The sequence below is a fragment of the Schistocerca cancellata genome, chromosome 5 (assembly GCF_023864275.1).
Source record: "Schistocerca cancellata isolate TAMUIC-IGC-003103 chromosome 5, iqSchCanc2.1, whole genome shotgun sequence".
Classification (NCBI taxonomy): domain Eukaryota; kingdom Metazoa; phylum Arthropoda; class Insecta; order Orthoptera; family Acrididae; genus Schistocerca; species Schistocerca cancellata.
Genome location: NC_064630.1, coordinates 577,496,437 through 577,735,210, shown reverse-complemented (window position 1 = coordinate 577,735,210; position 238,774 = coordinate 577,496,437). Strand labels below are relative to the sequence as shown.

The 238,774-nt window shown below is 40.4% G+C and overlaps 2 protein-coding genes across 2 annotated transcripts in view; one reads left to right on the top strand and one right to left on the bottom strand.

The window, feature by feature from the left end:
* Positions 1–39,666: 39,666 nt before the first annotated feature.
* LOC126187740 (tetratricopeptide repeat protein 37) lies at positions 39,667–205,517 on the bottom strand. The gene is made up of 20 exons (XM_049928990.1): positions 205,368–205,517; positions 204,260–204,382; positions 203,884–204,116; positions 191,651–191,846; positions 188,964–189,324; positions 188,482–188,714; positions 181,572–181,871; positions 156,027–156,206; positions 132,851–133,011; positions 131,940–132,075; positions 131,607–131,791; positions 112,085–112,279; positions 99,273–99,487; positions 98,487–98,674; positions 97,803–98,022; positions 63,990–64,259; positions 45,534–45,687; positions 45,224–45,398; positions 44,948–45,133; positions 39,667–40,227 (listed from the first exon to the last, which is right to left on the bottom strand). Exons 2-20 carry the CDS (start codon positions 204,347–204,349, stop codon positions 39,931–39,933), a joined length of 3,975 nt encoding a protein of 1,324 aa, XP_049784947.1. The 5' UTR covers positions 204,350–204,382; positions 205,368–205,517; the 3' UTR covers positions 39,667–39,930.
* Positions 205,518–237,926: 32,409 nt separating this feature from the next.
* The window catches only part of LOC126188691 (piggyBac transposable element-derived protein 2-like), a 1,329-nt gene continuing 481 nt past the window's right edge, over positions 237,927–238,774 (top strand). Inside the window, exon 1 of the mRNA XM_049930298.1 lies at positions 237,927–238,774. This exon is cut by the window's right edge and continues 481 nt beyond it. Coding sequence (XP_049786255.1) covers positions 237,927–238,774 — 848 coding nt within the window.

Here is a 238,774-nt window from a genome sequence, read left to right as displayed (position 1 = left end):
TGTAAGAGGTTGCCTCAACTGCCTTGGCCACCTGGACAGACATCTCATCTCACTCTAATTCTCAACTAATCACATGTTAGTCGTGTCCACTGTCCAGTCGCCTACATGCGCCCAACAAGTCCTGTGTTCCTGCAAGAGGCTTTGATCCTGTTGTGCATACAAGCTGAAGTTTACAAAACAAGTCCAACACAACAGAAACCACACTGTTGTTGATACAGCGACCACAAACATCAAATCCCAAAGGAAATACTGATGCCAGCTGCAATCAGCATTGAAATAATTCAATGGTAAAAATCGAAAATATGTGCCAGACCATTTGTTGACTAGTATAGTCCCAGGTATATTGTGGGTGTTGTTATTTCAAGTGGTGTATTGTCAACAAACAATAAATGATTGCTTCACCTATTTGTACAAAAAAGCTTACATTTGCATAGGTTGAGGGTCATCTGCCAGACTCTGTATGTTTCTTCAGTATTTACCCTTTTGGAGGCATTTATTCTGTTGTGTAACCTGTTCTTCTCTAGTTTACCTGTGGTAACAGAAATTCATTCATGGACAGTGCTTGCTGTTAATAACATTTAAGGCAACTGACGACCAGAAGAATAGAAGAAGAGAGAGAAAGCCAAAGCGAAAGGTTGATAGTATGAGCAACCAAGACTCCAGTATGTAAAAAATGTTGAATAGAAAGTACCACACAATGGTGAGTGGAATTTAAACCCACTATCTTCTCCAGAGAGGAAATGTGCTTTAAGGTAATTTTCTCTTCAAACTCTGATCAGTACAAAGGAACATCAAGTTTACTGTTAATGTCGCACACAACTGTGCTTCAGGGGTACCGAAGAAACATCAAGAAAGTGTTTTACTAGAGCAAAAGGCAAATAGAACTGCTTAATTAGCTTATTTATATGTCAACTCCATTTTACTGATTTTTTTTTTTTTTTTTACATGTGGATCTTAATGCATTTTACACTGGGTTTTATTTAATTTATGATCATCAGCACCTACCTCTGGTACCAGCAACTCATTTTTATTTGTCTTGTATTCTGAAATTCTCATATAGCATTATTTGCTAGTAGACCCCGTCTGAGATGGTTGGACAGCCTGGTGCAAGTCTTTCTACCTGACACCAATTCAGCAACTTGTGCATCTTAATAATGAAGATGAGATGAAATGATTTGGACATCACAAACATCCAGTCCCCAAGTGAAGAAAATAACCAGCCAAGAATTGAGCCCAGTACCCCACGATCAAGAGGCAACGATGCTAACTGTTAGACCACAAGCCACGTAGGTCTTGCATACTAATTTATATTCATATGTATTCAAGAATAAAACCTGCCTTTGTAGTCATTAGACTTCTTTGTGACCTAGCTTTATGCCCAGAAAGCATAATAAAGTAGTAGTAGTAGTAGGGTTAAGGTCACTGAACAAAATAAAATCTATACAAACATGACTTTTTAATGGCATAGAGCACAATCAAGATTTCCTCCTCCTCTCTCTCTCTCTCTCTCTCTCTCTCTCTCTCTGTGTGTGTGTGTGTGTGTGTGTGTGTGTGTGTGTGTGTGTGTGTGTGTTTCTGGGTATATAAATCACTAAACATGGTGCCGATTGGAAAGCTGACTTGACTTGCAGAAAGACATAATTGCATGCCTGGGACCAGAAAAGCTTAACTCATTTTCTTCACAGTTGTTTCAAGGAGAAAGCGTTGCGAACCACATTGGGCAGGGGAGTGCTTACTCCTATTTCCATCAGACCTTCTCGATGTTGGCTGTGTGAAACGTCATGAAGTATTCTGCATGTCACTTGCAGAGGTTTGTAGTTACATGATGAAAGGCTCCCAGGATGCCGTAAAATTAAGATTTATTAAAAAATGAAACACTGAACGACCAAAAAGTTGGCAAAGATGTTAAATATGAATGCGCAATAAGGCACAGACAAATGAAAGAAAAAAACATTCAATTTTTGTACAGTTTTTTTGTTTTTACTCTTACACTCTCTTGTATGTAGAAGGTCAATGAAAATGTGCGATTTTAGATACGAAGTATTGCGAGCTCTATGCATCATATGTGTACGTGAATAATATTGTATTGAACAACAGTAGCGAGTATTTTTTTCATTTATTGAAGTGAAGAGAAGAAAATATAAGGAGGATTTTCTGGATTATGACAAGCACCTGTGTTTCTTGGAGTCTGTCGCCTGCAGCTACAATTAAAATGTAAGCAAAGTCTGATGGCCAAAAGATACAAATAAGCACAGGACATTTTAATAATGCAATGGTATTATATTCTACAAAAATGTGTTTTCATTCGCATAGTCAGTAATGTTTAGTAATATTTAATTAATTTACTTAATTCTTTTTTTATTACAACTGTCGACCTATGTGCCAAAACTTCAGGGCACCAGATGTGAGTAGGGTTTGTTAACTATTGTTATAGTAGCAAATTTCTATGACGTTATGAATCATAAAAACTAATTGCCTGTATTTTCTGTTTGCAATAATCATAACGGGGAGCAAGCAAAGCAAAGAGGCAAAAATTAAGGAGAAATTTTGGAAAGGAATCAGAATTGGACACAGATTACGTAAAAATTTTAAATAGTAAGCTGTTTCGTTCGGCACAGCAAAGTTAGGATGGCTACACAAGTTGCTTACATGGTTATGCTTGGTAGTGCTTCCCTTTATGTAGATAAAAACCTTTTCCTCATTATTCCCTTCCTTGAATTTTATTTGCAAAAAATTTACAGCAATTTTTCAGTGTGATACATATTGTCAGTAAAACATAAAGAATTGTGCCACAATAGTTTGCACATCATAATAGACATAAAACAGGCTTTGACATCACGTGAATTGCATTTGGCAAGTGTAATGGTTAGCATATGAAATTTTTAACATTTTTGTGAGAATTTAGTTTTTACATATTCATACAACATGGCCGCAAATTATATGCCCGTTGTTGATAACAATAGCAAAAATGCAGTCAGCAAAGATGGCGTAGAATTGCAAGATCGAACAATTGAAATTCAGGTGCCATGCATGCGTACTGCAGAAAGTTTAAGTTGATCAGAGATGAGGGTTGCAGGAATGACAAATGATAGTGACGCTCGGCAGCAGAGCAACCTTGATGATACAATGTTTATAATTGCTGAGACAATGTCACATATCTCCCAGAGCGACATACTGCTCATGAATGAAATATTGGAGAGCAATTCCAATACGAATTTTGACAACAAGTTACAAACACCACTTGGTCACAACACATACATTAACTTGGAAAGTACAGCTGATAGCAATGACAGTGATACAACTGAAGCACTGCTATGGCAGTTATTATCCAAAATAAACATGAAATTTGATTATGTGAAACACAATATGAACACCAATTTCAGTGATATGAAACAAGATATGAATATCAAAATTAATAGTTTCACACACAATCTGAACACCATCACACAAGATCTAAATACACTCCTGGAAATTGAAATAAGAACACCGTGAATTCATTGTCCCAGGAAGGGGAAAATTTATTGACACATTCCTGGGGTCAGATACATCACATGATCACACTGACAGAACCACAGGCACATAGACACAGGCAACAGAGCATGCACAATGTCGGCACTAGTACAGTGTATATCCACCTTTCGCAGCAATGCAGGCTGCTATTCTCCCATGGAGACGATCGTAGAGATGCTGGATGTAGTCCTGTGGAACGGCTTGCCATGCCATTTCCACCTGGCGCCTCAGTTGGACCAGCGTTCGTGCTGGACGTGCAGACCGCGTGAGACGATGCTTCATCCAGTCCCAAACATGCTCAATGGGGGACAGATCCGGAGATCTTGCTGGCCAGGGTAGTTGACTTACACCTTCTAGAGCACGTTGGGTGGCACGGGATACATGCGGACGTGCATTGTCCTGTTGGAACAGCAAGTTCCCTTGCCGGTCAAGGAATGGTAGAACGATGGGTTCGATGACGGTTTGGATGTACCGTGCACTATTCAGTGTCCCCTCGACGATCACCAGTGGTTTACGGCCAGTGTAGGAGATCGCTCCCCACACCATGATGCCGGGTGTTGGCCCTGTGTGCCTCGGTCTTATGCAGTCCTGATTGTGGCGCTCACCTGCACGGCGCCAAACACGCATACGACCATCATTGGCACCAAGGCAGAAGCGACTCTCATCGCTGAAGACGACACGTCTCCATTTGTCCCTCCATTCACGCCTGTCGCGACACCACTGGAGGCGGGCTGCACGATGTTGGGGCGTGAGCGGAAGACGGCCTAACGGTGTGCGGGACCGTAGCCCAGCTTCATGGAGACGGTTGCGAATGGTCCTCGCCGATACCCCAGGAGCAACAGTGTCCCTAATTTGCTGGGAAGTGGCGGTGCGGTCCCCTACGGCACTGCGTAGGATCCTACGGTCTTGGTGTGCATCCGTGCATCACTGCAGTCCGGTCCCAGGTCGACGGGCACGTGCACCTTCCGCCGACCACTGGCGACAACATCGATGTACTGTGGAGACCTCACGCCCCACGTGTTGAGCAATTCGGCGGTACGTCCACCCGGCCTCCCGCATGCCCACTATACGCCCTCGCTCAAAGTCCGTCAACTGCACATACGGTTCACGTCCACGCTGTCGCGGCATGCTACCAGTGTTAAAGACTGCGATGGAGCTCCGTATGCCACGGCAAACTGGCTGACACTGACGGCGGCGGTGCACAAATGCTGCGCAGCTAGCGCCATTCGACGGCCAACACCGCGGTTCCTGGTGTGTCCGCTGTGCCGTGCGTGTGATCATTGCTTGTATAGCCCTCTCGCAGTGTCCGGAGCAAGTATGGTGGGTCTGACACACCGGTGTCAATGTGTTCTTTTTTCCATTTCCAGGAGTGTACAATGAAACAAGAACAAAAACAAGTATTCAAGGATTTGCAAAACACGGTCTCACAGAGATTCGATGACTTAGCCAAATGTTTTTGCACTGAAATTGACGAAAAATTGAATGATATGAAAACACAGGTAAAGCATGAAGTGCTTTCTGAAGTTAACAGTAATATTACAGAGTCGAAACAGAAGGTAGATTCTTTCAACAATCATAATGATCTAGTAGAACAACAGATAAAGAAAATCACAGACACAACCACAGTCATTGAAGCTACACAAAACCAGTTGTGTTCGACAGTAAAAAAGTAACCACTGACATAAACAAACTAAATAAAGACTATGAAGGTGTACCTCTAGCTGTAGAAGAGCTTCCTTTAAGGGTAGCAGCATTAGAAGTTGACTCAGCATGAGCTAAGAAGGAGAGAGAGAAGATCAATGAAAATTTGAGTGATATCATCAGAAAACAGAAAATGAAATAGTGAATAAGGTAAACATTAATCTACTAGCCGCAGAAAATAAGCCCCGCAATCTTTTAGAAGAAAATATTACCAGATCTCGAAGTAAAACACAGGCTAACCACAGCCTGTTGGTATTTATCCACAAATTGTCACAAGTCCCGCAGCAGATACCAGTGACAGGAGTGCAAAGTGTAAACATACCCACAACTCAAATACCTGAACAATTACCAGCCTGAATTACAGGTAACTACAACAACCACCTAAATATGACCGAAAATGCCATGTGTCTAGCAATTACACTACTGGCCATTAAAATTGCTACACCACGAAGATGACGTGCTACAGACACGAAATTAAACCAACAGGAAGAAGATGCTGTGATATGCAAATGATTAGCTTTTCAGAGCATTCACACAAGGTTGGCGCCGGTGGCGACACCTACAACGAGCTGACATGAGGAAAGTTTCCATCCGATTTCTCATACACAAACAGCAGTTGACCAGTGTTGCCTGGTGAAATGTTGTTGTTATGCCCTCGTGTAAGGAGGAGAAATGCGTACCATCACATTTCCGACTTTGATAAAGGTCAGATTGTAGCCTATCGTGATTGCAGGTTATCATATTGTAACATTGCTGCTTACGTTGGTCAATATCCAATGTATGTTAGCAGAATATGGAATCTGTGGGTTCAGGAGGGTAACATGGAACGCCGTGCTGGATCCCAATGGCCTCGTATCACTAGCAGTCGAGATGACAGGCATCTTATCCACATGGCTGTAACGGATTGTGCAGCCATGTCTCGATCCCTGAGTCAACAGATGGGGACGTTTGCAAGACAACAATCATCTGCACGAACAGTTCGACAACATTTGCAGCAGCATGGACTATCAGTTCGGAGACCATGGTTGCGGTTACCCTTAATGCTGCATCACAGACAGGAGTGCCTGCAAAACGTCATTTTTTCAGATGAATCCAGGTTCTGTTTACAGCATCATGATGGTCGCATCCATGTTTGGCGACATTGTGGTGAACGCACAATGGAAGTGTGTATTCGTCATTGCCACACTGGTGTATCGCACAGCATGATGGTATGGGCTGCCATTGGTTACACGTCTCGCTCACCTCTTGTTCGCATTGACGGCACTTTGAACAGTGGATGTTACATTTCAGATGTGTTACGACCTGTGGCTCTACCCTTCATTCGATCCCTGCGAAACCCTACATTTCATCAGGATAATGCATGACTGCATGTTGCAGGTCCTGTACGGGCCTTTCTGGATACAGAAAATGTTTGACTGCTGCCCTGGCCAACACAATCTCCAGATCTCTCACCAACTGAAAACGTCTGGTCAATGGTGGCCGAGCAACTGGCTCGTCACAATATGCCAGTCACTACTCTTTGTGAACTGTGGTATCGTGTTGAAGCTGCATGGGCAGCTGTACCTGCACACGCCATCCAAGCTTTGTTTGACCCAATGCCCAGGTGTATCAGGGCTGTTATTTCGGCCAGAGGTGGTTGTTCTGGGTACTGATTTCTCAGGATCTGTGCACCCAAATTGCGTGAAAATTTAATCACATGTCGGTTCTAGTATAATGTATTTGTCCAATGAATAACCGTTTATCATCTGCATTTCTTCTTGGTGTAGCAATTTTATTGGCTAGTAGTGTATTTTTGCAGACGAAGGTTTGCCGATACATCAATAGTTTCCTACATTCACTACCAAAGGTAAAAGAATGAATTCCATTTTATCAGTGCTTTTCATCATGTATTTCCATGCAACTGGACAGAAGCACAGAAAATCAGATTTGTTGTGGGATATACGCAATCTCGCTTCCCGAGCTCGGGGTCCCGGGTTCGATTCCCGGCGGGGTCAGGGATTTTTCCTGCCTCGAGATGACTGGGTGTTGTTGTGTCGTCTTCATCATCATCATTCATCCCCATTACGGTCGGAGGAAGGCAACGGCAAACCACCTCCATTAGGACCTTGCATAGTAAGGCGGTGCGGGTCTCCCGCATCGTTCCCCTACGCTCTGTAAAGAAGCATGGGACTTCATTTCCATTTTTTTCATACGCAAGGTCATGTGCTTTTATGGGCAAGTGAAGTGGGCGAACGTTGCAGCACTTACATCCAATTTGAACGAGCTTTTCTCGAGAAATACTGTTCTGAGGCAGTGCAAGAATGACTCAGACACGAGGTTTTCAACCTTGCACCATTCAATGGCAAATGTGGATACTTTGAAAAAACACCTGAATGAGACACGCTAGTGGGCAAATCCAATATCGCAGGTAGACGTGTTAAAAATTTTGAAAAGTCGTTTACCATCGCACATTAGAGAAAAATCAGTCACAATGCCATAGCACGACACTGAATAATTGCTGTCAGTGCTTGATTCTATTGACTTAATCTATGAGGAAAGACCAGTACCCAAAAGGGCAATAGAAAATCAGGCATAACAACAACCTAGTTATGTAAATTAGTTGGTAAAATGTGATCTAAACACGCAGCAAGGATGGTACACATGACAGCAAAATTACATACCCAGAGGTAATGAGTATGGTAGTGGGAATGGTAAAACCAAACAATTTAAAAGAAATTTCCAAAACAATAAGTGTACTTTCAATGCATGAGCAAATTACAATTCTTCATCACAAGGCCCTGTGCCGAATATGAATGGAAACAGTCAGGCACAGCAGTGGCTGACGCACAGAGACAATGCCATGTCTTACGCTGTACCGCAGTCGACCTTTTGGGCAGCAAAATAACTGCACAGCAGCTAACGACACAAATTGGCGAAGTACCCACACAGTGCGACTAACTGAAATTTCTCCAGGCAATGAATTAAGTCACACTACACCGTTGGAAAACACCAATCAGTCATAGTTAAGACCCAGGCTATTGACCTCTCAGGGAGCAGTGGCAAGGCAGAACTACAAACATGTTTTATAAGGTTAGGCAAACAAGGTGACATCACGGATGATTTGTATCAGCGTGAGTTAGATATCATAGATAAAGTCAAGGAAGAACAAACACAAGGAGTCATTACGGTGAAAATATTTAACATTGACATACAGTTAATTTTAAATAATGGTTGAACTACTAACCGAATGTGAAATTCATTTTTTTGTGAATTGTAGAAGAGAGGCAAGTTCTCAACTTTTTTTCTGTCCAAAATTACAAGGTGCAAACTGCTACAGGCAGTAAGACAAAATTGGTTAAACATCAGGCACTTATTCCATTACAAATTGAACATTTTACGGTGCAACCTTCTTATAATTGTCTTATTGGCATGGACACGCTTAGAACATACAAAATGCAGATTGATATAGGTAATGGTAAGTGCCCCTTTTTGTAAATGATCAGATCTTTTCTATTGATGTAGTCAGAACATCTGATGAAAGTAACAAAACCAAATTTGATACTGAACAAGAAGCAAACACTGAGGTTAGTTATGATATGGTAGAGCAGAAACTAAGTGACCCACAGGTACTAAATGAGATGCAATGACGAGAACTTTCTAACATGTTATTTAAATATGCCAGTGTTTCCAGTAAGGAGACAGGAGTAATCAAAGATTATAAATATAAATTTGAAGTCTATCCACATGAAGCATTTTGTGTAATGTCATATGCAAAAATGCCATGGGCAAAATGAGAGGCAGTAAGGGAAGAGATCAATCGTATGATTAAACGGGGAATTATACAACCTTCATTTTCACCCTATTGTAGTCCAATATTACCAGTAAGCAAACCAGATGGTCCTGTAAGATTAGTTCTTGATGCTAGAGGTATTAATAAGATTATAGTACCTGTACGCATAAGACCAGACAACATAGACGAACAGCTTCTAAAGTTGTACTATACAAGATATTTCAGTATACTCAGTCTCAAGATGTCCTACTGGCAAATAAAGTACCATGAAGAAAGTTGAAAATATACAGCATTTGTCTGTGGTGGCAGAAGTCACGAATTCCGTGTTCTACCTTTTGGACAGAACATTAGCACAGGAGTGTTTATATCTGCATTGGACAAGGTTTTGAATTGCTTAGCAAAGTCACTGTTTATGTAGATGATATGCAAATAGCCACATCCACTTGGTTAGTACATATCAGGCTCATTGAACAGGTGCTTCAACACTTTGCATATTACGGAGTAACAACAGCCAATTTTTAAAAAATCTAGTTTTGGTAAGGAGCAAGTCAAATTTTTGGGACATGTTGTGTCAGGACAAGGTATGTTACCTGATCTCAAGAAACTTGATGCCATATGCAATTGTCCAGCTCCAAGGAATAAAAAACAACTAAAGATCTTTTTAGGACTAGTTTTGTTTTTTTGTAAGTTCATACCACAACAACCGATGAACAGTGATGCACTGCTCAACTTGTTATGAAGAAATATGTTTTGGTTATGGGATTATAAGAGTCAAGAGGACTTTAATAACATTAAGCAGGCTTTGGTCAATGCAAACATTCTTAGCCACCTTGACATTCCAAGGATTTTTGTCTACGCATGATGCCCCATCTCAAGGGCTGAGGGCATGCTTGTTCTAGATGAAAAAGAAAGAAGGTAAGGAAGTACTCAAGTTGCACATTATCAGAACCAGAAAGATCTTACTCCATGTCAGAATTGGAAAGTGTAGCTGTAATATGGGCATTTAAAAAGTTCGAACATTTTTTATGGGGCAAGAATACCGAAGTTTACTGTGACCATCAGTCACTGTCATTTCTTTTAACATGTAAACTATTCTGCTGTCGATTAGCTAGGTGGTGTCTATATTTACAAGAATTCAATTTTGAGATCATTTATATTAAAGGAAGTCAGAATGTTCTACATCTACATATATACTCCGCTAACCACCAAGCAGATGGCACAATTCGCGCCGAAGTCATATTTCCCCCTCTCTGTTCCACTCGCAGATCACATGAGGGAAAAACAACTGTCTGAATGCCTCAGCATGAACTCTAATATCCCGTATCTTTGAATGGTGATCATTGCGCTATTTGAAAGTTGGCAAAGATCGGATTTCGGAATTTAATGAGCAGCCCCATTCATTTAGCGCATCATCTATCTGCTAGTATATCCCACTTCAAACTTTCTCTGAGATTTGTAACACTCTCACGATGGCTAAATGTACCAGTCATAAATCTTGCTGATCTTCTTTAGACCTTTTTAATCTCTTGAATAAGACTCAGCTGGTAAGGGACCCATACAGACTAACAATACTCTAAGACTGGACGAACTAACGTATTGTAAGCAATTTCCTTTGTTGAAGAAGTGCATCACTTCAGGATTCTACCAATAAACCACAATCTAGAGTTTGCCTTGCCTGTTATTTGTGTAATCTGATCATTCCATTTGAGATCATTTCAAATAGTCACACCCAGATACTTGACGGATGTTACCGCTTCCAAAGACTGGGCATTTATTTTGTTCTCATACATTAATGGGGATTTTTGCCTTGTTATACGCAGAATGTTACACCTACTAAAATTGAGAGTCATTACACCACACATTTATTTTCTGCAAATCCTCATTGATTTGTTCACAACTTTTGTGTGATACTACTTTCCTGTAGACTACAGCATCATGGGCAAACAGTCTAATGCCACTGTCAATACCACCAACCAGATCATTTATGTAAATTGTAAAAAGCAGTGGACCTATTACACTGCCCTGGGGCACACCTGAAGTTACGCTTATTTCCGTTGAAGTCTCCCCATTCAGGATGACATACTGCTCTCTGTTTGTTAGAAAACTTTCTATCCAACCACATATGTAATCAGATAGACCATAAGTGCGCACTTTTTGGAGCAAGCAACAGTGCGGAATTGACTCGAATGCCTTTATTGCGGATGCCTTGTCCAGGTTACCACAATGTTTAGAGGAATTTGGTGAATTAACAGAGCAGGATGCAGAAATCACAACATTATTAATGCAAGGTACAGCACGCACAACAGTCTGATTACCGTAAGTTTTGTAAGCCAATGAAAATTATACTACAGCAAGATCGCAGATGGAGTCAAGTCATGCAAAACCTTAAGCAAGATGAAGGTGGAAAGGTAAGTAAGTATCAGGAGTACAGGGGCATTTTGTTTCATAGGAAACATGAAAAATCTGCTCAGTGGTGTGTGTGGATTCCTGAGGATTATATCAACAAATTTATAAGACAGACACATGAAGTATGGGGACATTATGGCATAGGCAAATGTACTGAAAAACTTGCAACACTTTGTTATTTTCCAAATTTGAGAAGGTGAGTCCTACAGGTATTAAGGAAATGTGCAATATGTCAAAAATCAAAACAGTCCAATGTGTCAAAATATACTGAGTTACACCCAATATTCACAAAAATCGTACAGATATAGTATTCCTGAACATAGCTGGTCCATATCCAAGAAGTAAAGGAGGACCAAGATACGTAGTAGCACTATATTATATTTTCTCAAAACATATTGAAATGTGTACCATTAAAAATGGAATAGCCACACATATCAGAAAAAGAATTGAGGGAGACTAAAAGAGTAGGTAAACCAAAGGTACTAGGTACTACTAACTGACAGTGTTTCATACATTGTTAGGCAAAAGTAGAAACAATTTGTGACCTAACAGGGCATAAAGCATGTATTAGTAAGCCTTTTTCAGCCAGAAGCAAGCCCAGTTGAATGAGTCTCTAAAGAATTTAACCAGTTTATTAGGACATACACACCTCACAAAAACACCCGATAGGTAGAATACATAACTCCTTTCATGCATGTGATCAATACCCTTCCACATTCTTCAACAGGTTTAACACCTAATGAATTGATGTTCTGGACCAAATAAGTGAGTGGGAGTTGCTCATACCAAAGATACTCACTACAGAAATGACACTACAAGACAAAATCGAACAAGCCACGGTTACACTAGAAAACAGGGACAAGTATTGAAGGAAAATTTATAATAATAAACTGACCCCCATGAACTACAGACCTTGCCATTGGTGGAGAGGCTTGCGTGCCTCAAAAATACAGATAGCCGTACCGTAGGTGCAACCACAACAGAGGGGTATCTGTTGAGAGGCCAGACAAACCTGTGGTTCCTGAAGAGGGGAAGCAGCCTTTTCAGTAGTTGCAGGGGTGACAGTCTGGATGATTGACTGATCTGGCCTTGTAACACTAACCAAAATGGCCTTGTTGTGCTGGTACTACAAACAGCTGAAAGCAAGGGGAAACTACAGCTGTAATTTTCCCAAGGGCATGCAGCTTTACTGTATGGTTAAATGATGATAACGTCCTCTTGGGTAAAATATTCCGGAGGTAAAATAGTCCCACATTCGCATCTCCTGACGGGGTCTACTCAGGAGGACGTTGTTATCGGGAGAAAGAAAACTGGCATTCTACGGGTCGGAGGATGGAATGTCAGATCCCTTAAAGGGGTAGGTAGGTTAGAAAATTTAAAAGGGGAAATGGATAGGTTAAAGTTAGATATAGTGGGAATTAGTGAAGTTTGGTGGCAGGAGGAACAAGACTTTTGGTCAGGTGAATACAAGGTTATAAATACAAAATCAAATAGGGGTAATCAGGAGTAGGTTTAATAATGAATAAAAAAATAGGAGTGGGGGTAAGCTGCTACAAACAGCATAGTGGAAGCATTATTGTGGCCAAGATAGACATGAAGCCCATGCCTACTACAGTAGTACAAGTTTGTATGCCAACTAGCTCTGCAGATGATGAAGAAATCGATGAAATGTATGATAAGATAAAAGAAATTATTCAGATAGTGAAGGGAAACAAAAATTTAATAGTCATGGGTGACTGGAATTCTATAGTAGGAAAAGGAAGAGAAGGAAACGTAGTAGGTGAATATGGAATGGGGGTAAGCAATGAAAGAGGAAGCCGCCTTGTAGAATTTTGCCAGCGCATAACTTAATCGTAGCTAACACTTGGTTCAAGAATCATGAAAGAAGGTTGTATACATGGAAGAAGCCTGGAGATTCTGGAAGGTTATGGTAAGACAGAGATTTAGGAACCAGGTTTTAAATTGTAAGACTTTCCAGGGGCAGATGTGGACTCTGACCACAATCTATTGGTTATGAACTGTAGATTAAAACTGAAGAAACTGCAAAAAGGTGGGAAATTAAGGAGAAGGGATCTGGATAAATTGAAGAACCAGAGGTTGTAGAGAGTTTCAGGGAGAGCATTAGGGAACGACTGACACGAATGAGGGAAATAAATACATTAGAAGAAGAATGGGTAGCTTTGAGAGACGAAATAGTGAAAGCAGCAGAGGATCAAGTAGGTAATTAGATGAGGGCTAATAGAAATCCTTGGGTAACAGAAGAGATATAGAATTTAATTGATGAAAGGAGAAAATACAGAAATGCAGTAAGTGAAGCAGGCAAAAAGGAATACAAACAGAATGAGATTTTCACTCTGCAGCGGAGTGTGCGCTGATATGAAACTTCCTGGCAGATTAAAACTGTGTGCCCGACCGAGACTCGAACTCGGGACCTTTGCCTTTCACGGGCAAGTGGTAGAGCACTTGCCCGCGAAAGGCAAAGGTCCCGAGTTCGAGTCTCGGTCGGGCACACAGTTTTAATCTGCCAGGAAGTTTCAGGAATACAAACGTTTCAAAAATGAGATCGACAGGAAGTGCAAAATGGCTAAGCAGGGGTGGCTAGAGGACAAATGTAAGGATGTAGAGACGTATATCACTAGGGGTAAGATAGATACTGCCTACAGGAAAATTAAAGAGACCTTTGGAGAAAAGAGAAACACTTGCATGAATATCAAGAGCACAGATGGAAACCCAGTTCTAAGCAAAGAAGGGAAAGCAGAAAGGTGGAAGGAGTATATAGAGGGTCTATACAAGGTGATGTTCTTGTGGACAATATTATGGAAATGGAAGAGGAGGTAGATAAAGATGAAATGGGAGATATGATACTGAAAGACCTAAGTCAAAACAAGGCCCCGGGAGTAGACAACATTCCATTAGAACTACTGACAGCCTTGGGAGAGCCAGTCCTGACAAAACTCTACCATCTGGTGAGCAAGATGTATGAGACAGGCGAAATACCTTCAAGAAGAATATAATAATTCCAATCCCAAAGAAAGCAGGTGTTGACAGATATGAAAATTACCGAACTATCAGTTTAATAAGCCATGGCTGCGAAATACTAACACGAATTCTTTACAGACGAATGGGAAAACTGGTAGAAGCTGACCTCGGGGAAGATCAGTTTGGATTCCGTAGAAGTGGTGGAGCATGTGAGGCATTACTGACCCTACGACTTATCTTAAAAGAAAGATTAAGGAAAGGCAAACCTATGTTTCTAGCACTTGTAGACTTAGAGAAAGCTTTTGACAATGTTGACTGGAATACTCTCTTTCAAATTCTAAAGGTGGCAGGGGTAAAATACAGGGAGCGAAAGGCTATTTACAATTTGTACAGAAAGCAGACGGCAGTTATAAGAGTCGAGGGACACGAAAGGGAAGCAGTGGTTGGGAAGGGAGTGAGACAGGGTTTTAGCCTCTCCCCGTTGCTATTCAATCTGTATATTGAGCAAGCAGTAAAGGAAACGAAAGAAAAGTTCAGAGTAGGTATTAAAATCCATGGAGAAGAAATAAAAACTTTGAGGTTCACCGATGACATTGTAATTTTGTCAGAGACAGCAAAGGACCTGGAGGAGCAGCTGAACGGAATGGACAGTGTCTTGAAAGAAGGATATAAGATGAACATCAACAAAAGCAAAATGAGAATAATGAAATGTAGTTGAATTTAATTGTGTGATACTGAGGGAATTAGATTAGGAAATGAGACGCTTAAAGTAGTAAATGAGTTTTGCTTTTTGGGGAGCAAAATAACTCAAGATGGTCGAAGTAGAGAGGATATAAAATGTAGACTGGCAATTATCAAGGAAAGTGTTTCTGAAGAAGAGAAATTTGTTAACACTGAGTATAGATTTAAGTGTCAGGAAGTCATTTCTGAAAGTATTTGTATGGAGTGTAGCCATGTATGGAAGTGAAATGTGGATGATAAATAGTTTGGACAGGATGAGAATAGAAGCTTTCAAAATGTGGTGCTACAGAAGACTGCTGGAGATTAGATGGGTAGATCACATAACTAATGAGGAGGCCAAAATGCCCTCTTCTAAAGTAGAAACCACATTCACACAAGCACAACTCACATATACGTCACCACTGTGTCTTTGATCAATGAGGCTAGACTGTGAGCAAGTGCACATGACAGAACAAGCAAGCCATAGGTGATGGGGGTTAAGGAGGAGGCTGGGGCTGGGAAGGGGAAATGCAGCACGGTAGGGTTGGGGGAGAGAGTACTGCGACTTGTGGGAGCATGCAGGGATGTGATGGGGATGGACTAGGGCTGCTAGGTGCAGTTGAGATTGGAGCGGGGGCTGGGGGTGGGGGTGGGATGGGGGGGGGGGGAGTGGAAAAAGGAGAGAATTAGAGGAGGAAAAAGATCAATGGGTACATTGATGGAATCGAAGGCTGTGTAGTGCTGGAGTGGCAGCAGGGGAAGGGTTAGGTGGTTGAGGACAGGGCAAGTGAAGGTAGAAGCCATGAGGGTTATGGGAACATAGGATATAGTGCAGAGAGAGTCCCCACCTGCACAGTTTGGAAAAGCTGGTGTTGGTTGGAAGGATCCAGATGATGCAGGCTGTGAAGCTTTCACTGAGGTGAAGCACGTTGTGCTGGGCAACATGTTCAGCAACTGGTTGGTCCAGGTGTCTCTTGGCTGTAGTTTGGCAGTGGCATTTCATATGGACAGACATCTTGTTGATTATCATGCCCACGTAGAAAGCAGCATAGTGGTTGGAAGTAAATTTGTAAATTAGATTATTGCTTCCACAGGTACCTCTACAATATATTCTACATTCCCATAAGCCCCTGGCCCAACCTTCGCTTATCCCTGTCCTTCATCAACCTATTCCCTTCCCTGCTCCCATTCCAGCAATACATAACTTTCTATTCCACCAACATACACACTAGTCTTTTTCCCCTCCTCTGCTTCTCTTCTTTTCCACTCCCTTCCTCCCCTCACCCTGACTCAAATCTCCCAATTACAAGTAGCAGCCCATCTCTGTCTCCACTCCATACCTACATGCGGCCACAAGCAGCACTACACCCCCCCCCCCACCCACCCCTACCCTGCTATACCTCCCCTTCCCCACCACAGCCTTCTCCTTGCCACCACCATATACAAATTGCTCGCAGTTCAGGTTCAGTGTTCAAAGACAGTGGTTGCGTGTGTGTGTTTTCTGCTTTAGGAAAAGGCCTTTTTGAAGCTCAAATGTATAACAGACTATTCGTTGTGCCTGTCCGCAATTCAACATCTTCTCTATATTGTGAGTAGCAATCTATCTTGTTCATAATATTGTCGTCATTTATTATAAGAATATGCCTCAGTGACACGTTTCTAGAGAGAGAGAGAGAGGGGGGGGGGGGGGGGGGAGAGAGAGAGAGAGAGAGAGAGAGAGAGAGAGAGAGAGAGAGAGAGAGAGAGGGTGTGTGTGTGTGTGAGTGTGCAAGGATAAAGAAGTGGGGGGGGGGGGTGATGGTAAGTCTTGTTTGGGGGTGGATAAGGGAAAATGATAAAAGAAACTGTTAACGTGGCCAGAACCAAACACGGATCCATGGCTGGAATCCCTGATTAATTCCCATGGATTCATTAAAGCCCACCATGTTGATTAAATTGTGACGAAATGACAGGTGGTGTTTTATTGCAGTCCCCTCAAGAATGATTTCTCCATGTACTTTATTGCTGTCTCATTCATTATTACAATTTTTAATTACAGAAACAGAGTTTTATAGTGCTTTATTATGTTGAAGATGATAAGAGACATTTTATGACAGCTACGATGGGATCATAGGCACAAATTATTTCAAATTTGAACAGACTATGTCGACTGATCTGATGTGGTAAAAGTAAATAAAGCTTTCACAAACTCAAAGGTTGACCTGAATGCCAGTGCTTTTCCAGAAATAGTCCTACTGGAGATGGTATGCTCCTGTCATCTTCCAGCCCTTGGAAGTTATAGGAGGCCCTACAGTTTAATTTGGACTCTGAACCATGGTGCAACTCAGGATTTTTCTGGTTAACAAACATTGCTAAGTGGGAAAGAAGTGATAAGTAACAGGTAAAAATCCTAGGACTGATTGGGGATTGAATCCCAGGCCTTTGGATCTGTGATCTGGCAGTTCCTCCTGAGCCACCAAGATATACAAAAAAATATCGAATCCTTTTTAGTTGGTCTAAATCAATTGATGACAGAGTTTTTCTTATAATCCATATTTGAGATTCCCTAATGTAACAAGAAATTACTTTTAATCTTTGCTATGTTCTCTGCTGATCAATTTAAAGGAGAACTCAGAGAATGTTGTGGCTGTATGTAGTTCATCGTATCAAATTTTTTATTCTTTTTATATGTCTTTGATGTGTAGTAATCTTTCCCACAGCTGAGTAACCATGGTGTATTGACAGCTTCCTGGACTAATGGTCAATTTGTTTACGTCTCTGAATGTCAGACATGATACAATTGCTAAAGTGAAATTGTTTAAAGTGAAATGGAACAAAAATCTTGCATTAGAATAAGATGGACAGTTGGAGAAAAAGTAATAAGGGAAGATGACATCAAGATACTGACATTGATCTCGGACCCAAATCCATTTTGTGTTGAGAGTTCAAATACAAAGACTGACTTCAGAGTTTTCTATGGTCTCAGTTTAATTCTCTCTTCCAGGTCTTTGTCTGTTGCCATTTAGCTCCTTATTTTGAAATTTTTAAATATTTTTAACTGTAAGTCCAAAAATATTTACATGTAAAATTTGGCATGGAATAATACAACTGTGGCGGATGTAAATGTTTGTAAGATCACAAAAAACAAACACAATTGATGATCACATGGTATAGCACGAAAGAGTGATGAACACATTAATGCTGGACTTGTTTAGTTATATGCTAGACCAGCTTGTCGCAGGCAGTTCACTGCCAGCAGATAGAGTGAGCAACTAGTGTTAAGCTGGACTTTCAAGGTGTGTTCAGATAGTGTAATATGCCACACCCTGCTCCCAAAAGGTAGTGTTCACATTATTGATCAATATGCTTGTAAGCTCAGTCAGCATTTCAGTTGTTAACAGCTTTTTGAAGTCTTTGGAGGGTGAACAGAATCAGCACTGGATACTTTTAGCTTTAATCCTGTGGCCCAGTTTGACACATTGATCTTTGCCATTTTATTATGAAGGTGACACTCCATCCACATAAGAGGAATGCCAGTAATGTCATTACGTGGAAGGTAACAGAAAATACCAGTGTAATCTTTTGTCTCATTTGGCTTTGCCCAATATTAGTAGATAATTTACAGTTTTATTTGTAGAGAATCCCATACAGAGCCAAACTGAGTTAGTGTTCTATTGTACATTACTTTCTCAAAATACAGAAGCCAAACTGAGATGCAGTTTACAATTGAAAGACCGGCTGCTGTGGCCGAGAGGTTCTAGGCACTTCAGTCGGGAACCATGCTGCTGCTATAGTCGCAGGTTCGAATACTGCCTTGGGCATGGATGTGTTTGATGTCCTTAGGTTAGTTAGGTTTAAGTAGTTCTAAGTCTAGGGGACTAATGATCTCAGATGTTAAGTCCCATAGTGCTCAGAGCCATTTGAATGCGAGCAATTGAAATTGAGTTAGGATTCTATTTAAGCCACTGTCTCAAAAGCTTTGAAATGACTGGAAGGAGTGAAATTCATTTGTAATTGGAGATGATTTGGTCATCTACATTTTATAGATGAACTGTAGCACTGCACATTTACATTGTCCAGCAAACATACCATGAATCATTGATAGATCACAATAGTACATCAGGGTATTGTATAAGGTCTACTAGAATAATTCCACACAGCTACATTTGACAGTTTTTTATCATTAGATCCATTTCTTGCTGCTATTATTAGGAACTAATCACCATTGTCTTGATCTCTTTCCTAATAAATATTGCTCCAGATAGATTTTACTTTATTCCTGTAATTTATTTATTGGGTGTAGTATTTATGTTTTGTGTTTTTGATGATAGACTGGATGAATTTACAATACCTGTGGCAACAGTTTCCATTCTTGATTACAATCTGTCCTTTCAGATGTATAAAGATGTAAAAGGATTCAAAGTGTTGTAGAAAAACATTTAAGAAGGAAGAAAGAGTAAGTGTTGTCATGTACATTGTCTGCTTCAACACTTCCTCCCCAACATATTTCCTTCAAGTTCTCTCTCAACACTGTGATTAATTCTGATCAGTTACACACAGCATACATAATTTTTACATCAGTTTCTAACCAGTCAGTATGATTTATTGGCGAAATATTACTACTGTGACTAGATACACAATTTATCATGGTTGTGCAATAACTTTCAATCAACATTAGGACTTACACTGCATAATAATTACAAACTTGTCATCAGAAATTATAGGTGTTTTCAGTCAGAACTATGGGGCAGGTAATTTACATTAAAATCTCACAAATAACACATGTCTAGTTAGCTTCGTTCATTGATACTCAAATGTCTCACAAAACTGAGGATATGTTCTGCTTATGGGCTGTATGCAGTCAATACTACAAGCTTTTGTTTTTCCAAATCCACTATTATGGCATAGTATTTTCTAATTTTTTTCAATTTGTGTATGAACACAGATTCTGAAGTATGTGGTACATCCACTCCCCTTTTATTGATTCTAGAACAATACGATATTAGTTTATATTTATCCAAGTGTACTTGGTGCAAATGAATCTTAATGTGCATATCTGTTGACATTCCATTTGTTCTTTCATTTTGCTACATTGAAATTACAGAGTCAAACGCTTTGATGGAATTTGTTGAATGTGTATTCTTTCATTTCCATGATTCTGTTGAACCTGCAGGATTTTGCTTTGCATTTTTTAAAATCACTACCTGTCACACATTTTGTAGCTATATTTACTCTCAAACTCTTATCACTTGGATAAATTTACCATTACAGAAGGCCTAGTGGAGACATCCCCAGGGCAAGAAATGAAACTGCATTGACAGTGTTTTACAAATTCACAGAAAGTGTTGCTGCCAAAAGAGCAATAATAGTTGACAGAATTTTCTGATCAAGTGTTGCAGAAGAAACCTCAGTCACTTCCCAACAAGACAAATGTGCTAACCACTACACCACCCTCACACAGTGGCTTTGCACAACTGCATGGACTATCCCAGCACACCTCCCTCCTCAATGGTTCCCATTCACGCCCCAGCCCCTTAAACTCGAACAGCATTGTGGAAGCTCTCCAACTGTATTGGTTGAAATAACACCTCAGCAATGATGAAACAGTGGATCCTGCCTGAAACCCAGGCATAAGTGTTTTAATCAAATGAAACTATATGGCTCCACAGGCCTTTTAATACCTACGACATCTATGATGTATATGCACAGAATGAAGCGATGAATGAAAATTTGTACCAAGACCAGGGGGGTACCAAGTGAACTGAGCCCTGAATGGGAGTTGGATTGAGGAGAGAAGCATGCTAGGATAGTCCATGCAGTTTTGCAAATCCACTGTCCCAAGGTGGTGTGGTGGTTAACACATTTTACTACTGAGCAGGAGTCCAGGTTCGTATCCTGGCCTTGGTGCAAATTTTCATTTGTCTCCAGATGCACGATGTAGATGTTTGAGATTTGAAATTGTCTCTGGAACCACATAGTTTCATTTGATTGCAGAAGGGTTTGTGTATATTGGAGCAGAAAATGTGATTTAAAATTGCATAAACACAATAATAGTTTCATCAGTTCTGGGAGTGTTTCATTATAACTTGTATATGATCTTTATTGGATTATCATTATGATCTGTGGAGCTGTGCCCAAAGAGGTGATACAGCATTTCAGTCCACATTTTTTTTAATATTTCAGATGAGGTTTGACTCTACAATAATAAACACCAATGAATCAAGGAAGGTGCTTTCCTTGACTGATCTGTCAGTTTCCCTGACTTGCATTGATAGTAAGGCCACTAGAGGAGTTGAAACATAGAATTTCTCATCTTCAACAGCTCCCTGTAAATAGGTGTATCTTTTTATAGGCAGAACAATCGAAAATCTCAATGATGTTATTTTCAACTTGCAAACTCTGAAGCATACCATGTCATTTCCTATGTATTGGTGACATCACTTAACATCCTATAGCACTTTCTGGGTATACCACTATCAATGTCTGCCAGTGATAATCATAAGCTGTAATTCATAATCTGACAATCTTTTGCAACCACAGAAACAAGTTCCTGAGGGGAGGGGGGGAAGAGAACTGCACCACTTGCATTTCCTAATATGTAGGCTTAAATTAAAGGGCAGCAGGGACTGAAAGATAATCTTACGAAACTAAAACTGCAACTTTATGGTGAGATAGAAACAAAACAATTACCAAAATGAAAGCAGTCTTTTTGAAAGAGCATATTTGTGAAATCAAAATCTTCTGCTGGATAATATTCAATACAGTATTTTCCACCTACACATTGTGACAACTATTGATCCTCCTTGGCATGCCGTATGATTTGTACTGCTTGGGCCTCACCCATTCTTTGACGGTGGCCCTCCTGAGGTTGTCTAGTATGTACGGAAGGTTCTTTATTTATTTATTTATTTTATTTATCCATCCGTTGACAATAAATATTGTATGGATGTTGTCAATGGTACATGTAAGCCATTTCAAATAAATGGGACACAAACAATATATACATAAAAAGGCACAAAACAAAATAATACAATAAAGTTAATAATAATACAATGAAATTAATATAGTCTATATACATCCGTGCTTGTTATTTTAAATGTATAGTCTGTTTTTCATAAGGCTTTAGTTTTGTCCTCCCTAAATGGCAAGTCCTTATATACACAACACTGCTTAAGTATATATTTACATCACACAACAGCTGTCCTTCAAGTATGTAAATGTAATGAATGATTAGGTAATGAATGATTAGGTACAGATAGAGTATTTTCCATTTGCCTTTATAAATATCATCAGAAAAAATTTATTGACCTACATAGTCATTTACAGAATAAAAACATTGTTCTACTAGAAATTTTTTAAATTCTGTTTTAAATTTGTTATCATCTTCTAACCGCCTGATGTTGACTGGCAGTGCATTGTACAGTTTTGCACCAATATGGCTCACATGCCTTTGTGTATTCGTTCTTTTTGTTCGCTGAGTATGGAGTGCTGCGCTATTACGGGTATTGTAGTTATGAAAGTCGGCATTTGTCTGAAAATCTGCAATGTGGGTCCTGACATACAATACACATTTGTATATGTAGAATGATGGTATAGTAAGTATTCTAAGCTTTTTGAATATGGGTTTGCAGTGTGTCTGTGGATGACTGTGAGTTATTATTCGGATGGCCCTCTTCTGCAACAAAAAAATTTGTTTTAGGCGCCCTATTGTGGAACCCCAAAATATTATTCCGTATATGGCAAGAGATAGGAAATAGCCGAAATATGCCATTCTGGCACCCTCTGAGGTACGAACATTTGCAATAATTCTGAGGGCAAAACAGGCTGAATTAAGTTTCTGTGCAAGTTTTATTACATGGTCATTAAAATTTAAGTTTTCATCCACATGAATCCCCAGCAATTTTGTGGATGTCACTCTGTCTAAAGCTTTGTCACCCCACACTAGATCAAGATTTACATTTTGACATCTTTTCCCAAACTGCATATAATTTGTTTTATTTACATTCAGTGTCAACCTGTTTGCATTGAACCAAGAATGGATGTAATTTAGTACTTTATCAGCAGTTGTTGGTAGCAATTGCTTTGGTGCACTTATTATCACACTAGCATCATCTGCAAATATTATTGCTTTGGCTACGTCATCTGAGGTGTGAAAATCATTTATATAGACAAGAAACAATATGGGCCCTAGGATGCTGCCTTGTGGTACTCCTATTTCTACATTTTTTTTGCCTCTGATCCTGAATTTATTTTGTGGTAGGAGTAAGTTGATGTCAGTCCTACAACCTGTGTTCTGTTTTTTAGGTATGATTCAAACCATTTTTTTCCTATCCCATGTATACCCAACAATTCCAATTTTTCTAAAAGAATGTCCTGATTCATAGTGTCAAAAGCTTTGGAGAGGTCTAAATTTACTCCTACTACACTATAATCTTTTTCTAGATTTTTAATTATTTGTTCAGTGTAGCACATTACTGCTGTTTTGGTATTTTTACGTGCTTGGAAGCCATGCTGATTTCTATTTAGTAAATTATGGTCATTTAGATATTTGTTGATTCGGTTCTTCATCAGTTTTTCTAATGAAACTTTCTGGCAGATTAAAACTGTGTGCCAGACCGAGACTTGAACTCGGGACCTTTGCCTTTCGCGGGCAAGTGCTCTACCAACTGAGCTACCCAAGCACGACTCACGCCCCGTCCTCACAGCTTTACTTCTGTCAGTAGCTCGTCTCCTACCTTCCAAACTTTACACAAGCTCTCCTGCAAACCCTGCAGAACTAGCACTCCTGAAAGAAAGGATATTGCAGAGACAAGGCTTAGCCACAGCCTGGGGGATGTTTCCAGATTGAGATTTTCACTCTGCAGCAGAGTGTGCGTTGATATGAAACTTCCTGGCAGACTAAAACTGTGTGCCGGACCGAGACTCGAACTTGGGACCTTTGCCTTTCGCGGGCAAGTGCTCTACCAACTGAGCTACCCAAGCACGACTCACGCCCCATCCTCACAGCTTTACTTCTGCCAGTACCTGCAAGGTTCGCAGGAGAGCTTCTGTAATGTTTGGAAGGTAGGAGACGAGGTACTGGCAGAAGTAAAGCTGTGAGGACGGGGCGTGAGTCGTGCTTGGGTAGCTCAGTTGGTAGAGCATTTGCCCGCAAAAGGCAAAGGTCCCGAGTTCGAGTCACGGTCCAGCACACAGTTTTAATCTACGAGGAAGTTTCATATCAGTGCACACTCTGCTGCAGAGTGAAAATCTCATTCTAGTTTTTCTAATATTTTTGAAAATGCTGGGAGGAGAGATATTGGGTGATAGTTTTTTACCTTATACTTGTTGCTGTTTTTAAATAATGGCTGCACTTTTGAAATTTTCAGCCTTTCTGTAAAAGCTCCTTCACTGAATGATAAATTGGCTGTGTGTGCAAAGGGCTTTGCGATTTGTGGTGCTGTCCTAGTTATGATTGACACAGGCACCTCATCTATGCCAGCCAACATGTTGGGTTTCAAGCTTTGTATCACTTTCAACACTTCACCCTCATATGTTGGCTCTACCCTCATCCTACAAGCTGTTTTTGGATATTCAGGTTTTTCTTCGTTTGTAAAGTTTAAGCTTAATGAAGTTGTTGCATTTATGAAATATTTGTTAATATAATTTGGTGAAGCTTGTTTATTAATATTGACATTTTAAAAATTTTTGAGGCTAATGTCCTGGTTTTCACAACTCTTCCCCGTTTCAGTCTTCACAATACCCCATAAGGCTTTTGATTGTTTTCAGACTGTCTTATAAAACTATCATTACTCATGAATTTTGCTTTATCAATTACTTTTCTATATACTCTCTTGTAATTCCTGACATATTCTATGAATTGTGGGTCTGTGGATGTTTTCATTTTAGAAATTAGTCTCTTTAGAGTTCCATAGGAAGTTTTGATGCCAGCTGTGATCCAAGAAGTTGGCTTTGTATTGACAAGTGACCTGATTTTTGACAGCTTTTTTGGAAAACACATTTCAAAATATCACATGAAAATGGAAGAAAATGTGTTATATGCATCATTTGTATTTGTTAGGGATAGTACTTCTGTCCAAGCCTCATTCGTTAGCATATTTCTTTTATACATGGAGTGTGTTTTTTTTTCTCTTTCAGTGGCCTTGAAGGAATTTTGAGGACAAGAGCATTGTGGTCTGATAATCCCAAATCAGTATTTGTTACTTCAACTTCTGTGTGTCCTACATTTGTAAATATATTGTCAATAAGACTGACTGTATTATTTGTTATTCTTGTGGGTGTGTGTATGTGTGGAAGCGGGTTGAAACTACATAACAGATTTAGGAACTGGTCTTTTAGCCTACTTTCACTCATAAGATTAATATTGAAGTCACCACACACAACTATAGTGGCCCTATCGGTGAACAGAGTGTTAAGCAATATTTCTAATTGGTTAAAGAATATGTCTGCATCACCAGTAGGTGGTCTGTATATTGCTATGACTATGACTTTTCCCTGTATTTCATTCAACTGCACAGCTGCTGCTTCAAAATGATTTTCCACACTCAATGATTCAGCTTCACCACTTCTTTTATAGCTGATACTCTTTTATAGCTGATACTTGGTTTGGTAACTATACACACACCTCCATTTTTGGTATTTTTTCTACAATATTGGCTTGCCGACTTAAACGGATGAATATTAATGCTATTTAGTTCAAAACTTCTACATCAATGCTCCACAATGCACATGCAGTCAATATTTGCACTGTTCATACCTACCTCAAGTTCTAATGATTTATTTCCAAGACACTGAATGTTTAAGCTTAGAATCTGCTGGTGATGAGGATGAGAACTGGTTACATTTGTATTTACATACAACAATACTGTGCACGATTCAACTGGTACCAACTGTGTTGAGTCAGTTTCGTGTTAACAGGTGCTGCAGGCCTTCCATTGGTTGAGCCTTGCCACCAGGAGGAAGTTGTTCACAAAATGGGTACATTATACTTGTGCTTTATCTTGAAGATGAACCCATAGTCAAAAGCCAATAGGTCAGACGACCTGGCCTGATTCTGCACCACCCTTGTATTACCTTGATAGTGATGAGAGGTGCCTGACATTGATACAGGATACTGGCCTAAATCATCCAATGTGCCTAAGAGGCGCATTGGTAGCTGGTCACCTTCTCCATACTTTTCTTCAATGACCATCTGATATCAGACAAATGCTGCAGTCAGTGGTGAAGAGACCCTAACACCACTGATCCATATTTAATTCCAGTGTACCATTTCTCACCTTCTTAATGCACCCTGCTGCCACAGGTTTGTAAAGGTTGCCTAAGGACCAATATGATTGTATGGAGATGGGTGCATACTGCCTAGGTTGACACAGCCATCAGTGTTCCCTATAGAAGACAGCTTGGAGTTTTCTTGCTTTCTCCTAGGGGTACCTACAAACCATAGATAGTAGTCGTCAGCTAATGATTTTGACCACAGGCAAATCTTGCATGTTTCATGATTGTAACTGAATGTTCAAATGATACTGCTGAGGTACATGCAAATTTGGTGGGCAACTTCCCTTGCTGAAACCATTTTTGTTATAAAGTGACAATGCACAAATGATCATTGTAAGCTTGAAATGACTCTCCAAGCCATGTTCACAGACTGAATAGCACACACAAGCCGTATTGCCTCTGTCCTGATGGTAGACAAAGCATGCTCTATTGAACTGTGTTTAGCTTGCAGGTTTAACTTCTACTCCCGTCATCAGAAAAACCTAACTACTTCCCTCTTTCCTGATGAGGCAACAGTTTGTTGCGAAAGCTTGAATTTTGTGTGTATGTTTGTGTTCGTTTGTGTGTCTGTCGACCTGCCAGCACTTTCATTTGGTAAGTCACATCATCTTTGTTTTTAGATATATTTTTCCTTCGTGGAATGTTTCCTTCTATTATAACTATGCATTATGAGAGATATGCGAAACTTTTTTGAACAATCTATGTCACTCTGAACTTACTTCAAAATGGGGTACTACTTAAAGCATGGCTCTCTCCTCTGGACAGATAAATCAGTTTACAAAGCTCTATTTTTGATATACCACATTATTATGACATCCCTCCCTCTGGCAAAGGTAGAAGTCTGGTGTGAATGCTACTTAAGTAAGTTGCTCACTGTATCTGCTTTTTTTTAATCCCTACCTCTCACACATTTTGAACAGTTGTAGTTCAGAAAATTGTATTTGTGATGGATTTCTGGGCTCAGAAACATACAAAAATGAGAATGGCCAGCACTTTGAAAGTTTTGATGGATCATGCTATGATATTTACAGAGAATGGCAGATTTCATCGATATTTTACTCTTTAAGCTTGTTAAAATATTAATAAATGAAGAGAAGACTTTTGACGATCTCACTGCTGCATACTTGTTGTGGATTAAATATATGAGAGCAGTGATAAAACAAGGCCCCCTTTCTTAACTTTCTAAAATAATATAACAAAATTCACTTTGGTGCTAATGCAGTGAGCCAATCCAAAACTCAGCATGTTCTGTCCACAGATGGAAGAATCATAGGGTGTGAGAAAGGTCACTATTAACAAGGATTTAAGTTTCTCAACACCTCTTTCCTTAAATTCCACATACTTAGATTTCCAGAAAGCGTTGGATTTTGTGCCCCACTGCACTGTTCATGAAGGTCCAAGCAAATGGATTAGGTTTCCAGATATGCAAGTGGCTCAAAGACTTCTTAAGTAATAGAAAGTATGTTATCCTTGTTGGCAGGTGTTTATCAGAGGCAAGGATATCATCAATAGTGCACCAGGGAAGTATGATGGGACTGCTCTTATTCTCTATATACATAAATAATCTGATGGACAGAATGAACAACATTCTACTGAGATGCTGTGGTGTACAGAAAGGTGTCATCATTGAGTGACTGTGGAGGAAACAAGATGACTTAGACAAAATTTATAGTTGATGTGACAAATGGCAGCTTGCTCTAAATGTAGAAAAGTGTAAGTTAATGCAGATGAATAGGAAAAACAATCCCATAATGTCCGAATACAGCATTAGTAATGCGCTGCTTGACAAAGTCACGTCGATAAAATATCTAGACATAATGTTGCAAAGCATTATGAAATGGAATGAGCACATAAGGACGGTATTAGGGAAGACAAATGGTCGTCTTCGGTTTATTGGGTTGTCAGAAGCTGAAAACCATGCAAGCAACAGATTACATTTTTGTCCTATGCTCTGCTATCCAAAGAAACATTTGCATAATCCTCAGTTTAAAATTATTTTCCCTCACACAATTAAAATTCTGATTTAGCTCATATGAGTCATGATAATGTGAAAGAAGGGCAGAGATTTGGAAACTGTCAAATTCTTTGTGAAAAAGAGAGAAAAGCCTTTGCTCAGTGACATATAGTACATCATATTCCCACCTCACAGCAATGAAAGAAATTCTACATCTACATACATACCCTGCAAATTACTGTGAAGTGCATGACAGAGGATATTTAGTAGTGAACCAAATGTTAGTGTTTCTTCACGTTCCAACTGCATATAGAGTGCAAAAATAATAACTGCTTAAATGTCTCTGTGATTGCTGAAATGAATCTTAATGGTCTCAATAGGAGTGATATGTAGGGGGCTGAAGTATACTTCTAGATGCTTCACTTATACAGATACATGAAAATTTGGAAGAAAACTTTTATTGGATTATCTGTTTCAATGTTGAAGCATTTGCAAATTCAAATTTTTGAGCGTCTTTGTGACACTCTTTTTTTAAGTGTCAAACAAACCTGTTGCTATTCATGCTGCCCTTCTTTGAATATTTTCAGTACCTCGTTACATCAGTTTGGTATGGGTCACAAAGACTAGCACAGTATTCTGAGATTGGAAACAGAAGTGTTTTGTAAGTAATCTGATTAGTAGATTGATGCAGTTCCCGAATATCCTGCTAATGAACCAATGCCTGTCACCTTTTTTATCTATGTGATCATTCCATTTGATGTCCATACAAACTGTTACGTTCACGTATTTTTATGAGAGATTTCAGTTGTGACTCACTGATATTGTAGTCATAGGAGACTACATTTCTGTGTTTTGTGAAGTGTACAATTTTATATCTCTGCATGTTTAAAGCAAGTTGCCAATTTTTTGATCACTTTAAAATGTCATGAAGATCTGCAAGCATATTTGTTCAGATCCTATGTGCCATTAAAATAACTGTGTGATTTATTTTAACGACACTGCTAGCTTTAACATTATGAAGGTGGCACACAACAAACATTGAATAGGAATGAAGTGCACTACATAATTGGAAATGCTAAGCGTAACTGCACAAAGTACATAGGAGTAACACCATCTGCATTCTGTGTATACGGAAACACTACACAGCTGGTTCTTCATTCACAAACTGTTTTCAAATGTTGTCTGTTTGTAGGAATATCATGTTATTCCTCATGTAAGAAAAATAAAGGTCTACCAGCACTTGTGAATTTATCAGTACCAGCCTATAGAGACTGCAATTTATTGTTCCTTAGTATTGCCGCTTCCTTTGTTCAGGATGCAATATCTGGATCTGATGCATCCAGTAAGATCATATTCAACCTCTTGTAAGATCTCTACAGCCCCACACAACTACTGCTCGAGACTACTGTAGAATCATACAGCCATGTACATTGATGCTGACAATAGTGTTGTTTGTAGCAACACAAGTATCCACATGAACAATGGAATGATATGTGAAGTACTATAGACTGTCAGCATGGTGATCATTGTTGTGGCTTCCACTAAGATTGGTTGACTTGGAGGAGGGGACCAAACAGAGGGGTCATCAGTACCATCAGATTGGGGAAGGATGGGGAAGGAAGTCGGCCATGCCCTTTCGAAGAAACCATCCCAGCATTTGCCTAAAGTGATATAGGGAAATCACAGAAAACCTAAATCAGGATGGCCGCACACGGGTTTGAACCATTGTTCTTCGAAATGCAAGTCCAGTGTGCTAACCACTGCGCCACCTTGTTCGGTTTTCACTAAGAGGTGCAGCAACAGTGATGTGCTGAGTGACTGCACTGGACACAGAAATGGCACCAAGAATTTTCAGACAAGTCCTAATTTTGTGCACAGCATCATGACAGATGAATCTACGTGTGGAACGAACACTGCCATATTGCATTCGTCACTATCATACGGGTCCAGCCCTTAATGTGAGATTTCACTCAGTACACAACAGAATCACCTCTGGGCTGTCTAGCTGGTAATTTGGACAGCTGACATTACATTTCTGACATGTTGAAAATCGCAGCTGTGCCTCGTCTTTGAGGTCTCTATAACATTATCTTCGACACGATAATGCAAGACTGTATGTTGTTGTTGTTGCTACTGCCACAGTACAAGTGTATGACTGTTTGCCCTGCATAGCTCATTCCCCAGATCTCTCACTCACTGAAGTATTTGGTTACGGGTTTCTGCGAGAGTGGCACACTACCACTCGCCAGCAAATTCTTTTTGATGAACTCTGTGGAAGGGACCTGATAATATTTTCCTGGGGAATGCCTAGGGTTACTTCTACTTCTGTCAGCGTAGAACGACATACTCACCTGTCATTCAAGATCAATTAGACTGAATACCCAGCTGGGTTAGATCTGTTGTTGCTGCCAGAGGTGGCAGCTTTGTGTACTAAATTTTACACCCTGTATACTTCTCAAATCACCAACAAATTTAATGATATATTCTGTATACTATATTGTTTATATACAAAAAGTAAAATTTTGTTCTTTTTACCCTTTCTGGTGTAATTTTAATTGACAGTACTGTAGATAACTGTGTCATTGGTAAAAAGTCTAGGATTACTTTCAATATTGCCTGTCAGGTCACTAATGAACAACACAATCAGGAAGGGTTCCAATAATACTTCCATGTGGCATGCCTAGGGTTACTTCTAGTTCTGTCAATGATTCTCCATACCAGATAACATGCTGTGACCTCCCTACCAAAAACCCAGCCATGAATTTTGTTTGATGACCCATTCAGTCATACTTAATAAACATTGGTTTGGTACTGATTCAAATGCTTTTTAGAAGTCAAGGCTACTGCAACCATCTGATTGCCTTTTTCCATGTCTTTCAGGATATCATGCGAGAAAAGTGCAAGTTGGGTCAAATATGATCAATGTTTTTGAAATTTGTGTTGGCTGGTGTGAAGCAGATAATTCTGTTTGAGGTAATTCTTTATGTCTGAGCTCAGAATATATTCTAAGATTCTATGGCAGATGGGCATCAATGATATTGATTGTAGTTTTGGTTACCACTTCTGCCACTTTTCTTGTAGAGTGGTGTGACCTTTGTTTTCCTCTAATTACCGAAAACAGGTTTTTGTTCAAGGGTGCCATGGTATATTATGGTTAAAATGGGAATGAAGTCAGCTGCAAATCCAGTATAGAATGTGACAGGGATCCTATCAGGCCACAGAGCCATGGTAATTTTTAATGACCTAAGCTGTTTCCCAACACCACTGACACTAACAGCTATATACCTCATCTTAGCAAAGCTGCAAGAATTAATCCGGAGCAGTTCTTCTGTATGTTCCTTTGTACAGGAATATTCAAAATGAGATTCAGGGTTCTATGTCTGCTTTAGTGTCGGTTAGACCGTCAGTGAGAGAGCACCTCGAGTTCCTGTGGCTTATAAGGCAAGTACACAGTTCGTTTGCTATATATTTTTACGGGCTTCAAACAGGAGAGACTTATTTGCAGATACCTGTGTAGTTACTAGTTTATTTTTGTAATTTCTTGTGTGTTCGAGTACTTACTATGCACAACCTTTTATTTTAATAACAGTGTAGCATAAAGTACCACCGTTGTTATCAATCCTCATCTTATACACGCTTTTGTTTGTTTTGGTTAGTGTAGCTCAGTGTTGGTTAGACCATCAGTGAGAGAGTACTTTGAATTCCTGCTGCTAATAAGCCGAGTACACTGTTCGTTTGTTATATATTTTTACGAGCTTCAAACAGGAGCGACTTCAGTAATAGACAGGAACTGTGATTGCTGTGTACAGATGCGAGCTGAGTTGGTGACACTTCGCCCACAACTCCAGGCTGTGTTGGCTTCCGTCACACAGCTTCAAGCTGCTGCCAAGGGGTATCACTGTGGGGGGTCAGATGCGAGGATGTGAGGGACATCGAGCATGTCCCATGTGGCCGCCCCAGGTACTGCCTTCAGCGAGGTTGACCCCTCACCCATGGTCGAGTGGGAGATCATTCCAAAGTGTGGCAGGCAGTGAAAGACTTTCCGAGGAGCTGATCGTAAGGCCTCTCCTGTTCATTGGATGAACAGGTTTCAGGCATTATCTGTGGTCATTCACAGAGGGTGAGTTTGTTGGTAGTTGGGAGCTCCAATGTTAGGCATGTAATGGGGCCCCTTAGGAGCATTGCTGCCAAGGCGGGGAAGGAAGCCAGTGTGCACTCTGTCTGCATACCGGAGGAGGGGGTGGGGGGGGCATTCCAAATGTGGAAGGGGTCCTTCTGGATGCCATGAAGAGTACAGGGTGCAGCCAGCTGCAGGTGGTGGCTCATGTCGGTACCAATGACGTGTGTTGCTTTGGATCGGAGGAGATTCTCTCTGATTTCAGGCAGCTAGCAGAAATGGTAAAGACTGTCAGCCTTGCTTGCGAGATTAAGGCAGAGCTCACCATCTGAAGCATCTTCGATAGAACTGACTGTGGTCCTTTGGTACAGAGCCGAGTGGGGGTCTGAAGCAGAGGCTCAGGCAGTTCTGTGATTGTGTAGGCTGCAGACTCCTTGACTTGTGCCATCAGGTGGTGGGTTTCTGGGTTCAGCTTAATAGGTCAGGAGTCCACTACACACAGGAGGCAGCTAGATGGGTAGTGGGGTCAGTGTGGAAGGGACTTAGCAGTTTTTTAGGTTAGAGGGTATCAGGAAGCCACAGAAAGGGTGTCCGTCTAAAAGGGGACAAGTAAATCACAGTAAGGTAGTTGTAGAAATGATCAGTATTGTAGTTGTAAATTGTCATAGTTTTGTTGGGAAAGAACCAGAGCTCCAAGACCTAATAGAAAGCACTGGTATGGGAAGCTGGCTAAAGCTGTAAATAAGTTCAGCTGAAATTTTTTCAACCGATCTCAGAGTATTCAGAAAGCATAGATTAAATACAGTTGGTGGTGGAGAATTTATTGCTGTCAGAAATGGTTTACCTTGTAGTGAAATTGAAGTAGATAGTTCCTGCAAAATAGTATGGGTAGAGGTTATACTTGAAAATCAGACTAAACTATTAATTGAGTTGTTTTACCAACCCCCGGCTCAAAGTTGCTGAACAGTTCAAAGGAAACTTCAGTCTCATTTCAAATAGGTACCCCACTCATACAATTGTGACTTCAATCTACCCTCTATATCCTGGAAAAATTATACGTTTAAAGCCGGCGGCAGGTATAAATTGTCATCTGAAATTGTACTGAATACTTTCTCAGAAAATTATTTTGAACAATTAGTTCATGAGCCCACTCGAAGCTCAAAAATGGTTCAAATGGCTCTGAGCACTATGGGACTTAACTTCTGAGGTCATCAGTCCCCTAGAACTTAGAACTACTTAAACCTAACTAACTTAAGGACATCACACACACCCATGCCAGAGGCAGGATTCTAACCTGCGGCCATAGCGGTCGTGCGGTTCCAGACTGTAGCGCCTAGAACCACTCGGCCACACCGCCACTCGAAGCGTAAATGTTTGCAAAAGCATACTTGAGCTCTTAGCAACAAATAATCTTAGACAAATAGGGAGTATCATGACGGATACAGAGATTAGCGACCACAAGGCAATTGCTGCTAGGCTCAATACTGTAACACCCACAACCATAAAAAAGAAACGTAAAATACATCTATGTAACAAAGCTGATAAAAATGCTCTTAATGCCTTTTTAAGAGACAGTTTTCACTCGTTCCAATCTGATCATGTAAGCGTAGAAAAGAAAAGGAACGATTTCAAAGAGACAGTATCGATGGCGGTTGAGAGATATGTACCACATAAATTAATAAGTGATGATACTGACCCCCCATGGTATACAAAACAGGTCAGATCGCTGTTGCACAAGCAACAAAAAAAGTATGCCAAATTTAAAAGAATGCAAAATCCCCAAGATTGGAAAAGTTTTGCAGAAGTTTTAAATATAGAGCGTATTCAAATGCGAGAAGCATTTAATAATTTCCACAATGAAATTCTGTCTTGGAGTCTGGCAGAAAACCCAGAGAGATTCTGGTCATTCATAAAGCACACCAGTGGCAAGAAGCAATCAATACCTTCACTGCATGATAACAACAGTGAAGTCACTGATGACAGTGCCACTAAAGCAGAGTTACTAAACACGGTTTTCCAAAACTCCTTTACCAAAGGAGACAAAGCAAATATTCCTGAATTCCAATCAAGAACAACTGCCAAGATGAGAAACATAGAAGTAGATATCCTCAGTGTAGCAAAGCAGCTTAAATCACTTAATGAAGGCAAGGCCTCCAGTCCAGATTGTATACCAGTCACATTCCTTTCAGAGTATGCTGATATAATAGCTCCATATTTAGCAATTATATACAACTGCTCACTCACAGAAAGATCCATACCCAAGGACTGGAAAACTGCTCAAGTCACTTCAATACCCAAAAACAGAAATAGGAGCAATCCGCTGAATTACAGGCCCATATCACTAATGTCGATTTGCAGTAGGGTTTTGGAACATATACTGTATTCGAACATTATGAAGTACCTAGAACAAAAAGATTTATTGACACATAGTCAGCAAGGATTCAGAAAATATTGTTCTTGGGAAACACAACTAGCTCTTTCTACTCATGAAGTAATGAGTGCTATCGACAGGAGATGTCAAATTGATTCCATATTTTTAGATTTCCAGAAGGCTTTCAACACCGTTCCTCACAAGTGTCTTCTAACCAAACTGTGTGCCTACGGAATATCGCCTCAGTTGTGCGACTGGATTCGTGATTTCTTGTCAGAAAGGTCACAGTTTATAGTAATAGATGGAAAGTCATTGAGTAAAACAGAAGTAATATCCGGCATTCCCAAAGAAAGTGTTATAGGCCTTTTGTTGTTCCTGATCTATATTAATGACATACGAGACAATCTGAGTAACCGTCTTGGATGGCACAAGGTGCATTGGACATTGTGCAAGACTGGAGCATTAAACAGGATCTATGGGTTAATCCTAAGAAGACTACTGTGGTGCCATTCATGAAGAGGCATATCCAACACCCAAGTTGGAAGCTAAAGCTCTTCAATGAAACTACCTGTGAAGGGGGGTAGTGAAATATCTAGGAGTCACCTTAGATGAGAAACTGACATGGACCCTCACATTAACAGCATCTGCTCAAAGGCAAAGGTACTCTAGTGAATACCAGAAGGACTTGTGGCAAAAACTGGATATACACCACGGTGATTAGACCTAGGATTTCCTATGGCTCCACAGCGGGGTGGAAGAAGGTAGAACAGCAGGTTGCAGCTAAGGAGATTGCTAAGATGCAGACACTGGCCTGCCTAGCCATAACAGGCAGAATTAGCAGCACACCAACTGCTGGGATGGAAGCCAAGCTGTACATGCCTCCACTACACCTTTGGGTCAAGATGGGGGCAGCAGCTGGTGCATACAGAATTAAAACTGGTAAAAACTTGATTTCATTGGATATCCAGAATCACACACTAAGATAGTGAGTGAGATAAATATAGGAATGGCTGGGGAAATGCCAGCCGACTATATAATAACTCCCAGCTGCTTCAACAAGCCTTACAATATAATAATTGGAAGCAGGAAGCAGTGGGGAAAAAACAGTTTGACGCCATATGGGGGACTTTTTTGGTTTACCGAAGGGTCGAAATCAGACTAAGGTGCTGGGGCAGGGGTGTACGGGGTTCAGTCAAGACTGGAGGGCATCATCTCTCTAGGAAAACTGGCCTCTGTATTCCAGGCTGAAATTACTGCAATCAGGGTATGTGTGAGGAGGATATGCGTAGGTGCTACAAGGACTGTAGCATCTACATCTATTCAGACAACAAGGCAGCCCTGACATCATTGGCAGCTCCTGCAACGAGATCTAAGATTGTTGCAGAATGCCACAGGGGTCTGGTGGAGCTAGGGGGAAGCAATAGGGTGAACCTAGTGTGGGTCCCTGGCCACTTAGTGATCTGCGGCAATGAAAAAGCTGACAGATTGGCCATGATGGGGGCAACGACTCCATTCATTTGACCGGAAACTCTCCTAACAATTGCCAAGGCCACGACCAAATTAGAACTACAGAACTGGCTTAGGAGACAGCATGTAGAATACTGGACCAAGGTCTATAAACAAAAACATGGTAAGGTAATGATGCCTAAGCCGTGTTTTAAAAGAAGCTCTGTAATCCCGGGATTGAACAGGAAAGAGATTAAACTCATGACTGGACTGATGACCAGCCATGGGAATTTCAAAAAACACCTACACACAATGGGTATAAGGGAAGAAGACCCTAAATGTAGGATCTGTGATGAGGGTGAAAAAACTGGATCACACCTACCGGTAATCTTTGAATACATGACATTGGAGAGCAAGAGATACAAAATTTTTGGGACAACTAGACCTGAAGAAACTGTGTCTAACAAAAAACTGGTAAAGGGACTCCTTGCACTATTTAAAAGCATTCGTTGGCTTTACTAGATATACAGGAAGCGATAATGCACAGTAAGCTCGGTTTTGGTGCGAGCAGTGGTGGATTAGACCAAAGCTGTTTTAGCTTCCCCGTCAAAATCAAATCAAATCAACCGTCTTAGATTGTCTGGAGATGATGCTGTCATTTACCATCTTGTAAAGTCATCAAATGACCAAAACAAATTGCAAAATGATTTAGATAAGATATCTGTATGGTGCGAAAAGTGGCAATTGGCTATGAATAAAGAAAAGTGTAAATTTATTCACATGAGTACTAAAAGAAATCCGCTAAATTTCGATTACGCGATAAATCACGCAAATCTGAAGGCTGTAAATTTAACTAAATACTTAGGGATTATAGTTACAAATAACCTAAATTGGAACAATCACATAGATAATGTTGTGGGTAGAGCAGAGTGCGATTCATTGGCGAACATTCAGAAGATGCAACAGGTCTTCTAAAGACTGCTTACACCATGCTTGTCTGACCTATTCCGGAGTACTGCTGTGCAGAGTGGGATACGCATCAGGTGGGACTGACGGATGACACCAAAAATGTTCAAAGAAGGGCAGCTCATTTTGTATTATTGTGAAATGTGAATTGGAGTGGCAATCATAAAAGCAAAGGCGTTTTTTGTTGCGACGGGATCTTCTCATGAAATTTCAATCACCAGTTTACTCCTACAATTGCGAAAACATTCTGTTGGCACCCACCTACATAGGGAGAAATGATCATCACTGTAAAATAAAAGAAATCGGGGCTTGCACAGAAAAATTTAAGTGCTCGTTTTTCCCGCATGCCGTTTGAGAGTGAAACGGTAGAGAGACAGCTTGAAGGTGGTTTATTGAACCCTCTGCCAGGCACTTTATTGTGAATAGCAGAGTAATCACATATATGTGTATGTAGGTGTACTAAGTAATCTCAATTTCTCTGTCATCCACGAATCACTAATTTTGGTACCACTGACAGAGAGAGATCTTTTGATAAGATTCTACTATGCTAGTCATTCAAGGCCTTCTGCATTGTCCTCTTGATGGCAATATTCTTAGCCACTGTCCCTGTATATGCTCCTGTCCAGAACTGAATGTTTGAATACTCTTTGAAATATGTCAAAACTGTCTCTGTATGTAGCTTGCTGAACTTTTAAATCTTTCTACCTTTTTAGGGTTCTACACCTCAGTTGTTAAAAATGGCATCCTTGCAGCATCATTCTGTTTGTCCGTCTGTCTTTTCAATTGCTGAAAACCCTTTTTCTCAGGAACAGGTAGACGTAAGTTGAAATTTATGTCACATACTGAGGTCTATGGTCCTTTGGTTCCAAAAAAGTTAACCCTCTAAGCCAATGCAATCAAAAATGTGCCATTTACATCACAAATTTTGATACTCAAAAACTCACTTGTTGAAACCCATAGGTACTTCTGCTTGATGTAGAATCATAAAATTTGGCAAGAAGCTAGGTTTCAAAGTACAAGTAAAGGAAAAAAAATCATAAAATTATTAATTTGCAATTATATCACACAAAATAAATATATTAAAACATTTTCAAGAGTCTTGGAACCTCTGCGAGCAACATCTTGCCAGTGTCAGTGTGATATATAAATATAGACTTTAGTAATCATTATTTCTTCAACTGCCTGATGGACACTGACACCAGTTTCAACACGGCTATCTTCAAAGGGGTCAAGTCTATTTGTTGTCACGAGACATTTCCAACATGAACTGTTTGTTTGAAGTAGCTGTCAGAGAGCATTTAATATTATACTGCAGGATCTCGTCATACCTGCAACTTATAAAACATTTAGTTCTCTCATTTGATGGCTGCTATATTTAAGTTTTCTCTAATAATGATATTACATTGAAAATATATGCATATTCAATATTTGCAAGCTGCAGCAGTACCACATCTACAAGATATTTTAATGACAGCAATGTGATTGTGGGACATTTTTATTAATGAGTTGAGGTTTTCTATTCCACTTTGATACAAGCCTGGTGGTCAAAGAAGGACCCAATTACAAGTTTATGCCCAACCTTGATACTTAATCTTGTCCAAATAATCTCTCACACAGCTGCAAATCGTCTGTCAATGGATGTATACGTACTGTCTACTGTGACGAATACACCACCTCTGTTTCTCATTTGTCCATCCTTTTGATATACGCTTAAATTTACCCCAAAAATTTCACTACTATCGATTATGGGTGTGAGCCAGGTTTTTGTATCTAGTAATAAAGAGTTCTGCTGCCTTTTAGCACTGCTTCAAACTATGGGATTATGTTGTGAATGCTTTGACAGCTGAGCTAGTAGAATTTTAATTGTTTCATCTCTGGGAGGGTTGGGTTGGGTTGTTTTGGGGGAAGAGACGAAACTGCAAGGTCATCGGTCTCATCGGTTTAGGGAAGGACACGGAAGGAAGTCGGCCGTGCCCTTTCAAAGGAACCATCACGGCATTTACCTGGAACGATTTAGGGAAATCACGGAAAACCTAAATCTGTATGGCCGGACGCGGGATTGAACCGTCGTCCTCCCAAATGGAAGTCCAGTGTGCTAACCACTGCGCCACCTTGCTCGGTCTCTGGGAGGAATTTCTTGTGTTCAAATATGCGTGAATTCCTTAGCGACCAAACTGCTGAGGTCATCGGTCCCTAGACGTACACACTACGTAAGCTAACTTATGCTAAGAACGCCACACACCCCCATGCCCGAGGGAGGACTCAAACCTCCGGCAGGAAGGGCCACATTGTCTGTGACATGGAGCATCAAACTGCGCGGCCACTCCGCGCAGCATTTCTTTGTGTCTTACATTAATATTGATTGGTCCAACTGATAAGACATACATAGTTTTCCTTAAAAATATTCATCACCCTGTGCCAAGTAATAAAAACCCATGGGAGATCTGGTTAGGATCAGGTCTGAAAAAGTTCAGTGCTATTCCAATCGCTCTTTATTTTACTTTAGTCATGAGCAATAAAATACTTCTTGTATAGGTAGTGGCTTAGACAAAGGTCTTTATTAAAGTACATTCATAAAACATTTTATATTAAATGCTTGTACTGCATAAATAAGAGTTTCAGTCTTCTTTCTTTTAAACATTGGTGTTTTCTTCAAAGTGCACTTCAGTATACACATCAAACAAAAAAGTTAAAGCACCACCTTTTATCACAATTCATTTGGAAGACAGATACCAAGCCTATGCTTTGACTGTGAACTCCTCAGCAAGCAGTGTGACCTTGCGCTCATGGCTACTGAGCCACTTGTTCATTTGCCTCGAAGCTTCCATTTTTCGGCGAACATGTCCTATTAACTGCTTCATCCAGTGCAAGCTCTGACAAGAGCTGCTCAAAATGCACCATGGTAAAAATGATGCTATAAGCACTACCCAGTTTTCAGGTATGTCAGGAAACATGTGGACTGCTTTCTGTGAGCTACTTAGACTGGCTTTAGCTTTTCCAGAAAGCAAGTGGCTTAAGCTCACCAATGACATGACCTGAAACAAGAAAATTGTTCAGTAATTGTCCTTTCACAACATATTTAATTATATGAGGATTGTGTCCAATCTGCCAAAACTGCTTCCAGTCAGTCTTAGTCTCTCTCTCTCTCTCTCTCTCTCTCTCTCTCTCTCTCTCTGTGTGTGTGTGTGTGTGTGTGTGTGTATGTGTGTGTGTGTGTGTGTAAAATTATTTAATTGCATAGATAAAAAATCTACTCACCAAGCGGCGGCAGAACACACACATACAAGACTGTTGTAATTGGCAAGCTTTCGGAGCCAGTGGCTCCTTCTTCAGGTAGAAGAGATGAAGGGGAAGGAAGAAGGGTAAAGGAAAAGACTGGAGAGGTCTAGGAAAAGGGGTAGATTTTGGGAAAGTCATCCATAACTACAGGTCAGGGGAGACATACTGTACGGGATGAAATGAATGAAATGGTCATATGGCATTGTTGGCTGGGAGGCCCCATTCGGGGAGTTCGGTCGCCATATTGCAAGTCCTTTTTAGTTGATGAAAAGGAAAGACTGATTATTGGGGAATGCATCGGACAAGATTTTCGAATCTCATCCAATGCAGTCCCCTGTCAGTCAGTCTTTCCTTTTCACCCCATACGGTTGCCAATTACAATAGTTTTTTGTGTGTGTGTTCTGCCGCCACTTGGTGAGGATTTTTTATCTATCCAATTAAATAATTTTGTCAATAATTGTTTTCATTGTTATATACATATGATGTTTTCCGTAAGAGCATGCAAAAATGTAACAGGACATAGAGAATGCTCCGCTGAACAATTTGATGCAGGGAACCTGGGATCGGAGACGCCAGCGTAAGGAGATATTGAAGTAAACTTCTCTACCGCTTTGTCTAGCATTACTGTTTTCCAGTGTATGTACAACTAACATGCATAAAAGTTTACACATACTGTGCTGTTTATTTGTATGCATGTTCTTTATTTCACGCAAAAAAGCACAGGGAATGGGCCTGATTACTAGGAAGTCATGATGCTAGTTTTGTTTATACTAATTGTCCATAAGGTGGCTCTGTTGTATCATGTCCCATGACAAAATGTGCTATGAATCAACAACAGGAGAGTACACTGCCTCACTTCAGTGAGGATGTCTGCAACCATCTCAATGTGGTTTTTCCTGGTCACTGGATTGGAAAGGGAGGTCCTATTCCATGGCCTGCGAGGTCACCTGACCCGAATCTCCTTGATTATTTCCTATGGGGATATCTAAAGTCACTTGTGTTCAAGACCCTAGTGGCTACGGATATGGAATTAGTTGCCAGAATTGTAGCTGCCTGTTATGTGATCCAAAACACATCAATATTTATCAAGGTGTGTCAGAAACTTGTTGATGTCATCCATGCATTGGATGTTGATGGCCATCAGTTTCAGACGTTTTGTAAGATACGGTACAAATACCATCACTGTTTCAATGATGGTATTTGCAGTTAACAGTAACTAATGTAAATAAAGAAATCCACAGAAATGTGGTTTTATTACTATTGTCTTCTCAAGATGGCTTCTCTGACCCCAGGTTCCCTACCTCAAATTGTTCAGCATCCTCTATGTTCTGTTAAATTTTTGTGCACTGTTATGGAAACTAAATCTAAATATATCTACACACACACACACACACACACACACACACACACACACACACACACACAGAGAGAGACACGTTTAACTTATGAAAGATTTCACAGCCAGTTGCTCCCCCTCCTGCCAGAAGAAGAGCTGATGGAGAAGGATGAGAGGTGGTGAAGAAAAAGGTATGGAGAGGTATAGGAAAAGGGGTACATTATTTTGGCAAGGTCACCCAGAATCGCAGGCCAGGGGAGAATTACTGGATGGGATGAGACGGAACAACTGATTGTTGGGGACTGCACAGGACGAGATTTGAGAACCTCGGAGGTTAAAGGTGGTAGACAGGGTAAAATGCAAGATAGAGATTACTACTTAAACACTGCACACAAGCCACTAAGAGTGAAAAGCTAAGTGCACTCTATGTAACAGTGGTGGGAGGAGGGATGGCAAAAAAAAAAAAAAAAAAGAAAACAGGTCAGAAAATGAAAGATGTAGAAAATTAAAATGGTGTGAAGAAATGAGTAATTACTGTGAAGAAATGCTGAGATGGAAGGAATCAACATAAATGAAGGCCAGGTGGGTGGTGAGAACCAAGGACATGTTGTAGTGCTATTTACCACAAGTGGAGTTCTGAGAAACTGGTGTCTGGGGGAAGAATCCAGATGGCATTTGTAGTGAAACAGGCACCAAGATCATGACTGTCATGTTGTTTGTTGCTGGTATACACTCCTCTGCTGTGTCCATTCATCCTGACTGGTAACTGGATGGTAGTTATGCCAATGTGGAAGGCCTAACTGTGTTTACATAACAGCTGGTATATGATGTGTCGTTTCACGGTTGGCGCTCCATTTGATAGTACACGTTTTGCCAGTTAAGGGGTTGGTGTAGGTGGTGGTAAAAAGGTGCATAGGGCAAGTCTTGCAGTGGGGACAGTCGCAGGGTATGAGTCATAGGGTAGGGAGGTGGGTGCAGAAGGAGCATAGGGCCTGACAAGATTATTGCGAAGATTGGGAGGGCGACAGAAAGCTATTTTACGTGTGTTGGGCAAAATCTCAGACAGAATTGATCTCATTTCAGAGCATGATTTTAGGAAGTCATGGCCCTGTCGAAGTAGCTGATTAATAGATTCAAGACCAGGATAACCAGGATAATACTGAATGACAAATTGGTGTTCTCTGAAGTTGTCTTTGCAGGGACCAGCAGTGCCAAATGTGATGGCCTGGGAAATTTGCTTTTGAACTAGGCTGGTGGGGTGAGAATGGGGTGTATTGATGTAAAGAGTGTGCATTTGAACAAATATTTTTGCCTCGAATTCCATGGCTGTATGGGAGGGAACGTTTGAGATGGAAAGAATGACAAATGTGAAAATGTAATTACTGTTGTTTGTTAGTAGGTTTAATATGGACAGTAGTGTGTAGCTGGCCTTTGGTGAGGATGATATCAACATCAAGGAAAGGCAAGGGATTTGGAATAGGACTACATGAAATTTGACTGGGAGAAGGTATTTACAGATTCTAGGAATTTTAACAAGTCAGCCTCACCATGAGTCCATATGGCAAAGATGTCATCAATGTATTTAAACCAAACCAGAGGCTGAAGGCTTTTGGATCCCAGGAAAGACCCTCCAAGTGACCCATGAAAAGGTTGGCATAGGTACGAGCCATCCTGGTTCCCATTGTCATACCCCTGATTTGTTTGTATGTCTGACTCTCAACGGTGAAGTATTTGTTGGTAAGTACAAAGTTAATTAAGGACAGAAAGAAGGATGTCATAGGTTTGGAATCAGGTGGGCACTGACTGAGGAAATGTTTGGCAGTGGACAACATCATGTACATGGGGGCTGTTGGTATAGAGGGAGATGGCATCAATGGTGACATGCAAGGCATGTGGTGGGAGTGGGATGGGCACAGATTTCAGATGCTCTAGGAAATGGTTGGTATCTTTTATATAAGAGGGAAGTCATTGTACTATGGGTTCCAGGGATTGATCAACTAAGGCATATATAAGTTTGGTGGGTGCTTTGAAGCCGGCAACTATAGGATGGCCAGGATGACTGGGTTTGCGGATCTTACGAAGAAGGTAAAAGATGTGGCTGTTTGGATTCAGTGGGGTAAGAAATTCTATGGATTGCGGTGTAAGTCCTTGTGAGGGGCTTGAGGCTTTTAGGAGGATCTGCTGGTCAGTTTGAATCACAAGGATAGAATCTTGATGGCAGATGCTGTATGCAGAAGTGTCAGACAGCAGCTGGAGTAGACTTTCACTAACATACTCCTGTCAGTCAAGTACCACAGTGGTAGATCCTTTGTCTGCTGGGAGGATAATGATGGAGCCATCAACTTTTAGTGAACACAGAGCCTGGAGTTCTGCAGGTTAGGGTTATATTGTAGGAAGCTGAGGAAGGGTCGTGAAGCAATGCTGGATGTGAGGAAGGCTTGGAAGGGATAATTTTGAGTTAACTGTGGTGGATCAAGTTGGATTGTGGTCAGAACTGTTCAAGGCAGTGCTTAATGCCACGTTTGCTGTTGCAAAAGTTTTGAGATTGGGCTGAAAAGTGATATTTCCGGTTGAGATTAAGTGTAAAGGAAACTAGGTCCTTCACCAAAGCACCGTGATTAAAGGCAGCATTAAGGCTGAAAGTGAAACCCTTGGATAGTACAGTTAATTCAGGAGGGGAGAGAGCTTTATATGAGAGGTTGAGAACTCTGTACTGTTGTGACTGGTCCTTGTCATTATGAGTTACTACTGGTCTGGGAGGCAGTGGTGTAGACTGTGAGATGTTAAAGAGGTTGGCCAAGCTTGGTTTGTATGAGAGGAGTGGTGACTGAAGGTGTGGCTGTTTGGGGAGCTGCAGAGGGACAGGAAGGTAAACACCACTGTTGAGGTAGTTTAGGAGAACGTGTGATAACTTTTTGAGATGAAGTCTTTTATGTTGCTGCAGTCTGAAGTTGGCTTGGCGGATGATACCATCCAAGGAAACATGAGGGGTGGATAACTGCAGGGTTTTGTAGAAGGAGAGAAGTCTGGTGGAGTGGAAATTGGCAGATTTCTGTAATAGACCAGACAATATTGTTCTACAGTTAAAAACATTTGTACCCAAGTGTACCACTAAACTTATCACACCTTTGTCAACTGACCTTAGAAACATCCATGCTTCCACGACCAAGACTGAGTGCAACCTGCGCACACTGTGCAGCTCCGGCAGGATTGCAACGAGGATAAAGATGCAGCAACATCAGGGCAAGAGACAACCACAGTGATGCTTCACCAGGATGACGATGAACGGCACCACTCAGGCTGCGCTTCGATTCAACTGTGCGTCTCTGAAACATTTACATTTTCAACTAAAAAAATGACTGAATATTTTGTCACTACAACAGACAGTTGTGGTAGTTGTAAATGTCTTACTTTACCTGAATAAAATGCATGTATGCTCTGAAAACTGCAATATGCATAACATAATTTGGATCATCATCATAGCTAACAAGTTCCTTTAGAACAACTTCTGTCAAGTTCAGATCTTCATTGAGCATTCCAAGAGCACATAAAGCAAAATATCCTTCAACTGATGGTGGTTTCAATTGTGCACTGGAACAAACAGGGTATTATTATTTACAATTTTAATGTAAAACTTCCCTGAAATTTGTATCTATGTGGTGTAAGAAAAAAATTCAAACTTTCACCCTCCCCTAGGTATATATTTCTCAGGGAAAAAGTGTTTACCTTTGTAATAGCAATGTCTTTGAGTCTTCAACTCCCTGGAATTTATAAGCCATTGTTGCCATAGCAACAAGAACATGAGATTTCAAGCCATCATCAGAAGCAAGCCAATGAAGGACACTGTCATACGTTTCATATGATTCCTCATATTTTTCAGCTGAAACCATTACAAAACATATTAACAGAAATATAGTGACATGGCTTGCAGTTAAAAACAACTTTATTTTCAATTACATAATGCAATTTTATAAATTTTAAATACTTTCATGCATAATAAATTTCCATAGTAGGCAAGAAATATATCTTTTCCATTAATACTTTTCCTTGGCTATGTGTAGTAATAGCAAACACTTTTACTGTATGTTTAAATACATGTATATGTCTGTTACGATAAGTCAACCCACTATTTACATTTTCACCAGTAAGAAGGTCCCTTCCCTGTACACTGTCCTTCAGCATATCAGTGGGAGGTAGTTCAAAACCTCTCCTATTGTCATTCATATATTGGTCATTTATTAAAGAAAGGAGAAAATACATACAAAAGGTATTACAGTTTACAAGCTATTGGGATCAGTGGCTCCTCCTGGCAGGAGGGTGAAGGGGCACGGAATAGAGGTGAAGGAAAATGACTGGTGACATTTAGAAAAAGGATAAGACTTTTCAGTTTGGAAAAGTTGTCCAGAACCACGCATAGGGGAGACTTAACGGATGGGATGAGAACGAAAGGGTGATTGGCGAGGACTGCACTGAACGAGATTAAAAAACCTGAGAGCTTAAAGATGGAAGATGAGGTAATATGCAAGACAGAGATTACTGCTAAAATACTGTGCACAAGTTAACAAGAGTGAAAAGCTAAGTGCATTTTATGCGATACAGGTGGGAGGGGGGATGGCAAAAGATAGACAGGTCAGAAAATGAAAGATGTAGAAAACTAATAGGGAGTGAAGACAGGAATAGTTACTGTGAAGAAATGCTGAGTCTGAAGAAATTAACATAAATTAAGGCCAGGTGGGCGGCAAGAATTATTTGCACCTGTGGAGTTCTGAGAAACTGATGTCTGGGGGAAGAATTCAGATGACAAGTGTGGTGAAACAAGAAACAAGGCCATGAATGTCATGTTGTAGAGCACGTTGTGCAACAGGATATTGTTTGTTGTCACAACACATCCTTGTTTTATGCCCATTCATCCTAAATGATAACTTGGTAGTAGTCATGTTGATGTAAAAGGCCAAACAGTGTTCACATAACAGCAAGTATATGATGTGTCATATCGTAGGTGGCTTTCCCTTTGATAGTACATGTTTTGCCAGTTACAGGGCTGATATAGATGATGGTGCATAGGGCAAGTTTTGCAGTGGGATGGTCACAGGGGCAGGAGCCATAGGGTAGGGAGATGGGTACAGGAGCAGCATATGGTCTGACAAGTATATCATGGGGATCGGAGGGTGACAGAATGCTATTCTAGGAGTGGTGGGAAAAATCTCAAACAGAATGGACCTCAATTCAGGGCATGATTTTAGGGAGATAAATTCAAGACTAGGATCATACTGAGTAATACATGGTGTACTTCTAAGCTGCTTTTGGAGAGATCAGTGGCACCAGGATCGGATGTGATGACCCACAAAATCTGCTTTTGAACTAGGCTTGTGGGGTAATTACATACAGTGAAGGCTGAGGTATACTGCTGTAAAAAGTCTGCATTACAAAAATATGTTTGCTACAAATGCCAAGGCTATGTGGGAGGGAATGTTTGACACGGAAAGGATGGCAACTGTCAAAACATAAGTACTGATGTTTGTTAGTAGGTTTAATGTGAACAGAAGTGTGTAGCTGACCTTCAATGAGGATGAGATCAATGCCAAGGAAAATGGCATGGGACTTGTTCAAACTCTACCACATTTCCTAAACCTCAACAGTCCTTTTTCTTCACTCCCTTTCCTTCCCTGTCAACATTTCTGCCACAAGAAGGAGCCACTGGCTATGAAAGCTTGTGGACTGAATATTTTTTATATGTATATTCTCCTGCTGTCACTTGGTGAGTGGATTTTTTAATCTATCCAGTTACTTGTATAATGGTTATTAACTGCCCGAGGAGCTAAAATTTCTCCAGGTAAGCTTTAACCCAATTATTTTCAAGTGCTATACATCCAGTTCAAAAGCAAGGTTCCTTCTTCCAATTAGATGAGAATTCTAGTGTAGAAGGCAAATCTGCTGAGATACTTGGCATTTCTGTAAAATGGTCACTACCACTACCACCATACCAATAGTTATAGACCCAAACAAGCTCTTGTGCAACAAATGCCTGGGGATAGATGGCCTTCATCTGAACAGGCTAGGCTCCAAATTGCTTAGCAAAATGTTTATTGATGTATGTCACACCTTAAAAAGTGCTAAAAAGGGAAACAAATAAACAGAGAGGGGGGATGCAAAATTACATGTGGGGGGAAAAAAACCCAAATAATACCAAAGAAGGGCAGCAGCCTTTTCAGTAGATGCAGGGGTAACAGTCTGGATGACTGACTGACCTGGCCTTGTAACACTAACCAAAATGGCCTTGCTGTCATGGTACTGCGAACGCCTGAAAGCAAGGGGAAACTACAGCCGTAATTTTTCCCGAGGGCATGCAGCTTTACTGTACGATTAAATGATGATGGCGTCCTCTTGGGTAAAATATTCCTGAGGTAAAATAGTCCCCCATTCGGATCTCCGGGTGGGGACTACTCAAGAGGACGTCATTACCAGGAGAAAGGAAACTGGCATTCTATGGATCGGAGCAAGGAATGTCAGATCCCTTAATCGGGCAGGTAGGTTAGAAAATTTAAAAAGGGAAATGGTATGGAGAGCTGCATCTAACCAGTCTCTGGACTGCAGACCACACAACAACAATACATAAATTTAATTAAAATCACATGAACAAAGATTACAGGCAGAAAAAGAATGACAGGAAGAAAAAGGCAGCAAATGAAGAAATTGATAGAATAATCAAATGATGTGACAAAGGGACAGAAATAAAAAATAAATTTAAACAAATTAATTGAATAAAAATAATGATAAAGATGACACGTTGAGTTGCAGACAGTCACAACGAAATGGCTGTTCCACATTGAGCTTTCAGCCAAAGCCTTCTTTAAAACACACACACACACACACACACACACACACACACACTATCTCCAGTCACTGCAGCCAGAACGCAAGTGTTGCATTGAAGGAAAGCAGCGATACGGAGTGGGGTGGGGAAGGGGAAGAGAGAGAGTATAGGTCATGGGCAGAAAAGAGCACTGTGGCATGGCAGGACAGGGCTGCTTGGCACAGTGTCGAGAAGGCTGTATGGAGGGAGGTGGGGTGAAAGTAGGTTACCATAGCTTGAGAACAGGATAATTTCAAAAGCAGAGAAAGTATTGTAAGAATAACTCCCAACTGCGCAGTGCAAATAAGTGGGTGGTGGAGAGGAGGGTCCAGATGGTCCGGGTTGGGAAACAGGCACTGAAATCAACCATGTTATGTTCAGCTGCATGTTGTGGCCCACAGGGTGGCTCACTTTGGTCTCGTCCACTGTTTTGCGGCAGGCATTCATCCCGGTGAACAGCTGGTTGGTAGTCACAACAATGTGAAAAGCTTTGCAATCATTGCAGCAGAGTTGGTATTTGACATGTATACTTTCAGGTGGACAGGCCTCTGACGGGTAGAATAAGCCTGTGACAGGACTGGAATAGGAAGTGCTGGGTGGCTGGACTGGGAAGGACTTGCAGAGATCACATCCCTGTGGCAAGGGGTTAGAACTGGGAGTGACATAGGGATGGAAAACTACTTTAGGAGGGTTGAGAAGGATCTTGGGTAGAATGTTAATTATTTCAGTAACTGATGAAAGATAATCAAAGCTTTGATGAAGGATGTGGATCAGTTGTTCCAGCCCAGGGTGGTACTGGGTGACAAAGGGGGCACTCCTTTGTAGTTGGTTGTTAAAGGTGGTGGGAGGACTGGGGATGTGTACAGATATTGCACAGGATACCTAATTGTGTACTAGGTCTGCGGGATAGCGGCTGCCTGTGAAGGCCTTTGTGAGACTTTCCGCATACTGAGCAAAGGAGCTCCCAGGTGGCCAGGCTGCATGAGAGGGTTTTTTTGTTGTGGAAAAGAGAGCAGCTATAGAAATACAGGTACTTTTGATGGTTGGTGGGTTTGATGTGGTCAGAGGTGTGGATCAAGCCATCAGAGAGGAGCACATCTAGTCAGAGGTGTGGATCCAGCCATCAGAGAGGAACACGTCAACCTCCAGGAAGATGGCATGCAGAGCTGAAGAGAGCCTGGTTATGTGGAGGGGAGAGAAGGTGTTGAGGTCATGAAGGCATGAGGATAGGTTATCTTGGCTATGAGTCCAGATCATGTAGACATCATCAATGTACCTGAACCAGAGCAGAGGCTTAGGGTTTTCATAGGCTGTGAAGGTTTCCTTTAGACACCCCATAAACAGATAGGCACACAAGGATGCCATGCAGGTGCCCATAGCTGTGTTATGGGCTTTTTTATGTACCTTCCTTTGAAAGGAGAAGCAGTTGTGTGTTAGGAAGAAATTAGTAATGTTTCTGAGAAATGAAGTAGTGGGTTTGGAGTCTGAAGCATACTGGGAGAGGTACTGTTCAATAGTGGCAAAACTATGGGCATGAGGGTTTTGGAGTATAGGGAAGTGGTGTCCACATTGACGAGTAGGGATCCAGGACGTAAAAGAATGGGGGGATAGTGGAGAGTCAGTGAAGGAATCTTTGATGGTGAAGGTATCTTTGACAGCTAGATTCTGAGCAATTTGTTGGAGGTGTTGGTCAGTGAGGGCCAAAATTCTTTCAGTGGGGGCACAATAACTAGCTACAATAGGGCATCCAAGACTGCTGGTGTGTGGATTTTGGGGAGCATGTAGAAGATGGGTGTTGGGGTGTCATACGAGTGAGAAGGGAAATAGATTCAGGGCGAGGTTCTGGGAAGGGTCTAAGGCTTTAAGCAGGGACACAAGGTTAGGTCAGGCTTCTGAGATGGGATCACTCTGGCAAAATTTAAAGGTGGAAGGAAGGAAGCTTAGGTTTAACAACCCATCGACATCGAGGTCATTGGAGATGGAGCACAAGCTCAGACTGTGTCAAGGATGGGGAAGGAAATCAGTCGTGCCCTTTTTAAAGGAACTATCCCGGCATTTGTGTAGAACACTTTAGGGAAATCACTGAAAACCTTAATCTGAATGGCTGGACGTGGGTTTGAACTGTCATCTTCCCTGATGACACAATGGGGTGCACACAGGAACAATAAAAAAACTGTTACACATTGAGCTTTCACTCAAAGCTTTCTTCATAAAATAAAAAAAAAAAAATGCACACATTCACACAAACAGACACACCTCGAATGTATGTGACTGCTATCTCTAGCTACTCCAGCCAGAATGCAACTGTCCCACTGAACAAAAGCAGCAATCTGGAGTGGAGTGGGGAAGAGGGAAGTTAGCAGGGCATGGTTGCGGGTAGATACGAGCACAGTCTGGTGTAGAGTCCACCGGTTAAACAGTGGCAGGACAGGACTGCCTGGCACAGCAATGGGAGGCTGTGGAGGTGGAGGTGGCGTGAAAGTAGGTTCCTGTAGGTTAAGGATGGGATGATTTCAAAAGCAAAGAATGTGTTGTAAAAATAACTCCCATCTGCACAGTTCAAAAAAGCTGATGGTGGAAGGAAGGCTTCAGATGGCCCAGGTTGTGAAGCAGGCATTTAAATCAAGCATGTTATGTTCAGTTGCATGTAGTGCCACAGAGTGGACCCCTTTGCTATTGGCCACAGTCATGACGAATGATGATGTTCAGTTGCACTCCTTTGTAGCTGTTTGTTGGTGGAGGTGAGAGGATTGGAGTGTGTGGGTATATGGCACTGGAGATGTTTGTGGACTAGGTATGAGGGATAGTGGTTGGTTGTGAGACCTTCAGCATACTACGCAACAAAGTTGTTGTCACTGCAAATACATTGTCCCTGTGTGGCCAGACTGTATGGGTAGGACTTTTTTGTGTGGCAACAATCTCAGCTGTCAAAATGTTGGTACTGTTCGTCGTCGGTGTGTTTAACATGGACAGATGTGAAGGAACGAGGATAGTATGTCTTGGCCCTGAGTCCAGATCATGAAAGTGAAACTGAACCAGAGCAGGAGTTTGGGGTTTTGTGGAGCTAAGAAGGTATCATCTAAATTGCCCATAAACAGGTCAACAAATGAGGGTGCCATGCGAGTGCCCATGGCTGTGTTATGGCCTTGTTTGTATACCTTCCCTTCAAAGGAGAAATAGTTGTGTGTTAGGATACAGTAAGTAAAGTGTACAGGGAATGAGGTAGTGGGTTTGGAGTCTGAAGGACGTTGGGAAAGATAGTATTTAATAGTGGCGCAAGACCATGAGCATGAGGGATGTAGGTGTATAGGGAAGTGACATCAAAAGTGACGAATAGTGATCCAGGAGATAAAGGGATGGGGGGATGATGGAGAGTCAATGAAGGAAGTGGATGGTATCTTTGATGTGGGATTATGGGCAATTGGTTGGAGGTGTTGGCCAATGAGAACCAAAATTCTTACAGTGGGGGCACAATACCCAGCTACAATGTAGTGTCTAGGTTTGTTGGGTTTGCGGCTTTTGGGGAGTGCCTTCATATGCCTGTTGCCTACGTCATTTCTCATTTCCCCAACACCATCCCTGCCACAGTGGACTCCTGTCCCATCTTTTGCACTAGTTCAGAAAAGTATCCCTTTCCCTGATTAAAACCCAGTCCCACTCCCTGTTCTTTAAATGCTGCCTAAAACAAAGAATCTCCCCCCCCCCCCCCCCCACCTCCCAATAGTACAACCACAAAATTTTCTTTTTCTGGATCCCACTCCTCCTTTCACAATAACCTTCATCTTTTCAGATTCCATCAGTCCCTGTCCCTCAAAAACCTGGTACTGAAGAAAGACCTCTCCATGACACAAGCATCCCAGAACCATCTCTAGTCTCTTCACAAGATACTGCTATTGTGTAATCTCTAATACATAGTCACACCTTTGAAACTGAATCCCTTGCTCTCCAACATGTAGAGGAGCATTCCAAACACCACCTCCAGAAGTTATCCAACCTGCCGACATCCTACTGCCATCTTGGGGCACCGCTGTCCAACCCCTGTCCTGTTTTTAAGATGGCGCCGATAGAAGAGTGTTGTGACACATCTCAGTCCTCAAAAAAGGTTAAATTAAATAGTTCATCGTGTAGGGAATGTTCGAAACACGTCATGAAAGGCATCTTTTGTGTGAAGTGTAACTACTGGTTTCATGAAAAATGTGCGAAAGTGAATTTAAAAGTCATAAAAGACGAGTTTCCATGGTCGTGTCCACATTGTTTGCATATTGAGACGGCTGAACTCGTAAGTACCGTGAACTCAAAAGAAGAAATTATTAAATTGCTTCAAAGTGACATTGAAGCGCTGAAGGCGGAAATTTTAACATTGAAACAAGAAAATTCTGAACTGGTTATTGAAAGAAAATCCTGCGTGTGTAGAAATCAACCCATTACTGAACAAAGTGGCAAACATCCGCATTTGTGTAATACGGCGAATAACACCACAGAGAACTCTGTCAGTGAAACAAGTGATAAGTATAAATGGAAAACAGTTTCCTATAATAAGGACAAACGTAAAAGTGCAACGAACAAAGAAGATGACAAAAACGATTTTCTGTTAATAGGTGATTCTATATTAAAAAATGTTATTGTGCCGGACTGAAAGGTCGATGTTCGACCTGGAATCCGATCGCATCAACTCAACAAACATTTTAAGAATGTATTGTCCACGAAAAGAAACACGGGCAAAACTGGTAACAAAACTTTAAGTACCGACGATTACAGAGGTGTCTTAATCCACGTGGGCACAAACTCCATCCGCAGTAGCAGTGAGGAAGAAATCGTGAATTAAACACGGAATCTGATTAGATCGGCGAAAACTGTATACCCAACATCCAGGCTGGTAATTAGTGGAATTATTCATCGAAGATCGGTAAGTGATACTTACATCAACAGGATAAATACCGGCATTAGGGAACAGTGCAACAGACTCGGTGCAGTATTTATTGACCCAAACAAATTCTTAAACTGCAAGTGTCTGGGAAAAGACGGCCTGCACTTGAATAGATTAGGCTCTGTGAACCTTAGTAAAATGTTCTTAGACGTGTGTAAAGTCCTAAGAAGCTAGGGAAACTAATTCATTGTCATAGGGGTGACAAAGAAAAAATTCAAACTGAAAATAAAAAGTTTTGGTACCAAACAAAGCATGCACGTGAAATAACTAAAAGCAAAAATGATCTATTGATGCACTGGAATATAAATGGCTTAGGGGCAGAACTACCAAATCGCAAATTCTCAAAAATCGACAAACTAAAAATTCTGCTTTCAGAATCCGTAAATATTAAAATAATCTGCCTAAATGAACACTGGCTAACAGAAGATAGTATAAAAGTACTAAATAGTATTAATAATTTTAAGGTAGCTGCTAGCTTTTGTAGAATAAGCAAATCTCGTGGAGGCTCCTGCATTCTTGTCAATTCTTCCATAAGTTATACAGTAAGAGATAGTTTTAATTATTTAAATGAAGAGAGCGTGTTTGAAAGTTGCTCTGTAGAACTGAGTGATCTGAATACACTGGTTATAGTAATCTACAGAATTCCTGGATGTGCGGTAACAAAAGTGTTTTTAACCAAATTCGAATGCCTCCTGGAAAAACTCCAGAAAGAAAGTAAGAAAAAAGTTGTTATAGCAGCAGACTTCAACTTAAATGTCTTAGTTGAAAGCAATGATTCCACAAAATTTCATGACTTAATTCAGAAATCTGGTTCCAAGCTAAATTTTTCTGAAGGCACTAGGGAAAACAGCAGATCAGTCACCTGCATTGATAATATTATTACTAACTACAAATTTGACAGTGGAAATAAGCACAAATACTGCTTAGACTTGGGTATTTCAGATCACTCAGCTCTGTTTATTGAGCTCCCAAAAGCAAATAACCTAAAGCCTCCAGAAGTGTGTATAAAAAGGGATCTGAGTAAAAGTAAAATGGATTTATTCCGCAGTAAATTAAGTATAATAAGCTGGCCTGTAGACTACAATAGTTCAAGCTCGATGAACTATGACAAATTCTTAAATTGTTTCTTAGAGGTATTTAATGAATCATTTCCTCGTAGATATAAGCAAAAGAAAGTTAATGGTAAACTCAAATGGATTACAACAGGAATAAAGATCTCTAGTGCCAGAAAGAGAGAGCTCCACAATGAGTTAAAATCAAACAGAAATCCAGATTTTGTTATTTATGTCAAACATTATAAAGCTGTATTTAGGAAAGTTGTAGCGGCAGCTAAAAAAATGGCAAATAATAAATTCATACGAGAACACAGAAATAAGACAAAAGCAGTGTGGTCAGTTGTTCAGTCTGAACTAGGAGCCAAAGTAAAAATTCATGAGATTTTGAAAATTAGACATGAAAATGAAATTATAGTAAACCCTGTTCAGATGTCAAGTTGTTTCAATGAATTCTTCCTAAATGTAGTAAGATCGGATGTGGATATGACATTCTGTCAGGGCATCACAAATTTGGAAAACAGCCGGAACACATCTTTTAAACAATTTGAAAAAATAACCCAAAGGGATGTGGAAAAGGAAATATTGTCTCCAAAAAACAAAACCTCACATGGGTGGGATGAAATAACAACATCTGTAATCAAGTATGTGTACGATATTATTTCCCAACCACTGTCAACTATTATAAATCAATCTTATGAACAGGGATGCTTTCCAGAGGTATTGAAATATGGTGAGATCAAACCTCTATTCAAGAAAGGATCGACAGAAGATATGGGGAATTACTGCCCTATCTCTCTCTTGCCAGTCTTCTCTAAAGTGTTTGAAAAGATTGCAGCAAAACAAATTAATAACTTTCTTACTGTAAATGATATAATTTTTAAAAACCAGTTCGGATTCCAACAGGGTAAAAACACTGTGAATGCTATAAATGAGTTTATCCAAAAAATATGCTCCACATTAGATAAGGGTAGAAAGGTCACAGGTATATTCTGTGATCTGACTAAAGCTTTTGATTCAGTGAACCATGCATTACTCCTCCACAAATTACAGATGTATGGAATCAGAGACACTGCTTTAAAATGGTTTAGCTCTTACCTGTCAGGTAGGAAACAAAGAGTAATTTTAACTTCAAATGGAACCAATTATTCATCAGAATGGAAAACAGTTCCCCAAGGAGTCCCACAAGGTTCGATATTGGGTCCCTATCTGTTTCTTTTTTACGTAAATGACCTACCACTTGCTATTGATGTTCATTCAGTCTTATTTGCTGATGATACATCAGTTCTAATTGAAAATGAGGTATCTGAAAATATTCCAGAAAAAGCCAAAAATACTTTAGAAAAACTTGAATCTTGGTTCTATCAAAATGGACTAAAACTAAATGTAACTAAAACCAAAATGATGCAATTTGAAGCTAAATCAGTAGAAAGGAGTGAAATAAAGATAACTTGCAATGATCAGGATATCACAGAAGCAAACCACGTGAAGTTCTTAGGCCTAAATCTTGACAAAAATTTAAATTGGAAGGTACACATAGATTACTTAGCAAATAAACTGAACAACTTAGCATTTTCAATGTGTATTTTGTCAGGTGCCACAAACATGGATACCAGAAAGACAGTTTATCACTGCTACTTTGAGTCAGTTATTCGTTATGGCATAATCTTCTGGGGAAATTCAGCAAATGTCACTAGGCTCCTAGTATTACAAAAGAAAGTAATTAGAAACATGTGTGTTGCAAAAAAACGGGAATCCTGTCGACCACTGTTAAAAAATTTAAAAGTACTATCTATCCCCTCACTTTACATATATGAGATGGTGGTGTTCCTATATAGAAATCAACATACACTAGACAATTTCCGTTTTGACCACAACTACAGCACTCGCCACAGAGATAACTTCAAACTTCCAACACATCGTTTAAAACTTTATGCCCAAACGCCAGAGTATATGGGGTTAAAAATTTTCAATAAAATAAAAGGCAGTAATATATTTAAAATGGAGATTGGTTCACTGAAAAGATTGCTCTTTACTCTCCTGGTGGAAAAGTGTTATTATTCTGTCGATGAATTCATTGAGGACAGCTTCACAATCTGAACACAGGGATTGTAATACATTTATTATTTTATGTACATGTGTAGCTGTAACTTAGAAATGTAAAATATAATGTAAACTTTTGTATTTCTCTTAAAAAAGTGAAAAAAAGTTTCTTTTGTAAACCTTGACATGTCTCCTGTACATCAAATCAAATGATTTGAAAATTGTATGTAATGAGATGAATAAACCACATAACATAACATAACATAACATAACCAACAGTGCTCCTCATCATCAACCCCTCACTGAACCCAGATCCTGCCTAGCTGACCTTTTCGATTTGCCACATCCCATCAAATCTAGAACTGATTGGACTTGCCAGTGAGCTACCTACTTTTTCTCAACTCCTGCAATGGAAACACTTCTTTGCCTCCAACCAAAGACAGTCTAATCCTAGCATTGAACCTCGCCCTACTCAGTTCAAACCACCATCCAACCATGATCCTTCCCACCTCCCACCCAACCAGCTTGTGGCCCCCTCCAGAAATTCCTTACCTCCAACACTGCCTCACCTTCCTCCCCCATGTTACTTTCCAAGAAGAAAGGGGAGCCATACACAGCCTCAAAACAGATCCTGACATAATCATCCTACTGCAGACATAGATTCCACCACTGTCATTATGAATTGGTACCCTCTGCCAATTGTTTGACTCCTCCACCTATAAACTACCGAGCAAGATGGTACAGTGATTAGCACACTGGACTCAATATTGTTTATATAAGGGTGAGACATTTATTTCTAAAATCAGATTTGAAAATGCAAAACACCTCCAGAGCCATATGTGAACTGTGGCTGTAATTTACTGGATATGAATTGCAAAAACGTAAAAAATTAAGATGGAATCTGGACAAATTGAAAGAACCAGAGTAGTTGAGAGTTTGAAAGGGAGCATTAGAGAATGACTGAGGGAAACAGAAAACAGGAATAAAATAGAAGATGAAATAGTGAAGGCAGAAGATAATCAAATAAGCAGAAATACAAAGTACAGTAGAAGTCTTTGCATAACACAAAAGGGACTGAATTTAATTTTAAAAAATGCACCAAATGAAGCAAACAAGAATTAACTGATGAAGTTGTCAATACTGTCTTTCAGAAAATTACTAAGTGGTTCCTTGTAAATGGACTCTCACTGAATTTTGATAAGACACAGTACATACAGTTCCGTACAGTGAATGGTATGACGCCATTAATAAATATAGACCTTAATCAGAAGCATATAGCTACGGTAGAATATTCCAAATTTTTAGGTGTGTCCATTGATGAGAGATTAAATTGGAAGAAACACATTGATGATCTGCTGAAACGTTTGAGTTTAGCTACTTATGCAATAAGGGTCATTGCAAATTTTGGTGATAAACATCTTAGTAAATTAGCTTACTACGCCTATTTTCACTCGTTGCTTTCATACGGCATCATATTTTGGGGTAATTCATCACTGAGGAATAAAGTATTTATTGCACAAAAGCGTGTAATCAGAATAATAGCTGGAGTCCACCCAAGATCATCCTGCAGACATTTATTTAAGGATCTAGGGATATTCACAGTAGCTTCTCAGTATATATACTCTCTTATGAAATTTGTTATTAACAACCAAACCCAACTCAAAAGTAATAGCAGTGTTCATAACTACAATACTAGGAGAAAGGATGATCTTCACTATTCAAGATTAAATCTAACTTTGGCACAGAAAGGGGTGAATTATACTGGCACTAAAGTCTTTGGTCACTTACCAAATAGTATCAAAAGTCTGACAGATAACCAACAAGTATTTAAGAAGAAATTAAAAGAATTTCTGAATGACAACTCCTTCTACTCCATAGAGGAATTTTTAGATATAAATAAAAAAAATAAAAAATAAAAAAAATAAAAAATAAAAAAAATAAAAAAACACCAAAAATGAAAAAGTTGTTATATTAACTTAAGTATGTTGTTAAATTAACTTAATTATGTCATGTATTGGAAAATTTGACTCGTTCCACATCATTACGAAATATCGTATTCATGATCCATGGAACTAGTATTGATCTAATCTAATCTAATCTAATCTCTATATGAAAAGAAATAGATATGTTTAAAAAATGAAACTGACAGAAAATGAAAAATGGGTAAACTGATATGGTTAGAGGACAAATGCAAGGTTGTAGAACCAGGCATAATTAGGGTCAAGACAGATTCCACCTACAGGAAAATTAAAGAGACATATGGGAAAAAGAGAAGCAGCTGTATAAATAATAAGGACTCAGATGGCAAGCCAGTATAAAGCAAAGAAGGGAAAGTTGTTGGTATATTTAGAAGGTCTATTAAAGGGAAATGAACTCAAAGACAATATTGTAGGAAAAGAAAAAAAAGATGAGATGGTAGATATGATACTGCAAAAAGAATCTGATAGACCATTGAAAGATCTAACTCAAAACAATGTTTCTGGAGAACATGAAATATCTCAGAAGAATTTAAATATTTGGGAGAATCAGAGATGATCAAACTAGTAAACCTGGACAAATATCTCAAGATTCAAGAAGGCTGAAATAATTCCAATTCCAAAGACGCTGACAGTGCATATTACTGAACTAGCAGTTTAATATGTCATGGTAGCTAAATACTGAAATGAATTATTTACAAAAGAATGGAAAAACTGGTAGAAGCCAGTGATGGAGAAGATCAATTTGCGTTCTGGAGAAATGCAAGGGTGTACAAAGCAATATTGACCATACGACTTAGGCAAAATTTCTGTTTACAGTGTTTGTAGATTCTGCATTTACATCTACATACATACTCCGAAAACCATTGTACGGTACATTGCGGAGGGTACCTTGTACCACTACTAATAATTTCTTTTCCTGTACCACTCACAAATAGAGTGATGTTCAGAATATTGGTCTGTAATTATGGGGGTCTGTTCTTTTATCTTTCTTATATACAGGAGTCACCTGCATCTGGACCTGGCAACTTATTTGTTTTCAAATTTTACCAGTTGCTTCTCTACACCATGGATGCCAATTTTATATGTCTTTCAAGAGGGAGTCTGCAACAGTCAAACGAACACGTGTTTGTATGATACTCCTTCATGAATAATTTCTTAAACATGAAATTTAAAACTTCTGCTTCCCTTTTGCTGTCGTCTATTGCCAACCTAGACTGGCCGACATGTGACTGGATAGAAGCCTTTGACTCACTTCGCAGTTTTATGTATGACTTGAATTTTTTTGGATTCTTGGCAAGATCTTTCACTAAGGTACGATGGTGGAAGTAGTTGCATGCTTTGTACACTGATCGTCTTATGAATGCATGAATTTGTACTAACTTTTGCTTTTCACCATTTGCACACTCTTTTTTAAACTGAGAGTTCAACAATCTCCGTTTTTTCAGCCATTTCTGAATTTTAATATTAAACTCTGGAGGGTCATTTTATCTTTAATCCATTTACTTGGTACATATGTCTCCACAGCATAATTTACAATCAGAAAGCTTTTGACAATAATGACTGGAATACACTCTGAAATTTTCCAGGTATTTTAGCATTTATGCTACTCTGCAATCTGTGATATATCATATTGTGTAGAACTGCATATGCCGTTGTTGCTATGCAAGCTGGTAGCAAGGACAGGTTAGCCACTCTATGCCATATGTACTGGGAATGTGGGAGAACAATGTGAATAGGCTACATTGTCCTTGAGCAATGACAGATCGAAGGCAACTCAATATCAGATTTGGTGCCAAGATGCACAACATCCATTATTAATATATAAATACTTTATGAGTAAAGTAGACGACTCACGTAACAGCAGAAGCACTGAGTCATTCACAGGCACTTCTGATTGCCTCTCAACAATTCAGTGCCTCTGCTTTTAGTAAGTGCTCCCCTTTACTCCTAATGTATTTACATTATGTCAGAACTTCCCAATATTAATGTTTAACTGGTTAAGAAACCAATCTGACAGTGCTGAAGACTTTACCCATATTGATATCCATAGAGGGTGTAAACAATTTATAATGTATCACTGTGGTGGAGGGGAAGTCTATATGAACAACTTGATATAGGACACTTGTGGTCTATCACACTGGGAAACAAATTAAAACTGGTCTACAAAAGCAACCTAAGCTACAACACACATGCATTTTCAATAGCTTCTCACTCTTAAGCCACTGGTTTTGTTGGGTGTTTTGTTAAACATATTAATTTAAACTTTTCCACGGGGGCAAAAGAAAAGAGACTACTGTAAACATTGTGCAAAAATTAATTATATTTACAATTCAGTCTAAATTTAACACTTACAAGCACAATAGTTTCATAGTAAGAAGGCCATACAAACAAAACATTTTAATTGTTAATTTTATGCTGTTAAAATTCACAATATTTTGGAGTAAAATTTACAGAGACATGAATTTTACATTTTGTAAGTGTAAGAACAAGGGGTTTTTAATATTCAAGGAGCATTTTTTGCCTGAATCTCCTGTGACACACATGCACTATAGGTTAGGTGGCTTTTTCAGACCAATTTGAGGTTGTTTTCCAGTCTGATAGACCACAAGAGTCCTTTAGCAATTTGTTCATCTAAACTTCAACTACACCACTGTGGTATACTGTAAGCAATTACTGTTTACATTCTGTACAATTACAATTTCAATTATTAAAAACTGACCCACAGAAATTAACAAAAGAATTAATTTAAGTGTTAATCCATCATGAAAGTGCATCCCGTGCAACCAGGTGGGAAACAGCAAAATGATGTTCAATGCAGTATAGCTATGCTGTACATGAGGTGAACACATTTTAATCACAAGTGCTTCATTTTACTTAAGAAAGTTAATTTAACTGAAGAAACATGGAAATAGGTACTGTCCATTATTTTATAAATATTGTGGAGCTCAAAGTGTTACATTCAGATTCCACGATTGTTACTGTGATTAATGAGTTTAGATTGGCTATCAAAGCATTGACTGTGATAAGGAAGTCTTTTGCTCGTGGTGGTTTGAATTAATAAATGAGTCTGCATCCCAAGTATTGAGACATTATTGTACAGTACCATTCCCAAAATCCATTTCAAACATTATTGTTTACAATCGCATGTCAGAAGCTGGCGCCTACAGAGAAGAAATTCAATGGTAATATCAAGACTGCTTTAGAGGATATAAGGTAAGCAAGCATCTACTTGGTCATCTAGGGTACAATCAAGGGCAGTTTGCTGTAATTTACCTAGGTGGTTCATCCAGCGTAGCCCTCCACATGCAACCTTCCACAAACAACAACTTTTGTGGTTAGTTTGTTCGACACAGTAATGTGTCATTGCAGGAAGTTCTCTTTTCTAATGTAACAATTTTTAAAGAGGGGAAAAACTGCAGTAGCAGGGATAAAAGATAAGGAGAATATAGTCGTCTACAATAAGCAGTTATGAGTCGAAGGACATAATAGAGAATCTGTAGCTAAAAAGGGAATGAGGCAGGGTTGTAGCCTATTCCCCATGTAATTCAATCTGTAGATCAAGCAATCTGTGATAGAAATAAAGACAAAATGGAAAGGGAATTAAATTTCTGGGAGAGGAAATAAGAACTTGAGGTATGATGATGACACTGTAATTCTATCAAGAGATGGCAAATTAGTCGTTAAATGGAATGGACAGTGTCTTGAAAACAGTCTATAAGGTGATACTAAGGGAATTAAACTAGGAAATGAGACACTAATGGAATGTTGCCAAATTAAATCATGAGATGCTGTGGGAATTAGGTTATGAAATGAGTCACTAAATTAGTAGGTGAGTATTGCATTTGAGGAGCAAAATAACTGATAAGGGTGCAAGTGAGGAGGATATAAAATGTAGACTGGCAATAGCAAGTAAACCATTTCTGGAAAAAAGAGGAATTTGTTAACCTTTAATATCAGTTTAACTGTTAGCTAGTCTTTTACAAAGGTATTTGTGTGGGATGGATGAGAATAGAAGATTTTACAATGTGAAGCTACAGAAGCATGCTGAAGATTAAATGGGAAATTCAAACAACAAAGAGATACTGAATGCTATTGTTGAAAAATTGAAATACACTGCGCAACTTAACAAAAGGAAGGGATCTCTCTGCAGGGCACATTCTGAGACATCAAAGAACTATCAGTTTGGTAATGGAGAGAGAGAGAGAGAGAGAGAGAGAGAGAGAGAGAGAGTCTAATGAGCAATATATCAGGTATGAGGACAAAATAAAATCGAGATCAGTCTAATAACCACTGCCAGCTAGATGAGGATAGGTATTAGAAACTTAAGGATTTGTAATACATTTTGACTATCCTAAAAAGTATTTCATTAGGTTGTGATACATGCACCTTAAACCTTTCAGTTTTGGTAATGGTTTATAATGTGGAAAAACAGCGTTCCTGTCTGATGCAGCAGAACTGGTATATGTAATGAACACTGCCATAATCTCCTCCTTACCATCAGAAGACGAATTAAAATTGAGTGGTGATGAAGATTCATAAACCAGTAAACCCCCAATTCTTTAAAGAATCAAATTCCCATGTACAAAATGCCTGCTGATTTTACAAATGAGTTAAATATTTGCATTTATCAAATAAGCAAGAAAAATTTAGGAAAGGTTTGAAATTATGCTTAAAGTTTGGTGGAAGTCACTAAGTGTTCTCATTATGAAACACTGGATGAATACGAACTGAGTAATTTGCACTCCATTTTATACAAAAGTTAGTTTTTCATGCATCTAAATGCTTACAATGTCATATCTCTTTAACTATATGTTGTATGTTGTACATTAATATTTTTTGCAAGTACATTCAGTGGAATATGTGTATACTATCTGCAAACTGTGGTGTGAAGAGAGTTAGTAGTAACGAAGCAACAATTTAAAACACCATGCCTGATGCTGGAGTCTGACTGCATGAACAGCAAAAGTGTAGCAAGCAATAAAATTTTTTCCTTTTGTAATTTTGTGGGGGGTGTCAGTGAGAAAAAGTTTTGAAAAGGTACGAAAATATGTGAAAGTTGGTTGCAAATTATTAAGCGTTCTCACATTACCTCGAAACAAACACATAGTTTCTAACTGTACTACTTGTCTTATTATGTTAAACTTTTAACATAATATTACGCCTCTTAATGATTAGATTAGGAGAGTATTATAACTTTTTCAATTCAGTCAATAATTATGAGAAATACTGAAAATCATATTTTTGTTGCTGTTATGCTGCAACTGGCACTAGGTTCTGGGATAGTGTTTCAGTAATACAAATGCCCTGATAATAGACTTTTTTTGTTACCTTTGAAATAAGCAACAGCCAATCCACACTGTGTCTTGAATGTAGCTTTCTTCACTTGTAAGTATGATTTGATTGCTGCGTCATATTGCTGTAGCTGTACCAAAACCCTTCCATAATTGGCAAAGACTATGTCTCGCTTTTCATCACCTTCCTCAGATTCAAGCAGCTGCAAAGCCTTACAAAATGCAGCAGCTGCAGTCCCGTACAACTGCTGTCTTTCCATCAGCAGACCAAGCATATTAAGTGCACATGCATCTTTTGGTATCACACCTATAAAAAAAAGAAAGATTTTTTTTTAGGTCAAGTGTAGTAGTTGTTGAGGAACCAAATTTTTCTGAAGAGGTTCTACAATTAAAACCAAATATAATTCTTACAACACCCTTCTGTATCCTGAAAATACTGTCCCTGTAAGTTGAGTTTCACTAAAACAGGTTCCCAACCTTATTAATGAATGGGAAGATGCAGAATAAACCGGTTTCTTCATTTATACATCATCCCCTACTAGATGAACTAAGATGCTGTATTAATTATGGGCATGAGAAATGACTTGCATTATATTTCACTCATTTTCATGCGCATTACTTCAAGATCTTATAAAATTGGTAATTTTTTATACAGAAGGCTGTGTCATAAAGGTTAAATGATGTGTTTGTATTGGTAGCACTGTCAGAAACAGTATCGTATCATTTTGTGGTATAAACATGCACTGTATGTCGAAGTGCTAATGTTTTTCCGAGGAAAAGTGATGAATAAATTGGTAAATCTCTCAAAAAGTAAAGTATGATGCCAAAATGAAGTGTTTTTTAAGAAACTTGGGTTTCATGGTAATAGATTTTCGAATAAAGGGAAACACTGTGTTCAACTTGTGGCATGTGAAGTTACGGACAATGAAATACAGGCAAACTTGTCAGTATCTAAAGAAATACTCATAAGTGCTTCGAAGATTAAAATAAAACTTTGTGATACACAGTTTTCTCGAAACGAAAGTGATGTAAATGGTAGGATAGGTTATATTCTGATAGATTTACACATCCTAACAAGGGTGTTACGTGAATGTGTGTGTTGTAAAATATGTGGAGGGCCAGTTAGTTTAAATGAAGACAGTGAGGTATCAAATGGACTAACCAGGAAAGTTATCATTAATTGTGCCAACTGTAAATATACTCATTTGTTTTGGAATTCTGATAAGTGTAAAGATAATTATTTTTAAGTAAATGTTAGGTGGTTTTATGGACAGAGTGACTGGCAAAGGATACACTACAGCAGAAACAACGTGTGTTTTGGTTAATATGCCACATCCACCTTGTAAAATCGAGAAGTGTGCACAATTTATTGGAGCTGCTGTGGAACCTGTTGCATGTAAGTCAATGAAAGGGGCTACAATTGAAGCTGATGAAATAAATGATAGTATAATCAACATACCAGTTGCTTTTGATGGCACTTGGCAGAAGTGTGGCTACAGTTCTAAGAATTTTGTTGCTATGGTGACCAGTGTGGATACTGGAAAGGTAATAGATTTCCATATTTTAACCAAACATTGTTATAAGTGTAAATCAGGGAATGAAGAAGGGCATATCTGTGACAGAAATAATGAAGGAACAAGTGGTGGTATGGAGGCCTCTGCAGCTATTGAAATTTTTAGTTGATCTGTGAACGAAAGGGGAGTGTGTTACACTAAGTTCTTAGGTGATGGAGACTCAAAAGCATATAACAGTGTAGCAGCCACTCAGCCTTATAGTGAGAAGATTATCACAAAACTGGAATGTGTTGGTCATGTCCAGAAGAGGATGGGCACCAGGTTGAGGAAGTTGAAACAAAGTTTGAGACACAAGAAACTTTCTGATCGTAACACCATAAAAGGCAGGCTGACAGACAAAATGATTGATGAACTACAGCAGTATTATGGGATGGCCATTAGAAATAATACTGAGGATTTGTTGAAACTGAAGCAGGCAGTACGGGCTTCTTCCACCAACTGTCAACTGATGAAAAAGCAGTACACCACCTTTGCTCTCCTGGACCTGATTCATGGCGCAATTACCGCAATGCCCAGTACTCAAACAGTTCATACAGCCATAAACATTCAATCCCAGCAGCAGTCATGGATATCATAAAACCTGTTTACAGAGACCTGGAAAATCCTGAAGTACTGAAGAAGTGTCTGCATGGTCAGACTCAAAGTCCCAATGTGTCTTTCAATAATCTTATATGGACTCGCTTACCAAAAAATGTTTTTGTTGGAATGAAGAGTGGAGGGTCAGTGATGCTGTTATTGCTTTTAATGATGGCAACATTGGTAGGGTGAAAGTGCTACAGCATATGGGAATTAATCCTGGAGCAAAGTGCATCAGAGAACGGATGAACAAGGTTTGCATTGATAAAGCAGAGTATGCAGTACAACTGGCCACTACTACAAAGTCTAGAAAGAAGAAAAGAAGAAAAAAACTTGGAAAAAGAGCAAGAGGATGATATACAGTAAAGTGCAGGATGCTTCTGAGTGACTAAAAATAAAAAAAAGTAAGCATATATTAAGTGAGTTACAGTCTCTTGAAACTTTAGAAGCCGTTCCTGAAAATTTACATTTTCTGTTGCATTTTTCCCTAAATCTCAGAAACGACTTCGAGTAGAGTATTCCAATTTTAAGGGAGTAATGATGTACCTATCCTGGGTCTACTGAACTAAAAAAAAGAACATAATATTATCTATAATTAAAATTATTCAGGATAATGTACAAAAAGGTACAAAAAATGATAACCACATAATTAAAAAATTGTACTTCCGAAAGCGGCGGATTAAATACAATTAATGTATTTCAGTAGTCTTAAAACATACATTTTAATGTCCTGTAAAAGTTTCATGTCAATGGCTATAGTGGTTCCTGAAATACAGGGAAGCCAAATCACTAAATTTAACCTTCTCGGGATAGGGCATTACAACTCCCCTTAAGGTTGTTACCAATAATCTCAAAAAGTTCTGGACTGTTTTGCTTCAAAATTTTACAGAATACACTAATAAATGTTCAGAAATATGTAGGCTACATATTTTTAGTGTATATAGTACATAAATAAATAGATACTACATAAAAAGGAGAGGTTTTTAGCAAAAATTTGAGGCGGTCTTGGCCGATTTACTTCAAATTTTTGCATGATAGTCTAACAATTGTTCAGAAAGACATAGGCTACATATTTTTTAATATATATGGTACATAAATATATATACCTAATACATAAAGGGGAAACATTATTAGTAAATATCTCTAATAGTTCTTAACCGACTTTTTTCCTACTTTCCACTACCACCAATAAACTTTGAGGCAGTCGCACGCTACATGCTTTTCAAATATATGTGGTATATAAATATTTTTGTAATACATAAAGGGGAAACATTGTTAGCAAAAATCTTGATAAGTTATTGACCGTTTTACTTCAAATTGTTACACGATCCTCTACTAACATTCAGACTGACATACTCTATTACTTAGGTTTTCTGTTAAAACACTGTGAAAACGAAAACACTGTGCTCTCAAAATGCATGGTTTAATTTTCTTTCTCGCAGTCGGTTTTAACTCAGATATAACGGCATTTAAATCATCAGACAAATTGTTTCTTGCACATATATTCTTTCTCATTATATATAATTTTAAACAAAAAATTGTACACACAACTATGTGCAGTTTTGTTCTCTTGCCAGCCAGGGTGGCCGAGCAGTTCTAGGCGCTTCAGCCTGGAATTGCGCGACAGCAACGGTCGCAGGTTCGAATCCTGCCTCAAGCACGGCTGTGTGTGATGCCCTTAGGTTAGGTAGGTTTAAGTAGCTCTAAGTTCTAGGGGACTGATGATCTCAGAAGTAAAGTCCCATAGTGCACAGAGCCATTTAAACCATTTGTTTTCCTCATCACAATCAGTTTTAAGAGGAAAGAGGAATATATCTATGGCATATCAACTTATTAGAATACTCCTATGAAATCTGAATCATCCAAAACTTTGCTGTCCTACCCTTTCAAAGATTAAAACTATGCAAAAGGCTGCAGCTATGAAGTTTTCCACAACGGAGTCCTTTCATGAAAATTTCTCAGTTCACTTGCCATATAAAATTCTGATAAAATTCCAAGCTTTTGATGATACCCTCCGTCATTGCCATCAGAAACTGAAACTGACTGTCATGAACTGACAAGATTCCCTCTTTTATACTCACAGTTGTGAGATTAATCATCTGAAGATGGTGTTCAGAAGGAACGGGTATTCCGTCTGTGACATTAGATCCATGCTGTTACAAAAAAATTGGCATTCAAACAAGCCCAGAGGACAAATACATAGAATGGCTTCCATTCTGTGGTGCAACAACTTGCAAGATAGGTAGAGCTCTAAAGAGGCAAGGATTCAGGCCAGTCTTCCAACCACCCAGAAAAATTAAAGATATGTTGCAAATCGGCCTTACAGTGCCAAGAATTTATATAATTCCTTGAGAGTGTAACAAGAGTTATGTGAGCTAGTCTACAAGAATGGTTGCTGATTGTTGCGTTGAGCATCAGCATCACCTTAAATATAGGCATTTGGGCAAATCAGCAGTGGCACAGCACAACCTGTTAAATAAGCACTAGATTTTATTTGAGCAAACAAGGATGTATGCTCACACATCGAACTATTGGGACTCTGTCATGAGAGAAATGTTGCAAAATAGCTTCAATAGAGACACCGGGCTTGTGCTTTTGCATTGCATGGGAGCACACACTTGACAAGGAAAAAACAAAGGAATTCTTCTTGCAATTCATCACTTGATGCGATGGATGGTGCTGCAACCAACACTAGATAGAGAGAGTGCAAGCAAAATCTATTATGCAGAGGGCACCCCCTCTGTATGTGCTATCATGATTTAGTCCAGCCAATAAACCAGCCAACTGGATGCCATCCTTTGGGTATAAAAGAGGGAACAGTCAGATTTAGTCCCTGATTACGATGATGTAGGGTATCATTGAAAGTTTGGAATTTTATTCAAATTTGACACGGCAAGGTACAAGGAATGCTGTAATTGAAGCTACTATCCTCAGAGATCCAACAACCGGAGAGGTCTCTCCAGTACACCTTATATTAATAATCACAACGGATTCACCCACTGATTATAAGCGACTTCATTTCCTAATAGAGATTTTGTTTGCAATAACAACAAAAAAAGGCTCAAGGTCACAGACAAAGGGGAAGAGGAGCTGGAGAGAGAGGTGAGGGGGAGAAAATGGACAGAGACAGAGGGAAGGAGGAGATGGACAGTACGAGGGGGAGGAGGTGGAGTTGGACAAAGAAAGAGGGCGAGAGGAGCAAATTGACAGGGGGAGGGGGAGAGAAGGTTTAGCAATTGTGAAGAATTTGCTAGCAGAGAATATAAATACCTTAGGAGTCAAGGACACAACTCACTGAAAAGCCGAAGCATTGAGTCATCAACAGGCCCACACAAAATAGAAAAAAAATTGCTAGCTCCCAGAGTAATGTAGAGGCAGAGAGAGAGAGAGAGAGAGAGAGAGAGAGAGAGAGAGAGAGTGTGTGTGTGTGTGTGTGTGTGTGTGTGTGTGTGTGTGTGTGTGTAGGCATCAAACTAATTGGAACCATCTCTTATCTGTAGACTGCACTGTTTTATTTGCTTTGACTAACACAGTTTCAACAAGTAGTGTGAAAACTCAATGCAGCAATTTAAAACTAATTACAGTATAATGAAACATTCACACTTAGTGTTCTGAAAAGGAAAACAATGAAGTTTAGTAAAGTCATTAGAAACAGCTGATTAATTCTTTTACTTAAAACATGAGAACAAAAATGCTGTGGATTTTATTGGAAAATCTAGTAACATTTGAAAGTAAACCCTTAATGCACCAGAGCCTGCAAATCTATATCACCATGTGCTATTAGTTTTAATTGGGGATAATGAGTTATGGATTTTAAACGTGGAAAGAAACTGAGACCTGACCAAAAGTAGAAGGAAAATGGTATGTTTGGAGGAGTATGGGAGGACGATACAAGTCAACCCTTGATCAGGCGCATCTCTGTATAAAGTGTGTCAATTACAACAAACAATGTCTTGCACCGTTTCATTGTTGTTTTACAACTGCAAGCCTGTACCTGTTCTTCCATTATCGCTTCAGCTAACACGGTGGTAAGTTGTGTTGTCATACATCCAAGTGAGTCACGGTAAAGAAAATAGCCCAGATTCCAAGCTAGCAGCACTGTACCATAATGAGGCAGTTATCTATGAGATAACAAGTAATCAAATACGCAGTTGGCAGGGATCTCATGCAACTGCACTATTTAATGTTTTAACTGGCTCATTACTGTTCGGCAACACTTGTCTCTGGTAAAAAGAGTGATATAATAAAAAGTTTATTTCATTATTGTTTAAGTAAACAGTGATTCTGCTCATTTGTGTTTACTTTGGTAACATAAACACAGTATTCTTGATCTACGTACAAATTGCAACACACACCTGCTTGAGGGTTAGGGAAAGAATTGATATTTAACCTCCATCTACAGAATTAGAAATGGAGCAAAAGTCAGATTAGACAAGGAGGAGACAGGAAATTGATCATGGTTTCTTCAGAGAAACAATTTAGTATTCACTTAAACGGAAGGCACAGAAATTTAAATCTGAATGTCTGGACATGACTTTTAAAGTTGCTTCTTGCAAATATCAGTTTAGTGCTATACCCACAGTGTCATTAGCTCAATAGGGAATGTTGTTGTTGTTGTTGTTGTTGTTCTCTTCATTCAGTCCTGAGACTGGTTTGATGCAGCTCTCCATGCTACTCTATCCTGTGCAAGCTTCTTCATCTCCCAGTACTTACTGCAGCCCACATCCTTCTGAATCTGCTTAGTGTATTCATCTCTTGGTCTCCCTCTACGATTTTTACCCTCCACACTGCCCTCCAATACTAAATTGGTGATCCCTCGATGTCTCAGAACATGTCCTACCAACAGATCCCTTCTTCTAGTCAAGTTGTGCCACAAGCTCCTCTTCTCCCCAATTCTATTAAATACCTCCTCATTAGTTATGTGATCTACCCATCTAATCTTCAGCATTCTTCTGTAGCACAACATTTCGAAAGCTTCTATTCTCTTCTTGTCTAAACTATTTATCGTCCACGTTTCACTTCCATACATTGCTACACTCCATACAAATACTTTCAGAAACGACTTCCTGATGCTTAAATCTATACTCGATGTTAACAAATTTTTCTTCTTCAGAAACGCTTTCCTTGCCATTGCCAGTCTACATTTTATATCCTCTGTACTTCGACCATCATCAGTTATTTTGCTCCCCGAATAGCAAAACTCCTTTACTACTTTAAGTGTCTCATTTCCTAATCTAATTCCCTCAGCATCACCCGACTTAATTCGACTACATTCCATTATCCTCGTTTTGCTTTTGTTGATGTTCATCTTATATCCTCCTTTCAAGACACTGTCCATTCCGTTCAACTGCTCTTCCAAGTCCTTTGCTGTCTCTGACAGAATTACAATGTCATCGGCGAACCTTAAAGTTTTTATTTCTTCTCCATGGATTTTAATTCCTACTCTGAATTTTTCTTTTGTTTACTTTGCTGCTTGCTCGATATACAGATTGAATAACAGTGGGGAGAGGCTACAACACTGTCTCACTCCCTTCCCGACCACTGCTTCCCTTTCATGCCCCTCGACTCTTATAACTGCCATCTGGTCTCTGTACAAATTGTAAATAGCCTTTCGCTCCCTGTATTTTTACCCCTGCCACCTTCAGAAATTGAAAGAGAGTATTCCAGTCAACATTGTCAAAAGCTTTCTCTAAGTCTACAAATGCTAGAAACGTAGGTTTGCCTTTCCTTAATCTAGTTTCTAAGATAAGTCGTAGGGTCAGTATTACCTCACGTGTTCCAATATTTTTACGGAATCCAAACTGATTTTCCCCGAGGTCGGCTTCTACTAGTTTTTCCATTCATCTGTAAAGAATTCGCGTTTGTATTTTGCAGCTGTGACTTATTAAACTGATAGTTCAGTAATTTTCACATCTGTCAACACCTGCTTTCTTTGGGATTGAAATTATTATATTCTTCTTGAAGTCTAAGGGTATTTCGCCTGTCTCATACATCTTGCTCACCAGATGGTAGAGTTTTGTTAGAACTGGCTCACCCAAGGCTGTCAGAAGTTCCAATGGAATGTTGTCTACTCCAGTGGCCTTGTTTCGACTCAGGTCTTTCAGTGCTCTGTCAAACTATTCACGCAGTATCATATCTCCCATATCATCTTCATCTGCATCGGGAATAATACAACAATACTGAAATATAGTGTACTGTATAACAGCAGCATGTGGCTTCCATAAACTTGATGTTCTTATCTGCAACAAAACACTGTTCACTAAAGATGTGCACTTTTGGGAATTAGTTCACTGGTAATGTTCTTTTTGGGAACCATTCATTTTTAGTTCTTGCTGTTCCCTTTTAATCCAATTGTGAACGATACTTGGCATTCATATAAATTTCCATAAAAAGTATCAAGTGTTACTTCTGCAAGAAAAATTGTGTAACTTACATAGACAGCTTGTTTTCTTTGACTCCCTTAGTCAAATGCCTGCTCAGAAAGCATCGCATTAGTTGGCTAACATGACGGGCCAATGATTACAAGCCAGGTACAGAGAGGCCAGAGTAGACTGAACGAAGTATGGATTACAGAACCTGTTTATGGCTCAGTGCGGACAACACCATTCACCATTCACTTCATTTACAGAGAATAAACTGAGGTGACAAAAGTCGTGAGATACCTCCTAATATCATGTCGGACCTCTTTTTGCCCAGCATCATGCAGCAACTCAATGTGGGATGGACTCGTCAAGTTGTTGGAAGAGCCTTGCAGAAATGCTGAGCCATGCTGACAATTTCCAGTCAATGATCAGTTCAGTTGGATCAGAGGACCCTGTCTGTTCCACGTAAGCACAGCACACACCATTATGGAGCCACCACTGGCTTGCACAGTGCCTTGTTGACAATTTGAGTCCATGTCTTTGTAGGGTCTGCACCACACTCAAACTCTACCATGTACCTCTAAAAGTGATCATATTTTATGTTGTTGTGAAGGAAACAAATGATCTAATTAAAAAACCATTCAACATCAGTTTAATTGACAACTTTTTCTTAGCTTCTTTTGGAGTAAGATAAATGACCAAAATATGCAGAAATTTATTAGTATTAGACTTCCTTTGTTTTTATTTTCAAATACATTTGTGTGTAATTTTTATTATTTGAAGTACAGTAATACGTATTTAGTGAACTGTTAAATTTCATATTCATTTCAGTCTTGACTGTTAATGGCTATCTGTGCTAGTTCAGAAATTATCTTTCTTAAATAACGGATTACTGATTCCATACATGAGCCTTGAGGGTCCTTTCAGCTGATGACTAATCAAAAATTGGTTATGTTTTTCGATTGTAACGATCTTCAAAGTAATTATGCGTGCTACATCACCAAAGTTTTGAAAAAATAAAAATGTCTTGTTTCTTTTCACTTATTAAGTTCCAGTGCTCTCCCAGCATACTTGTGTAATTGCTTTCACTACTTACACAAAGCTTCTAATTGTAGTAAGCAATTTCTCAGCTCCTGTGTTGGAAGCTTTCATTTTTCTAAATAAATCTTTAATTTGCACACAGATAGTATGTCACTCTAATGCATAGTTAACTCACATGCTGGATCACTGTAAAAGAAAATTATAATGTTGGTTTGACAGATATCAGTTTACTTCAAGTTACTTCATTCTAGCAGCACCCATGCTAGTATATACGAGGTGCATTCAAGTTCTAAGACCTCACATTTTTTTTCTAATTAACTACTCACCCGAAATCGATGAAACTGGCATTACTTCTTGACGTAATCGCCCTGCAGACGTACACATTTTTCACAATGCTGATGCCATGATTCCATGGCAGCGGTGAAGGCTTCTTTAGGAGTCTGTTTTGACCACTGGAAAATCGCTGAGGCAATAGCAGCACGGCTGGTGAATGTGCGGCCACGGAGAGAGTCTTTCATTGTTGGAAAAAGCCAAAAGTCACTAGGAGCCAGGTCAGGTGAATAGGGAGCATGAGGAATCACTTCAAAGTTATCACGAAGAAACTGTTGCATAACGTTAGCTCGATGTGCAGGTGCGTTGTCTTGGTGAAGCAGCACACACGCAGCCCTTCGCCCTTCCCGGACGTTTTTGTTGCAGTGCAGGAAGGAATTTGTTCTTCAAAACATTTTCGTAGGATGCACCTGTTACCGTAGTGCCCTTTGGAACGCAATGGGTATGGATTACGCCCTTGCTGTCCCAGAACATGGACACCATCATTTTTTCAGCACTGGCGGTTACCCGAAATGTTTTTGGTGGCGGTGAATCTGTGTGCTTCCATTGAGCTGACTGGCACTTTGTTTCTGGATTGAAAAATGGCATCCACGTCTCATCCATTGTCACAACCAACGAAAAGAAAGTCCCATTCATGCTGTCGTTGCGCGTCAACATTGCTTGGCAACATGCCACACGCGCAGCCATGTGGTCGTCTGTCAGCATTCGTGGCACCCACCTGGATGACACTTTTCGCATTTACAGGTCGTCATGCAAGACTGTGTGCACAGAACCCACAGAAATGCCAACTCTGGAGGCGATCTGTTCAACAGTCATTCGGCGATCCCCCAAAACAATTCTCTTCACTTTCTCAATCATGTCGTCAGACTGGCTTGTGCGAGCCCGAGGTTGTTTTGGTTTGTTGTCACACGATGTTCTGCCTTCATTAAACTGTCACACCCACGAATGCACTTTCGACACATCCATAACTCCATCACCACATATCTCCTTCAACTGTCGGTGAATTTCAATTGATTTCACACCACGCAAATTCAGAAAACGAATGATTGCACGCTGTTCAAGTAAGGAAAACGTCGCCATTTTAAGTATTTAAAACAGTTCTCATTCTCGCCGCTGGCGGTAAAATTCCATCTGCCATACGGTGCTGCCATCTCTGGGACATATTGACAATTAACGCGGCCTCATTTTAAAACAATGCGCATGTTTATATCTCTTTCCAGTCCGGAGAAAAAAAATCGGAGGCCTTAGAACTTGAATGCACCTCGTATTACACTGACATGACAGAAGTCATGGGATCGCAATATGGACATACACAGATGGCAGTAGTATTGTGGACACAAGGTATAAGAGAGGTCGGAAATTGTTACGGAATTCAGGATTCCAAGATCCACAATGTCAAGAGTTTTCCAACATACCAAATTTCAAGCCTTACCTCTCATTACAGGCAATGCAGCTGAATATGAAGCTTCCTGGAAAATTAAAACAGAGTGCTGGACTGAGACTCAAACTCGGGACATTTGCCTTTTGCGGGCAAGTGCTCTACCATCTGAGCCACCCAAGCACAACTCAAAACTCGTCCTCATACCTTTACTTCCACCAGTATCTCATCTCCTACGTTCCAAACTTCATAGAAGCTCTTCTGCGAAAGGCAAAAGTCCCGAGTTCGAGCCTCGGTCTGGCACACAGTTAATCTGCCAGGAAGTTTCATGTTAGCACGCATTCTGCTGCAGAGGGAAAATTTCATTCTGGAAACATCCCCCAAACTGTGGCAAAGCCATGTCTCCGCAATATCCTTTCTTCCACGAGTCCTAGTTCTGCAAGTTTCACAGAAGAGCTTCTATGAAGTTTGGAAGATATGAGGTAAGGTAGTGGCAGAAGTAAAGCTGTGAGGACGGGTCATGACTTGTGCTTGGGTAGGTCAGACAGTAGAGCACTTGCTCACGAAAGGCAAAGGCCCCAAGTTCGAGTCTCAGTCCGGCACACATTTTTAATCTGCTAGGAAGTTTCATATCAGCGCACACTCTCTGATGTTTCTACAATTTGAAAATATACCAGTATGTAGTGTTGCACAAATATGACAACAAATTTTGGGGAAAAAGGATAGCTTACATTCAGGTTAATACAGTATCTCCAGATACGGTACAGTACAATGGAGTATACAGATTATAATCTCATTTTTGCTCCCATGAGTGGGCATGAGGGCATGAGGACAATCTTTTCATGATCAGATACAGTACAATGTACTGATAGTGCTATTTAATTAGTGTCTATGAGGTACAAGATATGAGACAACTACTGAAATCTCTACATCTGATTCAGCTACAGAATGACCACATGGCTGACTGCTACTTTCCTTGACGTTGACCTCCACCTGTCCAATGGCCAGCTTCACACGTCCGTCCACATCAAACCCACCAACAAGCAACAGTACCTCCATTATGACAGCTGCCACCCATTCCACATCAAACGGTGCCTTCCCTACAGCCTAGGTCTTTGTGGCAAATGAATCTGCTCCAGTCCGGAATCCTTGAACCATTACACCAACAACCTGAAAACAGCTTTCGCATCCCGTAACTACCCTCCCAACCTGGTACAGAAGAAAATAACCAGAGCCACTTCCTCATCTTCTCAAACCCGGAACCTCCCACAGAAGAACCCCAAAAGTGCCCCTCTTGTAACAGGATACTTTCCGGGACTGGATCAGATTCTGAATGTGGCTCTCCAGCAGGGATACGACTTCCTCAAATCCTGCCCTGAAATGAGATCCATCCTTCATGAAATCCTCCCCACTCCACCTAGAGTGCTTTCCGCCGTCCACCTAACCTTCGTAACCTCTTAGTTCATCCCTATGAAATCCCCAAACCATCTTCCCTACCCTCTGGCTCCTACCCTTGTAACCACCCCCGGTGTAAAACCCGTCCCATGCACCCTCCCACCACCGCCTACTCCAGTCCTGTAACCCGGAAGGTGTACACGATCAAAGGCAGAGGCACGTGTGAAAGCACCCACGTGATTTACCAACTGACCTGCCTACACTGTGAAGCCTTCTATGTGGGAACACACAAAATTCAAGCTTTCGCAACAAACAGTTGCTTCGTCAGGAAAGAGGGAAGGAGAGGGAAAGACGAAAGGATGTGGGTTTTAAGGGAGAGGGTAAGGAGTCATTCCAATCCCGGGAGCGGAAAGACTTACCTTAGGGGGAAAAAAGGACAGGTATACACTCGCACACACACACATATCCATCCGCGCATACACAGACACAAGCAGACAATGTCTGCTTGGAGAAAATGTCTGCTTGTGTCTGTGTATGTGCGGATGGATATGTGTGTGTGTGCGCGACTGTATACCTGTCCTTTTTTCCCACTAAGGTAAGTCTTTCCCCTCCCGGGATTGGAATGACTCCTTACCCTCTCCCTTAAAACCCACATCCTTTCATCTTTCCCTCTTTCCTGACGAATCAACTGTTTGTTGGGAAAGCTTGAATTTTGTGTGTATGTTTGTGTTTATTTTTGTGTCTATCAGCCTGCCAGCGCTTTCGTTTGGTAAGTCACATCATGTGTGTGTGTGTGTGTGTGTGTGTGTGTGTGTGTGTGTGTGTGTGTGACATCCATATGATATGAACTGCCTCAACCAGTCTTTAACTATGTGAAATGGATTCAATTGTAAACAACACCAACAACATCAACATAAGCCATGTGACAGTGTGTAAGCTATCTGACACTATGGTAGAAATCAGTAATTAAGTCTATATGGAACGTAGTAAAAGAAAAGATTGAACAACAGGCCACAAAACAGTATAACATCACTACTGATTTAAATGAAAGGGCTATAAATGATCAGTCACAGGCAGCAGGCATGTTTAACAATCACTTTTTAAATCTAATAGTAATATAAGAACAAACAGGTAAAGAGAAAAATCAAAGCAGTATGTCGACAAAGCATCTCATATAAATTTCAATCATATTGATGTTTCACCCACTTCTTCTGAAATTAAGATAATTATATATTCTTCCAAAAATAAAAGCTTGCCTGGATTTGTTAGTGTTTCCAACCAAATACTAAGGACTTATTTCTCTATAATATGTGCAGTCTTTTCTGAAGTAGGTAATGCATTGCCAACTTAATGCATTTTTGCAGAGAGATTGAAATATGCTCTTGTCAAACACCTCTTTAGGAAAGGTTACATCAAACAATGAAAATTCCAGATCTCTCTCTCTCTCTCTCTCTCTCTCTCTCTCTCTCTCTCTCTCTCTCACACACACACACACACACACACACACACACACACACACACACGACCACCATCTCTGGCAGCTTGGACTGGATGCCACTGTCACATAGAAAGATACCAGGAATCTGGAGCGGGCGAGAAAGGGGAAGGGATAGCAGGGTATGGGTGGGGGGAGAGTAAAGGGCTGTCTGTCACAGTGTTGGGAGGTTGTGTGGCAGCAGAGGTGGGGGGGTGAGAATGAGGAGTGAAAAAGGAGAGGAGTAGGGAGGGGTAAAGATGGTTGGGTGCATCAACAGGGGGCGGCACACAAAAAGTGTGGGAAACAGGAATAGGGAGGAGGTGATAGCATAGAGGGGTGTGGAAACTGTTGAGTGGAGAGTCTGGGGAAGTTGAGGATGGGAGAATTTTGGGAGCAGAGAATGTGTTCTAAGGATAACTCCCACCTGCGCAATTCAGAAAAGCTGGTGTTGGAGGGGAGGATCCAGATGGCTCGGGCAGTGAAGCAGCCACTTAAGTCAAGCATATTACGTTCTGCTACATGTTGTACCACAGGATGGTCTACTTTCCTTTTAGCCGTAGTTTGGCAGTGGCCGTTCATCCTGTTGGATGGCTGGTTGGTAGTCACACCAATATAAAGCTGTGCGATGATTGCAGCAAAGCTGGTAAATGCCATGGCTGCATTCCCAGGTGGCCTGGCCTTTGATGGGGTAGCATAAGCCTGTCAGGACTTGAATAGGAAGTGCTGGGTGGAAGGATCGGGAAGGTATTACACCTGGGTCTTCCACAGGGATATGATTCCTGTGGCAATTGGTTGGCATTGGGAGTGGCATAGGGATAAACTAAGATGATGTGGAGGTTGGGTGGGCAACAGAATGCCACTTTAGGGACGATAGGAAGCATCTTTAGTAGGATGACCATCATTTCAGGGTATGATGATAGATATTCGAAGCACTGACGAAGGATGTGGTTTGGTAGTTCCAGTTCAGTGTGGTAGTGGGTGACAATGGGAGCACTCCCTTGCAACTGGTTCTTGGGGGTAGTGGGAGGATTGCAGCTGTGAAGGCAAATGCCATGGGAGATCTGTTTTTGGACTACGTTTGGGGATAAAGCCTCTCTGTGAAGGCCTTGGTGAGACTCTTAGCATACAGCATACTGGGCAAGGGCGTTCTCTTCAATGATGGCCCCAGGTGGCCAGGCTGTATGGAAGGGATTTTTTGGTGTGGAAGGGATCACAGCTGTCGAAATGCAGATACTGCTGGCAGTTGGTGGGTTTAATATGGATGAGGTGTGAATGGAGCCATCAGACAGGAAGAGATCAATGTCCGAGAAGGTGACATGCTGGATTAACAAGGACCAGGAGAAGTGGACGGGAGAGAAGGTGTTCAGGTTATCAAGGAATGAATATAGGGTGTCTTGGCCCTGAGTCCACATCATGCAGATATTATCAATGAACCTAAACCAGGCTAAAGGTTTGGTGTTTTGGGGGACTAGGAAGGTCTCCCCTAGATGCCCTATGAACAAGTTAGCATCGGATGATGCCACGTGGTTATCTACAGCTGTGCTGGAGATTTATTTGTATACCTTCCCATCAAAGGAGAACTAGTCGTGGATTAGGATGAAGCTAGTAAGGTGTATGAGTAATGATGTGGTGTGTTTGGGGTCTGAAACATTTGGAAATATGGTTTTCAACAGAGGTATGACCATGGGCATGAGGGATGTTGATATATAGGGAAGTGGCATCAATGGTGATGAGTACGGATCCAGGAGATAAAGAGGTGGGGTGGTGGAGGATTGGTGAAGGAAGTAGTTGGTATTTTGACATGGGAGGCTACATTATGGGCAATTGGTTGAAGATGTTGCTCAATGAGGTTCAAATTTTTTCAGTGGGGGCACAATAACCAGCTAAAATGGAATGTCCAGGACTGTTGGGTTAGTGAGTTTTGGGGAGCTTGTAGAAGGTGGGTGTGTGGGATGTCATAGGGGTGAGGAGTGAAACGGATTCAGGGGAGAGGTTCTGGGCTGGGCCAGAGACTTTAAGCAGGGATTGGCATTTATGTTGGACTTATGGGATGGGATCATTATGGCAGAGTGTATAGGTGGAGAAGTCAGAGAATTGGCAGAGGCCTTCCACTAGTTAGTCACTGTGTCATAACAACAGTGGTGAACCTTTGTCTGCATGTAGGATGATTATGTCCGGATTTGTTTTGACGTTGTTTATGGCTCTCCTTTCATGTGCTGAAAGGTTGATGCTCTGAGGAAACAATCTGAGGAAGGATGGTGAGGACAAGTTGGAGGTAAGGAATTCCTGGAAAGTGACCAGGGGTGGTTAGGTCGGAGGAGAGTTGAACACAGTTGAATGGTGGTATGAACTGGAAGAAACAGGGTTCAGTGTTGGAATTATGTTGGTTTTGTTTGTAGGAACTGGAGGCCAAGAAGTGTTTTCACTGCAGGAATTGGAAGAGAGAGAGTAGCTCATTGACAAGTCCAACAAGGTTAAATTTGGGTGTAGGGTTGAAGGTCAAGCCTTTGGATAGGGCTGGAACTTATATGTGGCTGAGGATTTTGATGGAGAGGTTAACAACAGTGTTCCAGGATTGTTTCAGCTCTAGATTTAATGAGGTGTTGTTAGAGAATTTTGGGGATTGTGGCAAATCGAAAATGTCAGCTAGGCAGGATCTGGGTGCTATGAGGGGGTGATGAGGAGGAACATTGCGCGTAGGACAGGGGTTAGTCTGTGGTGCTCCAAGATAGTAGTAGGATGTCAGCAGATCGGAGGTGGTGTCCTGGAACTCTCTTGTACATGCTGGAGAGCAAGGAATTCAATGTCAACAGTATAACTATGTAGTAGGGATTGCACAGTAGCAGTACCGTATTTACTCGAATCTAAGCCGCACTTTTTTCCGGTTTTTGTAATCCAAAAAACTGCCTGCGGCTTAGAATCGAGTGCAAAGCAAGCGGAAGTTCTGAAAAATGTTGGTAGGTGCCGCCACAACTAACTTCTGCCGTCGAATATATGTAGCGCTACACAGGCACAAAGATAAATACTGGCGCCAAAACCTCTGCGTCAGTAAATAAATTAAAAAAAGGTGGAAGACGAGCTTTTTTTTCTCCGCCCCGAGTTTCGACCACTGCATTTTCATACATTATCCAACGAAGTAAATACAAATTCCGTATTGTTCATCTTCGAATGTATTAGAATTTCAAAGTACTATGAAAATCCGACTGGCAAGACTGTTTGGGATGTTTTTCAATATGGCCAACTCTACGTTCTGAATTTTTTCCTACCTGTGAGAAGAGATGGTTGCTAATAGTAACCTGATGAAATGTGAATCACAAGCAGTATTCTCTTCACCATTCACAATAAGAATAATACGAATATAAACATTTTGCCATGTGTTCTTCCGTGTTTGTTGCTATCTCATTTAAATCCTGTCTGCCTAATAAACTACGAAACTAGAGTGAGACAACAGCAAACGCGGAAGAATACACTTATCGTGTCATGTTTATATTCGTATTATTCTTAGCCTAATAGTGATACAGTCAGAAATGAACCACGGGTACTGACTAGATTTTTAAATCTAAGATGACTAATTTCTGTGCAGAATTTGATGTACTAAAGAAGCGGCCGCAAAGATTTTCAAACGGAGAAAAATTTTCGCCTAACTCTCTTTCAGAACATGTTCTATCATACGCAGCCTATTATTTGGTTCTTGTTGATCATTCTCAAAGAAAGCAGCAGTGTAAGTAACAACAAATAGCAGTCTCTTGACATTGCTTCACTAATGAGACGATTCGCCTCTTTAGTTGTAAGCGGCGGTAGCGCGCACAAAAGCAAGCCATGCCGCGAACGGCGACAGGCCGTAAACACGCAATATCAGAATGCGACAAACAATGCATGACACAGTACAGTGATGCATTTTCAGCTTAGAGTGACGTACACCTATAACAGAGGAAACGGCACTTATCAGATCAAACAAAATAAGCAATCGATTCAAACCAGACGAAGCACGTGAAAAAGGAAGGGTACCCGTATAAATATGGACGGAGCGCCTGACGCATAGCAATGGCTACCTGGTAAAGCTTATGACTCGAACCAAACTACTGTAGCTGTATCGTCATTCATTCGACCTAAATTGTGTCTCATATTACAATGGACCAACTTTGTTTCGATTTGGAGGTGCGGCCTAAAACTTTTCTCTCTCCTTGAATTTCGAGTCTCAAATTTCAGGTGCGGCTTAGATTCGGGAAATCTTTTTTTCCTTTGTTTCGAGTCTCATTTTTCAGGTGCGGCTTAGATTCGAGTGCGGCTTAGATTCGGGTAAATACGGTATCTTGTGGAGGGAGCAGAGATGGTTCTGGGGTGCCTGTGCCATGGAGAGGTCTTCCTGCAGTGCCATGTTTGTGAGGGACAGGGACTGACGGAATCTGAAAAGGTGAAGGTCACTATAAAAGGAGGGTGGGACCTAGAAAAAGGAACTTTTATGGTTGCGCCATTGGGGGGTGGGGGATGATGGTGGTGGTGGTTGTTGGGATGTTTAAGGGGGACTAAACAGCTAAGGTCATCAGTCCCCCATTCCGTGGTTTTGGGAGCATTTAAGAAACAGGATGAGTGACTGGGTTTTAGCCAGGGAAAGGGATATTTTTCTGAACTGGTGCAGAACGATGGAGCAGGGGGTCCGTTGTGGCAGGGATGCCATAGGAGAAACAGGAAGGATGCAGAAATGGGCAAAAGACGGTGTTGGATGGTTGTGAGGGGAGCTGGATAAGAGAAAAGACACAAACAAAACGCACAGATATACAAAAACATGTAAAATATGCAAAAATATGTGAAATATGCAAAAATATGTAAAAATATGTAAATATACGCAAAAATATGTAAATATATGCAAAAATGCATTAAACTGTGTGAAGTCATATAAAAATATGCACAAATACATTAAAAAGTATACAAAAGCATGGGAAAACGACACAGATGAGTTATGGGAGTATGCATGTGTTGGGATATGGGAAGAGAGGGGGAAGGGAAAGCAGTTAGATCGAGGATTGCAAGTTCATGTGGCTCAGGTAGGTGAGGAAAATAAAATGCTAAAATATGTAAGGGTATCAGAGGAAGTGGGATCAACAGGAATAAATATAATTATCAGTAGGAAGAATTTGGGGCATCATGTGCTGCATCAGCAATCCGCACAGTCAAGAAGCCATGTATTGTATGTGAACAAGATCAGTGTGGCTCAGAAGTGCATGCTGTTAGGAATGCAGTGAATAAACACAGGAAAGGAGAAAAAGGATGAACACTGAGAAGAGTAATGCTACAGAGAACAGTAACAAAGGAAAGCATTAAAGGGTTTTGGGATGGAAGAAAATCTGTTAGGCAATATCAAACAATGGAAGCCCCAGATTTAGAATATGAACAATACAAGGAAAAGATAGATTACTACATACCATAAAAATGACACATTAAATTGCAGACAGGCACAACAAAAAGATACTTACACATCAGATTTTGGCCAAAGCCTTTGTCAGAAAAGGAAACAAGCACACATTCATTCACCCAAGAAAGCACTCCTCATGGACACGACTGCCATCTTCGTCATCTCGGACCAGAATGCAACTGTTACAGAAAGATAGCAGCAATCTGGAGGGGGCGGAAAACGGGAAGGGATAGCAGAGTAAGGCGGGGGAGGGGGGGGAGCACAGCACTGTCTGTCACAGTGTTGGGAGGCTGTGAGGCAGGGGAGAGGGGAGGGGGATGATGAGTGAAATAGGAAAGGAGGGGGAAGGGGAAAAATGGATGGGTGCATCAGCAAAGTGCAGCACAGAAAAAGGATGGGAGGTGAGAATAGGGAGGGGGTGATAGGACAGAGGGGATGGGGACAGTAAGTTACTGTAGGCTGAGGCTGGGATAATTCTGGGGGTGTAGAATGTGCAGTTCAGAAAAGCTGGTGGTGGAGGGGAGGATCCAGATGGCTTGGGTAGTGAAGCAGTCAGTGAAGACAAGGATGTTATGTTCAGCTACATGTTGTGTTATAGGGTAGTCTACTTTTCTTTTGGACACAGTTTGACAGTAGCTGTTCACCTTCATTTTCCAAAATCTTTGAGAAGGTTGTGTATTCTAGAATAGTACCCACCTGAATAACAATAGTACCCTAAGTAAATCACAGTTTGGATCTCAGAAGAGTTGCTCAACTGAGAATGCTATTTACATGCTCACACACCAAAGTTGGCACTTTTCAGCACACCAATGAATATGTTGTTGTTGTTGAAATTAGGTTTTATTCATCTTATAGTAACATCTTTTCATTTCAAAAATTCAGACCATTTGGATTTTTTGAAGTTCCACCTAGGCTTTGTATAGGAGAGTATGATGGGTATGAACAGTCCTACTTGGAGAATTACTGGATGACACTGTCTGGTGAGAATCTGTTTAGTACTCTGCAGTGGACCTCACTGGGCATGTTGGGTTGTGGAATAATTTCTATTTTTATAATGTGTACAAGTTTATGGTTACAAATTACTTAACTCACATCTGTTTCTTTTCCTCAAAAAAATCTATATGGTCAGCAAGTAGCCATATTTACATATTATATATTATGTGAAAATAAAATGACTCATTCCATATAATTATATTAATTGCACAAATGAGTCATGCAACATGAAACCAACATCCACTGATGAATAAAATCCTGCTCAGATTTTATGTGTTACAGTCTTCAACTATACTTACTCATTAGGTCATTATCATCTTTTCTCATCTCTTAGAATCCAGAAAAGTTCTTTTTTGCTCTCCCCTATTATCCATTTGCCTGGTTGCATGTTCTGCTTACCTTCATTTCACTTCCATTACAGCCATATTTACTTCTATTGCAATCTGTTCCCTGATAATTTCCAGCATGCATCTCTCCATTGTTTACTGAGAAACTCTTAGTTTTTGAATGGTTTTTCCATTAAAGGTTTGTGTTTCACTGTCATTCATCAAAACTGTTAATAGACGATGTTTGTAAAATTTCTGTTTTGGAGCCATTTCAAAAACTTGGTTTAGTTTACAAAAAATATTCTCCTGGTCATTTTTTCTTTTCTGCATATGTATTTTCCTGTTCATCCAATCAGTGTCTACCTAGTCAAATCCTTCAGCAGTCCTAATTACGAAAGCTTATCAAGTGTTTTATTTTTTTTACTTAATTTGATGTGTTGACTGTACATTATTTTAACCTAATTATAGTTGATATACAGGCCTACTTTCAAACTTCCCCGATTAAATACTTCCATTCATTACTGAAGTTTACTTGCACTAGAAGCAGACAGTGCAATATCATCAAAAAACCAAGGTGGATCTGATTCTCTCCATCAACACATATTCCATTCAATTTAAGGATTTGAAAACGTCCTCTAGGAGTGCTGACAATAAACTTGGTATACAGGATTTATCTGTCAGACTCATAGTTCAGTTATGAATTTCTGACCATTCTGATGAAATCTGACAGAAACTACAGCAGTGATGTATATATTCTTCAGGAAACTAAAATACGTCAAATTAAAGCCTTATTTCTTTGGGCTGTTAATACATATCAGTCAAAAACACTCTCAAAATCTATGAATTACAGACTAACTGGTAATTCATTGCTTTGTTCTACAAATTTGTTCATGACTTTATAATGGTCCATAGAGCTGTCTCCACTTCTAAAGCCAATTCTTCTTTTGCATGATTAAAGTCTAACATTTTTCTCTGTCAAGCTGCTAATAATTTTAAAGAATATCTTGTACATTACCAACAGGAGAATGGTGAGTCCATAGCTTTTTACATCTTATCTGCCTCCTCTCTCATAAACTAGAATAATTTCAGCATTGTTCCTGTTTTGGGGAATCATCTTCCTCATTATGTATTATATAAATGATATTTCCACTTCCTTTTACATTACTTTTCCTCCAGCTTTCATAATTTCAATTTAATCTGGTACTTTTCCTTTCTTCATAGCTTTACATGCCTAGTCTATCATTATGTCTGGAATGACATTATAGTTACATATGGCCCTAATCAATCAGCCACCATCATATTGCACGGGAAATCTGTTTCTGGGTTAAATTTCAAGGGTAATACCTATCTATGAATGCCTTAAAAATATCTTTAGCGTACTTCAAATCTTAAGGAGGCCTTCACAGACAGGCACTACCCTCCAAACAAAGTTTGTACACAGGTATCTTGTGCTACATGCACACAAGCCCCTAATATTTCAAAATCCCCATGAACCAGCTGAAGTAATACTCGCCTCATAACCCGTATTATCTTTGTAAGGGACAACTTACCTACAACCTATGCCAGGGATCTGAGTATCTATCACCTTGCACTGAAATAAGGAACATCTTTCCGATCTCTCCCGAAACTATATTCTGACATCTGCCCCAATTATGGTCCATACCTAAGCTGCATGTAATTCAATTCACTGCCACATAGATCAAATTCCTATGGAAGCCCCCGATGTCCCAAGCACCCACCCAGCACTTGCTGTTCCATCACTGGTATATTTTATCTTATCAAAGGCAGGGCAAACTAAGGAAACAAAGTCGTGTCATATACCAACATTTACCGTAACTTTTGCATGGTATTTTATGCTGGCTAATTGTTAATAAAATGACCATCCAAGTCAATGATCACAGCCAAATAGTAGCCAAGAACAAAGTTAACCACGCAGTGGCATAACATGCAGCTGAGCACTATATGCTCAACCTCGACAGGAGCTTCACGTATGGAAACCCCCTCCCACCAATATCAATGTCTTAATACATCTCCTCACTGTTGCCAGGATGTAAACTGAAATCTTCCTCCGACGTAACTTTCACCCTCATAACCTTCTGGCTTCCAACTCTGCTAGTCTCTATCCCACCCCACTTCCACTCCTGACTCCAAGCTTCCCACTTTGTTTGATTGATCTACATCCACACATTTTTGTCCCTTGTCCTCAGGATCCCTCTTCCTCATATTACAACATGCCAACCTCCCCCCCCCCCCCTCCCCCCAACTCATCGTACGCCATGAGAAATTTCTCCTGTCTGCGCCAGAGTGAGCTCACTAGTGCCACATTTCAATCCCATTCCATTGCTGCTCCCCCCCCCCCCCCCCCCCCCCCAGCTGTCAGTCTCCTTTTCCTCATCCATCCAGGCTCACTTACTACTTTACTTACTGTTAGGACTGTGGATATGACGAATAAAAGTCATGGATTATGTTTACAAAATCACTGTATCTATTCAAAATAGCCTTCCCCAGAATCAAAGCACAGCTGAAATCATTTTAAAAGTGTTTTGAAACAGTAACTGTAGTCTTTCGCTGGAGTTGCATTTAGTACTGCAGTACAATTTTCTTGGACATTCTTAATTGCATCATAACAGTATCCTTTCATTGCCAACTTGAGGAATAACCAGAAGTCGGCTGTGGCCAAATACAGTGGGTAATCCAGGACTGTGATCCATTTGCTGGCCAAAAACTCATGCTTGCACAATCTTCACTTTGTGGCTAGTGTGTCAACACGGTGGAGCAACCAGGAAGCAGCCTCTAGGTATTCGGGTCGAATTTGACGAATGCTTGCCTACAAATGCTGGAGTGCTCAAAAAATTTGATGTTGCTTCACTGCTCCAGTACCATTTTCTGATGAAAGTCAGACAGGTCATGTTACATTTGTGGTCAGGCTGACTGCTGCAGCATGCTAGAGCTTTGATTTTCAACACAGCTATTTTTGACATTTCAAGGATCGTAACACCACAACTCACCAGGAGACAGCACTGCAGTTTGCAATTTCACACAAGGACTCCTAATGGAATTGTGAATATATTTGTCAAACAATTAACACCTAAAACAGGGGCAGCCAAGAATTCAGCTTGCAAGTAGCGCTCCAGTATGAATGCCATGGCCCTCAATTTAGCTGCATATTTTCCCCACCGCCATGGCATGTGAAGAGGGGAAACTGAACAAGCCGTGTTTAAATGACAATGCAGGTGCACTGTATACAATTTGGCTTTATATTTCACATTTCTCAACAACACAGATCCAAAGAAAACACATTTTCTGTAAATTTAATTATTTTTGGCACACTGAAGAAATCTCTTCATCTGGTATAAACTTTTGGCATATAGACAGATGCATACAGTTTCAAAGATTTTTGCACTCAGGTTGCCACTTAATCGTGACTCATTTATTTTCATAATAAAAAAAAGATGTTTCACACACTTATGTTGACCGAAATATTTTAGGACTTTAGCAGCCTCATGATGGGGAGGTGGAAAAATGTGAACACAGTTGCTTTCAAATGAAGTGTCAAACAGTACCAGAAAAAGCTCAAAAAATGTAAGACTGACAGTGTCCTCAAAATGTTTAGGAAACTACTCTTTTAATTCTTTCAAGGCCACCATGAATTCTTCAAACCTCATGTTTTCTTTAACACCACTCAGCTAAGGGGACTAGATAGACTGTGCCTGTCAGAATTTGTCCCTTCTACAATGTGATTTTCTTTCTAAACACATCTACATCAAATCAGAAATAAGTTGCTCCCTACCTTGCCATGTCTTACAGTAGGCAGTGTGCAGTCAAGTCCACTTAATGTTCTAATTTTCATTCCTGCACTTCTTTTTCCTTCATAAATTCAACAACAGCAGGTTTTAAATTGAAAATTGTTCCAAGAATGCTCCTTGACTTACGCAACAAACTTTGCTGTAATACAATATATGAAGTCTCCATACTCTTTGTTCAATTCCATTCTAAACTGTTGCAACTGATAGTGGAGTACCGTATTTACTCGAATGTAAGCCGCACTCGAGTCTAAGCCGCACCTGAAAAATGAGTTTCGAAATCGAGGAAAAAAAATTTACCCGAATCTAAGCCGCTCCTGAAATTTGAGACTCAAAATTCAAGGTGAGAGAAAAGTTTTAGACCACCCCACCAAATCGAAACAAAATTGATCCACTGTAACGTGAAACACAACTGAGGTCGAATGGATGAAGATACAGCTTCATTAGTTTGCTTCGAGTCGTAAGCTTAACAGCTGAGCTTTACCAAGTAGCCATTGCTATGTGTCAGGCACTCCGTCCGTATTTATACGGGTACCCTTCCTTTTTCACGTGCTTTGTCCGGTTTGAATCGATTGCTTATTTTGCTTTGATCTGATAAGTGCCATTCTCTTTGTTATAGGTGTTTACGTCACTCTCAGCTGAAAATGCATTATTGTACTGTGTCATGCCTTGTTTGTTGCATTCTGATAACAAGTGTTTACGGCCTGTCGCCGGTCGCGGCGTGGCTTGCTTAGTGCGCGCTACTGCCGCTTACAATAAAAAAAAGAGGAATTATCTCATTAGCGAAACAATGGCAAGAGACTGCTATTTGTTGTTACTTACACTGCTGCTTTCTCTGATAATGATCAACAAGAACCAAATAATAGCTGCGTATGATAGATGTTCTGAATGAGAGTTTAGCAAAAATTTTTCTCCATTTGAAAATCTTTGCAGACGCCTCTTTAGTACATTACATTCTGCACAGAAATTAGAGTCATCTTAGATTTAAAAATTTAGTCAGTTGCCGTGCTTCATTTCTGACTGTCTCACTATTCAGCATAAGAATAATACGAATATAAACATGACATGATAGGTATATCCATCCGCTTTTGCTGTTGTCTTGGTCCAGTTTCGTAGTTTATTAGGCAGACAGGATTTAAATGAGATAGCAGCAAACACGAAAGAATACATAGCATAATGTTTACATTCTTCTACCTTTTCTTTTAATTTATTTACTGACACAGAGGTTTTGGCGCCAGTATTTATCTTTGTGCCTGCAAAGCAAACCTGTGTTGCGCTACATATATTTGATGGCAGAAGTTAGTTGTGGCGACACCTACCAACATTTTTCAGAACTTCCACTTACTTTGCACTCGATTCTAAGCCGCAGGCGGTTTGTTGGATTACAAAAACCAGAAAAAAAAGTGTGGTTTAGATTCGAGTAAATACGGTAATGCGTGTGACATCTGAAATTTTACTATTTGTACAATTGACTTCTTCACACCCTCCATGCCCACAAATTTATCACAAAGACCTTTTTAATGTATAGAACAAGGAATATATACTGTCAATTGATGTAACTTTTTTTGCTCGTTCATTGTCTAAATTCTATCTGCACAATACTGTAATGTCACTTCATAGCAAATCCAATACCCGTTGATTAAAAAACTGGATAATACACACATCAAAAAATGTTTTGCATCACCCCGGCTCCCAGCACTCCAGAAGACAAACGTAGACTGTGGATATCTTATCACAGACACAGTCCCTTTGACTGTTCAGAGATGTCACTAAGCCCACCCAAAGATCTAAACAATCATACATGACCAGCACCTATTAAATGGAGGGGGGAGAGGGGGGTCCGACAGCTGTTCAGTCCCAGTCATTCCACCAGTAAAGAAAAAAATGGCTCTGAGCACTATGGGACTTACCTGCTTTGGTCATCAGTCCCCTATAACTTAGAAGTACTTAAACCTAACTAACCTAAGGACATCACACACATCCATGCCCGAGGCAGAACTCGAACCCGCGACCGTAGCGGTCGCGCGGTTCCAGACTGTAGCACCTAGAACCGCTCGGCCACTCCGGCCGGCCCACCAGTAAAGAGGTACATGGTTTGTGTTGTCTGTAGTTCAATCATGCCTAGACGGTCAACACAAAGTACAGAGCGTCAGGAAGTTTTGGATAAAAATCGGTAGTGGAACCCAGAGACCCCACTTATACAATGTGGCAAGGATGCGATGTCGCCAGGTCGTGTCATAAGCTTTATGTAAATAAAAAAAAAAGATGGCAACCAGATGTTTGCATCTGGGAAAGGCTGTTCGGATGACACACTCGAGGGACACTAGGTTATCAGTTATCACTTAGAAGTACTTAAACCTAACTAACCTAAGGACATCACACACATCCATGCCCGAGGCAGAACTCGAACCCGCGACCGTAGCGGTCGCGCGGTTCCAGACTGTAGCACCTAGAACCGCTCGGCCACTCCGGCCGGCCCACCAGTAAAGAGGTACATGGTTTGTGTTGTCTGTAGTTCAATCATGCCTAGACGGTCAACACTGCCATTCGATTGCATCCGCTTTGTTACTTCGTGTCAGGAAGGGCTCTCAACAAGGGAAGTGTCCACGGGTCTCAGAGTGAACAAAAGCATTGTTGTTTGGACATGGAGGAGATAAGAGACAGTGCAGTAGCCACCAAACAGATTGCGGGAGGCACACAATGGCACGGCGCGTCATGGACGGTAGTTGCCGCAAGTAGAGTCCCGTCCACCAGAGGGCACGCGAGAATTCGGACGCGACCTCTGCCGGCTGAACATTAACAACAACAACAACAACAACAACAACAACAACTCGAGCAGCACGGGCCGGCCCCAGTCAGTGATCATCGGGCCTGCCCAGGATACAGTCCCGATCCATAGAACGTGCAGTGCGTGAACAGTGTTACTACACAATTGGCGACGAGTAAGGTTGTTCTTTCGCGTGTTGCGTCGTCGTTCCGGTTTCGCATCTTCTCCACGGCATGGAGGATTTGGTGCGAGTTTTGGTTGCGCAGCAGACGGAGCTCTTTGCCACCATGAAACAAATGCTTCCGGCATTGCTCTCCACACCGTCTGCTCCGGCACAGTTCCCTCCTCCCTTTCCCCCGTATGACGAGACGGCGGAGGATTGGGACGCGTATGAACATCGCCTTCAGCAGCATTTCCAGGTGTTTCACGTTGCCGATGCCGAGGTATGTCATGCTCTCTTCTTGTCTTGAATATTTCCCTCGCTGTATCACGTTTTGTGCCAGCTCGCGCCGTTGCAGGAACCCTCGTCCTTGTCTTTTGACGCATTGTGTTCATTGCTGTCTCCCTATTATTGCCGCCGCACGATGTTGTGGCGGCTAGGGTCGAGTTCTATCAATGCAAGAAACAGCCCCATCAGCCTGACCGGGCGTGGGCCGCTACCCTGCACGGTCTTAGTCGCAAGTGTCACTTTGTCACGGAGCAGTCGCGAGAGTCGTATGCCCACATTATGGTACGCGACGCCATTGTTCGTTCGGCCCCTGATAGGGAGGTCCGGCAACGGGCCCTGCAGTTAGAAGACCCTTCCCTCGAGGAAGTCCTGTCCATTGCTCAATCGTATGAAGTCTCTCACGCAGCGGGTCAACAGCTGGAAGCATGGTGCGATGTCGCGGAGGGTCAGGGCGGCGCGGCCGCGTCCACTGTGTCCAGAGTGGACGATGTGCGAGTGGTACAATCTGGCCGTTACGGCCGATCCCGCACTGCGCGTAAACAGAACTCCGACCGCCGGCCCCTGTTGCCGTCCTGTGCGTCGTGCTATATACGTCATGATCGATCGGAGTGCCCCCAGCGTTGGGCCGTTTGTCGCAAATGTAATAAGAAAGGTCACGTTGCTAAAGTTTGCCGCTCAGCCTCAACCGAATCGAAGGAAGCAGGCTCTGGGGACATGGACGTTGACATTCAGGAAGTTTCATCGGGCCAGGCTCCCGATGCATCGGCGCACAAACTCTTTATCGAGGTGTCGGTTCGGTCGCGCCGATTACAACTGCAAGTCGATACGGGCGCGGCAGTTTCGTTGTTGAATGCCCAAACTTATTCCGACCTTGGATCGCCCCCGTTGGCGCTGGTTTACCGGCGTCTCCGCGGTTATGGTAAACAGTTCATTCCCCTACTGGGTCAATCCACTACCGATGTGACTTACAAATCAGTCACTCGGCCTCTTACTTTTATTGTTGTCAGTGATGCGGGCTCCGCTAACCTTTTTGGCCTGGACGCCTTTCAAGCTTTCGGTTTTTCTATCACTGACACCATACAGTTGGTTTCCGAAGACGTTTCCTATCAATCACTGGAATCTTTGATCTCAGACTTTCCAGATATCTTTGAGGAGGGTCTGGGGCGTGTTTCCGATTTTGACGCTCACTTAACGTTGAAGGCGTCGGCTCGCCCACGTTTTCTACGCGCGAGGCACATCCCCTTGGCTCACCGCCCTCCGGTAAAGGAAGAGCTAGACCGGCTGACAGCCCTAGGGGTCGTTCTTCCCATTTCTTCCAGTGAGTGGGCTTCGCCCCTCGTTATTGTCAGGAAGCCCTCGGGAAAATTACGTCTTTGTGGCGATTTCAAGGCCGCCGTTAATTCCCAATTGGTGGTGGACACCTATCCTTTGCCTCGGGCTGATGAATTGTTCTCCACCGTAGCGGGAGGCCAATATTTTTCAAAAATCGATCTGTCGGAGGCTTATCATCAGATACCACTTGATGAGGACTCCAAAATGCTGGCAGTCGTCAACACCCCTTTTGGCCTTTACCAATACCAGCGGTTGGCTTTTGGAATATCCAGTGCCCCGGCGATATTCCAGCGTTATCTTGAGCATGTCACGTTGACGATCCCTCATTGTATTAATTACCTGGATGACATAATTGTCACAGGCCGCAGCACGAAGGAACACTTGCACAACCTTCGCACCCTCTTTCTCAAATTTAGGTCTGTGGGCCTGCGTTGCAACCTGCATAAGTCAACCTTCTTCCAACCATCCATTGAGTATGTGGGCTACACCATCTCTCGGCGCGGCATCCAGCCCCTAGGAAGTTTGGTCCAAGGTATCGTCAACCTTCCTCGGCCCGCTTCGCTGAAAGAGTTACAAGCTTTTTTAGGCAAGATAGCCTATTACCACCGGTTCATTCCCAGGGCTTCCACTATCGCCCACCCCCTGCACTGCCTTCTGCACAAGGGTGTTCCTTTTGATTGGTCGCCTGCATGCGAGCGAGCGTTCACCTCGTTGAAGGGCCTCCTCACATCAGCCCCTTGTTTGGCTACTTTTGATCCCCATAAGCCGTTGGTCCTGGCTACCGATGCTTCGCAGTATGGGGTGGGGGCGGTCCTGGCCCATCGCAACGCAGATGGTTCCGAGCAACCACTGGCGTTAGCGTCTAAAACGCTCAGTCCCGCGCAGGCCCATTACTCCCAGGTGGAAAAAGAGGCTTTGGCCATTGTCTACGCGGTTACCAAGTTTCACCCTTTCTTGTATGGCACGAAGTTTCAGTTAATCACTGACCATAAGCCGTTAATATCGTTATTTGGCCCCGCCTATCAGATTCCAGATAGGGCGGCCCACAAACTACAGCGCTGGGCCTTGTTTCTCTCTAAGTACCATTATGACATTCATTTTCGCCCTACGGGACAGCATGCCAATGCCGACGCTCTTTCCCGTCTTCCGGTGGGCCCGGATCCTACGTTCGATCGGGAGGAGGTTATGTGTTTTCAATTGGATGTGGCGTCCCGCCAAGCGGTTGATGGCTTTCCGATCACTGGTTTTCGCGTCGCCAAGGAAACGGCGGCGGACCTGGTTCTCCGGCAAATAGTGCGCCTCATTCAGCAGGGGTGGTCGTCCCGCCCTCCGGGCCGGGCCTCTGACCCTCTTCGTAATTATTTTCTTCTACGAGACCGCCTCTCTGTCTTGGAAGGAGTTCTCCTTCTGGCTACCGATGATGCTGCACCCCGCGTGGTTGTTCCTGCCAGTTTGCAGGAGGAGGTCCTCACGTTATTACATGCGGGACACTGGGGTGTTTCCCGTACTAAAACCGTGGCTCGCAGACATGTGTACTGGCCCGGTATTGACAGAGAAATTGAGCACTTTGTGTTGTGCGAGCCAACAAGCCTCTCCCAGGGCAGCGTTCTCTTCATGGCCGCCGGCAACCCAGGCATGGGAACGTGTTCACATCGATTTTGCGGGCCCGTTTCTCAATGGCTTTTGGCTCATTGTCATTGATGCTTATTCCCGATTCCCATATGTGGTTCGCTGCTCCTCAACCACTTCAGAAGTTGCAATCCAGGCACTCGCCAAAATCTTTTCTGTGGAGGGTCTGCCAATTACCCTGGTCTCGGACAATGGACCGCAGTTTATTTCGCAGACCTTCCAGGATTTTTGTAGGCGCTTCGGTATTCGGCACATTTGCTCTCCCCCCTTCCATCCACAATCGAATGGGGAAGCCGAGCGCATGGTGCGCACATTTAAGACGCAGATGAAAAAGTATGTGCACGAATTTCCTGCGGAGGAAGCATTGACGTTTTTCTTGACGGCATACCGGACCACACCAATGGGAGAACACAGCCCAGTGGAGCTCCTCCATGGGCGTCAACCTAGGACTCTGCTGCACCTCCTCCGGCCTGGTCCTCGCCAGTCTTCACAAAACGGCGTTCCTGGTTTTCCACTGGGTATGTCGGTCTGGGCCTGTGGTTTTGGTCGCAATCCACGTTGGATACCGGCGGTGGTCCTGCGCCGAAATGGCTGCCGGCTCTATACCTTGCAGGTGGGGGACTGGGTGATACGTCGTCACCAAAATCAGCTCCGTCCACGTTCAGGCACCCACCCTCCGACCTCTCGGACACCGACTTCCCCATTGCCGGCACCTGTGTTGGATTCACGGGGCCGCTGTGACTCTGCCACACTGCATTGGTTCTCCACCTTGGCGGCCTCCAGTGGCTCCAGTACCGGCATCGCCATCGTTCGAGATGCCCCAGCGAGAGCCGGCCCCCCTAGCAGGCCCGGTTTCTCAGGAGGCTGGTTCCCCTGTGGTCTTCCCTTCCCCTTTGTCCCCGCCACTGGGTCTTGCCCCTTCCGAGGTGGAACAGGATCAGGAGTTCGATGACCTGTCGCCTGTTCTGTCCCGGGCTCCGGTTGTGGGACGACGAGGGCCTATTCGTGTGGGTCACTTCCAGCCGTATTCGAAGGTTCCAGCTCGAGGGTTGGCAGATCCCCTCGACTCCGGCCATCCAATGGATGTGGAGGTCATCACTCCTGCCCGCCGCTCCACCTTCCGCCGCAGTGGCTCACAGTGGCGTCACCTCCCAAAGGAGGAGGAGTGCAGTAGCCACCAAACAAATTGCGGGAGGCGCACAATGGCACGGCGCGTCACGGACGGTAGTTGCCGCAAGTAGAGTCCCGTCCACCAGAGGGCACGCGAGAATTCGGACGCGACCTCTGCCGGCTGAACAACAACAACAACAACAACAACTCGAGCAGCATGGGCCGGCCCCAGTCAGTGATCATCGGGCCTGCCCAGGATACAGTCCCGATCCACAGAACGTGCAGTGCGTGAACAGTGTTACTACAGACAGGAACTGTCGATGACATGCCTCGCTCAGGCTGCCCACGGGCTACTACTGCAGTGGACGACCACTACCTACGGATTATGGCTCAGAGGAACCTTGACTGCAATGCCACCATGTAGAATAATGCTTTTTGTGCAGCCACTGGACCTCATGTTATGACTCAAACTGAGTGCAATAGACTGCATGATGCGTAACTTCACTCCTAACACCCATGGCGAGGTCCATCTTTGTAACCATGACACCATGCAGGGCGGTACAGGTGGGCCCAACAACGTGCCAAATGGACCGCTCAGGACTGGCATCACATTCTCTTCACCGATGAGTGTCGCATACGCCTTCAACCAGACAATCATCGAAGATGTGTTTGAAGGCTACCTGGTCAGGCTGAACGCCTTAGACCCACTGTCCAGCGAGTGCAGCAAGGTGGAGGTTACCTGCTGTTTTGGGGTGGCATTATGTGGGGCTGACATATGCCACTGGTGGTCATGGAAGGTGCTGTAACTGCTGCACAATACGTGAATGTCATCCTCTGACCGACAGTGCAAGCCAGCATGTTCTCCAGACATGAACCCTATCCAACAAGCCTGGGATAGATTGAAAAGGGCTGTTTATGGATGAGGTGGCCCACCAACCACTCTGAGGGATCTATGCCGAATCGCCGTTGAGGAGTGGGACAATCTGGACCAACAGTGGCTTGATGAACTTGTGAATAGTATGCCATGACAAATACAGTCATGCATCAATGCAACAGGATGTGCTACTGGGTATTAGAGGTAACGGTGTGTACAGCAATCTGTACCACCACCTCTGAAGGTGTCTGTGTATGGTGGTACAACATGCAATGTGTGGGTTTCATGAGCAATAAAAAGGGCGGAAATGATGTTTATGTTGATATCTATTCCAATTTTCTGTACAGGTTCCAGAACTCTTGGAACTGAGGTGATGCAAAACTTTTCTTGATGTGTGTAGGTACTGAGAATTCTCATCCCTCTCTTCTGTCATTTCCATTCATTTGAAAAGGCTTGTGCCAATAGATTGTCAGACTGCTTCTTTTTGTGCAAACAGCCACTGGACCTATAAACATTGTTCATAGCACAAACAAATAGCAAAGGGTAAATGGCATTGACACCACAATTCTGTCAAACTGAGGAAAGTTGTGCCAACCAAAAAATGCACCTCACAATACTAAATGAAATGTCACTCTGTACTTGGTATCTTTGGGAAGTATTGACAAAAGCTGAGACAGGCAGAGCTGCGCTCCGCACATTCAGCTCACGAGTGATTTGGTGAGCCATGGCTGGTCTGACCTACAGTATACGAAACATGGTTACCTTTATTCCTTACTATGAAATACTGTCAAAGAAGCAAATCATAGTAAACACAAAACAAAACATTATGTTCTTCCCCTAAGGTACAATAATAAGGCTATTTGAAAACATAATCAAACAAATTTTGAGAACTGAACAATAATGGTCAGTGTGAGGTCCTCAGAGAATTTTATAGTTCGCTTCAGTTTGTATCTGTGAATATGTGACTGTGCTTTAAAATGTTATGTTAAGCTCTAACACAACTTCCACAAAGGGCAACTTACCAGTGTACCACATCATAGAATCACCCGCTACAGGTACAGCATGCATTTTCTCTACACTGTAAATGTAATGTGCATCTTTCTGATGAGTTTTTGTGTTTAGTAATGTAGAGCAAACCCAATGGGCATAGCCCAAGCAACTCTCAGGGTGTACTCCAAGCACAGTTGTGTGTCTGAAAAGATCCATTGCTTCCTGGACATCTACAGTTTCTGCTATGAGAGCCTGCAAAAAAATAACTTATTTTCAGAAATATTTGTTTCAAGTTCATTGACTACAGCAAATATATGTGCCTGTCACCGGAAAACCAAACCAGAAGTTGTAAAGCTCATGCATTTGAAATGAGAATCTGTTATATGAAAACTGTAATTTTATGATTTAACTCAGGTTTTCTAGAGCACTTTCAGAATTGAGAGTCTGAATCTTCTGAATTATGAGAAACTTAAATTAAACAATTGTTTACAAGCATAATCTGCTTAGAAAGGCTCTTTTAAAACTTCTGCGAGCCATAAAAATGCTGTGATTGCTTCCACCATGTTGTTCAAGGTTCCTTCCATCAGATAGAGCTGAAATTGAACACTCAATATTTTTTCACCAATATTATGTTTATTCCTCTTCCTGTAAAATCTTGCAACTTGAGGAATGGTTTTGTCAGGACAGTCACATACATACAAAACTGATCATTTTACCTGGCCAATCCAGCATTCCACATACTCTGGATCCGCCCTTTGAGCTTTACCAAATGCTCTATTTGCAAGCTTTATTTCTCCGAGGCATAGATAGAGTGTCCCCAAGTTGGTCCACGGTACTGCATTGTTTTTCTCCAGCTCTATTGCTTTTATGAAGGAATGTTGTGCTAACTTCAAATTGTTTATTTCTGTGAAGAAATGAGATATTTTTCTGTCGAAATAACTTTCGTCAAAATTACACATAAAAAGTGACGTCACCACCATCTTAGATTTTACATAGAAATGCTACTTTACCATGTGTATTTTTATTCAACAATCACTATTTACAATAATGGAAAAAGTTACTTTCTACACCAGTAGTTTCTTTTTTACAATGTCCTGTGCAAAAATAGGAAATTTATAATCAAAGTACAGAAGTAAATAATTAAGTTCAACATTCACAAAATGTAACTGATTCAAACACAACAGTAAACTGAGCCTTGGACTAAATTTTGGCATAACTATCATTCATGTAACTAAGCTGTACACAAAAAGGAATCATGTGGAAGCATCTTGAGAAGTAACGGCAATTATGGAACAAAAGGGGGGAGGGCCAACTCATTTGAACAAAACCAGTACTGATAAAATTGAAGACAAAGCAATATTTTACAATTACCTTGCCAAATCTTAATACAGGTTTGCTTCCTGCAACAGGACATACTAAATGCATAACTGCTAACGTAACACTAAACACTCATTTGATGCAACACACTACCAATAATGTAAAAACATTTACTATCCACATACCAGGAGATGCTGCAACAACTCCAAGTAAATTCCAGTGCTGGCAATTTCTGGGGCTCAGTGTAACACATTTCTTTGCAGCTTTGAGAGCCCAGTTTCTCAGCTGATTTTTGAGATTTCGCATAGCAGTATTTTCTGCTTGGTATTGGTAATTCACAGCCAGATCATGCCATATGAGATCACTATGTGGTGAGAGAGTCAATGCTCTGCAGTAACACCTGAATTAAAGATATCAATGATAAGACTTGCTGCATACTAAAACACAAACACAATACTTATGCAGTGCATCATATCTTGTCTAAACATAATTAAAACCCCTATAACATAAAAAATAACAGAATGATCATTACAGAAGCTAATACAGGCTAATACAGTTTATCAACGAGTGCAAGGCATGGGCTTGAAAAAGTCTCACATCTTGATTTCTGTGTCAGTGATACCTTAATCCAGAGTGTGTGTGTGTGTGTGTGTGTGTGTGTGTGTGTTTGAATTTCTGATGTGATTCCTCAGTAATGATCATTTTTCTCACAGATATCACCTTGTAAGCTTAGTGTGGAATGGGGCTTTGGTATTCATTTCAAAGACTGAATTGCAAATGTGTACCACTGCCAATCATGAGAGCAGAGGTGTCAAGCTTTGTCAAAAGAGTGAAAATTGAAGTACCAAGAGTGAACATGGATGTACCAAGCTGTTAACAATATGCTGCCAAGAATTTTGATACTGAGTGAAGCTGATATCTATGCAGTACTGTGAAGATAGGAACAGTGTTGTAATCAGCAGCTTGAGACGACAAGTCCTTGATCAAACACTGAACATGCCACTGAAAAGAGTCACAGAAACTCTTTATTATCTTCCAGGTAAATTCAGGAAGTCACTTAATAATCTGATCCTGTTGGAAGTATGTATTAATGACACTACAAGAAAGTACTACATTCTGAGCTTACTTTGTAGCTGTCGATCTGTGACAGCTTGCAGCTTTTACTATAACCCTTTCTTGCAGAGTGACCCAACAATTATCAATTTAGGAACACAGTTTCAGATAAATTCATCTGATAGAATGCTGTTCTACCTGGAACTACATTAAGCACATCCTCTTTGACAACAGTGTACAAAAAGGGAAGGCTCCAGTGACAAGTTAAAGAACTGTTATTCCTTCAACCCCAAAGGAATCTATGTTTAAAGTCTGGAAGAAAGAACTAGAAGAACATGCATTACATTTTCCACAGAGAAAACTGTTTTACATTCAGATGTGAGCAATGAATTTTTAATTTGTCACAGTTGTGACTCAAGCTTGTTAAGTTTTTTATTCTCATATCTGGTTTCAGACCCACCTAGCTGCCATAAGGTCACAGTCATGAAGGCAATAAATATTTTGAATACCTCAACCACATAGCAGAAACATCATGTCTACCATAATTTTAAAATGTGTTTATTTGGTAACATCATTTTGGCTGTTTTTTATTCTCATATCTGGTTTCAGACCCACCTAGCTGCCATAAGGTCACAGTCATGAAGCCAATAAATATTTTGAATACCTCAACCACATAGCGGAAACATCATGTCTACCATAATTTTAAAATGTGTTTATTTGGTAACATCATTTTGGCTGTAGCATCTTAAGATAGACATAGTCTTCCTATGATCTTTCTACTCGGAAATTTTTAAGCAGGTCATCGAGAGTTAAGAGTGATACAATAAGCTTCACCCCAAGAAAGTGAGCAGAAATTAGTGAGCCATTGCAAACTAGTGACTCTCCATTATGAGATAGGTTTTAAGACAAAAACAAACAATGGCAAGTCCAGGATGGAATAACAACAAAATGGAAAGGACAGATTGCTACTCATCACGTAGGAGTTGAGTTACAGATAGGAACAATGAAACAAAATACTTGAAATATTTAAGATTTCAGAGAAACTCCTTCTTCAGAAGGAATCTCTCTCTCTCTCTCTCTCTCTCTCTCTCTCTCTCTCTCTCTCTCTCACACACACACACACACACACACACACTATCTTGGGCACTAAGGCCCAACTGCGACTCACTTGCAGTTGGCCGTTACTGCCTGGATACAGCAGCTAGCTCTGTGTGTATGTGAGTAGTGCTCCCTTGAATGTGTGTGAGATTTTTAGTGGGTCAAATGGCTCTGAGCACTATGGGACTCAACATCTTAGGTCATAAGTCCCCTAGAACTTAGAACTACTTAAACCTAACTAACCTAAGGACTTCACACACACCCATGCCCGAGGCAGGATTCGAACCTGCGACCGTAGCAGTCCCGCGGTTCCGGACTGCAACGCCAGAACCGCTAGACCACCGCGGCCGGCGAGATTTTTAGTTCTCAAGAAAATTTGAATATTTCTGGCACTCTTTTTTACTGTGCCTCAAAGCCTCCTCAATGCTGCGAGCAGTGAATATCTTTTCCATATTGTTGTTAATACCAAGTCAGCTGCAGAGTCTCCTACATTCCACATAATTGCTTGTACACCAATACAGTCAATATTCATTAGTCACTCAGGAGCTACAGAGCCATTACAGATGCTAGCAAAGCAGTTTACAATGGATCACTCTGCAGCAAATACGAAGTTCTCCCAGGTATATTGAGCAACAAGCCCGCTTGGTTGATCAATGAGACAAATATAATTTTTAAGTTGCTCAATCATGAAAAAGAAGTTCTGCAAATTTCATACAAAATTGGACAATGCATATTTGAATAATATACAGAAAAAATTTATTATTAGTCATTCATGAATAACACAAAATTATTTGTTCAAGTGATTGTTCATTTATGTGAATACAAATATTTATTCATTATTTAGCAATATAGGAGTACACAAATAAAAGATAATTTTCAAATCCACAGATATGTATTCATCCAATTCTTTGTCATTTATAGCACTGAGGTACTTTTGGTTGCTTTTACATTAGTTCTCAGAACAATTTTTTTTTCAAACATTTTTTGAGCCATTTTATTTGACTTTGGAACATTTGCTATTATGCTATACAAAAAAATATGTTCCACATGTGCCGGAGAGTGTTGTATTGTCTTTATTTCAGAGTAACAACATCAGACCAAATAATTATCTCCTCGTGCAAAACAATGGAGAAGTTATCAATTCTGCAATAGTTCATGGCAGACAACTTCACTGTGGATCCTTGTCACTCTCCAGTTTTTGCACCCTTTTACATGGAGCCACAGAGCATGGATTTAAAAGTCCATAATACACATTTTTTTCACCTTGAAAAATATCCATGGCCTGAACATGTTATAAACTCTTATCAACTCTAATACAGTGTCTCTCACTAAATTTTCCAAAGCCAAGGTTATATGTAACGACATCAATTTATCTTGCATTGAATAAATTTATTTCATTGCACCATACACACTGTTTCATCTTGCAACATCAAGCCTACTGAGAGTTCGTCATACAACACTTCCTATTATTATTAGACATCCAGCAGCATTCCACAAACCATTGTATTTCACACTGTTTTGTGATGCACTTCTGATAGTGATAAGTATCATAAATTTTCATCAGGTTTTTAAGAACACGGTTAGTATCACTTGAAGCAGGAAGTTTAGTCTGAGCAGTGCAGTACATTGAAAGTGTCTTGGTGACTGGATATTATTTTCTTCTAGACAATCATCTTCACCAAGGTTGTCAATTAACTTCACTTACAGCAGCCATAGCTTTGCATTCCTCTGACTCCACTGATCTACTGATAGACATGCTAAACTCTTTAAAGACTTTTACAAAATTGTGCCCATTATCATTTACAGTTGCAATGACTATTTTTGAGTCTACACTGAATTCTCTGTGAATTTCATCTAGCATTGTGGCTACGTGATTGTAGATATGAACTCTTGAGAATACTAATATTTTGGATTGTCAGTAGAGATTATCACCAATTCAATGGGCCTTGACTGCAAAAAAAACTTCTTTGCAGCTTCACAATTATGTCAGCAATTATATATATATGCATTTGACATGCAGCAGTGTCTATTTCTCTGGTAAGTGTCCTTTGGCTAATTACATTTAAACTATAATCTGAAATGTGTAGCATTTCAGTAAAAAATGGGTCTTCAACAGCATTCAGTAGGACCATCGAATGGATCAAAACCTTAACAAGATAAATGTCAAATTTATCTTATGAAACATGGATGATTCATCATTATTTATGACTATGGCAGTTTTTAACTTTCCTCCAGTCTTGTTTCATCCAATTAGTTTAAGTTTGATATTAAATGGCTTGTTCTCTGTGTTTCCATTGCAAATGGTTAAAAAGTTTCATGGTGAATAAGAATTTCCATTAATCTGAACAATATTAGGTGATCAATTCTAATAAGTAGCCACAACACACATCTTATTCAGATTTTCAGTTTCAATTTTGTAAATGACACCATAGTTGTCTTTGACTGTAAAAGTTATTTGTTTGCAGTATTGTAATTTCAAATGTAGGGCCATTATCAAGTGTGTAACTGTGTTTTAGCACATTTAAAAATTTAAAAATCTAAAAATCTTCTGACATGTATAGATGTTGCCACCATCTCTATATGTTGGGTCTTTTAATGTTGTTAACACGAAACATACCAAATCACTACTCACGTACACTATCTTCTACATGACAACTGAGGTAGTTGGAGTGAAACTTCAAGTTTTAAGTCTGAAAAACTTACCAAAGAGAAGATCAATGATGACAGTGAATAATTTTCATGTAAACCGCTTATCACCATTTTTTGGAGATGTTAAATTTGAAGCATCTTGGTGTTGACTGTTACCACCCACAGATGCCTTACTCTTGTTCACTCACTATAAACATGAGACAACTGTGTCGTCGTATAAAGTGGATCTGCACCAGTAAGCTTTAGCGGTCTTGGTATTGCAAATTAGTCTCTACTGGTTACATTTTTATCTTTGCCTAGTTACCTGCAATACTTCTACATGTTGGCACAGGGAGAGAGGTAGGTAAGTAGGAGAGGAAGCACTGCCATGTGCAGGGATCTGTTGATCTACTGGGGGATTGAACTCTGGTAGTCAAGCACTTATACACCATTAATTAAATGTTTATAAATCAGAAAGCTCATTGTGCCTCCTGAACAAACACTGATTATATGTGTCACAGTGCTCACTGAGAAATAGTAATAGTAATAATAGTAGTAATAGTAATAATAATAATAATAATAGCATAGTCAAGGGAAAACACACTAAACAAGAAGATTACATATTGGATAACCACAGCGACTGCATAGAAGCGATGGAAAAAACAGATGCCTATAAATATCTAAGATACAGACAAAAAATAGGAATAGATAATACAAATATTAAAGAAGAACTAAAAGAAAAATATAGACAAAGACTAACAAAAATACTGAAAACAGAATTGACAGCAAGAAACAAGACAAAAGCTATAAATACTTATGCTATACCAGTATTGACCTACTCATTGGGAGTAGTGAAATGGAGTGACACAGACCTAGAAGCACTCAATACACTTACACGATCACAATGCCACAAATATAGAATACATCACATACATTCAGCAACAGAAAGATTCACATTAAGCAGAAAGGAAGGTGGAAGGGGATTTATAGATATAAAAAACCTACATTATGGACAGGTAGACAATTTAAGAAAATTCTTTCTAGAACGAGCAGAAACTAGCAAAATACACAAAGCAATCACTCATATAAATACATCAGCTACACCATTGCAATTTCATAACCACTTCTACAACCCTTTAGATCACATAACATCAACAGATACAAAGAAAGTAAATTGGAAAAAGAAAACACTACATGGCAAGCACCCGTATCATCTAACACAGCCACACACAGATCAAGACGCATCCAACACATGGCTAAGAAAAGGCAATATATACAGTGAGACGGAAGGATTCATGATTGCAATACAGGATCAAACAATAAACACCAGATATTACAGCAAGCATATTATTAAAGATCCCAATACCACAACAGATAAATGCAGACTTTGCAAACAACAAATAGAAACAGTAGATCACATCACAAGCAGATGTACAATACTAGCAAATACAGAATACCCCAGAAGACATGACAATGTAGCAAAAATAATACATCAACAACTTGCCATAAAACATAAACTAATAAAACAACACGTTCCCACATACAAGTACACACCACAAAATGTACTGGAGAATGATGAATACAAATTATACTGGAACAGAACGATTATAACAGATAAAACAACACCACATAACAAACCTGACATCATACTCACCAATAAAAAGAAGAAATTAACACAACTAATTGAAATATCCATACCCAACACAACAAATATGCAGAAGAAAACAGGAGAAAAAATTGAAAAATACATCCAACTGGCTGAGGAAGTCAAGGACATGTGGCATCAGGATAAAGTCGACATTATACCAATTATACTATCAACTACAGGAGTCATACCTCACAATATCCACCAGTACATCAATGCAATACAGCTACATCCAAACATATATATACAACTACAAAAATCTGTAATTATTGATACATGTTCAATGACCCGAAAGTTCCTAAATGCAATATAACATATACCGTACAGTTAAAAGGAAGTGACGCTTGATCAAGGTCCGCGTCACTGTCCATTTTTGACCAGACATAACGTCTGAGAATAGAAAGAAATAATAATAATAATAACACAGCCACACATCGATCAAGACGCATCCAACACATGGCTAAGAAAAGGCAATATATACAGTGAGACGGAAGGATTCATGATTGCAATACAGGATCAAACAATAAACACCAGATATTACAGCAAGCATATTATTAAAGATCCCAATACCACAACAGATAAATGCAGACTTTGCAAACAACAAATAGAAACAGTAGATCACATCACAAGCGGATGTACAATACTAGCAAATACAGAATACCTCAGAAGACATGACAATGTAGCAAAAATAATACATCAACAGCTTGCCTTACAACATAAACTTCTTAAACAACACATTCCCACATACAAGTATGCACCACAAAATGTACTGGAGAATGATGAATACAAACTGGAACAGAACCATTATAACAGATAAAACACCACCTGACATCATACTCACCAATAAAAAGAAGAAATTAACACAACTAATCGAAATATCCATACCCACTACAACAAATATACAAAAGAAAACAGGAGAAAAAATTGAAAAATACATCCAACTGGCTGAGGAAGTCAAGGACATGTGGCATCAGGATAAAGTTGGCATTATACCAATTATACTATCAACTACAGGAGTTATACCACACAATATCCACCAGTACATCAACGCAATACAGCTACATCCAAACGTATATATACAACTACAGAAATCTGTAATTACTGATACATGTTCAATTACATGAAAGTTCCTAAATGCAATGTAACATATACCGTACAGTTAAAAGGAAGTAACACTTGATCAAGGTCCGCGTCACTTTCTATTTTTAACCAGACATAAAGTCTGAGAAAGGAAAGAATAATAATAGTGCACTTGTAGTGTATGTATTTATTAGATAAGTGACACTAATTAACAACAACTAATTATTTGTATTCACAGAGACGAATTATCCCCTTATCAGTCAATAATTCATTCATGAATTATTATTTTTTTAAATTGTCTACTTATGGAGCCCTTCTCTGACAAATTACAAGCAAGGAGAATTTGTTGACTACAATTTTCTATTCTCAGAGATAATCTTATGACTTCATCCACCACTGGAATTCATTTTCTTCATTATAGAGCTTCACATTATTTTCATTGTGCGTCGAAACTTCTCAAGAACTCGAAATTTCCGGGTACACTTCAGTCTGTCCAGTGACAGTTACACCCAGCAGGAAAATGTGCCCAGGGCACAATATTCCTCTTCCTTCAAGACTGGAGTAAAAAACTAGAATTCACTTTGGTATCTGAGAATGTTGAAACTCAAGCCAATATGGTGGCAGATCAAGCAGTGAAACAATTTGTGAGATACAAAACAAATGGTGATCATTGGGGATGCATGAAGAGTGACAGAAACTGAGTGTAAAACAGACTGAAGAGAGATGGGCACCTCTCTAAAGGAGGTAATTTTCAGGCAAAAGATTGTGCCCCATTCTAAGACATTTAGGAGTCATTATTGTGAATTCTCTCTATGTTCAGTGATACGTCTTGAAAGGGAGACGCAGGGCTTGTTTGAGAACATTTCTGCACATAAGCATCTTATCATTTGTCATCCCCTCCCCCCTTTTCCCTCACACACTACCACATGTCAATTTCCACTACTAATTGTGATACACAAGGTATACAAATCTTGCACTTGGACATCCATGGCACCCCAAGTGGTTGGTACTAATTGTAATACAGTGGTATGTCCTGTATAGAAAATTTAGTTTGAGCAACTCTGGCACTCCTCTCAGCTTGAGGCCCCAAGCTATTCCACACCCTCGAAAGTCATCTCATTTTTGGGTCTAAGGAACGAAAACTGAATGTAATCTAATCTAATGGTGGCTTGCAAAGACAAACTTAAGTGGTTGCCTGCTGCACTTTCGAAGTGTGCAATATAATAATCACCACAACACAGCAAAATAATGTATGATAAAATGACTTTTCCATTGCTTTTTTAGTGCTGGTAGACACTTTGTCGAGTATTTTTGTTTTTCTGTTGTGAGCTTGAGGTACAGAAAAGAATTCCTCTTTTGATGTTTAATGGTAAATGGGAGGAACAATGCATGTGGCTTAGGAAATGCTATGAATGTAGTGAGCATTTACCACCCTCCTCCCAATAATAACAGTACAGTATCCAGTTACCTCCCCCCCCCCCCCCCCCCCCATCCCATCCATGAACCACGGACCTTGCCATTGATTGGGAGGTTTGTGTGCCACAGTGATACAGATAGCTGTACCACTGTACCATAGGTGAAACCACAACGGAGGGGTATCTGTTGAGAGGCCAGACAAATGTGTGGTTCCTGAAGAGGGGCAGCAGCCTTTTCAGTAGCTGCAGGGGCAACAGTCTGGATGATTGACTGATCTGGCCTTGTAACATTAACCAAAATGGTCTAGCTGTGCTGGTACTGCAAACGGCTGAAAGCAAGGGGAAACTACAGCTGTAATTTTTCCCCGAGGGCATGCAGCTCTACTTTATGGCTAAATGATGATGGTGCCCTCTTGGATAAAATAATATGGAGGTAAGAAAAGTCCCCCATTCAGATCTCCAGGCACGGATTACTCAGGAGGACATCAATATCAAGAGAAAGAAAACTGGCGTTCTATGGATCGGAGTGCGGAATGGCAGATCCCTTAATCGGGCAGGTAGATTAGAAAATTTAAAAAGGGAAATGGATAGGTTCAAGTTAGATATAGTGGGAATTAGTGAAGTTCGGTGGCAGGAGGGACAAGACTTGTGGTCAGGTGACTACAGGGTTATAAATACAAAATCAAATAGGGATAATGCAGGAGTAGGTTTAACAATACATTTAAAAAAATAGGAGCTTGGGTAAGCTACTATGAACAGCATAGTGAACGCATTATTGCAGCCAAGATAGACACGAAGCTCATGCCTACCACAGTAGTGCAAATTTGTATGCCAAATAGCTCCTCAGATAATGAAGAGATTGAAGAAATGTATGATGCGATAAAAGAAATTATTCAGGTAGTGAAGGCAGATGAAAACTTAGTAGTCATGGGACACTGGAATTCGATAGTAGGAAAAGGAAGAGAAAGAAAAATAGTAGGTGAGTATAGAACGGAGGTAAGGAATGAAAGAGGAAGCTGCCTGGTAGAATTCTGCACAGAGCTTAACTGGATCATAGCTAACACTTGGTTTAAGAATCATGAAAGAAGGTTGTATATGTGGAAGAGGCCTGGAGACACTGCAAGGCTTCAGATAGATTATGTAATGGTAAGACAGAGATTTAGGAACCAGGTTTCAAATTTTAAGACATATCCAAGGGCAAATGTGGGCTCTGACCCATATTTATTGGTTGTAAACTGTAGATTAAAACTGAAGAAACTGCAAAAAGGTAGCAATTTAAGGAGATGGGACCTGGATAAACTGAAAGAACTGGATGTTATAGAGAGTTTCAGAGAGAGCATTAGGGAACGATTGACAAGAACGAGGAAAAGAAATACAGTAGAAGAAGAATGGGTAGCTTTGAGAGATGAAACAGTGAAGGCAGCAGAGGATCAAGTAGGTAAAAAGAAGAGAGCTAGTATAAATCTTTGGATAACAGAAGACATACTGAATTTAATTGATCAAAGGAGAAAATATAAAAATGCAGTAAATGAAGCAGGCAAAAAGGAATACAAACATCTGAAAAATAAGATCGACAGAAAGTGCAAAATGGCTAAGCAGGGATGGCTAGAGGACAAATGTAAGGATGTAGAGGCACATATCATTAATGCTAAAATAGATGCTGCCTACAGGGAAATTAAAGAGACCTTTGGAGAAAAGAGAACCACCTGTGTGAATATCAAGAGCTCAGATGAAAAACCATTTATAAGCAAAAAAGGAAAAGTAGAAAGGAAGGGCCATGTACTTGAGGGCAATATTATGGAAATGGTAGAGGACATAGATGAAAGTGAAATGGGAGACATGATACTGTGTGAAGAATTTGACAGAGCACTGAAAAACCCAAGTCAAAACAAGGCCCCAGGAGCAGACAACATTCCTTTAGAACTACTGACAGCCTTGCAAGAGCCAGCCATGACAAAAATCCAGCAGCAAGATGTATGAGACAGGTGAAATACCCTCAGACTTCAAGAAGATTATAATAATTCCCATCTCTATGAAAGCAGGTGTTGACAGGTGTCAAAATTACCAAACTATCAGTTTAATTACTCACAGCTGCAAAATACTAACACGAATTCTTTACAGACAAACAGAAAAACTGGTAGAAGCTGACCTTGTGGAAGATCAGTTTGGATTCCACAGAAATGTTGGAACACGTGAGGCAATACTGACCGTACAACTTATCTTAGAAGACAGATTAAGGAAAGGCAAACTTACATTTCTAGCATTTGTAGACTTTGAGAAAGCTTTTGAAAATGTTGAAAATGAGTCGAGGGGCATGAAAGGGAAGCAGTGGTTGGGAAGGGGGTGACACAGGGTTGTAGCCTATCCCCGATGTTATTCAACCTGCATATTGAGCAAGCAGTAAAGGAAACGAAAGAAAAATTTGGAGTAGAAATTAAAATCCACAGTGACGAAATAAAAACTTTGAGGTTTGCCGATGACATTGTAATTCTGTCAGAGACAGAGGGCTTGGAAGAGCAGATCAATGGAATGGATGGTGTCTTGAAAGGAGGATATAAGATGAACATCAACAAAAGCAAAATGAGGACAATGTAATGTAGTCGAATTAAATCAGGTGATGCTGAGGGAATTAGATTAGGAAATGAGACACTTAAAGTAGTAAATGAGTTTTGCTATTTGGGGTGCAAAATAACTGATCATCGTCGAAGTAGAGAGGATATAAAATGTAGACTGGCTATGGCAAGGAAAGCGTTTCTGAAGAAGAGAAATTTGTTAACACTGAGTATAGATTTAGGTATTAGGAAGTCAAACATGGACGATAAATAGTTTAGACAAGAAGAGAATAGAAGCTTTCGAAATGTGGTGCTACAGAAGAATGCGAAGATTAGATGGGTCGATCATGTAACTAATGAGAAAGTACGGAATAGAATTGGGGAGAAGAGGAATTTCTGGCACAACTTGATTAGAAGAAGGGATTGGTTGGTAGGACACATTCTGAGGCATCAAGGGATCACCAAATTAGTACTGGAGGAAAGTGTGGATGGTAAAAATTGTAGAGGGCGACCAAGGGATGAATACACTAAGCAGATTCAGAAGGATGTAGGTTGCAGTAGTTACTCGGAAATGAAGAATTTTGCACAGGATGGAGAGCTGCATCAAACTAGTCTGTGGGCTGATGACCAAAACAACATCATCTAGTCACCTACATAGATGATAGACTCAATCCACAAAGCTTTTCAGTGATGGAAATGAAAATGTGGCAGCATACTTACTATTTTTTCCCAACCTGTTTTGCAGATAGAGTTCATTAAAGTAGCACATTTAGATGACAATTACAGTTGTCATAAAAGAATAATTAACAAATACAGTGCCATTTAACAGAACTAAGGGGAACTTTAAAAATAATTCATCATTAGCTTTTAAAAGAGCTGTGGCAGACAGCAGAATATTGACGACCTACAAGATGAATGTGTAAACTGTTAACAGTATCTGCAAACAGGGTAATTGTTATTAACATATAATCAGACACAAAAAATGCCAACACAAAAAGCAGCCACACGTTTACATTAGCCACACATTTGGTATGTGCCTGTTTCCTTACTCCTTTAATCTGCTCTTGGCTATCTCCTGCTTCGCAAACTCCAGGAGTTAAGCTGCATATATTACTGGCTGAGCTCACTGAAGATAAAGGATGGTACAAAATTGGAATTGTTTCCAGAATAAATCTTTTCAGATCTGTTAAAAAATCACCTGAGGGATTGAAGCTTTAAGCAAGTGCAATGCAGAAAGCTAGGGTCTGGGACGGAGTCCCAGTCTGATACACAGTCTCAATCAGGAGGTTTTGAAACATTACACTGCGGGTAAAACTGTTGAATATGCAAAGGCTTTATTTTAATGATCGGCTAACAATGTGAAATTTCAGCACTCTTTTTCAGACAAGAAAATTCAAGCAGAATACGTAATCACAATAGATCATCAATTATGTTTAATGAAGTATGGTTATTTGTGTAAGACAACAAAATATGTTTCATCTGCAAAAAGTTCAAACAAAAGATTCTTAAGAATTCAAAGTAATTACCGAGCTCCAAGCTGTAACACTTCTTCTTTGCTTAAATATTTTACTCCTTCCTCAAGATTAGCAGTTGGTTCTGTCTGAGCAAGCCATGACTGAACCCGAAGTGTAGCAAGCTCTTCTGGAAAGCCTTGTATTAGATTGAATACATCTCCCAACAGCTTCCAAAGACAAGCCAAATTTCTTCTTTCTTCTACAGCTCTGAGAACAGAATCATGATAAAGAATATAGAAATAATGTTAGTGGATGGAAATTTGAAGTGACTAGTACTGTCTTCAAATCTTTCATTCTAATAACAGAGAGAGAAAGAGTACAGAACAGAAAATTCACTCAAGGCAACAAATAATTCTTTTTTTATATTCCATGGATCAGTTGTGCAATTAATCATAATGATGTGGAATGAATCATCTTAAATCTATATTAACATTCATATGTAAATATGGCGACCATGCCAACAGTTAACTTAAAAAAATAAATAAATAAATAAAATATAGATGTGAATTATTAATTCCAATCTACCACTCTTACCATACTACATAAATTGACATTCTTCTATATAATAGAAGTAATTGTTGAAGAGAAAATTTTTCAGTTTGCTGTTTGTCAGACTTTTATATAATCTGATAACTGAACAATACTTTTTGTGGAAGCATTGTGAGCCTCTTTTTGTATTAAACACAACCTTAATATGAAATAATGAATGTCATTTGTTTCTTCTTGCATTGTAATACATCATTGTTCCTTTGGAACTGTTATAGGTTATTTACAACAAACATCACAAAAATATGCTGTGAAGCAGTGATCAAAACAGATGTCTACTAGATGATTATGAGAGAGCACCACACATTATTGCTACAGCACGTTTTTGAACTATGAAGACATACTTTCTTAAAGATTAGTTATCCCAGAAAATTTTTCTATATGACATTGTTGAATGTAAATATTCAAAATATGTAAACTTACTGATTTGTCTCTCCTCAATATTTGAAACAATTGGTGTAGTGCTAATGTAGCTGATCTCAGCTGTTTAAGAGTTCAAACATGTGCATGTGTGTGTGTGCGCATGTTGTGCACGCATGGACATATAAAATATTTGAAGTTTGCACCGAAGTTGTCATTTCTTCACCATGTGTTACACTTACCACTGGGGTAGTGTGGAACTGAATACAGTAAAACCCCCTGTTTACACTTTTCAACAGGCTGACCCCAAAAAGTGTAAAATGTATGAAAATATAAACTACAGGGAAGCATAGGAAATATAACACATAAAATGGAAAAATTACTGCCACTTTCTTTATACTGTTCAAACTATGACACTAAAGCAATTTAAATTTTGCCTGTTTTAAAAAAATCTGAAACACTGAAGAGAAAGTCTTTCATGAAACCACATTACAATGACATTCAAGAAACTTTTAATTGATAATCATTATAAAACTATTAACACAATATTGGTTAAAATAACAAAAGTTGGCAGTCTTCGTAAACACACAACAATAGGCATGAGAATTATAGTTTGTTGCAGACAAGGAGGTCACTCAATTCAGGGACATCCTCAGTGAGAATGAGGGCGGAAATTGTTGTCATGTTAAGGAGCATCTTCAGGAGGGATTTTTATGCCTGAAGACTGCGTGCCTAGAATGGATTAGTATATTTCACATGGAAGTAACAATGATTTGTGAAAGCCCATTATAGAGACGGCCATCTTCAAAAGCAGTGCTTATTTGAATAATGACTGAAATTAAATTAAAGCTGTTGTAATACAACACAATGAGTACAAAGAAGGTTGCTACTTGAGTCACTATTGTCAGATCATGATCATTAAGGCAGTGACTTATGATACTTTCCCTCTATTCCAAGCACTATGAACCTATTATACAGGTGGCCACGACCCAACACACCAACGACAAAAATCTTGCTCATTGTGTAAACTTTGCATCTGATCTGTGTTTTCTGCTTTGTTCCAAGGCTGAATTTGAGCAGGAATTTGATGCACGTCTTGAAAAAATCTGTACGAAAATCAATGTTACAGGTCATGATAACATCAAAGAAAACTTAAAATGTTGTAACACGGAATCATTAATGGTGAGAAAGCATTGTACTGAGAGAATAGGACTTCTGCTGGGACTGACAAAAATCAATGTAAAATGAGGGAACATGTAAAGTGTGGAAATGTAAAAACAAGGTTATAGTGTATGTTGCGCTTTTTGAAATTGAGAGGGAGAATATTTTCAGAAAACCACTTCAACAGTACTTTTAACAACATTATTTACCATTTGTTCTGTTGCTGTATGTATGTTTGGAATGGTTACAATATTAGTGTCATCTGCAAAAACAAATAATTCTACTTGTTGTGTATTACACAGAAGGTCATTTACATGCGTGAGAAAGAGACAGTGCACCTAAGACAGAGCTCTTCTGCTTACTAAAAGAAGAGTGATCAAAAAACTGGTGGACAGGGATAAAAGAATTTGTGAATCACTTTACTCTGAGGGAGAGCCCAATCATTTAAGAACTACTTTAAGAAGAAATGGCTACTCTGACAGAGATAAATATGGCACACAATCCTAAAAGATCTGGAGTTCTAGTGAAAGAGAACCCACTAAGGGTAGGTTTGCCTACATTTCATAAAAAAAAAAAAAAAAAGGTCACAGATCACACCAGCATAATACTACGACGACACAATATTGGCCCTGTGTTTAAATCACCACAAAATGTGAGTGAATATTTGAACATTGCAAAGGATTCACACCAGCCACTTGCCACTGCAAGAGTATACAGGGTGTTTATAAATGAATATTGGGGTTTTAACGCATTATAATATTTATTAAATTAAACTTACAGTTATAAATGATATGTCACATGAAGGAGCAACTCAAACAGATGTGTTTGGCACCAGTGCCCATGCGCAGCACGCATGTTTCCACTACAATCTGCAGGACAGCAATAGTAGCAAAGATGGTGACTTGTGAACAGAAAGCGTTTTGTGTTTTGCAGTTTGCAAAGACCGAATCTGTAGTTACTGTGCAACTTTCGTTCCAGCTGAAGTTCGGTTGTGATCCTCCAAGTGATAATAACATTTGTAGATGGTACCATCAGTTTGAAGATACCGGCTGCCTTCATAAAGAGAAGAGTACAGGATGACCAAGAGTTAGTGAAGAGACTGTTGAGTGTGTGTGTGTGTGTGTGTGTGTGTGTGTGTGTGTGTGTGTGTGTGTGTGTGTGAGAGAGAGAGAGAGAGAGAGAGAGAGAGAGAGTTGTAGCCCGAAGAAATCAGTCCAGAAGGCTTGTCGTGAATTACAAGTTCTCGTGTTGACTGTTTGGAAAGTTTTAAGAAAACACATACAACTATGTCCTTACCATTTACAGTTATTACAGGCTCTAAAGCTGTTAGACCATGGATTCCATGCCAACTTCGCAAACAAAATGTTGTTTCATGACGAAGAAGATTTTCTGGATCATGTTGTCTTCAGTGATGAATCGACCTTTCACCTTAGTAGACATATTAACACTCACAAATGCGTGCATCTGTGGCTCACAAAATCCTCATGAGGTGGTACAAATGCAATGAGATTCCCCTAAAGTGACTATTTTTTGTGCCAAAATCCCGGCGAAAGATTTATGGGTCTTTCTTTTTTGGTGCACCTACTGTAACTGGCACTTCTTACCTTCATACACTAGAGCAATGGCTCTTCCCTCAGTTCGAAGAAGATGAGCCAGAGAACTTCATTTTCCAGCAAGATGGTGCACCACCGCACTTGCATAGCGCAGTACGCGATTGGTTGAATTTCACTGTACCCAAGCACTGTATAGGCTGCAAGGGGCCCAATGACAGGGCATGCTTTGCATGGCCTCCACGTTCGCCCAACCTAACGCCATGCGATTTTTTCCTTTGGGGCTTCATCAAGGATCGTGTGTACGTGCCTCCACTACCAGCAGACCTTCCTGAATTAAGAAGATGGATTGAAGCAGCTGCTGCTACAACCACTGAAGACACACTTATCAACATTTAGGAAGAACTCTGCTATAGACTTGATGTGTGCCATGTGACAAATGGTGCTCACATTGAACATTTATAAGGTTCTTGGTAAAACTGTTTGAGTTGCTCTTTCATTTGACATATCATTTATAACTGTAAGATTAATAAATATTATAAAGCGTTAAAACCCCGATATTCATTTGTAAACACCCTGTATAAACTCCCTTGCATAATAGGTCAAATATACATAGTAACTACAAAAAAAAGCATCAACACGTCGCTTAAGGAACACAACAGCAATTGTGCCTGTGAAACAAGGATCAGATCATGCACTGAGATCAGGGAACCTCCAAATTCATTTCTTTGATACTATGGTTTTATCAAAATCCAATCATTACTATGCAAAAGAGGCCACAGGAACTCAGAAGCAAATTGAAACTTTAATGGAAAGAAGGACTGAAAATAATTAGCCTTAGTGCTATGTGACATAAACAGCACTATCTCTTCCATACTACAAGCTCCATAACACGTATTAGTGCGACTCCACGAACTTAGGCAGTGGTCTGATAATGTCACAACCTCACCATTGTGTAGCTACATATAAAAAGTTTGGCTTTTTGAATTCAAGTTTCAAACTGATCTCTGGATCTTCATAGGCTCTGATGATGTCTCCAATATTCAAAGATGAACTTTAGACACAGCAATATGCCTTAGACCACAGCAGAATGAATATAAAAAAATTCACCGAGGACACTTGGGTTTGCCAGAAACAAAAAAATAATGGCAGAATTAAAGATGTGAAAAATCACTAACTGCAAGATCAGAAAAATGGAGAGAATGGAAAAGTTTTTGAACACTGAATGCTATGATCAATTTAAACAACAAAGAAAAGAGACATCTAGGATAATATGGGTAATCCAAACATAATTTGAGAAACATCAACTTACTGAAACACAAGAAATCTTCAAAAATAATAATTCCGATATTTATATCAGACCTTCAAGAATAAATAAAAAGGCTGATAAGCATTTTCTTCAAGACTGAAAGAGGTAGAGATGGCTTACATAACAATGAAAATCATGAAATACTTGCAAAATATTCTGATAAATTGTTAAACATCCCAGAACTTCGTCATAAATTAGATTTCTCAATCATTTGTGAGAATCAAGAACAATATACACCACAAGCCACTGAAGAACTCAGATAAACAATTAAATCTCTGAAAAAAATAATAATGTCAATGAGGAAGATTCCGTATCAGCTGAACTTCTGAAATGGTCACAAACAAAGATTATAAAACATCTGCAAACAGTTTTTGAAAAAATGTGGAAAACAGAAAAGATTTTTCTGGGAAGGCACACTAATACATCTGTTATAAGAAAGGCAATAAAGACTTCAATAAGTATAGAGGAGTATCTCTCTTCCCAGTTGAATATACATTATTTTCAAAAATTCCACTGTACAAAACAGTAAAAACTCTTGGTAACAATTAGATAAATATCAGAGGGTCTTCAGAAAAGGCAAATCCTGCTCACAACAGATAATCAATTTAAAATCTATAATCAGTCACAGACCATTGATCTCACAGACATACTTGCAACACTTGTGGATTTTAAGAAGACATTTCACTATCGATAATAGAACTGTAGACAAAGTAATCCAAGAATGTGGTGCTAAAATTAAATTGGCAGATCTAGTCTGTGAAATGCTTCCAGACACAGTTCACAAAAATTAAGGTCATAGGCAAAATTTCTAAGCCCTTACTGGTGTAAGATGAGGTGATGGCTTATCTCCTCATCAGCTGTGTATTAAAAATATTGTGAGATGTGAAGTAGAGAAATTAAAAGCGTATCAAATATCACCAATAAAACCATGAAGAAAGAAAGGTACATTGAAGTAAGCAACCTGGAATGTGCCCATGACTTGTGTAGCATCTTCAAAACCAAGAAGTGCAGAAGTAAACTGGTCTCCTGAAAGTGATAGCCAATAAAGAAGGTTTACAAATCTCTGCAGATAAAACCAATTTTATCACTAACATAAATGCACCAAAGTTTTTACGGAGAGACATTGGTAAAATAGAAAAGGTTGAAAAAAGTTCAAGTGTGTGTGAGAGGTAGTTCAATGGGAGACAAAAATCTGCCAAATACGAAAGAATACACAAAATTAAAAAGGCTTATGGAAAAAATATAATTATTACAATAATTAAGTGTACATTGAGAAATACAAAAATCATGCATTAGAACATAGCACTGAAACCAGAATGTGTTTATGCAAGTGAATGCCTTGCACTGTGCTGTATTCTAGTACTAGTGCGTGTGAATGTGAGCATGCCAAGTGTAGAGTCGGTGCACATGTGTACTTAAATCAATTGCCGACTGTATCAGCGCAGGCCCTCCACTAGAGGCCAGAAGATGCACATAGGACAGTCTCCGCCATGTCACCTACTGACTAGGCCTGCCTATCCACGCGTGGAGCAGCACTGACTCACCCTCACTATGTTGTTTTAGTTTGTACCATTCCATTCACATCAGTTGTTCTGCACATCGTTTATGTTACACCTTCTATATGATTCTTTTGTCTTGTTACATGTGGAGTCAGGAGGCTTATTTCCATTAATATGTCTGGTAACATGCATCCATTCATGTCCATTGTGCATTCCAATGGAGTTGGGAAATTCCAGGAGGACAATGCAACACCCCACACATCCAGAACAGAATTGCTACAGAGTGACTACAGGAACTTTCTTCAGAGTTTAAACACTTCTGCTGGTCACCAAACCCCCCAGACATGAACATTATGGAGCATATCTGGGATGCCCTGCAACATGCTGTATTTCACAAAGTTATACTGACCTCTTTGCAGTGCACCTTATGAATCACTGGTGACACAGTGCACAAACATGCTGGTGGTGTTTATTTTCCACGAAGTGTATTAACACTACATACAATACATACACACAAGTAACACATATGACGATCACCTACTAAAATCTTTGCAAATTGTTCTACACTGCTGAAGGGGAAGCTGATTCTCGGTCATTCTATACAGCAAATGTAGTGTTCTTCAGAGAAAGGCATCTCCCCTATCGCAAGTGCTGCTCAGTTTTCAGTCTACATACAGACTGTATCTCCTCTACATTTCCTGTCCAATTCTCTTATGTGAGTAGACAAAATAAATTCACTGATCTCATGTTTCAATAGTGAAGATATTTTCAATTTATTAAGTTAATAGTTATTTTCAGTTGTTAAGTGATCTATTGTCTAAATAATAGTGACAGCTGGAGCTGTCACTATCTAGCACACTCTAAAGGCTGCACAAGTGTAACATACTGTCAATAAGTATTTGACAATGTGAATTTCACTGTCTCCACTACTAGTGGCTGGAACATTTTTCACAGCATGATATTCAGAACCATTTGTAAGATATACTGAGGATGTATGGTAAGTGGATCCACTCATTGCAGCCCATCTTAGAGTGTCAGCACTTTGCAAATGGGAGAGATTTATGTGCTCCATCAGTAACACACATAATAGCGAGAGAAGTGCAGTTACTTTCTTGTCACTCATTAATTCACCATGAAGTGATTACAATATGGTTCAATTGCTTTACAATATGCTGTCAATGACCGGCGGCAAGAATGTGCCACATTTACCAACCCAGTCCCTTTCCCACCAATACTACATAGGTCACTGACATTACATTTCCAAATTAAATGCTCCTCAGGCATTGTTTGTTATGTAGGAACATATTTTACATAAAAGCTCACTGAACAACTTAAGTAAGTACACAAAAAATAACTCCACTATTAAATATGAGCTCAGTGAAGTTATGTTGCCTACTTGCATACGAGAACTGGGCAGGAAATGTTGTGGAGGTATAGTCTGTCTAAACTGAAAAGTGAGCACCACTCATGGCATAACAGGTTGCCTTTCCTGGAAGAATGATACAACTGCCATACATCATCCTTAAGAATCAATTTCCCCTCTAGCTGTGTAGAACATCGTGCAGAGATTTACACAGAATGAGTCCATATGCCTTATGTGCACTAGTATTAGTAATAACTAATATCTGCATTCTGTGTAGTGTTAAAGTACTCTGTGAAAAATAAACACCCTCCCAAGCGTGTTTGCACATTGTTACCAGTGATTCATAAGGTGTGCCATTGAAGAGCTGGTATAACTTTATAAAACACTCTGTAGTTGCTTCTTGTAATGTAGTACGGTAGAAAGAATGGGTTTTGGCTGGTTGGTCCTCAGTTTGCAGACCTACAGTAGTGTAAAGAGTGTGTGTGTGTGTGTGTGTGTGTGTGTGTGTGTGTATGCGCGGGCGCGCGTGCGGGTGTGCGCGCACGCATGCGGGTGTGTGTATGCGCGGGCGCGCATGTGGGTGTGTGCTCGCGAGCGCATGCGGGTGTGTGCGCGCGAGCGCATGCGGGTGTGCGCGTGCTCGTGCGCTTACACACTTGAGACTGTTACTACCGTGAAACCCCCATTTTACATTTTCGTGTGGTCCAGACTTAAAAAACACAAAATTGAGGAAAATGCAGAAATGATGAAAATATATAAAGATATATACAAAAAATTAGCAAAAACAAATGTAATTGCCTTATATGATTAAATATCACAATACTCTCCAATAATTTGCATAAAATCTGTCTAAGTGAAGGAAATTAAATGTACAATAAAATGTTTATACAATAATTTGTGGTAATAAATTTCACCAGTTCTCAAAAAATCACACATTTGTAACAGCAAGTAAAAACTCATCAAAAAATTGAAACTTGTATCTGGGTACAAGGTAATTGAGCTGTTACGACTACAAATTATATGTTCAAAACATGGGTTTTTGAGAGATCATCCTTTGTCCTCATCCAGAATAAAGCAAAATTGAGGAACATGTTGAATTAAACCAAAAACATTACAGGAAATAAATGGTTCAACCGTATGCATAAATGCAGATATCTGCTTAATGACATACTTTGTCACCTTTGCTGTTATTGTTTAATACTTTTCTTATGAGCCGCACTTCATATGCTGACCACTGTTAAAGTTTTGTTTTAGGCTTGATGAGAGAAACAGAGACTTGAAAAAATGAGTTTACTTCCCCAACTGATGTTACAAGCTTATTACAAGTCAGCTCGGTGAATTTCTGTACATTGTGTAAAAGGTAAATTTGAAAGAAGGCTCAGGTGCTACAGTTTCACTTCATGCCCTCTGTCACTGCTGCCACCCTTTATGATTTACGGCATGTGGTGGAAAGCATACATGTGAGTTGTGTACGTAGTAGCTGCAACTGTATCATGTCAGATATAAACACGGAAGTCTTTAACATGTGCTATCGCAAAACCTGTCTTCTACACTGAAGATCCAAAGAAACTGGTACACCTGCCTGGTACAAGTGCTGCAACACTACGTGGCAGGACTTGACTAATGTCTGAAGTAGTTCTGGAGGAAATGATACCATGAATCCTGCAGGGCGGTCCATAAATCTGTAAGAGTATGAGGGTGTGGATATCTCTTCTTAACAGCACGTTGCAAGGCATCCCAGATATGCTCCATAATGTTCATGTCTGTGACTTTGGTGGCCAGCGGAAGTGTTTAAATTCAGAAGAGTGTTCCTGGAGCCACTCTGTAGTAATTCTGGATATATGGGGTGTCACATCAGCCTGCAGGAATTGCCCAAGTCTGTTGGAATACAAAATGGACATGAATGGATGCAGATGATCAGACAGGATGCTTATGTACGTCTCACCTGTCACGAGTCGTATCTAGATGTATCAGGGGTCCCATATCACTCCAACTGCACATGCCCCACACCATTACAGAGCCTCCACTAGCTTGAACAGTTCTCTGCTGATATGCAGGGTCCATGGATTCATGAGGTTTTCTCCATACCCATACATGTCCATCTGCTCATCTGAGCAGGCAACATGTTTCCACTCATCAACAGTCCAATGTCAGTGTTGACAGGTCCAGGCGAGGCAGCGTGCAGTCATCAAGAGCACACGAGTGGGCCTTTGCCTCCAAATGACCATGTCAATGATGTTTTGTTGAATGATTTGCACATTGACACTTGCTGATGGCCGAACACTGAAATCTGCAGCAACTTATGGAAAGGTTGCACTTCCGTCACGTCGAACGACTCTCTTCAGTTGTCGTTGGTCCCATTCTTGCAGAATCTTTTTCTGGCCACAGTGATGTCAGGGATTTGATGTTTTAACCGGATCCCTGATATTCACAAAGCACTCAAGAAATGGTCACATGGGAAAATCCCCATTTCATCGCTACCTTGGAGACGCTGTGGCCCATCGCTCGTGCGTCAAGTATAACACCACGTTCAAACTCACTTAAATCTTGATAACCTGACATTGTAGCAGCAGTAATCTATCTAACAACTGCACAAAACACTTGTCTTATATAGGCATCGCTGACTGCAGTGCCGTTTTCTGCCTGCTCACAAATCTCTGTATTTGAATATGCATGCCTATACCTTTCTTTGGGGCTTCAGTGTATTTCCATGTAACATCTCAGTCAAAGGACATCATTTACATGAAAAGTATATTTTCAGCACATCAGAAAATGCTTTCACCCCTAACTCCAATCCCGTCACTGAAGGGCCACTCCCCCTTTCCACACATCCAGTAGATAAGCTCATTTTATGTGCATTAGTGTGGAGTGGTGTGGTGGCTGCGCTGGCTATTGGGTGACTTAACAAGTCACCAGCCAATAAGAGTTCATTAGCTAGAATTGGGCAACATTTCCTCAATTATGACCAATCAGATTCTTTGAGACTCAGTGTTTGAATTATTATTTGAATTATTATTGACACTTATACTGTTGCTGAATACAGTACATAGAAATACATGCAAAAACATGAGACTAAGTTACAAGTGCCACAAGAAAAGATGACATCTCAGCCCCTTCATCATATATTGACTCAGTTCAGAACACTTCGCCTTGACTGTCTTGTTTTTCCATTACTGCTGCAACATAACATTAGTTGTATAATAATTGTGCAGTGAAGCTAAATGTTCCAAGTTTTGCTGGCAACACCAATCGTGGATTACGTCAGCATTTCCTCTCTCACATCTCCACAACAGCCTAAAATATTCTCTTAACTCCACAACCACCCATGGTGGGGACCATCTGTCTTTTGTGCCACTTATAATTCATACAGTCACATCAAATGTCAATAGGAAGAAAATGGACGCCGAGTAAGAACTTAGAATTGAGGTAAACCTTACTAGGAAGAAATGTAAAATCAGGGAATTTTTAGCATTGATTTTATGGACTTTTCACGGGAGCTACGAAATTATGGTGTAGAATCGTGAAAAACGTACAATCGGAAAATGTAAAATTGAGGTTCCACTTATGTCAGCTTAAATCTGCTTCAGCTGAATCTGTACAAGTTAAGTGATAAAAGCATCAAATAATACTAGGACAACTCTCTGCTCACTAGGAAATATTCAGAAATGTCATCTAAAATAAGAATAACACAGTAAAAAGTTTCAGGCCAATTCCAAAACTTTGAGACATTTCAACTTCCATGTGAAAAGTCAGATATATATGAAGAAGAGACTGGGATGAGTGTGAAAGGCAAATATCAACAACATTGGTGGTGAGAGAGAGAGAGAGAGAGAGAGAGAGAGAGAGAGAGAGAGAGAGAGAGAAACTTTTGATTTTATGGGCCACGCAATTTAAAGTTTTTAAAAAGGTGAAATTTGACAAGGATATACTCCGAATTTCTTTATTCAGCTATTCACTGTTCATCTTATGATAGAAAACTTGAGCATATCAGTGAGAGACATGGAAGGATGGCTACATCAACAACGCTTCGTCTTTAGCAGATGAGCAACAATTTCTGGAGTCAGTCAAAACATGGTCATTGTTTAAAGCTTTAATATGCTAATTGAGAATTTTTTCCAGTGTTGGATACATCCTATCTGTTGTTCTGAGAACTACTTTCTATTTTCTTTTGTACCTTTTCATTTGGTGAATAACATATGAGCCATGGCAGGATTGTTAGCATTGCCTTTCAAATTCCTAGCACCACTAGCTTGATCTGTCATGTGATTTTCCTCTGGTTTGAGGCCACTAAGATCTTTGTTCAAGGTTGGTGATGGGGACGGGGTGTCTTGGGGTGTGGAGTTGGGGAGTGGTAACGGAGCGAGGAGGACAGGGTGAGAGGTCCCCCAGTGAATAAGGTGGGCACTTGGGCCAGCTTCTTGGGCACAGAGTCCGGCGAGTTGTTGCCGGGCATATTTTTGTGCCGATTTGAATCCATGGCTGACTCTGAGTGCCGTGTTCGTGTGAAGCCTGGCTAGCCAACTTTGGGGCATGACAAATCAATGCAAAAGTTGAAGTCAGTTTTGTTGTATTGAAAATTCTGGGCTCCCTTTGGAACCAACAAGTTTCAGCTTCGATTGGTCTTAAATGTTATTTTCTTAATGGCACCTATAGGTCTGTTGTGTTCAGTTTCTTAGCTGACCTATTTCACCACCACTTGGCTCCTTGAAATGGAGCTGCTGTTTGCTTTTCCTGTTTCCTGAGTCGTGGCGATACTGTGTTTCTTCATGTTGCGTCCGGATGCCTTCTCTTGAAATACGGCCGGATGCCGGTTTCGAGATACCTTTCGGCATTGCAGATGACATTGCTCTGTTAATTATATTGTTATGTGTATGATCATGTAATTAGATGAATGATGAACACTAACTTCATGTAACAAAGGTTTATTCAGCACCTGCACACACAAGAGTGCAGAGCGAACTGCCTCCGACCAGAACACATACAGTATATACACAGCTACAGAACATTCCAGTACAATGATGCTTGACATTTGTTGATACTTCTAGAATGTATTCGAACTGAATATAGAAATTAAAATTGTACATTCCAGTTGAGTTTTGAACTCACGAGCCTCCGTGCAACAGTTTAGTATCATAACCACTACACCACAGTGACTGTGCTACTCAGCTTCTTCTGCGACATTGCTCCCTCCTTAAGAGAAAAGCGTCTCGGTGTTATGTCCTCCTAGTCTGGGAACAAGTCATTGATCCTGCATACTGATACCCGATGACTGATGCTCGCTCTGGTGGTGATGTTCTTAGAACTTCTTTTGCCTCTACGATCTTCGTCACTTTTCCATTTGTTGCCTGTCGCTGGAGCTTCGAATTTACCCTGGGTTGCAGGATCCTTGTGGGGCTTAATTCAAACGACATGGACCGTATCTCTGATCTTTCGTCGTCTTGTGTTTGGGTCGAAAACTTCAACTTCGTAAGTAACATCAGACAACTGTCTTACAACCTTATAAGGTCCAAAGTGGTGCCTGAGGAGCTTCTCAAAGAGACCAACCTTCCAAACAGGAGTGAAGATCCAGATGAGGTCTCCGGGCTGGTAAACAACAGGGTGGTGGCTTGCATCATACCTTCGGCGTAAATTTTCTTGAGCCTGCAGCGTGCAGAGTCAAGCTAACTGCCGAGCTTCCTCAGCTCTGGTTAACACCTGGCCAATGTAGTTGTCGTCCACGTCATCAGGATGTAACGGAAACACAGTGTCCATCGTCGTAGTCGCTTCATGCACATGCACCAGGAAAAATGGCGTAAATCTTGTGGTGTTTTATTTGGCGGTGTTGTAGGCAAACATCATTAAAGGTAGCACCTCATTCCAGTTGCTCTGCTCAACATTGACGAACACTGATAGCATGTCGACCAAGGCGTTCAGTTAACCTGCTAGTTTGCAGATGGTAGGTAGTCGTCATGTGATGAGTAATGTTGCAACGGCGGTTTATCTCTGTCACAAGATTTGATTGAAAAACTTTCCCTCGATCTGTAATTAATGACCTTGGGGCACCGTGTTTTAATAAAATGTCTTCCACGATGAATTTGGCTACCTTGAATGCTTCGGCTGTTTTTACGGCTTTTGTAATGGCATAGCGTGTCAGATAGTCAGTGGAAACAATAATCCGTCTATTGCCACTAGCAGACATTGGAAATCGCCCAAGGAGGTCAATCCCAAGACGCTGGAAAGGCGTTACGGCTGGTATGAGTTGGCCAGGTGGTTTCTGAGGGACTGTCTTTCTCCTCTGGCACTCTCAACAGTGCGACACATAGTGACGGACACTCCTAAATAAACCTGGCCAGAAAAATCTCTTGCGGATTCTATTGTTTGTCTTAACAAATCCTAAATGCCCGGCCTCAGGTGTGTCACGGAATTTCTGTAGGACATCTAAGCACATGTGTTTAGGAATTACTAGTAGCCACCTCTTTCCAAACGGATCAAAGTTTTTCTTGCAAAGTAACCATTAACTACATTAAATTGTTCATTCATATCTTCTGACCAATTTAAGGCAAGCATAATTTGAAGTATCTTGGTGTCGTCGTCCTGCTCAGCAGAGAGATCCTGGAGTGCAGCGAGACAGTCACTATCTTCATCAAAATCTTGATGGTCTAGCACAGGGTTTCTTGAGAGACAGTTGGCATCTTGGTGTTTTCTTCCACTTTTGTACACTATGGTAATGTCATACTCTTGAAGACGTAGTGCCCACCTGGCGAGTCATCCTGTTGGATCCTTAAGACCTGTCAGCCAACAAAGTCTGTAACAACTGTGAATGGCCTTCCACAGAGATACTGTCGAAATTTGTACATGGCCCAGATCACAGCAAGACATTCTCTTTCTGTAGTTGAGTAGTTTCTCTGCTTTTGTAAGTGTCCTAGAAGCACAGGCTATAACCTTCTCTTTTCCATTCGAAATTTGCACCAGAACAGCACCGATCCCATACCCACTGGCACCTTTGTGTATGTCTGTAGGTGCTCTCTCATCATATATACCAAGTACAGGGTCAGGCATCAGAGCTTTTCGCAGCACATCAAAAGAATCTTGTTGAGCACCGCCCCAGATAAATTTAGCATCAGCTTTTACCAACTCTTGGAGTGGCCTGGCTTTGATACAAAAGTCTTTGATAAATCAATGGTAATAAGAACATAATCTGAGGAAGCTACTCACATCTCTAATACTTTTAGGAATAGGAAATTCCATTATAAATCTCAACTTTTCTGGGTCTGGCCGCACACTTTCGGTTGACGCAAGGTGTCAAAGTATTTTGATTTCTTTAGCTCCAAAGAGACACTTTCTTGATTAAGTTTCAGTCCGCCTTGTTGGAGACACTTAAGAAAGGCCTTCAGTCTTTTTATATGTTCATCAAATGTCTCTGAGAACACTGTAATGTGCGCGGCGCCTCGTGCTGCGGCTAAGTCCCGTTCAAGGTCACCCGCTATTATGGAGCTGCAGCGGCTAAGTCAATACAGCCATGCAGAAACACCCACCCACCTCCCCAGGGGTCGTAACCCCTGCAACCCATAGATTGATAATAAATAATAGAGAACAAATAATTAGATTTAAAAGATAAGCATTTAGCTAAAATAGAGGTAGACTTAAAAAAAAAAAAAAAAAAAAAAAAAAAATCTCACGAGACAGATAAGGATGCTTGGCAACTTTATACTAAACAATAAAATAAAATGGAATAAATAAAGTCAAAAACTTAACGATATATAATAAGAGAGACAACAGAGAGCATCAAAAAGAGGCCCAGAGAACATTAGAAAGTGACCCAGAGAGCATCCCAGAGTGCCCCACTGAGCATCCCAGAATGCCCCTGAGAGCTAAAACACTAAGAAGAATCGCTTCTCGGCTTTTGGCAAGATCAATGTGTAGTGGTGTTTAATATAAAGAAAAGACACATTGTCCACTTCAGGTGACATAGAAGATTATCCATCATCCGTTCAAAAGTTGCTGGTGCATTACACAAACCAAACACCATTACCTTAAACTCATACACGCCCTCAGGGGTGATGAATGCAGTTTTCTCACGATCAGCCTCATCTACTTCGATTTGTCAGTATCCTGAGTACATATCCATGGTTGAGAAAAACTTGCCCCCTTCAGACAATTTAGTGTATTGTCAATACGTGGAAGAGGGTAAATGTACTTTATAGTTATCTTATTAAGCTTCCTGTAATCAACACAAAAGCGCTAACTGCCATCCTCCTTCCTGACGAGAACCACTGGTGACTACCATGGGCTCTGTGAAGGCTGAATGATGTCATTCTTCATCATTTTTTCTACTTTATCACGAATTATTTGATGTTCCGTTGATGACACATGGTATGCTCTCTGGCTTACTGGTTGATGGTCTTCAGTGCTAATCTAGTCCTTCACTGTTGATTTGTCTAATTTGCTCTTCACCTGTGGATTTAAGCACTCTGAGAACTTGTGAAGAATGGCAAGTAGCTTTTTCTGTTGTTCCTTAGTGAGATCTGGTGATAGTCGAGCTAGAAGATCTTGTCTCGTAGTGGTACTGTTAATTTCGCCCACAAACTCAGCATGGGAGGTTTCTATGATGCTCAGCTGTTCTTCAATTAATGGGTCAGTGTTTGCTATGTACATGCATCTTGGAATGATCTGTGGTTCTCGGTGACAGTTAACTATCCACAATTCACCGAATCCATTCTTAAACGAGACGATAGAGGCTGGGATGACCAAGTTATTCTGCAGTGGTATGCTTCTCTTACATTCCACTACAAGATCCATGGATTGATGCATGGCATGACATGAGACAGTTACCTTTCTAGCACTGACTGCAGGAATGATCACTTCATCCAGCACACACAGTCTCCACATACTCGGATGCGCATCTTCCTGTCCACAGTCTCTCATCTCGTCTAGCATAATCTTCAAGTGACCACAATCAATAATTGCCTGAGAAGCTTTCAAAAAGTCCCAACCGAGAATGGCGTCATGACTACACTCTTGTAAGACAATGAATTCTACAGGTTGTGTAGGGCCAGTTATACCCACATGAATGGTACATCTTCCTGTAGGTTTTACATATTTCCCATTAGCCACCTTCAGCAGAGATGTTTTGCTGTCAACGAATGATTTTTTGCAACTGGCGACGGTACTTCTCCGAAATGACTGAATATGATGCTCAAGAGTCCACAAGAGCTGGGGCTGGTCAGCCATCCATGAGGATATCGATGTAGTTTCCTATCATTTTTGTAGTGATTGACGGTGGAGGATTTTTCTCCTCAGCGGCCTCACCTCCAAGGAAGGTCGCACCCTTTAGTTTTCCAGGTTACGGCAGCTAGGTGATTGGCTGGAGCTTCAAATGCCGATGGAGACCTTGATTGGCATGTTGGCAAGTGTCCTCTCCAGCGGCTAGCTTGCGGCGATGGTGACCAATGTCTTACTGTACCCACATCTTCTTGTTCATCTTCGTCATACCGGAGCTGGCGTCGGCTAAGATCGGTCTGCTGTCTTCTGGTGTGGGCGTCATCAAATTTCAGCCGCCTTTCTTGACAATAGTGCACCTCATGTCCCAGTCATCCACAGTGGAAACACACTGGTTGGTTATCCTGGGTCCTCCAGACGTCAGTCTTCCTTGGTGCCCAAACAGGTTCCTCATGCAGCATTGTAGGAACGTAACTTTGCCTGGGTCTCGACTTTTTCATTGTTTTAAAGAGAAATGAAGGACGAGAGATTGGGTTTAATGTCTGTTCCACTTCCTCCCTTATGACCTCTTTAAGCGTCTTGATTTTTTGCTCGCCGTGCAATCCAAGTGCCTTCTGAACTTTCTCTCTCATTATATGACGAAGAACACTTCTGAAATCAGTTGCTTCCTCCATCACAGACATCGATGTGATGTTTGGAAGCCATTCAAACTTCTTGTGTGTAATTCTTTTTTTGATGCATTGTCTCGATATATTGGCACCATTTTATGAAGTCGTCTGCTGTTGAAACTTCCTTAAGGAGTAAGGCTTGATACATGTCCTCAGCAATGCCCTTCATGATATGTGCAACCTTGTCTTCCTCTTTCATTCTAGAATCCACTATTTTACACAGCTCCAAGACGTCTTGAATGTAGGATGCTGCAGTTTCTCCTGAACGCTGTGCCCTGCACTTTAATTTATCTTCAGCCTTGCACTTCTGTCTCTGTGTGTCGCCGAAATAATTGTGCAGTTCCACCTGGAATACTTCCCAGCTTGTGAACTTCTCCTCGTTGTTCTCATACCACTGCTTGGTAGTGCCCGTCAAGTAGAAAAATGCGTTAGCCAAACATATGGTGTCATCCCATTTGTTAAATTTGGCTATACACTCATATACCTTCAGCCTCTTGTTTGGATCTTGGCCATTGTCACCAGAGAACCCAGAAGGATGTCTCATGTGGTGGCACACCATTGCTGTCATCGTAACATCCTCTTCTTCTTCTGTCTCTGGTAGATTGCAATCTGTTGAATATGGCTCGAACTCTGGTTTCTCGCTACATAAACGGCGGCTCTGTCGTGGCCTAATAGGGAGGCACTGTGTCGTTGATAATGTGCACTATCAGAAGTTCCAATACTCAGCGTCTCCACCAGGATAATGTCACATAGAAGACGGTGTAATTACACGAATGACGAATGACGAACACTAACATGACTTAATGAAGGTTTATTCAGCACATGCACATACAAGAGCACGGAGCGAACTGCCTCCAGCCAGAACATATACAGTATATATACAGCTACAGAACATTCCAGTACAATGCTGCTTGACATTTGTGGATACTTCTAGAATGTACTCGAACCGAATATAGAAATTAAATTCGTACAGTCCAGGTGAGTTTTGCACTCACGAACCTCCATGCAACAGTTTAGTATCATAACCACTATACCACAATGACTGTGCTACTCAGCTTCTTCTGCGACAATATAGGTTTAGGAGGTGCCTGGGTCTCAAAATTTACAATTACTGAGGCTATTTAATTGGGTTTGGCAGCCTAGTTTTCCTTCGGGCATTTCGCCATCATTGTACTGGTTGTATCTTACAGTGATGTGGGCATATCATTTGGCTAGTTAGTGTTGCTTTCACGTAATTAACCTTGCTGTGTTAATATTTCTTTTTCCGGTCTGTACCCAACAAAAAGGGCCTCGGAAGGCGAGTTCTCTCATTTTAACCTTTCTTGGTCTTCCTATTTGGTGTAGTGTTGTGCTCCTTGTGTATAAGCCTCTTGATGCACCCCTGCTGAGGAGGCATTCAAATGCATTTGATAATTTTGCTTAACTGAAGCTGTTATCAATGAAGGCCTGTCTGTTTTCTATTTGGTAATTTTGCTTAACTGAAGCTGTTATTAAAGAAGGCATGGCTACTTTCATTTGATAATTTTACTTAACTAAAGCTGTTATTATTGAAGGCTTGCCTATTTTCTATTTGGCAATTCTACTTAGCTGAAACTGTTGTTATTGAAGAACTGCCTGTTTCTTTCTAACTAAATTAAGAGCTATTTCATAAACTCTTATTATTCAAGTTCTATTACTGAGATCTGATATCTTACTCAATCTGTGTTGTTGTTAATCGAAATTGTGATTACCAAATGCCTACCTGTTTCAGAGGTCAATAAGGTAGTAACAGGAAATGACACATGACGGTACACGGGCCCTAACCTTTCACCTTACATCCCTTTACCCATAACTGTAGGTTTCAATGTATGTTTTCCAACAGGAAAGAAAATAGTGTTTACCTAGAGAGGGCATCAACTGCCTCCTGACAGGAATCCTTACAACGACCAATAAGCTTCTGTGATGCGTACGATCTTGCCAACAGCAAACAGGTTTCACCCAGTCCTTTAAGTGCAGGTACATACTTTGGATTGGTAGCAACCACAGCTCTGTAGTCACTCACAGATTCAACAAAGGAGCCTACAAGCTGGAATAGAGATGAGATAAGCCATAGTAAGTTACATGTATATAGTATGTTACATTTAAATAAAAGTGCAATTATTAGTGTTATGAATAATTAAACTAATGCACCAACATGACAGTATCATTTCTAGGAAAAAGTAAATCCAGCTTACTTGTTTTACAGAAGCAATTTGATATGCTGGATACAAGGCATCAGGAGACAGCTCCTGAACATGTTCATAACATTTTAGTGCTGCATTATATGATCCTCTTGCATAATAAGCATCAGCTAAACTCTCCCAACAATGGCTTAAATATGTGAAAACAGAAAAATAAATTAGTATTGAATCTTTTTTTTAAAAAATATTAAAAAGTAAAATTAATATCACTAAGTTGTTTGTTACAGGAAACCTACTTGGTTAACTGATCAAATGTAATAGTTGCTAATGAATCTTCCAGGTTATATGGTCATAGTCCATGAGATTCTTCCTAATTCCTAATGTTTTGTTCAGAAGTGCTTGTGGTTGTACTGAGTTTTGCCTACTGTTTGGCCAGACATCAGACAGTGACTTCAATATCATGGAAAAAAGGGGGCTGGATGAAATGTTACGAACAAAAGGATTTCACAGCCTACGACCCTACAACCCAGAAGATTCATCAGCAACTAAGACAACTGGTTGTGAAAGCCTTCATTATATGTTCCTGAAACTAATGTTTTCAAGCTAATGAACTGTTACAGCACGCAAGAAAAAGTTTTCCGAAAAAAAGTACTCTGTGGCTTTGTAATGCAACAAATACAACAGAAAATTAAACATTTTACTGTTTTAGTCTGAAGATGATACCACTGATGATGCATAAGCTAAAGAATAAACTCCTGTTGAATTGGAGTACCACAACCTCAATTCCCTCACAACATGAAAAACATTCCAGTACCTATTACCACAAAATTTAAAATAATAATAATAATAATAATAATAATAATAATTAATATTATTATGTTGCAATTAGCATAAAATCAATCTTTAATGTTGTAAAAGAAATTACTCACTTGAAATTAGTTAAAAGAAGACAACCTTCATCTTACCTGTCACACAGGTCGGCACGTACAGCAGACTGTAGGCAGTTAATAGCCTCATCAATGTTACCTTGATCCTGGTGATGTAATCCAAGCCTAAGCCATGCCCACTTGGCACCTCCAGGACCTGCTTTTTCAGTTATGTAGTTCAAAAGTTGCAGATTCAGATCCTATAACAATATTTATTCATCTCAGAACCATCAAATTACAAGTTTAAAAAATAAAACAGAACTACACATTATGGCAATAGAACTGTTATACACTTATCAACATCAAACAATGCCACATCTTGGATGGAATAACAACAATATGAAACGTAAACATTGCTACTCACCACCTGGAGGAGGAGTTGAATGGCAGACAAGCACACCGAAAAAAGGCTGCTAGATATCGTTAGGTACTGGAGTAAGTGCTTCATTAGACGTAGACAAGACAAGACACGACAAAACAAAACAAAACAAAACAAAACACACACACACACACACACACACACACACACACAATCATCCCCAGTTGCCAAGGCCTGGCCGTGACTGGTCACCATCCCAGCCCACACACGCCAGTGCACCTGGATAGTTATTTCCATTCTTCTAGTTCTTTCATCTCCTTTTAGCCCTCCCAGCAGCCCCACAATCCTACCCCCACACTCCCAAAGGTAGCAGTAGCATATTTCCCCACCCTTATCTTGTTACCCCTCCCCTTCTCTCCCTCATGCCATTTCTGTACCCCAACTATCACCCCAGCAAAGACTGCCACCCACTTCAGACACAATCGAGCCTTAGTGATCATAGATGACAATGAGCATGTGTGTGTGTGTGTGTGTGTGTGTGTGTGTGTGTGTGTTTTGGATGTGTGAAAGTGCATGTCTTTTGTTTTGTCTATGCCTGATGAAGAACTTACTTCAACAGCTAATAATATCTAGCAGCAGTTTTTTTTTCCTTTTTTTTCCTTCGATGTGCCTGCTCTCCTTTTGACATTACTGTTCTACACTTACGATACTTAAAAAACAAATTACATACTGCAAATTATATATTACAAAAGAGTGTTCAATATGGTTCAAATGGCTCTGAGCACTATGGGACTTAACATCTGAGCTCATCAGTCCCCTAGACTTAGAACTACTTAAACCTCACTAACCTAAGGACATCACACACATCCGTGCCCGAGGCAGGATTCGAACCTGCGACCGTAGCGGTCGCGCGGTTCCAGACTGAAGCGCCTAGAACCGCTCGGCCACACCGGCCGGCACAAAAGAGAGTGCATTAGATAGACTAATTTGTTTCAGAAGTGAGCAATGCCCACTGATTGGGTATTGCTGACAAGAGGTCCTCGAGATTGCACTGGATGAGGCACTCAAGGCAGGAATACATGTGTTTGGAAGACTAGACGTCACTGCAATCACATGCGTCAGACTGTACTGTGTATCCACATTCTACAAGATTTACTTTTGATCTTCTTGTTTCTGTTTACAGTTTGTTGAGAGGTTTCCAAATTTTTGAATTGGCCAGAGACTAATTCTTCTGATTGTTTCAGCTAGTCAAATGCCATAAGGCCAGTGTTATACTGATGTGGAGGGCTTCATTCTCTCTTTGCAGGTATCATATTCCACTAAATTGTTGGCAGTGTAATTACAACCACATGATAATGTTTAACTGGTCTAGTAACTTTCAAAATTTTGCTGAGTGCAACATCAACCTGCTTAGTTTGGGTAGATTTGTACCAGATGGGAGAGGCACATTCACTAGTGATATACCAGTGCTGTTGTTTTAACTACTTGTGGTTTAGCATCTAATTTTCCAGAGGAGTATTCATAACAAAGATCCCAAACACCGCAGCAGAGAAAATGGTAAAGAGAAGAGGTAAGGAAAAGAGAAGGACAAAGACTTGCCAGCAGAGAAAGTGAAGAAGACTGTTATACAGTTTTGAGCATCCGTCTCTGTACGTAGGCACTAAACATACTCCCAGAGGGGGAGAAAGGGAAGGGAAGAGGTGGTGGTGAGGGGGGGGGGGGGGAAGATGGGGGATGGGGAAGGATGTGGAAAAGGAAGGTATGCAGCCCGGAAAGGAAGGAGGGCCACACTAGCTCGGAGTCCCATGCTTGCTACGCACGTATCCATGTCCGCATTCACCACATAGAGGGTCCGCAATTCATCAGGAAGACGTGTTCGAAATGCAAGCAGTGAAAGCATGTCATGGGTGGCGGAACATACAGCTTCACATCACCCCGATGACACATACCTTGACCTTCTCCTGGAAGGTATCTATCTCAAAAGCCAGAATAAAGCATTGGTATCAGTACAACTGTCCTTATGACCTTTCTGCACATGCTGAGCAAAATGAATGCGACATCATTCCAGATTGGCCTGGAGTTCCTCATAAGTTTGAAAGATGATGTCCCTATGAAAAATGACTCCCAGAACCATATTCAAAGACTGGACACCAGCAAGATGAGCTCAAGCAAGGACTCCAGACTGAGCAGCAGAAGAAGCTTTGATCAACAGTGAACCTGACAGCATCTTAATGAGAGACTTCACTTTAGCAAACTTGTCTTCAATATTTTCCACAAAAAATAATGGCTTCGTGGCAGTGAACGTGTCCCCCCCTGTCCTAGTGCAGATCAGGTAGTGGGGAACTGTTTCATCTGAAGCCACTGAGCCTGGCCATCCTACCACGGTATAGCCAGGGACAGAAAGGCTGCAAGGTCATAAGAAGCAGCATGCAATGATCCATTACCAACCAAAGATATGGCTGTAGAAGAATGGGCAGTTTCTGAAGCTCAATACATTTCATACACAAATTATCTACCCTGATACCACCCACACTGATCAGGGGCTCTCCCCATGGGCACAGCTCAGCCACAGCATGGGCTGTCTGGCACAGCAACCATTGCTCCCAAATGACAAGCAGCTACTCCTAGGCATACGTAAAAAATGTGATCCCTGTGTTGTCAGCGAGCTCAGCCAAATGGGTACATAACAGTCCCACAACATGCACTGGCTACATGTGCTGGTGACTTAGTGCGGCAGAGGAGGACTATGGTGGGAAAGGAAGAGGGTAAAGAAGGGGGAAAGAGGTATCCATACCATAGATTCTAGAGATGGAGTTCTCCCCAAATGGCTTACACAATAGATAGAAAATTTGGAAGTGGAGGTCAAACCCGAAAGGGGGACCAAGAATGCCATAAAGGATGGATGGTTACGAAAAAGCAAGAGGAACAAAACAGCAAGGAATACAAAGAACCAGGTGGATAGCAGGTCGACATAAGTAAGAACACCAAGAGAGGGGAAGGAGGGGGTAGAGGGGAAGGAAGGGGTACATGGGGAGGAGTGAGGACAGGGAGGAAGGGGCACAGGGAAGGAAATGCAGCCTGGAAAGGTAGAATAGCTTAGGGTCCGGTGTGCAACATGCATGAACTCACAAAAGAATGGCGAACCTGCTGGAGTGAAACACATACATGGAAAGTCAAGCATTTAAGAAAGAATAATTTTGCCACCATGTAACAATTAAAGTTATAGGCAAAAGATAAGTCACAGAAGATAATTAAGTTCACGAGTCAAAAGACTGGTCACCAACATCACTAAGCACGATGATTGTATTCATCAGGTCCTCAGCAATGATGCAGCAACTAGCAGCATTATCATCAATTGCTTACCAACCTACTAAAACTCGATCTCACTGAGTGCAGTGATCTGGCTAATCATTATCATCATGGCTCGGTGAGCTGCTCAACTAAGTTTGGTGAGCTATATTGAAGTCAAATAATATTTTTTATATTTTATGGAGCATTTGGTTGGTTGGTTGGGGGAGGGGAGCAAACAGCGAGGCCATCAGTCCCATTGGGTTGGGGAAGGAAATTGGCTGTGCCTTTTTAAAGGAACCATCCCAGCATCTGCAGGGTTGTTTGGGGGAGGAGACCAGACAGCGAGGTCATCAGTCTCATCTGATTAGGGAAGAACGACAAAAGAAGTCAGCCGTGCCCTTTCAAAGGAACCATCTCGGCATTTGCCTGGAGCGATTTAGGGAAATCACAGAAAACCTAAACAGAATGGCCTTATGTGGGTTTGAACTGTCATTATCCTAAATGTGAGTTCAGTGTGCTAACCACTGCACCACCTCACTTGGTACGGAGGAGCAGTTTAAAGAATTTTTTACAAATTAGAGTGAACAATTTAAGGAACAGCCAAACAAGTTAGAAGCCAAACTAGATACAAACAGTCAGAAGTAGATTTAAATGCTGAAGGTATTGAGTTAAAGGCTGAATGGAATGCCAGATCAGGTGAGATGAATGACAAAGTAGGTCAAACCAGCTTTGACTTAAAGGTTCTGGCTAAAACAATTAACAAATTAAATGTGTGTTTATAGATGATCTGGATGTTAAAGCTGAACAACCTACTGCTGAGACACATGCAAAGTTAGATGTGACTAATATCAAGATAGATCAACACATTACTGATTCACATCAAGAAAAATTAGAAATAAATAGAAATCTATTAGAATTAGGAGCCATTATCTTAAATATAACATGGCAGATACATTCTGAAGTACTTGAATGGTCTGCCCTAATTATAAAAAAAGTGAATGAATATTCTCTCGAATTAATATAGATTTTGAAGGCATTTAGACACTAGTGTCGGACTTAAGATTGCAGAACAAGGTACAGATTCAGTTAAATTAGAAACTTCGTACTTTTCTTTGACAACAATGGAGGAATCTGTGGACATTTGAATTAAGCAAAAGGTTCAACAAAATACTGCATTATATGCTGACAAACCTCTTTCGTCAGGTATTGTAGGTGAACAATCTATTTGGGAGAGATTGTTTAAATTTAATACACAGCTACAGTTAAATTGCTGGCTCATATATAAAAAGAAATTTTATCAATAATTCACAACTAATATCAATGAATTTGGTGGGCCATTATTATTAGATATTGTTTCATCTGAAATGTGTGTCTTTTGCATAGAATTTTTTAATCATAACGTAGTGTTAAAGGTAGGTGAGGAGATTGTCAACAGAAAGAACAGAGTTAGAGTCAGTTTACATTTAATTTAAAACTGCCATTACAAACAGCAAGGCATGATGGCTGGTGTTGCAAGGGTAGATCAGTCAACCATCTAGACTGTTGCCACTCTAGCTACTGAAAAGGTTACTGCCCCTCTTCATGAACCACGTGTTTGCCTACATGTTTGTCTGGCCTCTCTACAACTTTCCTCCACTGTGGTTGCACTTACGGTACAGCTATCTGGATCATAGAGGCACACAAGACATCCCACCTCACCCAGATCCATCATTCATGGGCAGTGTTGTACACTAACCAACCAAAACACAAAGCGCACTGATAACTATTCTACCACATTGCAACATTTTTTTTTTTTTTTTTTTCAGGAAAAATGACAATGTAATGCAACTTTGGACAAATGGATGGGACTTCTTTTGTAATCAATAAAAGACTCCTGAACATTATTTCCCACAAGGAAAGCAATGTATGAAAGAAAATAAACACATTTTTTTTTCTCTGACTGAAATTTGTTATCATTATTTGTTAATATAGTGTACTGATACAATTTATAAGAGTTGCATGCTTCCTCTCTTTTTACCACAGTGTTTCTAGATTTGCCCCACTTCCCTGAAGGCTGTTCATGAAGACGAATGGTCTACAATTTCAGTCATTAAAATCATTATTATAGAAAATATGCAACTGAAACCCTGTCCGGAAATGCAAATAAGTTCCTCCTCAAAGAACTGAAGAAAAAAAAGTGTGCAGAATCAGTATAACAATCATGGGATTCCATTACAAGAATGGCATGCACCACAAAAAAAAAATCCAACAAGGAAGTCTATGGCAAAACTAGATAACATTACGGACACAATCCATGAAAGACATGCACGATTTTACAGTCACGTCAAAAGAATGGATGGGAATAGGTTCTTCCAACTTTTTTAACTGAAACCCCAAAACTTTAATGCCCTGATTTAGAAATACCAAAGAAGACTTCAAACTCCTACAAAAAAACTCATCATTGTACACCAGTACAATATGACTTTATACACCATGATGGCATCTGGTAGGCAGATCCTGGAGACGTTGTTGTTGTTGTTGTTGTTGTTGTGGTCTTCAGTCCTGAGACTGGTTTGATGCAGCTCTCCATGCTACTCTATCCTGTGCAAGATTCTTCATCTTCCAATATGTACTGAAGCCTACATCCTTCTGAATCTGTTTAGTGTATTCATCTCTTGGTCTCCCTCTACGATTTTTACCCTCCACGCTGCCCTCCGATACTAAATTGGTGATCCCTTGATGCCTCAGAACATGTCCTACCAACCGATCCCTTCTTCTGGTCAAACTGTGCCACAAACTCCTCTTCTCCCCAAGCCTATTCAATACTTCCTCATTAGTTATGTGATCTACCCATCTAATCTTCAGCATTCTTCTGTAGCACCACATTTCGAAGGCCTCTATTCTCTTCTTGTCCAAACTATTTATCGTCCATGTTTCACTTCCATACATGGCTACACTCCATACAAATACTTTCAGAAACGACTTCCTGACACTTAATTCTATACTCGATGTTAACAAATTTCTCTTCTTCAGAAACGCTTTCCTTGCCATTGCCAGTCTACATTTTATATCCTCTGTACTTTGACCATCATCAGTTATTTTGCTCCCCAAATAGCAAAACTCCTTTACTACTTTAAGTGTTTCATTTTCTAATCTAATTCCCTCTGCATCACCCGACATAATTAGACTACATTCCATTATCCTTGTTTTGCTTTTGTTGATGTTCATCTTATATCCTCCCTTCAGGACACTGTCCATTCCGTTCAACTGCTCTTCCAAGTCCTTTGCTGTCTCTGACAGAATTACAATGTCATCGGCGAACCTCAAGGTTTTTATTTCTTCCCCATGGATTTTAATACCTACTCCGAATTTTTCTTTTGTTTCCTTTACTGCTTGCTCAATATACAGATTGAATAACATCGGGGAGAGGCTACAACCCTGTCTCACTCCCTTCCGAACCATTGCTTCCCTTTCATGTCCCTTGACTCTTATAACTGCCATCTGGTTTCTGTACAAATTGTAAATAGCCTTTCGCTCCCTATATTTTACCCCTGCCACCTTCAGAATTTGAAAGAGATTATTCCAGTCAACATTGTCAAAAACTTTCTCCAAGTCTACAAATGCTAGAAACATAGGTTTGCCTTTTCTTAATCTTTCTTCTAAGATAAGTCGTATGGTCAGTATTGCCTCACGTGTTCCCATATTTCTATGGAATCCAAACTGATCTTCCCCGAGGTCAGCTTCTACCAGCTTTTCCATTCTTCTGTACATAATTCGCGTTAGTATTTTGCAGCCGTGTCTTATTAAACTGATTGTTCGGTAATTTTCACGACTGTCAATGCCTGCTTTCTTTGGGATTGGAATTATTATATTCTTCTTGAAGTCTGAGGGTATTTCACCTGTCTCATACATCTTGCTCACCAGATGGTAGAGTTTTGCCAGGACTGGCTCTCCCAAGGCTGTCAGTAGTTCTAATGGAATGTTGTCTACTCCCGGGGCCTTGTTTCGACTTAGGTCTTTCAGTGCTCTGTCAAATTCTTCACGCAGTGTCATATCTCCCATTTCATCTTCATCTACATCCTCTTCCATTTTCATAATATTGTCCGCATGAACATCGCCCTTGTATAGTCCCTCTATATTTTTATATCTTCAAATTTAACACATAATTTGGACAACACAACAACACATATAAGTCACTGAGTAAGTTGACCTGTGTACAAGTCGGCATTCGATCAAACACTGAGTCTCAGTCTAGCGGCCGCTGCTCGGCTGGCCGCTTAGGTGGTGCAGCTGCTGCCTGGCTGGCAGCCTGCGCCGCATGTAGAGGACGTGCGTAATTGCGCGGCGGCACTTTGAATAATCGGCGAGTCACAACACTTTTCCCCCCTTTGAAATTGTTGCACTGGTCTTGATGGAGGTGTCCTGGAGATGGCTAACATCCATAGGCGTCGTTTGACTCGCCGTAAAGTCTCGAGGAGGAGGCTTCCCGTACGGACGGAAGTGTCCCCGATGATAACGGGTTGAGATGACAGGAGACGTAGGGGTTGAATCTGCTGAGGCCCCCTGCACCAATCTGCCCGTTGCGGCAAGTCCAGTTGATATGACAGGAGACATGGGCGATGTGTCGGCGTCTGTTGGAGGAGGAGGCGAGTAGAGGTACTCTGACAGAGGACGGTCCTCCGGTTCCTGCATGGGCACGTCTCCTGGTGGCGTCCGTTCTGGTGCTGGCATCGCGATGACGGTGAGAGGGCTGCGTTGTGAGTATTGAGAAATGCCAAGATCCCGAGCATCAGGTAGAGCCAAAGGTGGTGTGGCGGCATTCGGAACAGGCGTTGCTGGCACCCGAGGCCGAAGCTGGTCCGAATGACGCACTGCAACACCCGTGTCCGTCTGGATTTCATACAGGCGTCTGCCACGGTCTCGTAAGATGCGGCCCGGGCTCCATTTTGGCCGCCTGCCATATCCCCGTACCCAGACGAGGTCGTCGGCGGTGAACCGGCCAAGTGAAGGCACCCGCGGCCGTGAGGTGGGAGGCCGCAGAAGATGAAGTAGCGTGCGGGGCTGTCGGCCATGTAAGAGCTCAGCTGGGCTGTGATCGCCCATGGGGGTGAAACGGTAAGACGCCAGGAACTGGAGAAGCACGTCATCAGCAGCAGAAGAAGTCAGAAGTTTCCGCATCTGAGCCTTAAATGTGCGGACCAGTCGTTCAGCCTCACCGTTGGATTGTGGATGGAACGGCGGGGCCGTGACATGCGTAACGCCGTGACGAGCACAAAAATCCGCAAAGTCGGAAGAGGCAAATTGCGGACCATTATCAGTAACAAGAGCTCAGATGGAAACCCAGTTCTAAGCAAAGAAGGAAAAGCAGAAAGGTGGAAGGAGTATATAGAGGGTCTATACAAGGGCGATGTACTTGAGGACAATATTATGGAAATGGAAGAGGATGTAGATGAAGATGAAATGGGAGATACGATACTGCGTGAAGAGTTTGACAGAGCACTGAAAGACCTGAGTCGAAACAAGACCCCCGGAGTAGACAAAATTCCATTGGAACTACTGACGGCCTTGGGAGAGCCAGTCCTGACAAAACTCTACCATCTGGTGAGCAAGATGTATGAAACAGGCGAAATACCCTCAGACTTCAAGAAGAATATAATAATTCCAATCCCAAAGAAAGCAGGTGTTGACATATGTGAAAATTACCGAACAATCAGTTTAATAAGCCACAGCTGCAAAATACTAACACAAATTCTTTACAGACGAATGGAAAAACTAGTAGAAGCCGACCTCGGGGAACTTCAATTTGGATTCTGTAGAAATACTGGAACACGTGAGGCAATACTGACCTTACGACTTATCTTAGAAGAAAGATTAAGGAAAGGAAAACCTACATTTCTAGCATTTGTAGACTTAGAGAAAGCTTTTGACAATGTTGACTGGAATACTCTCTTTCAAATTCTAAAGGTGGCAGGGGTAAAATACAGGGAGCGAAAGGCTATTTACAATTTGTACAGAAACCAGATGGCAGTTATAAGAGTCGAGGGACATGAAAGGGAAGCAGTGGTTGGGAAGGGAGTAAGACAGGGTTGTAGCCTCTCCCCGATGTTATTCAATCTGTATATTGAGCAAGCAGTAAAGGAAACAAAAGAAAAATTCGGAGTAGGTATTAAAATCCATGGAGAAGAAATAAAAACCTTGAGGTTTGCCGATGACATTGTAATTCTGTCAGAGACAGCAAAGGACCTGGAAGAGCAGTTGAACGGAATGGACAGTGTCTTGAAAGGAGGATATAAGATGAACATCAACAAAAGCAAAACGAGGATAATGGAATGTAGTCGAATTAAGTCGGGTGATGCTGAGGGAATTAGATTAGAAAATGAGACACTTAAAGTAGTAAAGGAGTTTTGCTATTTGGGAAGCAAAATAACTGATGATGGTCGAAGTAGAGAGGATATAAAATGTAGACTGGCAATGGCAAGGAAAGCGTTTCTGAAGAAGAGAAATTTGTTAACATCGAGTATAGATTTAAGTGTCAGGAAGTCATTTCTGAAAGTATTTGTATGGAGTGTAGCCATGTACAGAAGTGAAACATGGACGGTAAATAGTTTGGACAAGAAGAGAATAGAAGCTTTCGAAATGTGGTGCTACAGAAGAATGCTGAAGCTTAGATGGGTAGATCACATAACTAATGAGGAAGTATTAAATAGGATTAGGGAGAAGAGAAGTTTGTGGCACAACTTGACCAGAAGAAGGGATCGGTTGGTAGGACATGTTCTGAGGCATCAAGGGATCACCAATTTAATATTGGAGGGCAGCGTGGAGGGTAAAAATCGTAGGGGGAGACCAAGAGATGAATACACTAAGCAGATTCAGAAGCATGTAGATTGCAGTAGGTACTGGGAGATGAAGAAGCTTGCACAGGATAGAGTAGCATGGAGAGCTGCATCAAACCAGTCTCAGGACTGAAGACCACAACAACAACATCAGTAACAAGACTAGAGGGGAGGCCTTCCAAAGGAAAAATGCGGGCGAGAGCTCTGGTGGTTGCCGCGGTGGTAGGTGACGTGCAACGGACAATGAAAGGAAAGTTAGAATAGGCGTCAATTACGAGGAGCCAATAAGTACCTATAAAGGGTCCCGCAAAGTCAGCATGAATGCGCTCCCAGGGCTTCTCAGGCGAAGGCCACGGTGACAAAGATGACTTTGGGGCAGCGGCCTGTGACGCACAAGGGCCGCAGGCAGCGACCATGTGTGCGATGTCAGAGTCTATGCCAGGCCAGTACACATGACGGCGTGCCAGAGATTTTGTGCGAGACACACCCCAGTGCCCCTGGTGAAGGAGGCGCAAGACCGAAGCACGCAAAGACGCAGGTACCACAATACGCGGCGAAGCATTGTCAGTGGAGAGGAGGATAACACCATCCCTAGCCGTGAGGCGGTAGCGCAAAGTGTAGTAGTTCCGCAACGGATCAGAAGTCTTGGCGGACGGGCGATCTGGCCAACCCTTCTGAATACAGCGTAAAACCCGGGAGAGGGTAGGGTCAGAACCCGTAGCAGCCGCCAGTCTGTCCCCAGTGATGGGGAACCCGTCCACAACCCGCTGCTCGGCAACATCCAGGTGGAAACACAAAAGTTCGTCCCTATCGAATGCCTGATCAGGACCCATGGGAAGGCGAGACAAAGCATCAGCATTCGCATGTTGAGCCGTTGGCCGGAAATGAATCTCATAATTGAAACGGGACAAGTAAAGAGCCCAACGCTGGAGGCGGTGTGCAGCCTTGTCGGGAAGTGATGTTGATGGATGAAACAAGGAAACAAGCAGTTTGTGATCCGTAACAAGATGAAATTTTGAGCCATAGAGAAAAACACCAAACTTATGAAGAGCATAAATGATGGCCAAAGCTTCTTTCTCAATTTGAGAATACTTTTGTTGGGCATCCGTGAGCGTTTTGGAGGCATAAGCGATGGGTTGTTCCGAACCGTCAGAAAAACGGTGCGCAAGGACGGCACCAACCCCGTATTGAGAGGCGTCTGTGGCAAGAACAAGATGTTGGCCAGGTCGATAAGTAGCCAGGCACGGGGCCTGTTTCAGCATAGTCTTTAATTTCCGGAAAGCCGTGTCACATGCCGCGGACCAGTTAAAAGGTACGTTTTTATGCAACAGGCGATGCAATGGCTGAGCCACCGACGCCGCAGACGGTAAAAACTTGTGATAGTATCCTATTTTCCCCAAGAAAGCCTGCAGTTCCTTAACAGATGTAGGACGAGGAAGGGCATCGATCGCAGCAACAGTGTGTTGAAGCGGACGAATACCATCCCGAGAGAGTTGAAACCCCAAGTATGTAATAGATGCCTGAAAAAATTGTGATTTCTGAATTACACTTAAGACCGGCAGTCTGTAAGACATTAAAAAGTGTGCGGAGATTTTGAAGATGTTCTTCAGTGGTGGAGCCAGTGACAACAATGTCGTCCATGTAATTAATACACCCCGGGACAGGGAGCAATAATTGTTCCAAGAATCGCTGAAAGAGAGCAGGGGCGCTAGCAACCCCGAATGGCAAGCGTTGGTATTGATAGAGGCCGAAAGGCGTGTTAAGGACCAGAAACTGCCGGGAAGCAGCGTCGAGAGGAAGTTGATGATAAGCTTCCGACAGGTCAATTTTAGAAAAATACTGTCCTCCAGCGAGTTTAGGGAACAGTTCTTCAGGACGGGGCATAGGGTAAGTGTCGATGAGGCATTGAGCATTTACAGTGGCTTTGAAGTCGCCACAGAGACGAATATCACCATTGGGCTTAGCAACTACAACGACAGGAGAGGACCACTCACTGGAAGTGACAGGAAGCAAGACCCCTGAAGCAGTGAGACGATCCAACTCCCGTTTTACCCGATCACGAAGGGCCACAGGAATGGGCCGAGCCCGAAAAAACTTAGGCCGAGCAGTGGGTTTGAGCGTGATATGAGCTTCAGAGTCGTTTGCACGGCCTAACCCAGGAGAAAAAAGGGACGAAAATGTCGTCGACAAGGAATCCAGTGGAGCATAAGGAATAGCGTCAGAGACAATATTGACGGAGTCATCTATGGAGAACCCAAGAACGCGAAAGGCATCGAAACCAAAAAGATTTTCTGCGGCGCTCTGGTCGACCATAAATATGGGAACAGTGCGAACGACGGATTTTTAAGATACCTCAGCATTAAACTGTCCCAAGAGAGAAATCTTCTGTTTATTGTACGTCCGTAATTGCCGAGTGACAGGGGACAGGAGTGGAGAATCCAGCTGAAGATACGTCTGAGAATTAATTATAGTGGCAGCAGAACCGGTATCCACTTGCATGCAAACATCTCGACCAAGGATTTGGACAGTGAGGAATAACTTCCCTGAAAGGGAAGAAGTGCTATTGACAGACAACACAGAATCAGAATCAGCGGCATATTCATGAACATCATGTATGCGGTCGGATTTACAAACGGAAGACACATGACCTTTCTTTTTGCAATTGTGACACACAGCCCAACGTTGGGGACAATCCTCGCGTGAATGTTTCGTAAAACACCGCGGACATGAAGGAAGTTGCCGGGGATTTTGCTGCAGTTTCTTAGTGGGTTGTTTACGGCTAGGCCGAGGCTGCGCGTGGGAGCGCACTGCGGCCACGTCGCCCGGTGGGGATGCGCCGCACGTGTCGTCAACAGCGCACAGAGGTTGTATTACTCCGACGTCACCCCACGCTTCTATTTGCGCCCCAGCGGCGCGAGAAATTTCAAAAGACTGCGCAATGGAGAGAACTTCATCTAGAGTCGGATTCGCCAACTGAAGGGCACGTTGCCGAACTTCTTTGTCGGGCGCCGACCGGATAATAGCATCCCGTACCATGGAATCGGCATAGGATTCTTTGTGAACGTCAGTAACAAAGTGACACTTTTGACTGAGGCCTTGAAGTTCAGCAGCCCAAGCGCGATAGGACTGATTTGGTTGTTTGTGACAGCGATAAAAGGCAACACGAGAGGCTACCACATGTGTTTGCTTTTGAAAATAGACAGACAGAAGGGAGCACATTTCAGCAAAGGACAAAGACGCAGGATCCTTCAAAGGAGCCAATTGCGACAACAACCGATACATTTGAGGTGAAATCCAGGAAAGGAACAGAGACTTACATGGTTGTTCGTCCGTGACATGAAATGCCAAGAAGTGCTGTCGAAGACGTTTTTCATAATCAGACCAGTCTTCCGCCGTCTCGTCGTAAGGTGGAAAAGGAGGTACAGTGAACGACGAGAAACGCCCCGCATTGGACGCCGCGACGAAATCGCGAATCGCCGCTGTTAGAAGTGTTTGCTGTTCAAGGAGATTTTGCAAGAGCTGCTCGACAGTAGCCATGGAACCCTGAGAGTCAACGGTGAAAAGGAAAAATCCACTACCTCGTCGCCAATTTTATATCTTCAAATTTAACACATAATTCGGACAACACAACAACACATATAAGTCACTGAGTAAGTTGACATGTGTACAAGTCGGCATTCGATCAAACACTGAGTCTCAGTCTAGCGGCCGCTACTCGGCTGGCCGCTTAGGTGGCGCAGCTGCTGCCTGGCTGGCAGCCAGCGCCGCACGTAGAGGACGTGCGTAATTGCGCGGCGGCACTTTGAATAATCGGCGAGTCACAACATATGTACTCCTTCCACCTTTCTGCTTTCCCTTCTTTGCTTAGAACTGGGTTTCCATCTGAGCCCTTGATATTCATACAAGTGGTTCTCTTTTCTCCAAAGGTCTCTTTAATTTTCCTGTAGGCAGTATCTATCTTACCCCTAGTGAGGTAAGCCTTTACATCCTTACATTTGTCCTCTAGGCATGCCTGCTTAGCCATTTTGCACTTCCTGTCGATCTCATTTTTGAGACGTTTGTACTCCTTTTTGCCTGCTTCATTTACTGCATGTTTATATTTTCTCCTTTCATCAATTAAATTCAGTATTTCTTCTGTCACCCAAGGATTTCTACTAGCCCTCGTCTTTTTACCTACTTGATCCTCTGCTACCTTCACCACTTCATCCCTCAAAGCTATCCATTCTTCTTCTACTGTATTTCTTTCCCCCATTCTTGTCAATTGTTCCTTTATGCTCTTCCTGAAACTCTCTACAACCTCTGCTTCTTTCAGTTTATCCAGGTCCCATCTCCTCAAATTCCTAACTTTTTGCAGTTTCTTCAGTTTTAATTTACAGTTCATAACCAATAGATTGTGGTCAGAGTCCACATCTGCCCCTGGAAATGTCTTACAATTTAAAACCTGGTTCCTAAATCTCTGTCTTAGCATTATATAATCTATCTGATATCTTCTAGTATCTCCAGGGTTCTTCCATGTATACAACCTTCTTTCATGATTCTTGAACCAAGTGTTAGCTATGATTAAGTTATGCTCTGTGCAAAATTCTACCAGGTGGCTTCCTCTTTCATTTCTTAGCCCCAATCCATATTCACCTACTATGTTTTCTTCTCTCCCTTTTCCTACTCTCGAATTCCAATCACCCATGACTACTAAATTTTCGTCTCCCTTCACTACCTGAATAATTTCTTTTATCTCATCATACATTTCATCAATTTCTTCGTCATCTGCCGAGCTAGTTGGCATATAAACTTGTACAATTGTTGTAGGCGTGGGCTTCGTGTCTATCTTGGCCACAATAATGCGTTCACTATGTTGTTTGTAGTAGCTTACCCGAACTCCTATTTTTTTATTCATTATTAAACCTACTCCTGCATTACCCCTATTTGATTTTGTATTTATAACCCTGTATTCACCTGACCAAAAGTCTGGAGACATACCTAAGGAAAAATCAATGAACAGCCAAGGACATCTTTGTTTTTACCTGCCTGTGTAGCATGTTAAAGTGTAGCAGTCATATAAAATATTACTACAAACTGGACAGGTGCTACTAGGTCTCACCCACTTAGGGATCTGGACAACTTATTTATGTTTATAGACAGTTAATCCATTCCGGGAATCAAGAATCTTGACCATTTTTGCTTGTTATCAATATTGATACTGGTTAGATATCGATCCCAGGGACTCCAAGATTTTCGAGAATGTTTTAATTTCAATAACATAAATTTGACAACAGTCATGCAGGAGGTAGGCAACCATTATTATAATAATCAGTAGTTCTGCATTCAGGCTGACTGGGTGGCAATGGTAAAAGTCAAACATGAGGAAAAAATGACTTTATTGCTCATATGATGAGTTTTGGAATTTATCCATCATCAGGTATCCAGAAGTGATTACAGCACGTAGATGTGGTGTTTCACGTTGTATGTGAAACAAAGATTCTCAGGCTAGTCTTAAGTTGTTTCGTAGATTGACGTGTTTTAGCAATACACTGCAGGGCTTTATATATACAAGATTGTGAAACCTGGGCTATCTACTACAGGAAGCACACTTTTTGTCTCAAAGGAAATATGAGAACTGGCCCAAAGAAGCTACTGTAGCTTAGTTAATTTCTGAGCAACGGGAAGCTCCAGAGTTTGGATTTTCCACAATATAAATTTATCTACTACAAACTGGAACTGGATATGAAGAGGCTTCTCTGCTGCTTTCAAGAACAGAGCACTGGACAGTGTTGAAGGCATCATTTCAATGCTGATTCTGATGCAACAGTGCTGCTTTTGTCTAACTGGTGAGTTGTAACTCGATGAAGCAGTAGGATGAGACTGCATTGTAATCCAACCGTGGTCGTATCAGTGAACTGTTACAGGGCAAGCGTTATGGTAGCATGTGCACCCTACCAGGTACAAACTGATGCACAGAGGATGTTTATCATTTAATGAACCTTGGAACCCAATGTCAGTCACAAGTTGTAGATAAAGACAGGAAATAAGTAGTTGAGGTTACTGGTATTGTGTAGTCCCCCAAATTCATCTGTGGGACAAGATGCCACACAAATTTGCAAGTAAACACCACTACTAATAATTTGCAAAGTGATACAGCTAGTCCAATATTTATAAATCAAGAAAAAAAAGGTAGAAAAATTTAGTCTATGCTAAATACTCCACAGTTACGTGACAATTGCATATAGGCAGATACTGTCTGCGTACTATAACAATTTGATAGTCAGTGAGATAAATTGCAGTATCAGCTGTAAATATGATATACATTAGTGGTCTGTGGACAATCTCTTTTGTTTTGTTGAGACTGTTTTTAGTTTATGATGTAGGAAACACTGAAGTTTCATGAGAGACTATGAAAATACAGATTGGTTGGCTGGATGGTTAAAGGGACCAAACTACTAGGCCATCAGTATCTTTTTCTTCAAACAACAGTTCTATATGACTGTAGATCAGAGACAGCCTACCGCACAAAACCACGGGGAAGAAAATCCGAAGGTCTACCAATGTTAGCAAGCTGAGCTAAGGGTCAGTAAAGAGAAAGAAAGGTAAAACAAGATGCCCCAGCCAGAAGCCCCAAAAATTAGAGTGCAATGAGGTGACACACATCCCCCAGCCCCCACCACTTACCAGAGGTACTCTCCTCCGAGACTGCCTTGTAAAGACTAGAAACATGGACAGGGCAAGAGAAGCACACAGGGCCAAAAGATGAACAAGTCTAACAGACCACCACGACAGTTAGGGGGGGATTGGGGGGGAAGGTGGGGTGGGAAAAGAAGGATAAAAGAGCAGGTAGGGTGAGAACCGGCCTGGACCACCAAGCCTAGACAGTTACAGCCTGGTATGGGTATATGAGGGAACAGAGTTTCTGCCAATGCCTCGATGGACCAATAAGGTTAAACGCCCCTCCCTTAAAGAGAGTGGTAAAAGCCCACTTCATGAATAAAACGTAAAACTAAGTCAGCCACTGGAGCATCGTCTCCTAACACCAGTGGTAGCAGCAAGTCAGGGAGATTAAGAGTCCACCACAGGACAGCTAGATTGGGGCAGTCTAGCAAAATGTGGAACCCAGTCAAACAGGAACCACAACTACAATGGGGTAGGTCTTCGCTATGGAGGAGATGACCATGAGTTAGCCAAGTATGGCCGATACAGAGCCAGAAAAGGATGGTTGAGTTCTTGCGAGAGGCCTCCATGGAGGATCTTCTCAGAGTCGTAGTCACCTTTATCATCCATAGTTCATTTGGTGAAGCCAAGAGTCCAGCCGTTCTATATTCCAGGCACCTAAAACTTGACAGCATAATACCAACTGGAGATCGGTTTTTGGAATACCAATCTCAACAGTCGATTTATTGGTAGCCAGGCTATACTGACCAAGGGATAGCACTGGTCAAGAGCTTGCAAACTGAGGAATGGATATGCTCAACAGCACGAGAGATGGCTACCAACTTTGCAGTGAAAACACTACAGCCATCCGGTGAGGAGAGCAGTTCACTATGTCCTGCATGAATGTAAGCAAAGCCTACAAGACCAGCAACCATCAAGCCATCAGTGTCGACTACTTGTGAACACTGGGATGTGCCAAAGATAGAGAAAAATTGGCGGCAGAGGACCTCTGGATGAGTCGAGTTTTTCGGACCCTGTGGTAGGTCAAGATGAAGCTGTGGCAGAGGGATGCACCATGGAGAAATAAGGGAGCAGGTCCAGAGGAGAGTTGGAAGAGAAAAAAACTGAAGTTCAGAAAGGATAGACTGGATGCAGATAGTGATCCAGTAGTTCGCATGATTAGGGGAGCTGCTAACGTGTGTAGCATAATCGACAAGCTGTTGTTGGCACCTGATCCACAACGCTAAGACCACAGACTCCACGCGTAAGCTGTACACAGGGCTAATTCAAAAGGCTCCTGTCGCTTGTTGAGCCCCACAATTGGGGTATCAGATACAGTATCTGCAGTTGATGTAGAACCGTATGCCAGACTCCCATAATCATGACGGGATTGCATCAGGGCTTTGTAAAGTTGCACGAGGGTAGTGCAATCTGCACAGCAGCTGGTGTTAACTCAGGCAGCAAAATGTATTAAAGTGCAGCCAGCACTTTCGCTTAAGCTGAAGATGGGGAATCCACATCAACTGATAATTGAAGACCAGTCCCAGAAAGTAGTAAGTCTGCAACAAATTGAGTAGTTGGTTGTTGGGGTAAAGTTCTGGTTGTGGGTGAACAGTATGATGTCGACAGAAGTGCATGCCACGAGTCTTGGCTGTGGAAAATCAAAGCCATAGTTGAGGGGCCCATGCCTGCACCTTTCGTATGTCCCCTTGCAGTTGATGTATAGCAACACCCACACAGAAGAGCAGTAGTAGATGTAATAGTCATCAGCATACAAGGATGGTGATACTGAGGCCCCCACAGCTGCTGCTAGACCATTGATGGCTACTAGAAAGAGAGGGACACTCAGTACAATGCCCTGAGGGACCCCATTCTCTTGGATATGGGGGGTACTGTGGGAAGCACTAACTTGAACATAAAGTGCAACAGGAAGTTTGGGATGAAAATCATGGGCAGAAACCCAAGGACCATACTCGTGTCAGGTAGTAAGGATGTTTTGTTGCCCTGTAGCGTCATAAGCCTTTTGGAGGTCGAAGACAAAGGCTAAAAGACATTGATGTCAGGCAAAAGCTAGTTGAGCAGCCCTGAGTGCCCACTGTAAGAGGTGTAACGAACAGGAGTACCACCATCGCCAAAGGGGGCATCATCATCATAGCTGTAGCATATGATATTGTTTGACATGCTGAGTGCAACCACTTTTACTACTTCTTGGCCTCTTGGTAACTGAGTTTATCCACAGTCTTGAATTCTTGTCTTCTTTCCTCTCTGGAAAATAGTGCAGTCTGGTGAGCAGGGAGAATGGTGCTTTCCACAGTTGACACAGATGGGGGAAGTGCACAGGGAGTGTTCACATGCTGCCACACCCACAATTTCAGGCAATGAATTGCCCTCAAAGGCCAAGATAAGGGCACCAGTAGTAACCCTATTGTCCTTTGACCCCCTATGTACATGATGGACAAAGTGCAAGGTCAAATCAGGAAAATTAAGCATCCGGAAAGCTTCAGAGCAATACACAGTTCCATATACCACATTAAATGACAAACTCAAGGAAAGGTACAAACAAAATAGGCATTAAAAATAGTTAGGAAAAAAACCTTATTGAAGGATTATTGTGTTGTGCAAAATGGGGGTTTCCTTGGAGGAATTATGGTGTTAGGGACATTGTACAGGCTTATCTCAATCTAGCAGGGAGGACTGAAAAGAGATTTCATGACAATCAACCTGGGCATGAGTGGGTAAAATCTTTTTTGAAACGAAATAAAGAACTAACGATTAGAGTAAATGAAAATGTGAAGAGGGCAAAGACAGCAGTTACCCAAGAAACAGTGACTGATTATTTTAAAAACCTTGAAGTGACCTTGAGTGGTGTCCTCCCTCCAACATTATAAACTATGACAAGACAAAATTTTGTGACGATCCTGGACAGGTGAAAGTAATAGTGAAGTGAAGCACAAGACATCCTGAAAGAATAGTGGATAGTTCTAAGTCAAGCATCAGTGTGATGATAGCAGTACCTACCGACGGCTCAGTCCTCCCACCATACACAGTTTATAGGGCAAAACACCTTTAAGATACTTGGACAGAAGGGGGCGTAATTGGTGCAGGTTATAATAGATATGAAAGTGGTTGGTTTGACCTAACAATGTTTAAATCATGGTTTGTTGAAATTGTCTTGCCTTATGCCTGGCAATTAAAGGGACCTAAATGATTATAGGGACAATCTCTCAAGTCATCTGTCATATAACGTGATTAAACTGTGCCTGGAACAGGACATTAAATTTGTGCTTCTACCACATAATTCTACTCATTTGAATGAGCCACCTGATGTGGCCTTTTTTAAACCTTTAAAACTTGCTTGGAGAAATGTGCTAAATGATTGGAAACGGAAGAATAGAGGAGTGGTGCTAAAATTCAAATTTCCTAGGTGGTTGGAAAAAAAAAAGACACCTTTGAAAATAAAGCTATCAAGTCCAAATCAAATGTAATATCTGGGTTCATAAAAGCAGGAATTTTTCCTGTCTGTCACGATAAAGCCATTTCACAAATTACAGATAACAATGCACATGGCACCAGCTCATCAGAAAGCTCTTGGGCAGCAGCCTTCGAAATGCAGTTGAAACAGATTTGCTCTAATGAAACAAAAGGAAAGTTGTGCCAAGCAAAGCATTTAGCATTAACTCCAGGAAAGGGATTTGTTATCAGTGACTTCAATGAAAATGATAGGAATGTGGCTGCAACCAGGGATTCCCTATCTGGAACATCTAACAGTGATCTATAACAGCACAAGTCAAATGAAAATGAAGAAATGGACAAGGAGAAGGATACAAATCAGCGTAAATTTAAAGAAAATGATTTCACCGTAGTAACATTTCCTAAAAAACACGTTAGGTTTTTTTTATTGGTCAAATTGAAAGCACCTCTAAAAAAAAAACCTATGAAATGACATTTCTGAGAAAGGAAGTTCTTGATGGTAACGTTTATTTTGTCTTTCCAGAAGGTGACGATGCAACTTATGTAAAAAGAGCCCAAATTATTAAAAAAGTTGTTCCAGAACATAGAAGGCAAGGTAAATTTATTTTTGAAGGGATAGATGATTATGACATTGAGTAAATACCTTCCACATTGATAATGACACACAATAACTAAAAATTAATTTGTTTGTCAATTTTTGTGATGCAAGTTTTTCTATAGCAAAAATCTCAAATTTAATGACCTTGTAAAAATTTGTTTGGTCTAAAAATTGTAAAATTTTATTGCAAATACAGCAATATATTTTTTAAATACGATGGTGATTGGATTCACCCCAACCCAACTGAGGAGGTGAAACCTATCTACAATTGACTTAAAATAATAACTGCAATTATAAGCTAAAACTAATGTAATACATGAATATATAATTATCAAGGTTGTGAAATTAACATACTGAATTTTTATTCTGATAGCACAACAATAAGTAGATGAAATTAAATAAAATAATAAAACTGCCATTTTTGGACGGATTCACCTCATTTTACAGTATTGCTGGGAGTATTTTCTTCCCAAGGCGTAGCAAGTGAAGGGAACATTTTATGGTTGTGTATCTCTGCATTGAAACAGGACTGTGCTTTCATAGACTGCTGGGCCATTGGGCCACCAGTAGGAGATAACTTCATTCGCTTCATTTGTGGCTGATCCACCATGGTGACTCCCCCCACCCCCCCACCCCCCACCCCCCGCTCCGGATGGGGGCTCTCCCAATGGGCACCACTGAGCCTCAGCAGTAATCCATTCCGCGGAGTGCCCATGCACCAGTCATGAAGGGCACATACTCCTTGGTATACATGGGGAGTTTTCAGCTCAAGCATCAACAGTGCAATCCCTGCATGGTCAGGAGGCTACCGCCATGCAGGTACTTGACAACCCGCCCCCACAATGGGTTGGAGGCCATGTTGGGTTTGGGATGTATTACCATATTAAAGGGAAGGGTACACACGTTAAAAGGGACAATGGTTTAGCACACACCGCATTGGGTAACTTTCCTTGCACAATCTGCACTTCTGGAGAATTTTTCACCAAGAAAACCATCCAATGAAGAAGCAGAGGGAAAACGGATAGTGGAAGTATAAGCATGCAGCATGGAAAGGAAGTAATGCCGCAAATGTTGGGGAGCCATGATAGTCAAGTATGTACTCACAAAAGACTTATAAGGCCCCTGGGGGGGGGATTATAGGCTTACTTCAGGCAGAATTTCCCCCACCATGTTCCCATTCCTGAGTAAGTCTACTGCAATTAAGAGTGTGATCAGCGTCCGAAGTCCCAGTGGTTGTCTCCAAACAACTCCTTTGCCTCAATAGCTTTCCACCCCATATACATATAGGGCACCTTGAGTATCAGGATGTTTTAGAGTGGTTTGTACTATCCATGTGATCCAAGCAGTTAAGCTACCAAGATATCTGTTACCCATGTTCCCTGACACCTGAGTTTCCTGACCAATGATAGTCACTGCAACATGTCAAGAGGTTATAGCAGTAACAGGGCACCAACCTCCTGCTTAAGATCTCAGGTTAGCTAAACCCAAACCCAGTCGGAGCTTGACTAGTTTCTTGTGGTGCTCATTATTTGCCACATCCCAGGTCCTTGTGTCACTGAATGCTATGATTGAATAGATTGTCACCCAAATCCATCTCACCCTCCCTACTCAGCTTTATGCTGTATTGATGAATGAGGCACAAAAATTGAAAAGTGAGCTTGTAGGAATGCTGAACATAAATTTTTTACATGAAGAATATTTTTCACTACTTTTTGCTCCACCTTGCCAGTACAATCCTGCATAAAATCAAAAATACACATATATTCTTGAGAGTTAGACACAGTTTATTCTTTCTGTGTCTCCATCTGATATTCAATTCTTTATTTCAAACGTGGTGAGTAAACAAAACTTGAAAATTTCAGTTAACAAATATACTTTATATTCAGTTTATTAATAATGTTAAATTTACTAAGATATCTTTTCCAGGAGGAATCTGTGATAACATATGCACAGATATCACTTGTATTTATTATCAGTCCAAGAAGTGTGCAAGTTAAGTAGATGTATCACTTTACAACCGGCTGATCTAAACACCCAAGTTCTGTGTAACTACAACTTATTCCAGATGATCAACCATGTACTTACCACATACTTCTGCCGCCTGTAGGTATCACTGAGTCCAATCCCAGCCTCATCACCCCGAGGATTAAGTTGAAATGCTTTCTGATAACAGCGTCGAGCTTTATCAAGATCTTTGTCATTTAGACTGTAATATCTTCCCAAATACACAAAACAATAATAGCTATTTGGGTCCAGTTTGGTTGCCTGTTAACAAAACACACAATTTGAATTATTGATGAAATCAAAATATAGTTTGTATATTTTCTACGTCAAAAGATTCACTATGTGCTGTAAGCTTTACACAACTAAAACAGAAGACAGCTAAAAGCAACACAAAAGTACAGATAGTAAAAAAATGAGGTGACATTATGCACACTGGACACAGTTATTCATTTCAAATGTCTTTCAAATATATGGAATAACTGAGGGTAGGTGTAGAAAATCAGTGTGGCACCAATTTTAGGGTATCAAAAAACTACTGAAACAAAATGTTGGTAATGCAAAAGTTCGACAGAATAATATAATTTTCTAAATATTACCACAGAGAAAACACAAGGAATAAAGTGCTGTCAATGTCAGAAGCTACTTACTGTAATCAGGACTATATCAGATGCTTAGCATGTTCAGCATATTGATTATATTAAACAATGTACATTCACAAACTAGTCTTTTCATAAAGACCATTTGATGTAGTGATAGGATTTAAAATGATTAATCAACCCCGTTATAGGTGTATTAATCTGATAGCAACTGTTTCACTTGGATTTATTTTAGCCAACAGCTTAACGAAATAAAATATTCACAAAATGAGCTAAAAAGATAGCAGACTTTACATTCCAGCAAGGCAGTTTTTCGTAATTGATGCTATGAGTATGGAACTGTGATCTCTTTTGTTATAATAAATAAACAAACACCTTATGGATCACAACTTTTTATTACTGACTACTTTTTTCAATCTTCACAACAAATCACCTTCAGGTCATAATAGGTTGAGTGACAATCAATGAATTACTGTGTTTATGCATGAAATATGCTGCAGTCTGTGTCGAACTCCTTCCATCACTCAACCTTCAATGGTTCATAGATGATGTGGAGGTGCAGATTGAAATCAGTAGTTGGCAGTAAAAAGCTGAGATCCAGATGATGTTTGTTTATCTATTAAAGCAGTTTTTGCCACTCAGTGTCAGATACTTAGATAATACTTCCATCAGTGATAATTCTCGTTCTTCAAGGAGTAAAACAAGTGCGGCTCACTAATTTCTGCAATGTCACTTTGGTGGTTTGAGAGCCACACTGCTACATTGCAGCTTCTCAGTTGGTTACATGGGTCTTATAGGTACAGTTCCAGACTTTTTCACTACAGAAAATAGTTACTCAAGCAAGACAATAAGTTGAAATGATGGTGTTTTTTTTTCCAAATTCAAAAACATTACCCATTTATTTGAGTAAAATCAACATCAAAGACTAAGAAAATCCCAACAGCAACTAGGAAGAACAAAAGTGCGATATCTGCGAAAAGGGTTTCTGACCCAAAAAAGTATATTATAATTAGAACAACATTAAGCATATTCAGTAACTGTTTAAATATTGAAAACGGCTGTAGCAGACAGTTCTTCAAATACAGTGTTTCCCACAAAGGGGTTTACACTGTTTTAACTTTAATAACACTGACAAAAATTAATGAAAACCATGAATTTTTAAGTCATATACATGCTCACAACATTACTGATGATATTTTACTGTTGAAGACTTCAAAATGTCTTCAATTGACAACAATACAGAATCTGCAATGTTGCAGAACAGATCGACACAAACTGAAATGGTTGCCTTTGGAATGCAGTCAAAGGCGGTCACAATTGCCTCTCTCTCATGTTATCCAGCTTATGTGGCTTTGTGGTATACATGGTGTCCTTCAGAGTTCTCAACAGAAAGAAGTCTAATGGCGTTAGATCAGGAGGTCTGGGTGGAAACTCAACACTGTTTCACCCAGGAACTGCCACATGTCACAATAAGGCGGAAGAAAGAGGAAAAAAATCATGTTTGTAACAGTTGATGTACAGCTGCTACTATTCTTTCATGCAACATGGTAAGGTACTTTACACTTGTCACTGTTGCTCTAAAAAAGAATGGTCCTACAAGTCTTCTGACACATACCACACCACACTGATAATCCAGGAATATTAACAGCTTGTTCTTTGACATGGGGATTATCTTTTGTCCAGTTCAAACAGTTATACCAACTGATGCTTCCATTCAATTTAAATGTCATATCATCAGACCAAACACTGACATCAGTCAACTGGTTATTATCACAAATCCGTTCACAAAATTGAAGGCCCACATCCAGATCATCCTCACTCATTGCGTGAAGCATCCTGGAAATGTACGGTCCCGCACCTTGCTTGTTTTAAAATGTAGTGAACACTATTTGCTTGCACCTGACTCACATGCAGCTTGCCTTATGGACTTCTTTGAGGATCTTGTGAAAGCCTTCTCTCTCCGATTTGTCGTGATATTCTGTTAACATTACATGTAAAGGAGGTGCAATCTCAAACTCTGCCCACCATCCGTCTTTGCATTTCTTTCATGTTTTGACATATCAAATAACACTTTAAAACCGCTTTCTTTGCTCCAAGGACAAGTTCCCAGGCATCTTGTTATTTATATGTAGTTAATGGTGACTAAAAATTGAACAAAAGAAAAACAGTTGGAGGGCTACACACACTAGTCATGAGAGCATGATACAATCACAATTGGATCTGTTTATCATTAATACTTCAGCTATTAAAGTTTAAACAGTGTAAACCCGTTTTGCGGGACACCCTTTATAAGAAGAAAGGTTTAAGTATCTAATTAATCATTTTACTGTGAAGTAAGGAGCACTGATAAATGGTAGCGAAGCAAAATACTTTAGTTTTCACACAACAGATCAGTACTGAATATCAGTGGCTAGAAAAACTAAGAATCATTTAAAATTCAAATTCTTGCAGGTCATCTCCTAACTCCATGTGCTTGCATCAATTCCTCAACTGTTGATTTGTGTGCCAATACGCCACCACAGTAGCCCCCTCTTGAGAGTAGGACAGAGAACGACCAGCTGAGCGATATTGCCCAAAGTAGAGCACAGCTGTACTGCTCCTGTGTTGGAGTGTCATTACCAGTTGAGCCCCAAATCACTGTAAAAGCAAAGTATAGCTCATTACCAGTGGCTGAAGATTTTGCTTGCAGGATCTGAGGATGCTGGGAATACATAGGAATTTGGGACGTATCTTCTATCCTGCTCAAGTGAACATACCTCAAGAAGGTCTTGACACCACAGATATTGTTATGTATGAGATGGAACTATGGGCCTCATGAAAAAAAGGGTGACCCAGCTGAGTCACGCAATTTGACTCTTAGTCTGATCACGAGATGTGGCCATTAATTGCACACGCTGATCACGTAGGAACATGAATTTGCTGTCTGTAAACTAGTTGACTCTGGGCCAGACCAATGTATATTTTAATATTTCTCAAGCTGAGTAGTACAATAGGCAAAGTATCACTCCAGGTAATGCCGTGCCACATGAGCACTGCCTTTCCACCATTCCATTACTCGTCGGGTGGTAGCTTGTAGCCTTGAGGTGGGAGTTTCAATTACTTCTGAGAGTTCTGAAAAAAGCAAACAATCAAACTGATGGCCACAATCCATAGTCACTGTAGGCAGAACTTCAAATATGACATCCACATGCAAACAAACTCATTAGCCACAGCCTCTGCCAAAATATTGGCGTCTCTTCTGGCCAACAGATAGAGCTATCTATTATAGTCAATAAGTACTTGTACGCAATGGAGTAAGGGAATGGTCCAGTGACATCCAGGTGCATATGTGTAAATCTTGTTTCTGAAGTGATTGTATCTCCAATAGGTGTGAAGCCATGTTGACTGACTTCATTTTGCTGGCAATGTAAACATGCTCGCACTAGCTGGCAGCACTGCTCATCAGCTCCTGGTCATGTAAAACACTGAGTCACCTTTCCAGAGTGAGAAAGATCACGAACAACATGGAATATCTTCTCATGGTATGTTGTGGGAACGTGGAGGCGCAGTTGATCTTGTGGTGTGTCACACCATAAGGTGACTTCCAATGCTGGAACAAATATTTCCTTAAATTTGCAACTGGAGTTACAACTGTGCAATAGCATTTGTAGTTCTGGGTCCATGCGCTGCCAGTGATGCCCGTCCATGACATTCCACAGACTGCATTGTATGCTCATGAGAGGCAATGTGACACAATGTTTTTAGTCCACTTATAAGGTGATTGTCCGTAGTGAACTGTCCTATATACTCTAAATGTCTTATGAGGCAAGGTGGGCTGTGCTGACATTCTCTGGAAAGCTGTGATGAGAGGCTGATGATCTGTGAAGACAATGAATGTCTTTACTTCAAATTCGCTGCAGAACTATTTTGCTGTTTTGTACACTGCAGTAACTCTCAGCCTCTTGCAGACAAAGGGGTTTGAGCCTGTGTAAGTTTACAGGAAAAAAGCTAACGGCTACCAAGTTCCCAATACCCACTACTGTAGTGCCGAACCAATGGCCGTTTGGCTAGTGTCTACTGTTAAAGCTAACGGCTCAGAGTGATTTGGATGAAAGAACAAGGTAGCCATTGCCAATGCATCCTTAAGTCTATTACAGGCTCCAGTCGTTGTTTGTGTCCATGATACTGGGTGATTGCTGGAGGTATATTTTCCTTTAAGAGTGACAATGGGTGAGGCTTTTATTTGCACAACATTTGGTCAATCTCTTCAGTAAAAGTTTCTGATGCCTACAAAACATCTTAACTCTTCATAAGGTTTTGACTGAAGCATATTCAAAATTACCTGAATGTTGTCTGGGAGTGGTTTGGTACCCTGTGTCAACACTTCATATCCTAGAAATTTAACAGACAGCTTCCCTAACATACACTTGTTTATGTTTAGGAGGACACTATACTGCTGGAGATGCTGAAATCATAACTGTAAATGCTCCTTGTGCTCTTGCTCACCACTTGAAGAAAAAAAGATGTAATGTATATACATGAAACAAAAATTCTGGCCTCTTCAAATTATCATCTGTAAAGTGTTACGATGTCTCAAATGTGCTGCACAATTCAAAAGGCAAATAATGGAATTCAAATAACCCGAACAGGATAATGGCGACAACCTTAGGAATATCAAAGGGGGCTACAGGAACTTGCATATAGGCCTTGTCACAATCAATTGCACTGCAAATCGTAGCACCGTGTAACGCACTTGCAAAGTACTGGACATTAGTAATCGCATAGTGATCTGGGACGGTCCTAGCATTCAGAGCCCTAAAATTGCGGCAAGGATGATAGGTACCACCTTTTTTTACTCACCAAATGAAGTGGTGACACCCAGAGGCTGTCCGATCTGCATGTAATACTTGTGTCCAACTACTTGTTGAAATGCTGCATGGTTGCCGCTTAATGTTCTGGTGCTAAGCGGCGGGCACAGGCAGAGAGAGGCTGTTCAGGAACTGTTCGAATGTAGTGCATTGTTGCATGCCGAATTTTCTTTTGAGGTACGCTTGGCATGACTAAGTCTGAAAAGCTTTGTAGGAGTTGCTGAAATGGATCGTTATCCTCACTAGCAATGGTGGTTATATTTGGACTTTTCATCATTGTTGTAGGGATTATATGTTATAGATCCATCTTGATTAGCTGACAATTGTGTACATCCACAAGAAGCTCAAAATGGTTTTAAAAAGTCCACCCCAAGGTAGGAATGACTGTACTGTTTGCAGCTTTTAGTGTGCAACTCTCCTTACAATGTGCAGATTTAGTGCACTGTGAGGATGCGATGCTAATGTCCGATCTACTGCCAATTAAATAATTTGATGCCGTTCACTATGTCTTTCGCAAAGATATGCTTTTCTGAAGCACTTTGTATTTGCTGATATGCACACCGTCACGAAGTGCAGTTGTCATGGACTTGCTTTCGTTTAGTGCCTGCAGGATGATTGAACTGCTGTTTGTGGCTGATAATGCCCCTTATCGCTTGCTTTTGGCATTTGAGTAACAGCACAGTTGTTCACACTTCCTACCTGATATCGGAATTTGACATGATACCAGCACCACGTGGAAGCGTGACTTTTGTCGACCCTTGACTTGCAGCTGTGTTGTGCAGGTTGAAAACCATTTGTGTGGTGTTAGACATCAATATCGTCCTATAAAATACTGAAACGGTGCTGTAAATCTTTTAAAGTGTCCAAAAGTTTACCCTTTTCCTGATTTGTTTCAACAAGAGTGGTGTCAATCTGAATTTATTGTGTGTTGCTTTCTTTAACATTATCACAACACACAATGTCCAGAACTGAGCTTGTTGTTGCACACTTATTCTGAGTGAGTGCAGTAGGGGGAAAATGGAAAATTGCATCTATTTTCTCTGCTGAAATTGATAATGTAAACTGTCATATGGTACCAAAATGATACTCATCACAGATGGAAGACAGTGGAGACATATTGCAAATAATGTGTCTTCTGAAGAAAGGTTCTGACCTGCCAAATCAAGCAGTTGTCATAATACTTCTGATGGATTTCCATTTCTGATTTCCTCCTTATGTAGGACGCGTTGCATATCTTGTTCCTTTTGCACTGACAGGTGCTTTATTACTGTGTCCTTAAGACTCTGATATGATTGCTTGGTGACTGGCTGCAATATCAAGTCTTGCACCACTTTAACCAGCTCCTGATCCATGTTGGTGGAGATTAGGTTTAGTTTGTCTTCGTCATTGTGCACACTGTATTACTGAAAGATGCATTTCACTTGAACAAACCACTCTTCAGGAAAAGTTGACCAGAAAGTTGGTATTTGTACTGATTTTGATGTAGGTGAAATATTCATTTGTGAAGAAATTGATGACAAAATGAGAGAATTGTGATTCTGCTGCTGCCTATCTTCCTGCGTGAAGAGGGGAGGCACTTGATCTACCATTTTGTGGTGGCATAATATGTTATATGATGTGGATGAATTAATCTCTGAATTGCAAGGTTACCACTGTAGTTTCTTGTTTTAGCCCAGCATAAGGAGTGCTGGTAAATGGTAACAATGCAAGATACTTTATTTTAACTTTCATATAAAACATCGACATCAAATACCAGCAACTAGATAAACCAAGTATAATCTAAAATTGCAGATCATCTGTCAACTCCACGCACTTGCATCGATTCCTCGACTGTTGATATGTGTCGCTGATATGTTGCCACAAATATGAGATTTTAACACTGTGCTGTTATTGTGAATACTGCATCTGTCAATTGAAGAGCTAACAGGATTATGTGGAGGCATCTATTAATGAAATTATACAGGAAGTGGGTCTGGCCATGTTTATCATAAAAACAGGTTATCAGCTGGCAAACAAGGTAGAATTAATCAGATGGGCACATAAACACAGTGATGGAAATTTCAGGATAACTAGATGACTGCATGAATGTTTCTTCTCATCCCTTCCCACCAGATAACTTTTCAAGTTAACACAGCATATTTGCCTACTCTGATGAATATGGACACATACCATCATCACGATTCATCAACACTGACGCAGTTGATGCAATCTGTAAAAATTATTGAGGCACCTTATTGTGCCTTATTGAGGCACCTTATTTTTTAGTTACTGCCTATTATCTCTTATTATTAGTTTTCCCACATTGCGTTTTATTTGCCTGTTCTCTGTCTCCCTTAACCTAGTCAAACCAGCCATAAATAAGTAGTTCTATTGATGTACCCATATGCAAGAGAGTATGTAATGGAAACTCAAATAAGCAATAATAGATACAAATGACACTTCCACATTTTTTTCTTTAGCAACAATTATTAAGGAAGAGAGAATGCTGGTTTCCTTATGTTTATTCTCCATATCACATAATACACATTCTAGCATCGCAATTCAGTGAAGCTGAGAGCCACTCCACAGCTACCTCAAACATCAGTGGTAATCAAAAACCCCTCCTTTCATAGTTCAGGTACATTATTTCCATTGCAAAACTAACATCAGTGTCTTCATAATTATAACAGATCATGTCTTTCAACTCAATTTACAGTCAATGTATGTAATACATTTGTAGATTCATGTAACCTTACTATAAAAATAACCATTTTAAACATATTATTACTATGCCTTTGAAAAAAATTACTGTCAACTACCACCAATTATTTTTTCATCTCATTCACCTGTCACTGACTGTTAATCAAAAGAGGCCTAGATACTACTTGTTTTCTGGACTTTGGGTATCAAGCCTCTGTGAAGGATTTAAACCCTTTGTTCATGAATTATGGGTTTGTAATGAGCTACATGGCATGCATAACATAAAATCCCTCAGTGGAAACAAACTTTTCTAACCTTTACTGATTACATTTGCTCTCAAGGAAACCATCAAATTTGAACTAAACCAACTTGAACAACAAAAAGTCTCTGATAACATCAAGCCAATGAGCCATGTCACTGGATATCTTCAAGAAGCCTACTAGCAAATCATATTTGTGACAACTTCAAAGCAAACATTAACACAGGCCAAGGATGACATTTATTCAATTTCCTGTGCCAAAGAATTTCTCTTCCAGTTCACCAGCAGAAAGTGATTCTTCATGACTAACATAGCCAATGATTATGATTAGTTACAAATAAGCCTACTGTTCATGAAAGCTCAGCACATTTAGCAGTGTAGCAGTGATGGCCTGTGGAAAAAAGGTGTTCCATTTAAATGAACATTAACTGTGACAGGGCATATGTGAAATTAAAGCTGCTATTACACTGCATCCTACTTAGCAAACGTCATGCTTGGCAGCATGTTGATTTTGGCAGCTGGTATTTCAAAATATGGATCAGACTATCACACTATCACAATGCAGTTCTGATGGCTTCAAAAAACCAATATATCTCCAAGCCCTTAATCAGAGCCCACAAAAATTATTCCCAGATTATGTAGGAGGCATCAGTATTAAAATACTCCTATAACAAATTCTATACCTTACCTTATGGCTTGTGTGTCTAAACGATGGCATGCTTTTAACAACGAGATTTATTTTAAACCAATGTAATAGAATGTAAACAATGATTTACTCTTATTATTTCCCACTGGCTCTGTTCCCTCAGTAAAGATAACACAGTAAATCGAGAATGATTATGGTCTCCAGCAACTCTTATCATGCCCCCTATATGGTTGGCCCACAGGGATTCCGCATTATCCAGTCTCTCTGCTTGCTTACTTTATGCTGTGCCTTTGCCTAACAGAAGGTGTCACTAAGCTGCACACACAATGAGACGAGAACTTTCTGGTCATCCCCAGATCTTTCAAGATCAAATCATGGGCCTCTGGGGCATTATGAGGAGCACAGTTGCTACTCACCATATAGCAGAAATGCTGAGTCGCAGATAGGCACAACAAAAAGATTTTCACACTTAAAAGCTTTCAGCCAATGGCCTTTGTCAACAATACACACACACACACACACACACACACACACACACACACACACACACACACACTCCCTCCCCCTCCCTGCCCCAGTCTCCTCCTTACCCCCACCTAGTCGCCACTCCCATCATGCACTAGTGCTGCTGCTCGCAGTGTGATTTCAGCTGCCTGAGACTGCAGCTGTGTGTGTGAGTTGTGTTTGCTTGCATTTTTGTGTGTGTGTGTGTGTGTGTGTGTGTCTGTGTGTGTGTGCGTGTGTGATATTGTTGACGAAGGCCACTGGCCGAAAGCTTTCGGTGTGAAAGTCTTTTTGTTGTGCCTCTCTGCAACTCAGCATCTCCGCTATATGGTGAGTAACAACTTTCCTTCTCATAATGTAGTTGTATGAATATCAAGAGCTCAGATGGAAACCCAGTTCTACGCAAAGAAGGGAAAGCAGAAAGGTGGAAGGAGTATATAGAGGGTCTATACAAGGGCGATGTACTTGAGGACAATATTATGGAAATGGAGGAGGATGTAGATGAAGATGAAATGGGAGATATGATACTGCGTGAAGAGTTTGACAGAGCACTGAAAGACCTAAGTCGAAACAAGGCCCCGGGAGTGTACAACATTCCATTAGAACTACTGACGGCCTTGGGAGAGCCAGTCCTGACAAAACTCTACCATCTGGTGAGCAAGATGTATGAGACAGGCGAAATATCCTCAGACTTCAAGAAGAATATAATAATTCCAATCCCAAAGAAAGCAGGTGTTGACAGATGTGAAAATTACCGAACAATCAGTTTAATAAGTCATGGCTGCAAAATACTAACACGAATTCTTTACAGATGAATGGAAAAACCTTGGGGAAGATCAGTTTGGATTCCGTAGAAATATTGGAAAACATGAGGCAATACTGACCCTACGGCTTATCTTAGAAGCTAGATTAAGGAAAGGCAAACCTACGTTTCTTGCATTTGTAGACTTGGAGAAAGCTTTTGACAATGTTCACTGGAATACTCTCTTTCAAATTCTGAAGGTGGCAGGGGTAAAATACAGGGAGCGAAAGGCTATTTACAATTTGTATAGAAAACAAATGGCAGTTATGAGTTGAGGGGCATGAAAGGGAAGCAGTGGTTGGGAAGGGAGTGAGACAGGGTTGTAGCCTCTCCCCGATGTTATTCAATCTGTATATTGAGCAAGCAGTGAAGGAAACAAAAGAAAAATTCGGAGTAGGTATTAAAATCCATGGAGAAGAAATAAAAACGTTGAGATTAGTCGATGACATTGTAATTCTGTCAGAGACAGCAAAGGACTTGTAAGAGCAGTTGCACGGAAAGGATAGTGTCTTGAAGGGAGGATATGAGATGAACATCAACAAGAGCAAAAAGAGGATAATGGAATGTAGTCGAATTAAGTCGGGTGATGATGAGGGTATTAGATTAGGAAATGAGACACTTAAAGTAGTAAAGGAGTTTTGCTATTTGGGGAGCAAAATAACTGATGATGGTGGAAGTAGAGAGGATATAAAATGTAGACTGGCAATGGCAAGGAAAGCGTTTCTGAAGAAGAGAAATTTGTTAACATCGAGTATAGATTTAAGTGTCAGGAAGTCATTTCTGAAAGTATTTGTATGGAGTGTAGCCATGTATGGAAGTGAAACATGGACGATAAATAGTTTGGACAAGAAGAGAATAAAAGCGTTCGAAATGTGGTGCTACAGAAGAATGCTGAAGATTAGATGGGTAGATTACATAACTAATGAGGAGGTGTTAAATAGGATTGTGGAGAAGAGAAGCTTGTGGCATAACTTGACTAGAAGAAGGAATCGGTTGGTAGAACAAGTTCTGAGGCATCAAGGGATCGCCAATTTAGTATTGGAGGACAGCGTGGAGGGTAAAAATCGTAGAGGGAGACCAATAGATGAATACACCCAGCAGGTTCAGAAGGATGTAGGTTGCAGTAGGTACTGGGAGATGAAGAAGCTTGCACAGGATAGAGTAGCACAGAGAGCTGCATCAAACCAGTCTCAGGACTGAAGACCACAACAACAACAACAACAGCAACAACAACAATGTGGTTATGGGAGGTGGGCAGAAAAACTGGCACACTTCTGCAGATATTTGCCCCCTACCTAATTCTCCACAAAATACGGGACAGGATCCGTATTGACTAAGTAGGTCTATTCCTTAAGTCAATGTGAACCAATAGGCCGCACTCTGGGTATTACAATGAAACATTGGCTATGTAGGGCCTACCAGAGACCTTGAAGCCCTTAGTTCTCTCAGTATAGCTACTCAGACTGTTTCAAGATTGAAACAGAATACTGTACTAAATAGCAACAGCATGCCATACACAGTGCAATGACTAGGCTAAGTGGTTGGACAAACTTTAAAGTGCGAAATGCAGAAGGTCATATGGGTGATATGCACTTATGGAAGGGCTGATGGTCTTTTTGGGTAAATCTACACCTACATCACACTTTGCAAACCACCTAACAGTGTGTGGCAGGGAATACTACTGTTAACACTAACTGATCCCCCCCTTCGCTGTTCCACTCGCAAAAGGCACATTGGAAGAATGAATGTTGGAAAGCCCCTGTATTAGCTCTAATATGTCAAATTCTCTCGTTGTGGTCATTTCATGAATGTATGTGGGAGGAAGTAATATGTTGTCTGACTCCTCCCAGAAAATGCTTACTCTAAATTTTGATACTAAACCTCTCTGTGATGCCCAACAACTCTCTTGCAACATCTGCCACTGGAGTTTGTTGAGCATCTCTGTACTGCTCTCATGAACATTAAATGAACCTGTCACAAAACACACACTCTTTTTTGGATCTTCTCTATCCATTCTATCAGTCCTACGTGGTAAGAATCCCAAACTGATGAACAATAGTCGAAAACCAATCGAAAAAGAGTTACATCTCCTTAAGATTCTTCCTACGAATCTCAGTCTGGCATCTGTTTTTTCAACTATTTGTTTTATGTGATCATTCCACTTAAGGTTGCTCTGGGTAGTTGTTGTTGTTGTTGTGGTCTTCAGTCCTGAGACTGGTTTGATGCAGCTCTCCATGCTACTCTATCCTGTGCAAGCTTCTTCATCTCCCAGTACCTACTGCAACCTACATCCTTCTGAATCTGCTTAGTGTATTCATCTCTTGGTCTCCCCCTACGATTTTTACCCTCCACGCTGCCCTCCAATACTAAATTGGTGATCCCTTGATGCCACAGGACATGTCCTATCAACCGATCCCTTCTTCTGGACAAGTTGTGCCATAAACTTCTCTTCTCCCCAATCCTATTCAATACTTCCTCATTAGTTATGTGATCTACCCATCTAATCTTCAGCATTCTTCTGTAGCACCACATTTCGAAAGCTTCTATTCTCTTCTTGTCCAAACCTATTTACCGTCCAGGTTTCACTTTCATACATGGCTACACTCCATAGAAATACTTTTAGAAATGACTTCCTGACACTCAAATCTATACTCGATGTTAACAAATTTCTCTTCTTCAGAAACGCTTTCCTTGCCATTGCCAGTCTACATTTTATATCCTCTCTACTTCCACCATCATCAGTTATTTTGCTCCCCAAATAGCAAAACTCCTTTACTACTTTAAGTGTCTCATTTCCTAATCTAATGCCCTCAGCATCACCCGACTTAATTCGACTACATTCCATTATCCTCGTATTGCTTTTGTTGATGTTCATCTTATACCCTCCTTTCAAGACACTGTCCATTCCGTTCAACTGCTCTTCCAAGTCCTTTGCTGTCTCTGACAGAATTACAATGTCATCGGCGAACCTCAAAGTTTTTATTTCTTCTCCATGGATTTTAATACCTACTCCGAATATTTCTTTTGTTTCCTTTACTGCTTGCTCAATATACAGATTGAATAACATCGGGGAGAGGCTACAACCCTGTCTTACTCCCTTCCCAACCACTGCTTCCCTTTCATGTCCCTCGACTCTTATAACTGCCATCTGGTTTCTGTACAAATTGTAAATAGCCTTTTGCTCCCTTTATTTTACCCCTGCCAGCTTTAGAATTTGAAAGAGAGTATTCCAGTGAACATTGTCAAAAGCTTTCTCTAAGTCTACAAATGCTAGAAACGTAGGTTTGCCTTTCCTTAATCTTTTTCTTCTAAGATAAGTCGTAAGGTCAGTATTGCCTCACGTGTTCCAGTATTTCTACGGAATCCAAACTGATCTTCCCCAAGGTCGGCTTCTACTAGTTTTTCCATTCGTCTGCAAAGAATTCGTGTTAGTATTTTGCAGCTGTGGCTTATTAAACTGATTGTTCGGTAATTTTCACATCTGTCAACACCTGCTTTCTTTGGGATTGGAATTATTATATTCTTCTTGAAGTCTGAGGGTATTTCGCCTGTTTCATACATCTTGCTCACCAGATGGTAGAGTTTTGTCAGGACTGGCTCTCCCAAGGCCGTCAGTAGTTCCAATGGAATGTTGTCTACTCCGGGGGCCTTGTTTCGACTCAGGTCTTTCAGTGCTCTGTCAAACTCTTCACGCAGTATCGTATCTCCCATTTCATCTTCATCTACATCCTCTTCCATTTCCATAATATTGTCCTCCAGTACATCGCCCTTGTATAGACCCTCTATATACTCCTTCCACCTTTCTGCTTTCCCTTCTTTGCTTAGAACTGGGTTTCCATCTGAGCTCTTGATGTTCATACAAGTGGTTCTCTTATCTCCAAAGGTCTCTTTAATTTTCCTGTAGGCAGTATCTATCTTACCCCTAGTGAGATAAGCCTCTACATCCTTACATTTGTCCTCTAGCCATCCCTGCTTAGCCATTTTGCACTTCCTGTCGATCTCGTTTTTGAGACTTTTTATTCCTTTTTGCCTGCTTCTTTTACTGCATTTTTATATTTTCTCCTTTCATCAATTAAATTCAGTATTTCTTCTGTTACCCAAGGATTTCTACTAGCCCTCGTCTTTTTACCTACTTGATCCTCTGCTGCCTTCACTACTTCATCCCTCAGAGCTACCCATTCTTCTTCTACTGTATTTCTTTCCCCCATTCCTGTCAATTGTTCCCTTATGCTCTCCCTGAAACTCTGTACAACCTCTGGTTCTTTCAGTTTATCCAGGTCCCATCTTCTTAAATTCCCACCTTTTTGCAGTTTCTTCAGTTTTAATCTACAGGTCATAACCAAAATATTGTGGTCAGAGTCCACATCTGCCCCTGGAAATGTCTTACAATTTAAAACCTGGTTCCTAAATCTCTGTCTTACCATTATATAATCTGGGTAGTTACTCCTACATATTTTATGGTAGATACAGTTTCCAGCAATTTGTCACCAATTGTGTAGTTATAAAGTACTGGATTTCTTTTCTTATGTAGGTGCAATATGTTACATTTATTTATGTTTGGTGTCAATTGTCAGACATGCAGTATTCCTCAGTCCTCAGCTAGTCATTTTACAAATCAATAGTCTTCTGGCACTGCTACTTTCTTACAGACAACCGCCTCTGCAAACTGCCTTAAAGCACTTCTGATGATTTCTATTAGATCATTTATATACTGTATTTTACAGCCTATGAGAACTACAGACTAAGACACACCATAATTTTTAAATAATTTTTGTTAAAAACAGCATTTTTATTATTAGACTGCAAAGACAGACTAAAAATATTAGTTTATAAAACTGAACTGGCCTTTAAAATCCCTGAAAATAGTCATCTGAACTTTCTCCTCCTCCTCCTCCTCCTCCTCCTCCTCCTCCTCATCATCATCATCATCATCATCATCATCATCATCATCATCATCATCTCCATCATCATCATCATCATCATCATCTAAGATAGTCTTCACTGCCATCAAAAGTGTTACTTAGGCTGCACTCCTTGAAATATTTAACAATAATGTCTTCTCTCACCCTAGACGATGATTGTTTTATCCACTGACATACTTTTTTGATAGTACGTCATTTCAAGCTCCCTTCGGCATGAAGTCATGTTGTGTTTCATCCAGCATCCATTTGTTCCACTCCTCTTCATATACACTTTAAATGCTTTATTTATCATGAAATCAAGAGGTTGTAATTGTGAAGTACATCCTCCTGGAATAACAGCAAGCTTGGTATTTCCCTGTCTCAACTTCTCTTTCACAGAATTTTTCAAATGACTATTAAACTGATCTAGCACAAGAAGAGAACTATTCTTCAATAAAGCACCTTTCCTTCTCTCCCACATTCTGTTAATTCATAATTTCATACCAGCCTCATCCATCTGACCCTTGTCATGAACATGAACAACAACACGTGATGGCATTTCAGAAGGTTTTGGCATTGTTTTGCACTTGAATATGATCTTTGGATAAGTTTAGTACCACAGCACAATATGAAAGGACAACAACGTAGTCCATTTCTTCATGTCTATGCCTATGAGACAGGCAAAATACCCTCCGACTTCAAGAAGAATATAATAATTCCAATCCCAAAGAAAGCAGGTGTTGACAGATGTGAAAATTACCGAACTATCAGTTTAATAAGTCACAGCTGCAAAATACAAACGCGAATTCTTTACAGACGAATGGAAAAACTGATAGAAGCCGACCTCGGGGAACTTCAATTTGGATTCTGTAGAAATGTTGGAACACGTGAGGCAATACTGATCCTACGACTTATCTTAGAAGAAAGATTAAGGAAAGGAAAACATACGTTTCTAGCATTTGTAGACTTAGAGAAAGCTTTTGACAATGAAGACTGGAATACTCACTTTCAAATTCTGAAGGTGGCAGGGGTAAAATATAGGGAGCGAAAGGCTATTTACAATTTGTACAGACACCAGATGGCAGTTATAAGAGTCGAGGGACATGAAAGGGAAGCAGTGGTTGGGAAGGGAGTGAGACAGGGTTGTAGCCTCTCCCCGATGTTATTCAATCTGTATATCGAGCAAGCAGTAAAGGAAACAAAAGAAAAGTTCGGAGTAGGTATTAAGTTCCATGGAGAAGAAATAAAAACTCTGAGGTTGGCCGATGACATTGTAATTTTGTCAGAGACAGCAAAGGACTTGGAAGAGCAGTTGAATGGAATGGACAATGTCTTGAAAGGAGGATATAAGACGAACATCAACAAAAGCAAAACGAGGATAATGGAATGTAGTCGAATTAAGTTGGGTGATGCTGAGGGAATTAGATTAGGAAATGAGACACTTAAAGTAGTAAAGGAGTTTTGCTATTTGGAGAGCAAAATAACTGATGATGGTGGAAGTAGAGAGGATATAAAATGTAGATTGGCAACGGCAAGGAAAGCGTTTCTGAAGAAGAGAAATCTGTTAACATCGAGTATAGATTTAAGTGTCAGGAAGTCATTTCTGAAAGTATTTGTATGGAGGTTAGCAATGTATGGAAGAGAAACATGGACGATAAATAGTTTGGACAAGAAGAGAATAGAAGCTTTCGAAATGTGGTGCTACAGAAGAATGCTGAAGATTAGATGGGTAGATCACATAACTAATGAGGAAGTATTGAATAGGATTGGGGAGAAGAGAAATTTGTGGCACAACTTGACCAGAAGAAGGGATCGGTTGGTAGGACATGTTCTGAGGCATCAAGGGATCACCAATTTAGTATTGGAGGGCAGCATGGAGGGTAAAAATCATAGAGGGAGACTAAGAGATGAATACACTAAGCAGATTCAGAAGGATGTAGGTTGCAGTAGGTACTGGGAGATGAAGAAGCTTGCGCAGGATAGAGTAGCATGGAGAGCTGCATCAAACCAGTCTCAGGACTGAAGACCACAACAACAACAACAACAGATCGTGTGAGTGTTGTCACTTTACAAGAAGTGTTATCAGCATGGGAGGCTGTCTGCCAGATTTGAATCCATAATGACAACGGCATTCCAACATTCAGCCACTATCATGGAATAATATTGATGGTCCACCTTGCAATGGACACCCGCCATCAACAGCACCATCTTAAGGCCACTACTTACAAATTATGGTGCATAAATGTCCCTTGGACATTGCACCCAATTTGGAGGCTACAGTGAGGGTTGTGTGCACTTTATCACCTTGCTAACGCTGTCTCCCTCCTGCCCCACCATCACAAACCCAGAACACTGTATAGCCTATGATGCATCATCACAGTCTACAGTGCCAGTGAACTCGAATTGAAAGTTATGTGTGTTATTGGTGATAGTACAATATTTTTGTTAGTAGCTAGTTTCATAATGGAAAAAAAATAAAAGGTATTCCTATGATGCAAGCTATAAATTGAAAGTAATAGCATACGCAGAATATCATGGAAACTGAGTGGCATTTCGGCCCTCCACCAATAGAAAAAACCATTAGTGACTGGCGGGCTAGTAAAGAAGAACTGAAAAAATGACGAAGACAAAATGTGCAAATAAGGCACTGAAAGCAAAATGACTAAGGCAAGATGATGATGTATTGAAATGGATTCAAGAACACCATCACAGTGGCATTGGAATCAATACAAAAATGATTCAAATACATGCTCGTAAGATAGCACTACAGTGGAACTTAACAGACTTTAAGGATGGAGTTGGTTGATGCTACATGTTTATGAAGCGTCACGGTCATAGCATGCGAACCAAAATCAAAATATCTCAGAAAATGCCATGCGAGTATGAGGAGAAAATATTATCTTTCCTTTGCTTTATTATTCAATACTGAAAGAAAAGAAGTGTGTAATTAAGCCAAGTAATGAATGTGGAAGAAACTCCTCTGACATTTGATGGGCCGAGTAGAAGAACTGTGGCCTTGTAAGGTTCTAAAACTGTAACTCAGCCGATGGTAGAGGACTGGCTCTCCCAAGGCCGTCAGTAGTTCTAATGGAATGTTGTCTACACCGGGGGCCTTGTTTCGACTCAGGTCTTTCAGTGCTCTGTCAAACTCTTCACGCAGTATCATATCTCCCATTTCATCTTCATCTACATCCTCTTCCATTTCCATAATATTGTCTTCAAGTACATTGCCCTTGTATAGACCCTCTATATACTCCTTCCACCTTTCTGCTTTGCCTTCTTTGGTTAGAACTGGGTTTCCATCAAAGCTCTTGATATCCATGCAAGTGATTCTCCTTTCTCCAAAGGTCTCTCTAATTTTCCTGTAGGCAGTATCTATCTTACCCCTAGTGAGATAAGCCTCTACATCCTTACATTTGTCCCCTAGCCATCCCTGCTAAGCCATTTTGCACTTCCTGTCGATCTCGTTTTTGAGACTTTTTATTCCTTTTTGCCTGCTTCATTTACTGCATTTTTATATTTCCTCCTTTCATCAATTACATTCAATATTTCTTCTGTTACCCAAGGGTTTCTATTAGCCCTCGTCTATTTACCTACTTGATCCTCTGCTGTCTTCACTATTTCATCCCTCAAAGCTACCCATTCTTCTTCTACTGTATTTCTTTCCCCCATTCCTGTCAATTGTTCCCTTATGCTGTCCCTGAAACTCTGTACAACCTCTGGTTCTTTCAGTTTATCCAGGTCCCATTTCCTTAAATTCTCACCTTTTTGCAGTTTCTTCAGTTTTAATCTACAGTTCATAACCAATAGACTGCGGTCAGAGTCCACATCTGCCCCTGGAAATGTCTTACAATTAAAACCTGGTTCCTAAATCTCTGTCTTACCATTATATAATCTATCTGATACCTTTTAGTATCTCCAGGGTTCTTCCATGTATACAACCTTCTATCATGATTCTTAAACCAAGTGTTAGCTATGATTAAGTTGTGCTCTGTGCAAAATTCTACCAGGCGGCTTCCTCTTTCATTTCTTATCCCCAATCCATATTCACCTACTACATTTCCTTCTCTCCTTTTTCCTACACTAGAATTCCAGTCACCCATGACTATTAAATTTTCGTCTCCCTTCACTATCTGAATAATTTCTTTTAATCATCATACATTTCTTCAATTTCTTCGTCATCTGCAGAGCTAGTTGGCATATAAACTTGTACTACTGTAGTAGGTGTGGGCTTCGTATCTATCTTGGCCACAATAATGCGTTCACTATGCTGTTTGTAGTAGCTTACCCGCATTCCTATTTTCCTATTCATTATTAAACCTACTCCTGCATTACCCCTATTTGATTTTGTGTTTATAACCCTGTAGTCACCTGACCAGAAGTCTTGTTCCTCCTGCCACCGAACTGCACTAATTCTCACTATATCTAACTTTAACCTATCCATTTCCCTTTTTAAATTTTCTAACCTACCTGCCCGATTAAGGGATCTGACATTCCACGTTCCAATCCGTAGAACGCCAGTTTTCTTTCTCCTGATAACGACATCCTCGTGAGTAGTCCCCACCCGGAGATCCAAATGAGGGACTATTTTACCTCCGGAATATTTTACCCAAGAGGACGCCATCATCATTTAATCATACACTAAAGCTGCATGCCCTCTGGAAAAATTAAGGCCGTAGTTCCCCCTTGCTTTCAGCCGTTCGCAGTACCAGCACAGCAAGGCCGTTTTGGTTATTGTTACAAGGCCAGATCAGTCAATCATCCAGACTGTTGCCCTTGCAACTACTGAAAAGGCTGCTGCCCCTCTTCAGGAACCACACATTTGTCTGGCCTCTCAACAGATACCCCTCCGTTGTGGTTGTACCTACGGTACGGCTATCTGTATCGCTGAGGCACGCAAGCCTCCCCACCAATGGCAAGGTCCATGGTTCATGGAGGGGTCTTACCATTATATAATCTACTATATGAAATAATCTATTATATGAATCTATTATTTCTATCTATTATCTATATGAATCTATTATTTTATATTATATGAATCTATTATATGCATAATCTGTTATATAAACAAAACTCTGAGGCTTGTCAAAGATAGCACAGCAGCCATAAGCAGCACTTTACTATTCATAACTGGAAACTAAGTATGCTCCTCTGACAAAAATGATTTATTGTGATCCCTATTACACAGGCTGCTTTATGCAGTGATCTTCTCTGGTCAAAAGATTATTCAGAAATAAGCTTTCTGATTAAAAAACTAAACAAATACGGAAGGTGACATACAAATTTTTTACACAGTTTACTAACCACATCAACCACTTCATAAGCAGCACATATTTTGTCAACCAGTTCTTTATAAAAAAGTTCCAACTAGATACCATGAACGTGTAAAACTTACAGTGATAGCAGAACCACGTTAAATTCAGCTGGTACCTCTGTAGCTGCAAATACTTTCTTAAATGAAAAGTTTTACTGCTACCTTCAAGTAAGGATGCATTTCTATTAAAAGTGTGACACCAGTCACTTAAGGTAGTTTACAACCAGTAACTGTTTTGCGGCGTAAAGTCGAGCACCGGAACGACATTCGGACACGAGAGAGCAGAGAGGTCTGTGAAGATGATGTCAGCCAATTCCATGCTAACTGGCCCCTCTTCAGGACGACAACACGGCAGCAGCAGCCTCTATGCAAAGAGAACATAAGTGCTGCGCCCGACTGGTCGCTGCCCAGTTCTACAAGAAGCCTCAAGATTAGCAACCTGAACAGGACCATCAACTGTATTACTTCACTTATATTGTTGTTGTTGTTGTTGTTGTTGTTGCAGTCTTCAGTCCCAAGACTGGTTTGATGCAGCTCTCCATGCTACTCTATCCTGTGCAAGCTTCTTCATCTCCCAGTACCTACTGCAACCTACATCCTTCTGAATCTGCTTAGTATATTCATCTCTTGGTCTCCCCCTACGATTTTTACCCTCCACGCTGCCCTCCAATACTAAATTGGTGATCCCTTGATGCCTCAGAATATGTCCTACCAACCGATCCCTTCTTCTGATCAAGTTGTGCCACAAACTTCTCTTCTCCCCAATCCTATTCAATACTTCCTCATTAGTTATGTGATCTACCCATCTAATCTTCAGCATTCTTCTGCAGCACCACATTTCGAAAGCTTCTATTCTTTTCTTGTCCAAACTATTTACCGTCCATGTTTCACTTCTGTACATGGCTACACTCCATACAAATACTTTCAGAAATGACTTCCTGACACTTAAATCTATACTCGATGTTAACAAATTTCTCTTCTTCAGAAACGCTTTCCTTGCCATTGCCAGTCTACATTTTATATCCTCTCTACTTCCACCATCATCAGTTATTTTGCTCCCCAAATAGCAAAACTCCTTTACTATTTTAAGTGTCTTATTTCCTAATCTAATACCCTCAACATCACCCAACTTAATTCGACTACATTCCATTATCCTCGTTTTGCTTTTGTTGATGTTCATCTTATATGCTCCCTTCAAGACACCATCCATTCCGTTCAACTGCTCTTCCAAGTCCTTTGCTGTCTCTGACAGATGTTTATAGTGCTCATGACATGAATGAAAAATATAACACATTCATGAACAATGTCAGTACCTTAGTTGAAAACTGTTTTCCTCTAAAAGTTACTCAAATTAAACAGAAGTCTATAATAAAACCATGGATTACACAAGGAATAAAGATTTCCTGTAAGACAAAAAGGAAAATGTATCTGTCGACCAAGAATAGCTCCAATGCTGATGATTTAGCTAAATACAAGGAATACGGTCAAATATTTAAAAAAAGTCCAGAATTTTATTTAAAAAAGTATTTCAGACATCTAAACAAATGCACTACGAGAAGAAGATAGCAACGTCAGGGAACAAAATAAAAACAATATGCGATATAGTGAAAAATGAGACTTGTAGAACCAGAAAGGAACAGGAGCAAATAGCATTAAGGGTAGATGACACATTAGTAACCAATGGGCATAGTATGGCAAATCTATTTAACAAGTACTTTATATCCGTTACTGATAGAATGGGATTGTCAGGATCAGTAAATAATGCCCTTGAATATCTGAAACTAGCCTTTATAAATAGCTTCAGGTACGTGAATATGTCACTCACTTCACCAAAAGAAATAACTTCCATAATAAAATCTTTAAAAACAAAGCATTCTAGTGGTTACGATGAAGTATCAACAAAGTTAATTAAGGCATGTTCGATTGTGTGAACCACAACATCCTTTTAAATAAATTAGAATTCTATGGTGTCACGGGCAGTGCTGCAAAATGGTTCAAGTCATACCTCGCTAACAGGAAACAAAGGGTGTCATTGAAAGGGACTAGTGAATTAAGTCATCAGTCATCATCAGAATGGGAAGAAATTACATGTGGTGTCCCACAAGGATCCATCTTAGGGCCATTGCTTTTTCTTATGTACATTAATGATCCCTCATCGGTTACTCTGCTAGAAGCAGAGTTCATTTTGTTTGCAGATGACACAAGTATTGCAATAAATAGTATATAGAGTGTAGTTCTAGAAAGATCTGCTAATGATATTTTCATGGATATTAATAAATGGTTTAAAGCCAACTCATTGACATTAAACTTCGAAAAGACTCACTATATGCAATTCAGAACCTGTAAGAGGTTTCCACCCAGCATATGCATAAAGTATGAAGAAGAGCAGATAGAAAGAGGTTGACGGTCTTAAATTCCTGGGATTACAACTTGATAATAAATTCAGTTGGGAGGAGCACACCACAGAACTGCAGAAACACCTTAACAAATCTGTATTTGCAATTCGAGTGTTAGCAGACATAGGCGACATAAAAATGAAAAAACTTGCATACTTTGCCTAATTTCATTCCATAATGTCATATGGTATAAAATTTTGGTGTAACTCTTCAAGTCAAACAAAAGTTTTCAGAGTCCAAAAGTGTGTAATATGTATTATTTGTGGAGTAAATTCACGGACGTCCTGTAGAAACCTCTTCAAAGAACTGGCTATACTAACTACTGCCTCTCAGTATATTTACTCCTTAATGAAATTTGTCCTAAATAATATACCTCTTTTTCCAACAAACAGCTCAGTTCATACATACAATACCAGGAACAAAAACGATCTGCACAAGGACTTAAAAGCACTTACTTTAGTTCAAAAAGGAGTTCACTACTCAGGAACACTCATCTTCAATAATTTGCCAGCAAACATAAAAAATTTAGTTACAAATAAAGATTGGTTTAAAAGGAGCCTGAAAGACTTACTAGTGGCCAACTCCTTCTACTCCATTGACAATTTTTTAATAGAAACAAATGATGTACTGCATACGAGGTTTATCCGGAAAATACGTATAAAAGTTGAATAATAACTTTATTTTACAATTATTCAGGTATTACAATATGGCCTCCTTCAAAGTACTCGCCCTGAGATGCGATATACTTCTGCCAACGCCGTTTCCACTGTTGATAACATTGCTGAAAGTTTTCAGCTGTGATGTTGTTCAGTTGCCATGTCGTTTCCGCCTTGATGGTTTCCACATCTCCCAAGTGCCGCCCCCGAAGCACCATTTTGCATTTCGGGAACATGAAGAAGTCACAATGGGGCTAAACCGGGTGAGAAAGGCGGGTGGTCTGTAACAGTGATTGAGCTTCGGGCCAAAAACTCGTGCACAACGAGCGACGTGTGAGCGGGCGCATTGTCGTGATGAAGGATCCACCTGCACCCTTTTGCCAACTCCGGTCGAACTCGGGCCACATGAGCTCTGAGACGTGTCAGAACTTCAACGTAAACATTTCCGTTCACTCTCTGACTGGGAAGGACAAATTCCTTGTGAACAATGCCCCTAGAATCAAAGAAAACAATCAAGATTGTCTTCACATTGGACCTTGATTTTCACGACTTTTTTGTTCTCGGTTCTCCTGCTAGTTTCCATTTCTTGCTTTGAGATTTGAGCTCCACATCGAATTCGTAAAACCAGGACTCGTCTCCGGTGATGACTCGGTTGAGAAAGTCCCCCCGTTCCTCTGCTTCCAACCAATCCTCACAGCACTCAACCCTCTTTGCTTTCTGTTCTGGCGTCAAGAACTTCGGTACGATTTTCGCACACAATTTCTTCATTTCAAGTTTTTGTGTCAGGATTTCGTGAACGATTGTTGGGGATTGACAGCTCGTCAGCAATCATTCTGACTGTCAATCTATGGTCTTTAAGAACACAAGCCTGAATTCGTTCAACATTTGCATCGGAACTCAATGTCGATGGGTGTCCTGGGCGAGGGTAATCATTCACTTCTTCTCAGCCATCCCGGAACCTTTTTAACAACTTGTTCACGGTTGGTTCCTTCAGAGAATTGCCTCCATAAACCTGTTTCAAACGCTCAAAAATCTCACGGCCATTCTTGCCTAGCTTTGCAAGAAACTTGATGTTGACGTGCTGTTCCTCAATCAGAGAGAGCTCCATGCCGACGGCAGATGAAAAAGGGTAACTGTCAACAAGCTGCTGCACACTCCCACCTTCACGCAGAGTGCTCTGACTCGAACTGAGTGTTGATGGGATTGATTACAGCAGTAGTCCCACCTGGCGGTGACTGCAACTTTTAACATAAAGACATTATTCAACTTTTATATGTATTTTCCGGTCAAACCTCGTACATTCCTACTATTAGTATTGTTAGTTCAGCTTTTAAAAAAGATATGTTCTACATCCACGAGGATCTCCTCAGCACGGAACTATGGAACGAAAAACTAATCTAATCTAAATCTTCCAATCAGAAAAGGACCCGATGAAGCTTTTCAATTCCATACATGAGAAAAAATTTCAATCAATTTTTCTCAACCAATGTACTGCAATTAGACATTTTTGTACAATTCCAGTAATAGTGTCTATGGCTGAACTGTCTTTTAGTAAACTGGTAAACACACTAAAAACCTCGCAAAGGAGCACAAGAACCAAAAGTTGTCTTACCCATCAGCAATTTTAGCAACTGAGAATGAATTTTGACTTTCCTGACGTAACTGATGATTTTGGTTAGAAGAAAGTTCAGAATCAATTACATGGAAGGTTACTTGTACATTCAGACTTAAAGCAAAAAGTAAGGACACAGAGTAATGTGTAGACAAATTAAATGAGCACAATGAGGTCTGCCAAAAATTACTTTCTTCAATTAAGAGAATTACCTTTGCCACAAAGAAGATTATAAAAGTGCAGTATGATAATCTGCAGCAGTTCACTATTTGAAAACTACTGTATTGAATGACAGTTATTAAACTAGCTCATAAGAAATTTAATATATAAAATTTGGTTAACTTGTAATAAAAGTTCACATTCTGACTCATTTAAAGTTTAAACTGTGCAAAATTTTATAAATAAATGCGCTACCTTTAAGAAAGCTATCAAACTCTCATCATGCTCTCCTTTCTCCCAAAGCAATTTTCCTTTTTCCAACCATATTTCTGACTGGCTGGGATCAGTAGCTGCTGCTGCATTTAATGCAGCCAGAGCTTCTTCAAATTTACCATCTTTTTTCAACATAAGTGCTTCAAGTAGTAACGCAGATGATTTGTTCTCATTCCCTATTATGTCGAAACACTTTCTTGCTTGTTCAAACTCATCTAGAGAGATGTATGCTCTTGCCATACAGATGAGAATGTCAGCACTCAAGCCGTAAGATGACAAAATCTGCAAGAAAGAAACCACATAGGAATCTGTAAGTGTAGAATTACTTAATAATTATACACAAATGTCACACACTGTACAAAGATAAATCTTCTATTCCATTTTGGCATTGTAGTGCATACTAGGATGCAGTTCAGGATACAGTATAATTTACTGCAGTGTACTGATGTGTGTTTTCTAATTTTTCATTGGGCTGGCTGACTACACCGTGCAAACATTGTACATCTGCAGTTCGTATCAGGCGAGGAGTTATGTTGGGTGAAGTGGGTGAGAGGTGAAACAAAGGATGTGGGGTGAAGGGTGAATGGTGGCTAACAGCTGGGAGGGAGAGAGAGCGGATGCATGAGACAGCAATGTGGCACGGGCACCAGTGATCTCCTGCAGTTCACAAAGATGTAGGGGAGTGGACTGGGAGAGTAAGAGAGAGAGAACGGAGGAGGGAGGAAGACAGAACAAGAGTGGGGGATATTGTGAGGAAGAGTGCGTAGGTGCAGAATGAGTGAAATTAGCGTCGCAGGGCAGGGGGCTATCAGAGACTGGGGTCAGGAGGATTACAGGATCAAAGGATGCATTGCAAGGACAACACCCATCTACCTAGTTCAGAGAAGCTGGTATTGGAGAGGTTGAGAAGTAGCTACTAAAATCTAGCATGTTGTGCTAATATGTATGTTCCACACCACTGGGTGGTCAGTTTTGCTCTTAGCCACAGTTTGGCAGTGCCCATTCATCTGAATGGACAGCTGATTGGTGGTCATGCCCACATAAAATTCTGTGCATAAAGTGCAGCAGAGCTGGTATGACTGCTTTAATAGGTGGTCTGCCTATGATAGGAAAGGATAAACCTTTGGTGGGTTTGGAGTAGGATGTCACAGTAAACTGCATTGGAAAGGTCTTGTGCTCTGGTCTTCCATTGTCATGTGGTAAAGGGTTAGGAGAGGGTGCAGTGTAAGAATGGATTAGAGTGTTGTAAAGACTGGGTGGGTGGTGGAGTTACACTATAGAAAGGTGGGAAGACACTACTGATCAAGGATGCCCTGAGTAGTTGGCTCTGAGCACTATGGGACTCAACTGCTGTGGTCATAAGTCTATGCCCTGAGTAGTTGTTTTCGAGCTTTAGATTATTTCCCACAGCAATGTTCTCAATGAAGATAGATGAACATAGTGCAACAGCATTTAGAATTTGGTTTTAGATCTATCTTCTGTGATTTAGAATTAAAAGCTATCTGACAATGGGAACTCATGGTCTTGGAGTAGGGCCTTTGATTAGTAATCAAAATGTCATGGGTTCCAGGTTTGCTTAAATTTTGAATAAAAATTGTCAGCAATGGCAGCTGAAGACTTCTGACAAGAAAAGTCATCCTTGTTTTTCCAATGGCCTTGTCAAAGACTGTGGAGGAGTGGACAAAGGTTGACTTTGTCAAAGAGAGTGGACGAAGGTTGGCCTTTTCAAAGAGAGTGGACGAGTGGACAAAGGTTCAGGGCACTGCCTTTCTCTTGGGCTGGAAAACCATCAAAAAGGCAGAAGAATCAGCAATTATCAATGGCATGAACATGTAGAAGGCTATGCACTAAGGACACATGGGCTAATGTGTATCCATAGTACGTGTGGTCTGTTACTGGAAAAGTGTGATGGTGATTTCTCCATTGGCAGAAGATCTTGGATTAGTCCCCCATTTGGATCTATGGGAATGGACTGTCAATGGGGGTGGTGACCATGAGAAAAATATGGAATAGCCAATGAAGGGATAAAATCTATGAGTCAGGGCATGGAATGTCAGAAGTTTGAATGCAGTAGGAAAACTAGAAAATCTGAAAAGGAAAATGCAAAGGCTCAATCCTGATACAGTGGAGGTCAGTGAAGTGAAATGGAAAGAAGATACGGATTTCTGGTCAGATGAATATAGGGTAACAGGAACAACAGCAGAAAATGGCATAATGTGAGTTTGGTTCATTACGAATAGGAAAGTAGGGCAGACAGTGAGTTACTGTGAACGGTTTAGATTAGAGAGCAAACCAATGCTGACAACGATAGGTCAGACAAACACACCAATTTCGTAAGCAGAATAAGAAGAGATAAGGAAGTATATGAGGGTGTTGATCTGGTAATTAAGTATTTAAAGGAAAATAATAATCTAATAATTGCTGGGGATTGAAATGTGGTTATAGGGGAAGGAATAGTAGAAAGGATTATGGCAGAATACTGGCTAGAGAGTAGGAATGAGAGACAAGAAAGACTAACTGTATTTTGCAATAAATTTCAGGTAGTAATAGTGATTACTCGGTGCAAGAATCATAAGAAGAGAGAGATGATTGGAAATGACCTGGAGACACACGAAGATTCCAAATGGACTACATCATAGCCAGATGGAACTTTTGAAATCTCATACTGGATTTAAGACATACAAAGGAGCTGATACATACTCAACCATAATTTAGTACTGAAGAAGAGTAACCTGAAGTTTATGAGAATCATACAGAAGAATCAGTGTGGAAAGGAAGTGGGATACAGAAGCACTGAGGAATGATAAGAGTTGTTTGCTAACAATATGGATACTGTGATAAGGAATATCACAGTAGGCAGTCCTGTTGAAGATGAGTGGACATCTCTAAAAAGGGAAATCACAGATGCTGCACATTCGGACATGAGAACAAGGAAGGTAACTTCTAAGAAAACTTGGTAACAAAGAAATACTTCAACTTGTTGATGAAAGGAGGAGGTACAAAATTGTTCCGGTAAAGACACGAATACATCAATGTAAATCATTCAAGAATGAAATAAAGAGGAACTGCAGGGCAGATAAAGTGAAATGGCTGCAGGAAAAATGCTAAGACATCAAAAAAGAAATCATTGTCGGTAAGACTGACTCACATATAGAAAAGTCAAAACAACCTCTAGCAAAATTGAAAGCAAAGGTGGTAACATTAAGAATACAATGGGAACTCCACTGTCAAATGCAAACGAAAGAACAGATAGATGGAAAGAGTACTAAAGGCCTAAACAAGTGGAAGGACTTGTCTGATAATGTTTCAGAAGAAGCAACTAGAGCCAACAAGTGTTGATATAGGGGATCAGGTATTGGCGAGTTACAATTTAATAGTGCTCTGGAAAACCTGACGTCAAATCAGAATTTCTAAAATCATTAAAGGGAAATAGTAACCAAATTACTGTTCCAGTTGGTGTGTAGAATCTATGAGACTGGCAACATGTCATCTGACTACTGGAAAAATATTATACACAATTCCAAAGATAGCGAGGGCAGATAGGCACAATCAGCTTAACATCTGATGCATTCAAGCTGCTGACAAGAATAAAATACAGGAGAATGGAAAATAAAACTAAAGATCTGTTAGATAATGATCAGTTTGGCTTTAGGAAAGGTAAAGGCATCAGAGAAGCAGTTCTTACTGCACTGGATAATGGAATCAAAGATTAAGAAAACTCAATATACACTCACAGAATTTGTCTATCTAGAAAAAACATTCGACACTGTGTAATGGTGCAATATGTTTGATATTCTGAGAAAAATGGGAGTAAGCTAAAGGGGAAGACCTGTGATATACAATATGTATAAAAACCAATTACAGGATCGTTGTATGGAATGAACAGTCTAATAAGTACAGAATATGGATTGAGAGTAAACCAGAAAAAAAGATAACGAGAAATAGTGGAAATGAGAACAGTGAAAAATTATATCAAAACTGGTCATCATGAAGTAAAAGAATTAAGGAATTCTGCTATCTTGGTAGTAAAATAACCCACAATGTACGAAGCCAGGAGGACATAAAAAGCAGGAAGTAGTGTACTGGTGTCAAACATAGGCCTTAATTTGAGGAAGAAATTCCTGATAATGTACATTTGGAGCACAGCAATGTATGACAGTGAATTGTGGACAGTGGGAAAACCAAAACAAAAGAGAATCAAAGAGTTTAAGATGTGGTGCTACAGAAGAATGTCGAAAATCGAGCGAACTGATATTAGAAGGAATGAGGTGGTTCGCTGCAGCATCAGTGAAGAGGAAAATATGGAAAATAGCGACAAAAGGAAGGGAGAGGATGGTAGAGGGTGTCCAGCAAAGGACTCCCTGATTTCAAAATTAAATACCTTGAAAACTACGACTGATAGATGTGTGCAATGATATGTATGTTTACTGTGAAAGTTCTGAGAATTTTACATTTAAGTTATACAGAAGTTTCAAAATAGTTCTAAAAGGTGCTAACAGACGTGCTGTATGCTGTGCAGCTCATACAATATCAGCGTGCACAATTTAACTTGTACTCTGCAAGCAGTCCCTTCAATCACATCAAAATCTTTTCAAAATGGCCACCACTCGCAGTAGTGAGGTGGCACAAACAAAAGTTGAAAGTTGCCATCGTATCTTGTAGTGTCTTAATGGAAATGGATCCAGATGCCATGCAGATAGATGATTCAAGCTCACCCAGTGGGATGGGATGGGTTTGTAGACGGTGTCTTTTAATGTGTCCCACAAAAAGTTATCACAACAAGGAGTCAGATCATGTGAATACAAAACTCAATCCAGGCCTGTGCCAGTAAATTTGCAATAATCCAATGCAATGACTTTATTCCTAAAGTATTCATCACTACAGTGAAACACTTGTTCGGTGCGATATGGTCTTGCTCCATCCTGCATGAACCACTTGGTGCCTGGTCAGTCCTGCAATGCTAGCCACGTGGTGACAAACTGTTACAAAATTGTAACATAACATTCACTAGTGATCATTTCCACATGAAAAAGGAGCCAATAATGCCTCTGCTGCATACCACAGTACAAACATTAACTTTGAGAGAATACAGAGGTTCCACATCACACAAATGGGGATGTTTGAAACCTCAAAATCACCCGTTTTGTTTATTCATGACACCATTCAGAAGGAAGTGATCGTCATCTGTGAACCAGAAGCAGCCAACATGAGATCCTTCATTACCAATCGTTGTGAGAATTTGGTTTGCAAAGTCAGCTCTCTGCTGCAAAGCTTGTACAGATATGGCCTGGGGCCAATAATCCCCTCTAGATCACCAGCCACACGGTCCATACATTGGAATTTGGCAAAGAGCTTGCAAATGGTTTTTGCACAGGGTTTTTTTGGAACATTAAATCATGTTTGAAACTTGTGCCTTGCTGCTGTAGGTTGGTGAGCTAACATGTTATATTTTGTTCAAAGGAATAAATGACTTGAACCTCTTTTTTTGATTCACAAACCTCCTTTCACATTTCAATGGTGGAACTAATTGCTCAGAGCTGCAGCATAATATTTATAGGCATTATGTATTGTGATTACACTACCATCTGTCAGCAGATCACCGAACTCTTATATAAAATTCTTACAGTTTTCACAATAAACATAACGTTTTTTGCATTTTTCTATCAATCTCAGTTTCTGAGATATTTATGTTGAAATCAGACACACTCATTATGCTGCGAAACTGTCAAGAATCTCACCTGGCCATCTGTTAACAACAAAATATCCCAACCAATTAGATTCAGGTCATACAAGAAAAGTACCATAACACAGGACCATAAATAATGAATCAGTAACAGTGCTAATACACAAATAACAAAAATGATGGGAAGTGAGTTGTAAAGCAGACAATATATATAAAGGGGGGATGGGGGAGAAAATTAAACAGAAAGATGGATCAAGGATGGACAACTACAGGGATTAAAATATCTCAAGTACTCTCTCACTCAGAGGACAAGCAGTAGTCAAGAGCTGAAACTCCTTTAGCACTAGTATAGTAAAATCCTTCATTCGGATATTAAGATGGTGTAAAACATACACTGGGGAAGAGAGAAAATTACTTACATCACTAAAAAGTGCTAATTCTTGTTTATGATGGTGTTTCTAGCAGAGTAGTCAAGTCTTCAGCTAACTTGGGAGGACTATTATTAAGCTGTCTTTCAGTCATTAACTCAGTGTTGACAGACTTAAATTATAATTAGCATGCTCCTCTATAAAACTGGAGGTAAGCAAACCACTTCTAATTACATGTCCATTTCATTATTCCTATTGTTGTCAAATGTTTTTTGAGACAGTGGCTTATGATAGAAGACCAACTCATTTTTTGGAGAACTTGTTTAACTGCTACCCAGTTTGGCATTTGTGAAGGGTTCTCCACACAAGACTTCACAGCTGAAGTTCTGGCACATTTAAACAAAAAATATTACTCTGTTGGTATATTCTGTGACCTTACCAAAGTGTCTGATTGTGTGGGCCATAAAATACTACTTAGCAAACAAATTTTATGGCAGTAATGACATTTCATTAAAAAGCGAAGGTTACACTGAGAATACGAAATAATACAAGATTCTGGCTTTCATTGTGGGTTTTGTAGTATACTGAACAAATAAGACAATACTGGCACATTTTGATTATGGGTTCTATAGTATACTGAACAAATATGATGATACTGGCACGTTTTTGTCTTTACGGAGGTTGCAATGAATAGAGAGACAGTAAAAAGAAAAGTCTCTGACAACCCAGCATCAAGCAGTACTACTTTTGTGAAGTGTTGCTGAAGTACTTCAAGTATCAAATACATTAAAAGGAAAGACAAAAGATACTTGCTTGGGTTCACTGGAAACTATGAACTCACCTCCTCACATTTGCTGACAGCTTCCTCACATTTTTCTCTACCTTGCATACACAAAGATTTTACAAGGGCAAAATTCAAGAGATGTTTCGTATCTTCCTGTGGCTGGTTGAGATTTACTAATTTTGATAGTGCCTCTCTAGCACAGAATTCTGAATCAACAAAACAGTATGTTGCAAGGTAGCACTGGCACAGCAAAACATAAACATAACACGAGTTTGGCATCATTGGTACCACTGAAAAAGCAATAAAAATTAGCTGCAGAGCCAAAATGAAACAATCTTTAGGGCTTTTTTTAATTTGTAAGAGAAAGAAATTAACTAACTAAGTTTCTCTCTCTCTCTCTCTCTCTCTCTCTCTCTCTCTCTCTCACGCACACACACACACACACACACACACACACACACACACACACACACACACACACACAAAAAAACAGCTTTAGCTTTTCCCTTACAAAAACAGAAACTACCAGTAGTACTCACCTTGTTTCAATACTTCACAGGCATCAGTAAAGCTACCATCATTAAAAAGTTTAGCACCTTTTGCAAGCAGTGCTAGGCCTGAGTTCTGGTTTAGGGCAAGAAGTCTAGTAATGTAATCTTCAATACAACTGTTAACATGATTAACAGATTGAAGACAATGTACTGTAGCTTCACTGTAACATTTGCATATCCATTCTAATGGATATTCCATTTTTTTATACAAAAGATGCATATTTATTGCTTCATTCATAAGTTCCTTATACTTTTTACACTTATAAAGTAATTTTAAGTATTTCTTGTAATAGTCCTCCTTTTCCTCTTCCAAATCATCTTGCAGGATGAGAGACAATGCATCTTCCAGCTGTTAATAGACAGAAAAAAAAGTTTGAATTTAGTCTAACAAACGTAAAAATTTTATGCACTTGCAGGAAAGAAAGGCTGCTGGTGGATCGCTGACCTTTGTGAAAGTAACACACTTAGCAAACAAAATTCATTTCACTATAGTAACATCAATAATACAGCATCATCAGTGTAAACTGTAACACAAAGGGCACATGTGACCGAAAGAACTTTACACTACAGATTAGGAATGTCACATGACTGACAATACACCAGTGATAAAAGTTTGCAAAGCAATACATAATCTCTGACTTTGACATTAAAGTATGGTGTGAGGCCGCCAAATACTGTAATCAGAATGAATACATAAAAAAAACAAATACTGAATGTGGAATTGCCCGCACGAGGAACCACATGTTACACACTAAAACCTAAAATGTATAGGCAAAATCAAACAATGGAAAATACAGGCTGGAATAGTGAGAGCATTGTGAAAAGGATAGATTGCTACTTACCATATCGCAGAGATGTTGAGTCACAGACAGACACAATGCAAAAACTACTAGACAAGTAAGCTTTTGGCCAGGAGGCCTTCCCCTGAATTGGACAACGTGCGCACGAGCGCACGCACGCACGCACACACACGTGCAATAGCTATCTCTGGCAACAGTGGCAACAGAGGACAGCTTTGGCAGTCGCAGACAACAGTGGTCATATGTGTGTCAGCTGTGTTTGTGTGAATGTATATATGTTGTCTAATTCAGGAGAAGGCCTTCTGGTTGAAAGCATAAGGTTAGCAGTCTTTTTGTTGTCCCTGTCTGAGACTCAACATCTCTGCCATATGGTGAGTAGCAATCTATCCTTGTCATAATACCGTCAATATACATAGGTTGAGATCACACATACTATACAATGTCACCCTCAACCATCACACTTTAGTGTTTGGCAGCCACGTAACTAAAAAATACAGGCTGTCAGAGAGCTGCCAACACAGTAGCATTTAACATACATGAAACCATCAATATAGTACAGGTTGAAGTGGGACTCACATGAAATCACTAAATTTTGCCTTTAAGCAAATCAACATCAGCATTTACATGCACATTCCAGAAATTTCAGAATAAGATGGTTCTAGTATTTGGACAATAGAAAATGACACTGTGGTATGTACACCACCAGTCCTGTTTGTAGTATATTCCGAGACACCTTTAACACACATCTAGGTCCACACTCAGTGCAGTGCTTCCCCTTTGAATCTATACCGTGGACAACATGTATGCTCCTTTACAGCCATGTGGACAAGATGTTGATCGTCCGTGCTGTAACCACATAGGGTGGTTAATTCAATTATCTGTTTAAATAGTGTGCCCTGCACACACAAAATGTTGCAGTACAATCTGTTTTCCAAATACGGTCATCCTGCTCTGTTGGAACTCACTCATGCTGATATTGCACATTAATGAGGTATAGTGGCATTTGCTTTCAAGTTTCCACTTCATCCACTTTCTACTAAGCCTGTTTGTCATTAAGATCTTTCCAGTCACAGATGAAAGGGTTCTACCGGAAATTTTTGAACACTACCTCTTTGTTAAGTTAGTTACATATTGTTGGTACATCGTTCACACTTTCCTCACAATTTGTATTTGTTTGGTCTAGTCTTAATAGTGTGGCAAAATTTTCACAAATGTTAAAAAGAAAAAAAAAAGCCAAACAAACAAAAGGCTTTTCAATATTGAAGAATATAGAATAAACCCTAAACACACAAGAGAAAGGATACAAGTAGAAGTGAAACATGTCTAGGTACAGGCTGCTGAAGTGTTATTCCTTCTTGCCTATGAAGTCATTTAAAGGAAAAGGGTATGAACATTGGCTAAATGAAAGAGCTAATTAATTTATTACAAATGTGCCTATAAACAAAAATCCTTCATGTCATCATAATGTTTGAAACTCAGTTTCTTTACTGTTATTTCATTATTGGAGTAGTCCTAAAAAGAAAAAAGGAAGATGGCGTGGATTGGGTGGGTGGGGGTGGGGTGGGAATGCTACATAGCACAGGTACATTAACATCAAGATCATTGTTAAGTACAGTATTAGTTCAGTTGGACAAGGATGTAGAAGAAAAAAGGCTGTGTACCAACCGAAGGGACCATCTCATCAGTCACCTGTAACAAATTGGGGTAGCTATTTCTAGCTTCAGAATTAAGGAATTTGTTCTTCGGGACTCAAAGTAATGTACAATAAATATACTCGCTTCAAAATTAAGAACATTAAAATCTGCAACTGTCACACAAATTATTTTTAACAACGATCTCTACAATTACATAAAAGTATGTTGACAGGTAACTTACTTTTGCTGATAATTTTGCATTTAGGTCTGGAATTTGTCCCAGAACTGTTACCAGAGTTCTCAATGCTATAGATTTCTTCTCATCACTTACAATCTCAATTTGATAATCCAGAATTTCAGCAAAAGTGTCACATTTCTTGCTCTTCAGAGTTAGTTCCGCTAATTTATTGCAAATTTCTCTATATTTGCCTATATCACTGCAAGAACAATAAAATAAAAGAATGAAGCAATTAACAAATCAGTATTTCTGTAACTGTTGTGCTTAGATTACACGGTTTTCAAGAATGATAGTACCCTTACACTCTGTTTAGTACTAATTCTTCCATCTTTATCATTTTAATTCCATTGGATAACTGTTACACTGGCATATATTGATGGCACATGTTCACTAAATTAAGACAGTAGTAAATGCATTGTGTAATAATACTACTGCATAGTATATCAATTTCAAATGACGAGTTACTGTCACAGAACTGGGGGGGGGGGGGGGGGGGGTGATGGCCATTGCCTATTATTAGGAACCATACCAGCAGTCACCTGGAATGATTTAGCAAAATATTGGAAAATCCAAATAGGGATGCAAGGGCTAGATTACAATCCTGATCCTTCACTACAGAAACACTATCATTAACTCCATACCTTCAATTACAACCACAATTAAATAAAAGTACACCTGCAGACAATCACAGTTAATTGTAAGAACACATCCATAAAAGAATTAGCTTCTAAAATCCTCTTTTTATCAATTTTTGAGTACTGTTCAGCAGTTTACAACCTTAATTAGGCAGTTTTTGTTGACTGCAGGCCACAGCTTTGACAAATCTTGGAAATAACGTATTTCAAAATGTGAAACAGCCATATAATTTATTTTAAATTGTATGACTAGTTTCAGTCAGAGGCAATTTTCCAGCACAAATTTTTGTTAATTGTGGAAAAAGGGGGGGGGGGGCACCAAATGTGTAAAGGATTTCATGATGAGTGCACTACTTTATAAGGGGGAAACTATTTGAACTGTTACCAGTCACTGCTCTAAATGTGATTGTTTTCTGAAGCCAAGTAAGTCTGCAGCTAGTAAGCACTGCATATTGTTGGCCACAAAATAAACTACAATAACGCAAAAGTAACAGTACAGATCTCAACTATTTAGGGCAAGACCTTTACTGAAGTATTCAAAATCTGCTTGTCAGAAGATGTCACTGACTGTGACCGGATATCACAAGTATGTGACGCACATAATTTGCCAATGTTCCAGTATTCTATTTAAGCATAATTTGCAATTACAATTTAAAGTTTATCCAAAATGTATCTGCAGCACATGATGGTGAAAAGGACACCTGAATAAATATACAGCATTTACAGTAATAAAACTGTAATAAAATTGGGATGGCAACTCAATAAGGTCTAAGCATTTTTGGAGTTGAAACTCGTGTTATTTATGACTGCAAATGAACAGGAAATTTGAAAAATTAATGATGACTTAAACATGATGAAACATGACAAGCAGAATTGTTGTTCTTATGCTAGCCAAAAATGTTTTAAGCTTGAAGCTATGAAGCATATTTCACTGTAAGAAACCATGCACAGAAAAAGACACACAGATAACTTGTAATCCTTTAAAGCAACTGATGCAATATGTTGATAGGTAACACACTAACTACAACCTGCAAAGAGAACTTAACAGTGTAACTATACTAAATACAGATTACATAGTTGTTGCAGAGAGTCACTCTAAGTGTGGGTAACAACTAACTTTCGTTGCCTTTCATTGCCTCCTTCTGGGCACAACTGCGCTTGACTATCACCGTTTGTTTATTCTGATCTGGGTACAGACTATATTTTTAGATTTAATCTCGAAGTCTGCAGATGATGGTGTTATACACTGCCTGATAAAAAAAAAGTGAGGCACTCAGGAGACATGATCTCTGTAATTTCACACACACACACACACACACACACACACACACACACACACACACACAACGGCAGATATGTAAATGATTAAATTGACAAGTTGCACACAGGCACAATTAAAAGACACTTACATAAAACTTTTGGCCACAGTCTTCCGTCAGCAAAAGGGAAACACACACTTTTCATACACACAAGCAAGCACACCTCGTGTACACATGACCAGCAACTGGCAACTGGCAACTTGGGACAGAATGCAACTGGCCCAACTGATAGTTGCATTCTGACCTAAGTTGCCGGAGTTGGCGCTCATGTGTGTGTGAGATGTGCTTGCTTGTGTGTATGAATGGTGTGTGTGTTTCTCTTTTGCTGATGAAGGCTGCAGCTGAAGGCTTATATAAGTGTCATTTAATTGTGCCTGTCTGTAGCTTGTGTCTTCTTTACAGTATGTAGCAAATCTATCTTTTCTTACACTGTTGATGTTCCTATCTAAGAGTTCCCATTGTTTAAATTGCAATTCTCTGTGACAGGCAGAGTGGCAATCAGAGTGAATCAGTTTAGTTGGTGTTCAGTGTTATTACCAGGATTGATATGGTATATAAGGGGGTGCAAACAGCATCAGATGTTGAGTGATCACTATGACGGACAGAAAGATGTGTACTCATCAGATAGCACTCTCAGCACCTGACAGAGTTTGAAAGGGGACTCATTGTGGGCCTCCACATTGCAGGCTGGACAAAGCACACAAAATCCATATTTGCATGGCATTTGGATATGACAGATGCCCGATGTTGGATTGGATGGGAACTTGAGAGCAGGCATACTCACTCTCAAGATTTCAGTCGACCATGTCTGTATTGTACACCAAGCACATTGTAACCCTTCACATCTGCATCTGCCATCCAGCTACAAGTAATGGACTCCCTGCAACATTCCATGTCATCTTGCACCATTGTAAGAGACTATCTGCAGCCGGTCTAAGGCATTACCAGCCAATGCAGAAGCTACTGTTAAAACCACAATACCAATGGCTGTGTTTGGAGTTGTACAGTGACCAGAAAGCATACACTGCTGATGAATGGCGGTGGAAACGGGGGAGAGGACACTTTCTTACAATGTTTTGGTGAGGCAACTCAGTGTTACTCCTAGTGTCACAGTGTGAGGAGCCATTGGGTATGGTTTCAGTTCATGGCCAGTGGTAACTGAGCATAATGGACATCCTGAATCCGTAACTCCCATATGACAGTATCATGGTGCCATTTTTCAACAGTACAATGGTTATTCATACGTAGAACCTATCTCTATGAACTGTCTGCATGATTTGAAGTACTCTAACAACTAGCACGATCCCAAGATCTTTCCCCAACAGAACAAGTGTAGGACAAGTTTAGTCATCATACTCCATCCCAGTGCCAGTATCTACATCTATAACTACAAAGATACTCCACAAGCCACCACGTGGCGCATGGCAGAGAGTACCCTATATTACTACTAGTCAGTCCCTTTCCTGTTCCGCTTGCAAATACAGCGAGGGAAAAATGACTATCTATATGATTCCGTATGAACTCTCATTTCTTGTATCTTATCTTTGTGGTCCTTATGTGCAATGTACTTTGGTGGCAGCAGAATCATTCGGCAGTCAGTTTCACATGCCAGTTCTCTAAACTTTCTCAATAGCGTTCCTCAAAAAGAACGCTGCCTTCCTTCTTGGGATTCCCATTTGAGTTCCCCAAGCATCTCCATTACACTTATGTGTTATCAGAATCTACCTGTAACAAATCTAGCAGTCCGCCTCTTAACTGCTTTGAGGGAGGAGGAGGAGATTAGTGTTCAAGTCTCATTTACGACAAGATCATTGGGGATGGAGCACATGCTTGGATTAAGGAAGGATGGAGAATGAAAGCAGACACGCCCTTTCAAAGAAACCATCCTAGCATTTGCCATACACGATTAAGGGAAATCACGGAAAACTTTAATCAAGGTGGCCATATGCGGGTTTCAACCATGGTTCTCCTAAATGCAAGTCCAGTGTGCTAACCACTGTGCTATCCCACACGGTCTGAACTGCTTTGACGCTTCCTTAAATCAGACCTGGTATGGATCCCAAACACTCAAGCAGTACTCATGAATAGTTCACACCAGTGTCCTACATGTGGTTTCCTTTACAAATGAACCACACTTTTCTAAAATTCTCCCAATAAAATGAAGCCAACCATTTGCCTTCCCTACCACAGTCCTCACCTGCTCGATCCATTTAATATTGCTCTACAGCATTATGCCCAGATATTTAAATGATGCGACTGTGTCAAGCGCGACACTACTACTGACGCTGTGTCTGAACATTACAGGTTTGTTTTTTATACTTATCCACACTAACTTAATTTTTTCTACATTTGGAGCTAGCTGTCATTAATCACACAAACAAGAAATCTTGTCCAAGTCACCTTGTGTCCTCCGACAGTCACTCAACTTTAACACCTTAGTGTACACCACAGCATCATCAGAAAATAACAGAAGATAGCTGCCCAACCTGTACATAGACGACAGCAGTCCTGTCACACTTCCCTGGGGCACTCCTGCCGGTACCCTCGTCTCTGACGAACACTCACCATACTGTGTTCTGTCTTCAAGGTACTCACATATCTGCGAACCTCTTCCATATCCTCATACCTTTGTTAACAGCCTGCAATGGGGCGCCATATCAAATACTTTCCACCAAGCTATAAATATGGAATCTGTCTGTTGCCCTTCCTCTATAGTTTACAGTACATCATGTGAAAAAAGGGCAAGCTGAGTTTTGCATGAGCAATGCTATCTAAAACCATGCTGATTTGTGAAAATAATGTTCTCGGTCTCAAGGAAATTTATTATATTCAAACTGAGAATATGTTCAAGGACTCTGCAGCAAACCAAAGTTAGGGATTGGTTGGTAATTTTGCGGGTCCATTCTTTTATTTTTCTTATATACTTTTCTTATATACTGAAGTCACCTGTGCTTTTTTCCCCATTGCTTGCAACTTTGCACTGGGGGAGAGATTTGTGACAAATGCAAGCTAGGTAAGGGGCCAGTGCTGTAAAACTTAAGTGAATTAGGATGCTATCAGGACCTGGTGACTCACTTGTTTCTCTATACCAGGCATGACTATTACTATGTCCTCAACACGGTAGTGTGTGCGATAGTCAAATGACAGTATGTTTGTACGATTCTCTCCCATGAACAATTTCTTAAATGCAATATTCAAAACTTTGGCTTTTGTTTTACTGTCTCCAACGGCCACACCACCCCTGCGTCAACACGGGACTAAATGGAAATCTTAGACACTTAGTGAATTTACATAGGACCAGAATTTTCTAGGGTTCTTCGCTAGATCTTTTGCTAAGGTATAGTAGTGGTAGTTGTTGTATGCTTCATGCATAGATCTTTTCACAGAGACATGAATCTCTACCAATCTTTACTTGTCGTCATTTGGGCGTTCTCTTTTGAACAGAGAGAGCAACTGCTTCTGCTTCCCCAGCATTTTCTGAATTTTATTACTGGACCACAGTGGATCTTTTAATTCTTTAGTCCACTTACTGGGCAAATAACTCTCCAGACCACGATTTACAATCTGCTTAAACTTCGCAAATAATTCATCTATGTCAATCTTGCTGGAACTAAGTTATGTCAATTCACTAAATGAGATGCTAGCAACTGCTTAACTGCTTCTTCTAGCAGAAACACTCTCCTAGACTTCTCGACTGATTTATTACCTTTTGTAACCATAGCTGCTATAGTGACATTATGATCGCTAATCCTGATTTTTATACTGACATTGATAACGTCCAGCCTATGTGCAGCTACAAGGTGTAAGATATTCCCATGCCGAACTAGCTGCTCAAAACAGTTCTCAGAAAACCATGTTCAAAAGTACTTTGCAGGAGTGTCTGTCTTTACCCCTGCAATGAATCCATAGACTTTTCAGTCTACACTTAATAATTAAAGTAATCTCCCACTAGTACTGCATGATCTGGGTATTTATGCACTACTAATTGCAGCCTTGCTTTTAATGATTCTAGAACTGTCAAAGCGGAATCGAGTTCCCGGTATAAACAGCCAACAATTAACTTGGTTTCATCTACACCTGTAATTTCATTGTCACACTCAACTTCAACCTCAATAGGGACAACAATTTTATCAACAGCAATGAATGATGCCTTTCTTACAAAATACTTTCATGCCTCATTCAGAAATACTGCTGTAGTTTGTGGAATGTATTCAGTTGGATTAACAGCCAACATGGAGCATGTGAAAAGAGGAGCAATGCAAATGCTCACAGGGTTGTCACATATACGTTAAACAATCTCAAGTATAGGATACTCAAAGAAATAGATTTCCTATGTAGTATAAACTTACTTACAAGATACATGGTGGTATCTACATTTGTACATCCTGACTCTGTAATGACCATTAAGATAAAATTAGATTAATAGTTTGTAGTGGCATGACACAGTTTTTATCACCATGCCCAAGCCGTGAATAGAAAGACAAAAAACACAAAATAAAAACAATCCTCCAGTAACAAATCTTACTGACAATTTGCAGTGTGTTGACAGGAGAAACCAGTTGCAGGCAACAGTCGCCTAGACATTATGTTTCATACTTAGTAGGAAATACAACACAAGCATGACAGAGGTGGAAAAAGGAAAGAAAGAAATAAATAAAAAAATACAATGGCTGGGTGAGTGTCAACTATTGTCAGTAGCACTGCAGCAGTGGCTGGAAATGACAGCTCTTACTCTTTCTTGCAGCGAATGTGAGGTTTGGACTGAGATAAAATAAATAAATAAATAAAATTAAAAAAAAAAAAAAAAAAACAAACAAGAATGCAGACCAAAATTCATCATGAGCTATGTCAGGTGTACAGGAAAGTCATTAACAATTACCAATGACAACATTATGGAGATGCACTGAGAACTGTTTGTGCTTTATGGTGACATGTTGTTCCATGATATAGATCTCAACAGCTATTTTCTGCAGGTATCATGAGCCTTGTTTCATGAAACTGTCAATGAGTACCTGCTGCTCAAGGATGCTCTCAGTTACTAACTTATGTTCATTTATCAGTTCCTCAATATGTTCCTACAGAATCATATAAAGCCACACTGAAATGAGGAGGATTTCATTCATAAAATACCAATGTGTCCTCATTTGTAAACAGCCAACAATAATGTTTGAGAGAGTCAGGCAACATTTAAAGTAATGGTTGTGTATGTTTCACTTCAAAAATTAGCACAACTAATCAAAATAATCCTGGAACATTTTTATCGTGCAATATATGAAAGTTTCATGTGACTTTTTTGTTAACTTTTTTTACAATTCCCAAAATAAATTTAAGAATTATGGAAGTATGCAAAAGTGACAGGTATAAGGCTATGTAATATGGATGAATGTTTCATGTGGTAACATCATTTGTGGTGAAGTAAGATTTTACAAGTAATGACTGGTGTACAGTGGCCTTATAATACTGCAAAATTCGTTGTCTCCAGCCCATTTTACTGGATTTTTGCTTATGACAGCACCTTGTAGGTAGTAGAGAATGTCCACATCAATTCTACACTTCCAGTCTGGCCTCATAGAATAAATATGTAGTGAATGATTAGTTTTTAGTCTAAAAACATCTCCACAACCATTACTTCCTCGGTTTTGTCCACAGCAAAATTCCTGTTTCTTAGAAGGTGTTCTTGCTTTGAATTCAACTGATTTTAATTTTGTCTGAGAGTTGTAGAGCAACACAATGAGCTTGCTTTCCACTGACACCCAAGTTTCCTTTTGTTCAGAATACATTTCTTTCAGAAATAAGTGTTAAGAAATATCTTGTAGGTAACAATAGGCAATTAGCAGTACCTTTTAGTTCATAACTACTTACTTGTGACTATTCGATGCTACAGCACTGCTGAAACCAGTAGCCTAAATAAAGTGTTAAAAAAATAATGACTGATTGTGTATATTTCCACAACGGGTCAAATGGCTGCTGTCCCTCATTCTATATTTTTACAATGGATTTATGATTATCTGGGAACAGTCCCATGTGATAAACCAACATGAAATGAAATGTCATCAGTCCAATAATTTGCTGTCTGTTCATATTCCCAATGTTTGAAAAATGGACAAGTGGTCACAACAAATATAACTTCCAATACTTGTGTTCCCTCCATGAAGCTACTTATGTGAATGAAACATTACAACATTGTTTCTACACACTTATGTCACCACCTGCAGAGTTTCAGATGGTGATAACACGGTAAAAAATGAAATTTATCACTGAATACTCTTCATAAAAGTGTTTTGAAAACAGGTACTTTGTGAACGCCTCCTCGACTATGATCTACATACCCAGTCTGCAAACCAACACAGATGTACAGAGTAGTAGGTGCTTAGCACTGCACTACATGTTAGGATTTCTTCCCACACCAACAGCATATGGCATGCATGAAGAATGAAGTTTAAGTAATCTGTGTGCACTGTAATTAGCATAAGTTGTCTTTACAGTCTCTATAGGAGTGATATGTGGGGGGATGAAGTATAATTTTAGATTATTCACTGAATACTGGTTCTTGAAAATTTGTAACTATGCTTTCAGGCGATAACGGGCATCTATCTTCAAGTGTCTGCCTAATCAGGTTTTTCAGTACTTCCATACACCTTCCCACGACTCAAATAAAGCTGCAATTATTTGTCCTATTCACTACGAGTCCCACACAGTTGAGCAGTTTTATAAAATGAAACACAAGTGCTTCATAAGCAGGCCACTTTGTAGATGGACTATTTTCCCAGTATCATGTCAATGAATGTAAGTCTGCTTTATCTATGACATAATGTGTGGTAACACAGTTTCATAGCCACACAAATTGTTACATCCAGATATTTGTGAGTGCACAATTATACAATTTTGAAAATATAAATTAATCATCAAGAGCTGTCTGAGTAACTTTGTAGATAATAGTTCATTATGGATAACTGTATCATGTGCAAAAAGTCTGAAGTTGGTAATAATATTTTTCTTCAGGTCATTAATATACAAAACGAGCAGCAGTGTGTTTAAGAACTGTGCTTCTCTCTCCCTCCAGTAGATTATGGAGGTAAAGTGGGATAGAGATTTTGCAATTTTCCTTTCTCACTGGGAAATAATGCTACACAGTGCGGTAAGCAGAAACTGCTTATTTTAAGCTTTCGTATACAAATTTTTATTGGTTCATGTTAACAACAGGACATTTTCTGAAACGGAGAAAATTTTAATGCAACATGTAAAAAAAGAAAAAAGCAATACCATGCTAATTTCCACTTTTATGTCAACATTCTCGGACAAAATCAGGAAATCTTTCGCTCCTGATGCCTTGATACATATCAATTCTCTATTCAGTATTATTGTACAGATCATCTTGGATGTCAGAAGCTAGAGGAAAATGGATCATCATCATTCTTTCCCCTTCCTTTTTTCTTAAAAAATTTACTTAAATCATCTTATCCTTTGGTGTGCCAGTTAAGTTTTGTCATGTGGTTTTCCTCTGTGATGAAATACATTACATTGTAGTCCTTGGCTTGTCTCCTAGTTCTTAGTGGAAACTGACATTTTATTTCGCTACTGCTATTATCATCTGCACGAGTCTAAATTTTTTGTTCAACTCTTGTCATCTAATATGTCAATGCTTCAATTGGTTGGACAATAGTGGAAATCTGATGTATGACAAGCTTTTCCGATAGAATATCTATCCATATCTTCTTCGACTCTGAGCGATGGAAATTTCCTTGCACTTTCTGCAGTGCTTTTCCAGGATCCAATAGTATTTTGCATTTTCAGGACCTACAGTATTATGTACCATGCTGTAAAGCCAAAGGTGACATTCTTTGGCACATTCTCAATTTTTTACAATGCTTCCTCAGTTTTCTTGGGAACTAGACCTTTGGCATACATCTCTTTTACAGTTTTTTCCAGTTCATCAAAAGTCCTCAATGCTGCTTTAATGGGTCTAAATACTGCAACATCCAGGGGCTGAGTGAGATGTGTAGAATTCGGAGGCAGCATTATCAAACAGCAATATACTGTGGTCATTAAACATCTTACACTTCCTGGACGAGCTCTCTTGGAAAACTGCCCCCATAACAGTTTTTCTTCCCTTAAACCTTATTAAGTATGGCAGAGCTACTTTCACAAACCATTATTCAAATAAAGGCATGTCATACCAACCAGATTTGCTTACTGCATAGGGTGAGTCCTCAACATGACCTTTTGTCCATGTTAGGTCGAGACTTGTGCCCACACTCCTGTAGGCAACAAAATGTAGGAGTATTTCTCCATTTTTGGATACAGCAAACATTACACTAACTTGCTGTTTGCTGTAATCAATAACTCTTTCTGGATGTCGACATCCTCTTCTCACAATGACCCTGGAAGACCCAGGATCATACGTGAAATTTGTCTCATCACAATTTAGTATCCTCTCAGGAGAAATATCTTTCAGATTAGCTACTGTATTCTTAAAGTACATAACCAATTAGACATTCTTCTTCAACAACAGCCCTTGATCTCACATTTTCAGGTAGACAAAATGTTAGATTAGCATGTTGATGAAAGAGATTCTTAACCCATTCTCTCTCACATCTGGTATCCTTGGACTCGTTCACTTGATGTCCATGCCACTCAAGGAAAAGTTTTTACCATATCCCTAAAATCACTACTTTGAAGGGGAAATCCCCACTGTGCACAGGTTGAAAACCCTTCTACTGTTAATTTTTCATGTTCTTCATTTAAAGCTTTCGGATCTCCACATTTTCTCTTAAATTTTTCCATGTACCCTATCTCCCAGTGGTGTTTTTGGAGCAACATATTCCTTGGCTATTTTCCTTAAGCTTCTGCCACGTCTCTCATCCTCTGCAATAACTTTTTCATTGCTTTTTTTGTCATATTTAAAGAGGCCAGTGCTCCCAGCAATCTTTTTTGTGCTTTCTGGCTATGTCCCACTTCATCCTTGAAAATGGCAATTATTCAAACAAAATAACCTCATGAATAAATTACTGACAAAAATACCACAATAATTTGTGTACAACAGAACCTCAATTCCATGTCTGAGACTGTTGGTTACTTTGAGAAATGTAATCATGTTTTTCAGTTATGGAGGAGGTCTGAAGATATCACACAGTTTTCCTCTCCCTACATCAAACGAAAAAAAAAAATAAAAATAAAATAAATAAATAAAAAAATAAAAAAAATAAAAAATAAAATAAAATAAAAAATTCTGTGAATTAATTACCAACAAAACTAACATGAAATACAATGTATCTGCTTTATTAAATCTTGATGATCAAAACCAAGTGGAGAGACTAACTTCAGAGTCACTAGATGTCTGCACCAACACAACAGCAAAGATACTATGACATCCCACATCATTCCATATGTCCTGCTCTGTGTTATGTAAGTCTGAAGCATGGGAACTTTAATGTGTTAATGTAATATAACCAATTAGCACTATCCGAACTTTGGCCTCATTCTGTGAAACTGGACGGATGGTAAACAGTATGGTTTTCTCTGAATCAGTGTAGTTTAGAGAATGTCATCTAGTGGAAACTGGGGCTTATATTTCAGGATTACTAGCTTTGAATGCTAATGGTCACTCATCACTTGTGATCTAGTCCACTCTAAAACCGCAGGCACAATGCCCTGCATTATTTCTATTCACTCTTCCAATTGCACACTGTCACAATCTAACACTGCGTGCTGATCATTTCCATAATATAACTTTCCGATAACTCTGCGGGATCTCAAGACACAAGATTTTATACTAGGAATGATTTGTTTACCTTTATCAGGTTCTCTGCTCACCACATATTTTAATTTCATTATGATGCACACTGTTTTTGTTACTACTCCTGCTGCCAGTGTGTTAAATCATCTTTACCATGACCACTGGCTAATTAAACTAACAGTTGGCTGATTTCATTTCAAATTAAGGACAAATATATGGTAATTTATAGTATGGGAATAAATGTAATCTTTGATGAGCCAGGAAAATTAATTCAATATGCAAAAACGTGGTGTGTACATGCCAAGTGTGACTGAAGGAACAACATGTGACATGAAACAAAATGTGAAATTAAAACAAGGAATTGAAACACACACACAGCCTACCTTACAAATGTACAACAAATTGCATTTATAGAGCTTGTGTATGATTTACTAAGCAACAAACAATACTGAACATAGCCGAGTGTTGCAAGGTGAGATACAAAGGCACATAGACATGAAATTCTAATTTATCGTCATTACTCTATCGCTGAAAAGATGTACATACGTTTCAAGAATAAGTAGCTGCTGATATACTGGGTAGAGTTCCTTGTAGGCCGTTTCAGAATCATCCTTTTCATAAAAGGAGGCAAGGCCCTGCCATGCAAGCAGTTGCTTTGGTGAAGCTTCAATAGCCTTTCTAAATGCATTGGGGGCTTGATCCCTCTTGTCAGATTCTTGCAATGCAACTCCAAACAACACAAGGCCAACATAATTATTACGATCAGCTTTCAAAACAGCCTGTTAAAATGAAGTACAAATCATTGCTCTTATAATCCAAGAGTGGCCACAGTAACAAACAATATGTTCGGGAACTGCTACTGAAATGTATCAATTTTCATTTACAAATGCACATTTTCACATTTTAAAATATCTGAACATACCTTGCATTTCTGCAGTGCAGTATTAAAGTCTTTATTTTTAATAGCTTCCCTTGCCTCCTTCAAATTGGTCTTTATTTCTTTAGCGTCCATCCTCAGGTTACAATTCTATCAGAAATGCTTTCCCTAAACATAAAAAAATAAACATAAAAATCTGGAAGAAAACTGCATGGAAGCATTTTAGTTCATAAACAAGTAGTAAAGGGCCACAAGTGTAGCCCTATAAGATATTGTTGACAACTTCACTGTGCTGAAGGATATGAAGTGTATCGGAGCAAGAAACAAACTGAAAGCGTAAAATTTTTATTTGTTTTGACCTTTCTATTAATACGACACAACAGAAGCTGCAAAACAGTTTATTTCATTTAATAAATTTTAAAAATGTGAACTGAAAAAAGAAGGTATCTAGCGTGAATTATGTAATAGGTACTGTGCTGACATTTGCCACGAATGCTTTAGTTAATCTTTAGTTTGCTTGTAAGACCTTTAGCTGTTTTCAAAGCTTACTTAACATTTTGTAGATTGGTTAAAGATGTAGTCATACTCAAGTTCATTCGCTGTTCTCAGTCCAACGAATAAATGCTACTGCTACTTATTACACATTCATGTTAACCGCAAATATTGCCAAGAAATTGTGACAGAGTAAGAACCCAAGCTACTTAAAAATAGGCTACAAAATTTTCGTGAAACAGCAGCACATAATGATCTGATCGCTCACTTACGAGCTAAACATATATTTTGAGCATGAACAGAATTCCATATAATACCAACGAATTATAGTATGAGGAGTTTATTAATTTAATTATGTTTGCATAACTGGCGCTGACTGCAAGCAACTGAGAGTCTTAAATGTTGTTCATCTTCTGCCGTAGAAGTTCACGATCTTACTTTCTGTCCTAGTGTCTGCTTCACTATTCAGGCTACTGTAATTTGAACAGTGTGTCAGCATGAGCAAAACTGGATGTAAGAAAGCAGAACCACTGTTTTATAAAAAGTATAGATCCGTAATAAGTGAATACGATTATGTTGTTTTGTTCTTAATTCGTTGTCATTGTTTATATTTTAATCGAACATCATTGTATACTAAAGAGAATGCAACCGCTCCCCTTACCTTCAAAATGATTTATTGATAAAGGTTGCTACTTCTACAAAAAATATTTATTCAAAGGAATCTGCATCAATATAAAACAATTCTACAGTCACAAACGTCATTTCTCCCACCAACGCCTTCTGCTAGCCGCTGCCGCATGTACGATGCGGCTCATGGATATTCTTTATCGTTCTCTTCGCGGAAGTGAGTGAAGGATAATCGACTGTTGAGTATTGACTGTAAAAAGTGCATGCTCCCTCGCCGTATCAAATTCCTAGGCAGAATGAGATTATGTGGACTCTTGGTTTTTCCTGTCCATTTTATCACATAGCATTATGATAGAAGACCTGCTTTCTATCGTGTTGACATCATTTGATACTGGAGAATTTTAGAAATGTACTCGTGGAATCTCTTGCGGAAACGCTCTGTAACTATAATGCATGCAGCTGAATACCACAATAAATTGAGAATTCTGGAGCACACTTTTACCAAGCAGGTCACCTCAAATGGTCGTAATGTTTTATTCACTGTTTTCACAAAATACCAAAAAGTACAAACAGATCGATTAACATTTGACGAAATGGAACAGGACTGAACAGACCAACAAAACAATCTACATTTCAAATGACGGCATCTACAAAGGCTGTCAACGGAACGGAAAGGGGCAGTACGAGAAGGAACGAGACGGCAAGGTCAGGATTTTCCGGGAAGGAAGTTTTGATGTTGACATTGGTAGAGCACGGTGCCGTCGTTTACTAATATCTTTGCCGAGCTCACTCACGTCATAGTCTGAAAAAAAGGCGTAGGTCATTCCCGTTTTTAAGAAAGGCCGCAAGACAGATCCACACCATTATAGACTTATATCGTTGATGTCAGTCTGTTGTAGAATCATGGTACATGTTTTATGCTCAAGAATTACGACGTTTTTGAAAAATGAACATCTCCTCCATAAAAATCAATATGGATTTCGCAAGCAGAGATCCTGCGAATCAAGAATTACGACGTTTTTGAAAAATGAACATCTCCTCCATAAAAATCAATATGGATTTCGCAAGCAGAGATCCTGCGAAACAGCTCGTTCTGTTCCTCCATGAGATCCACAGCACAGAGGACAACGACGCTCAGATTGATGCCGTGTTCCTTGATTTCAGTAAGCCATTTGACACAAGCCCATATTGCCGTTCAATGAAAAAAAAAAAAAAACGAGCTTACGGCGTATCGGAGCAGACTTGCGATTGGATTCAAGACTTTCTTGCAGATAGAACCCAACACGTCGCTCTTAAAGGAACAAAATCGACAGATGTGAACGTAATATCCGGAGTACCACAGGGAAGTGTGACAGAACTGTTGCTGTTTATAATATACATAAATGATCTAGTATAAAGCGTCGGATGCTCTTTAAGGCTATTCGCAGATGATGCAGTTGTCTATACCAAAGTAGCAACGCCAGAAGATAGTAAGAATTTGCAGAACGACCTGCAGAGAATTGGTGAATGGTGCAGGATCTGGCAGTTGACCCTGAACAAAAATGAATGTAACATATTGCGCATTCATAGGAAAAGAAATCCATTATTGTGCAGCTACACTATTGAAGACAAACAGCTGGCGACAGCGTATGCCATAAAATATCTAGGCGTAGCTATCCAGAGCGACCTTAAGTGGAACGACCACATAAAACAGATAGTGGGAAAAGCAGATACCAGACTCAGATTCATTGGAAGAATCTTGAGTAAGTGTAACTCATCCACGAAAGAAGTGGCTTATAAGGCGCTTGTTGGCCCGATTCTTGAGTATTATTCATCTATCTGGGATGCCTATCAGGTAGGATTGATAGAGGAGATAGAGAAGATCCAATGAAGACCGGCGCATTTCGTCGTGGCATCGATTAGCGATCGAGAGAGCGTTACAGAGACGCTAAAAGAACTCCACTGGCAGACGTTACAAGAGAGTCGTTGTGCATCAAGGACAGATTTACTATTGAAATTTCTGGACAGCACTTTTAAGATCAGACAACATATTGCTTCCCCCCCACATACATTTCGCATATTGACCATGAGGAGAAAATTCGAGAAATTAGAGCCAATAAAGAGACTTACCGACAGTTATTTTTCCACCCACTCACTATTCGCTACAGGAACGGTGTTGTAGGGATCAGATAGTTGTGCCGAAAGTACCTTCCGCCACACACGCCGTTAGGTGGCTTGCGGAGTATGATGTAGATGTAGATAGTGGTGTATGCGCTTTTGTGGTTTCTAAATCATTATTATATTATTTTGCTATGTGTTCGTGACGCACTGCAAATGTGTAATGCACACTGGATATTTTTTACACTGTTTGTTCTTCCACAAGAGAGGCCAGATAGCTGAAAGCGAAAAATGATTTTGGTTTTACGACAGCTGGACAGAGGTGACACCTACACCAAGTATAAATAACGATATAAATATGTGGAGACGCAGTTAGTCGAAGACTATCACTAAAAATAGTGAGGTGTAGAATATCTTTGTTTCCTAATCTGATGATATTTTTTGTTTTCTTATTTGTTCCTACTAGTACGGCTCATGTTTTTGGTGTAGGGAGTGCCCTCTCTGTGCTGTTGCATGTATTAACTTGACAGTTCCGTGAAGTGTGTGGCATTAATATCTTCCATGCTTTAATGGATCGATGTTCCCATAAGTGGTGACGGGTCAACAGAAGCGTCCGATCTTACCCGTCGGCTTTGACCCGTGACGTAAGCGTGTTGTGGTGTGTGACGTCATTACGGCGCGGAGTTTGATTTGCGATTGTGGCGTGTTTGTAGATGTCTTGTTTTTGTTTGTCGTGCTCTCTGGTGGTGTGTTCATGGTTTTCGTTTGTTTCGTTTGTTTCGTGTGGTGGGGTCAGTTTTCTGTTGCTCAGGTGTTGGATTTGAAGCGGAATTTCTATTAGTGAGTTAATGGTTAATTTAATGCTCATTGCTGTACGTCGGGTGAGTTTGTTATTGAGTGTATTTGGTTGTGGTTTTTTGTTCAGGAATGGATATGAAAGACCGCCTTAACAGTGTTCGGTTGAGGGCGATGATGGGGGAGACAGCTTTAGAGCTGATTAAATTTCTTCAGCTATTTGGCTTAATTGCCGAGGTCGTGAAGTGCGGTGTGTGCCGTGAACCTATGAAATTGGTTAAAGTTCCGGACTCTCGGACCAGGGACGGATACATGTGGTGTTGCCGGAAAGATGGCGTATGGCGTTCTGTAAGGCGTGGTACCTGGTTCGAGAAGTCTAGATTGGCCATGCGTGAGATTGTGCTTATTACGTATTATTTTTGTTATAGTTGCGGGCAGAGTTTTTGCGCGTTTGAGACTGGTGTGAGTGAGAGGACTGTTTTAGACTGGTATTCCTTTTGTCGTGAGGTGTGTTCCGAATTTATTAAGTACAGGGGTAAGTTGGGTGGGCATGGGGTGGTTGTGGAGGTGGATGAGTCGCAGTTTGGTAAAAGGAAGTATGGGAGGGGGAAGTCTGTGGCTGGTCTTTGGGTGTGGGGGGCTGTTGTTCAGGGGGGTGGGGGTACTGAATGTGTTTTTAGGGTTGTGGAGGGGAGGTCGAAGCCTGAATTAGTGGGGTTAATTGAGGAGTATGTAGAGCCGGGGTCCACAGTAGTTTCAGATGCGTTTTCTTCATATAGGGGGTTGGGTGAGAGGGGATTTAATCATTTAGTAGTGAACCACAGTCTAGAGTTTAAGAATTATGATACTGGGGCTTGCACTAACACAATTGAGGGGATGTGGGGAGCGGTTAAGTCAGTTCTTGGGAGGGGGAAGAGGCGCTCTTCCAACCTTCAGTCTCATTTAGATGAGTACTGTTGGCGGAAGAGTGTCCCAGAGGGCTATTGCATTCTTCGGGTTTTTTTAAGGGCTGTGGGTAAAATGTATAGACCGAAAGTGGTTAGTTAGGGTGGGCTGGGTAGGTGGGTGGGTGGTTTATTTTGTTGTATAGTGTTTGTGTGTTGTATTTTGGAGTTGTGGGGGAGGGGGTTGACGTTTGGGTGGGTTGGGTTTTTATTTTAGTTCAGTATTTTTTCGTTGGTGTGTGTGTGTGTGTTTTTGTATGTGTGTGTGTGTGTGTGTGTGTGTGTGCGTGCGTGCGTGCGTGTGTGCATTTGTGTGTGATTGTGGTGGCCAATCTAGTTTGTGGAGCTGGAACTTTTTTGAGGTAAGTTCCGTTTTTTTTTTTTTGGTTATTTATGTATGTTTTGTGTATTGGGTATAGGTTGGAAACATCCGATCTCACGCGTCGGCTTTGACCCGTGACGTAAGGGACCTACACATTGATCTGTAGCGTAGCCCTGAATACGAGGTTAGGTTGGGAGTTTTTTTTTGGAATGCGGCCGCGGCAGCGGCCGCCTATGATTCGAAAATATTGATTTGACACTAATGAACATGTATACGTAATATGAAGCAATTTGATGAACATATTGATCTGTAGCGTAGCCCACTTGAGGTTAGGTTGGGAGTTTTTTTTTTGGAATGCGGCCGCGGCAGCGGCCGCCTATGATTCGAAAATATTGATTTGACACTAATGAACATGTATACGTAATATGAAGCAATTTGATGAACATATTGATCTGTAGCGTAGCCCACTTGAGGTTAGGTTGGGAGTTTTTTTTTGGAATGCGGCCGCGGCAGCGGCCGCCTATGATTCGAAAATATTAATTTGACACTAATGAAGCCTGTGGGGGGATGGGGGGGCACTGCAGACTCCCCCCACCGCATAACGACGGAAATACAGAAGCGCCCGATCTTACCCGTCGGCTTTGACCCATGACGTCACAAATACCGCGGAAACGACTATAAACAATTCCAATATGGCGGATATAAAAACATCGCATACGTATTGTAAACACTGAAATACACAAGTTTCACAAAAAGCCTAATGACTGTAACGGGACAAGCGTGGGAAATTAGGGGTTTTTGGGTGCGGAGAAACTAAATATACAGAAATGTAGCCACCGACCGCCATTCAAAACCACGCAAAACAACGAAATAAATCAACATCACAAAACTGACCAAATACCAAAAAACACATTCCTATCCATAATCGGACACTTCCCTTAACCTATATAGCTCAACAGAACCTACCGATCACATCCCCCAATAGAAAACTAAGAAACGAAAGCTTCCCTTACACCTACATACATCGGCACTTATGCAGTTTAGCAGGTACGGAAAAAATTTTTCATTTTTTTTCAAAATTTGATCACCATGTGTCGTTATGCGGTGGGGGGAGTCTGCAGTGCCCCCCCATCCCCCCACAGGCTTCATTAGTGTCAAATCAATATTTTCGAATCATAGGCGGCCGCTGCCGCGGCCGCATTCCAAAAAAAAACTCCCAACCTAACCTCAAGTGGGCTACGCTACAGATCAATATGTTCATCAAATTTGCTTCATATTACGTATACATGTTCATTAGTGTCAAATCAATATTTTCGAATCATAGGCGGCCGCTGCCGCGGCCGCATTCCAAAAAAAAAACTCCCAACCTAACCTCAAGTGGGCTACGCTACAGATCAATATGTTCATCAAATTGCTTCATATTACGTATACATGTTCATTAGTGTCAAATCAATATTTTCGAATCATAGGCGGCCGCTGCCGCGGCCGCATTCCAAAAAAAAACTCCCAACCTAACCTCGTATTCAGGGCTACGCTACAGATCAATGTGTAGGTCCCTTACGTCACAGGTCAAAGCCGACGCGTGAGATCGGATGTTTCCAACCTATACCCAATACACAAAACATACATAAATAACCAAAAAAAAACGGAACTTACCTCAAAAAAGTTCCAGCTCCACAAACTAGATTGAGAAAACTGACCCCACCACACGAAACAAACGAAACAAACGAAAACCATGAACACACCACCAGAGAGCACGACAAACAAAAACAAGACATCTACAAACACGCCACAATCGCAAATCAAACTCCGCGCCGTAATGACGTCACACACCAAAACACGCTTACGTCACGGGTCAAAGCCGACGGGTAAGATCGGACGCTTCTGTTGACCCCATAACGACACATGATGATCAAATTTTGAAAAAAAATGAAAAATTTTTTCCGTACCTGCTAAACTGCATAAGTGCCGATGTATGTAGGTGTAAGGGAAGCTTTCGTTTCTTAGTTTTCTATTGGGGGATGTGATCGGTAGGTTCTGTTGAGCTATATAGGTTAAGGGAAGTGTCCGATTATGGATAGGAATGTGTTTTTTTGGTATTTGGTCAGTTTTGTGATGTTGATTTATTTCGTTGTTTTGCGTGGTTTTGAATGGCGGTCGGTGGCTACATTTCTGTATATTTAGTTTCTCCGCACCCAAAAACCCCTAATTTCCCACGCTTGTCCCGTTACAGTCATTAGGCTTTTTGTGAAACTTGTGTATTTCAGTGTTTACAATACGTATGCGATGTTTTTATATCCGCCATATTGGAATTGTTTATAGTCGTTTCCGCGGTATTTGTGACGTCATGGGTCAAAGCCGACGGGTAAGATCGGACGCTTCTGTATTTCCGTGGTGACCCCAAAGAAGGTCATACTTTAAACATGATGATAGTCCAGTGGCTACTGTGGACGCCACCTTGACAGAAGAATTGTGTACAGTTCGCAACAAGTGACTCCTTTTCCTCCAGTGGCAACAAATGTCGGTCAAGTACCGGGTAACCTCGCGTGATTCGCAGCACATGGACAATTCGACAATTAGCTGTATCGCTTGTTTAGTACTGCTAGGAAAATCCAACACTCCATCGTACGTGCCACAACAACTGGACCTATTGTTCCCGCTTCTGGAACTTTCGCTCGCCATTGATGTATTTGTAATGGTAACCTACAATATATTCTGACCATTAGTGCTTAAGACACTCAGGACTCTGTTGTTATTGTCTGATATCGTTCATGACATGCCATCTGTGTGCAAATACAGGCATTTTAAGGAAAACGTGCTTCGTCGAGTGCACAAACCAACAGATCTTCGAACCCAATTCTTGTGTCATGTAAGATCCGTGGTGACTGAATTTGCAGTCTCTGAGGTAATGTGAAAACAATTGTGGTTCAACCAGTTTCCTTTCGTAATCAGAAGTTCTGTAGCTTCAAATAACAACTTAAGCTGTGACTCCCAATTACTTGTTGGTGACCGGTTGCATAATATTTTGTTATGTGACGAGGCATGTGGCGCCCCACAAACTAGAAATGGCATTGCGAATGTAATTACAGCGTACGCCATTAAAGGGGAGCAGCTTCCACTATCTGAAGAACTTGGCTCGCTCCATCGCGATTTGAGGAGGAGGAGATTAGTGTTTAACGTTCCGTCGACAACGAGGTCATTAGAGACGGAGCACAAGATCGGGTTAGGGAAGGATGGAGAAGGAAATCGGCCTTGCCATTTGAAAGGAATCATCCAGGCATTTATCTGAAGCGATTTAGGGAAATCACGGAAAACCTAAATCTGGATGGCCAGACGCGGGTTTGAACTGTCGTGCCGGCCTGTGTGGCCGAGCGGTTCTAGACGCTTCAGTCTGGAACCCCGCGACTGCAACGGTCGCAGGCTCCAATCCTGCCTCGGGCATGGATGTGTGTGATGTCCTTAGGTTAGTTAGATTTAAGTAGTTCTAAGTCTAGGGGACTGATGACTTCAGATGTTAGGTCCCATAGCGCTCAGAGCCATTTGAACCATTTGAACCGTCGTTCTCCTGAATGCGAGTCCAGTGGCGCGATTTGAGCGCTCTCCAGCAGTACTTTTGGGACCGTGGCGTCAGCAAGCGCTTGTGCAACTGGTGTTAGTATCATATCTATTTCGGGTGATTGGCTAGAAAAAGCACTCCTTCATGCAGCTACCTAAATGACAGCAGTGAACCTAACATGAATTGCTTGCACTCTACCATCACAGCGAATAAATGGTCTCCCATTTAAATGTTCTGGAGTCAGTTCATGACAATCAAACTAGTAACAGACATGTCACTCTTTCTGGCATGTCGAATCGATAATCTATTATTGATATATCAGGGAGGAGGAGGAGATTAGTGTTTAATGTGTCATGGACAACGAGGTCATTAGAGATGGAGCACAAGCTCGGATTAGGGAAGGATGGGGAAGGAAATCGGCCATGCCATTTGAAAGGAATCATCCCATCGTTTGCCTGGAGTGATTTAGAGGAATCACAGAAAACTTTAATCAGGAAGGCCAGATACGAGTCAGAACCGCCATCATCCTGAATGCAAGTCCAGTGTGCTAACCACTGTGCCACCTCAGTCTGTTATTGATATATCAAAAACAAATGTGTTCTCAGGCAGAAAGAAGTGGAGTTTTGGGGCCATCGGGTTAACACTTTCAGCATTCAGCCTGTATAGAAATGAAATAGAATAATCACATCAAAGGAGATTGCTTACAAATCACTCCTGCAACCAGTTCTAGAATATTACTCAAGTGTATGGGGCCTATACCAGAGAGGACTAACAGGGGATACTGAACATACACATGGTCACAGGTCTGTTTCATCCACGTGAGAGTGTCACAGAGATACTGAATGAACTGAAGTGGAAGACTCTTGAAGATAAGTGTAAACTATCCTGAGAAAGTCTGTTAACAAAGTTTCAGCAACCAGTGTTAAATGATTGCTCTAGGAATGTCCTACAACCCTATACATATCGCTCACCTTGGGATCAGAGAATAAGATTAGAATAATTACAGCATGCACAGAGGCATTCAAACAATAATTCTCTCTGCGCTCCTTACGTGAATGCAACAGGAAGAAAACCTAATAATGGGTACAATGAGAAGTACCCTCTGCCATGTATCTCATGTTGGTTTGCCGAGTATAGATGTAGATGTAGAAATTGATATGATTAAGTCTGATTCTCTTTCAAACACATTTTAACAGTTACGCCATCTTCCTCTCACTGTGGCCTTACAGGTGCTCCTCACTGTAATGCTGCTAGGACCAAATTCAAGACCTTACAGATGCTATCTACGTTTGACAGGATCAAGTCCAGTTTAAGGGACACCATTCTTTCAGTGTGTCCTGTCCATTCCATATCCTTGATTATTTTCATTGATGCTGACCAGATAAGATAGGGAAAGATCTTCAGCAGTAAATAAGAGATATATGGCAACTGGTTTTCTCACAAACTGGTTTTCTCACAAACTGTCAGAGTCGGAAATAAAATGTAGCGCCTATGACTGAGAACTGTTGACTGTGTATGAAGCCATTAAGCAATTCTGGCTGATTGTAAAAGCTTGCCACTTCACAGTTTTATTGATCACAGACTTTTTTTTTTTTTTTACTCCACATAACTCATTCTCACCAAGACAGTTCCGCCATTTGGAATCTGTCAGTCAGTTCTAGATCAATATTCGCCATTTATTGGTTGTGGATAATGCTGTGGCTGTTTGTTTTTCCAGAATTAATGCTGTTTCAGCAACCATTGCCTTCAAGCGACTGGTGACAGAGCAAGACACTGATGTGGAATTACATGAGTTATCAAGAAGTAACATACAGGATTGCATATATGTAATATCGCTTGGACAACTTCCTTAGTGTGGTGACAGACTTCTCAAAACTGACCACTCCTTTTCGTTCCACAGCGTTTTCGGAAACAGTTCTTTGATTCCATTCGTGGACTCCCCCCATTCTGGAGCCAACTGCTCTATACTGATTGTGACTAATAGCTTTGTATGGGTGGGCATCAAGCGTGAGTACAGGCTGTTGGTAAATATTTTCTAACAAATGACTAAGGTGGGATAACATGTATAAAAACCCATTGGTTCTTACAGGGAATCTACACAACATTTTTTCACACCCATGTTGACTTGGTTGGACCACTCAAATGTGTTAAAGGCTTTCAGCATATTTTGGTTGGTATATGTGCTGGGTTTCGGCGGGAACTGTCCCACAAACCTTTCTATAGTCTCTCGGTTCAATTATCCGATTGATGTAACAACATACCAAGGCCGTTAATTTGAGTCCATCTTGATCTGCCAACTGACAAACTTTTGTGGTTTTACACATCATCATACGACCAGTATCACCTGTCCAGTAATGGGATGGTTGAATGTTGGCACCAAACTTTTAAATCTGCCCTGATGTGTAAAGTTTCATCTTCGTTGTCAGTTTTACCTCTAGTGTTGCTTAGTCTACATGCTGCATTCAAACTCAATATTGGTGCTTCAGTGGTGGAGTTCTTGTTTGGCAAGTCCATCAGGCTTCCTTCGGAGTTCTTCAGCCAACATTGTGGCCACCTGCCTAGGGATCTGCTGTTCTTGTTACAACAAATCAAGGACTGCATTTCCAACATCCATCCATCCACAACATCCTGCTACATTCACCAAGATCTAAGTATGTAATCTCATGTTACGCTTCAGCCTCTGTAAAAGCTCTTTTACAAATGTCTTACATGGGTCCGCATACTGTACTGGAACAGCATTAGCTAACGGTGATAGTATTGGTTAACGAAAAGCATTCAAGGTTTCTGTCAAACATCTCAAGGTGGTGTAGCTGCTCCAGGCAGACAACACTGCAGGTCGCCTGACGCGTGCATCACATTACACAGCGGCCGACGAGCCTACGCCTTTGCTAGACCAGTCTCCAGATCTGGTGCTTACGTTGACTAAAGCAGCTGTCGACGATACTATGCCATTGCCGGACACTCATCCACTTTCTCTGTTTTCCACACAGTCTGCGTGAGGGCCGACATGATCGTATGGCACAAATAATCCTTCATCCCAGGAGCTCTGCTCTATGTAGAGGGGGATGGAGAGGGAGGCTGTCTGACAATGCAGGTAGTCGAAGACTATCGCTAAGGCCGGTATTACACTATCAAATTTCTTTGTCAAAGATTTGATCAAAGATGTGATCCAATATTCCGTCCAATATATTTGACAAAGATCTTTGACGTAGCGCTAGAGGGGGTATTACACTGTCATCAAATTTTTCGTCAAAGTTCAAGATGGCTGACAACAACTTGTTACTAACCGCAGCAGTTCTATGTACTCCAATTGCATTGTGTGCACTTGCGGAAAAGAAGTGGGGGAAAAAATGGAACCATACATACGAGGTTGACAGTCTTAAAAGTCCTGGGATTACAACTTGATAATAAATTCAGTTGGGAGGAGCACACCACAGAACTGCAGAAAGGCCTTAACAAATCTGTATTTGCAATTCGAGTGTTAGCAGACATAGGAAACATAAAAATGAAAAAGCTTGCATACTTTCATTCCATAATGTCATATGGGATAATTTTTTGGGGTAAATCTTGAAGTCAAACAAGTTTTCAAGGTCCAAAAGCGTGTAATACGTATACTTTGTGGAGTAAATTCACGGACCTCCTGCAGAAACCTCTTCAAAGAACTGGGTATACTAACTACTGCCTCTCAGTATATTTACTTCTTAATGAAATTTGTCGTAAATAATATATCTTTTTCCAACAAACAACTCAGTTCATACATACAATACCAGGAACAAAAATGATCTGCACAAGGACTTAAAAGCGTCTGTGATCTATTCTGTTACTCGTTTTTATTCTCTGTGGGTGTTTTTAGTATTTGGAAAAAGGGACCGATGACCATCGCAGTCTGGTCCCTTTAATCCCACAAACCAACCAACTTAATTTAGTTCAAAAAGGGGTCCACTACTCAGGAACACTCATCTTCAATAATTTGCCAGAAAACATAAAAAATTTAGTTAGAAATAAAGATCAGTTTAAAAGGCGCCTGAAAGACTTACTACTGGCCAACTCCTTCTACTCCATTGGCGAAATTTTTAATAGAAACAAATGATGTATTGTATTTATTCATACTATTAGTATTATTATTTCAGCTTAAAAAAATCGACATGTTCCACATCCACGAGGCTCTCCTCAGCACGGATCTATGGAACGAAAAACTAATCTAATCTGGGTGAAGCCGTGGGTTTTACGACGACACGATAAAAGCATTCAACAAAACTTGTTACGTGAGCTTACAGTGGTAGACGTCAAGTCGTACATCAATTACTTAAGAATGGATGAGCATACATTTCTGTATGTGCTCAATGAAGTGTATCCTCATATCACAAAGCACAATATTCACTTAAGAACTGCTACATCTTCAGAAGACAGGCTCACTATAACACTCCCATTCCTTGCTACAGGAGAGGGTTATGTTAGGTTAGGTTAGGTTAGATCAGGTTAGGTCTCCAATCTTCTTAATCTATTTTTGTATTCAGGGTGCCTCACGTTGTAAAGCGCCTCTTCAGCTTCAGACATCTCTATTAATTTTGTAGTTGTCGGCACACACCAATCGTATTTACCGGCAATGTTTATAAAAATACCACAGACGACAGAATGCAGTGATGCTAGCGCTCCATGTGGTAACATGTCACATTGCAGTGAACAGAAGACAAGCGGTTTCTTTGATCAAATATACAGCGAGGTCCTAGATTTGATCAAATATTGGACGACATTTGACAAAGTCCCTATTACACTATCAAATATCTTTGACAAAGATATTGGACAAAGAAGTTTGATAGTGTAATACCAGGCTAAGAGAAGTGAATTGCGGAGTATCTTTGTTTTCTGAATTTGAGACCTTTTTGTGTTCTTGTTTGTTTCATCAGTGCATTTCATGTTTTTGGCTTAGCGAGTATCTTCTCGGTTAAGTTGCATGTGTTGACTTGGCAATTTAACAAATTGTGTGGAATTACGGTAACATCATTCATACTTTATTGTGGCTCGACATTCTCACAAATATTAATAAAGCAATTTTCATTAAATAATCTTTATTTAAACGAAATAGTCTGCTTTATTGAAGGAGAAAAATATAGTTGTTTCTGACATCATTTGATACATAGAAAAAAATTGATCAGTAGAAAAGCTACACAGGCTCTATGTATTAACCTGTTGTAGATTCATCAGGTGTTTTGTCGAACACCTGTTGTGGCTTGTACATGATGATTGGTGATTCTGCCAAGTCTGTCATAGATTCATCAGGCGTTTTGTCTGGCACCTGCTGTGGCTTGTCTGGTTTGCAAATACCAGCAAAGAAGATGCAGAAAGCAGGTTTAAGGCAATCGATGGAAATTGTAGTTGAGGTGCCATTAACATAGACCTTAAATGTTTTCTAATCTCAACTAAGGACTGTATATGGTTCGTCATACGGTGAATGCAGAATCTTGCACACAGTGTTGTGTCTAACAGAAACCTCATTACCTTTCCAAATATCAACAAAATTGAAAGGTCAGTGAGTGTGCTCTCTCGGTGTGATCGGATGCAGCTTGAAGATGTGTGAATGAAATTTTTTAACATAATCTGATACCTCAATTAGGTCGTTAGGCATGTTTCCAAAAAACTGACTGGGCTGTTGCTTGGTGTTCTCCATAGAGAAGTTGTTTTTCTATGATGTTAACATCTTTCTTGATGGAAATGCAGGGACCAGTAGGACAGTTTCTGTCCAACACAGTGAATAATGTTATCACAGAGCCAGTTGCACAATTTTGACATAAATCCGGGGATAGTTAACTGAGGCACAGGCTAGCCGCAGGTTAACTTGGAGTATGCATTGTACAATGCCATTTTATTCCCCAGTTAGTTATTTTCGGAATAGCATCCATGTCCAGTTAAGTTGGCAACAACTGAAGAGAACTCTGGGTATTTTCGCGTAGATCATTTATGTAGTCGTTGTCTGCAGAAATAGGGTGTGAAACCTGAGTGATAAGCATTCCTGATAACAAAATTATTTGCTTGAGGATACTTTAAAGCTGCAAATTAGAAAACACAAAAACTCCTGCAGTCTCAGTAAATGAAAATATTAATGCAAAACATTTCACTAAATTGGTAGGGTACTTATTTGTGCAACAATAAAACGATCTATCTTCAAGTTCGTTTAAGGATGGGGTGTTTGGTGTTTGCCAGTCCATTATTAACTATATTGAGAGTATATGAAGAACAAGATGCCAACATTTACAATAAGTAACTACTATCTTTTTTATAATCCTGGGGGAAAAATGTAACTATGGCATCTATAAAACTGGAGGCTGCTGTTATTGTATCTCACCCTAAATGTTTGAGGAAGAGCAACTACTTCACACATAATTTTGTCCTGTGTAATCTTCTCTAGTAGCTATATGTAATCTGAGAGGGGAGGGGAAGTAACTGTGGGTGTGACACAGTCAGTGTGCCCTTTCTTCTTTTCTACAGTCATCTCAGCTTAGAACTGACAGTTTTGTTTCCATAATAAAGATACCTGTTGTCAAATGTGAAACAATTAGCAGAGTTTAAGATGCTGCTGCTTCAGAAGAAGCTTGACAGGAACCGAGAAGGGAGGAAGAACTAAACTGGTTAATAACAGAGCATAAAGCTCAAAATTAGGATCAGAAAATAAAAATTAAAGCACATGATTTCAGAATAAAAATATATTGATTCATAATCATTAGTTTATTTTATTTTCATTTAATTACATCAGAGAATGCAGATAATGGAAAAACTCTCTTGTGCATGTTGTTTAGTGCCATATAAATCCTTTTAATAGTCCTGCTGGCTGTCTGCTTGCCAGTAGCAATAAAGTCTCCAATGGACAGAAGGAAATCACCAGAGGCAAAATATTTGAATGTCCATAGTAGCTGGTTCATTGGTGGAACAGAGTGTTTTCTGAAAGAAAGAAAGGGATTAAACGAGACAATTCAAGGGAAATTTAAAAACATAAGTTGCCAGCCACTCCCACTGTTATGGCTATGTCGATTTAATAAACAAAGATTGCTGTTAGCTGAGTGACAAGTACCTATGTTCTTCTAACACAACGATAACAATCATTTTATGAAGAATATGGATACGGTTGCGTGGATAATACGAATAACTGAGGAATACAACAGCTGTCAGCTATAGCTTTCTTAAAAAAACTGACTTCTCGTTAACTGACATGTTAAACTTAGCTTGAGTAAGCATAAATAATTTACATGTTTATGGAAATAATACTAGATGATGGACAATTTTGTTGCTCTGAAGTATTCACTGGGAAATGGGAACTTTTTGTCTGAATGGGAGATAAGAGTGAACAATGTTTTCTTCTACAGATGTTGACTAAGTGAGCTCGGTACATTAGTATATTATTAAACTTTTTGTTACATTAAACAAGCATAATAAGCCATCAGTTTCAGAAAACTGGTACTTCACACAAGTAGAATATAAGACATTTGAATTTAAGTTACCTTCAACTAGCTACAATTTGACATAAAGGAAGACACTGAAAAAAACTTGATACTTGAGGAAAGTTTAAAACATAGCACCCAGGAACTCCTTCCACATGCTACAACTACATATATAGCTATTATTTTATGATAAATATGTTTAGGCATCTGTGGATAATACTAACAACTGACAGGCACAACAGCTATGTTGTGTAGTGTAGGAACTTTCCTCTTAATCTTACTGAGTTAAACTTGTCCCGAGTAAGCACAAATAGTTCACAGACCTCAGTGAATGATGGTAGAAGAGTGACAATGTTGTTGCTCTGAAGCATTAATAGGCCAGTGATGCTAATATTTTCACTAAAAGGCGGAAATTTGTTCTGATACTGCTGTGGTGTTTACAAAAAGGGGCACTCCCAATATAAAACGAAGTAGAACAATATTTTCTGCTACTCACATACTGTGGCAGAGTGAAACTGAGATACTACTGTTTTATCAAAACTTTTGCAACACGAAAAATCTGTGGGAAGTGTGGTATTCGGATATTAGTTACGTATAATAGCAGCTAACATATCATAGAATTTCATACAAATGTACTTTATTGCCCTATAAGGTACCAAGCATATTATGACAAACATCGATCAGGGTGAATTAACTCCAGTTCCAGAGAGGTTAGTTGAACTACCTCAGAGCAACGATGTTGTTCCAGGCGACTCCACATGGAGTTACGTCACCACAGCCTCCCCTCCCCAATTGCTTGAAGTATGTGGGAGAAAGCTGTGTGCACCGGCGGGATGTCAAGAGTGGTGGAGGCGTTAATCGCTGAAACGTCGTAATCGGCGAGGTGTGCTGGCGTGTGCAGTGTGCAGCCAAAGTGTGAAAAAGGAGGAGCCGCCAGAGGCTGAGGAGAGGGGATGGTGGTGTGGTGTAGGTGATATGATGGTCGCGACCGGCGAGGCAGTGGGAGGCATGACGTCATCATTGGCGAAAGAGGAACAGGCAGCGCACTCAGCATGATGATAAGAGGCTGGCGAGGCGGCTGTAGAGGTGGCGTTATCCCAGGCGTCGGCAGTGAGAGCGGCATACACAGGGGTGGTGACGATGAGCGCTCAATCGGTCGTGAAGCGAGATGTTCGACGAAGTAGGGCAGAGGTGGCCATGTTCGATTGACCAGGAGACTACACTGGGGCCTGCCTGCCTATTTGCGAAACTGACTGAGATAACTAACAGTGAGTCATATGGGATGACATCAATATCTTCTGGCAGAAAGTTACTCATATTTAATTGTACTTTGACGTGGGTGTCTGTTGGCTGTGGAGGCGCCAATGCAGAGCATGCCACTGGGGCATCAGCTAAAGTCCATGCTGGCTTCAGTCTGTTTAAGGTCTTTGTACTGGTCTTTCCTGAGACAACAATGTGAAACATGTTGGTGTCCCACTAGACTATGCGGTATGGCATAGGGGTGGTGCGAAGCCAGGCTGATGGCATCTGTGCACAGCATGACATGGGAACATGTGTTTAACTCCTTATGAACAAATGTCATAGGCTTTGTGTGATGGGTAAGTGGTGGCACGCAGGTGTTGCATATATACTCACGCACTCGCTGCACTAGTTCTGGCAGGTCATAGTCCAATGTGGCTACATTTAGTGCCAAATTCTGCAAGGCTCACCGTATAGGACCTCAGCAAGTGAGGGGTTCAGATCTTGTTTATGAGTAGTCCTAATTCCGAGAAGCACCCAGGGCAGGGCTACAGTTCTTGACTGCAAGTGGCAGATTAACACTGCCTTGAGCATGCAGTGCCATCCTTCCACTAGGCCATTTGACTGAGGATGGTAAGCAGCCATGTGGAAATGATGTCACCCGCAATGTCGGCACAGTTCACTGAACAAGGCACATTCAAATTGCTGGCCTTGGTCTGTTGTCAGTGATGGAGGATAGCCGAACCTGACAATCCAGTTGCAAACAAAGGCCTTGGCAACTGTGTTGGCTGAAATTTCCAGTAACAGGGTGGTCTCAATCCAATGTGTCATATGGTCAATCATGGATAAGATATACTTTGAACCCTGTGACTCAGGGAATGGCCTGACTAACTCAATATGAACACGCTGCAAACGCCCCTTTGGGATAAGGAATTTCCCAAAGGAGAGCTAAGCGTAACATCCTACCTTTGCTTCCTGACAAGGGCCACAGGCCCTGATCCATGAAACACAATCAAGCTCTGCTCCAATAGAGATTAAGGGGACATTGTATGTCCTGTGCTGCCAATGTTAAATTATCGATTTTTGTGACCCTTTTTAAGACACCAATTTACAATTTTCCATAATTATTGAATGCACCTTTCTAGTTACACTGAACTAGAATCATTACATAAATTGTATTGTGGGGCATTTTATATTTTTTTCAAACTCTCAATTTTTGACAGAATTTTGTAAATAAATAAAAATAAAACAAAACAACTTAGGATATTTTAATTATTCTAGTTCCGTATGTGTTGAATCTCACACTTGGCATGCTGTGAAAATTTCATGTCTCTACCACCAGTACTTTTTTTTTAGAAAACTGGTCATTTATTGCAAAAAATGTAGTTCAGAGATATTAAGGTTTAAAATTTTTTTATTGCAAATTCTTATGCAGATTTACATTTCTGCATCTTTTATGTACTAAAATTGCCCTGGCCCATAGTCTGTGTCTTCTTCAGTGTGACAACAGCCCAGTGCTTGCCTCCTTCTTTTCTTTCTTGCTTCTTTCATCATTTGCTGAGCAGCTAACTCTGCTTAATGTACACGAAGCTCATCCAATTCCTGCTGTTTTCTATCCAAATCTTACTCCCAACTTCTACAGAACCTTAAATATTTCATAGTTCCCACCATTAAAAGTTATTACAGCATGAGACACTGTTAACTTTAGAGTCGTAAGGCCAACAAATACATTTTTAGGCACACAGCACCACACAACATTATTGAAGGACTCATTCACATTCTAGGTCTTCCCATGTAAACACTTCTTTAGTAGCTCAGGATTTGCCAAATCTCTGTAAATAGGTTTGATTGCCTCCATTGCTGCCAAAGGAAGAGAATGTTTATGTGTAAATTCATTCAGGGTGCCTATATTTACACCAAGTGTTTGGTGGAGGTGGACAAAAAGCATGATATGGCTTTTCATCGGTTGATATTGGATGGACGAAAGTGCTCCACACAGCTCTTTTCATCTTCTCTAATTTGTCGCAGTTATCTCTAATGGCCTTCCCATAATATTCCTGTAATTCATCAATCACTTTGTCTGTTAGTCTTCCAGCACATTTTATTGTCTTGCCATCGGACACTACAGCAGTTTCAATGAAAAGTAGTATCAGAAACAAAGGACTGATTTGTTCATTCGTAATGCCAACTTTTGAGACATAGCAGTAGGCACAAAACAAAGCAATTCACTGCCTTCTAGACTGTGTAGTTTCCAAGATATGACTGCTCACTATATGTGTAGCCGCAAAATTTGACATTCATACATCAACATTCAAAATATTATTTGAAGGCCTCACGATAGTCTGATTTTAAAGTATTATATACCAAAATGCCCAGGAAAGTCCAAAGTACATTATGGAGTAGAAAACAGAAAATGTCAAATTTCAACGAATTTCACATACAATGTCCCCTTAATGCGAGGGGCTGATTGATGAATGCCAAGAGCTGCTAATGTAGGTAGGTCTATTTGTTGTTGAAGTGCGACACCTATTGGAATTGTGAATGCATCAACCAACAAAGTGAGAGACACTTGGGCAACAGAGTGTGCTAAAACTGCGACCTCAGTGATTGCAGTCTTCATGTTGTTAAAAGCAGTTTCTGTTTCGCTAGTCCATTGTAATTTGTTACCTGATTTCGGCAAACCTCGTAAACGTCATTCACTGGAGTGGCCAGCAACACATGGTTGCACACAAAGCGACGATAAAAGTTAGCAACACAGAGAAATTTGCGCAACTCATGACTATCACAGTCTGTAGAAAGTTGTGTATAGCTTTCATTCTCTCCTGTGGTGGCCAAATTTGTTGGGTGTTAATGGTATGCCCTGGGAAATGAACTTCTGATGCTCCAAACATGCACTTTGATGGGTTGATGAGTAAAGTGAGTGAAGATTTGCCATAAATGCATCAGATGTTCATTTTTGCAGCTGGAAATTACCAAAACATTCTCAAGTGGAGACTATGAGTGACTTTCTCATAAAACGCTGAACTGGAGCAGACTGAATGGAGTACAGATAGCCATCTTGCAAGAAATCATGTACCAAATTTTACTGAGAAGATGTGTTTACTGTGGATACTGAATGAGAATGCTTCAGTGTGTAGTACAGGAACCAATCCAGAATTGCCATGGCGTTGAGTCGCCGGTAATCATCGGATGTACGCGATCCGTTGGTCTTCTTTGGGACTATGTGTAGAGGTGAGGCTTAGCTGCTGTTTGATGGATGACAGATCGCTTGGGTGAGGACAAAAGAAAGTTCTTGCTCCACTACCTTCAATTTTTTGGGTGGTAACCGACGAGGTCGAACGTGAATCGGTGGTCCCAGCGTTGTTAGAACTTGTTGCAGTGTTGAGTGCTGAACAGGCGCTGGCGTGGGTAGCTGCTGAGTGATTTCTACCAACTGCTTGAATATGGAGAATCACCAGTGATCATACATACAGCAGTGTTGTCCACACAGTGTAACCATCCACAGCTAGATAAGTTAGTGATTTTATCAAGAAGGCGGCGGTGGTGAAGGTTTGGTAGCAGGCCACAAAATGATAAAAAGTCTGCTCCAAGGATGGGGGTGTACTATTTCTATCACAATGAATTGCCGCACAAATTCTCAATGGTTTAAGTTCAGTGAAAGTGTCAGATGACCATATGTCTTCACTGTGGAACCATTGGCAGCATAGAGCCGACAGTCATCACTGCTGTGACGAGAATACATCTGCACATGTGTCCAACAGAAACAACAGTTTTGTCCTCTGTTCGATGTCAAACAGTCGATGGTTACCGTCTAGGAAGCAAGTTCCCATTGTTACTGACTTCACCGTTTTCTATCCTACTATGTATATGTAAGAAACAGTTTATGATCACTGATACCAGCGATAACACACAGACTAGTGGAACGAATAGGTAATTCCTGAAGTCAACGGTGGCGGAGTTCACGAAGTGAATGGTTAACCAATGGCGAGTCCATAGCGTAACAGTCGTCTTAAACATGCACAACAGTCCAAGGAGCAATTGAAATCACAAACTTAAAACACACAATGTTGGGCTATATTGTTCAGTGGTACGTAACTAAAGGGTTCGAAGGGCAAGAGAGTAACTGGAAAGTGCCAGTTCACATTATTTACAGACAGTCTCACATCAGTGGACGGCTCTGTGTGACATGTTTGCCATGGCGATACCTCGTGTGGGAGCAAGCTGCAGCTTGATTATGTAGCCCAAGTATCTCCAACCTGTTGTCTGCATCAATACTTAGGCTGGGTGGGGAATCAGAATCACTGTTGTGTACTAAAACAGGATCGGAGATAGCCTGGTCTGTGCCATTTCTTCAGGGAGGAGGAGAGAGAGATGTCAGAAGACCAAAGGTTATCAATACAATTGGCTGCATCAGATGCCAGTGCATGCTGTAGGATTGAAAATTGAAAACTGAGTTCTATGGCTCAGTTTGGCCCTATCTGCAGTGAAGTGGGTACAGGCTGTGTAGAAGATAGTGCAATGAGTTGGCCACCATAGACATCTGAGCCTGAAAATGCTCCAACTCTATCGATTGTGTTGTGAGGGGATTTCTGCTTTTGTTTGGAGCTGCATGGTTGGTATAGGGAGTGTAAGTGATTCGATTCCATTAGCTCCCATTCCTCGTCACTACTGACCGCCTATAAACTACTGTACATGATGGCAGAGGTTATAGTGGTAGCAGGCAAGCTTTTCCTGGTATGGCTCCACAGATTGTGCCCAGCTGGCAGTTGTGGGGAAGTGGGGAGCGTCGGTATGTCTTAATGCAGCTGTAGCTGATTTCAGTGCTTGACCAAATTCTCCTGGACAGCCATTACTTCAAAAATTTGCCACCCACTATTGCCAACAAAGGCACCTTAGGTCCATCTGGATTCCCGGCCAAATGTGCGAGCCCAGACATAGGAGCCCAAGTATTGTGTGCGTGTGTGTGCGTGTGTGTGTGTGTGTGTGTGTGTGTGCGTGTGTGTGTGTGTGTGTGTGTGTGTGTGGGCGGTGGACCCACAGAGCCAGGAACATAGGACAAAGAGAGTGCAGTGTGCGCTCCTGTAAAGTTTTCGCCAGGCTACATCCATTTACAGACGTGGACCAGAAGGCAACAAGGAAGCTCGTGACTTCTTCTCCAGAGTTCTTCCCCAAAGGTGGTTGTCAACATTATTTTGCACATCTGCATTTTGAAAGTCCTGACCATCCAGTAGGCTTATGAACTGGATGCAGGATGGAAAGGGGTGGTGCTCAGGTGCTCAAAGCCACTGCATTTACAAAAATCCTGAAATGCAGATGCTGTGAATTGAGGGCCATTGTCAGAAAACTGTATGGCAGTTTCCCCTATACTGCAAATATGATGTACAAGTAGTTGCTGCGGTAGTGGTAGTTATTTGAGTCACATATGGAAAGTTAAAGAGGGAACCAACAACTAGCAATCACATTACACACGAGAATGGTCTGACAAAATCGACACACACTCTTTTCCAGGGTTGGTTATAGCATGGCCAAGGGTTGAATCGCTATGCTGGTGGTAACTGATTGTGGGCATAGGCCAGTCAGTTCCAGACAGTGGAAGCAAGGTGTTGCTGGAGTATGTAGCCCGAGTATCTCTGACCTGAATGAGATTTTCACTCTGCAGCAGAATGTGCGCTGATATGAAACTTTCTGGCAGATTAAAACTGTGTGCTGGACCGAGACTCGAACTTGGGACCTTTGCCTTAGTGGCCAAGTGCTCTACCATCTGAGCTACCCAAGCACGACTGACGCCCCGTCCTCACAGCTTTGCTTCTGCCTGTATATCGTCTCCTACCTTCCGAACTTTACAGAAGCTCTCCTGCTCTCTGACCTGTTGTCTATATCGATTCTCATGGCGGACTAGCAGTACATATCACTGTCACATGTTGAACCTGGTATATTTGCCGTCTCACTTGGAGAATGGCATTTTCTAGCTTCAGAACTATTTAGTCTGTGGTACCAGCACAACTTTTCAGCTGAAGGTGAATGGCGGCGTTTCTTCGCTGAGTGACGGTGCTGTGATGTCTGACTGGGATGCTGTGTTTGAAGAGCGGCAACTCGTGTGGTAAGCCCAGCAATTTGTGCTTGTAATTGTCTGATTGTGGGCATATGGCTGCAACACATGAAGACTGATACATCTCAGCCATACGGTCCACTGTTCGTGCAAAGGCGTCGAAGTGGCTGCCGCCTATGGTGAGTATCTGATGGCCATCGGCAATAAGCATGACAGGTGTTTCGTAGAATATCTTCATTAACAGCATTACTCGCCAGAGGCCGTAGGCGACGCAACAGATGTGAAGAGTTGTGGTCACCTAACACTTCAGTGTGGAATAATTTTTCTATTCCTTTGGCTTCAGATTGCGAAAAGCAGTTGATTAGAACATTTTTAATGGCAGCACATTTATCAGTGCTTGGTGGCGAGGTCAAAATATCCTGGACCTCAGTGACCATATCCTCGTTGAGAACGGCAAATGGCGTTAACTATGTTTGGTTTCATTGGAAGTTGTGTGGACTACCACAAAATCTCGAGTTGTGGAAACCACAGAACAGAATTTTCTTGACAGAAGGTGGTGATTTAACTGTTATGTGGTTCACGAGAATGTTTGTAGGCATGACGACAATTGGGGTCGGATTTTTCATTGTAGATAATTGGTATTAAATACGAGGTAGATGCTTGATGCAGTCTTTTGTAGTTATATGTAAATTGAAGTTGGAGAGGGAAAGAAAGGGCAGGAAAGGGAAGGGATTACTGATGTCAGCTGCATTAGGAAATTACGTGAAATCAGGAGTGACAAGTGAAAATGTGTACCAGACTGGCATTCGAATCTACATCTCATGCTTATTAGGCAGATGTGTTAACCAATGTGCCACCTGGAACACAGTATTATCACAACTCCACAGACTATCTTGACATGCCTCATCGCCGACCCACATTCCTGCCGAGCGCCACCTACCTGCAGTCCCTGACCATTTCCTCAATTTCCTCCATTCCCGCAGGAGGTCAGTCATGCTTGTGCATCTGTACTGAAGAAGGTGGATCCATTATTGCCCAGCTAGGAGAATCAATTATATGAATCTGCGGTGTCTGTTCTTTCGGTAATGTTCACCTTCTTCGGTGCAGATGCACAAGCACGCCTGACCTGCGGGAATCTCAGAGTTGCGAGCATGGAGGAAGTGGACAGGGGCTGTCGCTGAGAGTGTGGGTGCCGAGATAGTCCGTGCAGTTGCGATAGCGCTGTGTCACTCATGGCGCAGTGGTTAACACACCTGCCTAGCAAGCAGGAGATCCCAGGTTTAAATCCAGGTCTGGTACACATTTTCATTCATCGCCGCTAATTTCGCGTTATGTCCCAATGCAGCTGACATCAGTAATCCCTTCCCTTTCCTATCTTCCCCCCTTCCACCTTCAATTTACATATAATGTGTCGCAGCTGCGGATTCTGCATGGCGTCTGTTCTTTCACACATATCCGAAAGAACAGACGCCAAACATTCATATAGTTTCATACTTAGTTTGTGTTGTGCCGTGATTCGAAGTCTCACTGATCTCTAAAAATGTTGCGGATTTAGTATGAATAATTTATTAACAATATTTGGCACATACACAAGAGAACACAAAAATTCGAGAACAAAATAAGAGAACATCAAAAACACTGAATAAGTGTGAGATAAAATATTAAACGGGAGACAGCGACAGCACTGCAGTGCATAAGTACATTGCGTCTTTGTAACACTTCATTGGTATCTCATATTCTCAGTTTCATCATTTGGCTTTGAGTAAGTTCATTGACATCGTTTTAATATTCCGTCAAGTGTGAACAATCCATCATTTGAAGATGATGCCATCTGGCATTCCGTTCTGTTCCACTCCATACCATTCCATTCTATTCTACTGACATCTAGTTTGAAATTCCCTTTAATGTTTATTATTGTAGTTGTACCTTTTATCTAATTCAAATTAAACTTGCTAACTGTCTATAGCTTTCACAAGTATTTTAAATTACACATTTGATTTTTGTGATTCTTCTTTCAGTAGGCACTATTTATATTATTATTTCTCGATTGTGTAGGTCGATGGATATAGGATATATATCAGAATAAATCTCTAAATGTTGGTGATTCAAGCCTCAGTCAGTCCTCGACTTTTTTCATCGCTTAACACTTCTGGTATCTGTTGCATTTGTGAAAAATGCCAGGTTTCACCATCACGTAGAGTCCATGTTAATTCTGTGCCCCCGTATAGCTATTACTTCAGAGGTTAGAAGGAAGAAGAGCATACCGAGGGCTGGTTTAATGCCAAAGTGACACAAGTGACTTTGATAAACCTTTTGCATTTCGTACTTTTATGTTTTCGTTTTCTTTAAAGGCAAAGAGAAAAGGTGAAGCGGTAGCCCAGCTTAGAGCCTGTGCCTACCGTCATGTATTTTTAATTTTCATATGTTAAAAAACATAAGATGTTTTTCCTGTTCCTGAATAAGAGGAAGGATGCCCACTCTGCTAGTTATCTTAGCACGTAGTCGTAGAATGGCTCTGAGCACTATGGGACTTAACTTCTGAGGTCAGCAGTCCCCTAGAACTTAGAACTACTTAAACCTAGCTAACCTAAGGACATTACACACGTCCATGCCCGATACAGGATTCGAACCTGCGACCGTAGCGGTCCCACGGTTCCAGACTGCAGTGCCTAGAACCGCTCGGCCACCCCGGCCGGCGTAGCCGTAGAGCGCCATTTTGGGCGATGTTAATAAGTGAGGAGTATGTATTTCCTATGTGCGTCAAACAGAAGAATATAGTATTATTTTATTAAGGGGGGTAGGACATCAAACGGGCCAACTTCGAGAAGGAGAGGCACCACAGAACATTTTAATTTTCACTGTCTATACTTTTACAAATAAATCCGTAAAACTTTGTCAGCATGACCAGGAAGGGTTCATGATTCACACTCATAGCAGTGGAAGTTCAAAAACACGAATTTTTTTAAATGTGAAATTTCATGATTTTATTCACTTACTGTTGGCTGCATTTGTTGCTATAGGTACACTTTTCTTCATAAGTAAGAGAGATTCTTCGATGAATTTTGTACAGCTTACAAACCATACTTACAGGTGTATGAAACTCTAGAATTTATTTAATCTATGGAAAAATGAATTGGCTGTTACGTTTAGAGAAAACTCGAATTTTATAGTTAATTATCTCAATTTTTACCACAGTTTTTAACAGATTTGGGAAATTCTAGAGTTTCATACACCTGTAAGTATGGTTTGTATGCTGTCCAAAATTCATCGAAGAATCTCTCTTACTTATGAAGAAAAGTGTACCTACAGCAACAAATGCAGCCAATACCAAGCTAAAAAATGATGAAATTTCACATGTAAAAAAATTTGTTTTGTTATGTTTTTGAAGTTCCTCTACTATGAGTGTGAATTCTGAATCCTTCCTGGTCATGCTAACAAAGTTTTATGAATTTATTTGTAAAAGTATAGACAGTGTAAAGTAAAACGTCCTGTGGTGCCTTTCCTGCCCCAAGTCGGCCTGTTTCACATCCTATTCCCCTTAACTAAAAGTTGGTATGAGTTATTATTTCAAGTAGTACTATAATAAGAAGAATTAAAGGCCACCTGGGTACTTCGGAAAATTATGAAGATCTGATTAACACAACATGGACACGGTCAAGATTTTGTAGGTGTATACGGCGATCGGACATAATGTTATAAATTGGTAAACATAAGCTTGCAACAAGAGACGAGCTATTTCATTTATGTGGAACTAATATGAAAAGAGTCTCTACCCATTTACAGGCATAGCCCAGCTTATTGCACTTGTCCGAGTGCCAAAAAATTAATCTCGTTAATTCCACATATCTAAAAAACATTTTATCATTTTTTTATTTATTTTTTATTACATTATAGAGTGGTGTCAAGTTACAGGACAATACGTAGTGGGAAAAACTGTGAGTACTAGTATTTTTAAGACAATGAAGATACATGTATGTTAATAATTTCTTAATGTTCAATGTACGCTGATGACATCACGGAGATGATGATGTAATACTGGAAAAAATACTAACGGAAAGAAAAAGAAATCACAAATAAATTAGAAGGAAGAAGACAACAATACCAAAAGTGGACAACAAAGCACAGTAGAGGAAGTACCAATTACAAGACAACAATCATGTAGGACTGCGCAATGCATGTAGAAAATGCGTTCCCAGTAGACCTATTAGAAAATCCAAGCACCTATTTCCTAAAATCCAGAACCTAAAGATTCAGAGGTTAACGCAGTTGCAATTAAGTAGAGAGAATGACATTTCTTTATCAGTACTAAAAGTATAATGAGTGAACAACAATTGATATTACAATCACAAATAGCTGTATATGCATTTTGTCGTGCGAGAAGTAGCACGGAAGTAAAATCTATAGAGAGAACATTTTAATTTTGGTAGCTGTAGAGGCATAAAGATTCCTACAATGGAGGGAAAAAACAATAAGGAAATGTCATTCCAAAACCAAATGACAATTCAGTAGACTACTATTTGCAAAAAGCAATAATGAATGGTTTAGAACCGTTAAGCCATGATTATTTGGATGCTGGGCTCGATATGCCATTGTTGCATTCGACGCCTATGAATATGGAACATTTCATTACAAGCAATATGTTGATTATGATAGACGAAATTAATGACACCTCAAGGCATAGGAATATTTTAAATCAAAGTAGTACTCGTAATACAGACGCACATGCTGACAGGCGTAGGAGAGAAGTGACTAGGGAAGATATGCAAGTCTTATTTCGAGCCTTAACAGGGATACACACACAGGCATGAACGTGATGAAAACAGACATAAATTCAAAAATGTCGAGTTTAGAGACAATATAAGCATACATGACCACAGTAAAACCTGAGATCATGAAGGTGAATACAAACGTGACACACTTTTCAGACGAGGTAAAAAATTTGGGCACAGAACTCAATAATATGGATACGAAGTTCACACAGCAGATTTTCCAAATCTCCATGGAAGTGGACAGGAAAATTAACGAACAAGTACAAACTTCAGTTCAGAATATGAGTGAGAAATTAAAAGGCGTAGTGGAAGAAAAATTTGAAACACTAACACGCACGTGTGGACAGGAGCTATCCGGAATCAGGTAATGCTAAAGAATACGTAGGTTAACATAGACAATGTACACTCAGAAGTAGAGAAGCTGCATTCTTTCTGAGAAGTCTTACCAAAAAATGTAGAGAAAATCACAGTGGAGATAGGATTACTTAAGTTAGAACATTAAAGAATCAACTCAGACATTGTGCAACTTTACGAAACAGTAAAGAGTATTACAAAAGATTAAAACATAACGCTCGCATAAAAATGCGTACACGAACAGCGTACTTATGTGGAATCAGCAAAGGAAGTAATGAGGGACAGGGAAGAAGAAATTTTAAAACATGTAGAACATGATATCAAACAGGTAGAACCAGTGCTGTTTTTCTAAAAAAAAGTTTGACAGTACTCTGACATTGGATATAATGCAGCAAAAATTACTTATAACTGAAGCATGGGATGCCACCCGTCTGCTTTTAGCCATTACGTCTTCAACACATCGAACTAAAAAAAAAAGTATCAGACTCTTCAGTTGACTTTACTATAGTAGGAGAACAAGTAAAATAGTGTGTTAATTTTCTGCTCATCTCTCACCTCCAACTTAACTTACAAGTTATAACGAAAGACAGGACACACTGTAAAACTTCGCACAATCGACAAAATGCAAACGAGTAGAGAACAACAAAACAAAGATGGCAATGAATCGCGAAGGATCATGGTAGTGGGACAGTAGAGACATTTATCGGTAGCTCGGCGTTTGAGCGTACGCATATCCGTTTAGCACTACCATCACCCACTATTAGCGGGCGAGGGCACAACATGCTTGTCGAACTGGCTGCTAGCGATTCAGCTCTCGAGAACGGTTGCCGTAGCTTCGAAATACTTGAAACAGTCAATGACATCGGTTTTCCCACCAAAAAATACACTGGTATCGTTCGTATTGCAATTCGAAAAAATGAAATAAAAAATTTACGTCTGTGAAATAAATCTTTGGCACCCTTCCAAGTTCTCAGCATCGTAAAAAAGAACTTTGTCGATGAAAAAGTTTAGGGGTACGCATCCCCCAGCCTTCCTCCAGAAAAACAGTACTGGGTAGAACAAAGGTTAAGGGAAGAAATAGCAAACAAAGTACGATAATATCATCGCCGGGGGCGGTAAGCGGAGCTATAAACAGCCGTCCGCCGGTGAGAGAAATCAGTGTCGCGGACAATGCCCAACCCACGCCGCGCGACCGCATGTCGACGCTCGACGTGAACAACGGGCAAAACTTTTGTGAAACAGATATGCCATCACCGCAGGTAAATGCTGTTGCGCTCTGCTGGACAGCGTTGTTCATGGGCGAAAGTTTAATAAAACATCGACAGTTTCCTGTATTCTCAAATGAAAAAAAGCGAACGCAGCTAGTAGTCTTTGTACGAGCCTTTAGGAATGTACTGCCTAGGACTTGGGCAGAAGCTCAAAAGATCAAATACGTGGTAGGACACACGGAGGGTGACGCCCTTATGTGGGCCACAGAGATGTCGGACCTATGTGAGATATATGATCAGTTTGAAAATGCATTTTTAGATAAATACTGGTCAACAGCTATCCAGGAGATATTAAGATGGGAGGTATTTAACCCAGTATCATATCTTCCAAAATCTGGGGGGCTAAGGAACTATTTTGAAACATATCTAAACAACACCCGCTACTGGAATAATCCGATATCTCATGTCGATGCATTGAAAATCTTGAAGAACAAGTTACCTGCAAATGTTGGGGGAAAATTGGTAACCATTCCTGAATATGATTTCGAGTATTTTCTCTCAGTGCTCGACTCAATAGATCTAATTCATGAGGATGGGCAAGCCATGCCTAGTTATCGTAACGGTAATGAACAGAACCCAAATGGGAAGAACAACTACGGTCAATGGCTTGGGAAACCATAATGGTCGTACCCGTGTGATGAATGGTACCAGTATGCACCGCCGCGCCACAACTGAAATCGGTACAATCGGTTTACCCATCAGTCACAGGGTGACCGAAGGCAGGAAAATATATATCAGCCCCATTGGTACGGCAATGGATAGAAGAAATTCAAGAGAAAACTTTGACACTAGGCGACAAGGAAATGAAAGTTACCAGGATCGGAATATGCGACACAGGGATCAGAGAGAGAACCAGCAGCCCACACAGTCAAACCGAAGCAACCGGGATACGAACTGGCGAGCATGCGAACATACAATGAACATAGTAGAAGTGACGGCAGAAAATGAAACTATACCTTTACCGCCCCAAGGAAACAGTAATCGAGTGTGACTAGAGGGAGAAGGTAATGAGCTGTCAGCGTGCCACAATACTAACATGAGCAACATAAACACTAAAACGAACAAAAAAAGAAAGGAAGAAGCAGACACTGAAACAAACTCACATGTACAGCATATCCGCAATCTATTTTTAAGGTATGATAAGGTAGCAGAAATGAAAGAAGATTTGTTTACTGACGAGAAAGAAACAACACACAAGGTAAGAGAAATTATTCAAGCAACAATAAAGGTAAAGGTGGGAAACATAGATGTACCTGTTGTTTTGGATACTGGCGCATCAACAAGCCTGATGTCAACCAGTTTGTTTAAAGAGATAGCGCAGGAATTAAATGTACCCCCGCTACCCATAGAGAACTGTAAGATCGTAATGGCGATGGGAAGTAAATCTAAAGTTATAAAATCACAGGCCAGCGTACCCATTAGCATATGTGGTGTAATTTTGCAGTGTACTTTGTTGTTGGTAGACAAACGTATAGTGAACTGTATACTTGGGATGAAGGTGTTCAGAAGATATTGGGTAAAAATAGACATCGGCAGCGGGATATGTCATTTTCACGTAGGAGGGCAAACACTGACAGTGAACTTAATAAGAACTACAATGAGAAATCAGACTAGGCAGATACCGAAATGGAAGTCGATGATGCTGGTGGGGAGATCCTCGATGAGCAAACACAAGACAGTAAGATAAGTAAATCCACTAGTATCATAGCATTTTTCGTAAACAACCCATATGAATATGAAATGGAAGTGCGCCCGCATGAAACCTATTGTAGGACGTCATATGGTGTTCCTTGGGCAAAGAAAGAGGCAGTAAGACAAGAAGAGAGCGTATGATTAGGTGGAAGGTTATTGAAACATCGAACTCACCGTACTGCAGTCCGATTCTCGCTGTTGGTAAGACTGACGGAACGGTGCGGTTGGTGTTAGACGCGAGAGAAATAAGCAAAATCACCGTTACTAAATGAACAAGGCCAGAGAATTTAGAAGAGCAGTTATTAAAGTTTCATGGTTCAAAAATGGCTCTGAGCACTATGGGACTTAACTTCTGAGGTCATCAGTTCCCTAGAACTTAGAACTACTTAAACCTATCGAATCTAAGGACATCACACACATCCATGCCCGAGGCAGGTTTCGAACCTGCGACCGTAGTAGTCTCGCGGTTCCAGACTGTAGCGCCTAGAACCACTCGGCCACTCCGGCAGGCAAAGTTTCATGGCATTAAGTATTTAACATCCCTTGATTTGAAAGCTTCATACTGGCAAATTTTATTACCGGAAGAGAGTAGAAAGTATACAGCTTTCATAAATGACGAGAGGAGCAATCGATTTAGGGGGCTGCCTTTCGGATTAAACGTGAGTGCTGGTGTATTTATTGAAGCATTAGACAGGGTACTTGGACCGGAACTGCTTAGCCAGGTTACACTCTACGTTGATAATGTATTAATTGCAACTCAAACGTAAGTATTTTCGAAAAGGCTTTTCAAAAATTTGATGAATACGAGGTCACAGCTCATTTCACCAGTAGGAGTTCTACCTGACCCCAGTAAGCTAAATGCGAAACGCAATTTCCCAACACCCTACACAAAGAAACAGTTAAAAGGTTTTCTAGGAATGGCCTCGTTTTTCAGGAAATTTCTGCCACGACAATTGTTGAACAGTAGGTCGCTATTAAATTTACTGCGTAAAAACCGCAGTTGGTTGTGGACTAAAGAATGTGAAAATGATTAAGCAGGTACTGACTGGCGCGCCTAACCTTAAACACCCAGGAATGGAGTCGGAGTTTAGTTTAAGCACCAATGCTTGTTATCAGGGGCTCGGTGCGTGTCTGTTTCAAATAATAACAAAAGATGGTAAATAAGAAGTCAATGTAATCAGTTTTGCTAGTAGAACCCTCACAGAATGTAAAAGACCTTATTCTGTAACTGAGCTAGAGGTGTTAGCAGTGGTTCGGGCTGTAAAGGAATTATTTATATATATATATATATATATATATTTATTTATTTATTTTATTTACGAATATATCGACGCTAGTTCAATTACCATAGATTAATGCGTAAAGCATTTGCTGAACAAAAAAAGCTTTACGCTCTTCATTTATTAGTTTTAGAATAAGTTACCTTTCGCTGTTATCCTGTCCTAGTGTTAAGACATGCTGTGCCATTCCTTACTGATAAAATTGGGTTAACCCTTTCCAGCCCAGTGATGCCATATGGCATCATCAGATTTAACTTTTTCCCAAGGTAAAACTATTTGTCCAAAGATTATAAACAAGTGTGCAGGGCTTTCTAAAGTTCATTGTTCTTAGGTTGGCTACCGTGAATTCGCTAAAACAGAGAGCACCAGGCTACAATGCCTTGACAAAAGTACTGTTGCATGGTGTCTGCGGTACAGTGCACCCAACTGGACTTTCAAAATATTATATCAAGGTAAAGGAAGCAAACTAATATAAAAGTTGTGCTATTAAATTATTGTTGAAAGTGTAAATTAACTAGTAAACACTTTGAAAATAATGCTAGTTGCGGTAATTTTCAGCTTGGAAGTCACAAACATGTGTGATTCCATTTGGCATCATTGGGCATTTGTTATGTTACCAAATTTAGTACATGCAATATCTTCGACTAAAGTTTACCATAACATGTAACTCTAAAATTTTCAAGTTTCTTTTGAAGCTGTATTATGCTAACTAATATTAATATCTTAAAATTTTTATTGATATAATTTACCAGTTTTTTTGCTGATTCAGTAAAAAATTCCTGGTTTGTTTACCAGATGATTCGCAATCATAAATCATTATCAGAAGAAGAAATATTGCTGCTTCTCGAAGGTGATTTATCTGATTTGGACCTTGATACGTCTGATGTGGAGGAAGAGATTGAAAATGCTCGGCAGCAGGACCCTACTACACTGGATATACAGTTTCTTCAAGGAATGGACCTTGATATGGTTGAAATTCTGGCCCCTCAAGCCAATGATGAAGATGATGTTCCCTTGGCTTCAAGATTACTTGCTGACCCAAACCTTGCACCAAGTCATTCAGCTCAGAAAATTCAGTGTGATACACACCGGGGTCTTCGGTGGAGAATGAAGGACGTTGAAGAAGTGGGCACATCATGTAATGCAGTTTTTTCTGACCCTCCAGGAGATGAACTGACACCTTTCCAGTATTTCAGAACAATGTGTAGTGATGACATTATCCAGAACCTAGTCGAGCAATCTAATCTATACTGCACACAGAAAACAGGTGCATCTTTAGATACAAATGTTCGTGAAATAGAAAAGTATATAGGGATAAACATCCTAGCAGGTGTTGTGAAAATGCGGAGTTACAGAATGTATTCGGCAGAGGCTTCAAGATTTTCTCCAATAGCTGACTCAATGCCTAGAAATAGGTTTGATAAGCTAAGAAATTATTTGCATGTGAATGACAACACTAAAATGAAACAAAGAGAGGGCCCTGATTATGACAAGTTGTTCAAGGTGAGACCATTTGTTGACAAAATCAAACAAGGTTTTTCAATTATTGAACCTGACGAATATAATTCAGTGGATGAATTAATCATTCCTTTCAAATGTCATTCATCCCTGAAACAGTACGTAAAAAGCAAACCACACAAGTG

Bases quoted from the DNA above. Each gene is read 5' to 3' on its own strand.
- LOC126187740 (XM_049928990.1), bottom strand. From the start codon at position 204,349: ATGGACGCTAAAGAAATAAAGACCAATTTGAAGGAGGCAAGGGAAGCT. The intron at 204,117-204,259 runs GTATGTTCAGAT...TCATTTTAACAG, and splicing joins CTGCACTGCAGAAATGCAAG to GCTGTTTTGAAAGCTGATCG. The intron at 156,207-181,571 runs GTAGCGCATTTA...TTTTGTTAACAG, and splicing joins GTTTGATAGCTTTCTTAAAG to GCAACCAAACTGGACCCAAA.